We start from the raw sequence: 288,358 nt of genomic DNA on the forward strand, positions 1-288,358 counted from the left end.
TACCACCATCTGTCCCTCTGTGTTCCTATCCTGTATACCAAATCTGCTCATCGCTTCTTCATCCTCTCTATTGCCTGCACCAACATGTCCATTGAAGTCTGCACCAATTACCACTCTCTGATCTCTGGGGATATCCTGCATCACTTAATCTAACTCATTCCAGAACTTCTTCTTCTCCAACAACTCACATCCCACCTGTAGGGCATAGCCACTAACAAAATAGAGGATCACAGCTTCAATTTCCAGTTTCAGACTAATAAGTCTATCTAATCTTCTTTTCACCTCAAGAACATTCTTTACAAACTCCCCATTCAAGATAACTCCTACTTAATTTCTATTCCTGTCAGTACCATTATAGTAAAACTTAAAACACGCTCCTAAGCTTCTCGCCTGACTGCCTTTCCACCTGGTCTCCTAGACACACAGTATATCTACCTTCCTTCTCTGCATCATGTCAACCAACTCTACCATTTCTTGTCATCGTCCCAAAGTTCAAAGTCCCCTCTCTCAGTCCTAGACTCTTTCCTCTTCTCTCTCTGTTTCCGAACACGCCTTCCTCCTCTTCTTCTTCGACCCGTTGTACCCCTATGTCCACTGGTACCCTGTAGGTCACCAGTACCAATGGCGGTTGTTGTTGACCCGAGCCTCGACCAATCTGGTATGACATTGTTAGGTTTGATTCGTATATTTGGTTTTGGCAAAAGTTTTACGCCAAACGTCCTTTCTCATGCAGCCTCTGCATTTATCCGGGCTTGGGACTGGCTCAGGGAGAGACTGGCTTGTGCCGCCCTGAGGCTGCATTAAACACGTGTTTAGGGAAAAGTGGGTAATCTTGCATCTAACAATTTAAGCAAAACTGGAGATGGTTGCATTTTCATATACAAGAGATTAACAAGAGATTTTTCAGAAATTGATTTCTGGTTTAATATGTTTGAAGAAAAAAACAAGTTAAACATACATTTGACAAACAAACATTCTTATTGATTATTTGGCTTTATTGCCCCTGGAATACTAAATATTTTCATTATATTTGGGATGACTGAGATTTCCCATTTCAGAATTTCTAGTGTTTGTACCTTTCAATCCACTCTGCTGGATCAATTGTTCTCCCTCATATGTGAAAGACCTGAATTTGATTTACAACATTCAATAACCTAATTCCCCAGTTTAGGCCCAACTGACAGTGCCTATCTCGACAAGGGAAGTAAATCAGCTTAATCCAAATCCTTTAATGGCTTTGATAATAAAGAAGAGACATAAGAGCAAGTTTTAACACATCCATCCTGTTAGTTGATTAAAAAAACTCCCACAATGCATGTCTATAAGAAATCATGAATATAAGGAATGTATCAAGAATGAATACATTTATTTTTTTAATATCAAATGGTGGATAGCAATATTTGCAATATTTGATCATCATTGAAAATAATTTATCATTGGCAACAAAGCCCTAAACCCTGACTTGAAATTTGTGAGAAATTATTAAAAATATCTAAAACCAAAAACTTACAATATTGTTAATTAAAGAAGAAAAGTATCTACTTTTTTCTCAATCAAGTTAAATCTTGATGTCAAACTGGGATAAGAAGCTAAACATAAGATGCTCTCAAATAACAGGGGGGCAGTTGGCAAAGAGACAGCTGCTCCCTGGTTGCTCTTCAGGGGGCCAGGCAGGGTTACAGGGACAAGACCATCAGGGCAACAGGAGCCAAAACCTGTCCCAAGTTGCACTGAGTGACAGTGACTCTGTATAATCTGGTCAATCTCAATCCCTCAGACCTTGTCTCATCCTCCACAAGGGTAATTTCAGAGCAGACAGATAATTGGTCAGATCCTGAGGGAAATCTTCCATTAACACTTGGGCCTCACCGATCTGGAGGGAAAATGTTGTGTGAAATTGTTGGGAAGACAACAATGAACCTTGATTTACATTGGTGAAATATTATCAATAACAGCAAAAACTTGGGAGGGGACTAAATGATGAATTATTAACCAGAAGATATGGATGGATTTGGTAATATCACTCAATCCATCTGTCAGGAAAATGTAATTCTAATGAATTACTGAATTGGATTCAAATCGACTGTGCTTTCTGGTCATTGTCTTCAATCATGGACAGACTAATACTGAAACTTTTCTCTTCTTATTTAGTAAAATAACAGCAAATTAGATATTGTTTCCTAAAGAGATAATTAATTACATGCCATTTTCTTTTTCCTCAAAGAGGTTTTATAACTTATTACTGATTTCGGCATATATTTTTTGTGTCTAGCACTCTTTCTTGGTTCTTCTTTTCTTAAATTTAGCCTCCTGTGTGCATGAAGTCTAATTGCAATTGCAGCCAGTTTTGATCGTCTGATATCAATTCCATGTTGTGGATATTGAGGAACATGCAGAGCCATATTTGCACTTGTCTACATTCTTTTACTTGTCAGATTGGAGAACTTTAACTTATTGGCCTTGATTAAAATCCTGGAATCAGTGACCCTGCTGTAAGTTTATAGTGCTGTTTTAACGTGTATAACTGGACTCTTTGCAGCAGAAAAACCACAACATGTCTTTATGTGCACCATCAGAGGCTGAAAAACAGCTTGGCCACACAGACTAACACACATTTCAATGCTTTTTGTCAGATGGAAGAGAGTGAAGAGTGAATTAGCAGAAGAGATATTTGTTGGACAGAAGGATTCTTGGTGTGTAACAGCCTCCTCCGGCATTGATTTGATCTCAGATGTCGGTTCACCAGAACATAATGGAGATGCTTTGGATCTCTCAGCCGAATTTGATATTCCTCGACCCAGGTCAATCCGATCAAAACCTTTTAATGAAACTGATAACTTTGGATCAGTTCACAACAGGAAAGAAAGCATCACGAATTTCAGAAGGTAATTATTAATATCATTATATAGATACAGATATTGCATAATATAAGGACTAGAACTTCAATTTCACTTTTTAATTTTCTGAGTCTTGTGATATTTTTGGGTGAGTTTTGAATGTCATTTCTTTCAAATGTTCAAGCCATAATTTTTTATTTAGGTTGTTTCTTGATTTTATCCCCTGCTTTTAGGTAATCTCTTGATTATTAACTGATGCTCTGCTGGGTTTGTAGAGTCAATGTCATGATTGTATTTCAAGGTGATTCAGTGAAAAGTCAAATCAACAGTCTGTTTTTACAAAATCAGCAGAGGATGTAATTATTCTATTTATTTTGTGTTTTTTTTCAGCGCATATTTAATTTACTTTTTTTTGTTACTTTTTCTTAAGATGTAAGCCATAATCAGCAATATTAAAATAATAAAAGGCTTGCAATATTTAAGATAATTTGTAATGAATCCAGAATGTATGACATTTTTGTTTTTGTGATAACATTACAGAAGATAAAGAACTTTTTCACAATATTCTAATTTTCTGAGACAGTCCTCGAAGTTTGGAGACAATCATGCAAGGGGAAAAACTATTCAGCAAATTTCAAATGAAACTCAACAGATAAAATCACATGTTGTTTTTTGGACTACAATCTATGTCAACAAATAATGTATCAGAATATTTGAAAAGCTGCAATATATTGTGACAGTGTCACAACACATTTTGTATGAATCCAGCGATTCATTGACTGCATGTGGCTGCCTGAATGGAGCTGCAAGTCCATGTGATCTTTGCTACTTCTGCCAAAAACCAAGTCTAACTCATTACATTACGGTAATTAGTCTACAAAACTCTTGCCAACACTGTAACCAAGCCTTAAAACCGTCCAAAGTATCCCAGACGGAGGATATTAGCTTGCAACCTGTTTACTTTAATATCGTCTTTTCCTTCCTCCCTTCATAGGTGGCCACAGGGAAACATCTGCCCCCATCTAATCCTATTCCATGCATTCTCCTCTCTCACACCAATAACTTCATTACCCCTTTCATTTCTTCAATAAATCCTCTGGTTTTTTTTGTCCAACACCTAACAACTTTAAGATGTTTTACTAAAACTCAGGGATTTCAAACTGAGGGTAAAAATGAACTCTAATAACTCCCCAATCAACAATGTATTTTTTGTGTGTTTGTATTGTAGATCGTTTGGGCCTTACTGACTATAATTGTGCATGCACATTAATTTTAATTGTGAGTCTGAATAACCTCTTTACTCAATGATAGTGTGATTTTTGAGCAGGATTTTTACAATTCTTATTCCAATATTCAGCAGAAAACAAAGATTTGTGATATTGAGTAAAAATGCCTCCAGATTAAAAAATACTGAGAAATGAGAAAAATTAATCCAGTGGGGATCTTGTTTATGTCTTATGGGATAACACATTCTGGATGTTTGATAAAGGAGAATAAATATTCTTTACTTTAAAGATTGTAAAGTCATAATTACACTGAATATGTTTTTAAATCACAAAACACATGGATTTTGGTTTTTGTATTTATTGACTACTGTATCAAACTATTAAATTTGTAAAATGAATCATATTTGCATGTCATATTTTGGCGTTGTGAAAGACAGAGGGGAAAGACTAGGTAAAAATTCTAGGATTGAAGTGGGTTTTTATACTTTTCAAACTAAAGATAATAATATTATTATAGATTGTCATATAATTTACTCATCCCACTTTACAAAATCCATCTCTCTCTCTATTGTTTTAATGCACCTATCATCCTTCCTGTGATCTAAGGCCAAAAGCTGACCTCACTATCTATCCCCTACCCCTCTTAAAATTTGGTATAGTATCATACAAATTAGGTTTATTGGCTTTAAATCTAAAAATGTAACATTTGTGAGAAATCATTGGAACAGCTAAAAGGCTTGGTCACGGAATTTGGTAATAATTTATATATCTACTAGCTTTAAAAACAGTTAAATCTGGGGTGAGTTTTTCTCCGATCTCGTAGAGAAAAGATTGACACTAATCCAGAGTAACATATGACAACAGATCACATGTCCTCATCCGAATTGTTTTGGTATTCAAGAGGAGAGCGGTGTGGGAAGTTGATGTGACCGGGACATTGAACGCACCACGCCTGTCTGCTCTCCAGTTACAGTATGGCGGACGGGACTTGCGGAGGAGGACAACTTCTTCTAGATTGCTTACAGTAAACTGTTGGAAGGCGACTATAGGAAGTTTCAAGACCGCCGATGCAAACACGACCTGGACTGAGATAAACGACGACAGCGCAATTCGCGGCCTGTTCTGTGGATTTTTTTCTTGCTGGAAAATAACCGGGCTGATGTGATGCATGAGGACCCGCAGCCAAGAAACTCCCCTGGTTTTTCCGCGTCTGTTTCTTGCTCTGTCTGTCAGTTAGCCGGCTAGCTGCTAGGTAGCCCACCTAACGTTAACCGTTAGCTTGTCCCCTCCATGCTAACGTTCGCTTGCGGGGCTCCTGTCAAAAAGAGGAGCTAGCTTATTGCTTTTACTTGCTCGCAGGAGACAAGGATGGCATTTCGTCCCCTTTCGGTAAGCGAGCTGAGCGAGAAAGGTGGGGAGAAAACGTTTGAGGACCTGTGTGATAACTTTGTAAGCACTCACTAGCCTAGCCCTCCTTAGCTTGTTGGTCTAACGCCAGAAACGAGTAAGCGCTCCGTTTTGTGCACTATCGAGCTAGCCAATTAGCATTTTAGTTGCACCAGAAGACCTGCTAATCCCCGGTTCATCCCGGCTTAAGAGTTTTGGTCGCCCGTGGAAAAAGCAGCGTTAGTTTATTGAGACGTGGTGTGGAATTGGAAGCATTTACCCCGCCACCCTTAATGCAGCGTTCTTACAACTCAGGGTGCTTTTGGCGTTATACCTCGCTATATGACATTGGCGATTTATAGGTGTTCTCTGGAGGGAGTGGTAACGTTAGTTGGCTAAACCAGGTTCTCTTGCGTCGGGGTAACAAGGTCACGGTTATGGGACTCAAAATGACGAACAGGTTAGAGATGACACATTGCTAAACGCCAAACCGACCGCCGAGTTGCATTACATCAGGGTGTGTGCCCGCTGCTAGCTTTGCTGCAAGACTAGACTGATCGGTGCAGGATTGGGCGCAATGTATTCCTGAACTGCCCTCGGCAGCCGTCAGTTTACCGGTTCGCCAATTAATTTGAACGGCAGTCACGTTTGTTAGCAATAGTTGCTGCTATCCCGAGGGGGTGAAAGATCACGTCTGATTTTTGTCCCGCCTACCAGGTACTGGAATAGTTTGATGGACGTGAAGGGCTGTTTGCCAGGTTGCCCATGCTCTACTCAGTCATGTATGTCTTGACAAACTGCACCCTCGTCTGTACATAGTGCCTGCTGACAAATATAAGTGTCGTTATGTAGGTGGACATTGACAGAATCAAATGTCGTGTCCTTTTTATATCGGTTTGTTTTTTTATTTCCACCCTCTCAAACGCAGGAGTCATTTTGCAACAAATTGGGGGAAAGCGGTGGAGCTTGAGCTGTGTAGAGTAGACAATGTTTATGAGTGCCTAGCAAATTTGGAAGACTAACACCCCCTGCCTTCATACAGGCCACAGATATTATAAATTATTTCCTGGGAATTGAAACAGAAGCCTGCCACTCTGGATCAAGAAAACTTGTCCCTCGTGTCCGGTTGGAGTAACACTCTCAAGCCAAAATCAATGCCTTCAGCCCTAGCTGTGTTCGCCTGCCGACCCAACTCACATCCATTCCAGGAGAGGCATGTGTACCTGGATGAGCCCGTTAAGATCGGCAGGTCTGTGGCTCGGTGTCGTCCAGCCCAGAACAATGCGACCTTCGACTGTAAGGTGCTGTCCAGGAATCATGCCCTGGTTTGGTTCGACCACAAGACTGGCAAGGTAAGAGACGATAGTGACAAACTGATATAACTTGTTTTGTTCCTATTTGATTCCAGGTGGTTCAAGGCGGGATTCTTACACTCAGAATGTCGTGGTAGCCATTGTAATATTCAAAGAGCACAAGACGCTATAATGTTTCAGAAAATGTTGCTTTACAAGCAAAAAATCAAGCAGCAAATCCCGATTTCCCACCAGTGATAGGGTTTGCTCTTTGAAATCATTGTATGCCTAACAAGACATTCACTATCTCTTCTGCTCTTGGTAAATTTTTGTGTGAAGGGAATAGCATGCATCTTGTTTGAGACAAGTGTTCATAAAAATTGTGGTTTCTACTGTTTTTGTCCTATATAGAGGGCCAATTGGAAATGATTGTCGGGCCTAGAAATGGCCCCATGTCTAGCAGTTCTGAAACCCTTGATGTAAAGGCTCATACACTACGAAAATGATTTATTACCGATTAAAAGACTGAGAAACCCTGTGCTGGTGTGGATGATCCTCCATGCGGTGGAACTTGGCTTATGACCAAGATTCAAGACTCAAAGTGTGTATTGTCATGTGTATAGTGTGGAGACGTGTTTCCTTGTACAATGAAATTCTTACTTTGCTGTCTGCAGTGCATTTAGCAGACCAGAAAGACAGCTGCAGACCAGCTTAGGTTGTGAGGTCACATGTCAATTAGCACTGGTCTTGTAGATGACAAAATCCTGGAGCACACTGTACACTCTGATTTGCCAGATTCAGCTTGTTTGACTTTCAATATACATTAGTCACATTTTTGAGAGGTGTAACAATGCTGGGCCTTCAAAGATGATATGCATTTTAACATTAGGACATCTATCATGGATCTTTTTATCTTTTCGGTCCTCTGCATCCTATCCTCTCGCACCAGTAAACTTCATGTTCTCTTTCACTAAATCCATTCTTTTTTTTTTTTGGTTGTCTTGTACTAATTTTATTTCTGCATCCTTCAATTTGACAATGTATCAGACCTCAATGTGTTTTACAATATATTGATTTAAATTGTTATTTGTCATGAAGGGTGTCTTTACCCCCTTAATTAAGAGACTAATGTAAAGAACAAGTTGCAGAGATGAGTCTGATTGAGTGCGGGTACGGTCTTAGAAATGCCCTTGTGTTCTGTGTTGAACAAAACTTAATCCTTTGTTGTGCATACAAGCTGTTATTCCTTAGAATCGTTGCCTCTGAAATGAGTGGCAGACAGATATTATCTGTGTCTTGTACAGTCTATTGTCATATGTCTTCACTTTGAGTTTGGTTTCAGTGTAGAGCAGGTTGGACAGGCTGAGACAGCCATGGGATTACCCAGCTATGTGGCATCCAGGGACTCTAAAAGACCCGTGTGATTTTGTCTGTGTGCAGAGTATAAGCTATTTATAACAACACCCGCCGCGTCATCCTTTCCTCTCTTCAGGGATGTATGCAAACAGGCAAACTTGGACTGGTCAACATGGACACACCAACACAATCCGATTAATCAGCAACTAGAATTAATCGATTTGTCAGAGATTAAAACCGACATAGTGGTTGCTTAAGAGCTGGGAAGTATAACAATATAAATGTTAAACTTAAATTGTCTTGTAATTTCCTTTGTTTTTGAAACATAATATTTATTTGAATGTCAATACAGGATCATTGCCTGGACATGCATAATTTGTTTTTGACATTTCTTTACCGATTTACTATATTCAAATCCCTTCTTTCCTATGTGAATTAGTATGATTGCAATTTTGGGATTCGCTGTGAGTACACTTGAAATGACATAATTAATCCTAAAGACAATGAAGAGACAATCCAGAAATTTGTGTTTGGATAAAAATTACCCTGAGGCTATCCAAACATTAGGAACAAAATAGTCTTAGAGTGGTCCAATTTTTAATATTTTGTAATAAATGCTTGTAAAACATTCCTAAAGGCTGCATTAATAAGTCTTCAAAAGGGAGATATCCCCATATCAAGAATTGACTTCTAAATATTGTGATATTACGTTTTCCTCTTTTATGCAGCCTCATCACAAAGTTGTAAAGACTTATTTATGTCTTGCAGGGAAAGCTAATCAACAAGTAACATAGTCAGCCTTTGAAAAGAACAGACCCCGCTGGTAATTTACTTTTCAGGCTACATTAACAACTGTTTGTACTATTTTATTTGTCGTAAACAGCAGTGGTCCCCATCCTTTTTTGTAACCGGAACCAGTTTTATGTTTGAAAATGTTTCCGCAGACCGGTTAGAGGCACAGAGGTTCACATAATAAAACCTTTTGTCAGTCCACAGTATTTAATCTGAATACGATTACACTTTATATTAGGTTTACAATATTTGGTACGACAGCAAGGCGAAGGTGGAAACAGTCATTTTTCAAAACAAGATTCAGATGTTCAAATGAAAAAAAAACTATCATTTGTACCAAGAAATATTTTCTTTGTGGACTGGTATCAAAAGATCTACCGACCAGGAGTTGGGGACCACTGACATAAAGGACGAATATTATATGTAAAGTACAGTGTACAATGTGAAAAGTCGTGGGCTAAGTGCTTCAAAGTAATCAGACACAAATACGAAAGTATAGATGTGTTTTGACACTGTGAAGTGACTTTATTTTCATGGGAAACTTTCGAACTGAAATTTCAACTTGTGTAGGTCACTTGCTTAACAGTACCTCATAACTGTAGGTTCCTCTTGCATTAAGCACATTGCTTGTCACATGGGTTTGCAGTGTACCTTTGTTCAGTAAACCAGCTGACAGTTTCACTTTACTCTAATCTCATGTTAAGAGTGTATTTGAATGGGAAAACAAGGCCACAATGCAATCGTGGCAAGATTTCATTTTATTTGAGCCTTGTCTACTAAACAGTATGCTGAAGAGAGACAGGTTTGATTGGATGCATCTTGTGAATGATGAGATTGCTCAGTCAACCGGTAGATTGTGGTCAAGGTCCTCTGCCCCAAAATAGTCACAATCCTTCACTCTTGTCTGATGGATCCACGTCAGAAATCTGACGTTTAAATATGTTAGGTTCAGTCCTACAAATAATGTTTTTTGGCCACACAGATATATGGAGAATTGAGAACTCTGAGTATGCATCATGTGACCTGCTGATCTCTTGAATATCGTGAAGGAAGTATCAACAAAATGACAGGAGCACAGCTGGCGGGATGAATATCTGAAGGGCTCTTCAGATAATGAAGTGTGTTTTTATTTTAAGCAGCAGCCACCATGGAAATGTCAGAGCAGATCCAGCTGCTTTTTCCTTTAACCCTAGAGGTCCTGGGATGTCATTTTAGAAACCCCTGCAAAAAAAAGTGAATGCATTCATGCACATGCAGCCAGCAATGTAATTGCACAATCAGTTTTACAGTTAATTATGATAGATAAAAAAAGAGGTCATCATACGACATAAATAAGCATGTCCTTATATAGAGACAGATAACCATTAACTCTTCAATTTATATGTCTGGGCAAATTAGAATCCTTAGTTAACCTTGTGCATGTTTTTGGCTTGTGTGAGGAAAACAGTATTCCTCAGCCCTGCGTTTTGTATGTATGTTGCTTTTGTCTTTGGCAGGTACCAGTTGGGACCACCTAGGGAGCATTGGAATGTGAAATTGTGGATAGGAATGTCTCGCCAGTTACATACCTGCCAGTCTGTTTTAGATAAAGCCTGATCTTGCTGTACAGGTGGTCTGCACTGCACTGGTTGAATGTTTTTTCAATTTATAGATGGTTAACTATGGTAATTAAGAGAAAACACCAAAAAGATGTGCAGATGAATTCCGGTGTATTTCACAATAAAACAGACTGAACCCCTTTAAAGGAACCCCTGGCAAGATGCTGATCCAACCTTCTCTCCAACTGACAGGAAGTCTGAGCTCTGCCTTTTGACAATCATATGTATTGCTTTGCATTGGCCAAAATGCTAAATGCCATGAATACAATCAAAACAATACTGCAAGCAAATTCAGGACGCTACATTTTTCTATTTTGAGCATCATGCCAAAAAAACATTTTTAAGAATAAAAAAATGTGATACCTTTTCATTTCTTTTATTCAAGCTGAAAAGTCATTCAACTATAAATTAACTAATGTGTATTTTAAATAGGAATGATGCGAATAAATACAAGAATTGAATACATACCGCAATTGCTTTTATGCTAGGATAGGAGACACAAACACGTCATAAAGGTTAAACACAAAACAATAAAGAAGAACTGCAATTTTATTTGTGCGAACAGACAAGCCTGTGTCCCAGTTAGTCACACAAAGCAATTCTGGTGTCACCTTTTTGGACGAACATACTCCAGACAGATTTTAAACTAGATCCAAGATGATGATCTGTCAGTAAACCAATGATAAATGAGACTCAGGTTAATCCGTTTATTTAATATTGACAGACATTTTTTAGTCTATTCTTCCAATGCCATGCCACATTGTTTTGCCACATTATTTGTGGCACCTAAGTGCCAATGTTGAAAATCAGATGGCAGATATCTTTTTTTTGAGTAAAATTTACTGAATTAATCATTGCTATCTAATTTTTGGCACGTGGAGTCAAAAAATATAGAAGCAGTGGTTAAAATAACAATATGTTTGATAATCTTGATGCAATCAGATATTCAACTTTAGAATAGAAGTAGAGGGACAAAATCATAGTATTGTTGGCATGAGGGTAGTGTTCTGCTTAGTATTTTTCTTTGGTTAGTGTTGCTGTTTATTTTTTGCTAACAGCGTAACAATCATTCTGTCAGTAAGCACTCAGAAAACACATCCAGTCTGTCCTTGAAGCCTTGTCTGCTCAGACAGATACTTTGGCAGATTAAAGTAGATTTAGGATTTGGACTGATGATCACTGTAATACAGCTGGATCACTCAAGAGTCATCCAGCTTGTCATTCATCCAATGAGTGATTCTGTGCAGTTTTAAATGAAACACCTACCAGTTGACTGCACAGGCTTTGCCTTCCTGGAGGACATGTTTGTGAATTGTGCTTACAGACTGGACGTTGATCTTGAAAGAACGGTCGAGATTTGAGTGAATGTTACATAAAACAAAAATATACTTATCAAGATGTGTGTACAGACACTCTCCTAGTCAAGGTGAGAGTGAAAATGCTTAAATGCTGATACGTCCATTTTTGCACTCCAGCCTCTACTCGTTAGGACGCCTAAATCTTGACTGTTATGCTTTCTGACTTATTAATATTTAGCTAGTGAGTATACATTCAACTGTATCTCAGTGGTATTTACCTTTCACTTGTACAAGCACAAAATCCTTTACTTGGATTTAAATATCAAATGTGCATTATGCATAAAAGCCCATTCCCATGAGACCAGGATGATTGGGTGGAATTATTGTGTGGACCTGTTATATTTTCTTCAACATTCAGTGATCTAAATCCTGTGTGAACCAGTTTGAAAACTATAAAATTCTGCCAATTATTACTCTCCGATTTCATCTAACAAATCCGAACATTTTTGCCACATTTCAGGTCAATCTAACTCAGAATAAAACATTAATTGATTAAAAATAGAAGTGATAGCATTATAAACTTGCAAGATTTACTTTTAGCTCTTACTCATCGTTCATAATCATCTCTCACAACAAGGATAGTGAATGCTGAAAATGTACAAACCAGTGTTCTGTAATCCTTAAAATAATGTCACGATAGCAGTGGCAGGTATATCGGGCTCTTCAGATTTCAGTCTCCCAATCTGAGACTTAAGCTGCATAGTCCAATGGCTTTCCTCCAGGGAGCATCTCCTCAACCAGAGATGGATATGCTTCTCATGTAGCTTCTCTCTGTTTATTGGCAGAGTTGAAGGTCCTGCAAGGACTGGTAGTAGTTCACTGATGGAGCTTTGACCACGATGGTTAGGCTCGATTTTGTCAGTTGTTGGCGAGCTACTGGATCTAGGTGTATGTACAGTAAGGGTGGTATGCGGATGTTCTTAATTTTACTGTACAACTAATCCCAGTCTGAACCTTGATTGTTGAAAAAGAACGATGATAGAAAATCAAAACCCTTTAGTGAGGAAAGGCCATGCCGTGGATGACTGTGTCACAACCCTCTCGTAAAAAGAACTGTATTAGTTGAGATTAAATGATTGCTGGCTTCAAGCGGGGCCAGATACACCCTGAAATGGAGAACAGACTCTCCACTGCCTGTATTTTTAGTGTTACAGCTGGATTACTAATGTGTCCTAACACGGTCAGTGAGCATTAGTTTACAGAGTGTAAGTGAAAACAAAGCTAGCAATGGATGCTTTTAGACCAAGGCTAGATTGTGTATGGGAGTATCTGACATATAAAATGGAAATAGAATTTCATCACCAACTGTGACTATAAAATATGTACTAGCCTTTCCAACATGACTTCAGATATGCTAACTAGCCTTGAATGGGCACAATGTTGTGATACACCACCAATAAGAAGCTCTTTTGGGTTCTTTTTGCACAGAGGGGTAGCTGGATTTTCTTGCGTACTCACTGGGAAGCGTTGAGGTCTTACTTGGTATCAGTATTGCACTGAGGCCTATATCTGAATACCAACACAGCACAGGCATGGTGCTACACAGTGCAAACATCGTCCAACTACTCATGTCTGACTGTAAGTGTGAGTGAATAAGACCCTGTTGGAAGAGAAGCTGTGTGGTCGATTTAGCTTGGGCATAGTGCATCCATATATTAGGGCAGAATCTTCTATTGAAGCATTAAAACAGAAATTTCTGATCCAATTGAGCAAATGAGCAAAAAAACAAACAATCAACAGTCACTATTTTCTGCTGATTTGTGAACCACTTCGGAAAATTGAGACACATACTGCTGTTTACACACAGCATTGTTAGAGCTGTTTCTAGGGTTCTTTCAGTAAACACAATAACAAGACATAGCCGATGACATCAGGAGTAGGTCATGGGATTTTGTGTGTTCATTGTTTGGAAAAAAACAAAACAATAATGCCCACAAATTTAACACAACCTGGGGCCAAATGCTTTTGATGGTCAAGATATTATGAGCTTTCTTTTGCATCAGATCATGTTTGACATATTTCTCTTTCATGCCAGTCACCTGTAACAAAATCTATGTAACTAGCGTTACAGTAAAAAAAAACAATTGACAAGATTTTTTCATTCAACAGTATTAGCCTTGCTTAAATCAAGCAAAATCTCTTGAATGTAATTAATTCACCATTGTTTCTTAATTTAAATGAGAAAGTAACAAAATTGAGATCATACAGTATAATCTTCTGAATTCCATGAAATTAAATAAGCCTTGGTTTCCTCACATAGTCAAGAAACATGCAGTGGGTGAACTGAAGACTCTTAGTTGCCAAGACATATGAATGAGAGGTTGGATGGTTCTATATTTCTTGAAGTGGCTCAGATGGAACGGCGAACAGTCCAGGGTTTACCCTGATTCTCGTCCATTGACAGCCGGGATAGGCTTCAGCTCCCCCACAACTCTGACTGCAGGACAAGCGGTATAGGCTCACTTTACTTGCACTGGAAAAATTATTGAAAAATCTTGACATTATTTTTAGCATTGGGAATATAAAATGAACCTACTAGCTTATTATCAGATTTGTAGCTGGAACTCATGTTCTGGATATTATAGAATATATTCACAAATCACACCAGCGCTGATTTCAGTGGTCCAAACTATTGACGTCAAATAACCAGAAATTCAAATTGTGATTTTGACGCTATTAATATGTAGAAAGAAAAAATATCACTGATACCACTGGAAACACATCCACAACAATGAAAAATTGACAAAATTGGATAATTGCCAATAAACAAATCAGTGAATGTATTATTGAATTTTTAAAATGTCAGTACAGAGGATTTAGTAAAATACAACTCTGATTTAATGTAAATGGTAAAAGAGATCTTTCTTTGCATTTATCCTCCCACAGCTGAGTTTTAAACCCCTTTTCACCTTGTGTGTCCACCATGCATAGTTTTATACTAAATTGACTCTGGCAAACATAATTTATTAGTGCATATCTTAAAAGGTTGTAAATGGAGAGTGCAGAGAAAGCAGTGCAGTGCTATTGATTCTGGTAGGTATTGATGAGTGCAGAGTAGCAGCTGACTGAAGCTTGGACTCCTGCCACCACAGGCAAAGAAGCCAGTATGTTTTTCAGTTAATGTGCACATATTGTGTGCTTCCTCGAAAGTGTGCATGTGTATCTGTGTGTTTGTGTCTGCTACAGATTCCAGCAGGTTATTTTCCACATTCCCTTAATTGGTCTGAATTTAAGCTCTGGGAAAGAAAAAAATGTGTTGTATGTTCCTCTGTCATTACTTCTGGCTCATGTAGTTCTCACAACTTTAAAACAAATCATCGACTTTGAAGCTGAAAATTTGTGTAAAATGTTTAAGTTAGAGAGTTTTGATTTACTTTTGTTTTTTAGTCAAACAACAAAAAAACAAGTCTGACAATGAAAATAGTCTAATGCCATCAAAAGTTGCAGGCATATCGTCTCTGATGCAACACTGGCATAAATTGATGGAGGAATTTAACCAGTTAGTTATTTATTCCAGTTATAAGGGGTACCTGAATGATGATAGATGATGGAATTTGCGGGATTAATTTGCAATTTTATGATTTATTTATCTGTTTATTTTTTATACAGTGAGCGTGCCCACAGTGCATGACTCACAAACCCACAATTCCAATCAATGGTGTGGATTGGGACCCCAATGTTATCTGGTGCAATGGACAGCTTTAAACAATAGATTTGCCCTCTCAGTGGGAAGTATCAGTTCAAAAAATCAAGATGAGACAATCAAGTGACATAAATTGGTTTGGAAACCAACCACCCAAAGCAGTAGTAACACAAAGCATACATAGTTGGGGATTCCTGTGTAAGTACTTCGCTGACCATGACGTCTGGCTGCCCCAAACCCTTGCAGAATGTTGGGATGTCAGATATTGTAAACGAGTTGGTCTGTCTAAACAGCTGGCTAAAAGGCGGCCTCATTAATATTATTTTTATATACCGGTAGGTTAAAAAGCAAATGTTCATCCTCTGTGTATTGCCTTCTGTCATCATTTTTTTTTTCCCCCCACAAAATCAAACACAATTGATCATAACTGATTCCTAATAATGATCAGTCTACTTAATCTACAGCTGTACTCTCAGTAATCTGATTAAAGATTTAAATTGTTTGCCAGCGCTACTTTCAATATGAGAAGTACACTTTAATCAGTTGCCCTTTTTGCAGTTTTTTTGTGTACTTTTCCCCACAAATATCTGTAAGTTCCTCTTTCAAATAATGATTAAATTGCTCGCAATAAGATGAAAATTTTTGCAGATATAAACATCAAATATTAGGGGAATCTCCTTTCTGTGCCTTTCGCAGCTCCCTTGACTTAGTGCCGTGCTCCCTTTGAATCACGCTCTATTCAAAGTTTCTATCCGTTAAAAGGAGCTTATGTTTCCCTGTGTAATTTGTGTAAATGTATAAACAATGTGGTAGACCACATTGCATGTAATAAAATTCCTTTGCAAATTGATCCTTTACAAATCAAATTAAATCTAATTTCCGAGTTGTCATGAATAGTATTACATGTTTTCCTGAACAAGAAACATTCCTCATTGATGCCTGTTGCCCCCCAGTATTTTTGTTGCAGATACATTGATTGGTGTGATTAGCTGAAAAAAAAAAATTTAAATGCTTATTTCTTTTTAATGAGTTACCTTCAAAACAGAACACACAACTGAATATCTTTTTCATGTCTGGAGGAGTTACTTTGCTGTAATTCTTCTCTTTTGTCTGAGAAATGGTAAAAAGCTGACATTTCATGATGACGAGCATCATTGGGAAAAAAAAAAACCTTTTATCATATTCCAGTGTATTCTCTTCCATGTGAAGGGATAATTTTACCAGGTGGGAAGATATCCGCTGTCAATCTAAAGGGTTTTCTGCTGGGTATCACCAGCACAGGGGCCAAAAACTGCATCTGAAAACAAAGGGTGGATTATAAAGGCATGTGAAGTAGAAAGAAGGTTCCCCTTTCTTAACTGTACCTGACGCATGAAAAAGACCTTGACGTTTGGTAAGAAAAACCCAGGGCTTTGGTGTTGGAGTCTGATCTCCTTCAGCTGTTGTTTGGTTCTCTGACAGGCTTCTTCTCCTTCACAGCAGTGGCATATGAGCTTTATGGGTATTGTAGTATTCAGTGCCATCTGTTCAAACTGAGGGTGGGGGGATTTCTCAGAAGCTCAGCCAACACATAGCATTGTTTGTGCTCCAAGAGAGTCAAGTGTTTCAGTGATGAGGAGGATTTCAATTTTAAGAAAAATACTTCAAGATAAACTGCTTTTCCTTTTGAAAAAAATTATAAACCAAACAAAAAGACTGCTCGGTATGAAAAATCAATATGCACTGTATGCAAACATTGGGATAGACAATGCAATTTTTGCAGCACCACTGTGTTAAACTTTCAAACAATTGATTTTTGACCAATTGAGAACAGTTATCCAGGCTTAATCTCTCAATTGGTTCAGAAAATTGAAAGTCCTGATTGTTACATGCAAACATATAATTCTTTGACTACATTTTGTGAAATGATCTAACTGCTTTAGTGTCAAATACACTAAAGAAATCAAATGTAGAATTAATATACCTTCTCTTCTTTAAAGATGAAAAATGTGTTTGGATGACAGGCGGGTCTGTTCAGTATGGCAGTATCGTATGATATTTTTTTCAACATGCTACTTTGATATTTCTCATGCCCATATTTCCTTATGCTCAGACCTACCCTGTGAAAATGAGGTAATGAAGCACACACACAGCAGAAGAAGTTTAAGCAGGGATCCTAATCTTTTAAAGCCAAATTTTTCTAGGTCAATGGCTTTAAGAACAAAACAGGGAGTGGCTATTCTGGAACAAAATTAAACTAAAAACTAGAATGTTCAACTTCAAGACAGAAAACCTCAAATTAATAATGTACAGTATTTCGGTATGTAGTACCATTAGTACTTAATATTTCACTGTAAAAATACATTGTAACCTATACTTTGTTGCATTTATCAATGAATAGCATGCCAATACTTTTATTGATTGGAGGTTGAGTTAGACATACACAAGTCTTTGGCTCTTGTCAGAGCTGATCCATGTACCTCTATCGGATGTACTGAAATTTGCCCCACAAATATCACAGTCCTTTAGCTGGCCACTTCAAAAAATGTCCCACCAATATGATAAACTAAACACTGTCTTACTATGGGCTTCAGGTATAACTTCTTTCCATGGGTTGCTAGGTTTAGAAGTTACCAAACATCACACAAGTCGTAAAGTATGGTGAGTCTTTTGTGAATGCTGGTGACTGAGAGGCAATGTTTTTTTCTGTCTTTTGGACTCTCTCTCTCTCTCTCTCTACTAATGTTGTTTTGCTTCCCAATGACATTTACCATATACAACAGATTCATCACACAGGTTGTAGTTCACTTTCTTTGGTATGGCTGATTAAGCTATTAACCGGATATGGAGGAAATCAAATGCCTCTGTACCAGTTCTCAGATAGGACCGAGCCCTTTATAGCCAGTCTAATTATTGAGCTTCCTCACATTTTTTCAACTGGCTATAGCTAGCATTATGGATATCATGGTGTCTCTATTTTCTTTTTGACCTTACACTTGGCTTCTTCACCTCTTAGCTATTTTGAGCTGTATATGCTATATGATTAGTCATAACAGGCAACTACACTAATGGACTAGTAAAGCACCACTAAATTCCAACTTTTTATATATCCACATTATTAAGAACACTAACAGCTCAAATGTATAATAGAGCCTTATCAGCTCTGGATTTTGGGGGCCCAGATGATTTTTCATAGTCAACTGAACTATTACCCAAGTGTTACTGCATTGATTGTGGTGGTGAGTTATTATTGTCATTTTATTTTTGGTAATGTGGAACTGTACCAGCTCATCTATTTATACAGAATACATGGATTTTCATTTCAGAGATTAAAATGCACCTTAATGTGCCACCAGGGCTGATGGTATAATCGCCTGTGTTTGGTGGGGGTTAGGGTTAGTAGAATAGTAGATTTTCTCCCCACTGGCTCAGTCTGGGTGAAAATTGTAAAACTGTAAAAATTTGTGGCAATGCGTCTGCTGTGTATGAAAAAATGTATGCTTTTCCAAGTATAGCTTGAATTTTTATGTACCTACTATGGACAAGCAGAGCAGGTACATTTCATCATCCCCCTTGTCTTTTTTGGTCAACTATTTATCTTGCAGCTCTAGATAAGCCACAGCAAGACACTGTGTGCATGCATGCCTGTAAAAACCTGTGTCTCAATCCAAAGAATGACTTTCGTTGTCGTATCTGCTGTTACCAAACCAACATCAGTGGCTTCAGGTATTTGCGTTGTCATTGGTAGTGACATTTTATTTTGAGTGTTTTCACACTTACAACAGTTCCTCAAAGGTCATGGAAGTTTGTTTATTTATTGTGTAATCTTAATCACCCTAATGGAAGTAATCTTAATTAATCTTGTGTAAGTCACTTTGAAGTGTCAACATACATCCTGGTCATTAATGTCAGCTCATGCCAATGTTACCCGCAGGAGGTAAATGTTGAAACATTGGAGAAACCATCTTATTTCTTGTAAGGTGACTATATTTTTAGGTGCAGTAAAGCATGCACTGTGCTTTAAGTGACTTGCAGGGACTTAAATTCAGGCTCAGAGTTAATCTGTCAGCTGACTGCTACGACTGTACCTGTTTGTGTGTTGGGGTGGTGGTAAACTGGTATCTTGGGTTGACCTTCTGCTTTTGTTTTTAAGTGACTGTTGAGCTCTTGGGTTTTTAATGATGTCTGAAGGCAAATTATAAAACGTTTAAACACAATTATGCAGCATGGATTCAGCTGAAACAGATGTGGGAGAAGAAGGAGAGGTTGGGCAAGAAGATTGAGGATAAAGGCATGCAGTGTTTCTCTAAGAAATGCTCTGTGAGTGGGTGGAAGGGATGAAGGAATGTCAGACATCATTGAAACTGAAAGCATGGATTGGGATGACAAGTGTTGCTTTCATTATTTGGGAAAAAAAATATTCCTATTGAGAAATTCTCTACATAAAGTTCAGCAACAGTCCATTTTCATTTTTGGATTTTTTGTAATTAATGTTGAACTTAAATTGGGAATGACATTTAAATGTGACTGTATTTATCTATTTATTTAATATTGTCAAGGAATTCCCTGTTAAAATTCTGAAGTAATATGAATTGTAACATGGAAATGCAAAAAAAAAACAAACAAAAGTGACAGAGCTCTCATAAGTATTTCAAAACTCAGGTCTTTCACATCACCACACATTTCCACCTCTGCTGTTGTGAAATGTCTTTGTGTAAGCTAAACACACTTTATATTAATATGGCCGATTAATCGATGTAACCCTATTTTTACACTTGATTTCATTTAAAAAAAAAATAGGAATGTAATACTTTTACCCATGACTGCTATGAACCAGCATTTCCTTTATGTCTAGACATAATCTATGGTCACAGTTTAGAGACAGTCCTTTGGTCATAATTGAATGGAAAAGGAATAAAACCAGAGTTTTTAATCTGTGCTGTCATTTCCTAGCCTCAAAAGCTTGATTGTTTTCTGCATGTTTGCAATCTAAGAGTCTGCACACTTCCATGTATGAGTGTTTATAGACCTTCAACCAGTAGTTAGGCTGAGGGGACAGTTGATCAGGTGGAGTGTTATTATGATTTTAAAAGTACAATACCAGGATGTCTACCTGTTTTTTCACGAGTAAACATCCAGAGCAATTATGGTAATTTCTACAAAGAACGTGGTGTAGTTTTCACTGAATTTTATATATACTCTTGCTCTCTCTCTCATCTCTCTCTCTCTCTCTCTCTCTCTTCATTTCTATCCAGCCCTCTACCTCCATGCCATATTCTACCAAACTCACTGCTGCCATGCCCTGGGAGAATGATATAGTATTATTTTTCTCATAGGGTCACTTATTATTCTTATAGTGTCACTTGTATAAAATTGAAGTGCAGAGAGAATATTAACAAACAAAATATCAAGCACTCCCTAGGGCAATTTTGAATGGGTGCATATCAGAAAACATGACAAGAATATAGCTTGTCCCTACACTGGAATAACATCTAAGAGTCAGAAGGACTGTATATAGATGATTCAGCATATATTTGACCCTGTTTGAATGTTCAACACATGATGATGATCTATAATCTGTAAACGCTAGCTGTTCCGAGCAATAGTTTGTCAGAAAAATGTGATTGTAAAGGACTTAAAAGTTATCATCAATAGAATTTAGAAATTATCCGTATTGAAGGTCATTAAAAAATCATGCGTATTGTAGACTTGTGAAACTTTGGAAAATACTGCATTTTGACTAAGAAAACAATTTATAAGGAGGATTATGTTTTGGTTCTGTCACCCTCTACCACTTGTAAAGGCAATGTTTGAGTCGATCTAGTCCTTCAAATGATGATTTAAATTGTGGGTTTCAGTGGGTCATTGTACAAAGATGCTGGAGTCCTAGAGATAAAATGGTAAATGATATCACAGACAACCCCTCAGCTGAGAGTAAAGCAGCTCATAGGTGGATTACGTCATATTCTCTGTGTGTGTGTGTGTGTGTGTGTGTATGTGTGTACACATGCTTGTGTCGATGAGATGAATCCTGTATATGACGCATAGTGTGTGTGCATAAGTGTGTTGTTGCTGGGTGAAAAGCTCTAAAGTTAGGTTCCTCCCTCCCTGTCTCCAGGTTACCATGGGGACACGAGGTAACTGTCAGAGTGTGTTTGTATGCGTGTGCATGGATGTGCGCTGTGAATCGCGAGGTGTTAGTCGCTCACTGCAGTCAGATAAACAGTAAATCAGTAAGTCTCCTTGTCTCTCTCTTACTTGCTGTCGTTTTCTTTCCTTCTCAGCCTTTTAATCACCTTCTCCATCACATCATCTCAAGCCTATTTCTTTATATTTTTCTCGCGGCGATCAACAGTGTGTCTTCAGCTGATGAATGAAACTACAGGAACGGCAGACAGATCCCAGGCATTTAGATCAGATTTCGTGCTGTGTCTGTTTGGTGTAATTCTATACCTTGCTGGGACTGTCATTTCTTGCATCATGTTCATCTTTGAGTAGTTCGTGTTTAGTCTGTGCTGACTGTGCGCTTTCCCATCTTGACATGTGGTATGCATGCTCACCCTGAGTTTGCACATGTCTTCGCTAAATTAAGCATGAATGAAGTAGAGTTGTTTGAATGATTCTTGCTGTCTGTGATTGAGCTTGTGTGGTGTGTATTTATGCCCATTGTGTTCATGATACAGTACAGCATGTTTTTTTTTATGTAGTCAGAAGAGTGTTGTGCTGTTGATATCTTTATGTGTCTTGAATGAGTGAAGGAGTCACTCAAAAATTAATGTGATTGGTTAAAGAAGGCGATGCAAATGTGTTAATTTAATGGTAGAGGCAAAACTGAATAAGTATCCAAATAGACAGCTTTGAATGCATTGTCTATTCATGGATACATTCACTTAAGTGTCAGTCAGAAATCTGGCGTTCCACCACAGTACCAATGAAAAGCCAGAAGAAACTTAAAATCCTAGTATAATGTTTAGAGCTGGGTTAGATGGGAACTCTTGTTTCATGAAAAATGCAATATTCAGTAGACTTCTTCTAGATTGTCTTTAAATACTGGTATAATGACAACTGGTTAGACATGGAAGCTAATAACAAGACCACACATGAACAAAAAAGTTTTGAAAGTTTTACTTTTGTTCTGTCTTTAATAAATGTTGGCAAAAGATGGACCATCATTAGTCTGACTTTTAAATCTTAATGATAAAAAATGACCCTAAAATTTGGCATACTTTACCAGTAATTTTCAGCTGGTTATTTTGTTCAGTATTATGTAATATTTATGTGATTTTTCAGTTGCTGTAGATTTCCTGCTTATTCTGCAGGCAGTTTCTTATTAATTTTGCAAGGGGTTTTATTGATGGTTTGTGCTAATTTCTCTTTGGTTGTTGAGGAATTGCTTGCTGATTTTTAGATAATGTTGAATTGATTGTAACATTTCTCTGATATATATAAGGTATTTTTCCCATTTCGACAAATTAATGTTGATTCCTAGTCCACTGCTGTTTGTATCTGCAGGTGAAAGATATTGTCATTCCTGGTTTGAAGGAAATGCTGCTACTAAAAAAATATCATGAGTTTAATACTTGACAAATTACAATGAAATCTAGAGATTTCTGTCTCAGAGGAAAAGGACTACTGAATGATTATCCTGTGATTGTCTGGCCATTCTTATGTTGATATTTTTCCAGAATACTTGTTGGTGACCAAAAATTAAAATGCCAATCACATTAGCTTCCTCTTCACTTTTTGTAAAAGCGGCCATACTGAGAGTGCTGCTGCTAAACATTTGATGGTTGGTTTGTCAATATCATGAGAAGTGTTGTTGTTGGCAGATTGTGTTATCTCCCCTTCCTGCGTCCAGATGGTAACAGTCAGGGTTTTGCTGCTCTTTGCTGCCATCAGCAGTGTTATATACATTGGAAATGTCTATAGAATGTGAAAGTAGCATTCACATGCTACTCATTGATAATATTAGTTCACATTATATTAGCTAGTTGTATAGGATGTTTTGTCTTCCATACTTAATCTGTGTTTAGCGAACTTCGCCAAGTTTTAATTATTCACTTGATAATATTTGTTCTTTCTTTTCAGTAGCCATTTAAAACAAAGGTCATAAGAAATGTTATGGTCGAAATTATTTTTCAGTTGAAAAACATTAAAAGTCGACTTATTATCATAGTTGTTTACTTTAAATCCAAAATGACATGCTTCAGCATCTTTTGTCCGTTTTCACAGACTTACTTAAAATACGTTGGTGACTCAAAGTTTTCAGTGGCAATTTGTAAACAGACTTTCTTGCTTTATTTGCAGTCACAGCAGCAACAAAATTATTAACCCCCCCATCAAAACACAACATACAGTAATTAAGCACAAAAAAAACTTGTCCTCTGTCAAAGGGTGGTCTCTTATAAGTTTTGTATTCTGTCTCAGTTCTATTTGCAGGACACTAAAAGCAGCAACGGGACATTCATCAACAGCCAGAGGTTGAGTCGAGGCTCAGAGGAGAGTCCGCCCTGCGAGGTCCTCTCTGGAGACATCATTCAGTTCGGCGTAGATGTCACAGAGAACACACGTAAAGGTATGTGCATATAAGGAGTAAAATTACACACGCAGTTGTCAAAACTGAAGAGAATTAAAACCAGCATGTGAGACTTTATTCCAGTATCAAGGTTATTCTTGAAAAATCGAGATGCTGCTTATGAATTGTGACAAGGAATCTTGAAACAAAGTATGGTGATTAACAAAATTCCAGAATTATCGTGCTCTGTCTGGTATCTCAGAGAACTAGCTGATAAACAGGTAAAATTCAAGAGGCAGGCTTATCGGGCCGTGCAAATATGGGAATCTGAAAATACGAACATTACACAGTCTGTGTTTATTAGACGCCCATGGTGTAGTAGAGCAGGAACTGTTGCAAATGCTAATGAACACGCACACATTGCATTTGAATAGTTACTCTTGAATAAGGCTCAAGGCCCATCAAAAGGTCACAGACTGCAGACTGTATTAGACTGCGATTTAGGTCAACATTTCAGCCCCACGACTGCCTCTTTCATATGGAAGTCCCAAAGGGCATTCTTACTGCATTGACCTGATTATCTGGGGCTTCTGTCACAGGTTGAACTCAACAGCTTCGCAAAGATCCACAGTCCGTAACCTCAGTGTCAAACAAAATGGTTACTCATCACAGCTATAAACCACAGAATTTTATCCTAATGATCACCAGATTTATTAAGCTAATATTTGTTAGAGAATAGTGAAATATTTGAGACGATGCATAATGATAAAAATTAAATCATTGTACTTTTTTATGATGGATATTGTTTGGATTGGCCCATGATACGGCGTACAATACTAAAGAAAGCCCTTTTGAGTTCAAGCAAATTATCATTTCCTTGCTATCCCAGTGAATATAATAATTTTCATACTGTTTCCATCATTGTGACCATGCAGGTCATGTACAAGTGTGGAATAGTCCACATCGATTTTATGGGCTCCCTCCCTTTTGATTGTAATATCCTCATGAACTATTGAACAAGCCACTGATTGCTGAATAACTGTACACATTGGGTTGCAATTGTGCTTTCTTGGTCCTTAACAAACCTACGATAACTGTGTAATACTCTTGACAAATAAGCCCATTGAAAAATTCCATGCTATGCTGGAAAACTGTCAGCATTAGGAGAAGAAAAATAATGTGATGTGAATTTCAAGTTGTACTACCATCTTTTTTAAGAATATAACCAAAAAGGACGAAGATGTTAACTCAGCAGACCTCTATGCTTTCCAGCATTAAAATGAAGTGTAACCGGTCATTCTGTCTGATCGGAACATGATACAGTTGAACTTTTTTCCCTCCGAAAGACTGCTTAGTACCGTGTTCAGAATGTTTTTGGAGAACTAAATTATTAATCACAATCATCTCCCCTTGCATTTTGTGGCTTCAAAATTCAAGCCCCGCTAGCTGTGCTGAAGTAACATGCTAGTTTTCTGTTTTTGTCTCCAGTCACTCATGGCTGCATTGTGTCAACAATCAAACTCTTTCTCCCGGATGGGATGGAGGCACGCCGGCGAAGCGAGTAAGTATTGTCATTTCTAACAGATTTCCAAATTCCACAAGCAAATTTTCTTTTTAGTTTTAGTCATGTTAATGACTGTTACATTGCTATTGAAAATATTAACTTAATCTGTGTAACATAATGCTCAGATTATGATAATGGGTATTTGGGATGCCTGTAAGGTACATGGCTGACAAGCGCTTCAGTACTTATGGCACTTATTCAAAAACAAGACATTTGAAACCAATTCTGCAGGTACAGCAACAAAAAATGCTAGTTTGGGTTAAGAAAAAAATAAATGTTAGGCTATTAACATCTTTAAATATTTGTCACCATATGATGTGGTTTCATTGCCATAAAAAATCTACAAAATGCATTAAACAACTGAAAGAAATATGTAAAGTTAGCATTTATCCTGACAGATAACAAGCTGTGAGTAATTGATAGTACTCCAAAGCATGTCAATGGAAATGCTTGAGTACCGATGGAATTATTTTCAGTCTATTTCTTTACAGTTTGACCCCTGTGTTCTCTAGCTGTGTGTATGTGTTGGTGTTTGTAGGTGAATGCTGTTTATATCTCAATCGGGCAACTTTTACCATGCCAGGCAATTGCTTGCTGTTTAAGCTGCTGATTTTGGAATGATGTAGCAAGCTCCGATGATTTAGTCTAGTATCATCGATGATATTGTATGCATAAATGCTTGGAGCTTATGTTTGATCACAGCTTCCCTGGAGCTCTGCATTTGGTGTGCGTGCGTGCGTGCGTGCGTGCGTGCGTGCGTGCGTACGTGCGTGCGTGCTTGCGTGCGTGCGTGTGTGTGTGTGTGCGCGTGTGCGCCTGTGTGCGCGCTTTAAATGCCAGGGCATAGAATCATGGTGAGCAGTGCCATCTGCTGCACTGCTCTTTTTTTCCCTTTTTTCAACATTAATTGGGCTTGATTATTCAAGTAAACAACGATTGACCCGAACACGAGCTAGGGAAAAATCAGGAAATTATTGAGAAAAACTCAATTAATAAACAGTTGAAAATGACAAAGGAAAGAATTAATCTCATATTTTTTGTGTTAAGTATCTAACTGATATTCTGCACGTCACCTCTCCATCAATTTCAGTCTTGCCCAGTCTCTGGCTAACTGTTGATGTTGTCATGTGCAACCTTCCAGTTGTTGACATTCATTAGCTATAGATTAATTTGCTGCTGTTTTTGTTTCTGCATGACCATGAACGTTGCTGATGACAGACAAACTACTCATTTTCTCCTGTGATGGTTCATGAAAATGTATTAGAAGCACGTGGAACACAAGCAAGAAGATACAATTAGAAAAAATTAAATCAGCTCCTCATTTGAATTCTGTGCAGAAAGCATATCAAGAACTCATCTCAGTAACTGACTCTGAAGGGATGAAATCTGACCTCTAGGTGTCTCACCTCCAAAGAATTTTATGTCTAACAAATGTTGTTTACCTCAAGTCGCTGTCATGTTCAAGGCATTTCCCTTATCAGTGAACAATCACTTTCAAAATTTTCAACACACCCAAAGGGTTGTCTAACAAGAGTGTTTCACTTTCAGACATTTTCAGTGCTCTGTTTTCAATTTTGTTATGGAAAAAAAAAAGACAGAACAGTTATTGAGTTTACTGTCCGGCGGGCCATAAAAGTGCTTAAGAAGTACAGCAATATCAGAGAGTAGTGTTTATCCCCTCATTAAGTGCCAGAGCAGGTGGAGCTTGACTAGTACAAGTTCAAGGAAGAAAGTCAGCTGTTATGCTCAGAGTATGGGAGGAGCAAAGAAGAGAAAGAAAAGTTTGTGTTTGCATAAAACTTCACTCTCACTATGGAATGGCTGAGAGGAATCGGCAGCCTTAGATTGAATCTACAAGCGGCAGCAAAGTAGAAACTGAAGGATTTATTCTCTTAGAGGAGTAGCTGAGTTAGACTGAGATATAGACATTGGACATTGGACTGCCTGCCTTGACAAATCACCGGGTGACACATGAAAGAAACCGAGCTTACAGGTAACAAGAATTCAATTCAGAACATGAACTAGGTCTGTTTGGAGCAGCATACGATCCCCATCAGGTCTGGAAAATGTTGAGCGTTTAAAATATCACACTTAGACTTGAGATTTGCATTATTAAATGTGAAGCTTTTGCTGTGGTGAAGTGTTGGTTTTGTATGTAGTTAGCTGTGCTATGAGCGTTATTCTTTGCTTAGCTGTATTCTACTGGTTTGTTTAAATATACTCCGAGGTCATTGGGAAGAATTACCAGCTAAAACAAGAATGTCATGGAGCCTTACTCAATGCTATTTTTCTGAATGTCCCTAAAATATTAGAGCATACAATGTTATATGATGAAATATTACAGCACAACATGTATAACTGTTGATCAAGAGGTTGGAGCGCAGTTCTTCTAGCTCTAATTCTTAAAGCTTGTGGTAATGGAATTTAAACGAAATGTGAAGTCTTCTCACTTTTCCAAAATAACTTGGTACTGTAAATAAGGCAAACTATGCTAAAAGTCTCTCTGGACAAAACTAACTCACCAACCAGCGCTCCTGATGTCTTTTGACTGGCTACACACACCCACATTTGCGTCAGCAGATAACAGCATTGTGCACATTCACTCACCGTGATGTTGTCATTCAAACACGCTAATGCTGCCCCCCCCCTCCACCCCTGTGGGGGCTGTCATTCAGGAACTGCAGAAACTGTAGTTGCCTCTAGCCATCTTCATTCATTCACATGTTCTGTCTACATCAAAGCTGTTTAGTTAGCAAAAGGGAACTGTGACAACAAAATTCTCAAAAAGTCTCAGTTGGATATTAGGTAGTACACTCTCTGCATATTATTTGTGTCGAATAGTCTTATGGTACAATGTGCAAAACTGAACTACTTGGGTTTTACAATATGAATGAACTGGAGAACTTGTGCAAGTTGTCAGTAATAGTGTCATATTAATTTGGCCATGTGTCTTTGGCATGGAATATCCGAATCAAAAGTATATTGATGTTTTGTTTTTCACGGATTAGAAGGGAAAAGTCAGCTCGACCTAACATACATTTACCACAATGTGGTAAATGAGGCCTGTACTTATATTACCCCTACAAACTATGCCTGTCACAGGACAACACCACAAACCAAAACACACTCCAACAACGAGTACTTTGTGGACACTAACTGCTGTATGTATTAGAGAGGAACTCCTGTTAGATTCGAACCATGTCTGTCGTTTCATGGTAACACAACCATATCCTATTCTGGCAATTTTCACGTCTTCATTTTGGAGAGATGTTCAGAATGGTTTCTACCTCATGTGAGCCAGTCTCATGACCCAAAGGGCCTTCGAAGCATGTCACGGTCTAACAGAATTCAGATTGTATTTGAACAGAAACCTTAGTGAATGCAAGTAGCAGGTAAAGTCCATAAAAACAAAGATTAGTTCATCCTTGCAAATTATAATTCAATAGTCTTTTATAGTTATTTGTCTGCCAGTGCTGGAAACACATGTTCTTAAATCAAGAGTAAAAATATTTAAATGAAGCAAACACCTGAATATGCACTTCATGTGAGTTAGGCTAAAATATCATGTTTGCCATGATTACTTCTGGTTGGAGTGGAGTTTTTGCCCCCGGGGCTTATGATGATCAACAGGTGGTTGATCTCAATGTAATGTCGAACACTGTGCGGTTATGACTGACTGTCAAACCAAACAAGGGTGAAACGGCAGGACCGAAGTCCTGATCTCTGCAGTGAACCTGTATAATGGGAACTAAATCTACAAAAGTCCATTTTAGATTGTTGGCCGTGGCTTCCAAGTGCCTCCCTGTCAGTTTGCCTACTTTATACTTTGGCCTGAAATACAAAACAGCAAATACAAATGAAAGCTGGCTCCCTTCTGTGTCCCTTAATCTTTGGCCTTTGCGTCTTTTTTTTGGAATTCAATAAAAGCTGCCAAACTGAGCAGGGAAACACTTTGTTCTGTCTCCACTTGTCTTCTTCTGATTTTGCTTTGTACTTGTCCTCAAGTAGAGACATGATAAGTGTGAATTGGAATACCCAGCTGTGTCTTAGTCCAATACCGTTCGTGAGAAATAGCCAGATATTTATATATACATACCCCTTTTTCTATCTAGTAATGGGAAATGCATTATTTATAAATGAACTATGTTTTCAGCATAGTGAATATTGTTTTCACTGGTTTGACCTTTAAATAGACATTTTTTCAGGATTAGAAATTCACAAGAGACAACAGAAAAATGTTGTCTTGCATCTTTTCAGCTCCTTTCCTAGTCATTTTATGGCAGCTACTTGCTACACGATTGCTATTTTTTGTTTTGTTTTGTTTTAGAAAAGGGTACAGTTGATTCTTTTACGGGGACTTTTAAATTCATTTCCAGTTAATTTCAGATAATATCTCAATATTTTCAATATGATTATTTGTCAGTTAAGTCTCTATAGTCTAAAAGCAATCCAGTGAATCACCTGAGTCAAGAGGTGATGGGCTTAGAAACAAAATTATACCAATGTTTGAATATTGACAGTTTCAGTTTTTAAAATGATTTGCAATTTTAAATCATCTTTAAAATACAGCAACATATTGCCATCGCTGATCATGGGATTCCTCTTTTTTCAGTGTGAGCATGTTGTTTTACACCTCAGTAGCTGCTGTCTTCACCCCTGCTGCTGTTTGGTAGTTACACATTAATTACCAATGTGTGCTTATTCCTTTCATTCCTGAACTGTTTGAATCCTAAAATATCTTCACCTAAGCTAAAAGGAATCCACCAAATGGAACCAGAGTAGCTAAGGGCAAGTCTTCAGAGATGTTGAATTGACACATTGCAGTACATATTCAACCTTAAGGTGATTTTTTTTTTAATATTATATATAGTTTTTCAGCTAATATGATGGATTGACAAGTATTGGGTAAAGTACACATGTGACTAACACTGTAACCTTGGTTACTTAGGACTTGATTGCAAGTTTTTTTTCATTTTTAGCTTGTCACCGTCTTGTCCTTGTATGTCTTTGCTGCTGCTGCTAAACAATTTCCCAATTACGGGATCATAAAAGTACATCTCATCTCATTAAATTTGCCTGACTGGTGTGCTGGAATTGTTGATTTAACATTGACTCAGGGTTCTTCAAAAGTGTGCAGCTTTGGAGGGGGGGGGAGAAATAAAATACAAGCAAAGAAAAACTATGTGTTAATAAGTACTGCCCTAGAAATGCATGAGACCTCTGTGTATGTTGTGAAGGATATGAAAAAATATGTATTAATAATTGACTGCATATCTAGTGAATCACTGTCTTTGTAGATTGAACTGAAAGCAGTCTTTTATAGCTACGTATGCATAAAAGTCAATGCTGCCAACCATGCTAACTATTGTTATTGTACCTGTTTTCTTTCCACAACCAAAAGATTGTGATTGAACACACCTTATAGCTCTGATAAATGCTGGATTCTCCCTCTGAACTGAAACCCCTTCATGATCTGGTTTCCACCTTCACGTATTCCTTAACTAGGACACGCAGCACTCAGCACTCTCCTTATATTTTTCTATATTATCACATTAGTTACTGGGTGCAAATTGAATATGTATGAATTTATTATTTTTCGAAATATTCTGTATTAAGTAATATTAGGGGTGTGCATATTTCATTTAAGATTTTATGTTCCATTAAATATCAGCGATATTTTCTCAGATCATTGTGATCCCCTGAAAATATCATGCAAATGGCCATTATTTGAAAAGTTTGTAAAAAATGGAAGTTGTTATGTTGAGGAAGGAGCATATTTTGAAAATGTTGACATTGTTATTTCCAAGTTAGTGTATTTGCAGAAATTAACTTTCAATGAGCACTTAAAACATTATATTAGTATGTCATCAGGGCACTCCACATGCACATGACGAAAGATTATCATGTTAAATAAAGCCTGAATTTTCTATTCTAATTATTTTTTTTCCCAGCTGAATGCTTTTCAAACTGATACTGTTATCATGTTACTTTTTAATCATAACTGAGAAATGTAAAATTAATCTAGAGACTTTTATTGGTAAGTGGTTTAGAATATTCCATCCGTTCATCATCTGGTGCTTATCCTGCACTCAGGGTTGTGGGAGATGCTGGAGCCTATCCCAGCTGTCATTGGGTGAGAGGTGGGATGCTCCCTGAAAAAAACCCCTGGACTGGTCGCCAGTCAATTGCGGGGCCACATATACAGATTTTTCTGAATTTTTTTTCCAATCAACCTGTTGCATGTGTTTGGACTGTGGGAGGAAAGTGGAGAACCCGGAGAAAACCCACGCAGACGTGGGAAGAATGTGGCCGAAGCGCAAACCACTGTGCCACCATGCCGCCTGGTTTAGAATGTTGATTTTATATTTTTATTTTTTCTTCCTGTATTGCTGTGATTACTCCTTATGTCCTTTACCTTGTTGTTACCTTGGTGACTTTCATATTTTCCCCCCTCTCTTCTCTTGAAGTGTCATCCAGGCACCGTTACCTCTACCAGTAGACAAGGTAAGAACAAATTGTATTTGTTGTCTCCTATTTCATGTGAAAGTCTTCATTTAAGGCTGATGAGTATGAATGGACAACGCTTGAATTTGTCTGGTAGTGTGTTGGGCATTACACAAATTATTACACTCCTTATTTAATTATATTCTAATTGCCATTAAAAGAGAGGAAGATCCAAGACACAAGGACTAATTTCAACAATGTTCAGTTCAGAAGCAGAGTGGATGTTTTATGGTACAGCCTAAGTGTTTTGTCAGAGTTACAGAAGGTGCTGTCCTGGTAAAGAATCATCCTCAAATTCAATGTAAATGATGTGATGAAATTCCTAATAGCTGCTTTTACTGTACTCTTAACTATATCTCTGAGCCATATTTACACTTATAATGCAGGTTTTCTGATAATATTTGCCTGAAAATTCCAACTTATAGTAGAAATAACAATTAATACGATGGCCCTTTACATGCCCATCATTGGACTATCCTTGCAGATTTCCCTTTGCTGTCCTTTTGCTTCCATGTCAAATTCAAGGCATGTCCTTATAATGAGTTGCAGATTCAAGTACTTAGGGACAGCCCATTCAAAGGATGATAGTGTTGTGCTGAATTCACTCACTGTGGCAGTATCTACTGGTGTTATGTGGTTCTGTGTAAACAAACCAAGCCCCACAACAGTGGGGTTCGGTTTTTATTGCAGATTCATATGGCCAATGCAATAGCGATGACTCTTTTGATCTCACAAAAATAATAAAAGCTGGGCTGACTGTTGCCTTGAGTCATATTGCTTCCACTTCTTATATGTGTTCAAAGAGAAAAGATAATAACCTGTCAACACAGTCAAAGCTGAGAAATTCTGATCATAGTTCATACACTACCAACCCTGGCTATACAGGATGACTACACATTGTGTACGAGACAGTTTCATTCAATTTACTGTCATTGGCTCAAGAAGGTTTCAGGACAATATAAAATTTGTAATTGTTCAAAACTAGCCCATTTAGAAATCACTTGAGAACAAAGATCAGTGTTATAGAATTTTGTCTGTGAACACTTGACACTCCATGGTCGCTAAGACAGACAGTTCAGGCCCTGGAGTCCAAGATTGTCAGGAGATGGAAAAAAATTAGACCAAAAACCTACCCTCTAGTATGGCTCAAGCAGGAAACTGTCATTACATCTGCGTATAACCACACACACACACACACACACACACACACACACACAGTGGAATCACCTGATAGAGTGCTTGAACAGTAGCCAGTTTGTGTTACCACACTGCTGTCAAATTTTATGTGGGTTAAGAGCATCTTTAGAACTGTTTAAAGGCTTATTCATCAAAGAGAAACACTTTCTGTTGTGTTTTGTCCTATTCACTGTTTACAGTTGAAAGTAGTTGTCAGTAAAATAACCTGTAGACCCCTTGATATGTCTCTGTCTCGTATGATCGACACTTCTAAAGGAACATTTCCTTTTAAGAACAATCTCAGGGGCATATGTTATAATGGCTCATTTATTTTCAGTGCCATCATGTCAAGCTCAGCCATACAGATTTTCAGTTACTCTGCTTAATAAAACTGCTTTTGTGATAGTTTGCAGACTTGTTGATTGACATGACCTCTGCTGTCATGCTGGCCTTGAGGAAACTGTCAAATGGACTCGTGAAAGGTTTTGTCCAGTAGTGCCATGCAGGAGTTAAAGCTATTCAAGCTGTGAGGAAAGAGTGACGGAACAACGTTTGAATGGGTTCGGGTTAGTCAACCTCAACTCACCATTGACTCTCGTATCACAAGATGTCAAACCACATTAGCAAATCTACCAGTTTGAGAAAATAGAATACAATTTAAAATTAACCGTACTTTGGGGCTGATACTATATCCAAAAATATGATCCATGACTATCGATATCCAGATCCCTTTTTTTTCTTTTCAAATTTGCTTTCTTGCTTTCAGGAATAACTTAATGTATATTAATCAGTTACTTTTAAAGATAAACAAGAGATGAAACCTGAATGTAAGCTAGACAGTAACAGAACTTTCAGATTATTTTCTTAAATCGTGCCAAAATTGACATTGAATAGATTTCTTTGATGTCAGCATTATCAGAATAGAAAAAGTAAAACATCATAATTTTTCTAAATCCCATAGAAATTGCCCAGAAATTAAGCCAATGACACATTCTAAAAATGTATAAGAAATCCCAAACAAATAGAAAGATCTTAAATAGTCTTCAGAAATCAACAGTTAGCTAATCAGAACAGATTTTCAAGTATTTGGAATTTGGTATATATTTAGGTAATAATTTAATAAATACTTAGGTAATAACTTTTAATAATTTTGTCTCTCATTTTTATAAAAGAAAATGAATACATCCTTATAATGTTGGGGACAAACATTTTCATTCGTCTTGTGAATTTCAACCTAAGCATATTATAAATGTGAATGAGTGAGTGAGTGAGAGATGAATAGATATCATTTAGGGGCTTTTGAACGTTATGATCTCCGCTATTTGCGGCGAGTTTTGAAATACTTGATGATAATCCTGGACTGAGACCAGCAGCAATATCAGCAAGCTCAAACCTGATGTTTTGTACTCTCCACTGCTAATTATTGTGTCCCAGCTGTGAGAACAGGACCTCAGTGTAACCTGTGTGTGGAATGTAGACTGCGACTGATGGTGTGTGTGTGTGTGTGTAGCAGGGAGGAGCTGTGATTAGATTTGAGCCACTTCTCTAACGTAATTAAATGTCTTTAAGAGGGATTCCAAACACCTCACAGTAGTCACAGCAGATGTGTAACTGGCTGTTCCAGTGCCTTGCCGTGAGATATAGTGATTCCAGACTGAATGTGTAATCTTTGGACCAACAGACTGTCATTTTGGCTGCTATTTCATTTATTGTGGTGAGGATCAATTTGCAAGTTAAAAGAAAAAAAAAATCTGATGATTGTATGCCTCCTTTAATGCTGAGGTGTATAGGTGTGTGCATTTTTCAATACCCTTGATTTTTACAATTATTCTAAGTTTAATATTATAGGGAGGTAGTTTTCTTGACAAAAAAAAAACATCAACAAGTATATTTTAGCATACCACCATTTCACAGGGGTTTAAAGCTTAATACTTACTGCGAGGTTGGGACAGATGCAGTTGTAGCATGTTTTTTACATCCATGTTGTTAAAACCGCAAACCATCTCATGTCAAAGACTTGCCAACTATGTTATTGAAACACCAATGAAAAGAACAGGAAACCGAGGCGAAGGTAGCAGTGATTAAGATGTTGAGGTTCTCTTTTGCCGGGGCGAGGATGGTTAGGATCAGGAATTATTCCATCTGAGGGACTGCACATTAGATGTTTTGGAGATTAAGTTAGAGAAAGCAGACTGAGATGGTTTGGTCAAGTACAGAGGATGGATAGTGAATATATAGGTAGAAGGGTGCTGATTTTGGAACTGCCTAGAGGAAATCTGGAGGAAGACCAAAGAGATTTATGGGTGAAGTGAAAGATGACATGAAGTTAGTTGGTGTGAGAGAAGAAGATGCAGAGGAGAGTTTTAGATCGAGGCAGACTATTTACTGTAGCGACATCTGAAAGGAAAAGGAGAAGTTTATGAAACACCAAAATACTAAAACACACTGCTTGTAACAGGAACAGCTACACAAATACCTAAAAGATTGTAGAAAAGACATCACACTGGACAGTAATAGCTTTGAAAGTCACACCCGATTCACATCAGGCAGTGTGAACCTGCTTCTTCTGGGCTTCAGGGCACGTGCCTCGGGTGGTAAGAGAAGGTTGTCTTTGAACCAAAACTTCCTGACTTGTTTTCCGTGATCCTCCAAGCCTGTCAAAGCATTGGTTAGCAAGATATTGAACTGTAACTGCTCCCTGCGCGCCACTTGGCGGTTGCCCACCATGGCTCATCCATTACTGGTTAAATGGAGAGAATAATTTCGATGATATTGTGCTATATGTATAGCTGAATTTGACACAATGAAAGGATTCCTTTCTTCCCTTGTTTCATTCTTATTTACCCTGCATCTAAAACAGTGCTCAGCTACTTTCATAGCAGGGTGCACAAAAATATAATAAATGTTATATAAGTAAATACCTGCCATGATTACTAGTCCTTCACCCCATTTCAATGCGCTGTTTCCCAACCGCAAGACATTTTTTTTTCTGCGCCCTACAGGTATACACTTTTACACTTTGACCCTGATATTGTCGTATGTGTTTGTTCACACCAAACTCAATCTAAATCCATAAAATTACAAGGAGTAACCCTGCTGTGTGTGTTCTTCAGGTTGCAGCCAACACTCCCAGTATGTATTCTCAGGAACTGTTCCAGCTTTCCCAGTATCTACAGGTAAGACACTGACACCCCTTGGCATGTCTTTAAAACTACACCACAAACTAAGCAAGGGATTACATCTGAAGTCATATATGGCTATTTTTTTATCACTGTTTCATAAAACTAGTTGTATTGAATCCATCATTTTGTGGCACAGTAACTGACCCAGTTATAGCACAAATCATGTAGTATGAGTCTGTCATTACACATTACGTGGACAATATAACTGTAAAACTACACCTGTACTCCCACTCCAGGAGGCCTTACACAGAGAGCAGATGTTGGAGCAGAAGCTTGCCACTCTGCAGCGTCTGTTAGCCACCACTCAGGAGGCCTCCGAGAGCAGCTGGCAGGTAGGAACCACCAGTATCATCCTGTTTGGTAAACCTGTTTTGGCATATGATAATTTTGGTAAAACGTGGAGAAAAAGAAGAGTCACAGAAATCCACTTGATTATTTAAGCTTGGAAACATAAATATAGCACATTTGATGTTATGCTCCATGTGTCATGAAACGTGGGTAATTGAGTTTATTGATTAATCACTTTTCACGTGCCACGGTTATGCAGTGTTTAGTATTATACAGTTATTGAGATCATGGTTTATGTGGCAGTATACCATAAGAAATAGAGGTGACACAACATTGTAAGAAAGTATGAGCACTATGAGCTCAAGCATTCATCTGTACATTACACATATCAGTTTAACTTCCTGTGCTCTTCAGTCTGATTTTATGGCAGACTTCATAACTGTATTTTTTTTAACTGTTAAGAGGGTGACATTCAAACTGAGATTGCTATCTCAATAGATATTGTAGTTACATACACGTAATTTAATGAAACAGTTTGATTGAGCAAAGCTGCTTCTCCAATAATAATAATAAGCCACTTCTCTGATTCAACAGCTTGTCAAGGATTAGTAATCTTGCACAAAGCAGCATTGTTGTTAACAGTGATGTTTATTTATGCTCTGCCCTTACTGAATGATACCAGTTTGTCAAACTTTTTGTTTATGTATTTTTCACTAGGCTCTGATTGATGAAGACCGTTTGCTCTCCAGACTGGAGGTGATGGGCAGTCAGCTGCAGGCTTACTCCAAGGTCTGAGTATATCATGACAGAAAAGATCTGTCCTGTTGCAACAGAGACGGAGTTTTCAGCATATTACTTTCCCCCTCTTGTTCTCACCTTACAGTCACAGACAGAGGAGGGCATTCGTAAAGAGCTCTTGGCTCTTCAGGAGGACAAACACAACTATGAGACCACGGCAAAGGAGTCTCTGAGGAGGGTCCTGCAGGAGAAGATTGAGGTGGTCAGAAAGCTATCAGAGGTGGAGGTAAGAACCACATCGCACACTATTATTTTGTCCGGCACTTCTTGGGAAATTGTTCTCAAACAGAACATTTTCTGTATGTCATTCAGCGCTCGCTCAGTAACACCGAGGATGAATGCACCCATCTGAAGGAGATGTCTGAGAGGAGTCAGGAAGAGCTCGGGGAGCTTGCCAACAAGTACAATGCTGCCGTCAACGAAATCAAAGAGCTCACTGACAAAATTAAGGTGATTGGAAAGAAAATGAGTGGTGGAAAGTTATTTAGTTTAAATGAACTCCTTTACATTGTGAAACACAAGTTATTTATTATATTATCTAGATACTAGAAATAGATAACACAACATATATAATAAACATTAAATGATCTTAGATTTTCTATCAAAAAGGTTTTTATAGTCATTATTTATTCCACACATTGGTTTTTAGCCTATACAGAGAATATTTTAACATTGGAATTTTTGCACGACAGAAAGTAGAATTTCATGGGCATTGAGATATTTTCCAAAAGCTATTCATTGTTTTACACCAATTAATTACATTCTGGAGACTAATCAACAAATTGATTCATCAGGAAATGAATCAACATATCAAACGATCATGGAAAATGAACATTACTTTTTATTAGTGTGTCTGTGAACGTTCTCAATCATCTAGGTCATGGTTTATCATCAAATCTTATCATGGCAATTGGACTTATTGTCCAAGCTTCTAGTACCTTTCTATTACTTTTCATAACCAGTTTATCTTCTGTGAAGGTTTTCAGACCCTCTGAAATTATTTTCCTGTCCCTGTATCTCTCCTGTGTTTTGTTTTTGTTCCCTGCCCTTACCCTTTGTCCCCATCTAGGCAGCTGAGGGCCGACAGGAGGAACTAACTCAGCGAGGAGTGACAGAGAAGAGAGAGTTGGAACTGCGGATAGAAGAGATGGAGGAGAAGGAGCAGGTTCTCCAGGCTCGCATAGAAGCTCTTCAGGCAGACAATGACTTCACCAATGAGAGGCTTGCTGCCCTTCAGGGTAAAATCACGCCCACACTTGCGCCCACACACACGCATGCGCGCGCACACACACACACACACACACACACACACACACACACACACACACACACACACACACACACACACACACGTACACATTTTCCTGGTTAACACTTGTAACCGTTAGCTACCAGTCAAAGGGTCAGAACAGGAGCCAGCGAAAGACTCAGATAAAATTTCTGTAAGTCAATGCTTCTCTCCACTGTTGTTACTGTTTACAGCACGGTTAGAGCAGCTACAAGAGAAAAGCTTAAAAGAAAACAACAGTCTGGGTGAGTCTACATCTCTGATTTGCTCACTTCACCTTCAGATCCTGCGCAAATGATGCATGACAACTTCCTGCATGATAACTTCCTTTTACTCGTTTCCCATTTGGCTCTCTGCTCATTTTTGTGTGTCTGTTCATCAAGTCTTCTCTTCTTCTGGTTTGCGGTCGTTCTCAGTCTGGTTGTCAGGTGTTCTCTGGTGTCTGGAGGCAGCTTATGGTGTTATTTTCTGATTGCGGAGTCCGAACAGCTGAATGATTGATTTTAGAAGTGATATTTTGGTGACATTTGCAAAAAAGAATCATCCCTGATTACAGAATTTGATTCAGTTGATTGATAACAAGATAAATATACTATAATTATACATCCCCATACGTACATAAGATTGTCAGGATACAATGATGGAACGAAACCTATCAAAACAATGTCATTTCCACAGTTCTTTACTGTCCCACCTCTTTGTTTTTCCTCTCTTTGTGGGAGAAGGGCTTTGGCTCTCTTGATTGATTTCTGGTGGTCGAATCTGAGCATTGGACATGAATGATCAAGGGGATTTGCTCTGCTCACTCTGACTCCTGTGGGCCATCTTGTGAGCAGTGTTCTTGGCTATGCTGGCTGGTGAAGTTTTGACAAATTGGCACACATCTGATCTGGCCACATGACAGAAATCGAGACTATCTCCCACGGACCACAAGAGGAGCCTGTGGAGGACAAAGAGAAACAACAGTCTCCACTGAGCCAGGAGGAGGAAGAGGAAGAGGATGAGGAAGATACAGACACAGATGATGGTGCAGTTGGTGAAGATGAAGACATTGATGGTAGTTTGATTATGATAATAAGATATTTAACTGAACAAGGTTCAAAAGATACTACAAAATGGGAAAAAATGACAACCAAATTAGCCACCAGATCAGTCTATGGATGAATTTGGAGTTTCAGCTTCTCATCCCTCCTTTACTCCAGTATTCATGTTTTTTAGTTGCCTGACTTTATCTTTTTAGTCACATTCAGCATAAGCCCAAAGGGTAAAAGGCTCATTTAGGGCTGTCCTCAGAAACCTTGAAAACAGCTGACAGATGTTCTTGTCAGTGAAGATGCGTGGAAAACCAGAGAGAAAAGTATCAGTGTTCAGGATATTATTGATTTGTCCTGAAGACTTATTCAATTATTTTTGCTTTTCTCAGTGCTCCCCTTATGAGGACAGATTAAATTAATTTTGCATGTTATCGTAAAATGGAATATAACAGTTTTAGGAGATTTATACAAATGTGAATTATTCTAAACTGAGACAATTATTTGCTCCTATAGCTGTTTTTTTTTCCTTTGGTCAGTTTGTTGATGTTTTTGCATTTCTCCTGTTGTGCAGGTATCTTTCAGTAGACGCTTTGCTTTTTTCATTGCATCGGGAATTGGTATAATCCAATCATTTCCAAAAATTCTGTATGGCTGCATCCCTTATTAAGCCATACCTTCTGTCAGAACTTCAACGCAGAGGAAAATGTGACTGTCTTCGACAGTAGCTTGACTGTCTCTGGACATTTCCTGGATTAAATGAATCTATAAAAATGCAGGAGCACCTTTTTACTAGTTTAGGCATAGTTTTGAGTTGAAAGTTGTATATTCATGGTAAATTTGTTTTTAGAAAGCCATGCCCAATTTACTTAAAACATATTTAAAAGAGTGACAAAAATTGTGTTTATCTGAGTGCTCCCTTCAAAGGGTGTTGTGTTGGGTATAGTGTGGTTGATCTCTGTGTTGTACTTATATTTCTATATACTGTAGAAGGTCGCTCTGTAAAGCAGTGTCTGTTTAATTAAACTTTTTGAAATGATATTTCATCTGGATTTCAGGCCGTATTTCGATTCAACTCTGAATCGGAAAACCTGTTGTGTTTTTGGATTTTAGAATTGTTGGTTGAATTGAGATCTGTGGCAGGAAATATGCCTCGTTTCCTTTTTTTCCTGTGGATATAATTACATAATTCAGTGGGAACGGATTGTTCTGCTAATTATTTGGGTACCAGACAAAACATTAAACTTTGGGGAACATTCTAAATGTTAAATCCAGACCAGCTGTCTGTCTGCTTTGAACTTGTCCACATCTTTGTGTCATAGGGCCCAGTACCACATGAATTTATCTCTGTCTGAAAACTGTCATGTAGCCTTGATTCTGGCTCTGTCTGTTGATCAGTCATCTTTTTGTCCTTGTAATTATCAATATTTCTGTAACTTCTTTCAATGATTCATGCCAGCTCTTATCTGTTTGTCCTCTCTACATCATTACTGTCTGCCTCTGAGCTCTTCTTGTACCGTACCTTCTAATACAGAGTTGGGCATTGAGAGCCAATTTTGAAAGGAACCAGTTCCAAGAATTGATTCTGCTGATCAAACCTTAAAGTATCGCAACCTTAATGTAGTGATATAATGATGAAGGTTTCAGTGTCTCAAAATCAATGGAAGTTCCACTTACTCCTTAAGTTTCACTTACTCCTTAACTTACCCCCAAATGAGAATTAGCTATAAATCTTTAAGAATTGAATCAAACTGTCAGCAGGTACTGGCACTGAGAAGCAGAATCAATGAGGAGAAGTACTCAACTCTACGCTGATAGCGGTGTTGCCTTAGTAATGTTAGTCTCTGTGTTTTTATTAGACAACTGTCATGTAAACAACAGTGGAGGAGACTCGACTAGAATCCAACAGTTGATTGAGTGTCCGCGTGAGTACAAATAACCAATTCATGCTGTATCCCACCTCACACTGGAAACACACACTTTTTTTTTCTCTCTTTTCAGGGCTTTTCAACTGAAGCTAAAATCTATCTGGGTAAAATAAAGGATGATCATGAAAATATCAATGAAAAAGATTGTAAAAGTCTAAATAACCAAATTAACTCAAGAAGACTTTTAGGCATCTTTAGCTAGATGTCAAAATAATTGGAGTCAAGAAGAGTTTTAAATAGAGCATTATTCTATTGGTCCTCATAATCATCCTTAATATTTCATAAAATGAAGTGCGTCATTTGGAATGCAGCATATATTTTTTTCCAAATCCAAACAGTTTTAGATCCGTATATAAATATTATTTTATGTTCATTTTTTTTTTCCTATGGAAAATCTTTGTTCAACTGGTGGAGATTCATTGCCTTTGTACAAGAATTAAGAATTAAGGCTTGATTATAAAAAGGTTCTGAATCGTACATTTGGGAGGCCAGTCGCCGGAAATAGCGTTTCAAAGGTGATGTAGTACAGAGTTGTACCACCTGAGGTCAGTGTCTTTTCTTTACTGGCAAGCACCTGAGTTTTGAGTGATAGTGATGCCAGTTGGAGAACAGGGCTTCCAAGAAAGAAAACAAAAACCTTTTCTTTAGTGAATTGGTCAGTTTGAAGTTTTGTGGGCTATTGAGCTTGGCGGTACTTCTCTATTCTCAGACCACAGGTATGGAAGTGACAGAGAGCATACTGACAGTTTGAATTCAAAGCCGATATATTCTCACAGTACCTGCAATCTGCAAATCGGCTGAAAGCACACACCCTTCAGCACAGATACTCCAGCCTGTCAGCTGCTAATAATGTATGACCTTATGAAATTTGTTGACATAAATATGCAAATAATTGATACTGTCCTAGCCAATTGAAAAGCATGTTAGAATGGCACACAAAGTTACTGTATTGAAGGGTTCACAGAACTTGTCATCTTGCATACATTAGCTTGATGGATATGAACAGAAACATAAGGTTTTTTTTTTTTTTAAGTATTTTAAGTGTGAAAGACCATCCAGTCTGGTTCCAGTCGACCCTCTCTGGTGTGTTCTCTGTTAAAACTATCGAAAAGTGTTCTTGAGTCTCTCTGCAGTCATGGGCAAGGATGGATACAGTCTGTTTATCATTTTGTATTTAGGGAATGGAGTAGAGGACTGACTGCATGTTCCCTTGAAACTACAGAACTTGTTGTTACATAACTGGTTATAGTCACTGTTGTGTCATCCCAGGGTTCTTCTGGTGTTCAGGCACTGACACACATGTAAATGCCGAGGTGAAGAGTAGCTGCTTTGGTTTTGTTCTTGCTGACAAATTTCAAAGTCGCAACTTGTTTCATTACTGAAAGACATTTCACCAAAAAGACTTCTTCAGTTCGTGAAATGACTGAGAATCATTTTAAGATATTTGGGTTTGATTGCAATGCTGGGTCTTAACTGAATCTGACTCAGACTGCACTTCATTATTTATTAAAACAACTAATTGCAATAAGACCCTTTTGAGGACAGTGTTTTTGTAATTTAAGGCAATAACTCAACAAGAGATAGCTTGTTGTAATGCGTTTGTGTGTCTTGACCACATCAGCAGGTTATATTTAATTGTGTGAATGTTTATTGTCATCACACATTCTTGTTCAAATGGTACACTTTTCTTCATCTGTAGCAGATCATCACAGCCTCTTTTCTCTGCATGCTGCCTTCTTTGCTGTAAATGGATAAAATTAGCTATCCCTCCACCCTTTAGCGTCTGAAAAGAATTTTAGAGAGAATTTCTTTATCTAACTTCTTAAGCATTAATGACAGTTTAAGTATTGAGAATCATCCTTTGCTCACACACTTTTTACACAGAATACATATTAGCCATTGGTCAGTCTTTTCTTTTTTTTTTACCCCTTTCTATCATCTAATTCAAGCTTCACAGACATTCAAAGTATATTTTCAAAATTCACTTTGCTTTGTATGGTTGTTTTGTGTCCCTTACTACAGTAATACTCATGTTATAGCAGATTTCAGGTTTGCACTTTGTCACTTAATAGATCTTTGCCAAGGACTTAAAAATTTCATCCAGTGATTTGTATGGATCGAGTCTTTGGGTTGATGAGTTGAAAGTTGAGTTTGAATGATCATTCAAATATTTCAAGCAAAACAACACATGCAGACAAAAGAAGATTTTCTTTGAATAAATTGGAATTCTGTTATCGCCCAGAAAGCATCAGAGTTTTATGTATAACAGGAGGCTTGAATTGAATACATGAAATTGAGGTGACTGATTGATTTTTAGGTTGCCAAAATTAATGTTTCTTTTCACTTTTCATTTACACGCTGGGGAAAATGGGGCAGAAAAGACTTGCATCAACACCCAGAAATTTTATTCCTTTCCTTCGGCTTTTCCCTTCAGGGGTTGCCACAGCTGATCACCTTCTCCATCTTACTCTATTCTCTGTATCCTCCTCTCTCACACCAACTAATTTCATATCTTCTCTCACTATGTTCATAAATCTTCTTTTCGGTCTTCCTCTAGACCTCCTGCCTGGCAGCTCCAATTCCAGCATCCGTCTACCAATATATCCACTATTCCTCCTCTGTACATGACCAAACCGTCTCAGTCTGGCTTTGCTGACCTTCTCTCCAAACACATCTAACATGCTGTCTCTGATGGACATTTCTTATCCTATCCATCCTCATCACTACCAAAGAGAACCTCAACATGTTCATCTCTGCGACCTCCAGCTCTACCTCTTGTCTTTTCGTCATTGTCACCATAACCCCATACAACATTGATGGTCTCACCACTGTCTTATACACCTTTCCTTTCATTTTGGCTGATAGTCTTCTGTCGCATAGTACCCCTGACACTTTTCTCCACCCATTCCAACCTACTTGAACTTGTTTCTTTACCTCTTTTCCACACTCTCCGTTGCTCTGGACTGTTGACCCCAAGTACCTGAAATCCTCCAACTTCTTGATCTCCACTCCCTGTAGCCTCACCATTCCACCTGGGTTCCTCTCATTCACACACATATACTATGTCTTGCTGCAACTTACCTTCATTCCTCTCCTTTCCAGAGCATACCTCCACTTCTCAAGATTTTCCTCAACCTGTTGTCCGCTCTCACACAGTGTCATCTGCAAACATCATGGTCCATGTAGATTCCTGTCTAACCTCATCTGTCAGCCTGTCCATCACCACTGCAAACAAGAAGGGGATCAGAGCTGATCTCTGATGAAATCCTCCCTCCACCTTGAGCTTTTCTGTTGCACCTCACCATTGTCTCACAGCTAGCATACATGTCTTGCACAGTCTAACATACTTCTCTGCCACTCCAGTCTTCCTCATACAATATCAGAGTTCCTCTTTTGGCACCCTGTTGTATGCTTTTTCTAGGTCTACAAAAGTGCAATGCAGCTCCCTCTGACCTTCTCTGTGCTTCTCTATTAGCATTCTCAAAGCAAATACTGCATCTGTAGTCTTCTTTCTTGGCACAAAGCCATACTGCTGTTCACAAATGCTGACTTCTGCGCTCAGTCTAGTTTCCACTGCACATTCCCATAACTTCATTGTATGGCTCATCAACTTTATCTCCCTTATTCTTAAAAATGGGCACCATCACACTTCTCAATTCCCTAGGCATCCTCTCACTGTAAGGTCCTGTTGAATAATCTAGCCAGAAACTCTAACACTAACTCTTTTAGACACTTCCTTACCTCCACAGGTATATCATCAGGACCGACTGCCTTTCCACCCGACTGCCTTTCCACTCTTCACCCTCTCTTTCACGAATCTCTGCTACTTTGTGGTCTAGAATAGTCATCTCTTTTACCCTTCCCTCTCTTTCATTTTCCTCATTCATCAGCTCATCAAAGTACTCTTTCTATCTTCCTATAACTCTTCTAGCATTTATCAATACATTTCCCTCTCTATTCTTAATCACCCAGACCTGCTGTACATCCTTTCCATCTCTATCTCTCTATTTTGCTAACCTGTATAAATCATTCTCTCCCTCCTTACTGTCCAACAAAGCACACAAGTTATCATATGCCCTTTGTTTTGCCTTTGCCACCTCTATCATTACCTTCCACTGTATCTCCCTTGACTTCAATCTGTTCTTTTCAGTTCTCCTGCACTTCCTCATTCCACCAACAATTCCCCTTATCTACTTTCCTTTTAGATGATTCACCAAGTCCTCTCCTATCTGTCTCCCTCATCACATTAGCTATAGTTTTCCAGTCATCTGGGCGCTCCCTGACCACCCAGAGCTTTTTTCAACTCCTCCCTGAAAACCATACAACACTCCCTTTTCAGCTTCCACCATCTTGTCTTGTCATTCTTGTCTCCAGAGTCATCCTAAAAACCACCAAATTTATACATCATATGTTAAAATATTAATACATAAAAATAAGAATATATAACAAATATATACTGATGCAGTATAAGTATGTAATGAGTTAAGGCACAGTTTTACAAACTGAGTTTCAGTTATCACACATTTGTTTGAGATCTTGCACATACGTTTCAGTTATTGCACATTTGAGTTTTTACACATATAGTTCTAGAATTGCACTCTGTGTTTGAAGAGGAGCCATATCACAGATGCTCAGACAGCATTTGGACATGTTGCCGATATTTTGGTTTCTAAGGTGTAACACATTGCCCTCTATTGAGATATGTATGCAAATGTCTAAATGTCTATTCAGTTCTGTGGCGGCCTTCATCTGAGTTTCATTGCAGAGCATCAGAGATCATTCATCACTTGCAAATAGTCAATGCGAATGACTTTGATTTCTTCCTGTCATTTTGCAAATTTCAGGACCAAAAGTGGATTATACTTGAATGTACTAATCAGAAACTAAGTCAACTGATGTCTCTGAGCAGTAGTAAAAGTTTGCATAGAGCTTCATAACACAACGCCAAGTTTTCCAAGCGGACATATGAAAAGTATGTGGCTTTCAAAGCAATTTCAAGTGTTCCACTTACTGATTCTTCTCTTTTTTGTTGTTTTTTTCTGTCTCTTTATCTCTACAGCAGTGAAACATTTGAAGGAAACTGTAAGTTCTTCAATACACAAACTGGCCAACTTTGATGGTAAGAAGAACTCATTTAAGTGTTCACTAAATTGCAGTTACTTGGACTCATTTTAGTCTTGAAAGTTAAACTGGAACTCAGGAAGAAAGTGAATCTGATGAAACTAGTGCTAAATTAGTTTCTACTTAAACAATGTGTGGCCGACTAGAAGAGGTTTCAAGCTCAAAATAGCTTTAGCATGACAATGAATAACAGCTTCGAAACGAAGGGTCGTCATTAAATGTTTCTATTTTTTCGCAGATGCTCACCTGCAGAACAACCAGACGGCAGAGGATGATTTTCTTGCCAGCCCAAACCGACTCAAAGGTAAGGGACACAGACCACCACTTCCTACCCTCATCTTTCCAAAATATACTATTGATCATTTCATGTGTGTGTGTTTGTACTTGCTTAGGTAATCAGATGGATGCCAAAGAGTCAGACATGTCAGACACTCTGAGTCCTAGCAAAGACCGCAGCAGTGATGACACGTCCGGTCAGTGAATAACATTTTGTCAGGTTTTATGCTGATGTCTCGTTCATGTCATTCTGTCTCTCCTGGATATCTTTTATATCACAATCTGTCAATAAGCTCTGTGACTGTTGACTTTGATTTTCTTGCAAACTTGTTTTGCTTAGGGGGAAATCATTTGTTAAAGTTTATTATTTTGTATCTCTGATGTGTAGGCAACTTTCGTCAATAAATTAGTAACAGGCTACACTTAACATTTTGACACATTTTTTCTCTTGTTCTTTGTTGATCCACCTCAGAAAGGTGGATCATTTTAGTAGTAGGATATTTAAAACATTCATGCTTGGTCTAAAAATATTTTATTCATTTACTACAGTTCTGATTTTATTGACTTGAATTAAGATGTTAATCAGTGTGAGGGAGAAAAAGTTCAATTCTCAAATGATTTTTGATTTTTGTAAGGTAAATGACTTACTCAACCTTGTGTATTCATATAAAACAAAAAAATTAATAAGCTGTATTTGTGATGGGACTTTGAAAATGTGTGTTTTAGACGGTAACATGGATGACCAGGAGTTGAATGAGCCACAGAACAGAGTAGCTCTGCTCAAAGGTAACCATGACAACCCATATCTACTTAATTGTCCTGCTTTGTGTGGCACAAATGACCCTAAACTTTTCGAGGCATTGAGTCAAAAACTCTTAAGTAATACAATGAATCTGCCACAAGGAGGTGATTTTAAGATGCAAGATATACTAACTGTACTGTTTGTCCGTCTGTCCTTCTGTGCATGTGTGTGTGTGTGTGTCTGTCTCTCTTTTGTAGCGGAATTACATCGGGCTGGCCTGGAGCCCGGAGACACGGAGCAGGTCATTCACCATCTCCACAGAGAGCTTCTGGAGGCGCAGGAATTGGCCAACACTGGCAAACAAAAATGCTTGGAGCTACAAGGTATTCGGCACATTCGAAAACATTTCTGAAGTACAAACATTTTTGAAATTTTTACAGTGAAGGTTCTCTTCAGCCCTTGCTTTTACCACCATCTTTTGTGATGTTTCCACTTTTAGACAGTTCAACATAGTATGTCTACAACAGTTTGAGCTGTCACTGGACAGCATGTTTCCAATATCAATTTCAGCTAAACATACAAACAAAGTCTTCGACTTTTGAAGATTTCTCGTTCAACACGTTTGAGAAATTTGCCACTGTTGGTCCCATCTATATATTTCTTGTTTTACATCTGATCAAATCAGGAAGAGACAATGTTTTTCTAGAAGTCATTCATAGATGATCTACATTGAGAAATCCTCATCCCATAGTCTCATCACTGTGTTGGAAGGGAGTGTCTTGTATAGAATTATTAATGCCATTCTTGAGAGATGGAAACACCTTTTGTAAATAAGCTCTGATTAGTGAGCCTTCAAACCACAGTACAGAGTAAAAATGATTTCCAGGTATATGAAACTCAAGTGTCAATAGTCTGTCAATCTGGCACTGAGATCTATAGTTACAGTGTCAGTGCAAAAACACAAATACACTTGACAATGTTGACGGAATGAATTAAGAAAATCAAACATCAGAGAAAAGAGAAAAAACTGGGGACATCTAATGGCATGAATTTGTATTGTGTTTTGTCCCTTTTCTGAAAATATGGTTTAAATTAATGATACACATGCATAAAAACACTACATATGATTATAAAACTAATGAATGAAATTACATGTTTTTGTTTTCTGTAGCTCTTCTAGACGAGGAGAGGAGGAGTTACTCAAAGCAGACTGAAGAGTCAACCAAACAGATTCAGTACCTACAGAGTAAGCGCGCACACGCACATGCACACACTGTTTCTCACATATTTTCATTTACCGTACATTGTGTGCATTTAGGTCAGCTTGGGAAACTGCAGGCTGACATGGAGGCATTGAAGGAGCAAAGGGAGAGCACCATCAGCAACACCAGAGAGGAGCTGTACTCAGCGCAGGAGGAGGTACTATTCCCTTCAACTCCTACCTGCATCCTTTGTCACATAGTTTGTCTCAGTAAAACAGGGTTGCAGATTGACCAAAGTATTGTTTCAGATCCTTGTCCTGCGGCACGCCATGGAGTCAGCCACGGCAGAGCGGGAGCGGGAGATTGCCGCCCTGCAGGATGACCTGGGCAACGTGCGAACTGAGCTGGAGCACTGGAGAAACATGGCTGCCAAATACGAGGAGGAGATCAGCAGGCTGCAGGAGGCCTTCACCCAGCAGCAACAGCAGCACAGCAATGCTTGTCAGTTGCAAGGTGTGTGCCAACTTAGGAAAAAAAAAAATCAGTGGAAGTTAGGTTCAACTCTTAAAGAAGCAAGCAGAAAAAGTTTTGATCAATGTTGGCTACATGAACTTCTGTGCAAGAATGCTGAGATCTTGAATAAAATCACTATAATCCTTCGAGGGTTTCCTTTTAAAATGTTAGTACCCATCTCTGCATTGTAATGTTTACACAGAAATGCACAGAAATGTCCACGCAACACACTATTTGACATTAGGATACCTTTCAAGCATTTATGTCATTGAGGCCATAGTTGAAAGCAACATTTTAATGTTGTTGCATACTAATTACAACCATCCTTTTTTCTTTCCTTCCTCTCTCAGTGGAGTGTGATGCACTGCAGAAGCGTTGTGTTTGTTTGCAGCGGGACTGTGATGATCTGAGAACTGAAAGGAAAGATCTAATGGACAAACTGCACCACCTTGAGACCGACTTGAGCAGGTACACATACATGCACATATTCAAAGATTCAAGATTCAAAGTGTTTATTGTCATATGTATTGTCTGGAAATTGGTTTCCCTAGACAATGAAATTCTTATATTGTTGTCCAAATTGAAGCCAGATAGTAAGCACAAAAAAAATCAAACCACAAATAATTAGCATCCTATTGCAATGAGATGTAAAAAGTGCGAAGAATTATAATCATTGTTAACAGGATGTGCAAGATGACAAAAAATGTCTAAATTGAAATTGTATTTTTGCCATCTGTATAAAGGGTGTCCTCTGTCTGTCTGGACAAAAATAATTAGGAAACAGTGTATTTATACTTTTATTGGAACAAACAAGTTGGCAATTAATGATAACTAATTAAAAAATTAATTAGTTATCAAGATAACAATTTGCAGCTATACCTCCCTTGATTGGATTAGTTCCTGGATGTTTGCAGGATCATGAAGTGATTTGGTTATCATGAGGTGCAAACACACTCACCAGTTTAACAAAAATTTTGCAGTTCGAACAAAATTACTCTGAGCTGTATTCGTAACACAAATGTTTTGTTGCCAAATGTACATGGATTCCATTCTAAAAAAGCAATACTTAATATCTTGTCCAATATTGATTTACTTATTTTCAATGTGGTACGGATACTGAGAGAAAGCTAAAGCCTCTATCTTTTATGAACTCCAAAAAGATATAAAAATGCTTTTATCTATTTCAAACTATCGAAAGTTGTCAATGAAATTGAATTCAAAAGTCTATAAAAATAGCTCTGGGCAAACTGATTATCTGTGACTCAGGCCACCACTGTCAAGTCTGCGGTTTCTGAGACTGAATTCAATACTTTGGGAAGGACCGGGGGAAACATTGTGTTTGGCTGATAGAGGCAAAAAAATAGGATAAAGGCACGACAACTGATTGAACCGCCCTGAGGATTCAGCATGTCCAAAGATGAAGCTCAGAGTTCAGCAGTATTTTATTGGTGCTGCATTTGTTTTCAACAGCTTCCAGTTATTTGTGCCTCTTTTAAATGAAGCCTCTCTTGTCTGTACTTGACAGCTGCATTACAAATAAAACCTGAAAATGGCCAACCAGTTTTTATGATGTCGCATGAGTTAGCTTATTAAAAAATAGTAATATGTAGGAGTGGGGCAGATTTACCTTGTGGGGGTAATAGTGACTCTTCCTATGGGTCAACAAAATCTAAATGCATTAACATCTTTGATGTCATCAAATGAATTCTTTCATTCAACATACTTTTTCCATTCAGGATAAATAAGATGATGGGGATCAGGTGTAGCGAACAGATAGAGTTCAAGCAATGACACTGAACAAACACTGAACTTATCTGCTCATAGCTTTATGGATTGTGAGTGTTCCCTTTATGGGTTGTTCAGAGCCTGAAAGTCTGCAAAATCCTTTCTTTCCCCCCCACATTAAATATTAGCATGAATTTGGCTTTGACTTGAGCGTGCTTGACTTTTCTCGTTCACGCTTTTTCCTGGTAACAAATGACTCTTAATACTTTTAAATGAAACGAACTCCTTCTGGAGTCAAAAGCATCCAGAATCAAGTGATTCTAACTGTCTGAACAGCGGCCATGACAAACAAAGCGTCAAAACATTGATTGCTGTAGATATAAAATTTTGAAATTGGATTTGCATTCCTAGCGGCGTTCTAAATGCGATGATACCGACTATAATGATGAAAGTCTGTGTAGACCTTTTTTAAGCTACAAAATGATTAAAGTATGGTTTAAATTTAGTTAGAGGAAATTGAGTATGAACTTCTATTCAAAGTCTTTCCTCTGAAATGCTGATTCTTTCTACTTCAATCTTTTTTCCTAAATGACAAGGTTGTTTCTCGGTGTTGGAGATGTTACAGCTTGTGAAACTTGGTCATGCGTTGGACTAAAACAACTCCTGAGGTCAAGCTGTCCGAGATAAAAAGCTCAAGAGCCATTACGGCCCAGGATTTTTTAGTATTTGAATATAGATCCAATGAGTTAATTTACTTTAGAATGTTGTAATTAATTATCATATCTGTGAAAGGAAATTCAAATCCAAAGTTGCTGTTTATGCTCTTTTTAAAGTGTTTGAACTCCACCTTTGAGATGACAGTTTAAATCAGCCTTTAATTAGCATTCTCATTTGCAAAATATTTTCTTTGTATTTCCTGAAAACAACTTTTCAAAAATAAAACAAAAATCTTTCCAAAGGATGAGTTCCATTACTTCTAATTGATGAGCCCCCCCTCACCCAGTCTGCTCCAACAGATTTAAAGTCAAGCAGTTTGTTGTCAGTCGTCACACTATGTTGGCGTGTCATGTGTTTGTATGTTAACGGGCCACACTTGTTGGTTTGTTTTCCTGCAGCACCAGAGAGCAAAGTCTGGTCCTCAGCACCAGTCTGGAGTCACTAGAGAAGAGAGAAGGGGTTCTGCAGAACAAACTGGGTTCTCTGGAGAACCAACACCTGCAAGACGCAAGCAAGCTGAAGAGCCAGCTGGACCAGGCCCAAGCCCGCACATTCACATTGCAAAAAGAGGTACACGCACCCCTTTTTCTTCCTCAGTAAGGATAACATGTTGAAGTGCAGTCGTAAAGTAAGTTGTGTGTGTGTGTGTGTGTGTGTGCGTGATTTTTAAACATACAGTATGAAAACACACAGTCCCAGCTGTTGGATCTTCGTCAACGCTATGACAAAACAGAGCAAGAGAAGTTGAATATCCACCAGGAGCTGGAGCAGTGCAGGAGCAGCCTGAAGCTGTTACAGGACAAGTCCACCTCCGTGAGTATACACTCACAAACGGTTGTCACTGTTATTGTGATCGAACAAAAGTCATCTCGTCATGTTTTGAGCCCTTTTATTAGGATGAAAGTTATCCTGAATTGTCAAGCAGTTAAGATGAGCCCCTAACATTCAGTCAGTTTTTTTTTTCCTTGAATTTAACATTTGATTGAAGATTAGAGGCCATATTAGCAGATAAATTGGTCTTTCTGTGAGTTAAATGGGCTAAAGAAAAATGTCGATAGTGATGTCTGCACTCTGGCCAATAGCCTTCAGTATTTGTACTAAGTAGCTTGAGAAATCTGTTTGTCAGTTGCCCAATTTATTCCCCATTATACATCCTCTGCTGCTCAAAATAAAAGTGTCAGGTTACTCTATTTGGCAAAGGTTTTAGGATTAAACAATGAGATTAAAGCTTGAAAAAACAGAAACTCGAATTGGACATTCCTATGTACACAATCTATATTTGCTCATCTTTATATTTAAGAGTTGAGTGTTTCCCGTATGGTCAGGTTTTTGTCCAGATCACCCTAACACAGCAGATTATGGTAATGCAGCAGATTTGTCTCTGCGGATTCTGTTGTCCACATAGCCCTTACTGTTCCCCCCTGACCAAACAAAAGCTAACCAGTGCTGTTTGAATCTCCATTAATCTTGAATCCCACCTTCAGTCCAACTAACTGATTAACTAAACAAGAAGATTTTAACGTTGGAGGAAACCGAATAATTAACTCCAAATATGATTCCAGGCTTGTAAACAAATAGTTTTTGAATCAGCTAAACTAGCAATGGAGGCAAACATCTCTCTCAGCTGAGATGACATCTTGTCACGTCCTCAACTCTCCCATCTTTTGCATCGCAGTCCAGGAAACACAAATCTGGAATGAAGGCAACAGCAGTGAGGCAGAGCAGCCTCCTTCCCTCAGTTCTCAATCTTCTCCCTCTCACGCCTCACACCAGCCCATCCTCAGCTCTTCCTCATCCTCTATTCTTTTCGACGTATCTGGTCCTATTACTTTTGGTTTCATTTTCAGAAGAGTCCTGATCCGGGGACGCGCCACTGGATGAAACAATGTTTCCATCTCATCTGAAAAGAAATTTTTGTACAAGCTGATTTATCATTTGGTGGGATATCAAAGAGTAGTGGTCTTTCAGTCAGCAGGAACCAGCTTTCCCTTGAAAATTACATACTCAACTTGTATCAGTCTGCTATTTTTGACTAGCTGTCAATTGCATCTTATCTATCAAGTTGAGCCTTTCTGTAGCCGAAGACCGAGTTCAAAAACATCAATCAGCTGAACATAAATATCTATAACAAGTTTGTGGTATGCATTGACAGTTTTAATATTGCTTCTTATTTGAATTTTAAAATGTCAACCACTTAAAGGATTTCTTTTTAAAAAAAGGTGAAAATGTTTGAGGGCACTTTGTGGTGTTCATCAGCGGACTGATGAGTTTGATTGATAATAGGTGATCAAAATATGTATGAACTTTAAACCAAATTGAACCAAATTGAAACCAAAGTGCAAAACAAACTGGCCCCATCCTGCTGATTGTCGTCAGAGGTGCATTAATCCAGTGAGAACATGAAATGATGTTCTTAATCAAAAACAAGTCAAAAACAAGTTGACATTAGATGGATTCTTAACCTGCTATTGCCATGCTATTGTGTTCTCAGTACACACGGATTATTTTGGTGGGTTAAGGATAATTTAAACAAAGAAGACAAAAGAAAAAACAACCAAAAAAAAGACCAATCATGCAGCAACATACATTAACATTTTGAGATTCATTTTATTCCTATTTTTAAACGAGTGCAGCTTGCTTCTTAATTAATATGTCAGATGTAATAGTGTCCCCAGCGTCCTTTTAAAAGGTCAGTACCTGTTTCTCTGGCAAGTCTTTCATTGGTCAATGAAAAAGTAACAAAGGTCAATGCCAGAAGTTGGTGTTGAGAGAAGCCTGGTGCTGGTTGGCTGGAAGGTGAATGTGGCTGTTGAATGAGCAGATACGGCGGTGTTTCACTCTCTTTCTCTATCTGTTTCTTTCTGTCTCCCCCCCCGTCCTCCCCTGGCCCCCTTGCTGTAGCTGCTCCACCCTCCATGTTAGTTTTTTGGTTGATTTTGTCGGCTGATTTCTTCTTATCCCTCTCCTCTCCTCCCCCTCCCTCCCCTCTAGCCATCCATATTGCAGCCTGTCCAAGCCATATTCATGGGCCTTGTCCTGGCTCTGCTCTACTGGTGTTTCAGCCAGTTGTGGTAGAAAGGTACACGCCGACATGACATCAGTCTGTTTATTTTTTATCTGTGTTTTTGTGTCTCTGACTCTGCCTGTCTCCATCATCTTGGGAAGGAAAGACAACAGAGGTTGAAATATTGTCCTGGTCTGAGATGAATTAATGGTTATAGTCTTCTTCTGGAAACCTTTTGAGAAACTTGTGGAAAAGAGCGCTTTGGAACAAAAGCTCAATCATTTGAAGCTCCTCTAAATGGTATTTGGGAGGTGTTTTCAGGGAAATTTTCTTTACTGAACTGTTAACTTTAGTTCCTCTTGTGATCTAATGTCTTAAATTAATTGGAAAAAACACTCAACAGCCCTGTGTCAAATCACTTCTTCGATGAGCGTTGTAATACTTCAGCCACTGTGACAACCACATCCACTCTTCGTAAGAAGGCAGTCATGTACTAAATGGGACAACGAATCCAAAATTATAGTTGGTTTTCCTTTTGGTCAAGGGACTATCTGAGAAAATAATCTAAGACCAAATATTAGACATATCTTTACAATTTTGAAAACTGTCAGGGTTCCCACTCATCAATGATTGACCACTTTTCCACTCATGGAAAACACATGTACAATGAAAAGGAAGAGGGAAGCAGCCAGGAAAATCTTGCTCAATCCTATAAAAACATTAATTAGGCATTTTACTATTTTTCTATTTGCTCCAAAAATATAGCAGTGTTGTAATTGCTTAATGGATTCTATTAATAATCAAACAAAGATCAAAAATCTTAAGGATTTGATAGTTTTCTAAATTGGATCATTTCGCAACAGGAAATCAAGTGGTCATCATCAAAGAACCCTCTAACATTTATCAAATATGTGTTTTACATTTTCAATAAACCCAGGGATATTTTCATCAGATTCAAATCAATGACATAACCATTAGAAGAATCGATACAAAAATGAGTCATATTGCCTCCAGCCTTGATAAAGACTGACCTCAGCTCCTCCACAGAGGGGATTATAGGTTTGTTTGTGTTTGAATCCTGTCTGTTCTGGCTGAGTCTTTGTAGAAAAAGTCTTGGAATATTATCTTAAGCAAAGATTTAACTCTGTCTCACTCACTGCCCTGATAGCTGAGCCCAGCAAACTCCCACCTATCCGCCAGCCTGTCTCTGCTGTGGAGGTTTATGGATATTTAAAAAAAAAAAAGTTGAAGAGACACTATCAACCTCATAGTTGGGATCTTCCAAATTAACTAAACTTAAGAGGAGCTACAATCATTGACTCTTTCGAAGTCTCCATAGTGTTCTTTTACCCACACTTAGTTCCGTCCTTGTAAAACAGAATGCCGTGAAACCCTGATTTCAGTTGACCAGGACAATTGTATGTCACCTCTTACCGTAAAGACCAGGTTTTTCTTCTTCCATCATCTGTCTGCCTCCTGGTCCAAGCGTCTCTAACTGCATGGCTGTCATCTCGTCTGCCTCCGATCTCATGCAGCATGCATGCAAACTCAAAACTCTCCTGCCACTCAACCACCAAAGACATGACTTCAGTTTCTCCTCAGGACCTGCCGCTGTCTTTTAGTCCTTGTCTTCAGGAGGAAGACTGTCTCAACTTCTTAGACACACACCAAATCAACGCTCTGTGGTTTTATCATAGTCAGTGTGACAAACCGTACGGGAGCAAGAATATTGATGATCACTTGACGAGTACAGGAATGATGAGCTTGCTGGCTCCAGTTTCTTAAAAGCAAGCTTTAGAACATCAATGGTAAAAGTACAAACGCTGCTGTACTCAATTAAAAATACAGGTACTTGCAGAAAAATAACCTGGTAGAAGCAATAATTTGATTCCGCTGAGTATTGACATTTCTAGAGGCAGATTCTATGTAAGATTTAGCTCATGCCATTCAGTATTTGGAGACGACTAATGAAAATAATAAGAACCATCTGTGTTTACATCATGTTTAGATATAGAAAATCTTGGTCTCCAGCCAATTTTAACTAGTAATTAAAGAATCCCTTTTGGACATCCGGAAAGTCAAGTGATGAGCCTGTTGAAAATGTAAACAGCATAATCTCAAGTCAAAATTTTGGGAGTAAATGTCAGGAAAAATTCTCAGACACCTGATAATTTACTGCCATATAGCAAGGAAGGGTTTCTATTTGGTTCCCACGTCTGCCTCCGAGACATTAGACCTCAGGCTTGTGAGTTCAGCTGCAGAAAGTGAATATCATCCAGGTAGTTAGAGCATAAATTCCAGGCCTCGGAGATCAAATTAATTAAGGGTTTGTTTGGGCTGGAGCCTAACAAAGCTCTCTGCTTCCCATCCTACAGCCTCATCCTGCGACTCAGACTAGCTCTCCATCCATCCATCCATCCATCCATCCATCCATCCATCCATCCATCCATCCATCCATCCATCCATCCATCCATCCATCCATCCATCCATCCATCCATCCATCCATCCATCCATCCATCCATCCATCCATCCATCCATCCATCGTCTCTTGCCTCACTCAGAGCTCTGCCTCATCGTACTTCGACATTTGTGTTGTCACTCTGGGATTTGTATTTCTGTTTTACCTGCTCACAGGGTTGGTGTTTCGTTTTTCCTCTCAAGGCTCTGCCATTTTTTTTTCCCCTTTCTCCATCTTCCTACTATTGAGGCTCTGCTTGAGCCTTGTTTCCTGAGTGTTCATCACCTGTCCCACCATGTTGGTCCCATGTTGTGCATGTTGTTTACTGCTTTGCCCGTGCAGGAATGTCTGACCAGTGTCATTTGCTTTGAAGAGAAACTGGTCTTTAACCTTTTTCTCTACTCAGGTAACTTTTGCAGCATGGCTTCCTTTGCTGTATCCGCTTTATTTATTTACTTACTTACATACATAGTTTTCAGTTTTTATTTAGGTTCTTTACCTTTCTTGTACAGCAGCATTGAAGTTCCAAAAGATTGAACTTTGGTTCATTCATTTCAGAAAAACATACATATTTTAGACTATTATACCATAGCATGGAGTCGGTTATGGAAAATCACATGAGTGAAGGATACACAATTCCAATAACATTTTATATAAAAATGAATATATTAGCTCCACTGATTCTAGATGCAGATGTTTTTCCAAGAAAATCCAAATGAACTGACCTTTTAATTGTGTATTTTAAGTGTTTCATTTTGATAATTTTCAGGTCATTTCCTGCTGATTCCAAACCAATACACCTCATAGCATTTTCTTCATGATTTTGAACAAAATTAAGGAGATATTGGTTGTTCACTAACACATTATTCAATAGATAGATATAAGTTAGGCTTCGTTTGTTATTGTTACTCAGTGGGAAGTAGATCATTACTTCAAACTCACGTTTCACTCAGCAGCTCATATTTGATGCAGACGTTTGCCCCCAGATGGAAAGAAAGAGGACAAAACTTAACACGTAAAAGTCACTCCGCTCAGAGAAAGTCAAAGTGTCTTCAGTCGGCATCATCCACTTTGGCTGACAGCAAGATAAGCTGTGTTCCACATGTTGTTGACTCCTTCCGTGACCTCATTGCCGATCACTTGCATTAAATGAGATGGGTGTTTATGAAGCGCAAAAAAAAGCTGGCAGCACGTTTCAGATGTTTTAACAGACTAAACTCTGCCCAAAACTCAAGCCAATCACATATCCAGCGCCTCAGCCCTGGGCTTTGGACCGAAACTAAGAACTTAAATTCTGGTGTGTCTTCAACAGGTTCTCGTGAACCTCACATTGGCCAAACACTAAAAGCAGCAGCGTTAAACTTTCCGTTGGACATAATTTAAAGACTTTAGAAAGTGAGGGGTGGGACTTAAGTCAAATTAAACATCTTGTAACGCTTGAGCTCAAGTGTAGCATTATATTAAAGTGCTTAACTAAACAATGAAAAAATGTTTGAAACCCAAACACCACATTAATTTAAATTTATTTGCTCAATGCTCTTCTGTCAGTCGCATCATCCCCTGTGTGAAGTGAATATTGTGTTCTCAGAGAAGAATCCAAGCCAAATTACTATGAAAACACAGAATGGAATGAGCAAAAAGAACCTTAATCTAAAGAGAATCACTTCCAGGAAAACATGGTGTTTCCAGAGGTGACTATCTCATCCTGATGGAAATAGAAAAATAACTGGGCTCTTAACTTCTCCGAAAGCTGCATTTTACCCGTTCAAATGAAACATTGAAACCATAAGAGAAAAACATAGGACACAAATTTGATAGTTTAGGTCACTTCTCAGCAGCAATTTCCAATGCAAGGTTGTCAGTAGATTGAGAAGATCAACCCAGTATCATTTTAGCCTCATTGAAGTCGGCATGCAGGCAGTTGAAATCATCTCCATCTCCCTCTGACAAACTAGATTTTTTAAGATCTTTTTTGTCAAATGCTTTAGGTCCCTTTTTCATTGAGACCACAAGAGAATTAGTAAGTCATGAAAAGTTTTGATATTAAAGAACAAGTGTTTTAAAGGGTGTTTGTGTTCTGTCATATTGGGACACGACAATACCTTAAAATGTGCTTTGTTGAAGTCTGCATCGTGAAGCCGTCACTCCGACGTTATTTCGATCTGATTTGTCACGAAGGGATGAGGCGACAGCTTGGAAATTCCTTGCTCTCAAAGAACAACATTTAACATGAAGATTGCCAACTTAAACTGCCTCCAGATAATGTGATGTTGGAGACGAAGGCCTGTTCTGTCAGCATTAAGAGGCAGTACAGCTGCTGAAAGAAAAGGACGAAAAGGGAAGTGGAGTTAACAACGACCAGAAAGTCACGTGCGGCTCTTTGCACAGTGAGGAAAATTAACACTAGCAGCTAATTAAATTAATAAAATGTATGGTAAATGGTCGCGCTTACAACAGGGTTTCATCCCCTTATGGTTTTTAAACGTTTTTCACTGGACTTCACATTCATCCATTCATAAACACCGATGGTGGCAGAGGTGCCATGACAGACGCTAACCAGAACATCTGGAGACACTGGGCGCTCAGTGTCTTGCAGACAGGAGGTGTCTGGAATTGAACCAACAACCTTCTGATTGGATGGACACCAGCTCTTAAAACTAAGGTGCAGTGTTTCTAAGCACTATTACAGTTTATTGTACTCGAAGCATTTGCGATCCAAATGAAATAGGTCAACAATCAACCTCTTGTGTAGCAGATTATCGATCCCTCATGTGAGTATTAGTATCTGGTTTACGATGAGTTTACGTGATCAGGAAATTCTTTTTTATGAAAGATCAATACAAAAGTGTACGGGGTTAGTTTTCAGGAATAGGCAGGAATACTAAAATACATCAAGAGACATTCAAAAATTAGAAGGGATGTTAGATTTTGAGAACAAAAATCTCAAAAGAATAAGTGCAATCTTTTGGAACTTCATGCTCCTGATGCCTTTAATTTTTTTCTTTGCAATCCTCTGTATTTCTTTCTCTTCCCTCCTCTTCCCTTCCCCTCTCTTCTCTTCAGTCTTGTTCAGTTTAAAGAAAGCAAGACGGAGTGCGACACAGATGACGTGAACTAATCTCACTTTCTCGCTATTTCCCTGTGTGTGTTGTCTTTGTCGGATAGAGCGGCTGGAGTCCCTGGATGCCAGTTGTCGCCGTAGTGGTTGCAGTGACGGCAGCCATCCTCTACCCCAACCTCTCCAAGAGCAGCTCCACCTAGGACATATTCACACACACAGACACAGACACACACACACACACACACACACACACACACACACACAGCTGTTTGGGGAGCGTCACTGCTTTACTTGTATAAAGTCTAATTGTACATAATTGTAGAGGGATTATAAAGGTTGTGGTTTCTACAGAGATTTCAGATGCGTCTCAGTTTATTATGTTGTTTTATTTTTGCGCGGGGAGTTTTATTGTTTTTAATCTGGGCTCTCTTGGCCATGGTGGGGGCTTTTTGTTCTTTATTTCTCGTCTCTCTGCTGATTTTTTTGGGTAACGGTTGTTGTCAAGCTGATGGAATTTCTACATAAACCCGCCCCCATGTGATGTTCACTGCCGCTTGCCAACAGGGTGGAAGTGAATGTGACACTTTGCAGCAGCTTTAGTCCAGTCAGGAAACATGTTCCTCATTCATTCCTGACCGCTGAAAACCAGTGACTGCTGTTGTCACCAAAAGGAACCGGTTCTGTCGATCAGAATCTTCTGTCACTACCGTTTTTGGAAAAAAACACCAAAAACAAATCAAAACTTGGCCTCTGTACTGCTGATATTTAAGAATTTCACAAACTAGTTCAGTGTTTAGGCAGATTTAGGATTAGAGCCATATGAATACCTAGTAGAATTTTAATTTTACTGTCTCTATGATCTGGGCTTAAAGATGATGTTCTGAGGGTAAACATTAGGAGGTCAGATGTATTAGTATCTGTATAAAAACATAGAAAAACCTCAAGATTTCTGGCCTTTTTTTAAAGAATTAGAACTTGTTCCTCAGAATTGTAATATATATATATCTATCATATCACATGCGGCCCGAATCCTTCTTTGCGCCTCCTTCATAAGAAAACCCCATTACAATTTCACAATAGGGAAACAGCAGGATTGTTATCTAATCATTCTTTAGAGGTTATGGCCTTGAAGGGCAGTAAGAATACTTTATCAAAATGTGTTTAGTTCTAGTGCTGGTTCCTTTTTTGCATTGGAATTTTTTAACAGCCAATTGATGAGAGCATAATGAGAAACGTGTTGGGGCATTTATTTCAAAGTGATTAAATTAAATATGAATTTTTTGGTCATATGTGCAACAAAATGACAAAAAAAATCTCCTCAAGGCTCTTGTAACCTTATCTTGTGGTCCAGAATCTAATTTAAAAAGCTCAAATACATCTGCGGGTATTTTTCTTGCGGAAAGGAAAATTAAATAACTATCGGTCAGATACTTTTTTCTTGAACTGAACATCTAAATTCTCAAAATGAAAGTAAAAACTTATCAGAACAGACCTTGTTCAGATTTTTTTCATCACATCAGTCATTCACTAGTTCAGTTAGATGCCGCGCTTAAAGCCGTGTAGCTCGACGGTAGAGTGCATGCTTTGCATGTATGAGCTCCTGGGTTCAGTCCCTGAAATAACATGACAGGATGTAAACAAACGTGGCTCCCTGATCTTGACTTTTAGTCTGCTGGAAAGTGTCTGTGGTTCCAGGACGTCCGTCTCTGCTCAGTTCCAGTTTAAGGCAGCCATGTTGGCCGTCACCATGGCATTTTTTCCTTCTGTTTAGTTTTTGTTTATTTTGTTTTTGTTTGAACGGGGGAAGGGTTTTAAAAACTTGAAGCCAAATTATTAAAGATGAAAATCGAAATTTCTGTTATTTTATTTTTTTCATTTGAGGACACAGAAAACCAGGGGGTCAAAGTGCCTCTGACGTAAATGCACACAACAGCTTGTGTATGTGTTGGGGCGCATACGCACAACTCAAAAACACACGTCTTCTGAGGAACACACACACACACACACACACACACACACACACACACACACACACACACTTGATGTATTTGCCTGTTTAGCAGCCTGTCAGCACTCAGAGTGGAGGGAAGAAGACTAGCAGTTTTTGCTGCGGTGACTCTTCAGTGACTTGACGTGATTGTGAACTCTTGACTGAAGACGATTGTGAATTTAGCTCCACTAGCAACTTTGAGGATGATGACGACACTTTTTAATCAGAGAAAGACACTCGACATCTAGATGGACCGGTGGTTGCCAGAGGAGGAAACGGACCTCTTGTGCAGTGCCTTCAGCAGGACAAAAGTGACTTCCACAATTCTTTACTGGCAGGTTACCATAAGCATGATGTTTCCAAGATGGACGTCAGGGCCCTCAAAAAAGTGGACATCTATAATTGATAAACAGAAAAATCTAAACTCTGCATGAGGGAATTTTAAACAATAGCAAGCAAAGTATCTAATTCCACACTTCACACTTGGATACTAAAATCATTTGAACTGCATGAAAAAAGTCCTTTTGTGGAGGAAGCAAAGTCTGTGCTGATTTATACTCCTGTGTTGAGGCTATGCCATGAATGTAGGTGCAGGACCTGCAGTGGCAGGGAGTGTGAATACATGTTTCTGGACTCCACCCCCCCTCAAAATTAACCATCACTATTTTGTCTTTATTCAAATTAGCTGGTGGCTAACTTGGAAGTTAGCAAGCTAGATGAGATTAAGGTTTAAAGTGAAGATAAATGATCCCTGAAGGGGCTTCACTTCCAACAAAAAAATTGGCGCAGCAGGTTGAAGGCATCGTTCTCAATGTGACTCGATGTAATGAAGCACTGACATCCAAAAAAAAAAAAATATAAGGGAAATGTTCTTGCAGGTGGACCCACACAGAAGTATAAATTTAGCCCAAGTATCATGACTTGTTTCATATAAAGGGCTCTCAAGTTGATTAGGTTGGAAAACTGTGCTAAATAGTAGCGCAGCATGCGAACTCATTCACGAGCCAAGTCTGCCAATGTACATTTGTAATTTTCACTTTGTGTTGATCAGACTGAACACAAGTTTCACCGGTCGGACATGTGATGACCTTTTGTAAACTAGCCACGCCCACCTGTGACGTCACATCCGGGACAACAGCTGAGCATCACTGCAAAGCACCAATCAATTCTTCAAATGGCCCCAATTACAGCCATTCCACTCTTCATGGTCGGGCTGTCGGCATCCCCTGGGGCGTTTTTAAATGATTTCAAGATGTGTGTGTGTGTGTGTGTGTGTGTGTGTGTGTGTGTGTGTGTGTGTGTGTGTGTGTGTGTGTGTGTGTGTGTGTGTGTGTGTGTGAGAGAGAGAGAGATTCAATTCACACTCTGGACTCCTGAGCGACGTCCGTCATAGTTTGTGTACTCTGTCTTGTCTCTGTGTTTTAAAAAGAAATTTAAAAAGACAACAAATATTCCTGATGTTTAAAAAGAAACACTACAGTACAGAGAGAATTGTAAATTAAAATGTTATTGAATGATGTGCTACTAGACCTATTTTGTTAAAACAGTGTAGAGATATGAGATGGAGCTGTGTAGAAGGGAGATGGGGAGGAAATGTATTGAATATGCAGAGAAATGTTTGGATTAAAGTTGTAGCAAGCTGACCCACCAAACTGGCATCCACTGTCTTCATTCACCTGTTCTGCTCTCACAGTCTGCATACGTTGAACAATATGTTGAGACATTTATTCTACTCTTTATTTATTTATATATATATATATATATATATTTTTTTTTTTTATTTCCACATGGGGAAAATCCTCATGAATTGGGAGCAAGAGTTCGAGGATAAAGATCTGAAAGTTCAACACATAATGCTGACTATTGCTTTGTTTTAAATTTGATACATGAATTCGAACCTATTCCCTCCCATTTGCATGTTGAAATGGTTTACATCAAAAGGGAAAATAAAAAGGGAAAATTACAGTTATCCTGCTGTTCTTGATACTACACTTGACTGGTCCATCTTAAGCTGCTATTTCATGCTACATGTTAGTTTCCAAAATTCAAATTTCAAATTAAGATGTGCGATAAAACCCATCTTGGAGTCTGTGACGTTAAAGAATAAGAGCAAAGAGCCCTCCAAAACTGTTTATTTTAAACATTGGCCAATTTCGATGATCTTCTCTACTTTTTTGTCTTTTTTTTCCCTCCCTCCTTTATCCCAGTTAAATAATTAATTTCTAGTATTCAAGCTGTCGTGGTACTGACCTTAATAAAGGCGATTGCTGATGCTTGTCAAGGAAAAATGTTCAAAAAGGCAAAATCACTTGGGTTTTATCACATTTACTTGGAAATCTGTTCCACCAAAGAGCTGAAAACACACACCAGGATCCTGAAAGTAGTTGAGAGTCAGGTATTGAGCTGATCTTTTGAGAGCTTTGTGACTCACTTCAAACACTGTGACAAAGAGTGTTACATGCAGGCCTGGGCGTGTGTGACCGACATGTAATATTAACTGGAAGAACGCTTCAGTCAGACGTTGCAACATGCAAAAGGAATTATGGCTCACATGCAAGCACCTCCATGCACGCTCTCAGGCTCCGGGTGGGGCGTGATGGGGGGAATTGATTTTCTTTCACTTGGTACTGGAAAAATTCCAGACTCTAGAATTTTATAAATGATAGAAAACAAAGTACAGATTTTTGCATATCCCAATTTCGAGAAATACTACTTTTCCAGGAAAATAGATCCATTTAACATTACAAATGAGTGAACCGCATTGATAACTGATGCTGACTGATTTATTGGCCTGCTTGTTAGTGTATTTCATACATCAATCTGTGTCAACACAGGAAATCTTCAATATTTGTCCCTAAAGGATCCCACCAGTTTGCTGTATCTAGTATATTCCCAGCTGGACACAAATATTGAGATATTTGGTCGGCGGGAAAGTCTGGAAGCCTAATGGATATCATTTAGATCCAGATGACAGCTAATGTAAATACTGTTGTTTCAAGTTAACTAACCAAAATTCAACATCTAACGATGCCCAGTGACATTTGAACTTTCTTTGTTATTGATATTCGGAAGGACATCTTCATGCTCGTGATTTCTTTTCCCTTACTTATATTTACTAAACCCTAATAATGTACCTCTGTGCACATTGAAATGTGGAACTTTAATAAATGACAGCATAATGAGCTTTGAAGTGTGTGAACCGTGTGTGTGTGTGTGTGTGTGCATGGGGATTCCATGGATCAATCTCAAACTAGGATGCAGATCCACAAACCCGATTGTTGCAAAAACAAAAAAAATGCATGAGAGAAGATGCATCACTTGAAGACAGGTTTCACCTGACACCACAACTTGCAAATAGATGATGGAGAGATGAATTCAAGAAATAAAGTACCTCAACACACATCACAAGACATCCCTTTAATATATTTATAATATATTGTAATATATTACAACGATACAATACTACCTGGAATCGGGATTATAAAAACATCTGCAAGTTTACCTCGGTTGCTATGGTAACATATAGTTTGTAAACTCCAGCCCTGAAGGTAGATGTCGGTTCCTCCTGCAGTAGACGATCTTTGGGCGACCAGGTGGTGCCTTCACGGTCTCCAGACAAATGGCTATCCATTTGCTCAAAACATCCAAATATCTTAAATCTTGAAGCGAGTGCACAATATAAATATGCATTATAAGGAGCACCCCCTATACAAGTAAAGTAGAGATTATCTTTCGTGTGCATCGTATATTTGCAAGTGTATTTGCAGTCCCTATGTCCTCTATTGTAAGTCGCTTTGGATAAAAGCGTCTGCCAAATGTAATGTAATGATAAAGATTAAAATGTTAAATTTTATTATCAGAAATCAACTTCCATTTTGATTCTTCAAAAGGGAAACAAAATAACAAAAAGATCATTCCAGTTCATGTTAATTTAAGAAACTTTGATTCATCTTGTAGTCAAAAAAGGATTTCATATTGTGCAAACTTATGTGTCCCAAAGGTCATTGCCTCTGCAAAGGATTCTGTGGTTCCGCCAGCCAGTCTCCCCATCATATACTACAATATAATTAATATTCGCACAACATATTTCTAGTTTTTGAACCAATTCCTTCAAGGTTTCATGGCAATTCTAAATTTTTTGATCTTACTTTATCACTTTTTGATTTTATATCCAATGTGAAACAAGGAGGGAACTCACAACGAATTGCAGGTTGCTTCTAAAAAGATTTCCCAAAATAGTATTAAATCGTAATTGAAATTATTAGAAGGTAGTATTTATTCTTTCAAATGTTCTTGCTTTCTTTCTCTTCTAATAGTCCTCCGGGGGAAATGTTCTGTATATTCCGAGTTTTCGAAGAGGTACCTGAACGCCCCGGCGGCCACTCAGTGCAGCTGCGGAGACGATAAAAGTTCAAACTTCAGCGATCTTCTACAGAGGCAGCGACGTGGGAACGACGAGCCGTTCCGCTCTCACACCCCAGAACAGAGTTGTTTCATTTAAAAAAGGAAAAAAAAAAAATTTTTTAAAAATGCCGGCCACAGAGAAGGACCTGGCGGAGGACGCGCCTTGGAAGAAGATCCAGCAGAACACCTTCACCCGCTGGATCAACGAGCACCTGAAGTGCGTCAACAAGCGGATCGTGGACCTGCAGCTGGATTTGGGCGACGGCCTTCGGCTCATCGCCCTGCTGGAGGTCCTGAGCCACAAGAAGATGTACAGAAAGTACCACCCGAGGCCGACCTTCAGCCAGATGAAGCTGGAAAACGTGTCCGTGGCGCTGGAGTTCCTGGACAAGGAGAACATTAGGCTCGTCTCCATCGGTGAGTCGCGCTTGCTGATTTCCATTCGGAATCCTACGCTTTTACACGTTTTCACCGCTACACGGTTATTTAAACATCTTGCACAGTTAAAATCGATAGTATTCCTAATAAATCGAGGGCGTGCTTTAATTCGGCATATATGTATCATTGGTTATATGTGTACATATATGGATATAACTGGTTCAGCACATTGAAGCGTCACATTGATATTCCAATTTTCGGGAGGGGTGGTTCTGTAAAGAAGACTAACTTCTATTTTTTTTTTTTCAATTCTCGCATTTGTAGTTCACCGCCTTTTAAAACCAGTACATATATATAACATTTGGTGGGACTCACCTGCAGAGTCAGGTGTCGTCACTCTTCACTTGACGTGCGTTTCAGCCACGGAATTGCAGTCGTATCAACCTTTGCAACGGCTGTGCATTTTATTAATTTGAACTACTGCAGTTTTTCTAGTGTTAAAGTCACCAACGTGTACTTTTATCACCGGTTTCGCTTGTCTGGTGTGTATCGGTGACTTGCATTTCAATTGAACGTCCCTTCAAAAACGCACCAGTTAAGCCCGCCGTATCTTTCCAGCGCCTTTAAAAGTGCCAAACTCGTAATATTTAAGGTTTAAAGTAGCTAACAGGACGTCATGTTGAAATCGGCGTCAACGGTTCCTTCAGTTGACTTTCAATATCTCAATTTAAAGTCGTGAGCACACTTTCTGTCCGGTCAAAGCGTGAGGAGAAGCGATCGAATCCTAAGCGGTTCCGTTTTCTAAAAGTGGGCGATTTGTGAATGGAGTCTGGTGCTGCTAATAAACCATCATCTTCACCTTGCTGCTCCTGCCTCCTACAGTGAAGCCCTACGTCTTTTCTTTTTGCTTTAAAAAGACGTTTGTTTTGTCTGAAATACAATGAACCCTCCTCATGATTTTTAATCTGGTTGAGCAACTTTTTCCTCCCTGGTCTGCAGAGCCCTGAACCATAATCCTTTCAGTTATTTTACCAATTAGAAATGATCAGGCATGGCAGCCGCGGTTCGATTCCAACAGCGGGACTTTCTGTGATTTGTTTGTGCGTTCTCGTCTTGTCTACGTGGGTTTCTTCCAATTGCTTCCCTCAATCCAAAAACATGCCATAGGCTCCAGCGTGCAGTACAATCTGCAGTTCTGTCTTGATCCCAGAAGACAATATGTGACCCCAGACGCTCCGTGCAGAATGAAATAGAAATAATTCAAATGAGATGAACAGAAATAATGATAATCAAATATAAGTGGTGTCAGGGCTTGAGATAAAGTTACATCGGCGAACTATAACTAGATGGATTGTGAGATGAGATAGTGTGACATTATTCCTGGACCAAGTTGAGCGATTTTGATCGCCACAGGCAAGACTGACCCCTTGTGATGCTCTGTAGCGCATCTCGACGGAATCTGTCCACCGCTCTCGATCTCCTGCAATTGGTCTGAATGTCCTGCAGTGGGTGAGAAGTGTTGTTGAGAATTATCCTCATGTAACACCGCTTTCAGGGTCTAGCTCCAACCCCATAGCCTTGCTGGCCTTAAGGATTCGTATCAGCCGCCAGCGGACTGCGACACGCGTAAAAGAAGACTCTGGCCAAGACACTCAGAGCATCCTGAGCATTGTCCAGCAGATGTTGGACTGCAACTGCCTCAGGAAGTAAGGACGTAGAAATGGCTCTGGCTCTTCTTATAGACTGCATTAGAGTTGTTCAGTTCAGTTTCCTGTCAATGTCATGCCCTGGTATTTGTCGTTAAAAAAAAATGAATGAATGAATGAACGAACGATCAGGCAAATCTCAACGTTTTCCTCTGGTTATTTTTTATTTTTTGAAAGCAAAAGAAAAAATTCACAGCAGGGACAAAGTTCGATATACTTTCTTGAAATGATATGAAAGAAATCACACCATGCAACTTAACTGCTGTTTGATAACCATGCAAGGCAAAATTCAAATTCACCGCTCTTTCTCTTTTCTCCTTTCACCACAATGGGTGTTTTTAGTGCTGTAGAGCAGTTTTGCAGATTTTTTTAGTCTATAAACCTATGCACTAATGATTTTGGTAAAATATGTGCTGCTGTTTTCATTGGATTTGTATCCTTTTAGGAAACAGTAATGTACTGTGTAGGGAAGGGTGTGTCTGCAGGATGGAGCCAATTTTTCAAAATGATTTTCACAGTTACATTGTATTTGACAAATGTTACAAATCCTATTATTTTACCAATGCAGTTTTGGCACCAATGTGAGTAGTTCAGTGCTTTTGTGAAAGTGGGGAAACGAATGTCTCAAGATTTTAATTCTGTTCTCATGGAATCATCTGTTGGCACTTTGGGCTGCAGAAGGTTAGAACTGAATATCTGTATGCGACCAGGACCAGAGTTTTCGGTATGTGCTGACACAGCGGTGACACACCTTCATTCAGACACATGCACACTGAGATCTGTGAGGTCATCGACTGTCTGCCGTGAGACTCCAGGTGTGTCGCGATGAAGGCACGCGCTCGTCTGTTTTCAGGGCTCCGGTCCAACACTCGTCGGCATTTTTATTCACTTCGGTTTCTGCAAAACTGAAAACAAAAAAGTGGGTGTGTAGCAAATTTTCTAAACGTTCAGTTTCCTCAACTGCACAACTTTAAAGGTTGAGAGTGCATTTCATCAGTGGCTCAGGAAGAGCCGCAAATATCAGTATATAATGACTATTGCTTGGTGGTGATAATGCATCATTGATTATGTAAAATATGATTCTTGGCTGGAGTGGAGAGTTTGTTTTTCCTACAGGTTTCAACTTTCAGCTGATGATAAAATTTCTATCCGAATAAGAGCGACGTGTTTCCTAACTCACCGAGGCTGTAGGTGAAACCCAGTGGAAGTCGGGGCTTGTTCATACTGTAAATCTGACCAGGGAGGTTTGATTTTCCACTGTAGAGAGGAAATGACTGGGCGGGTGGGACACACACACACAGACTTGAGCGGTCTTCGTACAATGAGAAAACGTGTATTTGGTGTTTAGTCTGTAAGGGCCGTCGATATTATTCATCTCACTGCGAGAGTTCCTCTGGGAAAGCCTGAATGTCTCAGTGAAGTTCTCCAGAGACCACACTGCTGCTTTTGCACATTTACCATTAAACATGAACATCTCATGAACGGGGGTTTAAAGGGAGTATTCCAACACTCATAAGGAAAGGCTCTCCTTCAGTTTTCTTCTTCTTTTTTTTTTTTTTTTTTTGTCTTGCTATTGTCTGTCTTTTGCCTTTACATTTATATTCATTTTTATATTTTACTTTTTATATATATTTTTTGACGAAAGTGTTACACTGCTGTGATAGTTTCTTATGATATATACATACATACACACACACATCCATCCAATTTGTTTTTAAAGTGGTTTTGGCTCAGTCGGTAGAGCTCGTGTTCCTCAAGTTGGGAAGTTGCCGACGTCATGTCCGCCCCCTGTGCGTGCCCTTGAGCAAGGCATCGGACTCCAGGTTGCTCCCAATGGTTTGGTTAGTGCTCCGCATGGCAGCTCTGCCACCTACGGTGTGTCAATGATAAATATAATCCAGTGTAAAGCGCTTTAAAACCACAATGTGCTGAAAGCTCTATGTAAGGGGGGGACTATTTACCCTTAATAGATCCGTGCAATTCAGAGGCTCTTATCTATACCGCTTATTCTCTGTGTAAAAGTAGCCGCAAACAGCTCTGCAAACAACTTTCATATGGTGAAGGGACACCACAGTAACTGAGGTTCGTGGGGACGCGAAGCAGATGTTTACACAGGTAGCGTTAGTCTGTTAGATACCTCACCTGTCTGACACGGAGAGAAAGGAGGGAGTGTGGGAAGAAGACAGCAAATGGTGTGTGTGTGTGCACACACACTTGCTAATGGTTCACCATGGCATGGGCCCCTTGAGGGAGGCCCCTGGCTTTTGTCTGTTCCCTTGGGGTGACAAGGGGACAGAAAAGTACTTTTGACTGGATGGATTTTCATCGTGACGTCTTTCCTGTCAGAGCTTATAATCCGTCTTGTAAATACAATGGCATTAGTGAACAGGCCGTTTCAAACCTGGAGTTTGTTGGCCTCTACTTATTCCAGGAGAAGCTGGTAGTGTTTTTTTTTTTTTTTTTTTTTCAATCGAGGTAGGTAGAGCAAAGTTCGTTGTGGCCATGACATTTTATGCTTCGTGAGAAACTTGGCTAAGTCCTCATAGCTTCCGTCCACACGCCACTCCCCAGGAGGTGGAGTGTGGGGATTGGTTTCCTCCAGCCTTGGCCACCATTCTTCCTTATCTGTACATGCCGTTTGGTATTTGTGAATGTGTGGCAAAGGTATAGCTAATTTTTGCGGTAGATTCTCTTTCTTGTACTCCGTGTTCAGGTTGCCTCTTTCCAAGATTTGACCGCCATTTGCACGTCTTCATACGCCTGACTAGATTACATTATCGTACTTTCAACCTCAAGACTATCACCGTACAGCCTTGCATGACAACGCAGCTACTCCTCCATTCTCACTTTAAATTTTTGACCAATCACCCGATAGTTCTCGGACAACCTGCAAGAGAAGAAATTCTGACCAGATGATGAGTCGAGAACAAGCTGCAAGAACGGAGTGATGTCATTTTGTCCTTCAAGCTCTAGGAGAGCAAACAAATGTCTTGCTTCTCGCAGAGTATGTAGAGGCTTTCTCAGTAGGAACGCTATCTCTTTGTTGACATGATCTCTTTGCAAAGATGCCGTTGTTTGTACTATGTCTGTTGTTGCCTTGCTGTAGGCTTTTTTCATTCATTGTTGCATTGTTTTTTTTTTTCTTTTCCTCAATTATCTTCACGGTAATCATCATGGTCATTCAAACTGAAGACTGAGGATGAAGTGATTTCTATTAAATATTTCTCAGTTGAAGAATGTCATCCGACAATGATGTGCAAAAACTGTACTCTTAAAAACCGAGAGCTGAAGGAACACTGAAGCCCCGAAGTTGAAATTTGTTAAAACAAATTGTCTGACACACTTTAAACAATGTATTCAGTAGATTTGACTGTCTTTTTGTATAAATGGCAGGGATTTGTAAATGGTATTCATGTGACTTTGCATTGGCTGAGCAGGCACAAAGCTCAGGGCATAAAATAATTTACAGAAAAGGGGTCAGTGGGGAAAATTACTATTACTACTACTAATAATAAAAATAAATAAAAAATAAAAATCCCACATCAGCCAATTAGTCATATGGCTTGAGCAAGCATGTTAAGTGTTGGGCACATGCCCTTCTGGGAAATAACGCAATGTCTTTAGGTAGTGAACTGACTCAGCATATACCATTGACTCACCGGGGACGATGTCTTCATTCCTGCCAGTATTCTGTCTCCTCTAGTCTTAACTGTTGAGTAATTTTGCTTTCCTCACAGTAGTTGTGCGTCTGTAGTTCAGCTCCAAGCAACAACAACCACAGAGGCCTCGTCACTCTTAGACTGCAACACCTCCTACAAGCTTGTTGGACATTGTGTGTCTTGGCCTGTGTGTGGGGTGTGTTTTTTTTTTTTTGTATTTTGTGTATACATAGTATAAAAAGGGTGTTGGCCTTGTGCTTGTGTGGACAGATTTGTTTCAAGGTGGAAGTAGTTGACGGATTTTAAGTAGCTCCAGTGGACATGTACGAATGCGATCAGTCAGCTATTTTGAAGTCCTAGTTAAAACAAACCACTTTTTTACCAACGACAGTAGTTATTCAACCAGTCAATGTCTGACTTCCTCTCTGCTGTTTGGTTGCAAAAAATCATGGAAAAAAACTGATATTTTCAAATGCTAACAGTAATAGCTGGGACTGATACTTTATCATAGTAGGCATTGTAAGGCAAAGCTTAGGGCTTGTATGAATTACATTTCTCAGTGACTACCCTCTATATATTTTATAGCTTTTTCATTTATTCATAGAATTTCAAAAATTCAAACGAAGACATTTATTGTCTTCTTCCCATGACATCAGTCCGCTCTGGAGATGGCGAGAAAGAACAGGACCGACAGGATCGGCAGCTTTCGCGTTGACCTATGTTCAGTTGCCTGACCTCATTCTCCGTCATGCTTGAAGTTGACCCAGAGATGTGTAACAAACGTGATAACGAATGCAAAATATGATCCAACGGTAAAACCTGAGCGAGTATAGTATTGATCTAAAACATGGTATGTGGCCCTGAAGTGTCATGATCCTGTCTTTGCTGAATTGGGGGGAAAAAAAAAATCAAGAAAAGAAAGGACACCCAGTTATTGTTGTCATTGAGACCTCTCAGTGGGCTCGGCAGGTGGGGAGCCACTCCCTCTGGCTTGGTTGATGGCAGCGTTTAGGTCTCACGTTACCGCCGGTGTTGTGCTGATCCATATCACCCCCGGCAACTATCAGCAGCACCGAAAGTCCTCGAACAAGTACTCCTCTACCTGGCCTCGGCTCGCGTTTGGAACTGAACTGGATCTGATAAACATGTTCTAATTGTAAATGAATGCTGGCCGATGTATGATAAACAGTTAGGCCTTTTTAGTGTAAACTTCATTTTCCATAACAAAAATTCATCATAGAAAAGGATTCTGAATTTGCTGGGGGGGGTTCTTGAGTTCTCTTCAAAGTGATTTTCAAAATACTGGTCTCATAAATAGCTGTATACCAGTAACAATGCTGCTCTCAATGAATTAAACCATCCCTGTAATTTGTCAAGAGTAAAAATTACCACTCACTTAAAGCCTCTACTTGCCCTGATGCTCCAAATCCTCTGCCATCTGCAGGAATTGAGGTTAAATATGTTGCAAGATCATTCTTAACCTCTTTGTTACATATTAACTAACTGAGACTGGCAAGCCAGCCCCCCCCACACACACGCACACAAACCATCTCTGAGGTTTTTGCATTTTTCTTTCTTTGTCTTTTCTCGACCAGTTGTTGCCATGTGTCAACAGGAGTCTTTATCTGACTCCTCTTATCGATCTCTTGACAGCAGATAGATGCGTGGTTCGTATTGTGTGCACGTTTGCATGTGCATGTTTCAAGACCCAGTTGAGGCTTTTAAGAGGTTTTGCTATTCTCTTCACTGGGGTGTTGGTTTGGCCGTTGGCAAAAACTACCAGGATAGGTCTCATTTTACTAAAAGGAGGTGTTTTCTCTCCGCACTCAAAATTAACAGCGTTGTTTGAACAATGATACATTTTATTGATTTATTTTTGAAATCGGCCCTCGGCTGAGGTGCCTGCCCTTGAGACGACCTTTTTTGTCTCTGCCACCCGGACGTTTCTCTTTCACTCACAGGCAGGTTTGACATTTTCCAGCAAGTTTATATTCTAATTACTAAATACAACATCCAACTGCTAAAGTTTCACCTGAGTAGCATCGTTCCACTTTCCCACTCACATTTTAGAGGAGACCTCAACTGTGATGCAGGACAAGCTCCACCTTAACATTGCTTGACATCCTCCCCTGCAAGTGCACTGTGAAGGCAGGAAAAAGATTTGGCCATTTTTTATTTATTTAAATTTTATTTATTTTTATTTTTTTAACAAGCTGAATAGAAGCAGTCACATTCATTCATGTATCGATCATTCAACCTTAAATACCCCATTAAAACATAATGCACCAAGTGCCTTGCAAACACTAAACAAAAACAATGGTTTTGCATCAAGAGTAGTTTGTCATGACTGAACGGTCCTTAGAAAGAATGGCAGTTGACTTCTTTATTTTTTTATTCCAAATATTAGGATTTACTTAGAAAAAGTAAAATCAGAATGTGTTGTCATCTGAATTTAGTCTTTTATATATTTCAACCGATCAAATTGGGGTTATCTATTGAGCTGACTGATGGCCTATTGAACGAAACTGTCCCTCTGTGATTGGACTCACCTGGACCTCCTTCCTCAAAGGGGGCGGAGCCTGTTTAAGACGGATAGATGCTCCTTTGGACGTTTGTCCTCCGTATCCTGAGGTGGCAGGTGCGTCTGCATGAAGGAAGCAACGGAGCCCCACTTCCCCTCCACACACACACACACACACCTCAGGTTTAAGGAAAGGCTCAGCTGAGACTGCTTTTTAATGACAAAGGCAGAGGTGTGTGCCCTGTGCACACACACATGAATACACATTGACTGACAGCATGGGAAGTCAGAGTCCAAGTTCAACATGGGATAAAGCACATTCCAGCTGTTGTCCTGGCAACCTCAGTAAACAAAAGTGGCAATTGGCTGTCCCAGAGTCCCTCTCTGCCTGAGTGGACTAGCTTCCTCTTGATTCCCCAAGCAGGGGAATGGAACCAAAACAAATGACCGCCACACCTCATTTTTACTTAACTAAATGGCCAATAACGTGCCATCATGAAGTTATGTGGAGCCACATGACCCCACCCCCGCCCCGATCTCCTTCTTGCAAAGTGTGTGACCCGGAGCACCGCCGGGATGAGCACAAATCGAAGATCCTCAAAGTCACCAGGTGTTCATCCTGTGGAAGGCCCGAACACTCCAGCCCAGCATATTTTACTCATTTCAACACTTTCTTACAGTTGATGCGGTGAATTTTCTAAACGCAGCGTGAATTTGAAAGTACTCGCGGTTAGCACACAATTTTCCATGGACATGGAACACATGTCTGGCAAGCGGTTGTCTGCTTAATGTTTGCTCTTTGTTACTTCAACCTCTCTTTACCCTGTATCCTCAAAGGGAATATACTTCTGGCCACCGTCTGAAGGGGTATATAGTGTACGCAGAGAAGTTAGAGCCAATTTATTGAGTTAACTATCACATTGCTGAATCTAGAAATCCACACGGATGTAGAGAACGCTCCGTCCCATCCAGTCCCGAACTCAGTATCTGTGGCAACCACGTTTCGAGCCACAGTCACTGTTCCGATAACCTCGTCCCTGCACCTTTTGTTGATGTCACACCTTAAACCTGTTCTGATTGGCGGGACCAACCAATTTCTGCGCAGAAATTAAAAAAAAAAAAAAAAAAAATTGAGCTGATGATTTTCATTTCACAAATCTGAAATCTGACAAGGCTAATCAATCCTATGTAATAAAGAGAAATTGTTCTCAGAGGGGAAAAAAAACTTGACATGAAATGAACTGCAGACGTGCACAGGCTCGCTTTAAAGTGCGTAAATCTTTTAATTAGAATGGAGCCACCATGACCAAAATGGTCTCTCGCGCTCGTGCAAGAGCTGGTTTTGAAGTCATATCTGGCAGGAGAATATGTGTATTGTTTTGAGACCTCACCGTGAGCGTGCGTGCATGTGTGAAGCGGTGTTAATTATTCAGGCCTTCTCTCATAAGATCATCACACAACCGAAGCCTTTGCAAACACTTGATGCAGCTGCTCCAGATGTACGGATGACTGGTGCTGTTTACAGCCATGACCTGGAATTAGAACCATCCGGCACACATCGCTTCCATTATGGCCAACATCCCAGCATCTCCGATGCAACGCGTCTGGACAATTTCAGAGCTACTTTCCCGCAGAGCCGATGTGCTATAAAGGAATTATGGATGTGTGACGTGTGTTTGTTGGAACCGGAAACCCCTTACCTGGAGCGCGCCTCGGAACGCTGTCAGGGTTTTTTACCTCCCTCTGCAGCAACAGTCATGTTGGGTTGATGGTGCGGCGGGTCATCAACCTGTGATACTATCAATTAAAAATGAGAATAGGGAAGGTCATTTCTCTTCACTGAAGCAGCTACAGCAGCAAGTAATTTAGATTTTGACAACAATTTGTTTAAAAGCTGTCAAGGATGGTTTTCTGTTGAAACAGTCAGTAATTTCAGCCAGCGGTAACTAGAAAAAATGGCTAAAAAAGTATTTATATTAACTTAAGTTGTTAAAATGCTCTCCTGCAGCAGTTTCAGAAATCTTTGAAAAATCTCTGGAAGTTTGACTGACGCTACGCTCAGACTGCTCTTTCAGGTTTTTATGTTCTGCCGGTGGAACCAGGCGCCAACATTTCAGGGAGCATGTTGAACATCAGGGACTGACCTTTAAAATTGAGACATCTGACATTAATTACAATACATTTCTTCTTCCTCGGTGCCCCTTTCAGCGCTGCCGGTGCTCAAGGTGACCGACTGCCATGTTTCCTAGGTCTAGAAATGACTATATTATATATACACTGCTCAAAAAAATCAAGAGAACACTTAAAAAACACATCCTAGATCTAAATGAATGAAATATTCTTATGAAATACTTTGCTCTTTACACAGTTGAATGTGCTGACAACAAAATCACACAAAAATGATCAATGGAAATCAATTGTATCAACCCATGGAGGTCTGGATTAGGAATCACACTCAAAATTAAAGTGTAAAAACAAACTCCAGGCTGATCCAACTTTGATGTTATGTCCTTAAAACAAGTCAAAATGAATCTGTGTTGCTTCCTGAGTGGACACTATGATTTCACAGAAGTGTGATTGACTTGGAGTTACATTGTGTTGTTCAAGTGTTCCCTTTATTTTTTTGAGCAGTATATATATGATTATATTCTACATGGAGCAGATACAAGCGGGGGTCTCTGCCAGACACCTTGGCGGGGTTTGACTGAACCCCGAGTCCCGTCTCTGCGTTGAAAACCCCCGAGGAGCTCCAGATCCCTGCGGGCAGAGGGTCAGCCAGCAGTTTGCGGTTGACCATACAAATCAGGAGCTTCCTGTTTTAGGAGCTCAGTGTCTCACACCTGCTGATCTGGACTCCACTGGGATGGAAGGGCTGGTTTTCCTTTCGTCGCACAACATTTCTGAAGATTTATTCGATCGGCCACTGCGTTTCCCTCGGAACAGCTTTATCTCTAGGTGTGTGTAGGACAGCACACAGGGTTTTTGTGTCAGAGCATATAAAGGAAACCTGAGCGCAGCAGGGATATAGATTTACTTCTCTGCTGCAGTAAAAGCTCTTTTGTAAGCTGTGATTTCTTAATGCAGTACGGTTTCTCGCAGTTTTTTTTTTGTCGCCGCAACGCTGGAAAGAATAAATGCATGTGGAAAAAAAAAAACTTGACTGATTTTATTTAAGGCCAATTTGAACTTGAAACAACCTGCTGAAAACCTGAAGCCCATCAAGCCCTTCATATTCAGTGGAAGGCTGATTTATTATTTGACAAACATGGACGGACACAAGTTTCCAAAAAATATAGGCACATCCTCTATATCTGGGCTTTCATATTAGAATTTTGATTTATTCATTTTTTCCCCTAGATCCAAACCTCTTCGTAAATATATTGTCTGTTACATCTTTGGAAAGCCTAGCACTAGCCTTTACCAGAAATGGGACACACAAACGGAAGCAGATGGAAGAGAAAATCCGCTCGAGCACAAAGTGACACTGATGTGGGTTGGAAGGAATATATTTGATCGTAGTTTAAAAAAATCTGCATACATCTCTAACCAATTATGCGCGCATGTGGGTGGGATATCAGAATAAATTTAACTCCGATCCCAGTTTACAACATTTTCACACAGATCAGGGTTGGGTACATTTTCCATTCTTCAAATTTCAAAATTAGTATCCTGCAGAAACCGCTACCTATTCATGAACGTATTCCCCAAATAAGAGGGAATAATTACTGGAAAAATCAGCAGAAACTCTCAGGCTCTTACAAAAAATATCAGCAGCCTGTTAACAAATCATTAAAATCGTCTTATTAATTGAATTTTCATGGGTCCACCAACCATCAGATTTTTTTATTTTTTGTTTTTTATTTTTTTTGTCCTCCTGTCAGATTTTGTAAAATTGAGCCACAGGAGTCAAGCTCCATCCTGGTGTGTGTTTTGGCGTGATGCCGCTGCCTTGGCCCTCGGACACTTGCAGACTTGGTTGTGTTGACCTTTCATCCTCTCTGAATTTCCTAAGTTTCCCCCCGGCAGATATGTTGTTACTGAGGCTAAATTTGGAACCTGGCGAGTTTGGCGCCTGTCGTGAAACGAAACGACAGTTGTTTCCACCGAGCATCATGATGAGGTGATTGTTGAAGGATGGATGTGATGCTTTAATAACAGGTTTAATAACAGCCTCGTGTTCAGATTGGCTCCCTTCAATCTTCACTTTCTCTCAAACCCACAGCAATGAAACCTTGTATTACTGCGAACCTCTCTATGCCTGAGGCACCCAGGCTGAATTTTTCAATTTTATTGATTATTCTTAGTTGAGTCAATTACTTTAATTGAGTCACTTACTTTGTTTCTGACAGGGAGGTAAACCACTGATCGATCATGGAGCTGTTCTATCGGCAAGAATGAGTTTTGAGAGTCAAAAAATAAGTTTTTTCAGTCCCCCCTCCCATTGTTGCCGTTCAAGAACGCAAGTGTCAGCTCCGGAAAACAATCACGTTTTAAACTTTTATGTACAAATCCATTGATAAACCAGGGAAAATGGAAAACCTTTTCTCCTATTCCAATCCTCACCTGCCCCAATCGGCAGCTTTTTCCTTCGGATAAAAATAGTGTCCTTGGCTGCATCTTTCAGTGTTCCTGTTTGACATCATCAAGCCATGTAACCATTGTATTTTTATCCTCAGACGTCCAGAGTAGAATAACTTTTCTGGATGCATCTGCCGTCTCTCACGAAAATTGGGCACCATCAATGCTATTCTGAAGTAGCATTTTATTTTATTTTTGCTCTTTTGGATTTTGTCAAAGCTGAAACTGCTGAAACTGTCAACCTTCCAATTCCACAGCACCATGGTGACGGAGAGCGAAGTGAGCTGTGCAGACAAATACCCGTCTTTCCTCTCCGTTTGCATTCCGGTCTTAATTAAACTGAATTGTTGTCTTGTCAACAGTGTCAAGGCCCGAATGCTTTTCATGTTGAAAACACAACTTCTTACACACAATTGCTCGTCTGCTCTGCCCCGACATTTGGTTCCAGAGGCGGCAGATATGACGCGGCGTTCACTATGACCAAATATTTGCTTAATAATGATGATCCTATTGGGGAGGTGCATGGCGGAGACACAAACCAAATGTCTGAACACGTAGTGACATGAAAGCCCTAAACCCCAACACACACACACACACACACACACAAACTTTGATGTGGGCTCATAGGTATGTGTGGTTTTGTGTGGACTTTAGCGCGATTAAGATGGCGGTCAGCCTCCTGCAGTCTGGCTTTGCTACAAACTCCGAGTCATTCGGATCGTCTGTCCATCATGTTAGAAGACAAAGACAAGAACCTCCGTTTTCGAATCCACATCTGCCGTGATTTGACCCTCATTTGATATTTTCTCATCATTCAGGCAAAATCGTAATTTTGAGGATTTTGGCTCCTGTTTTGAAATGGACATGAAGTGACAGTTTTTTTTTTGTTGAATGGCGCATTGTAATGAGGTGATATTGGATGGATTGTGATTGTTGTATAATAACAGCCTTCAGTTACCAGCGGCCCCTTATAAGCTTCACTTTGAACTCAAAAGTTTTTATTATAGACTTTCTGCCAGAAGATATAAATATAGCACTGAACAGTGACATCAGTAAAAAGTTTTGAATGTCAAATGCAAACCATCGCCGTGTGTTTTATTTTTGCTTTGTTTTATTGCTTTACTGTTCTTTCTCTTGTTTAATTTTTCTTTTTTTATCTGACTTTTTGACTGGGATCTATTAACAACATTCGGCCTCTGTGAAATTCACCACATTTATCATTTCATATCAAACCCAGTCACCGCTGTTTCCCATCCTGAGTTAAATAGAAGGGATCTTGTGTCAGTGACCGTTTAATGCCTGTCCATAGAGGGAAATTCAGTGGCCGGCATGAAGAGTTTTGTTCTTATTGTCTCAAAATATGAAAATAATCTTGTTCATGTGAGTGTGTTCACACGAGGCTTTCATCAGGATGCTGAGACCCTGCTTACTCGTGCTCCTCTTCCTCCTCACCACATGCCCAGTCTTGTTCTGGTGACATCATAGCCTGGGAACCATCAGGATGAGGTCATACAAGGCTGAGCACTTGTGTGTGTGTGTGTGTGTGTCCTGTTTATGCATGCAGATGTAATACCAGATGTGTGTGTGTGTGTGTGTGTTAATGACAGGCAGCTCTGCTGCTTGCTTGGCTCAGGTGGTTTTCATGTTTCCTTGGCTGTTTGTTTGTATCACGTCTGCCAGTCCTTTCAGTGTAAACTATTACCTGTGTGAATTTCTATTTTATTTCTAAAATGTCTATTTTGCCACATGCTCCTCATAGATGTGCTTTGCAGCAATATTACTGAGTTAGTGAATTTACTGGTGGTTGTGAAATCATGTATTAGATTCTCAAAGTAAAAAAGAAAGAGAGTATAAGATATTATTTAAAACCGCCACAGCTTCTATCTACTTGAAGCGCTATCTTGTTTCTATTTAGCAAAATAAAAGAAAAACTCTCAAGTTATCCTTCAGTGAGAAATTGATCTAGAAGAGCAGCGGCAACACTAACTTAGGAATGAAAATATTTAGAATTTTTATTTTTGATTTCTGTTTTAAGTCATATCAACCAAATTTGACAGTTATTATTCTGCTTAGAATATAGATTAATCTCTGTTTTCTGTCCTTTCTCCTCTGCGTCTGTAAAATGGGGAATTCTGGGGTCCTGAATTCTGGGGTCAACCTGTCCTATACCATCACTGAACACTTAGCAGTTCCTATTTTTTTTTTTTTTTTTTTGAATAATAAAACCGGAACTTTTCTTTTTGAATGAATCCCAAAAAAGCAGATCTCCATCATGCAGCCTTTGATCCTCCACCCTGCAGCTGTTTGTGTGGGAGCGGTGACCAGATTACAGAGTGAGAAAGACACGGTGACACACACTCTGACTCCCGCTAGCCCCTTGTTAACCCGCTCAAAGAGCCCCTCGCCTTCTTCCCCTCTCTAATCCGGGGTTTTCATGCCCAATCGTCCCCCTTTTGAGCCGCAGGGGCATGTGACTCTTATTAAGCGGCGCCATCATTATGGCAATACATCATGTGGTGATGTCATAAGCGGGTGCCACCGCATCAGAGTGCCTGTGTGATATTTATCTATTTTATTTAGTGGGTGGAGGGGGTCCAAATCATTTAAACGGTGAGTCTTTAAGCCTTAAAAGATTAGGTCATCTGATTTTTAGGAACATCTACCTGCAAGGCAGGTGACTCAATCAAACTTGTGTTCTAGAACAAAATATATTTTGCTAGATGAATCACCCCCCCTTTTTTTTTTTTTTTTTTCCCCTCGCCCTACAGTTTCAGAAACAAACCAATAACTGACTCAAAAGTTGACTCATTGAAGTGTGGCATTATGGAGTTATCTCGATTTTTCAAATCCCTCAGTCAGTTCAAATCGCTCAGTTTGGGTACGATGCCCTTGAGGAAATAGTGCATAAAGAAAGAAAACACAACTTTCTCTAACTTCTTAATGCTTCCAAAGGCTGAAAATCAAGTGGTCTGATTGGTCTGTTAGATGGAGATGATGAAGAGGCAGAGATGAGGGAAGTCATGAATCTTCTAGTGTGTGGCTTTTTGCAAGGGGTGTTCCTCTATCCTGAGTGTGTTGAGTAAATGATGACCGGACTACAGTTTGAAGAGGCTCATTGGCATTATACAGTTTAGTGTGTGTGTGTGTGTGTGTGTGTGTGTGTGTGTGTGTGTGTGTGTGTGTCCGTGTGTGGCTTTTGTTCATTTGCCACATTCCCTTGGGTCCTCTCAGGGATCAGGGGAGTCTGTGTGGATGTACTGTTGGAGTGGGTGTGTTAATGATCTCACTCTTTAGGAATCTGTGTGTGCAGTGGGTCACATAGACCATGTGCGCACACACACACACACACGTTGGGATGGTACCTCTACATCCCATTTTCCAGTTACCTGCCAACTCCCCTCTAAACTTTTTTTTTTTTTTCAACTTAAAGTTGAAATACCCCACCGAATATTCTTTATTTTTATAACTTGTCAAAGTCATTGTTTCTAAATTGTTTCATAATAACTGGCTTACCATGTCAATAATGCATGACATTTTTTTCCCCAAGTGTTTGCAAAAGCCAGGCTGTAATTTGTCATTGTGAAATAACTGTTTATTACACAATAGTAATGACATCATATGCTCTTATTTTTGTGCCCTATAATCATCCTTGCTACTATGTAATGTCAGCCAACACGTCCAAAAACAACCAGGGAAATAGCGGTTTTGATTGAATGGTTGTCTAATATCTATGCTCTATCTTAAGTTCAACTTTTAACTGCAGTTACCTGTCTGTGCAGAGCAATAATAAAGCTGTTACTACACCATTTAAAATGTTCCTTCCATGATTACGTCACCTCTGTCGTGGCCCACATGTCTGTTCCCAGTTTAAATGTGCAATAACTGACTTTTTAACCGCTTGGATGCAAGTGCTCAGAACAACACTGGCTCTTTATCAGAGAACTTGCTCAGGCATGTTTATAGTTTACTTTTGACTCCAACTGTTGCTGTTCATGAAATTTATCAGGAACCGTATTTCCAAACAGAATTATAGATAAAAGTATTCTTTGAACCTACAGAGAATACGAGGTAAATTCACCCCCCCCCCCCCCCCCCGAGTGTCTTCTGTTTCAAAGATACTCATGTTGGTAACTTTTATGAAAATCACACTTAGGAGCAAAAAACCTCCCTGCAAAACCCCAAATCAACATTTTTATTTTATTGGCATTTTGAACATTGTGGCAAATGAGCCTGATTCTACTGCATCACGACTGGCCTTTCTTTCTTTCTTCAGATTATGTTTGTCAGCTGCATCCTAATAAAGGCGCCATGCTTTGCAATGAAAACACAAATTGTGTTGAAATGTCACTTTCTGAAAATTTAATTTCGCTCTGCAGATGCATGTGGATCTCTGACCACTCTGTGTGATTTTGTATCTTTCCAGTCAGACAATTTGTTTTAGATGGGTGGATTTAATATGGGGGCTGACTAGTGCATACTGAGGAGCAAAAATGACAGATACACACTTCAATCTTTGCCGAAAACCGTGTTTGCTGCTCTCGTATCGGTGTCCCAGGCATGTCTTCTTGTATTTTCAATTCTCAGCGCTGCATCGTACAGCCCTTACCATCCCGTCACCTGATTGGCTGCCAGGAAATGCGAGCCACTATCCGACGCCCGCCGTGTCGTGTAAATAAGTGTGATTTCAGAAGAGTCTGAGTTCCTTGGAACTTGTGCGGTCCCTCAAGGCTCTCTCTCTTTGGCCCCCGGCTCTTTATGATCCACGGGTTTTCATTTTCCGGCCCAGCTTGTTGTCGAGATGGTCGGCCATGATGTAATGGATCGACGAGCGAGCGGTTTTGATTTGCTTGTAGGTTATTACTTTCCCTGGCTGCATACGCAGGTTTTCGGGAATATGCGGCAGGTGTTTTCTCTGCCCACCGGATTGTTAGATAACTTCCCTCTCTTGCTAGGGGAAGGTGCGTCGCCCTGATAAGAAAGCAGTTTTGCTCCGACCCGATTTACCTTTGCACACATTCTTACTTTATCTCACCCTCACTTTCAGTTCCCTTGCACACCTTAACTCCTTCTTTTCTCTCCCCAAACGGAAATTTAATTCCCGCCCGACTCCCACTCCTTCATTAGCGTCCTTGTTGTTGTTGTTACCATAGCAACAGGTCAACAAATCGACCGGTATCGGCCGTGGCGGCGGCTGCTGAAAAGCTCACATGGTGTTTATCAAGACCAAAGTGAGTCTGCTTGCTCAAACAGAGGCTTTGTGAATGGATCTGTGGGCAGATAAATCTTTTAATGAAACAGGAAGCTGGGATCGTTGTGAGCGAGCAAGGGAAACCTTTCTCTTGAGCTTCTACCGGCCCTGACATGTAGCTGGGTCAAGAGCTCGGACTGGTGAAAGATCCTAAACTAAAACACTCAGATTTCTACTTGAAGAGGTTTTTAAATAAGCATCATCTCGTCTAGAAATGAAAACATGAAAGATGCTTTACCATGTTGAATTTCTTTTCGATAGTCTGCGTGCACGTGGAGGCTTTGGCCAAACGGCCTTTGTCTGTTCATGTCATTGCTTCACAGAGCAGATAAACCGAATGTTCGGATGGTTTGAACAAGAGGACACCTGAGGAAGGTGTCAAAAACGATAGTCAGTGACCAGTGGATTCAACAAGTGGATCGTCTCTCTTGGGGAAGACAAGTCAGAAATGTTTTGGAAGCACTGGTCTAGCCAACAACAAGCCGGAGTCTATTTTTTGTAAACTGAAGATTTAACAACTCTGTGTGTGTGTGTGTGTGTGTGTGTGTGTGTGTGTGAACTCTGATACAGATCAAGTACAGGTAGACAGCTAGAAAAATAGTAAAGGACGAGTATTGAAAGAATATTTTTATTTTAATAGCGTGTTTTTTTTGCTGCTCAAATACATAACAGTTTTATTGGTAGGTGTTCAAATGAAAAGAAAAAGTAAAGTTGTCATGTTAGTCCTTGAAATGGACCAGTAACATGCCATGTGTCATGGATTTCTCGCAACAGATATTTCACTTTTAAAAAGAAAAAAAAACAATTCCCCTCTGTCTCTCCGGAGATGGGACTCCCTAACTGTTGCTGGGAGTTATTTTTTTAAAGTTTATCTGCTCCGTAGTAAATAAATTCTAATGCTGTAGAACGAAAATGATTGAAAAAGGACATTTGGTCCAGCTTTGCCTATTTATAGTAATAAAAGCCAGTTGTTACGATGTCTTAGCGCTATCACCCAGACGGTTGCGAAGTCCAGTTACTGAAGTTCCAGTGGAGGTGATCCTGAAGGGGCAGCTGGTTGTGGCAAGGTTCCCCCTTGACTCCCTCAATGGCATATTTCACTTTAATGAGACCAAGCGAAACCCAGGAGGCACAAAGGAAAGGATTTATGGCTTTTGTGGCAGGTCTCAGCCAGGTGTGCGTATGTGCGTGATGGCATGTCTCTGACGTGGATTCACGTATCAGACACAAACTCAGATCATACCGTCTGTGTTGCTCATGAGAGGTCGTTATTCCACAAATCAGGGACAGCAAACAGTGATGTCACACTTCTCGAAATCACCACCTGCACCCTCTGTGCAAAGCTACATATCAGTCGTGGGTAAAACCGAACAGAATCGCATACCACGGTTTATTTTATTTTTTATTTTTTACGTAGCTATGTATCGCTCTTGCTCCTGTAAAAAGACAGTATATTAGATAAAGAAAGAAGTATCCATGGTTTGTTCAGTAAAAGCATTTCCAACTGCGACCTCGACACCAAGGTGGGAACTCTGCGTCATATCTCTAATATTCGGCATCAGCAGGTCACCCTTTTAAGATAAGGGGAAAAACCACCTCAGGACAAAGTTTGTATCAGAGTGGTGCAATCTTAGACCATCTGAACTCACATGGGGCAGAGAGGGGAGTATGGGTGTAAAAGAAAGAAAATGCATGTGATTAGAGCTGATGAAAACCTCCCTTACACACACACATTCTTTCTCTCCCTCTCACACCAACACACTGACAGCCAGAATCTTGTAGTTGTGTTTATGCTGTTTTCACCCAGACTATCTATAGTTTGACTCGTCCTTGTTCTCTCTCGATAAGGACAATAGGCTACCATGGCGATAGACTTGTTACCCACAAAACTGTCTGCAAGAACTGTAAATAAAGTGCAGGAGCAGCACACACACTGAAGGCTGCGCTCTGTCATGTTACGCTTCCCGCATCAGAAGTGACTCTTATAAAATTCAACAATTAAGGTATATTAGATTGAGTTTGGGGACGTGTAGCTTTTCGAACAATGGAAGGATCCTCATTGGACAAACTAGGATAAGGCTAAACTGCTCACTAAGTACTAGAATGTCAATTCAGTGATTAGAGTGTATTTCGGAGTAAACTGAGGTGGTGTAAAATAAAGAATTAAATGAGTAAACTGCGTTAAAGGACTTCATAGTTTGGTAGGCTTGCTCAAATCTTCTCTCCCTCATTTACTTGCGAAATCAGATACTGCATGCTGTTTTAACCCATATACAGATGCACAGATGCAAGTTGTGGCAACAGGTCACAGAATGAAGCTCTTAACATTGAATGCATCACCGGATCAGAAACCCTGGAAACCACAAACTGCCGCAGGTAATTGAGGAAAGATGTTGAAACTAAATTAGTCTGAGGGAAGATTAAGTTTATTAGAGCTATAGAAGAGAGCGTGTGGAAGGATTATAAAGCTGCAGTTTTGAAAAATTAAAAAGCAAAATTTCAATCCTTCGGTGTGACAATTAAGAAAAAATCTTATCCCATCTCTTGTTTTTTTTTTTTTTTTTTTTTTGGATTCTAGTTTGTCACCCAGTTTCAATAAAGAAAAGGTCAGGTTTTGTGTGTGCATGTGCGTAAACCCTCTAGCAAACATCCTGTCATTGAACAAGAGCCGTCAGCAACACAAACACACAATGACATTAACAGAGATTAATTTCTTAGATTGGCCTTACCTTAACCTTATACCTAAAAACAGCATGATAGTTTCCTACTCCTTGCCTTTCCCCCCCCCCCCCCCCAACTTCTTTGCTGTTTTCAATTTGTCAAGATAGATGCAATGTTTCTTTGTGTTTCCTTGATCTTTAGTTTGACTAGAGGAAAGTATCCTGTAAAGGAGAATAAGCCAAAAAAAACCAAACTGGTAATTGAACTGAATTTAGCACCCAACTGCAGAAGCATTGAAATATTTTTATTCATATATACATATATATATATTTGTATGTGTATATGTACACACACACACACACACACATATATATATATATATATATATATATACATATATATATATATATTGTGTTTTTTGTTGGCTAAACTAAGGCAAAATGTAATAGCTCTTATTGTATTCATATATAAACTAACTACTGGTGACTATGTCCAATTATTTCCACTGTTACCATTTAAAGGCCTAGTGTTAGAGTGATGTTTCCTCATTGCTTCTAGTTTCTTCCTGCAGCTTCAACATCACCTCACCCTGAACACACAAAGCGCTCCACATTTTGTTTTCCATCCGGAAGCCTTTCCTTTTTGTCCTTTTGTCTTCCATGTGTGACCAAGCAGACATGGATTTATATTCGCTCAGCTGAAGTTAGTACCTGCCGCATCGGGCCGCCGGACGGGTGTGTCAGGACCGGCTTGTTTAAAGAGAGATAGAAACAAACACCGCCAGGCGATGAAAGGTGTTCCGAATGATAGAAGACAAACAGGTGGACAGTGACAGCTTTACAGGGACAAAAGGAAACATTGCAAAATATCTGGGAAGAGAGATTAGGAAGGAGGACAAAAGTGTGTGTGAGAGTGATTAACAGGCGTGTTGCAGTGTTGGGACACCTTGGGGCGAGGCAGCAGCTTCCCAAAGCTCCATCTAATCCTGCAGCTCTGAGCCAAGGTTGGAGCTCACCTGCTCTGACTGAAAGGTGGAGCGTTGGCAGTGCGCTGCTCATTGTCCAACACAAGATGTTGAAAGTTTGCTGCCAGCATCCTTAGACATTTTAGGGAGACTAATGTCGCTGAGCAGGTGTGGAGGCTTCAGGCCACTTCATGTCCGTCTTGAATCCTCTATGTGTTCAATACATGATTTAAAATATGAGATACTGCAGGGTACGGGAAAATACTCGGTTCCTTAGTGTTTTCCAGCTGAGGATCCCCACTTTGTAGTGAGATGAAGAGTAAGAAGAGGCTGTCGTGAAATATTTGAGAAATGGCGCGCTAACCGTTGAGTTAAATGCATGCACATCCAGCAAAGGTGAGAAGGCGGACTGGGCTTACAGGTGTCGGTCAACTGCATTTTACCACTATCTACTCTCTGGTTAAACAACCTGTATTAGAATAAACTGGGATGTTTTTGGTTGTGGGTCTCAGCTGGAATGCGTATCCCTGCTTTGTATTGTTTCATTTTAACTATTTGAAGTTAGTTTCACGCTGCTGAACAGGAACCACCGGAATAATCTGATTTGTCAAACTGTGTACCCTGAAATGTTGTAGTCCTGTTTCTCTCTTCTTCTCAAGGGGTTTATTTTAACCCTCTAAAGGGTTTCTAAGATGAAAAGAAGCCAAAGCTAAGGACTAAATAGTGCTGAGAACTTGAAAAAGTAATGTTCCCTGGATGTGCATATCGAGATGTGACAGTCAGAAATTTAAGCAAATATGCCTGAATTGTTTGGCTGCAAAGGAATTGTCATATTTATCTTTTCTTACACAAAGTTTGCAAATCCCTGATCTGTAATTTGTAAATTCATAAAAAAATTAGTCAAATAGCTCTTTTTCACTAAATTGCAGTTTTGGGACTTACCTGCTCAAACTGTTAATAAACCTTGCTCTTGCCCAGTACCCTAAATATGTTGTTGTTCTGAAAAGAAATGGAGACAAAGAGATTAAACATGATTGGAATGGAATGTTTTGTTCACTCCTGTCTGAACTCTGTGGTGCAGCCAGAGATTGTGCGCGTGCGTGTGCGTGCAGTAAACTGGTTTGAGTGGAACGTTACTTTGCCGTATCATTGTTTGAAGTCTTTAACTGTATCCAGAGTAGAGTTCTCTAAATTCCCATTTTTTTTATTTTTTTTTTTGATTACCCATCAGTTGTAAAACAACAATCAGCTGGGATGTCAATTTTAATTTTGGTCAGGAGACCTTTTGTAGTTTTCGGGAAAGTTACCAATTTAAAGCAAAAATCAAGTTGTTGTTTTTTTTGTACTCTTTATATTCACTGCACATTTGGGATTATCGATTCATTCCAAGTAATCATTGTCCATTGCATTAACTGTAAATCTTTGACAGTAATTTCAATAATTGTTGCATTGATTTTGGTCCTAGTGGGTTTTACTTGGGAGTTTTTTTTCCCCCTCATCGGTCTATGAAAGTGTGCTGTTTATTTTCATTTCTATGTTCCTTTTTTCCATTCATCATTTTTTTCCCAGGCTTGCTTAAGATAAAGCTTTTCACGAGGGGATGCTTGCATGTTCGTTTAAATGGGAAAAGAGCTGAATATATGGATACACTCATTACTCTCTTCATGCCTGATTTCCCTTGTCATCTTTCATCAGACAGCGGTGATTAAAACAAAAAACACACAAAAATCGCTCTGAATGTGAAGGTTAACCCACATTCTCTCCTCAGATTCCAAAGCCATTGTGGATGGGAACCTGAAACTGATCCTGGGTCTGGTCTGGACTCTGATCCTGCACTACTCCATCTCCATGCCGGTCTGGGAAGGCGAGGATGAAGAGGTAATGTCCAGTTAACCTGCCAGTAACTTTTTTTTTTTTCTCTTCCCAACACCTAACTCTACAAACATACACATTTAGTGTATGTTTAATGATGAGCAAGTAGTGTTACTGATTTATTTGAAGTATCACTGTGAACAAAGTGTGTATTCTAACAAGATTATCTAATGATTGTTGCCACAGATACATAGCCTTTTTTTTCTCACGTTAATTTCATTTGTGCCCCAAGTAACCTTTTGATATTTGGGATTTTTTTCTGAAATCATCAGGAAAAATTGATTCTGCTAATTACTGGCTAAATCGCAACAGATGGGGGAAAAAAAGGAGAAAGAAATTACCTACAAATAATTTTACTGAGAAATTGTCTTAAAATCAGCATTGAAAATTATGGGAGAAATTTGCAAGAAAAACAAGTTTAACCTAAAAAGAAGATGCAAGGGCTTAGAGAGCAGCTGCAGCAACTTGAACATGAAAGACTTACTTCATTTAATAATACTGAGCATTACATTTCAAGGTCAGATCAGTGACATTGTATTAGATTTCCTTTGGTCCAATTCTGCCTCCTGATGCTGTTGTCGCACACCGACAAACACGCTTTATTTATTCGTAAAGATCACCTGAGATTTTTTTTTTTTCTAATTTTTTTTTTTTTTTTTACTCCCACACAAGGCATTCTTCCGATGTGTTTCCATGCTGAATGGTCCACATGCGCATACACTAACAGCCGCAACTCTTTGCTTTCAGTCAGAGTCGAAGACGCCGAAACAGCGTTTGCTGGGCTGGATCCAGCACAAAGTGCCTGATCTACCGATCACTAACTTCAGCCAGGACTGGAGGGATGGCAAGGCCCTGGGAGCACTGGTGGACAGTTGCGCACCAGGTATGTTCGCCACGTTTCATTTTATGTCGACAAAAATAGAATAAGTTCATGTACTATGTTCACTGTCAGCCAGAAAATATTTCATCTGAAGTCCAAAGAGGAAACTGCAGCCTTGACGCAAGTGTGATCACTGCGAAAGTTCAAGTGTTGAGTTTTGTTGTTTCAAGACTGCCCTGGTTCGACATTTTAAAGAAGTTTAATTTGTTTCGAGTTTCCCGTTGTGTAAGAGTTCCAAGGTATTCTTGTGTTGGCCTTAAATAACCAAGACAATGTCCTCCAAACATTGGCGGCAAAACACTGATAATGACAACACCTCACATTGCTGAGTATCAGGCTCATTTATGCTCAAGTAAATAGGTACTTCTGTTTCAAACATTGTTAAATGTCACTGGACATGATTCCCATGTGTACTTTATGTTGCCACGGTCATTGAGCAAAACATCCACTAGAGGGCAGTGCAGAGTTCACTGAAGTCACATGTTCTGGTACAAAAAACAGGAAGAGACCCTAAGAGGCAGTGCAGTAGAAAGCGGCGGCCTGTGTGGGTTTTAAGTATATGGCGGGTTATGGACAGAGTTCTTCTTCCTGGTTACCATATTGCCTTCTTATCTTCTGTTCTCTTCTTGTCACCAGTCGTAGTTGAGCATACCGTGCAGCACTGCCCCCACGACTTCCAGTGGTACTGCTCCGATTGCCGCGTTTGGCCACCCTGACAATGTGCAGACTTACTCACAAAATCAAAACAGAGGAGACTGAAGGCTCCGTCCATATGCGTTTTTAACTGGCAGCACAAATCAGCCCTTCGTATAGCTTATTTTCAAATGTTTTGCATGCTAAAAATCCAGTTCCCATCACATTGTGGCCCCATACAGGCTGGAGAACCTTGATGTTAACAATGAAACTCAAACTTTTATTCACATTCAAAAGTCAGAGAGGGAATATTTATAAATTACGACATTTTGTGTGTGTGCGCGTGTGTGTGTGTGTGCATACACAGGCCTGTGTCCGGACTGGGAGACCTGGGATCCAGTAAGACCAGTGGAGAATGCGACGGAGGCCATGCAGTTAGCTGACGACTGGCTTGGGATCCCCCAGGTGAGATTTCTTTCCTTCCAATGTCCATCTCTATGGTCACAAAACATTTTTTTCTTTTTCGTTTGCATAGCAAATTTACATTTTTTTTTTTTTTTTTTTTTTTTTTTAAGCCAAAAAAATTTTGAACTTTGTCTGTGGAGGTTCTTTGTCATCCAGATCATGGTTAATTCTTGTCAAAATCCTCATGTTATGGCAACTGGACTGGATTATCTTTACTCGAAGATGATTCACCCCTCATCCAACATGCTTCTTCAGTTCTAATGGCTTGTGGGGAGTTTCTAACTATAACTGCTAGGCTTGTTGGCTGGTCTAGGCGTGTTATGCAAATGGGAGAGTTGATTGGCAGGAATTAGGTCGAAGGGGGTTGTTGTATTAATGGCGGTTTCGTTAGGTCGGAACAAGATACAACTTTTGGGGATTTACCTGGATTCGAATCTGTAAAGGTGAAGTCAGACTTCTCAGAATGCCAAGCTAAGGAGTGAAACCTGTTCGACACATGGACTGCGGTGCAGGCGGAAGTTACCAGGGGCTGTTTCTGGTGGTGGATCCTTCCAGGTTGTTTGGAGAGGAAAGGAATAGCCCTTATCCTGTCCTGAAGTGGTGGCTCTCCTGTATCGGGCCATTGTGTCGAGGTTTTTCGGTCACCCCAATGTAGACCTCATCACAATCCTCAGTGCAGGCGCTACCGTACACCACATTTTCGATCTTATCAGAATTTCTTTCATCGGCAAGTAATTTTACAACTACACGGAATTTGCCTCGGTGCTTTGGTAACCGTGTTAAACAGACACATAACGGGCATTACATAAATGAAGATTGAAATCAGGGCAATTGTGAGTTGGTGGCGCAAAGTGGTAAGTTGTGCAAAGTAGTGCGATAGGGTGGTTGGAACAGTGTCAGTGGGGGACTGGGGCCTTATTGATGAGGCAGGATGCCAATGGGAAGAAACTGTTGGTGTAGAAGCGCACAATCATCCTATTTGGCAGGAAGATCATCCTCTGCTGCCTAGGTGTTTAGTCCTTGAGTTGCACCAGTCTTTGCTTCAGGGTGTTGTAGGGTTTGAAATGTACCGATATGTGGTATGTTCTTTTTTTTTTTCAGAAACCCTTCTGAGTTTTTCCAAAACACCAGCAACATGGAGTATGACAATGTTCTTCCAATTGTTGTTGTCTTCCTCCCGTTAGTCCTTGTGCTCTTGCATCGGGTGGTTTCCGATTTGGCAAAGGCCCAATTACGGTATCCGCAGGATCTTAGGGCTTCCCTAATGTGTTGCACCTCACCTAGTTGGTGAGTTGAAGAGTAAATACTGGCCGGTGTGTGATGTCCAGGCTTCTGTCCTGTTGGATGTGAATGCAACAGTCCAGGAAGGGGAGTTTGTCATCAGTGACGTCCTCCCTTGTGAATTTGATGTGGGTGTTGAGATGAGTGGTGAACGCTTCCACCTCATTATTCTTGATCTCAACCCATGTGTCCTCTACATACCTGAACCAATGGCTTTGCAGTGTGCACCTGACGGAGGCCAGGACTTTCCTCTTAACCTCCTCCTTGAATAGGTTCACCACTATGGGGGGTATGGGCGAGCCCATGCCGCATCCACATTTTTGACAATAGAAGCTGTTGTTGTTTTGGGAATAGGTGGTCCGGTAGGATGCAGATGTGGTCTGTGGTGAGTTTTGTTATATTTACCAAGGTGTTGACCTTTTATGAGGCATTCCCTCACTGCTGTGACTGCATCCGATGTGGGGATAGATGTGAACAGTGAGGTTACATCAAATCACACCATGGTTCCATCCGGGTCCAGCCTTACTTATTGACCTTGCTGGCAAAGTCCTGTGAGTTCTTGATATATAAGGTGATAATGTTTGGCAATGTTGTAGCTGCAGGGGAGGGGGCTTCCTTGTGAAGCCCCTTCAAGGAGGGGCTCCCCCCTTGTGAATCTTGGTGCGTGGCTCCTGGGTATACTCTGTAGTCACAGCTGGGCTACACTCTATTTATCTCTTTTTATATAACCACCCTAAGCAGGATAAGAGGAAAACAGGTCTCCATAAACCATTAAAGTACTATTTTGTTCCCCCCCATTTTCACAACACTTACATTTCCTCTGTTGGGATGCCAAGGTCAAAGGTAGCCTGCTGAGTCTTACAGAATTTTTGGGGCTTCCTGGTCTTTTGGAGCTGAGGAAATTGGCAAAATGAAAAGCCACATTTCTTTTGTTTTGAAGGTGGCTTTGGCAAGATATTTTAAAAGCATGTCTAAAAAAAAAAAAAAAAAAGAAACTGCAAATCCCAAATACGCAATAAAACATAGTAGTTGGAATATTTGTGTTGATCGTTTCTAATAAAGAGTAGTATAAAACACTCCTGCACATGAATGAGAAGAAAATTTCTCGACAGATTAATTTCTTTTGCGTGTCTTGAGATTTTTACAGTTTCAGGTTCACATGCTGAATACTAAACTTTTCAATTAAACACAGTGGTTTCCAAGCCTAATTTAAAAACGTGAGAATCTTCCAGTATGGAATAGTTGAAAATTCCGATAAGTTTTGACATCATAAAGTGTTTTTCAAGGGTTCAAAGAGGGATGGCTGTGGAGCAGAAGGATGTGTTTACGTTTGAAGGAAGGAAGAGACACACGGCTTTCACTGTCCTGGTCTGAACCCCTCACTCACTCTGCTCATTTCCTCCTCAAATCCATCACCCTCTTCCTCTCTGTGACATCACGCCTCAGCTTTGGTCACTCTGGCCAGTGTTCAGACACCGCTTTCAACATACTTGAGTATAATTTTCGTCTGGGTTTGTTTTCCCTGGTTTGTCCTCTAGTACTGCGGTGGCGAACAATGATATTGTCGATATCCCACTGCCAACTCTGTGGCGGCCATCTGAGAGAGGCTCATTGTGCTCGAGGCAAAGTTCATAAAGAAATCTTGCTGAAAGACTTTCCAGAAGTAACCCAATACTGCTTGAAGTCTTGAAATTCTATACAGTTGATTTTTTTTTCTTTTTTTTTTTTTTCTCAAAACACGCTTGTCATTACTAATATTTTCTGCACTTTGTGTAAGAATTAGAGGCCCAGTGATGCAGATTCCTCCGAGCTCATGTCGAATTTCAAGGGGCAAGATATTCACAGGATCAATATCCACTGTTTTTTCAGAAGGGATATGTAAGCTTTGTAAAAAATAGAGCTGTAAATTAAAACAAATTTTGAAGGAAAATCAAAATTTTAAGTGTCCAGACTGAAAGCCAGACTGCTGCAATAAAGCGACATATTTGTCTGCCTCCAATCACAAAGTTTCATGTTGTGTGTCATAAACTTACAGTTTCACTTATCATATTCGAGAGGTAGATACCTGTCTGTCTCACAATAGATCAAGTGGTAATCATGGCTGTGTGTGTCTGTGTGTGTGTGTTTGTAGGTGATCGCACCTGAGGAGATCATTGACCCCAGCGCGGATGAACAGTCTGTAATGACGTACCTGTCCCAGTTCCCCAAAGCCAAACTGAAAGCCGGAGCTCCGCTGAAGCCCAAACTCAACCCCAAGAAAGCCCGAGCCTACGGCCCAGGTGCCCCCCCGCACCCGCCTACCGAGTTTAGAATAGACATTCCAGTCGTCCATCTGGTTGTTGGGAGCGACCGTGTTTTTGACCTTTCATCCCGGTAGCTAATGGAAACACTGGAAAACACTGGCTCGCCCGACAATAAGCGGAAGTGAGCAGCTGTTAATGAGAACAATGGGGTTCACTCATGTCGGACACACACACACACACACACACAATCACACACACACACACCGGTGAGGTCGGCATTCGTCCTCCAACTTGGAATGTAATCCTGAGGAGGAAATACCTGGAAATGAGTTCAGACTGACAACAGAGACACAGTAGTCTCATTCATTTCAATAAGAGGGCAGCCTGATAGAAACTGGAAAAAAAAAAGTCAAATCAGTCTCTTGGCCAGTAGTAATGTCTAAAACTTACTTCACTGTACAAAACAATATCTCAATCATAAAATGCAAATAGAGGAATGACCAAAGGCAGACCCTTCTGTCACATGTTAGATTCTATCGTTCTCTTGGCTGCTGTTGGTGGCGCGATCCATAAATCTTTGAATTAAGCAGGAAGATCGTTCTATCTTCTATTCTTCTATTTTTGCAGCCATATATATATATATATACACACACTCTTTTTTTTAATAATCTGAACCTTGTAATTGAGGGCTTTCCATGAAGTGCTTGGGTTTTGTTTTTTTTTTCCATACGTGTTTGCTTCAATTGTCATTTTCATTTCTGAGCATGAGAAATTGCTATACAAGCGCTTACTTTACGAACTCTGAAACCTCTGAAACAGATTTTGCTCTGACATCAACTGTATCTGAGTTCTTCCATGTTGGATTTTTGCCACTAAGGAATTGAGCCGACGGGGAACAGGGTTCTGCGCCCCGCTGTGTTCACCGTGGACACGTTCAGTGCCGGTCAGGGTCATGTCACTGTCTACCTGGACCAGCCGGACGGCACGAGAGAAGAGGTAGGTGGCTCTCCTTCCAGGTTATAGCCATAGAGTCGCTGAAGGGACATTACTTGATTGAAACAACCCCGATCTGTATTTTTCAGCTGAAGGTGGAATCCAACGAGGGCAAGAAAACGTACAGCGTGTCCTATGTTCCTCAGGTGATGGGGCCACATAAGGTACGGTAGCTTGTCCGTAAACATTGTACAATAACGGATCTAAAGTGTTTTGGATAAAACTGTTTGAGAATGGCACCTGATGGGCCAAATAAACAGACCTGTTCTGTGAGTTTCCCAACTCTTAAAAAATAACATATGAATATTTTGCTCTGAAAATCCTAAGTGACGCTGTTCTCTCCCTTTCGCAGGTGACGGTGTTATTTGCAGGCCAGCAGATTCCCAAGAGTCCGTTTGAAGTGAACGTTGACAAGGCCTTGGGTGACGCCTCCAAGGTCACGGTGAAAGGACCAGGAATCGAACCCGTGGGCAACATCGCCAACAGAGCCACCTCCTTTGACATTTACACCGCAGGTGAGGGTCATCTTGACGATCAATGGTATTTTTTTTTTTTTTCCTTAGTTTATTCTTTTTGTACATGGGTGGGCACTTCAGTTGGTGGAGAGTTAATAAACCTCCAGGCTGCATTTTTCCCCACAGGAGCTGGTAAAGGAGATGTTACAGCCATGATCAGAGACCCCCAGGGCCATGACAACAGCGTGGAGGTGATGATAGAGGACCTAGAGGACAGCGTCTATCGCTGTACCTACCGGCCGACCCATACTGGTCCGCACGCCGTCTCGGTCACCTTCGGAGGTGTCGGGGTCCCCAAGAGCCCGTTCATTGTCGATGTTGGGCCAGGTGGTTTATTCAAACTTTGCTCAATGATTTTCATGTTTAATGGCATAGCTAGTTTTGACTGTTTGTGTGTGTGTGTGTGTGTGTGTGTGCGCGTACATCCCATCCCTCCAGCCTGTTTGCCAGGGGCATGCAGGGCTACAGGTCGTGGTCTCCAACCTACCGGTTTGAGGATGAGGCAGATTGGTGACATCAAGGTGGACACCAGGAATGCAGGCAGCGGAGACCTGAAACTGCAGGTCAAAGGACCCAGTGAGTAAAACTCATCTGGAGACTCTGATACCCTGTTTTTATTTGAATTCAAAACAGGTTTATACTGTTTTCTATTGTTTGCATATGTGTGCACAGACACATACACACCATCATCAGCTAGGGAAGGGGTTTCAAAATATAAAAAAAACAAAACAATAAATTCCAGTTCTTAAGACAATATCCATATTTTTCTATCAGTGGATCATGACACAGGCCACTGATAATCTGTCATATCACACAATCCACTTGAAATTCAGAATTAACAGAAAATGACTGCAACACTTTCTCAAGATAAATAAACCGCCTGAAATATGGCAAAAAATTAGATTGTAGTTTTAAGAAAATGACCTGGAAAGTATTAGGAAATACTGTTTGTAGCTAAGTTGATTAGTAAGAACACCAAGATAGTACTAGTAACTAGTACTCTGTTCGTAACAGATCGAATATAGAGAATTTCATAACGCAATTATTTTTCTGCTCACCTGCTATTTTCCTTTACCTACTCAATGATCAGGCTGCTTTTCGTATCTTTCTGTATTATACTATACGACTTTTCTTTCTCTTGAGTAAATCCAAATCTGTCACAGGACCCTAGTATGATTTATAGTTAATCTTTAAAAGTCCATTGAATGAAAATATTTCTGATGGTGTGTTCATTTTCAGAGGGTGCTGAGGAGCCAGTGAAGCAAATATCCAGTCAAGATGGTGTGTTCTCCTATGAATATTATCCCAACAGTACCGGCAAATACACAGTCGCCATTACCTGGGGGGGTCAGCACATCCCAAAAAGGTAAGGTGAATGGGCGCGTGTGTGTGCGCATGTCGTGCGCATGTGTGTGTGAGGATTACCTCACCCCATTACCTCATCGGACGTACAAGATGAAATATTAGGTGTAGGGGGGGAAACCTATTAAGATGTAATCTTGTAAAACTAAACGAACACCACAACACAACGTGGTTCAGTCACATTCCGGACCAGAGTCCTGTGCACGTGCTGTCAAAGGTCAGTCAGGGTTGAGCAGATCGCTGCTTTATTTCTATTTTTTTTTTTTTAATTTGTTTTTGCAGCAGGCAGGCCAAGGATCTATAAGGATTTATCAATTTAATGCTTTGCATTGTCAGGACAAGGAGTAACTTTAGCAGGCTGACGTACCAGGTAGGGGTGACTGTGTTGACCCCATGGTAGCTCAAAAGCTCTGGCACAAAGCAAAGAGCACATACGTTTTTTTTTGATGAATGAGTTGTAGGTCAAAATGTTCATACAGACACAGGAAGCTCTGGTGAGTTTTCTCTAAATTAATGAGGCGTGAAGACATTCACATTCGGTGACTCAGGGGATTGGATTACAGCTTGAGGTTTTTTTTGATTTTTGTGTGTGTGTGCGTGTGTTTCATTCACGACGACGCCGCAGATAATGCTATCTTCTATCCCGCTTTCTTTTTAAAAATCACCACCCAGTAACATCTGTTTTCTGACAGAGAAAACGCGTCGTATCGGCGGTCTCTCCCCAGCCCGGTCACTCTGCACAGTTCAAACACTCATTGATTGGAACGCAAGGCTATATTGTGCAAATTAATAAGAATAAGAACAACTTTATTTATCCCGAAGGAAATTGTTGTGCCAGAGTTTCAAGTAAAACGTAGCAATGATAAATGATAGTAGGAAATTGTATAAACAATATTAAAAAAAGGGGGGAGGATAAGAAATACAAATAAAACTATAAAGTGTCAAAGTAACAAGTCAAGGCTATAAAGTGTCTTAAGGTCTTAGGTATAAAGATTTGGAGATTCCCTGCGGCTGAAGGGAGAGGAATTAAAAAGTCTGATAGCCTCAGGTAGGAAAGACCTCCCGTGGCGTCCAGTGGAGCTCCTTGGTGGTATCAGTCTACGACTGAAAGAGCTCTGACAGGATGTTAGTGTGGCATTTTCAATTTGCATGTTTTTTAAATTTCTATGTGCACTGCTTTGGAGCTGTACCAGCTGCTGCAATGTGATTAAATTTAGTTGGTTATTAATTATCGGAGTACCTCCCCTTGCCACTATTTGACAGACTAAAATGAATGGCATTTACTGTTGTGATGACGTTTCATCCTGAATTGTGCTGATTGATATTCATGTTTGCTGCTCCCTTAATCAAGAAACCGATAAGTTGAAAAATGAATCCAAAAGTAACACCTCCTTTAGAAATAAAACTCTTTAAAATACATTCAAAAACCAGAGAAGATTCATACGATTCAGTGTGGTCACTGAAGAGTGCTAATCGGATGTTGAGGCAGCAGGAAAAAATCCTGTCGTGGGAAGGGTCCAAACAGTCGCCCGATCAATGATGACAAAGCAGCAATAAAATAAATGTTTTATTTGATTGATTCAAATGAATAAACTTCTGACCCCCTTCCCTCCCCCCCATTCAGTCCCTTTGAGGTGTCAGTGGGTCCGGAGGCTGGACCTCAGCAGATCCGAGCCTGGGGTCATGGTCTGAAAGGAGGTGTTGTCGGTAAACCCGCCAGATTTGTCGTGGAGTCTGTCGGGTCAGATGTCGGGGTACTTGGTAAGTCCAACTTTATTTACTTCTTTTGGTTTTAGACTCCGTTTGGTCAGACTGAACATTTTAGATTTAGAGCTGAAATTCCTGTGAGGCAGCAAAACCCTACATCCTATCTCACCTGCCGTCTCCAGGCTTTGCCATCGAGGGTCCGTCCCAGGCTAGAATTGAGTGCGAGGATCAGAATGATGGGTCATGTGACGTCAGTTACTGGCCCACCGAGCCCGGCGAATATGCCATCCATGTGACCTGTGACGATGAGGACATCGAGCACAGCCCCTTCATGGCTTATATCGTCCCCGACAACCACAGCAACAACCCAGAAAAGGTTAGCAGGACCTGGTTTGTTGAAATTTTTTTTCAAATCGTGTTCTGTCCGGGACTGTCATTGATTTCCACTTTTTAAACTGATGAAATGAAGCTACAAAAAAAAGCCAAAGATATCCTGAATTGTATGTTCAAAGACAAGGTGGTGTCGTCTGGTTCAGTCCACCAGACAGATTGATGAAATGACTGCAATCCAATGACAGCTATTTAAAACTTTGCATATAACTCGTTCCTGAGAATCTGTCACATTTGCCGATCCGCGGAGAGGTTTGATGCGAATGCTGTTCAAATCCATGTTCTTCCATATTGGAAGTTACAAATTTCAAATTTTTGTAAATGTAAGATTTGAGGTGGATTCTTGTCCCCGTGGTGATTTATGTTTTCCAATATCTTCTATGAAACTCAATTGCTGTTTGAGCAACATGTCCTCATGTAAAATCGTCAGACAGGAATGTCCCGTTTTATCGTAATTTTATTGAAATTCTGTTCACTTAAATGCTGAAAGAAATCACTTTGTTATCGCTAAAAGGCTATTTTACATTACAGTCATTTGGCAGATGCTTTTGGATAACTTGGATGACCAACAAAGTCGCTTTTGTCTAACTAGGTGTTTAACCAATTATTGCGGTGTTCAGGTGTAAGACCTTTAGAAAAAGTAGTGGCTCATGTTTAATTTGAGTTTTTTTTTTTTTTTTTTTTTAGGTCCAGGCATTTGGACCGGGGCTTGAGAAAACTGGCTGTCTGCTCAACCAGTCGGCAGAGTTCACTGTCAATGCCAAGGATGCTGGGAAAGGACCTTTAAATGTAATTGCTCAGGTAAGAGTAACAAAGTCAAATGCCGTGAATCACTAGGTATCGGATGGCTCGGGTATGGAAACATCTGTGACGAAAAGTTGACAATTTTGTTCGATTCCGCTTCATATCTTGATTTTTAGGATGCAGAGGGTTGTCCCGTGGAGGTCAAAGTGAGGAGTAAAGGCGACGGGCTCTATGCCTGCTCCTACATGCCCAATTCACCGCTCAAACACACCGTAGCCATCACCTGGGGTGGAGTTGCCGTTCCCAACAGCCCCTTCAGGGTAAGCAGTCAGTCCCGGCAACCTGAGGTCGCTCCGACATCCGGGGATAAAGTCAAGGCAGAAAAATACAGCCCTGATTATTCAAAACCTTTGATGGAGGTGGAAAGAGCAGAGGTCGTCCAGTCAGGGCAAACTGTTCCAGAGCACATCAAATCACAACACAAAGGATCCAAAAGCAAGAGGCCGCTAATTATCATCACCACGTACACCGAGGAGAGATATAGCTGTTAGTGAGGCTGCACGAGTGAGAACAAAAAGTCCCAGTGATTTACAAATATGGTCATATTTTAAGCAATCTGAAAAAAGAAACGTAATGAATTGTTTAACGGAGGAATGAAACGGAACAAATTAAAATCACGTCTGAAGGAAACCTTTCATGTAGGGCGTTAAAAGAGCAGCATACTTGAAATATTAGTGGAAGCTCTGTAATTATTCAACTGTCTTACATTTTTTGAGGATGAAATCATTCAGGATTACCAAACTTAATTGAGTTAAGCAAGCGGACATGAAAAAGTGTTTTGTTCAGCATAGAGAATGTTTTTACTGTGTGTGTGTGTGTGTGTGTGTGTGTGTGTGTGTGTGTGTGTGTGTGTGTGTGTGTGTGCGCGCGTGAGCATGTGCGCACACACAGCGAAATGAAATTTCCCACTAATTTGCCCATTAAACCATTAATTGTTTGGGTTTTTTTTTTTCTAATATCTTAAGTCTGTGCTTGTGTAACCTTTTCTCTGCTGGAACCTTTGTCCTTTCTAACTAATGGAGCGCACTAATCCTTATTGAAGTGTCCTTTTGTGCTTTTGTGTCTGTTTTTTTTTTTTTAATGAACACATGTACTAATGAACAATTTCATGCACTGTAATGACTGAACATGCACTGTAACTTGACCAGAACCTAACTACTCTGAACCTCTGATATGAAATCTTTTTACAGTATTTTTTAAATGTAATTTTATCTTACCAAATTGACCAGATATTTTTGAGAGACTGCTTCCATCCACTTCAGTGCCAAGAAACTTAACACATTTTACTCTCAGGTAGCGCAGAGTGCTGCATTTTGTAACACACATTCATAAGTTTGCTTTAGATTTAGTGTAAATGAATTATTCTGGTCAGTCAACAATCCATGGGGTTCAGAGAAGTGACGTTTTGCTGTCTGCTTTTATTTCTCTATTTATTTTAGTAGATTTTGGGGGATTTTCTTTTAAATTAATCCAGTTTTACACAGAATTTTTATTCGTTTATTTTTCTAATGAATGTCTGAATGTTATTAATGGCCAGACCTGCTGTAAACCTTGAAACCAAATATCATCCTTTAATATCAACCAAGTCAGGAAATTTTAGCCTTTTTTTTTGTATACAAATTGTCTAAACTCTGTAATCAACTTCGTAAACGTTTGTCTGGTCAATAAGTGTTTGACCTCCCTGTGATTTTTCAAATTGTTCTACTTATAAATCATGAGGTTTCTAAAATTTCATCCTTGGTGAATTTCTACTATGAGACAGAATCTTCCAAAAAAAAAAAAAAATGGAAATCACATTGTATAATTTTTATTTGACTGTAATTTACAAAAAAAAAAAAATCTTCCAATGTGATTTCCGATTTTTTTTTTTTTTTTTTTTTTTTTTTTTTTAATTCTGTCTCTCACAGTGGAAATGGACCAATGATGAAATTTCAGACACCTCCATGAATTATAGATAGGACAACTTGCAAAATCACAGGGTGATCAAACACTTATTGACCTGACTGTGTATATTTGCATTTATAGTGTCCTTACATTTTGAGTTACTGTGCTTTTGTAAGCAGTATTGGCTTGATGGCGCTGGTTCAAGTTGTTTCGAGATTCTTTTTCTTTATTTTTGTCTGCAATGCCCAAATGGGCCCAGTGGTTCACAAAGACTTGACGCCCTGTGTCCTGAAGACACCAAACAGTATGATTGTTACAAGTTGCTTCACTTCGTTGAAACTTGATCGAAACCGACAGAGCTAAAACGACCCATTTGAGTGTTTTTTAAGTATTTTTGCTGGTTCAGACATTTCCGCTGGTTGAGGGAAGCTGGCAGTCTCTGTAAACTCCCCTCCCAGATCCAGAGCTGACATCATGGTGATGAATCAGCAGGCATTTTGCGAGCTGCTGCCTGCAATGGCCTGGCAGTGATTACACCCCTCTGCCCCGCTCATGTGGATAAAACACACGGCTTTAAAACAGTCACACCCATCTGTCAGCAGGGAGGGACCATGCAGCAACAACACCTTTTTTAGTTAGATTTTTTTTTTTTGTATTTATTCAGGGAGCGCTTCACACAAGGCCCTGACCCCGCTGGCACATGAACCCTTGGAGGGGATGAGGGGCAAGTTCTGCTTCTGTTCTATTCCACCCACAAGCTCGCTCCACCCCGCTGTAACATTTAGGCTCTGGGTGCAAATGTAAAAGCAGATAAAATAACCCTGTCCAAGTCGTGACTAAGTCACCTCTGCGACACAAAATAAAACTGTGCTCTGTGATGGCAGCTTCTTCCAAAGCTGAATTGGAAAGTTAAGTGTTTTGGAGGAACTTTTACGCATTTTGTCCCATTCACCTGCTTTAGTTCTTCTCTCTGAAACAAATGGATAATTTAGTGTCCACTTCCTGAAGACCTTGTGTGACTACATGCTCACTAGATATTGGTGATATTTCAAAAATTGATGTGCGGTGAAACAACTTCAGATGAAGTTGCAATGCCCTTTTTGTTTGCCATTGTCTGTTTGTTTGAGGTACTAAGAAAAACATTTCAACTGCTTTGTTGTGAACAACTTTAAATTCAGTCAAATAGGCAGAGGAGGTAGAAAAAAAAATAGTAATAAAAAAAAAAAAAAGAAAAAATCTGAAACCGCCCCCCCCCCCTTTTTTTTTTTCTTCTGGCTCTTCGTTTCTGCTCCTGATGGCCTGGTTAGCATCCGTATGGCAGTCATCAGTTGGTAAACGCAATAGAGTGCAAACAATCTGCAATGGCAGGGTGTGAAAGCACTATATAGTACAGTAGGTGGAGACCATTTATCATTTAGTTCTGTGAAGTGGCTGGCAAAGTACTCGTGCCCAGGATAGGTTTGTGTTTCGTCTGCAAAAGCGACTGCCAATCCTCAGACCTGGTTGAACAACAGGTTCATTTCAGTCCGGAGCAACTCTCGACTCCAGGTATACACTGAAGATATCGAACCATCACTGCATTGGGGAACCGTTATCATCGAAGTGCTCCCAACAAATACAATTACTGTAATTTCCTGAATGACATGATCTCTCACTCCCCCACTGCTCTGCTCAGATGGCCCTAAGGGTTTTTTTTTTTTTTTTTTTAATTTCTAAACTTTCTAAGGAAATGTGGAATAAGGTTTATAGAGAAGGCCATGGCAAAGCACTTTGGTTTATAGACGTACACTGCTGGTTTATTACTAATAATGCAGAGGCCTGGTGTGTTTTCAAACAGAATTTTTTTAAAAGGATAAATATAAGGGGTAATTTTGAAGCAAATACTAAAATGAAGTTTTTAATTCCTGAATAAATCTGTACAGTCAAATTTAGTGAAGAAATCAATTTCCAATGTTTATAATAATTAACGAATGATTTCACATCCGTAACAATGATGTCGACTGGAACTCTAGCTTCAGCTGTATTATATTTTACCTCTTTTAAATTCAGCCAAAGTGGAAAATGAACTGGTTTCAAAATAAATTCTCACTTGTCATTTAAATTTATTACTGTGTTGTTTGGATCGTTTGTTCATGGGCTGGTTGATTTGTATTTTTTCTGTATGCGGTATTTACTATTTTTATACAAGTAACTGGATTTCAAGTGTTGATTTTGTATTACCATTGTACTTAGAAGTAAGCATTTTGTGAGTCTGGATAATTTTCTGAAAAGAACAGGGATACTGTCAAAACAACTTCAGAGAAATTGATAATCAAAATGATTAAATTGAAAAATGGAATATGGCTCTTAGGTTACTCCTTTCAAATGCCAGGACAAGACAGTTGAATGAAACCAAATGTCCATCATAAAAGAGAAATGTTCTGCAGCTGTGTATCTGTAAGTATTATTTTTGCACCTTGGCCACAAACCAGAACAAAACATTACAATTTAGATTTAAAAGTGAAGCCTCTGCTGGTAATCAGGCTGCCAATGTGGATGTTTTTTTTTGTTTTTTTTAAATTTTGTATTGGTATTTGTGCCTGTTTGTCATGTGATGCGTCTGTTTTGAGTTTCACAAACGGAGTCATTCTTTCTTTATTACTATAATTTCTGTAATATCTTACAAGATTTGTGTCGAAAACTCTGCTTGTGATAATGCACTTTCGATAAGCACATCCAACTCTGGCACACACTATCAGCTCTTACAGTTTCACTACAAAATATTCAGACTATAATAACAAAAACTGCTGAACCGCTGTCATCTCAGGCCACGGTTGTTAACCACTTCTTTGCCACTGTGGACTTTATCCTCCCGTGTTCATGCCATCCATCTGTTCCAGCAGCCTATGAGAAGACTTTTGTTCTTCCTGTATCACATTTACTGTTTTATCACCATATTCACTTTAAGTAATGCTGCTCCCTCCCACTTTTGCACACCTGTAGTGCCCAACTACACTCTGCCAAAGGTGTGAGCGAACATGATGTCTTTTTAATTTTTCTAGCCTTTTGTTTTTATACTTTTGACCCCCCTCCCTCCCCCAGTTACCTGGTTATTGATCCTATATCCTGTTTCTTTTAACATTTTATTTTTCCCATTCCTTGTGGTGGCTTGTAGGTGAATGTGGGTAAAGGAAGCCACCCAGACATGGTGAGGGTGTTCGGACCCGGTGTGGAGAGAACGGGGTTGAAAGCCAACGAGCCGACACATTTCACTGTGGACTGCTCTGGAGCAGGAGACGGTATGGCACGCCCACACACACACACACACACACACACACATCCGGTAGGACAGAGTTGTAATTAAAACCGTAACTGATGGTTTTCATTTGTCGGGACTGACGTCTGTACACGACGACACAAACACCCAGTTTTGTCACAAAAAAAAAAAAAAAAAAAAAAGCTGCTTGGTTTGTCTTAGTGATGATCTCAAGGTGGAAATTTACTACTTACTTTCCTAAGTGCATAGATGTACCAGCACAAACAAAGTACAGCAATACCATCTCAACACAATTTTGAAGGAATGAAACCATGATTTAATGTATTATGGCCAACATTTACTGTCAGAAAAGGGGGATTTATTCTATTTTTTTTGTTTGAATTCAGTGTTTTCCCATGACTGAAGCTGTGATTCCAGAATACTCTGCTCTGTTATGGTCAAGGGTGGACAAATTTGTGAGAAACATAGACTCGACAACCCCGCTGACATTCTGGCTAGTCGCTCTCTTATCTAAACTCCAGCCACATGAGTAGAAATCTTTTACTGCGGCTCAGCTTGGTGAATGAATAACCAAACAAAAGCTGTTAAGCCTGCTTGTTGTCTGAATAAAAATGGACAAAAGCCTTTCTCCTACTCTGTTAATGTTGTCAAGGGATGTATTTCAAACCAAACCGCAATGGTTTCCAATGCTGCACCGGCAGACTAATTCCTTACAACTAACCGTGCTGCGACAGAAAAATGAGTTGTGACATTAGAAGAATAGGGGTTGAAATTTTTTAGCAGAACGTCACAAGGAAAATTCAAGTCCCAGTCCATTCATCCTGTGGGTTGTGGCTAATAATGCACTCTGGTGCTGTTTATTCTCTTTTTTTATATTTTAATTTTTATCCTTCTCATTGTGTCTGCCGGGAGAGCCCTGCAGAGTTAACTAATTTCTCATAGTGACACGCCAGAGTTCTTGTTTGAAACTGGCTCGGCATTAAGCGGGAGCTGGAACTAATTTGGAAAGAGGTTTCTAGAGGTCGTAAATTGAAGTGAGAAAAATGGTAATCTCCTCATAAGTGGTGTTACAGTCCAGCGTCTATCAAGAGCACTTTCTGCTCTTTACCTCCTGCCGAGGGAACTTCCAGTGTCCAAATTCCTCGGTTTAAAAGAAAAAAACCAAAGCGCTGCAATGTAATAGAAGCGGACAAATCATCCTGGTACCGTGGTAACAGTGCAACATGATATATATCCTGGTTAGTAGAAATTGAGCTTCTGTGAAATTAATTTGTCCACTGTGTTCAAACATTTAAATATTTTAAAACTTACATTTATGATATCATTTATTGAAGCTGTGACTTGTGCATGAAGTCCAAATGGCTACATCATTGGCATAGTTTATTTATAATTTTTTTTTTCAGTTTTAAAATCACAGCCATTTATGCGTGGCTCAGTTAGTTTGTTCTAAGTGATTCCACCAAAAAGGCATTTTTACTCTTTATGATTTATTTTTATTTATTTTATTTTTATTACTTTATGAGTAATTTTTTAGCTTTCAGGTTGTAACAGATGAACTGAGACATGAATCTGGCTCTACTCACAGGTAGCGCTTTTTTTTTTTTTTTTTTTTTTCTTGCATACTGTAAGACCGAGAACAATCTGACCTCTTACAACTGTCTGGCATAGTTTCATCTCTCATTCCTGCAATAATCTGAATTCCTCTGCCGTGATTGACACCGACGGATCTGCTGGGGGGGAGAAAGAGAGAATGTTGTACAGATCGCTTGGCTCACTGTTTACATTAGACAGTGTGATGTGTCTGCGGGGCAGGGTGTTTCTAGTACGTTCATTTATGAAAAGCACCAATCTCTTAATAATCTAGCCACCCCAAACCAGCTAATATCATTGCTTTACACACTCAAACCAGCAGGTAAAACAAAGCAAAACTGAACATCTTTTAATCGAGTGCCCTTACATTTTTAGTGGCTGTGATGCACGGCATTTAATCATCGGTATGTGTGTGTTGTCAGGTGATGTCAGCGTGGGCATCAAGTGTGAGCCCAACATGGTGGATGACAAAGAAGCGGACGTGGACTTTGACATCATCCCTAACGCCAATGACACGTTCACTGTCAAATACGTCCCCCCTGCCGCTGGTGGGCTCACAGTTAAAGTCTTATTCACTGACAAGGTAAAAAAAAAAGCGCATCCGTCAGAGGGCAGTTTTCTAGGTTGGGAGCTGTAAATCCAGAGGACAAGATTCTTTTCCCTCTTAGTCTCAGAATAATTGCCAGAGATCCGATTCTTAGGCTGCACAGCAGCACCACCTTTCGTGTACTTCTCTTTTTTTACCCAACTTGTTTTTCTTTTTCAAATTATTTGATCCTATGGGAAAGCAGATTCTGCTAACTGTAAGCCTGTTTTAATCCAGGAAGTTCCACAAAGTCCTTTCAACATCCAAGTGGATCCTTCCCATGACGCATCGAAGGTCAAGGCAGAGGGTCCTGGACTGGCTCGCACTGGTCAGACATACAGACAGACTCCTAAATGCGCTTTCATAATCCCTTCTCAGGTTTCTGTCAACAGATCGTGATGACTTTTATTCTTTCTTCCAGGTATAGAGAGCGGCAAACCCACTCATTTCACCGTGTTGATGAAAGGAGCCGGTAAAGCACCGCTGGATGTTTCCTTCTCTGCTCCGGTCAAAGACTTCGACATCATTGACAACTACGATTACTCTCAGACTGTCAAATACACACCTGTACAACAGGTACACACTGCCAGTAGGAGACAAGCTGTGTGTCTATAGTGTTAGTTGATGTTCATGTTAAAAATAATTATGCGCGTGAGATGTCAAACCTAAATTTGCTCGCTACGTCAGACAGAACTGCATACCAGAGAACCACCGGCCCTATTAATTGTGCAACTTTGCACTATTAGTAAAATAAAGTTTACTTGCCCTTCTGTGTCCTTACCAAGGACACAGTAGTTGCATTGAATTGATGGCCTTAATAAAACATGTTTTTTTTTATCAGTGATTTAACCATGGCTTTATGTTCAGTGACGATTTCATCTATAATTTATCGAAATGCTGATGTTTGCTCTGCTCTGAGTTATTTTGCTGTCCGGAAGTGCAAAGACGCTCTTGAAATCCATCTGCAGGGGGACATGGAGGTGACGGTGAAATTCGGAGGAGATCCCATCGCAAAGAGCCCTTTTTCGGTCGGAGTGGCCGCCCCTCTGGACCTCAGCAAAGTCACTGTGGAGAATTTGAATGGAAGTACGAAATCAATTTTCTCTTTTTCACAGTCATTGAACCAGTAAGTTTCTTGTTGCTCTTTGAAACCGGTATAACCCCCCCCCCCCCCCCCCCCCCCAGGAGTGGAGGTTGGTCAGGAGCAGCAATTTATGGTGGACACAAAAGGGGCAGGAGGTCAAGGTCGCTTGGAGGTCACGATGGTTAGTGTCAGACATAATGTCTGATTTTTTTTTTCTTTAAATAAAAACGTGGCAGGGATGGCTCATGGGGTTGTATGCTTGTTTGCGGTACTAGCGGAGTCCCACCCAGCGGGCTGTACCATGTAAAGTGGAGCCTCAGCCTAAAAAATCAGATGCCAGTCTGGTTCGCTGCACTCCTGTGGAGGAGGGGCTTCATACTATTAACGTTTCCTATGATGGACACCCCGTCCCCGGGAGCCCCTTCCTGATGGATAGCCAGCTGCCTGCAGATCCCAGCAAGGTAACGTCTAGTCCCAAAGGCCCTGGTGGTGTTAAATGCGTATTTCTTTTAGTCATTTTAATTACTTTTCTTTAACGTTCCAATTATTTCTTTTTAAAAGAAATGTACTTTAACTTTCCCGTCTGTTGTAAACTGGTGATACGCTGAAAAGGTTCTTCTCCGTCATGTAGAAGGGCGCTGAAAGTTCCCATTTGAAACTGAAAGTGTAGCATAACAGCAGCTGCATGCAAATGTAACTTCTCCATTTGTTGTTGTTCCAGGTAAAGGCCTACGGTCCCGGTTTAAAAGGCGGTTTGGTCGGCAACCCAGCGGATTTCACCGTCGACACCAAAGTCGCCGGGACCGGGGCTCTGAGCCTGACGGTGATGGGGAAGACCGAGGCCAAGATCGATTGCTTGGACAAAGGGGACCGGACCTGCTCGGTCTCATACTTGCCTACTGAACCCGGAGAGTATCTGATCAACATCCTCTTCGAGGAGGTCCACATTCCGGGCTCACCTTTCAGGGCCGACATCCAAATGCCCTTCGACCCCTCCAAGGTGGTTGCGTCAGGGCCCGGCCTAAATCGAGCCAAGGTTAGTAACTTGACTTTGGCTATTTGAATCAAACGAAACGGTCACAAAATGCAGTGAGAATGAAACTTAATTGTTTCTTCTTTGTCCAGCGAAAGGCTTCAAGGTCAGGGCTGAGCAAACTATTTGGGTCAGGGGCCGCACTGACTTAAAATTTGACAGATGGGCCGGGTCATCACAAGATACCATACATATTAAAAAAAAAAAACGTATTTGGTAACAGTATATATCAGACTCATCTGATATTTGCTTTAAAGATAAAACCAGCTTGGTTTTGAAGGCTCAAATGGTTGCTTGGATTTCATGCACGAACCGTTTTTTTTTCCCTTGTAGCTTCATGTCCATCGGTATGTGTGTCAAGTAAAGGCTAAATCACAGAGTCAATCTGTGTCATTCAGCTCAGGAAAAGTGTTCTCAAGTAGCTCCAAAAATGAAATAATCTCCTGTTTGAGCTCCAACATTCACTTATCCAATCATTCGCATCAAGTATGAATTTTGTACCAATCTTTGGCAGGCCGCATTAAAAAGGTAAATGGGCCGGATGTGGCCCGCGGGCCGTAGTTTTCCCACCCTGTTCAAGGTGATAGTTGTGCAAGATCCATTGGTTCCAACGAGTCATTTAACCTGGAAACAGTCACTTTTCCCTGAAATCTAAATAAAATGTTGATTCATCTTGTGTCTGAAGGTCGGGGAGCCCTGTAAGCTGAATGTCGATTGTTCTCGTGCTGGATTTGGACACCTCAGCCTGGAGGCTGCGCCGAGCTCCCCCACGAGTCCTACGGGTTCATATTCCGGTACTTCCAACACAGACTGATAAGATTTCCTTCATTTAATTTAAAATATATTTGTTGCAGTTCATTGACTCCTTTTATCTATGAACTCTGAAATAATCTTCAAAGTGGTTTTTCTTTATGTATTTCCAACTCATTTGCACCTACTTAAACTCAGAGATAGTGCTGTGGAGTTCTAAAATACAATTAAGACTCAACCCCATTTTGTACTTTAACATTAATGACTTAATTTCTCTCAGACTTGATTCCCAGTGAACTCCCTGAACCCAAAATGTTATTCTGTTATGCCCCTGTTAATGTGGACTATTTTGTGAAGTGCTGTAATTGTTCTTTTTTTTTTTTTGATTCAGTACACCGCTTGAGAATTTGGCTCGATTCAGATGAGATTCATTTCAGACATGGAAGCCAATCTTGGGCTTGAAATTGTCCTGTCCTGACCGAACCTTAGTGTTAAGACTTATTTCAGCGCAGTTATTGAAGTTGAGAAGTGAAGGAGGAGTTTTCGAGTGTCTAAATTATAAAGATAGATCAGTTTTGTTTTTCTGTTCCATGAACTCAAGGCAAAGGCCGAACCTGTGTTTTAGGTGTAAAAGCTGAGACAAAGGTGGTGAACAACAACGACGGGACCTACACAGTGACCTACATCCCCCTGACCGCTGGGATGTACACTCTGCTCCTCAAATACGGAGGCAAAGTCGTCCCCGGTTTCCCAGCTCAGGTGACGGTGGACCCTGCCGTCGACACCTCCAAGATCAAGGTGTTCGGACCGGGCGTGGCCGGACAAGGTACTGAGACTTTTTGTTTGTTTTTGAGAAATCTTCCTACCATTTTGACTTGAGCGTCTTCCATTAACACGTCATCCTCCCTGCTCTTGACCCAAGGTGTTTTCAGAGAAGCAACAACAACGTTCACAGTGGACGCCCGCCCTTTGACGCGGCGAGGAGGAGACCATGTGACTGCGGAGATCAGGAATCCCTCTGGGGCACAAACGGAGTGCCTCGTGACTGACAAGGGCGACGGGACGTATAGCGTCGAGTACACACCTTTTGAAAAAGGTAAAAGAACCTCTCACGGCTAAGACGCAATTTTTGGGGGGGTTCAGATTGTTTAATTGAAATCAAATCTTGATGCGTAGTATACAAGGACATACAAGGTCACTACATCTGGGCTGTAAACGTTACCCTGTATTTAGATTTCCTCCATCCCCCTGTAACAAATAGATTCTTACTGCGTTGGTTCTCGGTTTGTTCGTATTTTCAGGCGCCCACACCATCGAGGTTCTTTACGATGATGTTGTGATCCCAAAGAGCCCATTCAGGGTTTCTGTGACGGAGGGATGTGATCCCAGCAGGGTCGTGGCTACTGGTCCAGGGCTGCTGCAAGGCCTGACGGAGAAGACCAACCACTTTGACATTATTACGAGGTAGCCAGTTTCATCACAACATTCCACTGATTATTTTCCACATAAACAATTTCGGCGGAGGATTTATGTATTTATCCAAAAAAAAAAAAAAAAAAAAACCTCACCAACCCAAGCTTACTATTCTGTATATTTCCTGTGCATCGTGTATTTGCAAGTGTATTTGCAGTCCCTATGTCCTCTATTGTAAGTCGCTTTGGATAAAAGCGTCTGCCAAATGCAATGTAATGGAATGCAATCACATATTTGCATTGACAGCAGTTTTGATGATGTCATTGGTACACCATTTCAGATTCAGTTGCCCTCAAATCCTCAACAGCTTGGTTTTGATAGATTACTTTTTACGTTCGGTTGATGAGAGCCCTTCACAAACTTAATGGAATTGCCACTGAATTTGGCCGCATTGGCTCGTTCACAGAGGGGCAGGTGTCGGTGGTCTCGGCATCACTGTCGAGGGTCCGTCGGAGTCTAAGATGACCTGCAAGGACAACAAAGATGGCAGCTGCGTCATTGAGTACGTCCCCTTCACCCCCGGCCTTTATGACATCAACATCACCTACGGAGGAGATCACATCCCTGGTGAGAAGGATTGTCAAAGTTGTGATGGCTTATTAAAAGTTTTCCCCCAGTGATTCAGCTTAATCTTATTATCTTATTGGCCACTGTTGAAAAGCTGCAGCCTGGTGTCTGACACCTGCCATAAACCGCTCGTGATTTGTGACCCCACCGCACGATGTCCAGACCCAATGATGCCCGAAAAAGGCTTCGGGATGCGGAAAAGGGTTCATCCAAAAAATATTTTACCAAGATTGACTTTTAAAACATTGAAAGGATTTCTGCACAGTACATTTTCCTCTCTTATGACTCCATTCAAACGCTCCTAAATACGGCTCATGAGTCTGACACTTGTTGATTTTTAGATTTTACAACCATGTATTTTAGAGAATACAACTTTGTGTTTAATCAGAGCAAGTGAAGGAAAACTTGATCAGCCACTGCAGTAAAACCCATCTGAAACTATCAGACTTTTTAAATATTGCTATGGGTTGGCAAGAAATCCACTGAAAACCTTATATCCTTCAGATCCTTAACTTCTCAGAGGCTCCAGCGAAGTCATTTAAGGCTTAAAACCCAACTTCTTCTCGCTGTGTGTAGGAAGTCCATTCAAAGTCCCGATGAAGGAGGTGGTGGACCCCGGTAGGGTCAAGGTGTCTGGGCCTGGTCTGGGGTCAAAGGTCAGGGCCAAGATTGCGCAGTCGTTCACAGTGGACTGCAGGAAGGCTGGAGAGGCCCCCCTGGCTGTGTCCGTTCTCACACCCGAAGGTGTAGCAGAGGCCATAAACGTGAAAGACAACGGGGACGGGACCCACACTGTGTCTTACACTCCGTCCGAGGTGGGCCTGTACACCGCAGCCGTCAAGTTCGGGGACGAGGAAGTCCCTAACAGGTAATGCCGCAGAAGAGACACTCTGACGTAAAACCTCAAAACATTAAGACTTTGAATTTAGTTTCTTTGTTTATTGTTGTAAAAGCAGAAGGTGGGTTCGGTCTTGGTGATGTAATATCCAACCACAGCCAGGATTCTGTCAAAAGGTCTGGTGAATGTTGACTGCATAGTGTCTTGAAACTTCTAAGCTCTTTCTCTCCCCCGCTGCTTCTGGATAAACATTTTGTCGTATTCCATCAGTTGCGTGGTCGCAGATGTAGAAACTGCATCCTGCAGCCTGCTGCTTTTGGAAACACCGGGGAGTCTGACATGTTGTTTGGATATTTGGGTATATCAGGACGGGGGGGGAGAATGAATCACCTGAACCGTGTGACGGACAGGTAACCCAAGTCCTTCCTCGTGTCTGTGCTTCTTCAGTCCCTTCAGCTTTCAGGTTCTGCCCACTCACGATGCCAGTAAAGTGCGAGCCAGCGGCCCCGGGCTGATGAGCAACGTCACTGCCAGCTTCCCTGTGGAGTTTAACATTGATGCCAAGGATGCTGGCAAGGGCCAACTGAGCGTGGTCATCACAGTAAGTAACAGTCCTGTGTGTGTGTTTGTGTCTTCGATCACACCCCCACTTTTTACCCTTTATCTTTCACTCTAGGACCAGGATGGGAAACCTAAGCCGTCCAGTGTCCAGGATAACAATAACGGTACATACACGGTGTCTTATATCCCAGACCGTGTGGGCCGTTACACAATTGTCATAAAATACGGAGGAGATCCCATCCCTACCTCGCCCTACTACGTCCGTGCTACTCCGACAGGGGACGCTAGCAAGTGCATTGTCACAGGTCTGTCGCCGTTCAAAATGTCACATTTATTCGAGGATAAGACAAGAATAATAGATAATTGTTTTTGCAGGTTCTGGAGTGGGCCCCACAGTGGCCATTGGTGAAAAGATGGGCCTGCTGGTGAACACCAAAGGTGCTGGGAAGGGGAAGGTTAGCTGCACGGTGGTTCAGCCAGACGGCAGCGAGGTGGAGACGGATGTAAGAGAGAACAGGGATGGCACTTTTGACATTTTCTACACGGCTCAGGCTCCCGGCAACTACACGATATACGTCCGCTTCGGGGGCCAAAACATCCCACACAGTCCATTCAAAGTCAGGGTGAGTGACCGATGCGGAGCGGCTTCTCTCCTGCTGTGTTAAACAGTTTATATGGTTATCACCCCAAATGTTTTTCATACATTTCCACATACATTTCGCTTTATTCCCTCCGTCAGTTTTAAAACCCACGGGCAGAGCTTTCCCCCCCCGCACGTTTCCTTTTATGTGCAAAGTGTTTTTGGTTGTCGGTGGAACCAAGAAACCCGAGAACACATGGATACACTCATCACTGTGCTTCCTTAGAATGACCTCCATCCAACCCCACACCAGCGACCCTCTCTGGTTCTCGGATGCTTTGAGGACAAGGGGAACTGTGGTGGCGATGGGGGAAGGCACGGGTAAAAAAAGAGTTTAGCACAAGATGAACCATCGGTGTCGCAGACATGACCGATAACAGATGTGGCCATTGTTAGTTTCAAAGCCTCATGCTGACTTAGATTTATTCTTTTAGCAATTTGATTTTTGCAGCGAGCCAAACCAAGAAAGCGATTCAGGAAACTTAGGCGTGATGTCAGATCTGATGTGTGTTTACGTTACTATGGTAACACCTACCGAATTGCAGGGTATGACCCAGGAAATTGAACGTTTATCAGCCACTGCCATCGGTCTACACGGCTGCTAGAACTAAACAATGGAGCTATTAAAGAGAAATAAAGTTTTAGCTTTAAATGGTTCCCATTGGAGATAATAGCCGGAGTTTATGTAACAAGTCTGCAGTGACTCACTGCAGGTTCGGTGTGCGCGTGTGTGTGCCTGTGCGTGTGTGTGATGCAGGTATTTTTGGGAGAACAAATTAGAATCCTACATCATCGCAGGGACATTTGGACAAAACGGTGACTTTTTTGGGGTTTAACAGACTCTGAAAGTCTGAAAATTGAGAGATATGCAAACGAAAGCCTTTCCTAATAAATCAATAAATAATGAAATAAAAATAATCTTTGTGAACCGAAGTTCAAGCTTCTCTGGTGGTTTTAAGAGAAGGATGAAAATATAAGTTAAGGGCAGAGTGAAGGCATTAGGCTGTTGAAGGTTCTCACAAAGATAGCTGGACATGTGTGTGTGCACGCTTATTTAGATGTTAACTCCTGTTGTGTCTTCAGGCCACTGATGAGGTACCCATGATGCAAGCGCAGATGTCACCCCAACAACAGGCCGCTCCACCTGGAGCTGGCTTCAAGCCCTGGGTACCAAACTCAACCGTGCACTCCCACACACCGCCACTCAAATACACACAAACCAAGCTCTGAGTGATCTGAGGTGCATGGTGCTCGTGCCTTTGGGGGCGTCTCAAATCAATTTTTAAAATCATTGATAACAACCCGGGTAGAAGGAGGTTGTGATTACAATGTTCATTAGCCCTATACAATCAATATCTTTCATGGGCCTATTTAAATGCTGATTGTTTTCCCCTCTCTGTTTTGTCAAGTTAATAAGTTTTAGTTTTGGTGTAGGTTATTTGCATGGAAAGGCTGGCAATCAGAATCAGGAAAACTTTAGAATTAGAGGAATGATGGGAATCATCGGCTGAAATTCTTCATTTCTCTAAATCATTAACTGATGCAGTTTGATGACGGTTTATGAATGAATGAATAATCACCCGCGACTGCTACCGACTATAGTTTTGGACGGAGACAGCCCAGAAGTTAAAGGGCGGCGCGGAATACCTACAGCAGCAGCAGCATCCTGTGAAGCAGGCACAACAATTATCATTAGCTCTGATATAATTGTCCTATTTTTGTGTACTTTTTTATACAAGTTAGCTGTGCATGCAAGTTCATCTTCATGTCTGAATAATGTACCTGTTATAGAACCATAAAACCCCTGACTGTACGATTAACAATTATATCAAAAAAAAAAAAAATCAAACTTTGTTCTGTTTGATTGCAATCATCGCATTGTAAAAGATTGAAATAGGAAACTGTTAATTGATTTATTTACTTTTTGGGCTGCCAGTTACAAGAATTAAAATAAGCTTTTTTCCACCCTTAGCTATGATTTTAATTTTTTGCATATTGTGAGACGAGTTCATTTTTTGATATGAATAAAAGTTGAAAAGAAAAATCTGTTGTCTAAAAACAGGTAAAAACATGGCATTGCTCCCCATTCAAGTTTGTGTTTTCTTCAAATAAACAATCATTCTCTTTGAAGATGTGGCCTCATGGCATCCTGTGGAATCAGAATAGCAAGGAGTTAAAAAATTCAAATACAGTCTGAAACGCTACTCGTATTTCAAATTTTCAGTGTTTTTAGTGGATTGGTTTATTCTAAAGGCTTGAGTGTGTTGGCCGTGTGCAATCATGAGCCACGTGTTTCTTTCACATTAACACCCTCTCCAATGCCAATGAGAAGTGAGATGACTTCAAGAATTTAGTCATTAAGAAGTTACTAGACAGACTTTCTAATCAAGCAAGACTATAAATTCTTTTTCCGGCATAGTTAATAAAGAAAAAAAAAAGTGTAAGACTGGTTTGATTTGAGCAAAGACACCTGCACTGCACCTTGATCACTTGAACGCACCACACGCGTCTTTTTGTTCAGGAGTCCTTCAACTAAAAACACAGTCCCGATGCACAGCAGAAAAACTGCTCACACAGAATTACATGCACGCCACTCAAAAACAAACAAAATAGATATCGACATACACACCCATTATCTCTTGCAGGTGAATGGCTGCTGGTTAGCCTCTTTGTTTTTAATTTTTTTTTTTCCCCTCTGTTTATTATTGCTCAGCCGCTTTGCTCCCCGATTCCATTCATTGCTTCTCTTTTTGTGTCAGGTGGTGGGACGGCAGCAAATGTGTCTTGAGTAAATATACCGTACATTGCAGGAGGCATTGCAATGGTTACGCGTGCTGAATTAATATTTTGAGTTCTTCCTAAAGATTTGTTGCATCCCCCACCCACTACTTGCCCACTCTTCATTGTTGCAACTTCCTTACAGAAGCACCTTTTCATCAGCATCGCTCTCCCGATTCGCTAAAGTTTCCCAGGATGCTGCTGTGTGGGCAGGGCTGGAACGCAGCAGCAGCATGTTTCTGATGGAAACCGATGCTTGTTAAAGGAAGTGGGCAAGTTGCTGAAGGATGCGTCTTTTTTTTTTTTGTTTGTTTTTCCCGCTCCCAGGTGACGTCAGACGGCTACGAGCCAATGGGCAGCAGCGTTAATGGAAGCGGTTTCAGACCGTTTGACATGGTGATTCCCTTCTCCTTCAAGAAAGGAGAAATCACGGGTGAGAGCAGGCGGGTGAACTGAGAAACTTAAACCCATAAGTGCTGGAAGTTCATTCCATAGCATTTAACTATCAGTTTTCGCCCATATAAATTCAGTGACTTTCGCAAAACAAAATAACCAAAGATGTGGAACATTGATGTGTATTAATGCCCCCTAAATAGGAAAGAAATGAACTGGACATTGACCCCGAAACTCCCAGGTTTTTACGAGACGGTCCTAAAATGAAGAAAAATATGCAAGAAAATGATTTCCTTCAGAAATCGTACCGAAATATGTCTTTTTTTTTTTTTTTTTTTCATGATATTATATATTTATCTTTTATTTGCAAGCGGTGGTTTTCCACATTGCCCTCCGAGCGTTGAAAGGTTTTGCTTGGCGTGTTTTGTTTATGCTGATGTACAGCTGTTGGTGTCGCGGACCGATTGCGGGTGTGTTTACAACAAGTTTGTCGGGGAGCATCACGTTCTCCGCACCGCTCTGCTGGTCTGCACATGTAGCCTTTTCATTATCTACCATGACATCATACTTTAGCATAAACAGACAACAATAACAGCTTCCAGCAGCTCTTGTCTAAACCTGCAGTTTATAAAAGTTGCCTCAGAGAGCATCTTGCTTTAATTTGGTGTTACATGGTTAAACTCTAATTGGAAAATATCTATCGCATCAAGAGAAACATGCAGCAAATGACAGGTACTCAAGTGATGCGTTTGTTTTTTTTTTAACTGATGCCACATATTTTGAGATGAGAGATGAGATGAGAACAACTTTATTAATCCCGAAGGAAATTGTTGTGCCAGAGTTTCAAGTAAAAAACATAACAGTAATAGATAATAGTAGAAAGGAGGAAGAATAAGAAATATAATGAAATATGAATTGTCTAACTTTTGATGTTCGAATCATCCCAGAGGTGCCGGGAAAATGGGCTGAAAATATAATGAATGAATTATTATTATTTTTTTCAATCTATTTATTTTATTTATTTATTTATTAGAAGCATGATCACATGACTTGGAAATTTAAATATCACTGTTTTACAAACTTAAACAAGCACAAGTCACTAACTGGTAGATGGCAGTGTATTTTCTAAATACTGCAATTGTTTTGTGCCGGATCTCATTCGCAGGTTTTCTGGTCTACCATTTGTTTGACTCAAACAGATAGTACTCCGCTAGAGATTAGTGAGAATTGTGCCTACATTCTTCTGAGCTCCCAAACTCTGTTCTCATACTGTAAAAGTCCCTTTTTTTTTTTCTTATTTCAATAGTTCTGAGGTCCAAGGAAAAGCCTGCATGAGTGGTCAGTCAGCTTAAAATACAATCAGTGAGAAATGACCAAAAATATGCCAGACCTACCATTAAAATGTACCAAAAAAATAACCAAATCGGGACAATATAAAGCTAAAATCCAGCAGAAATGGCCCGATGAGTTAGTCTGCACTATCTATCTGAAGTCAGGAAAAGTAAATAACTATAACAGCAAGACTTGAGAAATATTGAGAACCTAAAAACATCTTAAATATAATAGAGGAGGTGTGGAGGTGAGGGGGTGCCTTTACAAAGAAAAAAAAAGGGTAGGATCAGGTTGTTTCCGTGTTTTTTTTTGTTTTTTGTTTTTTTTTGAATAGTTGTTGCTCTGTTAAGCCCAAAACAGACCTTGCAGACGCCGAGGCTGCTGCTAAGTGAAATGACAAAGCTGCTTTAAGCTGCTGTCTGCCGAGCTCACTGCTGCCAAGCTGGAAAATCATGCTCTGAAGGACCTGTTTATTTTCTCAAACAGCATTTTATGGTTTTACAAGAAAGAAGTCTTTAAGGAACAGTGGCCACATGGTTGTCTTGGCAATTTAGTAACCCAGTTAGCGAACGTTTCACCCTGTAAGCCTCCAGACACAGAGGCTTCCCTGAACTTTTCTCTTGGCCGCGGTGGATGACCGAGTCTAGATTGGGGCCAGGCGGTGCCGAGCCAAATGTGGAAATACATTTACGATCCTCTCAATGTCAACCGTTTTAACAAGAAGAGCCCACATGAATAGACCACTGTTGAACTGTTCAAACATGACCTCAGAAGTATTTTATGATGACCAGTGGAAACCTTTTTTCAGCAGTTCAGGAACAGCCTTGAAGTTTCCCCCCTTTATTTTTTCACCTAATCACAATTTTTTTTGCTAACACGAGAACCGAAAAGGTCTTTTGTGAAAATCCAGTGTTCAGAAATGAATCCGAAGGAATGTTGTTCAAAAGTTCCTGTTTTTGCTGTCTGTCCTTTTGCTCCCCAACGTGCTTAACATTTTCTCTGATTCCAGGCGAGGTGCTGATGCCTTCGGGTAAATCTGCTCAGCCACTGATCACCGACAACCTGGATGGGACGGTGACAGTGCAGTACTCTCCCACTGAGGCTGGCCTGCATGAGATGCACATAAAATATAACGGAACACACATTCCAGGTAATCACATACCCACACTTGTGTTATATTCTAATCCTCAGTTAAGAGCTGAGCTGAGGACATCTTAAGCTCGGAGAGAGAAATGTACCTGCTGTCAGGATGTTTGGACAAAAGCGTGCGTGTCAGAATAATTAAACTGCAATGACATAACACCTTGAGTATTTTTTTTTTTTTTTTTGAAAGTCTTTTTGTCAGCTTCTGTTTATACTGCGTTGCACGGACGAGAACATTTCTGCCACATGTGGCAGTTGGTCATGTGATTTCCAGCGTAGTGGCTGTTCAGCAGCTGACTTCAGATCCAGCAGGTTTTGGCGTCCAGCTGCCTTCATGCCATGCAGCCACGGGATGGCATGAAATACCTGGCATGAGTTTGACTGAGGTCACTATTTGGGCAGAAAAGCCTGCCTGCCAGCTCATCGCTGTGCATTGGACTGAGCAGATGAGGGTTGATTCTTCCAGACTTGGAAAATAACTGCGTGTTTTGCAGGATTTTCCCTTATTTATTTTTTTTAATTTTTTTCAGACACAAAGTTTACCTCCAATTTTACCAGCATGGCATTTGAAACACACTCACTGATACAAACGGTTTCCCGTCCTGCAGAGTCTCCCTTGCAGTTCTACGTGAATCATGCAAGCAGCCCCAACGTAACTGCCTACGGTCCCGGTCTGAGCTACGGCGTAGCAAACAAGACCGCCACATTCACCATCTACACAGAAGATGCCGCTGAAGGTACAGTTCTCTTAAATCAACAGTTAATTACTGTGATGCATAATGGCCACTTCAAGAATTCACTGATTGAAACACAAACAATATTTAAGGACAATATTTATATAAGGAACCTGAAATAATAATTTAAACATCAAAACAGTCCATTTAAACAAATATGTGAAAGGATAACATTGCAAAGCACATACACAGAAACGAATACGGGTTCTAGATACATGGAAAAGTTTTGGTGTGGGGTAGGTCACCAACGGAAGCTGGGACTAAAACTTTCCAGCTTTGATTTACTCTCTCTTGTGGTGATCCTTGTCTGTAAAAACATTAAAAATGTGCATGACTTTTTTTTATTTTTTTTATTTCTCATTTCTTATACCCTTTTAAATCAGGCAGTTTAGTGTGCTAGAATAGTTATTTACTAGAGCAATGGTCGGCACAGAGGAAAATAGGCACCTGTTTGTTTCCAGTTGTCTCCAGTAGTTTCTATTGACAGTGTTCACAAAAGATCGTGTCCTCCTCCATCTGTGTGCAGGAGGTCTGGACCTGGCCATCGAGGGTCCATCCAAGGCGGAGATCAGCTGTGTGGACAACAAGGATGGGACATGCAGCGTCAGCTACCTGCCTACGCTGCCCGGAGACTACAACATCCTGGCTAAATACAATAATGAGCACATTGCTGGCAGCCCCTTCCTGGCTAAAATCATTGGTTAGAAGTGCACATACAATTTTTTTGCATTGTTTTGTTTTCCCCAACTTATCGGCATTCAATCCTACCCATAAAGTCAATTATCAGTCACAACCATCTGTCAACCCTATTAAAAATGAATATGCAGGGTGTTAAAGTCTTCTTAGAATATATGATGCGTGAAGTTGGATACTAAAATTTTACCACATGCCAAGCAGCATTATAAACCGGTAGCCGTCTTTGCTGCTGCAGACTTTCGAACTCTTTTCAAAACCTGCTGAAAATGATTTTTTGTTTTGTTTTTTCCCCCCAATGCTTTTTCTTCAGAGGACAAACAGCGCCGCTCTCAGGTCAAACTGGGTTCTGCGGCTGATTTCTCTCTGGACATCAACGAAACGGACCTCAGCCTGCTGACCGCCAGCATTATGGCGCCGTCAGGCCGGGACGAGCCCTGTCTGCTGAAGAGGATGCCCAATAACCACATCGGTACCAACACACATCCACTCCAATTCTGTTGACTGTCTCTTAACGTTACCATATTTATCCATATATTAATTTGTTCCCCTCATCCCCATTACTTTCCTATCATTCCATTCTTCATCAATTTTCTCCCTCCACGATTAAAATTACTCCCCCCCCCCCCCACGCCTCCAGGCATCTCCTTCATCCCAAGAGAGGTGGGAGAACATCTGGTCAGCATCCTGAAGAATGGCAACCACGTTGTCAACAGTCCCATCACCATCATGGTGGTCCAGTCCGAGATCGGCGACGCCGGCAGGGTCATTGCTCGGGGTGACGGCCTTGTCCAGGGAACCACCTTCACCGACGCCAGTTTTGTTGTCGACACGCGGGAGGCTGGTCAGTCTTATTTTAAAAGATATTTACCGTAATTTCCGGACGACAAGCCGCGACTTTTTCACGTAAACAACGATGCGGCAAATATATGGACTTTTTGGGTGGGGTGGGCTAACGAGCTTCACGCCGCTAAAACATTTATCCTCGTCACATCGGACCGATGAAATGACCGGGAATTCTGAGTCCGTTCAACTCAGACGCCGCAGAAGATGACTTTGAGGATTTTAGTGCGCAGCAGGAAGCCCGAGATAGTGATCAGCTAGCCAGTGCAGCTTATATTGAGGTGTGCTCAATAGTCCGTAAATTATGTTTTTGTTTTTTTTTTTTTATTTGTTTTTTTTTTTATAAGGATTTTGCTATGAAGAGACATGTCATGGATATATGAATACATTTCTATGGTAAAGGAACATGTTTCCGTATTGGCGGTTTGTGTGCAGGTTATGGCGGGCTGGCGCTGTCCATTGAAGGTCCCAGTAAGGTTGACATCCAGACGGAGGACAGGGATGATGGGACATGTGGTGTCACCTACTGTCCCACCGAACCAGGAAACTACATTGTCTCAATACGCTTCTCTGAGGAGCACATCCCAGGTCAGGAAGAACGCCTGGAATTCTGGGAATTTTGCCTGTTTGCTCTATCATAAAACAGGAAACCTACGTCCTCCCGTGTGCGATCTGAGGCCCAGAAACTCCCACAGTGGCGCTTGTTAGCTTAGCATAATGAGTGGTGGCCTATGGAATCCGTAGCCTCTGCCAGAAGCTGTCCCACATATTGAAGAGTAACATAGAAATGAGGTTAAATACATGTTCAAATATGCTACCAGGTTATAAAATGAAAACGGAAAGGACTTCATTGTTCAATGTTACAGGGGAAAGTTAGAAGAGATAGTTTGAGGCGTTGTTGCCGTTCGCCAAATAATAATGTTATGGTTGTGTGTCTCTGTGTCACCAGGGAGTCCCTTCACAGTACAGGTCACAGGGGAAGGCCGAATCAGAGAGAGCATCACCCGACGTCAGAAGGCAGCTTCTGTCGCCAGCGTGGGCAGTGTTTGTGACCTCAGCCTAAAGATCCCAGGTACACAAACACACAATGTCATCTCTGAGCTACAGAATTTTACTGCATGACCATTAATAGGGAACCATCGACATATCTAACAAGATTTGTGCCGGCATCCTTGTCAGGATCTCGAAACACTACTGCTTGCAAAGCCTTATAATGATGCTCTTTGTTATCGGTTAATGTCAAATGAACAATGAGGTTTGGATTTTCAAAAATGCTCCAAGTGAAAATCCTGGAACAGGGATTGAGAGAAATGCTCGGTCACAATCATCGTCCCTTTTAATGACATTGCACCCACCTGAGGCTACAGCCAGTTTCCAACTGTCTCACCACTGACTCGCACCTTTGCGGAATTGCCTTTTCCTCCTTTCTTATTCCTTTTTTTTTCCTGTCATTTATCATCTTTCTCTCCCTCCCTTTCCATCATTCCCTTTGTCTTACCCCTCGTGCAAATCCTTGCTTTCCTATTTTCCGTTTCCATACACCTCGCCTCATTTTCTCTATCAGTTTCTCTTCATTTTTTCTTCTTGCGTTGCACACCTGTTCTGCTGTCCCCCCTCTTTCCCTCTGCCCTTCTTGTCACCCTGCTTTCCCCTCAGTGAGCTGGTTCCTCCTGGTCTTGTCGCGACAGTCCTCCTCTCAGGCTTACCGCTCCTGCTACTCTCTTTGGTGGTCTGGACGGCCCCATGACCACCGGGCGCAGGATCAGAGCGTCTCCCCTCGACGTCGCTGTCTCGTCTCTGGCGTTTCCGGCCTAGTGCTGGCCGGGGGTGCCGGGCCGGCGAGGACAGTGGGGGTCACTGACCGCTGCTTTGCGGGTGGTACCAAGGTGGAGGGTGCGTTGTACAAGAAAAGACGACTGATGGTGACATCAAAAAAAAATTTTAGCACTCCGATTCAAGAACAAATTGATTCTGTTTATTTTTTGCCACAAGTCCATGTGGCATTACATGATGTACCCTGTGTTTACTGTGCAAGCATGGAAAAATTGAATTCTCTTGGAAGAATGAAAGCTTTACGGTAACAGCAGACACCGTTACCGGAAAATACTAAAATGAAAACAAAAGAATGAAAACTCTCCTTCCCACCATTCGGTACAACGAATTGTGCACTTCCAGCAATACGCACTTGTATTCTGACATAGGTACAAAATTGCATTTTTTTTTTTTTTTTTTTTTTTGGTCTTTTTCCAGACTTTTTGACCCTATTTTAGTTTTGTTAGTCAACATTTTACAGCCCTTTTGATTCACAAAGATGGTCAAGGTTTTTTAAAGCATATTACATTGCATTTGGCAGACGCTTTTATCCAAAGCGACTTACAATAGAGGACATAGGGACTGCAAATACACTTGCAAATACACGATGCACAGGAAATATACAGAACAGTAAGCTTGGGTAAGCATGTATCTCCTTAAATTATACTTACTTTTAAAACCTCTATGAAGGCCATGAGTGGGTCATTTTGTCAACCCGGAGTCTTTTTTTTTTTTTGGACATCTGCTGAAAATGTTTTTTCCATTTACGTTGAAGGTTATTATTATTAAATGGGTAAATGTGAATCTTTCGTCCCGATGATCACACTCCCTCCCTCCCCAATGTTACATACTGCCTTCTTTTTCTCCATGCCCCTCTGAATTTCACATTGTTCACCTTTTATTAAAAATGTCAATATAAGCAAATGCATCCATAGAAAGGAATTTGGAGTGACACTCAACCCGTTCTCCCACTGCAGCGATTGACATGCAGGACGTCACCGCCGAGGTCACGTCAGCGTCTGGGTCCGTTCAGCCTGCCGAGCTGGTTGCCGTCGGCAACGACACCTATAGCGTGCGCTTTGTACCCAAGGAGATGGGTGTGCACAGCGTAAGTGTGAGGTACAGGAACGTCCACCTGCCAGGAAGCCCCTTCCAGTTCACCGTGGGGCCATTCGGAGAGGGGGGAGCCTCAAAGGTCAGAGCAGGAGGTCCCGGACTGGAAGGTGCTCAGGCGGGAGAGCCGGGTAAATACACACCCATGCATATGTTAACTTTCGCTTCCCAAACTGTTATTCTTTTCCTAATGGCGTCATTTGAAAGTCTGCTGCATGTTTTACATGTATTCATTAAAAGTGGTGTTAATCCCCTCCTTATTTTGGAGACACTGTTATGTTGGGAAATTGTTTATGTACACAAGGTAATATATGGGCGGCACAGAACCGTGGATTCTGACCGCTGTAAGCATGCTAGGTGTCAGCTAAGTAATGCTCCATCCACCTCTAGCTGAGTTCAGTATTTGGACAAGAGAGGCGGGTGCCGGCGGCCTCTCCATCGCCGTCGAGGGGCCGAGCCGGGCAGAGATTTCCTTCGATGACCGCAAGGACGGATCCTGCGGCGTCTCCTACATCGCCCAGGAGCCCGGTAGAGGAAACCCCACTCGCACACAGAGCAGGAGTTGTTTACAAGTCAAGCCCCTCTCTGACGCACGGTCTCCTCCTCCAGGCGATTACGAGGTCGCCGTAAAGTTTAACGACCAGCACATCCCTGACAGCCCCTACCTAGTTCCTGTTGTGGCCCCGGTGAACGACGCCCGCCGCCTCACTGTTACCGGCCTTCAGGTGAGGCATGAGGAGACACCTCCACACCCAGGCGGCACGGCCTCCCTGTGGGCCTCAGAGGCTAAGTTGCATAAAAATGTGACTCAGTGAAGAAGATAGGTGTATTTCAGTATTGACAGATTCATCATTCTGGGTCTTAGAATAGTCATTTCTATTATTTAAGTTTGACTTCATCCAGAAAGTAAAGATTAGACAAGCGGTTCTATCAATGTATAGTTCAGTTAAGAGAGCTGCCCCTGTTAGGTTTGTGGTTCACAGTGTTTCTTACAACTGAGAGTTGTTTATTTTATTTTTTTTCTGGGGGGGCATTTACATTTCACCGAAATTAGGGGTGGGGGTGGGGGCTGTTAACAGTGTTAGATCAACATTAACCGATAAATCAGGTTACCTTGTTTGAGTAGTCTTTATGCAACTGGCCTCTTGATGTGACCCCTGTCAGGCAAACACAGCAGGAGATTTCCCCTCGAGTGTTAGGCCTGCAAAATAAATAGTCAATCTGACACTTGTGAAGTGACGTCGGTATTGTTTCATCCTTAAACTGAGGATTGAAATGTGGACGGCGCACTTTGCAGAAGTGATATGAATTTGAACTAACGTTCGTGGGAGTGAAACCGTTTTGCCTGGCAAGGGTCGTCCTCTTCTTTGTCTGGTGTGGAACTGCTGGTGTTTCTCTTGTGTTTCATTTAAAGGCTCTTAACAGCATCATCATCCGCAGCAGCAGCATCGCTGCTTCCTGGTTGCCTAGCGACAGCAGATAGATAGGCCACAGCAGACCTCATTATATCTTTAGGCTGTAGTTTTTTTAAGTCTTAATATTTCCGGACGGTTACTTAGATCAAAGTCTTATAGTACAGCCATTGTGTCATACTTCAGTATGTTACAAATGATAGACATCAGTTGGTTTTGGACAGAATGTATTGATATGAATTCAACAATCTGTGGTAAATATGACGCTCAGAAAGTTCTAATATCTTTCAGAAATGTTGTCAATTCCTAGCAATGCAATTTGGCTCATCTCCTCCGACAGACCCACTTTAGCGCGATTCTTTATTGACATGAAATTGCATTATGTGCTAGTTACTCGAAGTGAGCGCTTGGTCAAATTCTTAGTCTTATTTTGTGCAGTATTAGTTTCCTGCTGTGGCCTCTGTCTTCTGTCTGCTGCACCAGGTGGAGCAGGTAAGAACCAGCTGACAGGAAGTAGAAGTGGAAGCCAACGGAATCGCTTCTTCCCTGAAGAGGGTCTGTGTTTTTGCGTCTGGTTAAACTTTTCTCCTTATGTGCTGATTGTGTGTGCCCGCACATGCGTGTGTGAACGCGACAGGAGTCCGGTCTGAAGGTGAATCACCCGGCATCCTTTGCGGTGCGACTGAACGGAGCGCAGGGCAAGATGAATGCCAAAGTCTACAGTCCCTCTGGGTCCCTGGAGGAGTGTGTGGTCACAGAGCTGGAAAGAGGTGTGCGTTTGTGTGTTTCCAAGGCGCTACTTCCTGATCAGCCGCCTCCGAAAAAAAAAAAAGCCACACAAACTGATTCCCCGCTGACCTCATTTGTCCCGTCCCCTAGACAAGTACGCGATCCGGTTCATCCCCCGAGAAAACGGCATCCACACCATTGACGTTAAGTTCAATGGTTCTCACATCCCAGGAAGCCCTTTCAAAGTCCGTGTCGGGGAGCCTGGACAGACTGGAGAGCCCGGCCTGGTCTCTGCGTACGGCGCTGGCCTAGAGAGAGGCACAACAGGTGGATTACTAGACTGACACCTTCAGCACGAGAGATTTTTTTTTGATATTATTGGAAAAATGTATCATTGCAGTAATATAGACCAGTCAGCCACTTATGCAGATTTACCCTCAATATTCTTCGTTTTAATATTGTCCATATCCTTTTTGTTTTGTTTTTTTCTGCTGTTCTTGTGAGCACTGTTAAAATTAATTCATGTATATTTATACATTTCATTTACTTGTCGAGGTCGTCATTTTAGCTTTATTTCTATTCTCTACATTACATTGCATTTGGCAGACACTTTTATCCAAAGCGACTTACAATAGAGGACATAAGGACTGCAAATACACTTACAAATACACGATGCACAGGAAATATACAGAACAGTAAGCTTGGGTTAGTGAGGGTTTTTTTTTTTTTTGTTTGGACAGAGACACACAAACGTACACACAAACACTGCATAGCCTAGCTTTCTGCCAACCTGATCTGGGGCATCAGCGCAGTAAAAAGTCCTGAAAAGTCCTCTACTACCTGTATTTCTCAAAAAGGGACAAAAGACAGACAAATGTAAAAAAAAAAAAAAAAAAAAATGCTGTCGAATGGTGTGTGTTTGTATATGGCCGTGTCCGGTGATGAGCTTGACATCCATTCAGTGTTGTTTCCGGTATCACTTGTTCTTCTGGTTAAAGAACAACAAATCACCCTGTTTTTTTTTTTTTTTCCCCCCCCCCATTGTTATCTGACCTGTAGGCACTCTGTCAGAATTCATCATCAACAACACCAAGGCGGGCCAGGGCTCCTTGGCTGTGACCATCGAGGGGCCGTCCAAAGTGAAGATGGACTGTCAGGAGGTCACCGAGGGCTACAAAGTGCAGTACACCCCCATGGCACCTGGCAACTACCTGATCAGCGTCAAGTATGGAGGCCCGAACCACATCACCGGCAGCCCCTTCAAGGCCAAAGTCACAGGTGACACAGTCCCCCCACCAACAGGATTGGAAAAATAAATATCCCTTTCTTCCAAAAACCGCATAGATGACAGTGAATTAGAATATTGTTTTTCTTTGTCGCGACTTAGAACAAGGCACCATGGTTTCCTCTTCGGCTTTAACGGACCTCCAGGAATTTGATGTTGATCGTGTTAATCTCTCGCTGACGTTACTTTTAAAGTCTGATGATATTAACTATCCTGAAACTTTCAAATCCAAGTTTAGATGTTTGGACTTGAGAGTTGATTTCAGAGCCTTGTTTTGTTTCTTTGTTTCTTTCAATGCAGCGACTTTTTCTAAAATTGTTTACTTCAGAGGTTTTGTTTTTCCCCTCATCCGCCGTGAAGAAAGTCAAGTCGACTTTGTTTCTTTGCACAATGAGCAGAAATCTACGAACGGAGGATGAAACCACTTGGCAATACACATAAAGTTACGAGGCTCTAAAATAAAATTAAAAGATAAAAATGGATGGGGATGGTCCTTCAGATATAGGTGACTTCCACACAGTCTGAGTCCCTCACTGACTAAATCTGATGTAAACCCCCTTTTCTTGCCGGGCCAGTCCTTCTAACCACTTTTGACACGTCTTTTTATCGGATGCCATCGTGTCTTTTAGGTTCCCGGCTCATGAACGTGACCAACGCCAGTGAGGTTTCCACTTTGACCGTTGATCCCACGCTGCAGGCGTCGAGTGTCTTCCCCCAAAACGCTGCACCCGCCCCCGTTGACTCGGACGCCAGCAAGGTGCAGAGCCGAGGGGCCGGTCTGAGCAAGGCCTTCGTGGGCCAGAGGAGCAGTTTCTCCGTGGACTGCAGCAAAGCTGGTGAGAGAGGCTCTTCCATCGGAACCGGACGAGAGATCGTCTTTTCAAAGTTAGGCGAAAGAGCCGTAGGGTTATGAAAAAAAAAACGCTGTGTGAAATGAAGATCAAGTCTTTAGATCAGGGGTCCCCAAACTTTGTCCTGCGATGGACAAATAACTTTTCCCTTCTCTGATGGGGGGGCCAGGCCAGTTTGTAACAAAAAGTGTGATGATCGCAGAGGTGTCTAAAGATAAACATTATTTTATTGTTATTTTTTTGTTTTATTGACTGTCTTTTATTGTTATTGTTAATGTTATTTATTGTTTTCCAGAAAGTCACACATTACCAAAAATTAACCCTTTCTGGGACAAAAATAGAAAATAAATAATAACATTATTAATGAATAATGTCTTTGTCTCATCTCTTGACAGATGAGACAAACAGCCTTTTCTTTGAATTGAACAAAAAAAATAATCATTTGCCCACTGCAGGTTAAATACCCTGCATTCTGAATCTATTTTTCTCTCACTTAATCTTTTCGCCATTATTCCGTGTTAATTGACATGGGTGTGTCCAGGATTTTTTTTTTTTTTTTGACGGAGGGGTTTCAGATCAGGCACAGACTGCAGAAAGGGGGGATAGAATGTTACGTTCTAGGCACGTGAGAGTCACGATTACGTCGCCAGAATAAAAAAAAAGAAATCCTAATGCATCTCTGGTATTGTTCAGGGGCCGAGCAAAATGTGGAGGCGTGCCGTATCCGGACCCCGGGTCGTAGTGTTAGGACCACTGCTTTAGATTAATAGGATTCATGGCCTTGATGGATTTCAAGCCAATACCCTAATCGAAATAATCCACTTGTGTCAACACAGGAGGATGGAACTATTAATTTGATAAAACCTAAAGTGCAGCTGAATTGCATCAAACTACACCTGTTTGACGACGACAGTAATGTCTATTTGAGAGGATAACGTACGGCAAGAAACCAAGAGGAAAAACTAAAATACTTTATGGTTAAAAAGTCATTGTCAATAAAAACATAAATGGACATAACTTTGTGAGGATTTTGCTACAACAAATAGCCTTAGCAGGTATTTTGTGTAATGTATCAATCATGAATCCAGCATTTTGAAAGTTAAATTTGTGTCCAGCTTATATGGGAGAAAAAACAAAAAACTCCCACTCGGTAAATCCATCTTGTCTCATGAAATTATACGATTATATGAAATTATATGATATCTAATTATCTCCCCTGGTAACACCTTGTCCTCCCCAGGTAAGGACATGCTCCTGGTGGGGGTCCAAGGCCCTCAGGTTCCCTGCGAGGAGGTTCTTGTCAAACACCTGGGCAATCTGCAGTACAACGTCAGCTACGTGTTGAAGGAGCGGGGAAACTACCTCCTGGTTGTCAAGTGGGGCGACAGTCACATCCCCGGCTCCCCGTTCCGCGTCACTGTCCCATGACGCACTCACGACACCTGCCTCTTCGCCTCTCGCCCCGTCCTGCATCTTCCTGTCCCACTAAAGCCGAACTTCGTCCTCAGACAATTCCCGGACTGCCTCCCAAGCAGGGGGAAAGTGTCAGATCTTCACGACTCTCCAAAAAATTGAAAGGGATTTGAAAACATTTAAGAGATTGGTGTCCTGATAGTCAGAGGCCAAGACTTTGAAATGGCCCGATACAAAACTGACTCAGACGTGACCTGTTGATTGTTTGCCACGACAAAATGATTATTTGACAGATATTGCACTCGAAGTTAGTTTTGAAACTTGATTGGCAGATGTTTACTCTCGTGCCTAATATTCCCCACTTTAAACTCCTAGGGGGCAGCACATGCCTCCTTTTAGGCCTTGTCTCAACTTTTCATTAAGGTGTTTGACTCTGCTGTGGTCCAAAGAGGACGTCACACACACACACACACATGCACACGCGCGCAGTGAGGAAATAGGGCATATAAAATAGTCCGAGTCACACAATTGATGGAACGCTGTGATTTACACTAATTCACAATTGTCACCAGCTGCACTGGATGACTAGATTTTACATACACGTAACCCCCCCCGCCCTATTTTGGATGATCTCAACAGTGCTTACTTTGATTCTGACATTGCCATTGGAGAAATCCGGTGTCAGTTCAGTTTGGAATCGGCGCTATCAGACGGCACCGGGTTGTCAGCGTCTCTGGTAAAGTTGACCCTTTCGAAGTGCAGATGGCCCCGGGGTCGCCCTGCGACTGGAAACCGTGTGACTACTGATGATGCTGTTTTGTTTCTTGCTTCTTTCTCGCGGCCCCCGGACGAATTTTGCCGTACGAGAACGGCCCGCACACTACTGCATCCTGCACTGCACAGCAGAAAATCGAATAACTGTATGTTTGTAGAAATCCGCTCCCGTCGCTGCTCTGTCCTACCTGCAGCTGCAATGTCATGCCAGCAGATTTGACTTTTTTTTTTTTCTTCTATTGTCTTTAATTTTGTAGCTCCTTTCTGATCTGGTCAAGAATGAGAAATATCCAGCCACAGAAGGAGGAACATTAATTAATTTTTATCTTCTATCCACAGTATTTATGTACCTGTGAAAAGTCAAAGCAGTTCAAATTAAATCAGGTCTGCGCTTACATACATTTTTTTTTTCTTTTTTTTTTTGTTATTCCAGATTGAAACCGTCTTTGGGTTTTTTCTGGTCGCTGTTGCCTAATAATTACTGTTCATTTTGATACTGAAGGGATTTTGGAGGATTTTGTACTTGGAAAAAACTATGTGAAATTAAACCCTGAAATTATGTACATTTTTACAATAAAATTAACTAGAGTTAAGATGAAAGCAACTTCAATGTGTTGCCTTTTTTTTTTCCCACCCTTGGGAAGTTGATCAGTTGTGGTAGTTCCTCACAGCAGATAGATTTATTAAAAATAAATAGTAGCACATTTGAAATAAAGTAAGAGAACGCAAATACAATGGCATAGTGGTCACATTTTCTTTAAAAGATTGAATCAATGGAAAGGGCAAACAAAAAAAGTTGGAAATCTTCCCTGACACGCAATAAGAAGGTTTTAAGCTTTGGTTTTTTGCCTGGACTTTGCACGTTCTTCTATGTTCTTCTGCAGGTGTGCAGGAAGTAGGGGACAATGCCGCTGGACTGGCAGACCGGGGTGGTGATCCCCCTTTTTTTAAAAAGATGGATCAGAGTGTGTGCTCCAACTACTGGGGGACAAAAATGTGACAGTGGCTAAATTCAGCCCGTGTCTGTCCATGCCTTGGTTTCTTTCACTGGTTCCTCATAGACACCCTGGGAAAGGCCTTCTCTGTCCGAGCAAAAGTGGAAACCTGCCAGAAGACGGAAGAGAGAATGAGGAAGAAAGTTGGTCCAGAAGATGAGCAGTGACTCACAGGCCTTAAACCCCGCCATTGCTTCTCGTGTGGGAAGTGAACAACTTCGATTCCATTTTGAGAAATGAAGATGGTGAGGAAGAGGGACTTGTTTTTTTTGTGATCGATTGCAATGCTTTGGGTTTGAGGCTCAGCGAAACCAAAGGATAAAGACAAAGTGCACTATCAAAGTTGTCTCATTCAGCTTTTTAGTGAAAAATGCAGAAGGGGAACAGCTGAAATGTTTCTTTATTTTGGTTTCTGTTCTATTATGCTGACTTAAAAATCCGTTAATCTGAATTTGCTACTAAAAGACATCCTTTTGTGTGAAGCAAGAGGGAGAGGCCTCACACCCCTTATCTGTGTTTACTCATGAATTAGAAAAAACACTTAAACTAGGGGTGTCGAACATACGGCTCGCCGGCCGGAATCGGACCTCCTCTGAGGGACGATGGGTGATTTATACCGCTATCTTGATGGTCAAGGTTACTTCCCAATAAGGTGTTGTTTTTCCACACTCTTTGGAAGTGGGCAGCCAGGTGGGCTAGGCCGCGTCTTGGACCGGGCCTCGGGATACGTCATCGATAGTTCGAAGGGGTGTTTGTGGTTCTGTTGGTTTCATCAGTGCATGATCTCCAGCTCTCGCTGGAGCGCTTCGCAGTAGAATCTGAAGCTTCCGGGATGAGGATCGGCAGCTCCAAATCCGAGACCATGGTGCTCAACCGGAAACAGATGGAGTCCCCGCTCCTGTTTGGTAAAGAAGTCCTGCCCGAAGTGGAGGACTTCAAGTATCTCGGGGTCTTGTTCACCTGAGTGGGAGATCGACAGGCGGTTCGGTGCAACATCTGCAGTGATCTGTCCTGGTGAAGAAGGAGCTGAGCCAGAAGGCGAAGCTCTGAATTTACCAGTCAGTCTCCGTTCCTACCCTCACCTATGGTCACGAACTGCGGGTACTGACTGAAAGAATGAGATTGCGGATACAAGCGAACGAAATGAGTTTTCCCCGCAAAGTGTCCGGACTCTCCGTTAAGGATAGGGTGAGAGGTTCGGCCATCCAGGAGGAGCTCAGAGTAGAGTCGCCGCTCCTTCGCATAGAGAGGAGTCAGATAAGGTGGTTCCCCCGGGACTCCTGGACGGCTCCCGGGGGAGGTATTCCAGGTATGTCCATCTTGGAGGAGGCCACGAGGAAGACCCAGGACACACTAAAGTGACTATGTCTCAAGGCTGACCTAGGAGCGCCTTGGGATCCCCCAGAAGAGCTGGACCATGTGGCGGGGGAGAGAGAAGTCTGAGCCTCTGTTGCAGCTGCTGCCCCCGCGACCTGATGAAACCTTTACTAAAAGGTACCTTCAGCTGACAAACGTAGGGACAGCTTGGGAGCTGAGCTGCCTCCAGGGTTGAGGATGGACACAATGCCCCCCCTGATGAGGACGGTGCCCCCCTAGACGAGGAAGACTCTATTACGATTCATCTCAACATGTAAGAGCTGTCCAAGTGTTTCAAAATAAGACTTCCTGTGATTGTAAGGATGTTCTTACAGGTCCAAACACACTTGCAGATCCTTCTTTTTCTGCAAGTTTTCCATCAATTTTGTTCAGGAATAAAAAGGTTTTCAAACGTAGGTCTGTAAACCTCGGACTGACTTTGAAATAAACCCAACCGTCTTTGTCATCCGATTGATTTTCATCATATTGATGTCAGTGCTTGATTAAAAAAAAAAAAAAAATTCTCATCTGCACGCAGGGGAAAGTCCGTAGCCTGTATCTGCAGATGAGGAGCCAGAGGAGAAGTTTGATATTTCCCCTGTTGTCGTCCTGGAAGTAGGGCTGGAGGCTGGGTGGGTAAAATACTAACAGAGTGAATCTTTCAACTTTGAAATTGCTAAAAGTGAATGTCTCAAATTTCTTTGAATTCCTGTAGAACAACTAACGCAATAAGCTTGTCAAGTGACCTTCAGAGAATATTCAATGTGGAGCTTTTCACTCTCAGACATTAAACTAGTGGCAGTAACTGGAATACTAATATTAGAATACTTTCGAAATCCCCACACCAATGCAAATGCAATGTGAAGTTGGACAAATACCTGTTCCTTAACTCCCAACCCAAACCATATTTTTCACCAGGCGATTACACAGTGGATTATAGAACGCCGCGCCATGCAAAGTCGTCTGCGGTGATGGACACTTTTTCCGCCAGGAATGGTGAGTTCGGCAGTGAGTCGACTGAACAGTTGTTATTTCAGAACCCACAACAATTGTGATGGGGCTTTGAGTCTATGCGACAAAAAAAAAAAACATCAACCATGTTAATCTTGATTGACATGATGGAGCAAATCTCTCAGGTATGTTGTGTTAAAATGAAGTGTAATTATTGTTAACCTTATATAAACTACACATTAACTGATAGGCTTGGCATTGTTAGTCATGCCTACTACGAAGTCCAAATACACAGAAGACGGGCAGGAAAGAAGCGGGATGATTTATTTCTCAGTGAACACATTAGAGGGTTAAATCCATTCAGCTCACTGATGGCGAAACCACATTTGAATTCTGATTTAATTGTCCAAGCGATGGAGGCAATAAAGAATTACCACCATTGTTTCGTAGCAGGTGGTCATGTAATGTCAGATGAGAGTCCCTGGTGTTTGGGACACAAACAACAGGACTCTGCCTTTTCCCTCGATTATTGTTTACTCAGAGAGAAGAAACGTCTGACTATCAATTATCCATGACCTGGAAATCCTGGATGTGACTCATATCACCTTACAAACCCGATACCCCTCTGATATTAAACACCAGGTCAATAAGTTCACTAAAATTAATGCATCTCTGGACATTTCTCTGATTTCTCAGGACAGTGCCTTGTCATTATATATCGTTGAATGGAACAGACAAATGTAAATACATCAATGATTAATAGACTTCTATTCTGTCTTTGAAACATTCACTCGCAAATTAAAATCCTGACACATAAGAAACTCTGCTTTCAAAGAAACTAACTTGAAAGTGTTTATTAAAGGATTGTTTGATGGTTACAAACGCTTCATAATATGACAAAAATGTATTGGTAAAAACGTAATAAGCATGTGTGGACTTCACAGCCATAGATTTTTTTTTCCTAAAATTACTTCAAAACAACAGAAGCTGGAAAACCTGGATAAGAAACAATTGCTGTGTTTTGGATAAGTGATTAAACACAAGGCTCGTCGACATTTTATGAGCGTTTTATTGCTGCAGGCTGTTTTACACCAGTATGATGCAGAATTGTGGTACAGCAAATGCAGAAAATCCCCCAACAAAGTGATCAGGTTATTGGGTTTGAGGCAAATTGAGGGAAACAGCAGATCTGATAGTAAAACCAACAACTAAGGTGAGGTTTGAGTTGTCTTTTCTTTTCATTTTTTTTTTAATTTTATCTAATCGGTTGGGAAGATAAGGAAGCCACTGAAGGAATGACCCGCGCTGAAACTTGTCGCGATGTTGTTGTAGGTGGTGGCCTGTAACGACACCTCGTCTCCGACCTCAAGATCCAGGACTGCGGAGCCAGAAGTGACCAGGAAACCCTCCCCCATGTCGCACATCATCAGCTGACTGTCACTGCCCTTCAACAGTTTCAGGCACACCTGCCACACACACACAGGTCGGATGGCATCATACTTCAGTAGACAAAATAGGCGATGTCGATGAAAAAAATATTCACTCATTTTGTTTTGTCCAGTTTTCTAGCATCCTTGCTCTGTGCAACATTATATAACAGTGTCAAGGAGTCTATTATAAATAATAAAGGAAAGCTTGATGGAGCCAGAAAAAAATGTTTGTTGGCACAAGAGGAGCCATGTTACTCAATTTGGGTGTTTAAAATTTTGAATAATATGTCCAATATTCTGCCCTTGGGTTCTTTATAGCTTTAGAGATCATTTGGTTATAATCCAAAGGGATTTATCTATTTATTTACATGTTATGTAATGCTATACAATGTTTTTTTTTTTATATGCCATGTTTATGTTATGCAATGTCCTTTGGCATTTCTTGAATTGTTCCTGCTTGATTTTGCACTGCAAATTCACAATATCTATATTTTTAATAAAAAGTTGCAGGTATGGGTAGCAGGAAAAAATATGAGTGCAAATCAATAAGGACAGAATATCTAAGTCAACAAGAACTTGCAACAATTTTGTGGGAAACACCAGAAACTGACTGCAAAAATGTTTTTACAAGTTATTAAAAATTAAAAACATGCAAGCCAGTGATACCCCATGAATAGGTAAACAGTGTATCTAAAATGTTTTTATTTGCAAATCAAGGTTTGAAGGGTGATGCTCTGTCAGGTGTAGTTCAAGAGTTACGAAAGGCTTCTGTTTGTCATTAGAAATTTACCACGCCTAAGTCAGCTGTAACATACTTGATTTTACAGAGAATGCAAGATGTTCAAGCGAAGTAAGATTTTATGAAACAATCCACTCACCCTGCTCTTTGCTGATAAGTGGTAACTGAAGAAATAAACTCCTTTAATGGCACATACAAATATGCCATTTCCTGAAAGCGAGTCACCTTTCAACCGGGACTCCAGGTCAGGTTGAAACTCACTGTTGGAGAAACACACACGGAGTTTGACGGTGGTGTAAATACAATATCATGCATTGATGCACGTCGGTAGCATAAGAGGGCACTGGAGGATTCTCTTCACCCATCTGGTTCAAAAGGCAAATACTAAAACACTTTGGTAAGAAACATAAACATCCAAAAATTAGCCGCCGGTTACTTTAAGGGCAGCAAAAACACATAGACCACCAATGAGTGTAAAGGAACCTAGAATGAGAATAATCAAATAATCAAAATGAGAAACAAGTATTTTGACCCTGAAATATGACAAAAATATAAAAGAATAAAGAAAGGAAACCCATGACTAGTTAGGATCTTGAAACTTGTATCAGCTGTGAAATTGTGGTGCAATGACATACACACACACACACACTTGCATGTGAGCAAACACTTGCACGACTAACATACGCTCACACCTGTTGAAGATGATGTTGGTGTCCAGCTCTGGTGGCTGTGACAGTGTACGTTTGTAGGAAAAGAATGACGTCTGCTGATTGGACGGGTTGAAGGCTCTTCCCTTCGGCCCCCGAAGACCTGGTTTTCCAGGGGGTCCCGGCAACCCGTCGTCTCCTTTCATCCCGGGTCGCCCCGGGGGTCCGTGCGGCCCTTGCGTCCCCTTCTGACCCCGGAGACAAGAACCAGCCTCACCTGATGGCACAGGAACACAGTTCCTGAGAAGTTACTAGGTGGACCCCCCCGAAACTGGCTTCATGCGAATCACACATCCAGTTGTTTTTGTGTTGCATCATGTGACAACGAGGCCCCGTGGATGGTGACACGGGGAGAATGTTAGTGATCGGTAAAAGTCGGAGTGAGCTGACCCGTGTCTCCCTTCTCTCCCTTCGGACCATCTCTGCCGTTGGGTCCATGAGTTCCCGGTATGCCAGGAATCCCCGGTGGTCCGCCGCATGACTGTGTGGCCACTAGACTGACCTGAACCAACAGGAGGGACACTGCAGTACCACAGGTCAGCCACTAGGGGGCCGATACACATACACACACACACACACGAATGTCAGCATCACCGAGGATCGCTTACAGAGTGAAATGAAAATCTGTTGAAATTCTAAATGTTTGAATTGCAGGGATTTAAAAATCAAATATGGGCAGCTGAAAAGGAAATAAAGGTGCAACTTCTAATTCCTATTCGATAATAATATATTATTTTGAAATTTGAATTGGCTGGTCTCAAACCAAATTAATCTGCTTCGAATAAATGTGATTTCTTTAAATAATTTGACAACCCTAATTGCTTTGAGGTAAAGATTTGATGTCAAATGTTCTCAGATTACACACTCACACATACACAAGCTGATGCCATTTGAAAGCATATCACACATTTAACATACAATGTCATATAATTTCATTTATATTAGTGACATTTCAAACCTGGATGATGTCTTTCACCTGAGAAATAGTCTTTAAAATTGGACAGAGGTCCTAATATCAACACCGTATCAGTCTGAGATTGTAATGATTAAGAGTCTTACCATTTCACAGACAGGTCAGTGTCCAGTCCTGCGAGGGAACGATGATGGAGGAGCACAAGCTCGTCCCGCTCCGCTGTGAAAAAGATGGAAGTGAAACCGATTTAAGCTCTCACGGCAGCTGAGGGAGAAATAAAAGAAGCATTTTAGTTTCTCACCATTGAAAAGTCAGGGAAAAAGTAAACTGCTGCAGCATGGAGAAACCCTCAGTGATCTAAAACCAATGTTTTGAATATTTTGCAGGTCCTTCCATCCAGCTGCTAAACAAGTATTTTACACCCAGCTTTGCTCCCAATAGACATAATTCATTCCTTTATTCATAAATCCATCCACGTATAGTGTTGCTTTTGGAAGCAGCTGATATCCGCTGACAGCTTCCAGTTCTTGCACAAGAGTGGTTATATGTCTTATATTTTCTGATATTTTTGTGACCTTCTGTTTTAAGTTATCATATTAATTACTCAACTGCACTGTCCATTTTCTGTGTGCTTTAACATTTCCCTGGTGTGGGAAGATTTAAGGCACATGCTATTCTATCCTCAATAATCTACAGTTGATTCAGACGATTGATCCCCTCCTGCTTCTAAAAGATATGTCCTTTCCTGATCATTTTCGATCAATATATCAAGTTAATATTCCTTGTCTTGGGATCCCGCTGGAAACCGCTCACAACATTTTCAGAAAATGATGGACACAATATGATGAGCAATCAAGTCTGATTTCTTTCAGTATAGAAAACAAAAGCATTAATCTCTTTTGGCTTCCATGGATTAATTTCTATTCTTTCACACAAGTCTTATATGAATTTTGTATTTCTTCCGAATGAAGAAATATCAGTGTCAAATGGAAAAATGTTGTGAAGGTCAACCACCGTAGTGGCCTTGGTATGATTATATAGACATAGTGTAATGCCATGCAGTGTGTGTGTACGTTTGTGTGTCTTTGTCAAAAAAATAAAAAATAAATAAAATAAATGGTTGACATACAAGAGGCTGCATGAGTTGATGAAGCATTTGCTGCATTTTACTTTAAAACTTTGACCACCAAACACATCACAAACATTAGGAAGTGAAACTGTTTAATGAGAAGTCTGGAATATTTCCACCTGATGAAGTTTCGATGATGAGGCGTCTCTGAATGTCTTATATTAGAAAAATAACACATTTCCTTCCGGATTAACATTGTGTTCTGTTATTTCTTTTACTTCCTCTTTGTTTTCTGAAAAACACTGACATCTCAGTCCAAAGTTCTCAACCCAACTCTCATCTAAGTATCTGTTCCACATTATCCTGAATCTCTGAGAAGTTATCCAACAACAAATACTGTTGATATCCTGTTTGACAGTTTGACTTTTTCTCAGATCCGCTTTCCGTTTATTCTTTCTGACACTTTATTTTCTGCAGGGTGAGAAATTATCTCTTCTGAACGACTCCTCGAAAGTCACCAACACCTGCAAGTGAGAGCCAATGAACATTCTACTCTTCAGTTGACCTCCTTGGTTTGGGGTCACGATGTGGATGATGATGATGTCATTGTTTCACAATGTGTCAAAACCTTAATATAAACAAGTCAAGGCCACAAGGTGAGCCCCCAAACCCACTGAAAGTTGATTTGTTGACATAATGTGCTGTATTCCCTTTATCCATTTTGGCAGATTTAACACAAAGAGACCCAGGACTACCTTTGCAGAACCTTTCCTTGATAATCTTCAGAGCTGCTGTGTTACAGGAGTGACTACATATATTTTTTGGATACCTGAATACACAATAAGGTAATGGTTATTATTTTCCAAATTATTATTTAAAGCAACCATTGATGAAGCAACTGGATGAAATGATCTATGTCAGGAGCATCACACTTTACCAACTCTCGAGCAGGAGGTCAGGAGAGGATCCGGAACAGGTTAGAGGAAGAGATGAAAATAAAAACAAATTTGCAGTGTTGTGCCTTTTTTTTTTTTTTTTAGTGTAGTTTTTTTTTCCTTTTGTTATCGATACAACCTGTGTCCTGCAAATCTAACTGTCTTCAAGACTCAAATAGGAAGAACAAATGCATTGTGTCCACAAAACACAGATAAATCCTTTTTTTTTTCTTTCATTAATTCTTTAATTAATCACAGAAGTTTGATCAGGATTAATTCTTCCCTACATGAGCTCTTCTCCCCGTGCTTTTTGTTCTCGTGGTAAAAATGTGAGAACATTCAATTGGGCTTCAGCAGGAAGCCGGAGAAGATGCTGTAGCCACTGGGCTTCCCTCTCATCCCTCGATAGTCCAGAGTCTCCAGCCAAACTTCCTGATCCCTCGACAGGTAAATCACCTGGCTGCTGGAAGTCACCTGGGGAGACAACAGTGGAAACAAGATCACAGATGCAACCTTTTTAAAAGACAGAACTGATTACATTTGCGCACCTTTATCATTCAGTTCATTTTTATATTTACGCTATTGCTGCGTGTGTATTTGTCAGAATGGAATACTGAGTAACAAGAAAAAAATTATGACTTTTGCCAAAAGTTGCTTTCAAACATGAAAGTAAAAAACAAAACACAAATCTGTGTGGTGCTTTGGGCTCATCTAATGAAACACACACACACACACACACACACACACACACGCACAGACACACACATTCACATTTATAAATACACAGTATAAAAGATAAAAACAGACCCTGCGGCTGCAAGGGTCAAATGGCAAGAAAATTATGACAATGATGATTTATTTAAGAAAGAACATTTTACTCCATTAAAAAGATCCATTTCAAAGTAATTGATTATACGTCCCATTAATTTTTTTGGCATTACTTTGCCGCTGTCATCATGTATGACAGAGGATATTCACATTTTCCTTTTTTTTTTTTTTTAATTTCAAGATAACTAGTAATGATTTCGGTCTCCTAATTTGATCTAATGATTCTGCCGCACAGCAAATGTTTTGACAACCTGTCTCCTTTGACGCCGGTGATCGCAGAAAGTTATCAGAGGGTTGGCATCCAGTTTCAAGACCACGCAGAGCCTGTCCTCCAACGAGGCGTGGTACACAAAGTAGTATGCTCCTGGGATGCGGCATCTACAACACAACTTTTTCACTCAAAGTTTTGGAAATGAGCATTTAACCTGCATACATTCATCGATGAAGCGTCGTGGTTGAACTGAATTGTAAAAAACACCTCAAAAACAACAAACGACCATCCTTTTCGGAGCAGAAGAAGGTTTCCTCACTTAAAGTGACCACTTGTGACATTGTAGTCGTTGTTGATGTTGGTGATGACCGTGAGGAAGCGGATCACGCTGGACCTTGATGGATATTCATTGGTTGCTCTGGCAACACTGAACGCTGCCTGCTGATGGTCCCCGGCAACCCTGAAGCAGCAGACGCAATCCCCAGTGTCCATTGAGAAAAATAATTTCAAAGAGAATTATCCCTGTTAAGTATATATACATAGATGAATGATTGTTTCTTTAAGGAATAACTGGGAAGAAAAATATCTTTGGTGTCTAAAATGGACAGCTGAGATTTAATACCCAACATCTCCTGCTTCACCAGGAGGTCCATCAGTCCCTTGTCTCCCTGGCGTTCCACGCTCCCCGCTCGGGCCCCTCTTACCAGGGGCCCCTATAGGCCCGGGATCCCCCCTCTCTCCCTTCTGGGGGCCATAGCTGCTGCACAGCACGGCTCCTGCAGAGGCAGAAACATGCTAGTTACTACAACATGGATACTATACTATTACAAAAGGATGTTTTGTATTTTTATGTTGGGAAAAATGTTTGCCTCCTTTCTAGGAGCAAGTCCCTCTGACTTCATACACAGATGACACTCTAATTTACATTTAATGTAATTTACAAATTTGACCCATGTGAGTCTTTTTTATAACATTTAACTTAGCGCAAGTGGTTTGATGCAACTGCCAATCAGATCGTTCAAAATGCCCTGGGTCATTATTTCTTACTTGAGTTGAAAATTATTAAACACATTGTTTTTGAACAGTAATTTTCACAAAAATGAATTACCTAGCCATAAAATTCCATTCAGTTTTTCAAACTACAATGAAGTGCAAGCTGGATATTTTTTTTCTCCATAGCATTTTTAATTAGCCTTTGAGCATGTCTGAAATTATTATCACAGATAAACCAAAGCATGTAACATCCACTACAACTTATAATAAGTAAACATTGTGACTTGTGGAAAATGACATCGACCCAATGAGTCTCATTGCAAATTGACTGTTCCCTCGCTTACCAAACCCAAATTCAAAATTCACACACATGCGAAGTAATCCTTCAACCAGCCCATGTGCCTTCATTTCCCACCATGTTATTGTTTATTTTTACAAAACTAATTTAGACCAACTGCCTCCTATCAGTTTATGTGTCCGTGTGAGTGTGTGTGTGTGCGTGTGTGTGTGTGTGTGTGTGTGTGTGTGTGTGTGTGTGTTCACCTGGCTCTCCTTTCTCTCCTTTCTGTCCATCTCGACCATCTTTGCCATGCTGCCCAGGAAGACCTGTGGAAAAATGAAAGGTAATAACACACACACATGCACACACACACGTGCATCCGTGCAAATTTACACACACGTGCTGTATATTTTTATACTTGCATACTGTACCTGGTATCCCCGGGAACCCCGTTGTAGGGCAGGAGTCTGTGTTTTGGTTGTCCACAATGGGTATACCCACATCGCCCAGGTTTCCATTGAATAAAAGAAGAAAGAAGAAGCAGCGGAGCATGATGGAGGACCTGACCGGAAAAAGACGTATGACACTGAAAAAGTATCCTGACAAAGAAACAAGTTTAAGACCCTTAAAACACCAAGATCTCTAATGCACTGTGTTTTTGCTATAAATCAAGGTGAGACAAGTTCTTCATTCCCTGACCACAATCTACCACAGCGCTTACAATAACGTCGAACAAGAAAATCCCATTGTATTGCTCAAATTCTAAATTCTTATTTACATGAACAACAATAATTTGAAAATATTCCAACTGTGTAAGTAAAAGAAGATTTTAAAAAAGAATTGCTGACAGCTTCCATTGGTATATTCAAGAGTGGAGTGTAAAACTCACGTGAAAGAACAGACCGGCGAATGAAGTAAACCCATGGCCATTTTAAGGAAAATAAAATTGAAGCTCCGCAACCTGCAGCCACCAGAGGAGGAACACGACAGAAACTAACGTTTCAGCTGGTCTCACCACTTTCCAGCTCATAATCTGCGTAGTTCTGCATTTTCACACGGTTGGAAGCAAAGAGACAGACAGTATGACTGTGAGCCAGAAAAAGAATTAACAAAAGTCTGTCCATCTTTGATATTTCAAATTAAAAACTCTTCATGATGATAACCAGTAAAAAAAAAAGCCAAGAAATTGAACTTCCCTTCAAAAATATGCTGTGTGTAAGGACCTTAGGCTGGGAGACTGTCTTCTTGTTGCCAAATAAAGCCATATTAAATGCCACACACTACTTTCCTATATTTTTACCATTTTCCCCCAAAGCAGTTGCAATTGTCCCCAGGAGACAAATAAAGTTTTTGAATTTTAACATTAACATCATAATGAGCTCAGTGTCCTCTCTGATGTTGCATTGACATCGTTCAGAATTTGAAAGATGAATTTTCACCTCCCGCAGAAAAAAAAAAATTGTGAAGCGGCTATTAAAACCCCCAGTTCTGTCCCGTGCACCAAAACAACCTCAAACTTCCTGGGATATTTGTTCTCTGTGTGTTTGTATTCCTGTACACATTCAAAAAAATTAGAAAAGAAACAGCAGGAAGGGTTTTTGACACAACAGGATTTCCAGATTTAAAGATATATGCTATAAAAGTAAACAGAATGGAATATTGACATCTGAATCAATGGTGTTTTGAGAAAAGTTGGAAAGTCAAAGCCTGGGTTGCTGCGTTTTTGACCTTGTTTCTCTTGTTCCCCCTTCCCTATGTCTCCTCCCATACAGGTTGGGCATCATTTACACAGGCTTGTGTCTGCACACCTCTTTCTGATCTTCTGTTCCCAGCCCTGGTGTACTTGAACCACTATCTTCCCAATGTTCAGCATCAGACCGTGGTCAGCACATACCCTTTGTTTGTCTCCGGTGTCATTCTGTGTCCTGACTTTATACAGGAAAAACATTTCTGTCTTTGCCTGTCTGACCACCTATGACATGGCTCTGGTGCTTATCCGGTTCCTAAATCCCTGTGCTACATTGCTGGTGTCCCTTCTGGTTCTGATCCCCCGTGTCACGCCATTTCGCCATTAACCTCAGCTAATTTGGCCTGACACCACTGTCACAAATGGACCACCGCCATTTTGGTTTTGGTCTTTACAGATGATCCAGTTTCACACGACTATGTCTGTGACTGGAAGAAATTAGCTTTCACTTACAAAAAAAAAAAAAACACATTCTGAAATTAATAGTTCAAACATTTTCATTTCCAATGATCATGAATCAAATCCACAGTTGGTGAAATTCCAGTTATGTGCAAGTATTTGCAGATCTTCCTTTTCGGAATCAGATTTAAGGTGTTTCTATTAGAAACTCCAAAGTAATTGATACATTTACTTTCTCATTGTAAAACTGTGCAATGCAATATTACTATGGTAGAAACAACAATAGCTTCAACTCCGTAGATGGTCATCTATGATAAAGTCATAAAACACTCATTCTGTCAATAATGAACCTTTATTTATTTTGTTTGTTCATAAAGTACAGTCAACAAGGTCCCACTAGTCAGTGTGGAAATCACTTTGAGATGTCATGACAAAGTAAACTATTGGATTAACAAATATGACCCAACATCAGAGGTACAAAGACAGTAATCTCTCACTCTGTATGACACCATTTAAGAAATGAGGAACCCGTTAAAAATGATCTGTTTGTCCTGACTGTCTCGCAAGTCTGCATCAGTCTGCATATCCCTGAAGGACTCGAGCCAGACCTTCTGCCTCGCTTCCAGCTGTAAAACCACACCGCCAGACAGCACCTGCAACACACATGTATGTTCACAGAGAAAATCTGACAAGTTAAGACCATGTTGTTGTTACCCTACCTAGAAGTGATCGATTAACGAAAAGCAAGGTGTGTTATAGTCTGAGAGGTCGCAAAAGAAGACCCTCGGTAGCTTCTAAGCAACTGAAGGCCTGTCTCACATTGGCAAATGTTTATGTTCATGAGTCCTACATCAGAATAAAACAGAAGAATGATGGTGTGTATATACATGTAGCAGGGAGAAAGACATTGTGCAGGATTGATCAACAGTTTAGTTGTAGTTATATTTACATATTTAGTTGTAGTTATTACTGGGGGGAGGAGGTGCCATTGTGCACTGACAGCATGGTTCACCACCTTTGCCAGATAATAATTATAGTAATAATAATAATAATAATAGTAATGATAATAATAATAATAATAAAAATAGTTTTGCCTTATTTATTTAACCTGGTACCTTGTATTGACTTTGAGGACTTGTTTGAAAACGACCCAAAAGCATACTACAGGATCTAATGTGAGGTTGATTTGAAAGTGAATAAAAACATATTTCAGAGAGAATGATGATGGTTAATGCTGATCAGCCCGCAAAGCTTTTTCCAAGATCCTAAATGTCTGTTTCACCCAAAACAAACTTTTGGGACATTCGGTAAATTGAACAGGTCAGTAGGAAACTGCGAATTCACCTAAAGCTTCACTAAACTGATCAAAGAAACTGACCTGATCAAACCTTTTGTTGTAATCACAAAATCCCAGCTCGGTCCTGAGGGCATCGCTAGCAATTCTCAGGCACATACTAACCTGGAAACAAAAAACAGGAAGGGTGATTATAATGTGGGAGAGACAGCCACTTCAGAAATCACTATAAAATCTGTGGGTATACAATAGTCAGCACAAGAAATTTGGATACCAAAATTATGTCAAATTAAAAAAAGAAAGCAAAATAACAAAACAAATAAAAAACATAAGTCTTATCTTGTGGGCAGGGGATGGCCTTACCTTGGCTGCAGAGTGGAAGACAAAATAATAAATACCAGGGATTCTGCAGGTGAAGTAGCCTGTGGGAGGGTCAAAGTCTCCATATGTATTCACCCTGGCAGTGTTATAGGTCATGATCTGGCGCACACACACACACACACACACACACACACACACACACACACACACACACACACACACACACAAATTTGAATCATTGCTCAGTTGATTGAGGCTGTCAATATGGGAGATTAGTATCACTAATATTATCATGATCTGATACAGACACTAAACATTGCTGACATGAATAGTAATACCCAGTAATAGCATAGAAATATTAAAGTCTGATAATGCCAAGAAGAACTGACACAACATTTTGATGAGCAATGAACTGAACCTCATTGATACGAGGATAAGCGTTGTCCGTCCTGATGACTGAGAAAGCTGACCGTGCGTGCTGAGAATGGTCACCACCTGGGAGCATGAGCCGTGCACACACACACACACACACACACACACACACACACACACGCTTGTGTCACCTTTAATGGCAAATCTGGTTCCTTCTCATCCTTTCTTGGTCATTTTGACATGATCAGTTACAGAATAAATTGAAGTAATTTTTTTCTTTATAAGATTCGCAAAGTATCAAACACAAAGAAAAGGGTGTTTCCCAATTAATTCTGTTCTGTAATTCTGTTTTCATTTATAACCTTGCTTTGATTTCTGATAGTTATTTCCCATTTATATCTCAGTGGCTATCTGTTCTTCAATAGTAATTAAACCTCATCTGAGGTAATTAAACATAGAGGCAATCATGATAGAAAGTAAACAAATAGATTTAAATAGATACAGGACAGAAAAAGCAATCTTCGTTAATGTTACATTATAAAAACAATGAAATATTTTATCAACTTCAGAATTGGTGACAAAATTGCCTGAATGGAAAAAAAAGGTTGCAAAAAAAAAAAAAGCAACAATAATTTTCAAATATTTACAAGAAATATTTACTTATTCTTTATTATGTGTCATCCTCTTTGTGAACACTCAACCTTAAAGTGCAAAAGTTTAAAGACCAGAAAGTTGCAGGATCAGAAGTCGGGTCAGGGGTCACCATACTGTGGCTGTTGCTCCTGCCAGTCGAGCCAGGTAGCCCAGGGCGCCCCGGTGTTCCTGCTTCCCCCAGATCTCCATGATAGCCTTTAGGACCTGGGGACCCCGACAGTCCTCGGTTCCCCATATCACCCTTCATCTTCACCATGACACTTGGGTTCACGGGGTCATTGTTTGCTACAGCTGAAAGCAAAAGAAAATGTTTACAATCTTAGGACCCTCTGACATGTTAAATTCCACTAAGGCGAAAAATGTAATGAACCTAGTTTGGGGTTTTTCTTCAATTCCTTATCCCAGATTTGTAATTCATGGTCGAATTCATGTTACCATGTTTATTGCTATTGGCTTCATGTTATTTGTGATATTGCTAAGTTTGTTCTTCAGTCAATTACCAGGCTCTCCTTTCACTCCCTTCATTCCCAGTTGTCCATCTCTGCCTGGAAGTCCTGGCTGCCCTGGATGTCCATCCTGTCCTCGACAAGGGACGTTACACCGGCTCGTCGAGAACAGCAGGGCCACGACCGCCACAACTGCCAGCCCAGTGTGCTCCATCATGTTCTGAAACCTCCGGTACAAACCATCTTTTCATTTTTTTATTTTTTTATTCATTTTTTTTTTCATCAGAAAATATGCAAAACCTGGAGAACAATCGTAAGAAAAAAATCATTTGCTCAAAATAATTGACAAAAAATTAACAATAAATTACCAGAAAACTTGATTCAAAGAGACATGAAATCTTCCTTTCTCTTACACTGTATATTTCTATTTTTAATTATATTAATATTGGTGCCTGAATCAAAAGATGAGTATTTATGATTTACCAAAAACCACTGGAGATAAAGTCCAATATTCAGTGACTGTTTTATCAACAACTGATTGCTGTGTAAAACATTTGACTTGTGTTGTTGTTACTGATTGATGAACAATGAGTTTTGAAGTAACTGGAATAAATGTGATATGCAGCTGGTTTTAGACTTCAGATCATTGTGACCAAATCTTCTTAAGGAATAATATATTTATTGTATTAAATTCAACTTACCAGTTGAGGTATTGCTGCACCAGCTGAGATTCAGAGACTAAAATGCAGGGACCGAGTTCCTCTTTGAGTGAGGAGATTGAGGTTTTTCAAACTGTGACACACATATTCTCTCTCTCACACACACACACACACACACGTACATGGAAATAAAAATAGCTGATCATTGAGAAATTTTGAAAGTTGCTTACCGTGGAGACAGAGAATCAAACAGTTTTATTGTATGTATATGTGTGAGTGCTTGCATGTTTGTGTTTGTTTTTTGTTTTTTTTTGGCAGCCAGAAAACCACCAATAAATTAAAATTAGTATGAAATTTATGAAATAATCATATTAGTATGAAAATCCGCTTGTCATCTAATATAAATACTTTTAGAAATGGAATTGAATAGGATAGAACCGACTGCACCTTTAATTTTCCCGCAGTGGGGAAATTTGTAAATGACATCATTGATAGAAAGAACTTGCTTTAAAATGAGCGATAAATCACCAAGGAATTGTCCAAAACTATTGAGGGATCAGGTTAAATAGGTATGAAAGTACCTCAAATTTGTGAAAAAAAGTCAAGAAATTCAGAAAGAGGTTATAGTTCATAAATGAAAGACCATGATAGAAAAAATAACCAAAAATCAAAAAGTAGGTGGGGCGAGTTCAAAAACATGTAGGAGGTAAATTGGAAAAATTGCCCAGATCTGTTGTCTGTCTCTAGATGTGGTCCTGCAATCAACTGTCGAGGGTGAAACCCGCCTCTCACCCAATAACAGCTGGGAAAAGTGCAGGAAAAGCGGTAGATCATGGGTTGAAATACATGGGACTGTTGCAGGAGGTGCTAGTGAAGCGGATGGTGTGAGTGGTGCGCCTACACCCAGACAGTAAAAAGGTGAATAAAAATAGGCGTTGGTAAGTGGTGATTGGGTTTATCAGGCATTGTTTTTTTTTTGAAGGAAATTTCATTTATGCTCAATCAAGGATTTGCTGCCCTCTTGCGCTGCCCCCATGCAATCACAGCAACGTTATCATTTTCTTTTCTTTTACGCTATTTATTTTAAGTCTTTTCTCAGATAGGCATGGACAAAAAACACAAGTAATAAGTGAAATTACAGTAGCATGATTTCATACCAGGCAGAATATGTAGATCATAGCAACAACTCCTGGATATCAGCTCCTTGGAAATGTTTATTCATTTTAAATTCCTCTGCCCTAATTTTTCTTCTAAGGCCATGTGTATTCAGTGCTGTATAAGTGAGGGTGGGGATGAGGATTAGTGGCAAAGGTTTTCTCAACGTAGTTTCGCCTAGATGAATCACAATGCCAACATATTCATTTTTCTTGGTAAGAGGAGAAGAATCAAAATTTCAACATTGGGTTGTTCTTCTCCTCTTACCAAGAAAAATAAATAAAACAGGCTGGTTCATGTCACCTGTCTGTCTGTCTCCTGGTATCAGTCTGTCATTCTATCTCTCTGTTATTCAAAAACAGACTCTTAATATGGGGTTGGTTGTTTTTCACATTAAACTACAATCTTATTAAAGCCCCCATTCTTCTTCTTCTTCTTCTTCTTCTTTCAGCTTTTCCCTTCAGGGGTCACCACAGTGAATCACCCTTCTCCATCTAACCCTACTCTCTGTATCCTCCTCTCACACTGATTAACTTCATATGTTCACTCACTACATCCATAAATCTTCTCCTTGATCTTCCTCAAGAACTCCTGCCTGGCAGCTCCAATTCCAGCATCTGTCTACCAATATATTCACTATTCCTCCTCTGCACATGACCAAACCATCTTGGTCTTTGTCTGCCTCCTGTCTTTTTGTCATTAGAGCTGTTTCTAGGCCATACAGCATCGCTGGTCTCACCACTGTCTTGTACACGTTTCCTTTCATTCATGCTGATGGTTTTCTATCGCATTGTCCCCCCAACACTTTCCTACACTCATTCCGACCTGCTTGAACCTGTCTCTTCACCTAATTTCCACACTCCGTTGCTCTGGACTGTTGACACCAAGTACCTGAAATCATCCGACTTCTTGATCTCCACTCCCTGTAGCCTCACCATTCCACCCGAGTTCCTCTCATTCACACCCATATATTCTGTCTTGCTGCAACTTACTTTCATTCCTCTCCTTTCCGGCGTAAACCTCCACCTCTAGATTTTCCACAACCTGTTCTCTGCGATGTCATCTGCAAACATCATGGTCCATGGAGATTCCTCTCTAACCATATCTGTTGGCCTGTCCATCACCACTGCAAACAAGAAGGGGCTCAGAGCTGGTCCCTGATGGAGTCCCACCTCCACCTTGAACTTCTCCGTTACCACTACAGCACACCACACCACTGTCTCACAGCTAGCATACATGTCCTGCACCAGTCTAACATACTTCTCTGCCATTCCAGATTTCCTCAAACAATACCAGAGCTCCTCACTTGGCACCCTGTCATAGGCTTTTTCTGGGTCTACAAAAACACAACGCAGCTCCCTCTGGCCTTCTCTGTACTTCTCTATTAGCATTCTCAAAGCAAATACTGCATCTGTAGTACTCTTTCTAGCCATGAAGCCATGCTACTGTTCACAAATGCTGACTTCTGCTGTCAGTCTAGTTTCTACTACTCTTTCGCATAACTTCATTGTATGGTTCACCAACTTTATCCCTCTATAGTTGCCACAATTCTCTTCACCTCCAGAGCATTCCCAACAAACTCCTCCTTCAAGATAAGTCCTACTCCATTTCTCTTCATGGCAGTATCATGATAGTACAACTTTAAGCCTGCTCCTAAGCTTCTAACCTTACTACCTTTCCACCTGGTCTCCTGCAAACACAGTATATCCATCTCTCTTCTCTGCAACATGTCGACCACCTCTCTACCTTTTCTTGTCATAGTCCCAATATATAAAGTCCCTACTCTCAGTCCCAGACTCCTGCCTTTCCTCTTCTCTCTCTGCTTCCAAACACAATTTCCTCCTCTCCTTCTTAGACCTATAGAAGCCCAGTTTCCATTGGTTCCCTGTAGGTCATCAGTACCAATGGTGGTTGTTGTTAACCCAGGCCTCGACCAATCCTGTTTGATCTGGTTATTATGATTGATTTGCACGTTCGGTTTTGGCAAAGGTTTTAAGCCGGATGCCCTTCCTGACGCAACCTTCTGCATTTATCCCGGCTTGGTGTCTCAGGGGAGACATCTGTCCATGCCGCCCTGAGGCTGCAACAATCTTAACACCCCCCAAAAAACCCTTAAAGCACTGACAGTTCCATGAAACATTTCTTGAGAAATATTTTCATTGCCTTTTTCTTATACTAATTATCAGTCTTGTGTTTATCCTCTTTCCTCACACCAACTAACTTCATGTCCTCTTTCTCACAATCCATAAATACCTGCTTCAATCTTCCTCAAAGCCCTCTGACTGGCTCTAACCTCAGAATCCTTCTGCCAAAGTATTCACTATCCATCCTCTGTACATGTCCAAACTATCTAAGTCTTGCCTCTCTGATTTTTTCTCCAAAACATCTAAAATGTACTGTCCCTCTGATGGACACATTCTTGATCCCATTCATCCTCGTCACTCCCGCAAAAGATCTTCATCTCTGCTACTTCCAGCTGTTCTTCCTGTGTCATCCTTAATGTAACTGTCTTAAAAACCATAAAGCGTCAATAGACTTATCACTTTGTTGTACACATTTCCTTACATTCTGGCTAATAGTCTTATCACACATCTCCCCTGACACTTTTCTCCACCCGTTCCAACCTGCTTGAATGCATTTCTTCACATCTTTACCACACTGTATTGCTCTGGACTGTTGACCCCATGAACTTAAAATCCTCCGTGGTTTTTAGCTCTTGTCCCTGTATGTTTTACTTGGGTCCCTCTCATTCACGCACGCACATGTATTCTGTCTAGCAGGGGCGCATACCTGCGCTCCTAGATTTCCCTCCACCTGCTGTCTTTTCTCACCACAGAACACCTGGAAACAACATAATACATGGTGATTCCTGTCTAACCTTATTTGTCAGCCTGTCCATCACCACTCCAAACAAGTGGAATCCCGCAATCCCGCCTCTACCTTGAACTCAGCAGTCAAACCTACTCATAACACATCCTGCACCAGTCTAGTATACTTGTATGCCAATCCAGACCTCCTATTAAAGAACGGTAAATTCTCTCTCAGCACCTTCTTATTGCTCTTCCTAGATCTTTCTAGATCTATGAAGGCACAGACCTTCTCTGTACTTCATTATCAACATTCTCAAAGCAAATTCAGCATGTGTAGTTCTCTCTTGGCATTAAGCCATACTTCTGCTCGCAAGCGTTCACTTCCCCCCTAACTTCCAATACTCTTTCTCTTCGTTTCAGGGAAATTATTGAAAAGATAGCAGGAAAATCCCCCCCAAACATTTCTAAGAAAATTAAATTAAAAAATCCAATTCAAAAACAAAATGAAAACAAAATAAAACCAAACATCGTTTTACTGACAAAATAATCACCAATCAAAACATGACAAAGAAACTGGAAACAATACAGAATTGCTCATGTGTATTTGTTTGTTTTCCCCAAAAAAGTACCTCAATTGCCTTGGTAACAACAATTAAGTCAAGTCAGCCTGATAAGAATGTTTGCTAACAATCACTTGACCATTATATTAAAAAAAGGTTATTTTTGTGTAAACAGTTACCGGCCTGGATTTCAGTCAAACACATTTACACACACTGAGGCTGCAGTTTCTTCACCGGGTTCCTGATGTCAAAGTTTATGGTTGGACAGAAAATAGATGCAGATTACAAGGCCGCCGAGCGCAATAATCCAACAGCACCGGCAAATCAGCTTCCTGAAGCTTTTGTGTTTCAAAGAGGAATGGGAAAAATGATAAAACCCTGCCTTTGAACATAAATAAAAACGGTGGGAGTGACCTTCAGGAGTCTTCAGTCAACTCTGAGCCAATCTGATGGCTGTTCTGTGTTTGGTAACATATTTCCTGTGTTCTTGTGGTTTCGTTAGAGTGTATGTGTGTGTGTGTGTGTGTGTGTGTTGTAGACTTCAGGTGTCATTTTACTGGATAGCAAGAATTGTTTTTAAGAGGGCGGTACTACGCACAATTCTCTCTCCACTGATTGGTTGGCATTTGACCAATGAAACACTGCTGTCACCCCTTTATAGAATGTCTGGCTCCCAGCCGCCACAGCAAGGCTCTTTCCTGTCTGATCCAACAGAAACCCCTACTCGTCTCTGGTTTTAACCCAAACAGTCGGTTGCGACCTGCAAACTTAACCAGCGGCACCAGCTTTGTATCTTCCTCCAGGTGAGACACATCATCCTAGACACATACCTGGGAGGCTCAACATTCTTGTTTGGGTTTGTGGAACAACCTTTGTCAGAGTGAGGGAGGCCTTAAGTTACAGGGGTGGGTTGCAAACTGTGAGCTTTCAATGCAGATCCCTCAACTAGATATTCTACTACTTAACATTGTAAAACCACTTACTGGGACTGCCTGATTTAAAACAATGACCAAACAAAATGGACTTCTTTAAATCTTGAAAAAAAAAATCCCCTAAAAATGAAAATATGAATATGATTTAATATCACCAACAAAACTAATATTTTTGTTAAATAGTAATATTTCTTTTTCTTCTTACAAAAATATTACCAAAATATGCAAAAGAATAATGAGATTAACATATTTTTATATAAAATGTTCAAATTTATATTTATTTATTGTGTTCTGATTTCCATTTGTAACTGTCCAAACCTGTTTTAAAATCGATTGATTCAGTGCTTTTGTTGTAGCAGTCTTTTTTTGTAAAGCCAAAGAACAAAAGAGGAACGTTTATCAGACACCATCATCACGTCAGCTCGGAGAAAGAAAACAAAAAAACAGGACAGTCTTGTCTGTGGCTGCTCTTGTTGTAGTCTCTTTTCACGTGTGTCTTATTTCAGACAGGAAGTGGCCTCACCAGTGGTTCAAACATCCCTGACATGGCTGGTTCATAGGAAGGGAACTAAAAGTCAAACTAGTTTTAGGTCAAACGGATGCGATGCAAAAAACAAAACAAAAAAAAAATCAAAGAGGGTCACGAATCATCAGCTATGAGAGGTTTTACCAGAATTCAAATCAAGAAACTGACACAATATCACTAATCCCAACCGTACCTTGTATTCATTACATAATCTCATCAAAGTAATGTAAAATCCTAATTGTTTTCTTGTTACTTTAATACTCTGCCATGTTTTGATGTGGTTTCCTCAAAATTCGGCACTTCTTGTAAATTCTTCATTTGTCCTTGATTCTTAAGCTCTCTTGCTGATGTTTAGATAATCTTCCATTTATTTCTTTTTAGGGTTTTGGGGGATAGTGAATGATTCCTTTTAATGCATTTTCCTCCTTTATTTTCCTCCAATCCTTTATTTAAAGGAAGTTTCTTAGATATGAATATTGTCAGTTTTGTTTTTTGCTGCTTGTAAGGTCACACTGGTTAGGAGTTTGTTTTTCCACTGATATTGAATGGTGACCAACAAAATTTCCGTGACAATCAACTGCTGGAGCCACAGTAAAAGAAAGCCTGGGGCCTCCCTTTAGAAAACGTAACAATACCTTAAAGCGAACTTTTTTGACTCATCAACTGTATGAGTCAAAATATTCGCTGTAATGTGTGTATGACATACACACATTACAACAGACAAGGGATTGCATTGTTTGTGCATGATTGACAGCTGGCAACTAAATCTTTGCGCAATCTTCTTTATTCAACAGCGCTGCTCAATATCTAAATGGTCCTTATTGTAATTATAAATTTGCTAGATGTATCCATAGTTGAGTATTTTATTCAAAATGAAAGAAAAAAAGTTGAGAAATGTGCAGTTTTCTTGGAGCTGGACAAAAAAAAATAAATATCTAAGACTATTAACTCTTTCATATTTAGAATATTCAGAATGGATTTTACAACATATAGGTCAAAATATTTGCTTTCTAAGAGAGTTTGACATGAATTCAAAATATTTTCACGAATATTTCACAACTACTTTCACAACAAAAAACATAAATTCACCATTGTACTGCTTTGAATAATTCACCTTGTAAATTATTTAAGTATTAAGACCAGACCTAAAATACAAAATCATTTAATCTCTGTCTCGCAAGTGTGCCATGAAGACTGACTTGTTTGATTTAGTACTCAGCATATTTGCAAGACTTTAGAATAAAAAAAAACTAAACACAATGATTGACAAGTAAGTAGTATAAAGACATCTTTCACACATGTAACAGATGACAAGGTGTGTCACTAAATTCATTATAATTTTTTCTTTATGTCTGACAAAGTTTCCACTCCCATCACATCAAAGAGCAATAACATGTCTGCAGGCGTCTGGAGACAGGGTATTTTTTCTTGTAATGCACTGATGTTTATGGCTCCTTTATAAAACTCTATTGACTCTGCAGTCTTATCATTCATCCATTTATCCTTTTTTTTTTAAAAAAAAAAAAAAAAAGTACATAATTTTCATTGTGAGACTGGGTGTTCCCAAATATTATTAAAAGAATTCTGTTTTTTATGCATTCTATTTTTTCTTGTCACATAGGAACTGAAGACTTGTGTGCGTGTGTGTGTGTGCGTGTGTGTGTGTGCGTGTGTGCGTGTGTGTGTGTGTGTGTGTGTGTGTGTGTGTGTGTGTGTGTGTGTGTGTGTGTGTGTGTGTGTGTGTCGCCATTGGTATGAAAAGTAAGAGTCAACCTGCCAAAACATGTACCTAACATTTTTGCATTGTAGCTGTTTGACTGTAAATGAAAAACAGAACCGCAACTACAACTTTAAAACTCCTGTTTTTCTATGCATTTATTCATATTTAAACACTTTAGTACTGGCAGTAATGATTAAACTATGAAACACGTTTTTTTACAGGTTATTTCATTTCACCCATTTTTCTTTTTATTATTTCCAATTTGGTTATATTCCGAGCAAATATTTGAGGGGAGGATTTTTAAAATTAATCACATACAAGCTTTTGGGTTGAGATGTAATGAATATTAAACATTATAAATAAATCTTAAAAAAAATTATGATTTTTTTTGGGCATGAAGGGCATGAAGTCAGAGTCAGTCAAACGTCATTCCTTTTTATTCTTTCTATTTCTAGTCCCAATTGGTGAATACAGGTTTGACGACAGACATGTCAGGACGAGTGTGACACCCCCCCCCCCCCATACACACACACACACACAGACACACACACACTGACCTGTCTCCTTCCTGTTTTCTTTTGTCTCTTCAAGCGCCATGAAAATTGCATCTTTTAACATTCAGAAGTTTGGAAAAAACAAGGTGTCTGATCCAGACGTCGTCAATGTCCTTGTCAAGGTGATAAACACTCATACACACTGTACAGAATTTTATCATTGTGATAAGACAGACACACAAACACACACACACTACAGAATATTTACCATGTGCTAAATTCAAACCACCAAAATACTTAACACTTCTTCAGAGGATTCATTTTCAAATTTCCAGCATTTTCCATTCAAAATGAAACTAGGATACTAAAATTACATTAAATTCTCCCATTAATGATTTTACCGTGCATCAACTTCAAAAGGTATGCATGTCAGGCCCTCACTGGAAAAAACCCAATGTCAATACTGTAACTTTTATTTCTTATGGATTATCAGATAAAACAGCAAGTAAAACTCAAAACGAGAAAGACAACCCTTAGAATCCTTCTGCTCCTGGTCTGAAAAAACAGTCCTCTACCTGTCCTTCCCTGTTTAACAGATACTCCGCCCTCCCATGGACTCCATGGTCTTCAGAAAATACAATTCTAGTAAGAATTAACCAGGATTGACTTTACACACAAGGAGACACTACGTTGCGACACTATGATGGCAAGGATGAAAATAGCACCAGTCATTTCCTTCTTCACAAAAAATAGCTGCAATACATACAGCATATACTGATTCATAAAAAAAAAATCAAGTTATGTGAAGTATTTAAATTAATAAAGTATTTAATCGCACATGTTTGTTATTATGATTGTCCTATCTGACCGTCTATTTAAAACATTTTGCACTTCACTTGTGTCTCTATGTTTCTATCTCTCTCTGTCCCTCAGATCGTGTCTCGCTATGACATCATCCTCATCCTGGAGGTGGTTGACATCACTGGAGAATCAGTTGAAACCTTTGTGGAAGCTTTAAACAAGTGAGTCTGGGTGTTTTAAGTCAAGGCAAATCAAGTCAAATTTTATTTCATATGGCATAAAAATCATAACTGAGTTGTCTCGTGACACTTTCAATGTCGAGAAGCTCTGGACCACACACTAAACACATTCTTAAATGATTTTCATAAACCAGACACTACTCCATGAACAAGCATTTGGTGAGAGTGGTGATGAAAAAACTTTCTGCCCCTTGACCGGGCAGAAACCTTGGACAGATCTGAGCTCAATGCGGCCAGACTTCTGTCTTGACCAAGAGAGGAGGGCAAGAAAGAACCACAGAACTAGAAAGCAAGGGTGTGTGTGTGAGACCAGGCTGGTATGAGGGTTGGGAGGCACTAATTTTACTCATAACAACAGAAGCTCTAACAGCGGAACGGTTCAAGTGAGACAAAATGATAATAGTTTTAATATTCTTGTAGGAAATAATGATTGCTGCCTGGCAGCGCTGCTACAGTACATCAAGCAACAGCCTCTGGCAACCTTTGAAATGAGAGATTCCAAGGACTCGGGAGACAACAAGGGGTTACTATTCTGCACTATTGAAGGGATGTGAGTGCAGACAGGATAGGAAGAAAGGAAGGAATGACAGAAGTGCATCATGGCCTATCTTTCAACAGAGTAAGCCTATTGAAGCATAACTAGGGGCTGGCCTGTCCCTATCTATAAGCTTTCTAAAAAGAAAAGTCTTCAGCCTGTTTCTAGATAAAGAGAGGGTATCTTACTATATGTATCATAATCGTCATTGTGAAAACTACTAATTCAGGATTAGATTGAGAAATAATACCCAGTTTCTATGGCCATTTCGACAAAAATGCCTTTTTACTATCTGGCAAAATATCAGCTTGATCTCTGGGCATGTAAGGATACAAACTTTTGTAATTAGCTCTTCAGTGTCAATAACTTTGCAGGTTCACCGGCACTAATAATAGGACAGACTATTGTCATCATTCCATTTCAGTGAGTCACCTTCGGGGCTTATGTTCAAGCTGTGACAAGCATTTCTACATGTTTTGCACGGGTGAAACTGAAGATATGGGCTTGTAACTAATCCAGCATGGTATTTTGTCAATAGTGAATTATACAGAGCCTTGAAATGGCAGATGGAATCCAGCACTTTAACGTCATAACCCTAAAGGTTTTGCGAAGTGCATGTTTTCAAGCAGCAAAATAAGGGTCTCCTGAAGTATTAGTCATACACTTTTATACAGTATAAAAAAAACCAGTTTAAGCATTTGTATCTTCAGGTTATGTTGCTCTCATTTTGTGGGCATCATTCTTTTTAGACTCTATCATTTTTTCTTGGTGGAGCCGAGACAGAGGCCATAGACAGATATCACACACTGCAGGTATGCAGTGTCTGATCGAAATTTGGTGCTTTTGCTTTGTTGTTTGCTGCAGATACAACAAGGAGCATCACTACACCTTGAAGATCAGCACTCGCCTGGGCAGAAACCGCTACAAGGAGCAGTTCATGTTCCTTTACAGGTGAGTTCCACCTGCAGCTCTGATGCTCTGTCAAATCTTGTGCAATACAACACTAATTTACTTTCTATCATCATTTCGCAACACTTCAAGACACCGTTGAATGATTGATAGTAATGTCAGCCACGTCAAAGATCTCATCAACTAAGTTGATGAGATCTTTGTTTCTGACAAGAAAATGGGAATAAATAACACTAAAGTACAATTGATTTCAGTCTTGTTTTGATTGGTGCTTGTTTAGACTTTAACATGATATGACCAGTAACAAATCTGGGAGTAACGTAAATGTTCTAAATCTATGGCTGAAAGTCAGAGAGAGCATAGGTTAAAATTTGATCCGCTGTGTTTCCGAAATGGCTGAGAGCTGTTCCACAGAAATAATCATGGATAATCTTTGGATCAATCCAGCTGATTGGTTTGAGGTAAGAGAGATGTCTGTAACTGTTCAGGGACGACATGGTTGACCTGGTGGGCTCCTATCAGTTTGACGATCAGAAGACCGGGGGAGGGGACGTCTTTGCCAGAGACCCCTACATTCTGAGATTCCGTTGCATCAACACAGGTGGGAGACGTCTGGCTTGTTCTGTTACCAAAGGAGAGCAGAAATTCTTAATAATGGATGGAGCATAGAGTATAGAGCTGAAGTGGGGTTAAAATTATGTTGTGAAGTGTTTCAAGAAAGATATATGTGTGGATATTGTGTCTGTCTTCAGTGCTGAAGGACCTAGTTATGATCCCTGTTCACACCAAACCTGAGGACTCGGAGACTGAGCTGGATGAGCTCTATGATGTTTTCATGCACGTGAAGGAGAAATGGAGGACCGATGTGAGATTTTATTTTTAGTTCACTGATACACAAATCATGTTTTCACAAGGAACTGAGCGGTATTCTTTGAGTGAAAAAATCCAACATGATATTATTTGAAGTGACTCGTTACAAAAAATACACGTCTTATTTGACTTATCTTTACACTATAAATGGCACATCTCGCAGAACAGGTGCAGATGTGAGTCCATTTCCTTGCACATTGACAATAGGGAGAAATTATAAAATGAGAGTAATGTATAAACAGTTTTGTTTTATTCATAACATACACAGCACAAAAAAGCAAAAAGGAGAGCGTTATATTCCCCAAGTGAGTGTGCTTGAATACATAAACTGTCGGGTTTAACTTATTCAAAAATAACGGGAGCGAAACTGAATTATAGAGTTGCCAGGCCGGAAGTAGTTTGACACACAAAAGAGGAAGACTGATGATACGGCCACAGCACGAATACACACTATCGCCCCCTAGTAGCACCCAGGAGAAATGACCAGAGCAGACTAACACAACCCAATAACCCACAGAGAGAACAGACTTAAACTCTAAATGTTTTAACACCTCTGTGCTGTAGAATGTGATGATCCTGGGCGACTTCAATGCAGATGGTGCGTATGTCTCCAAGAGGGACATGAACAACATCCGCATTCGCAGTAACAAGAACTTCCATTGGCTGATTGGTGATGACGTCGACACAACAGCAAGCACCGGGAACAATCACACTTATGACAGGTGATGACTTGCAAGACAGACGGCCTGACAGAAAATATAATAATGCACCAGACCATACAACCACAGTTACCCCCGCTTTAATAGAAAATGCAGCAACTCCTTTATCAGGAAATATTTTACAGAAAACTTATTCCCTGGACGTCAAAACAAAAACAATATTTTAAATAAATTTGAAAGAGACGAACTTCAAAATTATGAATGACATCTACCCATATAAGGAATTATTGAGGGAGCGCTTTAATATTGAAGATAATATTTGTACCTTTTGTGAAGACAACGTTCAAACCACTTACCATATATTTTTCTCATGCAAAAAAGTACAGGACTTTTGGGCTAAAACTCAAAAATTGGTTAAAGACAATTTTCCATCGTCACCAGTTTCCTTCTCAAGAGATGACATAACATTTGGTTTACTTTTAAGCAACAAAAGAAATGAACTATGTGTCAATGTTATTTTAGGCCTGGCCAAGTTCTTCATTCACAAAAACAGGATGCAAAAGTGTTCCCCCAATTTTACGTTCTTTATAAATGATTTTGAATTATATAAAAAATCCTTAAAACTTATGGAAAAATCCAAAAACCAAAAAACATACAGTTTGATGTCTGAGATTCCTTGTGAACCACCAAGTTAATACATGTTATATTCCTCTTGCATTTTTTTTTTAAATTTCATTCATTTATCTATTTATTTAATATTTTTCTTTTGTTTTTGTCTAGCATTAAACATTTCTCACAAACCTTTAACAATGTTAACTTCTGATCACATACAGAACGAATGTCCTTATGTCCTTTGCTTCCTCATTCCCAGTTGTTTCATTGACATTCAATTCTACCTTGCCATGCTTATTTGTACATATGCATATTTGTTTATGCTATTTGTGTTCAATAAAAAAAACAAACCAAAAAAAAAACAAACTTGCAGACAGACGCAAAGACTAATGAGTCTAGCTGGAGAGCGATGATTTTTGAGCAAGCTTCATCTCATCTGTCCAGGATTGTGGTCTACGGGGAGGACATGCTCCAGGCTGTGGTGCCGAACTCTGCAAAACCCTTCAACTTTCAGAAAGCTTACGGGCTCAGTGAGGAGCAGGTGTGGTGTTCCAACACTTTCAACATGTCATGACATGTCATTAAGTTAATTATTGCAGTTTCTCTTAAAAGTATGTCAGTCTTAACATTTGATCCCTCTGGATTACCGAAGTGGTGTCACCATCACACAAGGTTAAACATTTAATTGAACCTTGAATGTTCCCTGCCAAAGATGCTTGCTGTGGCGCGGGAGGTAGAGTGATCGTGTATGGAACTGAATATTTCTGGTTCAATTCCTGGCTCCTCCTTGTTTGTCGAAGTGTTGTTGAGCCTAACTGCTTTCCTGGTGCTGATAGACGTCAGCCTACTGCTCATGGTTCATTCACGATGGGTTAATTGCATAAAACGAATTTCACCACAGGGATTAATAAAGGATAAATTATTATTACTACTTTCCTCTACCTAATTCCATTGCACAAGTTTTCTTCTCTGGTTACATTGTAATAATATGTCTATATTCAACTTTCTTTGATTTATTTATTTTCCCCCAGGCGCTGAATGTGAGTGACCATTACCCTGTGGAGGTGGAGCTCAGGTCTTTCACACCAAAACCAGAACCTAATGGTAATGGACACATTTGTACACCTATCCATTTATATATCTTAAAGTTTTTTAACTGGTTGTAAATCTTGTGTAGACTTTTCTTTTATCCATCATGAGAGTAGGTATCGAAAGCACTTTTTTGGGGGTCGTATATCTAAGTCAAGAGCATTATACTCGAGCTAAATTCCCAACATCCATGTTTACCTGGTTGTGAAGTTCCCGAAAGCCTTGTCTATAAATCTTTTCAGGTGTTTCCTTGATGTTCGGTTCCCTCTTTTTTTATTTATTTTTTATTTAGCTTGACAGACATGTGAAACAGGCACCCAATACTTGGTGTGTATACTTTTAAATGAATTTAAAAAGATACATTTGGATGAAAATATTACCTTTACTGGCTTAACATAAAACAAAAGATAATGTATTTTTGCTAAGAAAACCAACTGCTGAGTTTTAGACTCATACCTAACTGTTTGGAGTCTTGCATTCATAGTTGGTATTGTCCTATTAGTTACCTTTCCAGAAAAGATAAGGAAATTCTGAAATGGTTTGATACTGTACTCAGGTATGAGGGTCCTGTCCCAAATTGTGCACTAAGTGTTCTCAAACTGCACGCTTTTGTAGTGGGGAACAAAAATCTGAAACAAAAACAAAACAAAAAAAAAACCAACAAAAAACATGACTGAAGGACCAAAGTGACAAGAGAATTGAGACTCTGTTGTCAAAATAACTGTAAATAATGACATGGACATGTCAGTTTTATATTTGTAATATTTATTGCATTTTAACATCTATATTTGTGCAGAAAATAATTTTACAATAAAATCCTGAAGGTAAGATTATATAAATGTAGATATATAACTTATATACCTTTAGAGCATGATTGAATATTTGTGTCAATACTAAAATGTATTCTATTGACATGTCATGTATGTTTTTTATTAACTTTTTTCATGGTAGAAGTAATGTGTGTTAAGTGAAGAACCAGACAATGTAAAGAAGGGTAATGTTGATTTAAAGAGAATAGCCTACATTTGGACATTATTTTCACTCTTATATTTGTAGTTAGGGATGCATTTATTAGATTACAGCAGACTGATTGATTCATCTGTGGGGCTCAAGCAAACATTATCAACATTTGATATCTTGGTAATAATTGCAAATGAAGCATTTTAGCAATGTGATGGCTATTTTTACCTTAAAAATAAGTTATAATTAGAACTGAAAATATTTTTTTCAAAATATTCAGGGTTCAAATGTCCCTCCAATCCCTTCAGTGATGTGACAATAAAAAAAAAAAAAAATTCTGGATACCATTCCTTAGACTAGTCTTTTCTGGTGAAAGATGTGTGCTTGACATCTGGACTATGTACACTAACTTGTATTAAAGAGGCAAAAGACTGCAAGTGTAAGTTTTGGGACAGGACCTGTGTGTTCTTTATTTGCAGTTCCTGAGGTGAAGTTGGATGGAGATCTGCTTGAGCTGAAGAGAGAAAACCTGATTATGGAGAGAGAGAAGCTCAATCTGGAAATCCAGATTCTTCGAATGAAGTTGGCAAGGATGAACAAAGGAAATGAGAAGTGAACCACTAATCTCCAAATTCCCCCTGTAACACACTACAAGAACCACATTACCTCTGCAAATCTTACGATGGCGATTTGTTCAGCACAGCTGCTGTGACTCCATCTTGGTTTGCTACAATCCTATTTTAACTTTTGACTGAATCAGACTGATAAGCTATAATCTTCTTAAGTAATTTTAAATTGTGTAAGGACTGCATTTATCCTAAGCAGGGAAATTAAACAGACCAAAATCAATGGAAGGTTTACTATACATTCAGCTGCATCCATAAAGGCAAGATTCATTTAAGCTCCATTTCATATAGTGGCTTCCTTTTTTATTCATTTATTCAGAGTCATGACAGTTCATTTCAAAAAATACAAAAGCACGAGTAGTAATTATAAAACATTTTATTGATATCTCCGTCTTGACAACAAAATCAAAAATCATGTAAAACTCAGGTTTTTTTTGGTTTATTAACATGTTATTTATGCTCCTGATATTCTGAAGGTTGAAAATTGATAATGATATACAGTGAGGACCAGGGTAATTGAACACCTTACATGCCTACACTGATTTTAAGCTGTAGGTTACTCTGTACAACTTCCTATCTTTAAAATCCTCACGTATTGAATCAATGTAATTCACACTGGTGCAGGACATCGTTACTGGGACTTGCTTTTCAGGTTGGATGGGTTTATGGATAACAGAGCAAAACAAACCGGAGTCTCTCAGTGAGCAGAACAAACAGCTGGGAGCTGGGAGCAACAAACATCAGCTTCACATTTTACTTCTTGCCTGATTTCTTGATGCCACCACCACCTTGAGGATACAAAAAAAATGATTTCTAGCACCAGAAGACATTACTGTAGCCTTGAATGTGTATTTGTTATGAAATACAGAAAGTTATTGATTACAAATATAATCCCTTAAGAGGTTTACTTGTAAGCTTTCAGCCCTGTTAGATTTTTTTGTAATGTACAAACAACATGCAACATGTTTATCACAGGAGTTGTGCAGTTCAGTTAACAATATACTGACTGCCGCATACATGTTTTTAACCGTTTTTCCTGAATTAATCAGGATTGATTCATATCATTACTAGGCAAGATTTTTTCAAAGGAAATAGTTCTGTTCAATAGAGACGACTGTTAAATATTTTACTGCTTTTTGCATATATCACCACCCAGATATTAACATCAATATCAGGGCCACCGGGGAAAGGCTTACATTCAATTCTTCAATGGTGGAAATTATCCTCTCATGAATTAACCATGATCAGAGGGCAGCCTCTTAAGCACTGACAGGAGTATTGAAGAGGGGGCTCTTGGTCGGCAAAATTTCGACAAGCTCTGGAATTGAACCAGAAATGTTTGCTTCCAAGATGACCAATGCCATGCGGGTCCTTTGGTGATTTACAACATAAAATGTGCCTGACAACTGAATTACAAATATCATGTTCCGTTTCACAAAAGCTTTGAGTGGACATTAAAATTGACTCGGCAGAATGTTCTGAATTAAAGACAATCTGATTCCTCACTACAGCGTACTACTTTATCATCAGTGACATAGTGCATAACCACAACGATGGCCAACTTTCAAGTGCAATAAACAGGCACAATGAAATGGTTACTGTGGGGTAGGAAAAGGTCATATCTGACAAGTCTCCTGAATTATTTTTTTTTGAACTGTGTATCAGATGTGTACATGAACTTAACCACTACTTCTGTGTTTGCTTATATCAATTAAAAATACAGAAATGCATAACTCATCTTGACTGATTAATTGTTCATACCTAAAGGTCCTTTTCCAGATGCTTTGGCTTTCAATGCATCCATTGCCTTCTGCTCCTCCTTCTGCTTCTGCTTGAAAGCCATGTCGTCCTACAGACAATATTGATTACATTTTGACACTTTGCTTCTATTAGTCTCTGATCTAGACTCGATATAAAATTTGGTTGGTGACAAAATTAGAGACCTTACTGGCAAATGTATACTTACGTCATCCAATTCCTTTGACTGTTTCTTGGGATTCTTCAGAGGTTTCTTTTTGCCTCCTGTAAACACAGAACTCGATAACTACCTATATATTTAACTGGTATTTGAGATCGTTAACTCGTCTTAAAATCTAATTTCCGAAGATAACATTTATTTGTCTGTACCGCAAACCGAATACGGTCCAAATAAACCAGTATACCTCAAAAAGATAAAAACGCATTTCCAGAAAAGGGCGTTAATTAAAAAGCCTAGCAAAATTCTGAGACGGTTCCGCGCTCTATGTAGCTACCGTTAGCCTGCTATTAAACACAGGCACATGACGCTGAGTTTTATTTCATTGTCAGCACACGTGTAGTTGGTTTGAGGACATTTCTCGCAAACAAATATGTAAATAAAGTCCCACCTTCTCTGCCAGACATGGTTCAAGGTAATCACAGCTGTCCGAGATAGAGAATAGCGCGTATTTGGATGAAGTAGCAGCCGGTAGCCTCTATAATCCGCGTTCCTAGGACCCAAAACACCTATGAACCGGAAGTAGTATCACCAACTATTTGCCTGAAAGAAATCCCCACCCCGGCAGTTTCTTTTGACATGAAACTTCTGGAATATTTGTCGCCATTATGACATCTACTCTTCGACATCATCACGGACAATAGGTATTTTAATTAATTAAGTTGTTGGGTACCTCGTTATATGATTGAATATGTTATAAAAGAATGTCATCCTAAGGTTAAAACGCATCTGGCATGATGCTAGTAGATGTTTTGTCAGTGTAGAAAGAAGGCTGCTAACCTTGGTGGACAAGGTTGTTACGCTTTAATAACATTTCTGTTTGTAAATTCAAATTTCCTTCACTGTGAGTGGGTACTGTTTAAAAATGTCTGTCTCACTGGGGATTTTTGTGTGTTGTATTTCAGAGCTAGTTGACCATGTGGAGTGAAATTCGTTTGTCACGTTGGATGATCAAAGTGCATGTTGGCGAAGTTGTTCCTTGTGATTTACATTTGTCAAGAATACGGTGTCAGAAATAAAGTTGCTTAAATACAGACGTCAGGTTGTCAGTCTTGAAAAAACTCCAAAAATTTGCAATGAACATTTATAAACCAGATGAACGACACTAGCTTACCTCATCTCACTCATTTCAGTATCCACCTGTTTCTGTTTTAAACTAATTTTAAACCTTGACAACACTTATATTTTGTTATCTCACTTTGTTATCTTCATTTATTTATTCCTGCTAATGACTTTATTTTATTTATTTCTGTATGGAACATCTGAGACCATTTAGTTTTCCTTTGGGATCAATGAAATATTACAGATTCTCATTCTGATTTTGAATTAAATCTGCCGCAAATAGAGATCCATTTTGTCCCTTTTGGTCATTCAGTCATATAACATTACAACATTTACCGAATAGCTAAGTATACAGGACAGTTTGTCTTAAATCCATGCAACTTTTGCTGGTTAGAATTAAGTTGAATTGTTATTCCTTGTCCACTGTTCTCACAGGTCCAACTCCTGGGCAGTTATTTGCAACTTCCACTGTTTTTAACCTGCACATCTGACTGGCATCCTTTCCAATGAGGTACTTCAGCAATGTGAGACTGCAGGGAAACTGGTCGTATTGCCCAACCACAACATTGATTCATCTAGTCCATGGTTCCTCAGGTACAGAGGAGCTTGCCTCCGTCCCTGGACTCATGGCCCCTGCTGTTTGTCCCACCACTCCCTGCAAGGATCTCTGGCAGGCAGAACTTCGTTGGTACGTACTTATAGTGCCCACAACCAGCCTGGCCCCTCCCCGCCCACTGATCCCACCCCGCCCGAGAGGGGGACTGGAGCCGAGATGATGAAAGCGCGCACACAGGTGGCCTTACAGGTAGAGAAAACTCCTGCTTAGATAGAGATATTGCATCCTTTTCAAAAGAGATATGCATGAAAGATGTAATTGTAAATGTTGTCTTTGTCCTTCAGAATGCAGGTGAGCTGGTGTGGGACTGGGGTCAGAGGTCAGCTCAGATGGCCCTTACTACAGTAAACAGGTGGTGGGAGAGGTATGAGGAGTTTGTGGGTCTCAACGAAGTCCGCGATGCCCAGGACAAGGTCACACAGGTCAGCGCACAGTAAGAATCACCTCAACATTTAGTCTCCCATTACCTATATTAACAGACCTGACCAGATTTAAAAGTCCCCGCACAGTAAGCACAATAGTATAAAGTCTAAAGACTTAATAATAAAGGATATATTCTTACGTTATTCAGCCAGTTTAATCCCAGCATTTACTATGGGATTTGTCAAATTAGAAGGAAAGAGGGCAGCATGGTGATACAGGGGTTATTATTTCCTCCTCACAGCACAAAGGACCCTGGTTTGATTCCCACAGGGGACCTTTCTGTGTGGAGTTTGCATGTCTCTCTGGGTCTGTGCGGATTTCTCCGGTTTCCTCCCACAGTTTAAAAACATACAGGAGCTTAATTGGAAAACATTGGGTAAGATTTGTGAACAGGAGAGTGAATGGCTTACTGTGGAGTGCCCAATGATTGTTGGGATAGGCTCCAGCATCCCAAAGACCTCACTGCAGAATAAGCAGAAGATAATGGATGAAAAAAAAAAATAGGATACAAGCAATATCAAACAACCAAATGGGCAGGAGCAGAGTGATACTAAATAGAAATTTGAGATCAGTACATAAAGGACTGGTGATATAGGATGTCAAGGCTAATTCAACTAAAAATTGATCAATTCACAAATGCAGATACATGCAATTAAAAAAATAAAACAAGATAAAAACACAAAAATATTTTTAAAAGCATTATAAAGTGTTTGAAATGTAGATATACAGTATATATTGTTTATAAATACCTATACATAATTTAGCATCACCTCAACAAGATAAATATTGGACAGTTGAAGTGCAAAAAACAAAGAATTAATACAAAGACATGTGTTTTTAATGATGACATTTTTAGTTAATTTTAGTGATCAATGACAAAGCATTTATGAAGTTGCATTCTCATTCATTTTTACCAGGGTCTTATTGTCGGTGAACTGATTCATCTGATTTTACTCATCATCATTAATGCAGTTTGCCATCACGAGCTTGTAAAGTTGAACAAAATTAAAAACCACTTGCTCCAATCGATAAAAATGCATGCAAAAATACTATCTGATACAAGGTTTGAAATTCTATGTAGCCTCCAAAACTAGGCTGCTTTTTTCAGCTCATGGACCTCTGTTAGAGCATTGTGTATTTTAGTAGTTACATTTATGGTTTTGTATGCAAACAATGACCTCATACTCTTCTCTCACCATGCTGTGTGTTTGTTTTCCAGGCAGAGGCAACATTCATGGTGGCCAGAGGAATGGTGCGTGAGGCACACATTAGCTTAGAGGCACTGCAGACCCGGCTAAAGGAGGTCAGGGACCGGCTGGACCGAGTGTCCCGGGAGGAGGCTCACTACCTGGAGCTGGCAACACTGGAACACAAGCTACTGCAGGTCAACTATCTTGGGAAAATATGACATATATAGTAAAAGAAATCCTTTAAAATCGCAAATGGTGAGGACTAGTTATTCAGGGCAAGTCAGATTTTATTACCAAGTCACAACACATAAGTCTCATGGCACTCACATGTAGAGCAGGTCTGGACCATGCACTTATTGTTTAAATCTAATTGAATGATGTACAAAGACCCAGCATTTCCTCCATGAGCAAGTACTTGATGACAGTGGCAAGGAAAAACTTCCTGTTACCAGGCCCTGTGGGTGGCCTTCTGCCTTGTGGGAAAAAAAAGAGCGAGAAAAGAACCCCCCGAATCTTTAGTATTGTAGTAAAAATGTTCGGAAGTACTGTTTATCTGTGCCAACTTCAAGACCATTATCAAATATAGGAGGGATTTGTAACATGATGCTACTTGTCCTCGTATCTGCCTTATAGTTTTGTTATTTTTCTCACTCATTTCTATTGTCAGACTTTAATTTTTGTTTTCTAGTGCTTCACATATATACACCTTTGCTGTGAAGTTGTACAGTAGTTTTTAATGGACATATACTGTATTTAAACATTTTCTCTGATTAATTCAGTGATAATCCGTCTCTTTGTTTATTTTCCAGAATATCTTTTAATGTCTAGAGTGAGATTTACTGACCACTGAGTAATTGTGTTTCAATGGTCAACATTTAGTTTTGAGAGGGGAATTATCATGGTTCTTCCTCCTGCCTGCAGGAGGAGCGTCGCCTCCGGACAGCCTATGAGAATGCAGAGGGATCAGAGAGGGAAAAGTTTGCCTTGTTCTCGGCCAATGTGAGGGAGAGCCACGAGAAGGAGAGAACAAGGGCTGAGCGAACCAAGAACTGGTCCATCATTGGCTCTGTGATTGGAGCCCTGATTGGTGTAATGGGGTCGACATATATCAACCGGGTCCGTCTGCAGGTAAGAACCGGCTGAGGTTTCTGAAGGGATTAGAAGATGCCTTTTTAATTGCTTCTGTCTTTGTTGTCAGTTGGCCTAGATTGGGGTCAGGGTCAAATTTCCAAAACAGGAACATTAGGTAAAAGAAGGAGAGGAGGAAGGCGTGTTTGGACGCAGAGAGAGAAGAGGAAAGGCAAGAGTCTGGTACTGAGAGTAGGGACTGAATATCGGGACTATGACAGGAAAAGGTAGAGAGTTGGTCGACATGATGCAGAGAGGGAAGGTGGATATACTGTATGTCCAGGAGACCAGGTGGAAAGGTAGTAAGGCTAGAAGCATAGGAGCAGGCTTTAAGTTGTACTATCATAAATCATAATATCATAATAAAGTTGTTCTCATCTCATCTCATCTCTCATCTCATGGTACTGCCATGAAGAGAAATGGAGTAGGAGTAGCTTCATTCGACTAATGACTGTAGAGACGCTTCTACTTGGTGCCCTGTGTTCAACCCACTGTTCGAGTTTGTCCTCTAACTGTGGCAGTCTCGCTTTGTTTCCTCGGAAACTCTATTTAGTCTTCTTTACTTGGTGCAGGACTTCTTGTTGCCTCCTCCACTTCCGTACCATTGATTCATTAATGTTGAATTCTCTCGCCACTGCTCTATTCCCGTTTTCTAGTGCATGACTGATCGCCTTGAGTTTGTGTCTCTTGAAAGGTGCCATTTTGGGGTCTTAAAACACACCCAAGTGGTGTGGGACTGGAATTCCCCTTTACCGTTTTTACTGCTGCTACTACGGCAACGCCCTCTGACTACGGTAGCCATAATTAACCAATGTTGATCCATATAACGGGCGCATCGGATTATAAGGCGCACTGACGGTTTTTGAGAAAATTAAAGGCTTTTAGGTGCGCCTAATAGTACGGAAAATACGGTACATCTTGTATAGATGTGGTAACCTGAAAGAGATCAGTGTCTACAAAGTAGTTTTAGGTGAGAGTGTAGTCAGACAGCATAGGCTGGTGGTTTGTTGGATGTCTCTGGTGACAAGGAAGATCAAGAGGAAAAAGGCAAAACAAGAAACTAAGTGGTGGACACTGAAATGGGAGGAGTGTTGTATGGTTTTCAGGGAGGAGTTGAGAAAGGCTCTGGGTGGTCAGGGACAGTTTCCAGGTGCAGGGGAGAGCGTGGAAAAGAGGTAAAGAGATGGGTTCAAGCAGACTGGGTGGGCAAAAGTGTCAGGGGTACTCTGCAATAGAAGACTATCAGCCAGAATGAAAGGAAAGGTGTACAAGACAATGGTGAGACCAGTGATGCTGTATGGCCTAGAAACAGTTACAATGACGACAACACAGGAGGCAGAGCTAGAGGTTTTAGAGATGAAGATGCTAAGGTTCTCTTTGGGAGTGACCAGGGTGGATAGAATCGGGAATGAGTTTATCAGAGGAACAGCACATGTTAGATGTTTTGGAAAGAAGGTCAGAGAAGCCAGACTGAGGTGGTTTGGTCATGTATAGAGGAGGGATAGTGAATATATTATCCTCCAGGCAGGAGGTCTAGAGGAAGACCAAAGAGGAGATTTATAGACATACTGAGAGAGTATATGAAGGTAGTTGGTAGATAATAGGGTTAGATGTAGAAGGTTGATTCGCTGTGGCGACCCCTGAGGGGAAAAGCTGAAAGGAGAAGAAGAACATTCTGAGCAAACTCAGTCAATTACAAGATGGACAGGGTTTATATTGAATATGCTATTTATTTATTGGTAAGCAGGGAAAATGCACATGAGTCTATCTAATCTAAGAAGCCAATTAGTCTAAGTGGGCCAGTTATCCAAGAAGCTATTTTTTCATCTGTGGCCCCTGGACAGATGTAACACCCTAGAAATGTGGTGTGTCACCTTAGAATATGAAGGGCCATGCCTCATCAAAGACGCATTACCGATTAACAGTTTGTAAGAACAGAGAACTTAAAACACCTACCATTTCAAAAAAATATAACACAACAAAGATTAAACTGTGTCATGATTCAAGTCAGGGACAGAGTCTTTGAAGTAACTTGTTGTGCTTAATTGTGATTTAAACCTTTGCCAAATTGATGCACTTTTTATTTAATTTCTTTTTGATGTCACCATACTTTTCTGATGTTTACTGAATATTGTGCTGATTTTTTGGGAAACTTGTTTTAAGAATTTGTCATGGAAATGTATTCCCTGACAGAAATCCACTACTGGCAAAATGTATCCAATGACGATTTTCTTTTTGGAGTTGTTCATATATAAGTCAAAAAATACATTTTGGATGGATATACTTAAAAATAAAGTGTTTCCAAAAAATCAGTAACGTCTGATGCAGATTAGATGAAGACAAAGGGAAAGATGCAGTTTTGCCCAGATCCCACTGCCTTTATGGGTATTTTATCCCTCAAGACATGAGGAACCTGCACTGAGATCACCTCAGTGAAACCCTTTGAAACCCAACCGCTGTCTTTAGGAGCTGAAAACGTTGCTGCTGGAAGCACAGAAGGGCCCGGAGAGCCTCCAGGAGGCGCTCAAAGTCCAGGCTGGAAACCATCGCTCGCAGCAGGAGGAGCTGCAGCTCCTGATAAACAGCTTGAGGCTCACGCTGAAGGACTCCTCCACGCCGAGGGATGACTCCTTTCAGGACAAGGAGCAACCTGCTTCCAGCTCTACTCTACTCTCTGTTTCAAGCTTTCAAGACCTCCATGTTGTTAGCCAAAGGACTGAATCTCTCCTAAATTCCCTTTTGCCACAAGTGAATCAAATGGACCAAGTACTGGGACGTCTAGAGGACGAGCTGTCGGTGGTGAGGACCCTCCTGGAGGATAGGTCCCAAGGCGAGACAAAGGCCACTCAGGTGCAGCAAGAGATGCTGGTCAGGACCGAGAGGGGGGAGCACTCTGAGGCGCTGGTTCAGAGTCTGGAGAAGACACAGAGAATGATGGGAGATGGAATCAGACAGAGCACTTTTTATAATGCTGTGTTCAGCTACACAGCTGCTGCCATCACCGTCTCTGCCGTCTACCTGCTGCTCAGGGGGGTGGGATAGAGGAGGCGCAACAACGAAAGTGGCCCACTGATGGAAAATTCAGCTGGCTGGATGGGTGTGAATCATGGTTTTTCCCCTGCTTTGTCTGTGGGTTCTCCACCAGGAATGTTTTCTACTGTCTCCAAACTCAAGGGATAAGATAATGTACCTTATCAATTAAACCACAAAAACATCAGTGAGGTCCTGGCTTGCGCCTGTGGCTACGTGCTATTGACACAAGTAACAATTGCCAAGAAACTAAAGACTCTTTAACAATGGATCAATTGTTTGAACTACAAGTATGATGATATAAGAGGGATTGAAAGATTCAAATCAAAATCACTAACCTGATTTTGTCTTGGTTACAGGGTACCTGTAAGTAACTACTGGGTCAGTGATATTACTGTTACATTAAGTTGTATGTTAGCAGGATATCAGATCAATAATGGGCTTGTTCCACATTTTACCATCAAAAATAAAAGCTATTGCATCCTCTAAAATTAAGAAATTGCAAGAGGTTTTGATTTCAATTTTGATTATTTGTGCAGCTCTATAGTAAAATAATCTACATATACCCAATATTTGAATGGGAAAAGGAACCCTAATGTTGATATCATCTTTAGTCCTAGTCTGTGTGCCCATGCACGTGTGTGTGAGAGAGAGATGCGGGCACATCCTCCTCTATCAATCCATAAATTTAAACATGATTTCATGTCATTTAGAGATAAGATAATACTTTATTGATAACCATAAGGGAAATTTGCTTGTCACAGCAGCACAACAACAACAATAAATATGAATATAAATATAAACAGTAGAGACAATTGAAAGGAAAAAGACAACAGTAAGGATAAAAATAGATAACAGAATGAGGACATGATGTGTGAGGTAGTGAGGTAGTAATAGCATCAATATACCACGGGCCGGTTAGAATCGTGTGCTGTCCAGACTGATGGTCGTGGGCATAAGGGAACATCTGAAATGTTTAGTTCTGCATGGAGTGGGATGAGTCATTGGCTGAATGAGACTGGTAGAAGGTCTTGAGGAGCCCACCTCAGATGCTAAACAGCCTTAGTCTACCCAGGAAGAACAGTCTGATCTGACCCTTCCTGTAAAGTGCATATGTGTTGTGTGACCCCAAGATACTTGTAGGAGTCCACTATCTCACCCTGGGTGGTGATTGGCACATGTCTCCTCCGATTCTTTCTAAAGTTCTGCTTGGTTTTCTGGGTTCCTCCCACAGTCAAAAAACATGTGAAAGGAGTATTGGAGTATTGCCTAATAGTGTGAATGAGAGATTGGATAGTTTGTCTCTAAATGTGGCCCTGTGATCAACTGGCCATGCAACAAAACATTTTGACTCTGAAAAAAGATATTGGGTTGAAGGTTACTTGTAAGCAAAATGCCCAATGTCTTTTTGAGTCCTTGTATTTATTATTTTGGATCGTATAAACATACGATCCACCATCGTTGATCTCACTCTATCTTGCATTACCCAGACTGCACTGCTCCGCTTGCTGACGAGAGAGAAAAAGTCTGTATGGCTGATAAATGTTTAGTCGTTGTGCAAGAAGACTTTTGTCCTTCATGACAAGTTATCCCCAGGAACTGAATGGAAACCATTTAGCAAGCAGCCTCTGCACTCAACAGTCACAAGCTTTAAATTATAGCTTTTTACTATTACTGAGCCCTCTGTCGTGATTGCTGTGATTTTTCTCTCTCCCAAGTTTTACCACAGTTTCGGCTTTGAATTTACAGACTTTTTTTTTTGCGCTCTTTCTGCATATTGGGAGCATTCTGATTGTCAGAGATTGTAGCATTCACATCTTTTGCGAGGACAAGCCTGGTGAACGACTTCTTAAAAATTTTTGAGACTTTTAATTTTACTTAGTGCACAATAAACATTAAACTATACAGTATAAAGTGCACCCTGATACAATCTACTGGAACTGAGTTGAAATAATGACAAAAATTTAACGATATAAAAACTCAAATGTATAAATATATGTAATTTGAATGTAGTCTGATAGTAGCAGCATACTTTTCTGTACAGTTCAGTGCAAAAACCAGTCAGTAATACCATACAATAACGGCATGACGATAGCAGGTGAAAAAATGAAGTGGATTTAAACGCATAAAGAAAAAAAACTGCAATACTGGAAATAGCCCAAAATTTGATAGTGTTAGGTGTTTCACATGCTAATAGTGAGTTTTGCAGAAAATTAGAAGGATAGAAAAATGCCCTGAATGAAGAAAATAGCAAGCGAATATCTAAAACTGCATGAAAAAATGTTTTTTACAGAAATCAGGATCATTTAAACTATTATGAGACTAATACATAGTGAAACAGATCCTCATTCTTACTGCATTTGTCCCTGTCGTTGTTTCCATGGAGATCTTCAGGCATGTATTGCCTCCTCGTGATTTTTTGCTCTGAAAGGGTTCTGATTGACGTCAGACGCGATGTCTCGTCTGATATTGTTGATGTTTGAGTCCTGGATATTATCTGTTTGGATTCCGAGCAAAATGTTTGTGATACTTTAATGCTCCTGCAGGCTCTGTTTTCGCAATGTCGACGTTTACAAGAATTTGTTGTCACTGTCACCGGGATGAGAAAGACTGGGCCTGAAAACACATAAACACACACATTAATGAGAATCAGAACCGGAACGGCCATATCAAGAAATGTTACATTCAATGGTAAAAGGTCAGATTTTGGCGATGCAGTGTCAAAGTTTTTATATTCAAATGAAGAATGATCTACTACCTTTGTGATCAATGCTTAATATACTACTCTTCATTTGGGTGCAGGCCCTGGTTAAAATGAGTAGAATACTTAACACATCAGGAGACGCACACAGCACCACCTCAAGCTTCTACTCAGTGCCTCATCTAAAAGTTACACTTTTTCAAGACATTACAAAAAGTCACCATTTGATGTGCATCATGATACTGTTAACAGGTTCAGTGGCTCGGGAACAGTGCGCGGATTCTTGTTTCAGCACTTTGGGGGAGGTTTAAGAGAAGAAGGAGTGTCTTTGTCATTGTCTTATCTCAAAAATACAAACAAGATGTTGATTCGTTCCTGTAATTCCTGCCGCAGAATCAGGAAATTGCCCCTGATATGTTCCTTCCTGTTCGGTTGGGATCGTTGAGAGAGACAACTTGTCAGGGAAGCATGACTTAAATTAAAAATAAAGTCTCACTGAGGTTTTGATGTTATTGAGCATGCAGCAGAAAAAAAAACAGCCTAAAATAGCCACGGGGGAAAGGTATATTACTATTAGTTACCTGTTAAATTTTACAGCCCATAGAAAGCCATTAAAGGGCTCACTGTTACATATGGTAATATATGCCATTCAGAGGACATGACTAGCGTTATTTAAATGGGCACTGGTCCAAGGAGGCCATGCAAACAATTTCCACACCACCGAAGTCATCTAAGGGCGATAACGTGCTCACTCGCCATTGATCAATCCATCTATCCATCCATTATCTACCGTTTATCCTACTTAGGGTCGCAGAAGCGCTAACCACTGTGCAACGGTCCCGCCCAATTGTTTAATAATAATAAATACACATGATAATATGTCGTTATGTTAGAGAAAAAAACTTTGTTTCAATCGTTTCAATTTCTTTTTTTTAAAAAGGAAACACAGGTGGATCTTGAGACAGCCTGCAATATGAATTGTAACTTGCAGCAGCGACTTGACTAGAAGGGCTTGATTTTGACCAGTGTCTGGGGCCGAAATGTTAGGATGTGCGAATCAAACATGCACAAACACACACAGCAAGAGAATCAACCAAATACAGGGATTCGTCAGTCTGTCAGACTGATTGGTGACACACCATGAAACCATATGGACCAGGAAACCATATGGCTCAGCAGTGTGTCAAAAGCGACAGTTGCTTATATTTCCTCACACATCCGATTTTCACGTACAAGGGAGAGCGTGATTTGCCGTATTTTTTTTTTCAATATCACTAATGTCTGTATTTTCTCCAATAAAACTCAGACAACACAACACTCCTGGTGTTCAAAGTCTTAGAAAAAAAAGTTTTAGCTCAATAGAATAGAATCGTTCAACCTTTGAAGCCAGATTACAGAATCCATTCACATTTATTTAAAGACTTTGGGCCTAAGCAAAAAAAAAAATGTTGGTTTTCCATTTAAATCCCCCCCATAATATGACCTTACTGTCTTTTCATTTTTAATTTGCGGACACATTTCTTATATATTTTTTCTTAAAATCAAGTAAAGTTTAGCTTTTACTCAATTGAATTTTGTTTTTTTTTAATTGTCAAGAAAAAAAACTGAAAGATTTTTTTTTTTTTCAGATGTACAAGATATATGAAACCATGGTATCTTTGAGTGTCTTACAGTGTTATGATGAAATATTTGTCTTTGTTCAGCATTTGTTGGTTAGCAGCAGTTTCATTAAACCCTCCTGAATCAGATCATAATATCCCTTAGCTTTTTAATCCGCTTAAAATCTGGTGATTTTAACAGCCATAATATTTTTCAGTCAGAATTTTCATCCTCATCAACTTCAGAAAACATGTGTCCGTTCGGTATCCGTCTATATGTCTTTTTTTTTCCGCTTCCGCTTTCTCTCATTCTTTGTAAATCCTCTGCAGCAGGTGTCAGGCCTTTACATAGCACAGTGACTCATCTTCCAGCTTTGAAACACACCGCACACACACAGACAACCAATGTTTCCCAACATTCTTCACTGACTGATCTTTAATCTGGAAAGCAAACCTTGTTCTTTTATAAAGCTCTTTATAATGAAAAAAACTGTCTGGACTTTGAGGGATTAGGAAACACACACACATACACAAACAGAATATGCACTTGGATTAAATGTCTGCTTTTTTTTCCACTAATCTAATACAGATGACCATAGCAGCTCATGTAGAATAGTCAAGATAAATGTTGCTATGAAGGTCAGCTGTTTTCGAACTATTCAGTCCCCTGCCTATAGAAAGGAAGTCCTTGTTGTGAAATGCCGTTGACACAAACTTGACTTATTCAGTTGTTTTTTTTGAAGACGTTTCATGACTCATCCCCGGAGGCTCCTCTGGTTCCTATAGGACGCTATGGAAAGTATGACAGAACACGGCTTCAACCCTGCTCAACCAGCTGCTGTAATTTGAAGCATTTTCAACCTGCATTCTTGCTCATTTCCAGCAGGTGAAACTACATTTATGCACAGAAATTGTGAATGCTGTCTCATCAGATGTTCTCACGGCTGATCTGGTCCAATGCCACAGAGATTTCTGTAAGTCTCTTCTTTCATAATTTTAATTTTGAACGTCACATCAAGTCAAGAATCAAGCAGGAGAGCGATTAAAAACCTGTCAGCAAGTTGACTATGAATAACAGGTGCTGTATAATTTTGTTTTTGCCGTATGACATAGTTTTAGCACTGCAGTTCAAGGTCCACATTCCCAGGATGCACTTTATCAGAATTAACATTTTATCCTCAGGCTAACAAGAAAATAAGATTTTCAGGGAGTTGAAAATGAAGATAACACTGTTGCTACACAGAGTGTTAATTCAGCCCTTTCCCTGCCAATGAAAAAAATTAAAACCTCTCAGTCTGTTTTGACACCAGTTCAAATTATTTGGTCACCAAAATATAAGTATCAGCAACACCAATATGGTAGAAATTAGTTTCAGATGGAACCAGTTCCAAAAGAGGTTGCACAAAATTCCACATTGCAGATAGAAAACTGTTCAAATACCATCATTTTTCTGTTTTGAATTATATTATTGTTAATTTAACTGATTAATCTCAACATGTAATGTTAAAAAAAAAGGCAGAAAAAAACAATTTTCTGTTCTGTTACCTTCAGAATATTTTTGGTGTTAAAAAAAAAAACTTTATTTAATGATAAAGGTATGTATATCAACACTGGTGAAAGAAAAAGAGGTCACATGACTCCAGAGTGCACTTTGGGAAATTGGTCTCAGGTGTGTTTACTTGTTCAGCACCAATCAGTCATCTTATAATGTGTTGAGATCTGGCACTACTGACTACAAACCGCCTGGAGAAATAATAACTACAAACCAACAGAGACGCTCTGGTCTCGGGAGGGACAATAAAAGAAAAAGCTCATTATTTGCTGGTTTGAATTACATCTTTTGTGTTCGCTGCCAATGTAGATCTGCGCTTTTGTTTTGGGATAATATCAGCTGGATGCATCTATTTACACAAGAACCACCTTTGCGCTCGTCTTTGTCCATGTCATGTCTTCCAGTCTTTCATGTGGATGGAAAAGATTTATGACTGCAGTTTTAAAGGTGTGTAAACAAGTAGTCAACGTCCTATTGCTTGAATTGCCGTGGAAAAAAAACTATTATCATGTTTTTTTCTGCAAACAAACAGCACGTGCTGGTTCAAGGTATGTAGTGGAAGTTTTTTTCGGCCTGAGAAATCTGAATGTCAAGGTCTGGGTCATAAAAGTTACGAGCTTAACTAAGTAACATATAACTTATGAGGAAACCAATGCATTTCTTTTTTTCATCCCAACTAATGAGCCCAAAGAGGGATATTTAGTGTAAATAATAGTAGTCGGAGTTACTCCAGCGGATATATTACTACAGTGATTCTAGAGGAACTGGAGTAGGTTTACTAAACATCGTTTATTGAAAATGGACAGAATGTATTAAGCCAGCTGTCCAAAATACTTTACAACTAAAACATGGCATGAAAATACAGGGTCATATAGATGAGCCGGACAAAATAAATATCTGATTAATTATGATTGAAAATGTGCCATACGTGTGAGGCTTCTGCCTCGCACCAAGAAGGTCTCCGGTTCAATTCCGACAGGGGGTTCCATATTTCCCCTGTTTTGTTTTCCTCCCACGGCCCAAAAAGAAGCAGGAGACCTTTGAGACCCTAAATTGTTTTTAAATGAGAGAGTGAATGGTTGTATGTCTCAATATGTGTGAATTCGAGTTTCCTGTGATTGACTGGTGACCCGGTCCAGTGTGAGATAAGGATAAGTGGTAAAGAGGATGAATGAATTAATTATTAAAAGAAAATTCCTCACAGAAAAGAATGGCTTCATGACAGACTTGAAAGAGGAAAGAGAGAAGATAATTTAAGGTATATTTACCATTTCTGACCAGTAAACTGTCTAGGCTCATATCAGATTATCTATATAAAATGATCATTTCTTAATATTTTGGAAGCCTCTTGTAGATTTTGAATAATATGGTCAATCATGCGAGTGTAAGTATTTCAAATAAAAACGTGTTTTTATTTTCTCTTTTACGCTCAGAAACACAAGAACAGCAATATTTATTTAACCTGAGTTTTTCAAAAATTGCCTCTAAAAATAAACTTTTTGTCTTACGAACATATAATAACACAGACCAGAGCTTGGCATTGACCTTCATATCAAAGATGTTGAGCAACAGGGTTTCATAATGTTTACTATCAAGAAGCAGTTGGTCACCGGCTCTTGTTTATCCTTTACACTTTGGCCTTCATTCATAGGTGAATTATTTACAATAGTGTGAGTTACATGGAAGTGTCACTGTGTCCCTGAGCTCATTGTGATGAGGGTCAGGTGAAGCAAAAGAAGGGAAACACTGACCGATTGACTGTCAAAGTCAGGATGACATGGCTTTGTCGCTGATTGAATCCTGTTTATGTTTGAAGACAGGCTGCATTTGCAGTTGTACCTAAAAATAAAATAAAAAACAAAACGACCAGAATTTTGCACAGAACAACAAGCATCAGACAGGTCAAACTAGTTTTTTTTTCTTTTCGTTTCAGAAGCCTTTCGAAAAGCCTTGGTGATTTTAACCGGGTTAAAGCTGTAAAATGTCAAAAAATAATAGAAAAAAATTAATTGATAGATAACAAAATTAATAGTATTTGCCAATTTTTGCTGGTCTGATGGGGCCTTTCAGTTGTAAAATGTCAATTTGAGAATTAAGGCACACTCATTTATTAAAAAGGTTAAGGGAAAGAATGCATGTCCTCACATGGTTAGTGACATAACTGTGCGCGCGCATACTCCCGTGTTTGATCCGTGGAGGTCTGCCGATTGAAGGGGGGCCGAGGGTATCACAGGGTCAACAATGTGACAGAGTTTGTCTAGACATGTCCATTTGTGCTGAAACGCTGTGTTTGTGTGTAAGTTTTCCTCCATCTCTGTGAGGACCAGGTTTGAAGTTGATGGTAAAAGACAGACTTTTCTTCCCACTGTTTATGGGAATCATGGCTTTAGGTCAATACAGTTTAAAGAAGGGGGTATCATCTGGGAAATGATCCATCTTAATCATCTTTCTTTGAAATACAGTGAGACATAATCAATCTCGTGTGTTTTGTGTAGCTATGTATATAATCACACATCCCTTCCGGACTGCCTCTTCTTTTAACCTGAGCGCTATATTTCGGCTGTGTCATAATAACCTCAACAGAAAAAAATCATTTGTGGCAGACAAAAAGACTTGCAAATTCTCATTTTCAAATGTTTAAAATATTGGTGCAGATACAATCTTATGATTATGATCACAAGTTTTACATTTTTGCTCTGAACCGCAGATACAGCAGAGATGCGGCAGCAATGCGGCTAAGGACAGGCTCGAAAGATGTGTTTTGTGCTGTAGAAAAGTTCAACCCCATTAATCATATTTATACTAATACACAGAGCATTTCCAAACACCCACATGTATTACTCATGGTGGAAAAATGCTTACTGAGCAAACAAGATTGTAAAGTTACTGAAAAAAGGGGGCCTTCGTAAAGGAGCCTTTTAATTCAAATGCACAATTAAGTCAATATGATTTATCACAATTCCAAGAAAATATTAGATTTTTTTTACAGTTTAAGTCAGAAATATTTTGGTTCACTGGAATTTCACTGTATTACTTTAACGAACAGTTGATTTTTATTTAGTCATTTCAATGTTCTTGTCCAAGTTATGACTTAAGAGCTCATCCCTTGAATTGGCTGCAAATCATTCTCAGTCTGATAATATATTTGCATGCCCTTTGTATTATTTTAATAATTTATCATATATAATATGAGTGAAGAATTCAACCTCAATATTTTCTCTCTGAATTTTTGCATACACACTATGTTAGTAAGAATAGCTCATAATACCTGGGAAATGAACATTTTTGAATAATCTAACAATTTAAACAACCTCATCTTCATGTGAGTTAAAAAAAAAAAATCACCATTCCCATCTTTGTTCCCAAAAATATCTTAACAGATCCCCCTTGTCTCTATCTAATTTCAACATTTTATAAAATTGTGTGCACTTTCAAGAGGGATATAATGAAATTTTTTAAACCTAATTGTTGGAAAGTACAGGTGAATGAACGCATTAGGTGACTGTTTTGAGTGATAGGACCGAGCATATTGGTCTATTTTCACTTAAAAATACGAGATTAGCTGAGGGCTGTAGCGCAATAATTATAAGGCTTTCAGTTAGCAAGAAAGTGAAAGATAATTACCTTCTGTGAAAAACATTTATCTTGGCTGGCAAGTGCATATTTTTGTCTGACTTCTATACTGTTTCCTCAGCTCAAAAACTGTCTCTGACTGACTGAGGATGAGGAGATGAAGGGGAATAATGGGAGCTGTGGTTACCAGGTGGAGTAAGAAACTGTTACTATGTGCTGTTTTCTCACAAAGAGCACTTCTCAATGGGATTTGGTGATTTGGAAGCTCTTCTGTTGACGTAATGTGAATATTCTTCTGTTATTATGGAATCTGATTCCGGACACACTTCCCTGAAGACGGTTGTTAGCGAACATGTTATAAGGAAGTGTTTTGCCATTAAACCTATGACTTTCTGTTGAATAATATGTACCTGATCTTGAATTATACAGCGATTTCCTACCTTGGGAATCGTTGGGTTTATATCGGGTTCTCAAAGATCAGGTGTGTGTGGTTGACTCCTCCCATTTATGCGATCAGCCTTAGGGGTCATCGGAGTATGGAGGCAGTTGGTGTTGATCTGTCTGATTACATGAACCCTATTGTCTGTTGCCAAGCAGCAAAAATCCTGCTCGCCATTAAACAATTACACTTTTCAAGCTGATTTAAAGACGATTTGCCCACAGAAATAATGCGGAACAAAAGCTGTTATTCAAGCCAGAGTAGAAGTTGCCAAAAATGGAAGTCGGGGGTGGGGGTTTGCCCTAATTCCAGGATAAAATTGTCACTGCTTCTGTTTCTACAAAACAAAAGTATGCTTTCATTCTGTGTTTCCATTCAGTCCCACATGTTTTCCGCTGCTTAAACAAAGCTTAAGAAACTGCCAAATAATCCCACCACTTCAGCCCCAACGGAAAACTCATACATCAGCCCCAATCAGCTCCACAATGGCGTTATGTAATCTGATTTATGTAATATACTAATACAATTGAAAGCAATCTCATAGCAGGCCTAAAGCAGATTGAGACTAGGCTGAGTGTCTTTTTGAGTGTGTGTTATTTGATTTTGGCTTTAGATCAAATAAAGAAATAAGCCAATTTCAACAATAATTATTTCAGAAGATAAGAAAATGAAAAAAATACCTAAAAGGTTTAACCCGCACCACCATTTCCCATTCTGAGCAAGACAAACTAAAGCAGACATTTTTTAAATTTCAGGTGGGGCTGAAAAAAAAACAGGCGGGCAGGAAAATAAAATGAGTCTAGGCTGTTTCGTGTAGAAAAACCATTCTATGTTGTTCTTTAAATCATTAAACTTTTATGAGGGAACGTCACAAACCAAAAATCTGTATCCACCAACTTTGGTGCCCATCAAATGTTTTACTTATAGTCACAATTTGTTTTTAAAGTTCAAGTATACCTCACAGTTATTATTTTCATTTTTTCATATCAGCCAAGGCACACACCTCATACTAGTTGTCTACTTTTTTGAATTTAGGCCCATTTTAGTGTGGAAACTGGGGTCCCATTTGTTCTTCAGAGTAAATCTGGAATATTGTACTGCACGGTTGCAACGTTGCGGGAAAAAGCCTCCCCTTACTCATTCATTCATTCATTCATTGAACCAATCAATCGTAGCCTTTACTGTTTGCTTTTGGATGTGTGAATGTTAAAACCTTTTCTTCAGCTGTCTTTACTTAATGACCCAATGTCTCTGTCATGCCTACATGTTCTTTAGGTTCCTGGAAAAAGAACGTGGGCACATTTTTGTGTACATTTAACCCTTCACGAGTTCTTTTGTCCAGCTCTGATCTGCTCATGCCCGTCCCGCGCTCTGGTTTGTTGAAGGCGATCCCAATGACGTCAGTACTCATTTAAAAACAAAAGTAAGCTTCCTGGATGGGATTAAGCGGTCACTCGCCCGCCAGTGTTGGGTTTCCCAAAGGCATCTTTGGACTCATGCCTATCAGTAGACACAATTGTACACCAGAATCCTGAAATGCTTTTCATTCAGCTGTTAAACTGAATGGTTGAACTTTCTTTCTTTCTTTTTTTCTTTCTGTTTCTCTGCAAAAACACATTCCTTTTTCTGAGTATTTAACAAAGGTGGACTAATATCCTCTCCTTTCAAAACGTGTCTCCTTCCCGGCACAGAACTGGACTTTTCTGACTTTCAGAGTGTTTGAGATGCAGATGTACAATTAAGTTCTGACCTGAGGCATTTCTTCTACCATTATGTTGATTGTTTTCCCTGAGGTGCCGATTTATCATTCTTCATTTTAATGGACTTACAGCTTGGTTGTCTCTTCTTGGATTGCACAAGCTTCCGCTCCAGGGCGTTCCTGCGTTCAGTGGGCTGGAATGACGTTTTTTAGAGGATCATAATTTCTTTTGACAGAAACATCTCAAAGATATGGTATGAAATTTCATCTGTTTTTCTCCCTGCCCATGCTGATTTTTTTTTTTTGGGGGGGGGGATTTGGCGGCTCTGATAAAGACCAGGGTCTTTGTTACCATTGGTTTTCAGTGTTCTCTTTATATGGAGGGCTTTAATGATCCCTGACCTCTTCTGATGGCTGGGGCAAGCCAGAGTTCCAGTATGGATAAGTGTGTGTGTGTGTGACTATTCTAACCGCACAGTTAAAAAACAGTTTGTTCCCTCTCACACTCTCTTGTGCTTGCCTGTTGTAGACGTCCACCCACGTGATGTGACAGCCTCTTTCATCCACATTCTAATCTTGACCAAAGAGGCATCCATGCCGCTGAGTACACATTTGGCTCTGCCAGATTGCAGCAATGGTTGCACTATACAGCACCAGTAGTTTATAACTGCATTACGCCCCGGTGTACTACAATGGCAACTTCTCTGGGATGATATATGTATGAACTATGCAATTGTACTGCACTACTTCCCTAAGAAGATTTTTTTTCTAAGACCTCTTACAGACCCTAAATGTGTCATACTAAGCTTACAACTTAAGATTTTGAAAACATTCATGTAATACAATCATCTCACACCAGCTCACATCTAAAGACTAGTTTTTCGAGGATTAAGTCTCAGCCTACTCTGAGACTAAAAATGGGAATCTTGCATCTGAAAAAATGTGCAAAGATTTTGAAAAGACTTGTGGAAAACAACAACTGGATTATTTTGCCATTGTACAATGTTGTTCCGTCATGCTGGTACCAGGTTTCCTGTTTCCAGTTTTGTTGGAGTCCCAAGACTAGACAAAGACAGATCTATGACTAAGCTCAGACTGCTTAATCTTGTCTGAGATGACGGAAGCGCACTCTAACTCCAGTAAAACTCCCCCATGACTCCCCTACGACTCTTGAGATATCCTTCCAACTTCCATTTTTTAGTTTGCAACTCAAAAATGGTAAGGTGTAAACCCTGCATTAGTTGCAACACTGACAAATACAATACTTCAAGCCAGAAGTGTGAAAGAAAACCATAGATGAGGAAACTTTGTCATGTCATCATGTTTAGCGGAAGCTCTTAAGAGTTTTGGAGGTGCAACCAAAGCTCTTACTGGATACAACTAGTCTTCAAATTCTATGAAGTTATCAGTATTCACATTTTCTTGCTGTCTGAAAAGAGTTCAAATTCTCAATATCTTAGGTTGAGGCTACATGGCTGAAATAAAATTAATCATTTGCGCAACACTGCATTTGTGGTACTGATAATAGTACTGTAGCAACATAATGCCATAATGAAGACAAGATTTAACTAGTTCCAGTTTTCCAGCAAGTGATCTATAAACTTCTTTTTGTAAGCCTGTATCAATCATAGCAATCAACAATAAAACTTAAACCCACATCAACCAATAACTGGTGTGCCATTATAATTAACACTCCTGTTACTATGGGCAAGAAAGGACAAATATGGGGTGGTGCACATTCTTGACAGTCAGAAATGAACTGGTGTTTAACACCAGTAATCATGAATACAGGTTTTGAAGGTAGCTTTTTCACTGGAGTGCACTGATGGGGAGGCATTCACGTCCAACAGTGTCTCTTAACTGTAATCAATCTATCTCAGTACAGTTTGAGCTGAGGCTTGGTGGACTTCAACACAGATGTATAGGTAGGTATGAGATACATGATAGAATAGTCGGAGTTTGCAAATGGGGGGAGAATTTTGACCTGTAGGCTCTTCCTTAATTCATCAAACATTTGTCCAGTACTTTTCAGCTCCTTGAGGCATACTTTACCTATTTCTGAAATCTGGGTAAAGCTGGCTCCAATTTTATTCATGTCACTGACAACAAAATCTGGGGCACCAGCGTGATGCAGATGTTGTGATTGGAGACAGTCAAAAATCAACACCGTATGCTGTTAATAAACTCTCTAGGAAGGTAGAAAGGGTGCATGGAAACACAGAAGTTTGACATTGAGACCACATAGACTCTGTCTGACACTTGATTGTTTGCATAAGTAACCCCTCCACCTCTTGATTTCCTCAAGGAGTCATTTCTGTTCCTATGGATACAGGTGAAGCCCTCCAGTTCCACCAACGAGTCAGGAGTGTCCTGTCGGAGCCATGTCTCTGTCAGTGCAATGATTTTTGATTCTCTATCTTCATGACAGAGCCTCGAGTTTACTCAGAGCTCGTACATTTTACAGCTCTGTGATAAGATATTACTCAATACAGCTCTTTCAGTCGTAGACTGATACCACCAAGGAGCTCCACTGAACGCCACAGGAGGTCTTTCCTACCTGAGGCTATCAGACTTTTTAATTCCTCTTCCCTCAGCCGCAGGGAATCTTCAAATCTTTGTAGTTAACAGTTAACAGTTAAGACAATTTATATTTCATTGCATTTCTTATTCTTCCTCCTTTCTACTATTATCTATTACTGTTATGTTTTTAATTGAAACTCTGGCACAACAATTTCCTTCGGGATAAATAAAGTTGTTCTCATCTCATCATCTCAATATAACTGAGGGCAGCAGTGGTCTTTTAACCCACCTGTGGAGTTGCTGTCTGATGCCCCTCTTCCTATTCAGGGATTTTCCTGCAGGCTTTGCTCTCATGTACTCAGATAGATGGTCCGGGGGTGTGTTTTTTTTGTCCTGCAGTAGACAAGGGACATGCCACATACAACATGCTACATGTATGCTGCCCCGGAGACAACAATGCTAGCTGGTGTTTGAGGAAGGGGGGGGGGGTCTGTTATGGTTGTTTTTTTTTTTCCGTTGGTCCCGACTCATCAGCTGATTCGGTCCACCTGGACGCACTGCTACTGCCCCTGGCAGGCAAATAGTGCTGATTTGAAAAGCTTCAGCTCCACAGAGGTCCCACCATTTGCCCTTGCCTTTGCCAGACTTCAAGAATCCTCTTGCTCTTTCAACGGATCACAACACGCCGCACTTTGGCTGTTGAAGGCAGAAACATTTCCCGACACCTGAATCTGACATCTCATTCTTCAGGTAACATCTGTAGCCTAAAGCAAAAGCTGAAACATACTTGTGTTTAACCTAGATGATTAAAAGGAGTGAAATACTGCATATTTGACTTCTTTTATAATGCGGTTTAAAAGTTGAAAGATAAGATTTGTAGGACAAGAAATGCCTGCGTGAGAAATTTGACAGACACTGCAGTTGTCCAACGGTTTATATGTTTATGTAATTGGATGTCCACTGATACAATAGCTTGCAAACAGTAACAGCATGGGGACAAAGCCACACACAAAATATTCCTCAGATGACCCTGAACATACATATATTATACATATACTATATATATGTCAGTTTTTATAATAATAATTTATCAATCCCTCTTTGGGGAATTCATTCTCTGCAATTATCCCATCATGGATGAACCATGAGCAGGATGCTGCTGTCCACCAGCAGCCAGGAGTTCAGCGTCTTCCTCAACAACACTTTGACACACTAAGCGGGGAATCGAAACTGGAATGATTGGTTCCAAAGATAATTTGCTCTACCTCCTGCGGCACATCCCCACCCTCAAGTTAATTATAAGACCAAACCAACTAAAACCTTTTTTTTCACCCCAGTTCCCTTCTCTACTACCAGATGTGGTCGCACAAGACTTTTAGTTCATTTCAAGCTTGGAAAACAGGTGTTTTCTGTCAATTGGTGGAATGAATTCTGATCTATGAACGACAAAATAATGATTTATTATTTAAGCTATGGTTGCAGGGCCGTGGATATGTTCAAATTCTTAGAAGATTTATGTAATTGATGTAACATCAGCCAATATTTGTCCTGAGACATTTACTACCTTCCAAAGTAGCAAAAAGTATTATTAAATTAAAATTAATTGTGGTGGTAAATCACATTTGTTATCAACATTGTCAGAGCCAGACCAAGGGGGATCCGGCGCCTAACGCGTTTGAGTGACTGGTGTTGCCATGGAAATATAAGGATCTTCGGTTAGTCTGTGGCTGTCGTCTCAAGCTATGATCAGGATAAGTGGTTCTTCTATTCTTTCTTATTGTTTTATTTTTACACATGTGTTCTCCCTCAACCAGAGCATCGCCCCTCCTGCTTCAAGAACACAAACATTGCCGTCTGAAGAAGAGCCCACCCACCTGATTACAGGCCAGTCGCACTCACTCCAATCATTATGAAGTGTTTTGACAGAGCCGTGCCTGCCCACATTCGCAGCAACATTTTGGACAACCTGAGCGCCTTGCAATTTGCATACCGGCCAAACAGGTCAACCTCAGATGCTGTTGCCGTCACCCTCCATTACTACCTCTCCCACGTAGAAAACAAAGAGTCCTATATCAGGAAGCTCTTTGGACAGCTCCACCTACAACACAAGTCACCCCCTATTAACTCACTCACAAAATGTCCACCCTTGGCCTGCACCCCACCCTCTGTGACTGGCTCCTTGACGTCCCAACTGTCAGACACCAGTCTGTCAGGTTAGGTAATATGACTTCACCCAGCATCATCACAAACAATGGGCATTCCTCAGGGATGTGTCCTCAGCCCCATCCTCTTCACCCATGACTGTGCCGCCTCCCATGAGGACATCATCATCCTGAAGTTTGCCGACAAAACCACAGTGATAGGAGGCATCAACGAGCTACAGGACGAAGGTGGCCAATAGGATGTCACGGTGTGAGGACAACAAACTCACCCTCAAAATGGGCAAGACAAAGGAGATGATAGTGGACATGAGGAAGGAAAGGAGACCTCAACAGGCACTGTTTCTCCGAGGTCTCGAGGTTGAGAACGTGAGCAGTTTCAAAGGCCTAGGGTGCCCACAATAGTAAGGACCTCACCTGGTCCCTCATCACCATGGAGATGGTTAAGAAGGCTCAACAGACTGTACTTCCTGAGGAGGCTTGGCATGTAGCCTAAGATTCCCAGCAATGTCTACAGCTGCATTTTTGAGGGCATCTTAAATAGCTACATCATTGTGTTGCGTGGCAGCACCACTGCTCTGGACGGCAGACGCCTTCAGTGAATGGTAAAGACTAAAGAGAAGATCACCAGACACCCGCTGCCTTCTCTGCAGACCGTCTACCACTGTCGTCCACAAGAGAACTGCCTCCATCGCCAAGGACCACGCCCACCCTCAACATAGACTGTTCATACTCCTACCCTGCGGTCGGAGGTAGAGTGTGAAATATAGAATGGCAGGACTAAAGAATTCATTTTATCCGACTGCCATCAGACTCCAGAACGGGTGAATTGCACTTTTTGCAAGTCGCTTTGGATAAAAGTGTCTGCCAAATGACAGTAATGTAATATAAGCTGACAAGAGTCAACAACCATGTAGCACCTCAGGACAAATGTGCATTTCTGCACTTTACTGTTCATGTCAATAAACTGTCTTTTTAACCATCTGCATACAACCTGCACCTGCACTTTGTGAGTTTCACTCTCAAAACTGCACTCAATTTTAACTTGCACATCTACCAATACTGTTTACATGTTCTAATGCTATTTACACTTCTGTTTATGTTTAAAGTTCTCTGCACTGTTTGCATTTCCCTGCACTGATAAGTCATCAACTACAGTATGTTTATTATTATGCATTTATGTATCCAGGTTAGCTGGATGTAACATGTTGAGACTTTTTATCATTTTATCATTTGTTTTCAGTTAAATTCTGATGTAATTTGCTCCCAGTTTTTGTTAACTTTTTCTTATCTGTGTCCTGCTGCTGTATTGAGTTTTTGAATGACATGCGGCACAAAGATAAATAGTAACATTTTAACGAATGGAGAATTTACATCTTCTTTTTCTTTCAGCTTTTCCCTTCAGGGGTCTCCACAGCAAATAAACCTTCTCCATCTAACCCTATTCTCTGTATCCTTCTCTCTCACATCAACTAACTTCATGCCGTCTTTCAGTATGTCCATAAATCTTCTCTTTGGTCTTCCTCGAGACCTCCTGTCTGGCATCTCCAATTCCTGCATCCGTCTACCAATACATTCACAATCCCTCCTCTGTACATGACCCAACCATCTCAGTCTGGCTTCTCTGACCTTCTCTCAAAAACACCTAACATGTGCTGTTCCTCTGATAGGCTAATTTCTGATCCTATCTATCCTTGTCACTCCCTAAGAGAACCATAGCATCTTCATCTCTGCGACCTCTAGCTCTGCCTCCTGTATTTCCGGCATTTTTACTGTTTCTAGGCCATACAGCGTTGCTGATCTCACCACTGTCTTGTACACATTTCCTTTCATTCTGGCTGATAGTCTTCTATCGCATAGTACCCCTGACACTTTTCTCCACACATTCCAAGCTGCTTGAATCCATCTCTTCACCTCTTTTTCCCACTCTCCGTTGCTCTGGACTGTTGACCCTAAGTACTTGAAATCCTGCATACTTGATCTCCACTCCCTGTAGCCTCACCGATCCACCTGGGTTCCTCTCATTCACACACATATATTCTGTCTTGCTGCGACTAACCTTCGTTCCTCTCCTTTCCAGAGCATACCGCCGCCTCTAGCATTCCCTGCACCTGTTCCCTGCTGTCACTACAGAGCAAAATGTCATCTGCAACATCACGGTCCATGGAGATTCCTGTTTAACCTCATCTGTCAGCCTGTCCATCACCACTGCAAACAAGAAGGGGCTCAGAGCTGATCCCAGGTGTCCCACCTCCGCCTTGAACTTCTGTGTTACACCAACAGTACACCACACCACTGTCTCACAGCTTGCATACATGTCCTGCACAAGTCTGACATACTGCTTTGCCACTCCGGACTTCCTCATACAATACCAGACTTCCTCTCTCAGCACCCTGTCATTTTTCTAGGTCTACGAAAACACAATGCAGCTCCCTCTGGCCTTCTCTGTACTTCTCTATTAGCATTCTCAAAGCAAATGCTGCATCTGTAGTACTCTTTCTAGGCATGAAGCCATACTACTGTTCACAAATGCTGACTTCTGCCCTCAGTCTAGTTTCCACTACTCTTTCCCATAACTTCATTGCATTGTTCATCAATTACATCCCTCTATAGTTATCGCTACTGCTACTGCACACTCACCTACAACTACTCTGTAGTCACTGATCTTCCTCAGATTACCTCGTCTATACAAGATGTAGTCTATTTTCCTGTCTTTTCTGGAAAAAAGTGTTAACTACAGTCATTTCCATCCTTTTTGCAAAATCTACCACCATTTGTCCCTTTGCATTCTTATCTTGTATACCTGATTGGCCCATCACTTCTTCACCCCCTCTATTGCCTGCACTAACATGCCCATTGAAGTCTGCACCAATTATCACTCTCTTATCCCTGGGTATATTCCGCATCACTTCATCTAGCTCATTCCAAAACTTCTCCTTCTCCTCTAACTCTCATCCTACCTGCAGGCATAGGCACTAACAACATTGAGCATCACACCTTCTATTACCAATTTCAGACTCGGAAGTCTATCTGACAGTCGTTTCGCCTACTTTTCCCTTCCTTTCAGTGCCGTGATAGTCCAACTATCCTTTGCTTCTGGCTTTATTACCTTTCAACCTGATCTCCTGGACACGCAATATACCCATGTTTCTTCTCTGCATCATGTCAACCAACTCTCTTCCTTTTCCTGTCATGGAAACATTCAAAGTCCCTACTCTCAGTCCCCGACTCTTGCCTTTCCTCTTATCTCTCTGCTTCTGTACACACATTTCACCTTCCTCAACCCTCAGTAGCCCCAGTTCGTAAAATAATTTTAAGAGGTGGAAGAAAATAAAATACAAATCAATCATTGGCCGAATGAAGGAGAGATTGCGATATTGCACCAGCCGCAGTGGACAAACGAGAAAAGACAAGGCAAAAAAGATTAAAAAAAAAATCAAATTAACGAGAAAGACACAAAGAGGTAAGTGTAGAACAGAGGTTTCAATGAAATATACAATGTCAGACGAAAGAGGTAGACTGATTGAAAATGTACGAATGTGCAGTCGTGATTGCGACTTTTACGAACGTAGGAAAAACCTTGAGGTACAGCTCGTATTGAGGTGGTATGATCGTGCCGCTTGTTCGTCGCTTTGTAAAAACAACAGTTAAGTAACGAACAGTAGATCTCTGTTCAGGTCGGATTCCTCCTCTTGCAGATACGATCTTTGCCCATGACGTAAACTTGGATGTGGGAAGGATCAAGGGAGATTGAAGGGGCGGAGCCGCCCGCTGATTGGCTGACGCAACCTTGGCGTTTAGCGGTATATAATGTGACAGTGCGGAGACGGGCGCTATCCGCAGTTCCTAGCGAACATGTGGTCAATTGCAACAACACAAAGGACGACAGAAACTAGTGAATGACTGGCCGGAGGGCGGTTGAAGAAGATTTACAGCAAATCATTCACCTTGGGATATTTTCCTCCGACTGGACGAGGGATAGCGGGTGAGTTTAACCTGCGCCTACATTGCGGGCATTCTGTATGAATGATGGGGCGCATGCGTACAGGCGCCTCGGTAGGTCGTAATTGACGACGTTAGTTTTTTCACCCGGTTGCGGGATCCGTGTATTTTTCGCGGCCGACGGTGCTCGGTCGCCGGTGCCGGTAGAAGCCCATCATCCGCCCTCAGTGACGCGAAGTGAGTCGCACAGCACACCGATCCGCAGGCTGGGCGTCCAATTCTGCGACGCACCGGTTACGTCTCCAGTCAAGCTTCGACCTCTCCCAGGGGTCTCTGCTCCTCTTTAACCTCCAGACTTTCCCTCCCATGAACTGATTAAGGCAAGAGGTTTGTTCATGGTTTATCTCCGTGGTGAAAACCCATTCGTAACAAATGAGTTGTGCTATAAAAAATACCACCAATTACTAATTCAGGCTTTCCCACAGTGGTTTGCCCCCAAAAAGGTCACTTTTTCCTCTTCGAAATGGGTTTAACCAGCGAATGACGTTTCAACGGCAACCTCTGATGTAGCCGACTAGCTTATATAACATACATATATTGACGCCTCAAGACTATTTCCATATATATTTTAGAAAAAAAAATCACATCAAGTGATTCTACTTAAAACAAAACGCATTTCACGATCAAAAAGTCCCATATGTATATATATATATATACATATGTATGCCAGCATATATAAGTGTGTGTGCGTGTGTGAGTATGCTAATATGTTTTCTCCACTGTTAAGGCTTAAGTGACATCATGCCCATCCAGCCAGTATTTGTGATATCATAAAGTTAGGGGAAAAGTGACACTTTGATCATTGAATATGTATTTATGTGTTGTTGTTTTTTTAATGGTGGTAGGTAGGTTTCTCCAGAGGAGTTCAATGTAGAGGTTGGATTGCATCACATATACAGGACTGTCTCAGAAAATTAGAATATTGTGATGAAGTTCTTTATCTTCTGTAATGTAATTACAAAAACAAAAATGTCATACATTCTGGATTCATTAAAAATCAACTGAAATATTGCAAGCCTTTTATTATTTTAATATTGCTGAATGTGGCCTACATCTTAAGAAAACTCAAAAATCATATCTCAAACTATTAGAATATTATGAAAAAGTATTTTTTGTTTTTTTAATTGCATTGCAGAAGATAAAGAATTTTATCACAATATTCTAATTTTCTGAGACAGTCCTGTAAACTCAGAGTCCCTTTCTTCACTATGGTAATGGACAGGCTGACAGATGATGTTGTGGTCTGTAGTGGGAGCAGGTGTAGGAAAATCCAAATAAATGGAGATATGCCCTGGAGAGGATTAAAGGCAAGCTGCAGTAAGACCGTACATGTGTGAATGAGAGATACACAAGTGAAACATTGAGGTTACAAGGAATAGATATAAAGACTGCAGAGGCTTTTAAGTGCTTATGGTCAACAGTTGAGAGCAATGGAGAGTGTGAGAGATGGGGTAAAGAGACATGTGCAAGAAGGTATGACCAAGTGGAGAAAAATGTCAGGTGTGTTGTGTGAGAAAAGCAGAATGAAACGAAACTTGTACAAGACAGTGGTAAAAGCAACATTGTTGTCTGATTACAGACAGTGGAATTGAGTTAGAGAAAGGTGGCGGTAGCAGAGATAAAAATGTTAAGGGTATTTTTTTTTTAAGCGAGGAGGATGTAAAGGATCCGGAATGAGTCCATCAGAAGGACAGCATATGTTAGATGCTTTGGAGGTAAAGTAAGGGAGGTAAAGTAAAATGGTTTGTACATGTACAGAGCAGGGATAGTGAATGTAATGGAAGAGGGAAGTTCAGCAGAAATCCTGGCCTGTTGCCTTAGTTTTGGTGAAGGCAGTGAACAAACATAGTCAGTATGAAAATCTTTGGAGTCATAGAAGGGGTACAGGAAAGGGCAAATTGTTTTCTTCATAAATGTTTCGTCTACAGACTCTCATTCGTTGTGATAATTGCACATAGTTGGCACCCAGCTCCTGTTGCAGGGAGCGCTTAGTAAATGATGCTGAAAAGAGTAAGAACACTGATATCTGGGAACACAGTGGTAGATCTTTTATCGATGATGCCCCAAGTGGTTGTCTTAGATGCCAGTTAATACAGCGGAGATGCACTAAGACCTAAATTACCTCTCTATTCATATTTTCATGCTCTTATCAGAGCGTGCTCATTGTTTTTTTGTATCTTTTCTGTATCTGTGTTGAAAAATTGTTACGCAATCCACCTCTTTCTTCACGGATTATCACCTCAATGTCGAGCAGTTTAACTTGATTTTCTTCCCCAGATTTATGAAATGAGAACGGGATGGTCAGATGGTATAGATGTTTTACAGCAGATGTCTCCAGAGGCGGTCTTCCACGGCATTGTGCACTGTATAATTACAGGAAAATGGCTCCTGAACTGATAGTGAGTCTTTTAAATGACTACTGTCAGATAAGCAATACTGTACCCTCTAAACCTGTTGTTAGTTCAGTTGGCTGCTCCCTCACCTGGGTATTGGCAGGAAGTAAATGCAAATGAGGAGAAAGGTGGTGGTGGTGGGGGGGTGTTGACCTGAACAAATGCAAACTCAGAAGAGGTTGATAAACTTAACATCATTTGAAAAGACGCATTTTAGGAGGGTCTTGCAAAAGCAGCTGTGGAGGAATTTTGATCAAAATGTAGTTGTTTCAGCTTTACTATCCTCTGGTTATTATAATTGAAATGGAAATGAAATTAAAAATAGAAAAAAAAAACACTCCTTTTCCCAAGTAAATGTACTTTCAAGTAAAAAACACCTATCAATTCCTCAGAATAATTCAAGAAATGCTGTATGCATCAAGAAACTGTGTGGAAATAACTTTTTATTCTGTTAAATGAGATTTAAAGATGGAAGGCTGCATTCCAATAAAACCACAAGTTGTTCCTCTTTGCACAGATGAATCTATTGGAATTTTTATCTGGCATGGTATATTCTTCCAAGAAATATACGGTTATAATAAAACCGATTTGCTAACGTTTTGCACACCGAATAACCAACTGTTACATTAGGTGTGTAATTTGTTAGCACAAGTTGTCCTGTAGGCAACTCCAGATTCCAGCAGCTCTTTGGCTGGCTGTCCAATGGGGCAGGTTATTAAAGTCTAGCTTAGCCACCAGGCTAACAGATGGCAGGCGCCCAATCAGCTGCAGGATGATCCCAGAGCAGCGTCAGCACTGCCGCCATATGGCACATGTCTGAAGTGTCTGCTAGTGACAGAACCGCCAAGGTGTTGGAAGATGTGCTTTTTTCAGTCTTTTTTGGAACCTATTTTGAGTTTTTATTGTGATTTTAGTGAACTTTTTTTGGAAGGGGGGTAAGTGCTTCTTGTCTTCATACACTCAATATGACTCGTCCCCCTCCCTCTCCCCCCTCAGGACAGTGAAGCTACAGAATGATGAGCAAGGGCTTCATAGTAACGTTATGTAACCGGCCTTTGGTTTTATTTTTGTACTTATTCCCACCTGTTTATTTTTTAAATATTCCATCAGAACACCTGCATTCCATCCAACTTAAATAAGGAAGTCAAACCAAGACTGGGAGTGAACCGCGTTCAGGGTTTAGTCTCTTCGTCCTAGGAAAGACTGTTCTGTGCCAAAAAAGTTAAATAAAAACCAGTCGTCATGCCCTGGAGTCAACTTGAGCTCTCTCTCTCTCTCTCTCTCTGTGTGTGTGTGTCTGTGTGTGTGTCTGTGTGTGTGTCTGTGTGTGTGTCTGTGTGTGTGTCTGTGTGTGTCTGTGTGTGTCTGTGTGTGTCTGTGTGTGTGTGTCCACAATGCCCAGAGCTTGATGCCAACCCTTTTCTCTGGCGTTATGCAGCCCTTGTATTTTACCCTCTACTACTTATTCCACCATTTGCTACCTCGCTCATTTCAGGTTGTCCATTACTCTTTCAGCTTTTCTTTCCCCTTCTTCTTAACTTCAGTCTCCTACTTTCTCTCTTCTGTGTAAGCATGACTTTGCACTTTGTTGAAAGCATTCCGCTATGACTGCTGAGCGCCGCCAGCTCACCCCTCCCCTTCCGAAACAAGTGTTTCTGTGTGTGTGCGATCGTTTTTCTGGAATACATGAATATGCACTGTAAATTCTTTTGACGTGATCCAAAATGTCTCCCGGCTACCTCCTGCTTTCAACTTGAGCAGGGACTTTACACAAGTTTCATAGATGAAAAATAATCTTCCCCACCAAGTCCGCTTTATGGGATTTTATTCATGTTGTCAAATACAGTTTAGATTTTAAATTCAACTTGACATCTGTAGTGCAAGTACTGCAATCACTGATTTTAATGATATAATTTCCTCTTAAAAAAATATATTCATGGGGTCACTATTCTGGCTAAATTTCAGTGGAAACCATGAAAAATAATATACAGCCATTTTATGGCTGTTTTGTGGTGGCAAATAATTACAGTTGGGGATTTCAAAATAAAAGCATTTTTATGATTTGACAGTCTGATTAACCATTATTAACAAAAGTATTAATTCTAACATATATGAAAATACATTTGAACCGTTTAGAAAAATTGTATTTTCAAAATGAAAGTAGAGACACTAATATACATTGATTTATAGTGTGACTTTGGCAAAGTTAATGATAATTGATGTCTTACAGTCCCAATTGCTATTTATTTATATTACCACATTATTTTTTTTCTGAATGATTTTTTAATTGATTGGAAAGCAATCTTAAAAAAAGATACATGTGCATTTTACTGTGTTTTATTATGTGCTGATGTGCAAAACGGGGTCATTGAGGTCAGGAGTTGTGTTCATTGATGGCAGTTGAAATGTACTGGTGACATAATCCAGTAATTGTTAACAAGTTAACTCTTTTTCACTAATCTAAATTATATTGGTAGTTGTAAAATGTTAACCAATTTTTTTCCCTCTCCCCAGTCAAAAATGGATCTTCACGACAAAGAAATAGTTCCAGGAGAGATACTTCCTGTGGTGATTATTGGTAAGACACACAATACTCGATGCCCCCCACCTTCCTGAACCACCACAATCAACAGCTGAACCTCAACACAAAGCCCAACTCTGTGAAAGGACATCCAGCACCATTTATGTCTGAAATACTCCTCTTTTGACAAAAGCATGGTCATTTAAAGATTCACAGATATAGAACCAGATGTTAAAATCTATCATCACGTGCTGTGTCTGCAACGTTAATGTGATTTTTTTTTTTTTTTTTTTTTTTTTTTTTTTTTTTTAATCTTTCTTTGTTTTTGTTTTTTTTTCCCCCAGCCACTTGAAGTAGCAGCAGACAACTATCAGTTGCAGCTATCTGAAATTGCAAGTGTCAAAAACAGAAAGCATACAACATTAAAATAGGACTTTGAATGATTAAACTAAAATAATTTCAGCTCTGATTGATGTAATTTACTTTTGCTGTTTGTGGAGATTTGACAGCAGCCTCAAGCTGCTGTTTCAACCTTGAGGAGTTACATCTGCGGATGGACGGTCACTGAGCAGGATGTTTTTTATTTTACTGCTGCATTTGAGCTTCTGGATTTTTTTGGCTACCTTAAACCCAGGAGACTGGCTTGTCAATGTTTGTTGTTAGGTTATCGCTGTGGCGACATGCATCTGGAGGTCCAGGCTAGAATTTTCTTTTTTTTTTCTTACTGATTTCTTGTAGTTTTCCACGTTTTCTGAAAGCTATTTAAGTTTCCGTCTTGCTGGAACTTAGGGTGTGTTTGAGCCTGTTTCCGGGTATTTATCCTTGAAACACAAATTTGGGTGTTTTTAGTACTATTTTTTTTATTTTTGTTTATTTATACACAGTCTAGATGAAAAGTCCAGGCACTTAAGGCCACAAAGGCTGATTTGAAGGTCTGACTCTCACTTGATGCAGTGTAACTACCTATCTCTTAGGCTACTTTTAAGATTCAAGATTCAAAGTGTTTATTGTCATGTGTACAGCGTGGAAACGTGTTTCCCTGTACAATATATGTGGAGGTTCTCAGTTATCCAGGTCCTGGTGAATTCTTGTCAATGTCTTCTTGTCTTTGCAACTGGACTTGAATTTCTTCACTTGAAGATGTTTTACCCCTCTTCCAAGAGGGTTCTTCGGCTCTAATTACCTATGGGGAGTTTCCGAATATAACTGCCAGGTTTTGGGTGGGTCTAGATTATGGTGGCTTGTTGTGCAAGTGGAAGAGTTGATCTGCAGAAACTAGGTGTAAGTTGCTCTTCTGTTCCAACGAATGACACCTCCATTAGCATAACACCTCTCCCACTTACACAAGTGATCATGCGGTGAAAAATTAAAGTTCATGTTTGTGTTGGTTATTTTGTCTTTTACTGTAGAAATGATCCAGCCTTGTTTTTGCCTTTTGGCTTCTTTTCTTTTCTTCTAATTATGTAGTTACAGTAGGGAGAACAAGTATTTGATACACTGCTGATTTTTCAGCTTTTCCCACTTGCAAAGCCTGCAGGGGTCTGTAAGTTTTATCATCGGTACTCTTCAATTGTGAGTGACAGAATCTAAAACAAAAATCCAGAAAAAACACATTGTATGATTTTTAAGTAATTAATTTGCTTTTTATTGCATGACATAAGTATTTGATTACCTACCAACCTGTAAGAATTGCGGCTCTCAGACCTAATAGCTCCTCTTTAAGAAGACCTCCTGTTCTCCATTCATTACCTGTATTAATTGCACCAGTTTGAACTCCTTACCTGTATAAAAGACACCTGTACACACACTCGAACTTCAACCTCTCCACAATGGCCAAGACCAGAGAGTTGTGTAAGGGCATCGGGGAGAAAATTGTAGACCCGCACAAGGCTGGGATGGGCTACAGGAGAATTGGCAAGCAGCTTGGTGGGAAGGTAACAACTGTTGGCACAACTTCAAAATGGAAGAAGTTGAAGATGACGGTCAATCTCCCTCGGTCAGGGGCTCCATCAATGATCATAAGGAAGGTTAGGGATCAGCCTAGAACTACACGGCTGGACCTGGTCAATGACTTGAGGAGAGCTGGGACCACAGTCTCAAAGAAACCCATTAGTAACACACTACGCTGCCATGGATTAAAATCCTGCAGTTCACACAAGGTCCCCCCAGCTCAAGCCAGCACATGTTCAGGCCTGTCTGAAGTTCACCAATGACCAGAGGGGATCCAGGGGAGGAATGGAGGTCATGTGGTCTGATGAAACAAAAATGTAGCTTTTTGGTCTAAACTCCACTCGCCGTGTTTGGATGAAGAAGAAGGATGAGTACAACCCCAAGAACACCATTCCAACTGGGAAGCATGGAGGTGGAAATCATTCTTTGGAGATACTTTTCTGCAAAGGGGACAGGACGACTGCTCCGTATTGAGGGGAGGATGGGGCAATGTATCGCAAGATCTTTGTCAACAACCTCCTTCCCTCAGTAAGAGCCTTGAAGATGGATCCTGACTGGGTCTTCCAGCATGAAAACAGTGTAAAACACACAGCCAGGGAAACTAAGGAGAGGCTCCGTAAGAAGCATCCCAATGGTCCTGGAGTGGCCTTGCCAGGCTCCAGACCTGAACCCAACAAAAATAATCTTTGGAGGGAGCTGAAAGTCCATATTGCCCAGTGACTGCCCCAAAACCTCAAGGATCTGGAGCAGGTCTGTATGGAGGAGTGGGCCAGAATCCCTGCTGCAGTGTGTGCAACTCTGGTCAAGAACTACCGGAAACATCTGATCTCTGTAATTGCCAACAAAGGTTTCTGTACCAAATATTATGATCTATTTTCTGATGTATCAAAAACTTATGTCATGCAATAAAAAAAGCAGTGTGTGTGTGTGTGCTGAAGCCAGTCAGTACTAAAGGAGCCTCAGGTGAAAAATTTTCAAGGAAAGTCCAGTTGTCACAGTTGTATTTGAAAACACAAATATGCTGCACCCCCTCTCCCACACACATGCAGCTTACTGTCTAACATTGGAGTATCAAATCTTTTTCCTAGTGGAAAAATGATCGATTTCCCATCACCATCCACCACCCCAAATGCTGAATTGTGCTCATCGGTTTAATTAACACTTGCAAAGCAGCAGTGGAATTTGAGGCAGGCTCGTATGATTTTCTATCCAAATATAATTGAATAGAAATGACTAAAAATTAAATGAATTATCAAAACTTAGAGCCTCAGTAAGCTTTGAAATACCAACAAGTTGCAAAAATAAAAATATTGAATTGCTTGGAAACCAGGAAAGTCATCATAGATATTATACACCAATACATTGAGAAACACGTCAACATGATAAAACATGGTGGAAAAAAATATTTTCATAGAAAGCAAACCATTCACTGCATTATTGGACAGGGGGGTAATTCTAATTGAAATGTACATTTTCTACAGGTAGATTAGTAAGTGCGGTTGGAACCTTATCACGCGCCTTGGTGGGTTTGTTTCTCTGTGCTGAAACTCGATCTCTGTTTCCCAGGCAACGGCCCCTCAGGGATCTGTCTCTCCTACCTCTTGTCAGGCTACACACCCTACCTGTCACATGAGGTACCTCATCCCAACCCCCTACTGCACAACAAATTGGTGGAGCAGCCTCAACTGTCGCTGCTAGAGCAGGTTTGTGAGTCAATGTGTCTTTGTGGTTTTTTTGTGTTGTTTTTTTTTTTTTTTTGTTGAAAATGAAAGTGCAATGAGGGACTATTTGTTTGAGTCAGCACTCTCTTCTTCCAGGACCTGGAATACCTGTGTGAGGGGCTGGAGGGCCGGTCATCTAATCCTGTGGCCGTGCTCTTCGATGCGTTGCTTCTGCCCGATGGCGACTTTGGACTGGACCACACTTCACCACTGGAGTGGCGATACGAGCCGGAGAGGGCCACGCCTCACTTGGTGCTCGGGAAAGGACCCCCTGGAGGAGCCTGGCATGTATGTAACTGCAACTAGAGGGCATCATGGCACATGGCTTTGTCAAAATGTTCTTTAGAGTTTGCATCTCTGAAATTCTGTCTGATTCAAAATTGAATATCAAAGCTGGAGTCTCTAGAGCTTAAACCATTTGTCACAGGCGTTCTGTATTTATTATTATATTGTCCTATCTTCACAAAGACCTGTTGTGAACGGACAGACAACAAACTTGTCTTGAACAAGCATTAAAACCTGATAGTTTATAGTCAGACACATCTGTAATGCATGCAGTACTCTATTTTAGCAATATTGAGCTGTCAGGCTAAACCCTGTGTGTCAGCTGGCAGACATGATGCTGGTCTTTGTGTTTTTTTATCCACCCACCAGTAAATTCCTTGTGAATATGGATTTGATGTTTTCAGGCAATGGAGGGCTCCATGTTAACTCTGAGCTTGGCCAACTGGATGGAGCTTCCTGGACTTAAACTGAAGGACTGGATGAGAGATAAACGCAGGTTTGTCCATGGAAGGAAGGACGGACTTGGTCATCTTATCTGAATTACAGCTATCATGGGCTTTAAGGCAATGCTTTTTTCTCTTTTCTAGAGAGGCTTATTTACAGTAGAAATCTGATAAAATTGGTTTACATTGTGATTCTGCCTCCACCCCATAGTGTCATCATGGAGAAACAAAACAGATTAATTGCAGAGGAAATGATCTGCAAATATAGTTTTACCAACCACAAAGAGTGAGAGGGATCCAGTTTTTGACGCAACTCCTGAAATGTTCTTAAGTATAATTCTGAATTAGAGTTGTTAGTGCCCAAATAAAAAAAAGAAAACATTTTGATTGTAATATTACATCTTGAATTTCCAAGAGCTTGATCAAACTTTCCCTTTTTAGGCTGGCAACTAGCATATAGCAATGCGAGCATTTAACTTGATCATTGATTTCATACTAAGACCTTGCAAAAATGTTGCCAGCAGACAATGGGAATGTAGTCATTATTATTCAAGTCTCAATTATGTTCTTAGCTACTTGGCAACCTGAACTGAAACCTCCCTCGATGACAGGCAAATCAAAAAAATACTCTGTTCGACCTGTTTATAATCCATGTTGTTTACTGAACTGTTCAGTACAAAACCTTAGCTGTCTTGTTGCATCATCCCCCCCATTTACTTTCAGAAATGTCCGCAATGAACGAGCCACACCAGCTGAAATCGCTTCCTATTACGAACACTACGTTTCCCAGATGTCCTTGGAGCAGAGCTTTGCCTGCGGCATCACTGTTACCTCGGTAACCAGGCAGCATGGCAGCTTTGATGGGTTGCCACCCTGCTGGAGAGTTGAGGGACTGCAGCGCAGGGGGGGCGACAAAGTAGGAGGTGGGTGGATAAAGATAACCGTTGCATTTTTTCATGTTGAAAAATGGGTGCGTCACTACGTCATGTTCGTTCTCCTCCTAGATGGTTCCTCTATGCCAGAGGAGGTTCCATTCTCTCTACTGGCCCAGAATGTGGTTCTGGCAACCGGGACCCACGACATTCCAGCCAGGCTGGGTGTGGAAGGCGAGTCCCTCCCTTTCATCTTCCACTCTTTCTGGGAGCTGGAAGCCGCCATTTGCCGCGGTGAACTTGACCAGTCATCGGACCCGGTGTTGGTAGTGGGTGCAGGACTAACGGCGGCCGATGCTGTACTGGCCGCCCACCATCTCAACACGCCAGTCTATCATGCTTTCCGTCGCTCTGTCACAGACCCCGGCCTTATTTTCAACCAGCTGCCCAAAGTGCTCTATCCGGAGTATCATAAGGTGAGTAGGAGTCTGGTGCAGGAGGAGCTGATCTCCGATGACTGAGAACCTCCACACACATTAGAAGGTTATGTTCTACATCAAATAGTCCTAATCAAAAGGTTAATCTCAGCATCGAGGATGTTGTCATTAGGAACATCTGTAAAGACTTTACTGGTGCCTCATAATAAGATCCCCGCAAGCAGAAGGTGGTGCTTTTCTGCAAAAAATAGTTCTGTGCATGAATGAGCAATGGCTCAGTGTTGCTTTCATGGCAAATAGTTTTAAGGTCTTCGTGAATCCGATTGCTTATCATCTTTGCCCTGCAGGTTCACCAGATGATGACGCAGCAGCAGCACCAGCCCGTCTCTCCTCCACAGGAGCCCTCCCAGAATCTGCACACCTCCTCTGGCCCGAACTCTCCCAGCTCCTCTTCCTCATCCTACCCAGGTTACCTCAGCTTCCCTCGTCACAGGGTTGTCGCGTTCAGACCTGACCGCAAGTGTGTCCTCCAGTCAGACTCAGGCCAGTACACAGTGGTCCAGGTTTCCAAGGCGTTGGTTCTGATCGGCGCCCACCCCAACCTCTCCTTCCTGGAAGAAAATGGGCGCCCGCTGGGTGTCAACCCCAACGAGCCAATCACGTGCCGTAGGAACCCAATCGAAGTCGACCCATTCACAAACAAAGTGGTCGGAGCAGACGGGCCAGGGATGTATGCCATGGGGCCACTTGTTGGTGAGAACTTTGTCAGGTTCCTAAAGGGGGGGGCACTGGCAATTGCCAGTGACTTGGCCAAACGACAGAGAGAGGGAGGGGGGCAGGAAAAGGGGGAGTTGACATCAGACCGTTTGTTTGACAAGTGGTTGAACAGACAGGCGGCAACAATACATACAGAAGACGTAGATAAATTTGTACGTAATTCTTAACTGGACTCTCAGACAGGAAGTTAACAGATCTGAGTTTCTATATCAAAAAAGGAAGTGGGCCCAACTCTTTGTAACTGAAACCGCTGCAAACCCGAGCCACACGTTGTCTTCCCCCAAGAAACGGCAGGGACACCAAACCTTCCTCCCAGGCTGAAAAGTGCTGCTCGACCAGGCTGGACATGCCTCCAGGCCTGAGACATGGGGAAGGCCCTGAAGAGGCCTGAAGAATGCTGACACCCTCTGGTAAGATCCTGTAATCGCTGAAGTCTCATGTGAGAATGAGAGGGATGGAGAGAAGACCATGAAGAAAGCTCATGTGTGATCAGCGTCTTCCTCTGAATGCTCAGATCGTCTCCATTCTGAAGGCAGGAAATGAACCTGAAGAGGGTTGATGTCACTTATCACGAGCAGTGATACTCCATAGTACATGTCCCACTGGAAACCCCCCCCCCCCCCCCCCCCCCCCCATGTCACAAATCTTTGAAATCTGTGAAAATTGATCTTCTTAGATTAAACTAATTTATCTGAAAGCAATTAGTTATTTTGTTGCTGCTTAAACAATACAGTTGTTTTTTTTTTTTTTGAAAAATTTAGTATTTTATACTAAAGGCAGCCAAAATTTCATAATGTTAGATGATGTTATATGAAGCCTAAATAACTTCTAACCATCTTCAAGCTTTGCTCGAACGTAGTTAACGTCAATTATTTTTTTCTCCAGGAGTTTTTTCCCTCAGCCATAAATGATCGATCTGAAAACTTTTCCAGATCAGTATTTTCATATATATATATATATGTATATATAGCATCCACTTGTGAAATAAACTATATTTGAGCTGGATTCGACGGTTCTATTTTCAGACTAAAAGCCCTGTCGACAAACTTAAATTCAACATCTTCTAAATAGGTATATTGGTTATAGGAGAACTTTTTACTTTTTATTGATATTCAGTTGTTTCATGTTATTGATTATAGCAGGTTTGGTACGGATTATAATTTTGAGTTCATGAGCTGTTTAAATTGTCTCCAAACATCTAAATGCTATAAAAATCATATCATAATATAATATATATTAGGTGAGCCATTAAGTGAGCCATTTGACAGTTCTGTTGCTACTGATACTGTTCACTTTCTGATCGGACTAGAGTGCCCTTTTTTTTTTTTTTTTTTTTTTTGGCAGACCAATTTTTTTTCACATCACACAGGAGGTCAACCAATGTATAATGTTAAAAAAAAAATAAAAACAAATACAAAATACATTTGGGGAAGATGAAGGGAGATGGGGCGGGTATACAAAATCAGAGAAATTCAGGTAATTAGCTTTCGATTCGGTTAGATTCTGATTGCTCAATTGGAAAAGTCTTCGTTGGTCTGTATCCAAGATAACCAGCTTCTCATTGGTCCTGAATTGCCACACCCAGTTAATCCCATACCTTTTTGGGTTACTTTTTGACCTTTTTGTTCCTGCGACATGATCCTCAGACCCATTTGACCAAACTGTTGTCATAATTAACTCTAAACTCTGTGATGTGAAACCAAGGCGACTACGCTAGAGATCCAAGCAGCTCGTATTTCAATGAAACACAGCAGCTTCAATTCATTTCCATTTCTTTATACGTGTCTTTTTCTATGTTTATGTGTTTTAGGCTTGTGGTTTTGTACCTTTTTTTTTTTTTGTAATTCATGGAATGTACCTGCTCAAAATCTTTGTAAATGTTTGATTATTGTAAAAGAAATATATATATATATTTTAAACCAAAGAAGCATTTTGATCATGTTAGATAGGACGCACTCAGAAGAATTGATGTAATTTCTGATAATTCACAGTTTTAAACAATCACAATCACTACTGGACGAGTTCACCTCAGTTTCATTGAACAGGGGTTCCCAAAGACATTCATTGGGGTCCCAATACACAGTTGGGTTTGTTTTAAAAATTAATTGTACAGGGACTTTTTTTGCTTCAGCCACATCTGGCTTTAACGCTTTAATTGGTGATGGAAAAAAAAAAACAATTATTGTCAGCTTATATTTTGGCAGGTCAGTGCTGCAAAAAATAGCTGAGCCTTGAAACACTCAGAGAAATGATTGTGTTCTGATAAGAAAAATTTTGAACTGTTTTAACTGGTATCTGTCTAATTCTGTTTTTTTGCTACTGAAAGTCTAGAACTATTTACATGTGTGACCTGAATACCTCTAACTTGACAAATGGATCTCTGTGGAAGTAGTTTGTTTCAATTTGCTAAACACAAAGGAAGAAATCACTGAACATGTTTATGAAATATGTTGTATAAAAACCTGAAATTATAATATATATTTTATATTCTATGGCTTTCTTCCCATCAATCAGTACATTATTTAGCTATAAAAAATCTAGTTCGAGAACACGAAAGTGCTTTTTCAGTTTCAAAATAAGATATCTTAAGGTAATGCCAATTTAACCCCAATGCAATGGTGAGTCTGATGATAGGTATTTAAATATTGTATTATTATTAGTATATTAATATGCACTTATATGAAGAACCTAATTTAGTAATTGTAGAGTTTATAAGTAGTTTGTAATTTTAACTTGTTTTAACAGTTTTTGGAATAAGTAACAAATGTACATTCTTTCTCTCTTGAATTCTTTTTTTTTAATCCAATTAGACAGTGAATTTGAAGAAGCAATAATGAAGATGTCATTGTTTCAAGCAATCTGATTGAACCTATAATTTATCATTAAGAAATTTTCTGGGTCATTTTTACACTTTTTAATCCACTTGGAAACAATTCCTTACTTGTTTATTTTGTAGGATAATTAAGAAATCTTGAAAAGATGGGGCAGGGATGTCAAACTCAAATAAACAGTGGGCCAAAATTTAAAAATCTGTACAAGTTGAAGGCAGGAGGGGTTTGGTATTTTTTTTAAAAAGTTATTGAAATTAACTTGTTGCACATATTGACCCTGAAACTGACAGATTTAAATGATTGCCCATTAAAACAACATCAAATACATTAAAAGTCAGTTGCAACAATTTTTTGTGGCTCTAGATGCAGCATTTCCAGGGTAATTTTGAATGAGAACATTTTTCCACAGACAAAAAAAAAAGAATTTCCTTCAAAGAAAAATCCAACATACCTTGTGGTAACAAGAAAAACTTACAAAAAGGAAACATATTACAGCTCAGTTTTCTGCTCTCTGATGCTCTCGAGTCTAAGCCAGGAACTTGAACTTGTGGTGTTTTGACGAGGAAACAATGGCATAGACATGGAGGAGTTAAGTGTTTTTATATTAAAACACCAACAAACAACCATAAACAAAAGGATCACCCATATATTCCCGGTTTAACCACGGACCCCCTAACCCTTAGTCCCGTGGGGGTGAAAGGCCAAACCCTTAACCGTCTGCCACAAACTGACAAAGCTCTTGCAAGACATTAAATACAAGAAAAATAGGTTGCATTTATCTGTTATGCCTATAAAAGCAACACATTCTCATCCCAATGTGTCAACTGCCTGACAAATGGTGACTCATTAGGTGCCCCCTTTTCGTCATTTTTCGACGATCCATGAGGAGCGTCCAATTTTTTTTCCTAATTTTTGACAACACATTGTATCACATTCCAGCAGTTTAGGCACCCCTTTCTCATCAGGTGTCGTGTCAGTGCAGAACACAAGTTCTCCTTTAGAACACAAACATGTACAAAATACTACCCCCTCTTTTATTTTCATTAGGTTTAGAGAGATATACAAGTGTTGATGTAGACCTGATGCTCTAAGTCCGTTAAAAAATGACGAGAAATAGGTTCATAATGTGTCGGTGTGTGACGCGAAAGGGAGCCTTCAAGATTCGTCAGGTGGTTGACGGATTGGGATGAGAACGGGCAGCTATAAGCTGCTTTTCTGAGAAATTTTCAGAGTAATTCCTTGTGCATTTTCTCCCACATTCTGCCCACCAGTCCACTCTTTTGATCGTACTTCTGGGGCGCGCCATCTGTTTTAAGTGCCACAAGTTTGTCCCAAGGCAGGCCAATTTAATTTATGCGTCAGCATACCGCTTCAAAAATCTCCTTTCCCGTAGTCGTGTCATGCATCAATCTAAACCCCCAAAGTTCCTTTGCTAGGCACAAATCTGAGTCCACAGATATAAAAATCAACAGAAGTGTTGCCGCGCTCTCCGCCAACATATTTTCTGCCTCCCACCTGTCTTGAAACCCCCTGTTTTCAAAAGTCCACCTTTCATTTACATTTTAGGGGGAAAGGGGTAACTGACAGCTGACAACAGGTGACTAAGCACCTGATAAGCGGAGAGGGTTCACGTTTGACAGCACTTGATTGATGCATTGGTAGTGCATTGTGGGACTTGTAGTATTAATGGTGCTTGCTACATATTGGCAGGCCAGCTCTGACAGTTATCAAAAATTATCCCGCGGACCAAAAATAATCCCACCGCAGGCTGGATTTGGCCCGCGGGCCTTTAGTTTGACACAACTGAGGTGGGAGATCCCTTTTTCTTCAGTTGATGCATCTGACCAGCAGGCGTCGCTGTTGCATCAGTGATTCAACCTCTTATTACTCAGCCTTGTGTGAAGGTGGTGGAGGGGAGTGGAGGAAGGAAATAGTTCATGAAAATTGTCACAACGAGGTCTGTTGATGATCAGAAAGCATGAGAGGCAGCAGAAAAATACACATCTGTACTGTGAAAGAAGAATGTGGCACTTCAAACATTTTTCCCTCATTAAACACTGATTCTATTCTAATTTGATTTCCTTAGCCACATAAATAATTTTTAAATGATAACTTCAATCTGTATTTCATGGGCTGAAGGGTAAGAGACAGTAAATTAAATACAGAATCATGTTTAAAAAATGAAAACCTCAATTATGACATAATCAAAGATGTGAAGCGTTTAATTTTTTTAAGATATTTTGGCTCTTCAACTTTTAAGCACTTCCTGACATTTGTTTATTTCTTTTTTATAAAACATTAGTCTTATGAGAATTAACGACAAAAACATCAGTGATAAAATCGCCGTCCTCCAAATCAAGCCCTTATCATGCTGTGGAGACTGATTCTTCAGTCTCCGTGGCAACCAGAAGGGGTGTTTGGCAGGCAGGTGGCGGTCGCGTGATTCAGCGAAACACGCTGGCATGCTGGTTGCCATGGTAACCAAGCCAGCGAAATGCCTCCCAGTGCTATTATTCAGCTTGTTGCTGGGTGAGTCAGCACAAAACACACACACACACACACACAGACACACACACAGAAAGCACACACCTGTGTGTTTATTCCTGCCCGGTTGCTATGTGAATAAAACCGCAACCTGGTGTTTGATGAAGTGGAAAACATCTGACAGAATCCTTACATCATCGCTGTCTGGAGTCCTGTGAGGCCTGTTTGAGGTCAAACCACGCCACGTGTTGATGCTCTTCCTCCATGACCAGGGCGTGATGGATGGCCACACTCCAGACGAACGTCCACGACACACACTCCTCCACTCAGAAGAATGAATGAAACGACTGTGCTGGGATGAAACATATCCTCCCTGCTTTCTCCACCCAATATCCAAATATATTAATCGAGGAATCCGCCTCTTGTGGGTTGAAAATAACTTCAAATGAGCACACACGTCCACTGTTTTATAACAGCCTGCTGTCTGTGGGCTCAAAGGTCACGCTGAGTCACAAGGATGTGTGAGGTATGAAATAATTGCTTGGAAAATATCTTCAAACTGTACTCGAGAGTTCCCGGTTAAAGGGGGAAAATTGAAAAAAAAAAGAAAAACCTGTTGACTCTGAAAGGCCTTGTGATTGAAAATGTGCAGTACACTTTACAAGTGAGGTGTGATCAGAATGGTTTATGAACATGTAACTTACATCGATCGTGCAAAAACAGTAACAAGTACAAGACAATGGCTTCAACACTAGCCGCCTTTTTTTTTTCCAAGTTATTTCTTCCTTGTTTTTCATTTCTCCGTTGTTTCCTTTGTGGTGTAAAACCTCTTAAAAACTTTATTCCCTGTGGGAAATTCTATCCCGCTACACTAAAAATTCATGTTCACGACACAGAGCTCTGTCTTTATGCCTGCATAGCGCAAAAAGGGGAAGCGCTGATGTCACACGGGGGAAGCTGTAAAAAGTGGATAAGCTCTTTGTGTATTTCGGAAGTGCTGCGCTACCAAACAGCGTATCTTTACAGCGACAATACAGCGGGTGTAGCTTTCATTTGAAAAAATGTAAACGGGCAACTGTGTGATGTCACACAGGGGGACAATGGGATGATGATGACGAAGGAATTTTGATGTCATAAGGGACACAAACTCATAAAGATTCTTTGATAAATAACAAGTCCTGAAAATAGATGCTAACTGAATTTTACTGACGTGAGCCTTATTGTTGAGTAATGGTCGTATGTAGTGGTGATACCAGTCCGGGTTTAACACAGCATCTCACCCAGTGCCTGCTAGGATATCCTGTACACCAAACAAAACCCCATGAGCAGGATGGGCCCATTAAAAGATGAATGAATGAATGTTGTGATGCTGTTTGTTTGTTTGTTTGTTTGTTTAGAAGTTTATTAAGACAGTGTACAGTTACATTAAGCACAGAGGCAGAGATGTTTGTACCAGAGTGTAGCTCACAGCTATTTTCCATCTGTAGTCCTGGACAATACAAATATAAAACTGTACAAAATAGACAATATATATAAAACATACAGATAGGCAATAAAATAACTATACAATATATAAACAGGCAATAAAATATGTATTTTGCAAGTTGAAAGTGCTATTGTTGTGATGTTGTTATGACTGTTGAGAGCATGCTTTTATTCATACAGGGGATGAAAGCTGATCTAGAAAGACTTTTTTTTTTCTGTCAGTAACACACTATGATTTAGGATTTAGAAATGAAGCTAGATCTTTACAAAAAAAAAGGATTGTCCTTTTTGTGATACATCCTTCCAGCCTTTAGGTTTCAATTTTTTTTTTCCACGTGTCATTCAATTTTTGGTAGGAAGTTTTTCCAGATCACGTGTTTTCTTTCTTTCCTTGGTCTCTTATTAAAAAAAAAAAAAAAAGACAGACAGGGCCTGCCACTCTCTGACTTCCTGGTAAACTCTGTAATTTCATTTGTCTGTCTGTCAAATCTCAGCGGGGTCACAGGACGATCTTTTGTTTACATAAAGTGTTGCACTTCACTCCGCCCCCCCCGCCGGCCCGCCGCTTTCCGCCACACAACAAACCTCTCCGATGCGCACCGACAACGCAGCACCATCAAGTATCTTTTGCTCAACCGCTGACGGAAATGTTGAAACCTTCAGAATAAAAGTCGCTGAGACTGTAACAATTCCGAAATTTGCATTGATGGGCGCACATCATAAAAAAAACAAACACATTGGTTACCACTCAAAAAAACAACAACAAAGAAATTGTTGAAAAAACAAAGAATCACAATGTTGAATTTTGAACTTTTCCCATTGATACTTCATATATTTCTTTTTATATTGACACTGCGTCTGTGATCCTAAAATGTATATTAATTATCAGGAAAACAGAGCCTAAGAAAGGGGTGAAAGCGTGAAATCAAGATGCCTATTGTCACTATTGTTATGAAAATCATCTGAGGATATGAAGGTAGTTGGTGTGAGAGAGGAGGATACAGAGAATAGGGTTAGATGGAGAAAGTTGACTCGCTGTGGCGGGAAAAGCCGAAAGAAGAAGAAGTTATGAAAATCATCTGGGTCTCCAGCACAATAAAAAAATGACTTGATTAGATTTAAATGTTGAAAATGTTTTGTTCCCAGTCTTCCATGTCAGTTTCTCTCGATTGGTTTCTCGTAAGATTTAGATATCTTTGCTTCTTTAGAAAAAATCCTTATGAACCTTTGCCTCAGTTAATAAGTGTCTTTTTATTTAAAAAAACAAACAAAAAGAAAACTTAAATGATTTTTCTAATGAAATAACAGCCTAATATTTGATTGGCCAAGAACTGTCTTGGTATTGACACTGAAATTATGTATGAAAATCTCCTATATTAAAAAAGTCTGTAATTTAATATCACAACTCGACAGTGTTTTAGGTGTTAATTTCCTAGCCTTTAAAGTACAAGATCTTATAATGTAATTTTGTGTGGATTAAAAATGATTTCTCAGTTCAAGATTGAGACACTAGAGTGGGATTGTAATTTTTTTCCAGCCCACAGGAAAAATGACACCGCGACGCCTATTTTTTTTTTCCCAGTCAAATATTTCCCAATCTTCCTTTTATATTTTGCATTTTCTACCATATTTAACTTTCTAGCAGCGTAAACAAGTGTTCATTCATTTTGACTGAGCTTTGTGTTCATTAGAATTATTGTTTGTACTACTTTTCGCATATTTTAACATGTCGAATCAATGATAATACCTGCAAAAATTTAACGTTTTATCTCGTGTTTACATTAGTTACTCTACACACGATATACGGGGGAAAGCGAATGACATTTATTTTGAAAATCCTCCCCGGATGTGTGTGTTATCACCCCACGTTACTTCACACCCTCCTCCAATACACTCTCACTCTAGGTGAGGACTCCCATTGGAGTCGCGGAGTGGAGAACGTCCGTTCCTGTCGCCCTAAACTCGCAAGAAAAACAACGAGAATTCCCTCGGATTTCCACGGAGAATTAAAACCGAAGCGGACTCTTGAAAGAACCCGTGCAGATTTATTTTTGGGTGAGCTGATAGAACCCGTGGACCCCCCGAGCGTGTGTACGTGTGTTTTCTTGCGGGAAGCTAAATACACACACAGACACACACACACATAGTCACACAGGTTGCTAGCGGAGTTTACGCTAGCCGACAAAGCTAGTAGCCGTCGTTAGCTGCGCCCCCTTCACACGGGAGGGAAACCAGCCGGCTCTAAATCTTATTAAATATAGAGAAACGAAAAAAAGCCTGGCATTTTCCAGAAAGTCAGCGACGTGATACAGTCACGATGTGGTGTTTTTCCGGATGTTTATCAAGTTGGCCGGCGGGTAGCATCGGCTGACTGGAGCTTAACGTCGCTCTTTTTTTTAATTTTTTTTAATTTTTTTTTTTCCCCCAGTTTTTTGCCTGCAGATTTTTTTTTCATATTTTCCCCCGCATTTTTGCCACTCTATTCAAATTAAAAAAAAAAAAGAAAACTTCGTCGGTTTCCTCCACCGGAGTAAAACTTGGCTTGGACTTCTTGTTTTTCCCTTGGAGGTAAAGAAAAAAAGTTTGGGAAGTAAGAGGAGGAATTTTTCCGAGCCTGTGGAAAAATGGATGCGGGTATTGAGAAGGAATGTAGCGCCTTGGGAGGGCTCTTCCAGCTCATCATGAACGACATGAAGGTACTGTAAAAATACTCATTAATACTGCATATAGTACTCTTAACACAGTTTTACATTTTTAGAGTGCATGTCTGTCGATTGACTAACCCCCACCCCCATGTCTTTGCACCTTCACCCGTGTATCTTCCTCATCTTTACATCTCACCCGAGGTCAGGGGTTCATTCATTCATTAATTGATTCATGCATTCATTCTGATGGTCATTTGAGGTGTGTGTTCACATTCTCGCGGCAGAATAGGCTTGAATTGGGTGGAAATGTATAAATAGAAATATAATAATACCATAGAGTTTTATTCTGGTGACTTAACCGGGGCGATGTTGTAGTGAAGCTCCGGGATTCCAACTGGAAGGGGGCCATGTGAGAAGGACTGGGGGGGGGCTATCCAGCTGTGTGCTCTTTGATGTGTGTGTGTGTGTGTGTGTGTGTGTGTGTGTGTGTGTGTGTGTGGCAACTCTTCTCCAGTTGGCCTTCACTGAACAGCCTATAAAAGCTGCGTGTAGAAGCTCGACTGAGTAGAAACAGCCCTGTTGATCAGTATGATTGAGCCTAATCATCAGATAGTTATTATTAGTATTAATATTATTTTCTCCTACTTGTATCCTGATGCCACATGGAAATAGTAGTAAGAGTATTTGAATTGCTCCTCCTCCCCAGTTCGACAGTATGGTTTCCCCCTCTTCAACCGATGGGTCATGTGTAAATACACCCAGATTTGCTATTAGAAGAGATGTTTAGGTTTTAAGTGTGCAAAGTGCTGTAGATGCCCCTGTTGACTTGAAATAAAAACAGAGGTAGTGTTACTATAAAAGTTAAATGCCACTGAGAACATTTGACTAATTTCTGCTCTTTGCCATTGTGCTTCCTTGATATATCAGAGAGCAGATATATTTTTCATGATTGTCTGTACTTGTATGAATATTTCCTGATGCAATCAGTCAAACAGCATAATAGATCAGGGTGGGAGTTCAAATTCGGTTATCAACAGGCAGTACTCTTCTTTTTACATTCCTTTAGATTTGATTAAAGGTTTAGATGTATGGTCGGGAGTATCTGATACAAACCGTAAAACAATGCTGAATTCTTTTAAAATTGCCAACTAACAAGAATGTCCGATCGTTCCGAATGTAAACATCCTCACAATTACAGTGGACAAAATCCTTGTTGGATTTTATCATCAGTTTCTATCCAATCAATTTTAGGAGCCTGCAAGTAATAGACGTTCCAATTACATTCATACCCATTCAATAAATTCATCCGATAGATCATTTTTTTAACATTCATCACTGAAAATTTTTAACTAAAAAAGTAAGGTTATTAGCTATATGGAATGGCACCCAGGGTTTCAAAATAACAGCTGACACAGCATTCTTCACATTTGTGTGTGCATTGCTTCAGATTAGTGTATCACTGTAGCCCCTGTGATGAGGCCAATCTTTTTGTAACTTTCAAATTCAGCCTAAATTATCTGATTTTTCAGGTTGATATTTACCCAAGAGTGCGAGCATCTAAATGATGCTAAAGTTCTATTAAAATTGATACATATGTTAATAAAACTCAAATGTGGGTTGTTTTTTATGATGAGCACTTTTACTTTTGATCCTTTGCACACATTCTTGAGAGTGAAACGTAAACTAAATACATGAAGACATCAACATCAGGTTTCAGCTGAGATTGAAATTTTCATTAGTCAGAATCCTGACTCGGTAACACCACATCCCATCATGCTGACCAGAGACAAGCTCAAACAGACCATGTCATGTGGAAATGATTGCAACACCTGAAACCACAGATCATGAGTAAATTTTCATGAAGTGGGAGAGGTTTTGTAAGAAGGAATTTGGATGACTCAGTCATGACTGCCTACATTGAAGTTTAGGGGCAGAAACTCAGGTTTTATCTCCATCCCTATGGAAGTCGGACTAAGCCTGTGACACTGAGGCCGCCTAACCCTCATGAACTTCACGCTCCTCAGGAAGCGTGGACATTCCTCTTTGACTCCACGGTGAAACGGTTTTGAAAGTAACTTGAGAGAACTTGCAGTGTCCTTTGGTGAGAGCAGTGTGACTCACCTCTTTCGACACAACAAGGAACAGGGATGAGGTTTATAGTCCAACTCAAACCTGGTGGTATCACATCCTGGTATTTCATCACCATGGCATTGACCAATGGGGACACTCCTTCCTTCCATCTGTCTTTTGCACACGCACAAACCATCATCATCATCATGTCTAATCAAGCAGTGTTTGTCTCCACAGGACGTTGTGACCTGCTGGTAAAGAGCTTGCTTTGTGTATCAGTTCAAATTAACTGTATCATGGTGTGTGCTACAGATAGTTTCGATATTATAGCATTTTCGATAACGACTTAAACCCCCAGTCACAGACACAGAGAGAATCTTAGCTTTCATGTGACATTGTTTCCCTCCAGATATTATTTCTGAGTAGATGAGATGTTGACAATCCTCGGAATTTGTCTTTTCTTCATTTGAATTCTTCCCCTTTATACAGAGGTAATCTAAGTCTTCGCTGTTAAAAAGATCCTTTTTTCACTGTTGAGGTAAACATCCATCCTGATCTGTTGGGTTTTTGCAGTATTAAGAGTCAACTGATTGTATGGGGAGTTTTGCATATTTTGGTGCATTTGCTTATATAGATATTTGTTCTTTTGGCAGAAGGCTCAGCTAATTTCTTAATTATTTTGTGTCTGGTTTCTTTCTGAGACTTAAAGGTGACAGCTTGTTTTCAAGTTATTTCAGTGAAACTAATTTCAGTTTCAAATAAATCTACAGACAAAGTTAGGCCACAAAGTTGTTCTTTATTTGCAATGTAATGTCAAAAACAAACAAAAAGAAGTAAACAAGAATCTTACTTTGCTCTTAAGATTTTAAAAATGTTCGATATAATTTAGTGTTGCGATATCCTTTTTTTTTCAAATTCCATAATATGATTTTTGTGGATATATGTATAAAATGTTAACATGCAGTGCAATTTATTATTGTTTATGTGAACGGCAATACTTAACGTATGACCTCAAGAAAATATTTTCCAGTGTGTTTGTTAAATTTGAAATCACACTGCAATAAATAACCATTTCTAAAGTTCAATTGGACAAGTGGCAGGCATTTTTCTTTCCTGCATCATCTTCTGCTCATTCCTTTCGGCTGTTCCCTCGGGGGTCCCAATAGTGAATCATCTGCCTCCAACCTTTTTCTCTGCATCCTCTTCCTGCATCTCAAATACCGCCTTATCTCAGTAAATGCAGCAACATGCGACACGCAACCCAGCCTGTTGTTTGGCCGCAGCAGTGACATGACATCCTGTGAATGTAAACAAACTGGAGACCAGCTGCATCTCACTGTCCAATATCACAATACTTCTGTTACTTCCCGGCGATGCTGCGGATCCTACATGAAAACACTCGGCAAGGTTTATATTGCGGTCATTGTTTCACTCACTTCTGTTCGGTACATTTGAGCGCAGTGAAGCAAAGGCCAGCGTGGTGTCAGAAAATGTGTGCACATGTGAAGGAAATAGAAAAAGACTGACTCTTTGTTTTACTTTACAGCTATTTCATTTTTTAAAAGTGACTGGCCGCTGGAGTGGTTAGCCTTTCCCTGGTCTAGTTTAGTAACAGGTCAAATGTTATGTATGCAATCTCAAACCAGCATTGTTTGATTCAGCTGGCTAATTTTAAGCCAGTTTATTCAGGTAAATCATTAGTGTGTATGCTAATTTGTCATTAACCTGGCAGGTATTTTTAGCATTCACAGTGGGCAGGAGCAGGTAAGCAAGTACAAATGGCCAGTAAAAAATATTTGACCTTTTTCCTAACCCAGTGAGGGAATGGTCCCCCCCAGTCTCACACAGCTTTGTTACAGAAAGATTAAACAAACATGAAGAACAAACTGATAATTTGATCTTTCAATGTTTTGAGGTTAGAGTGTTTTACAAAATGTCTTATGGATTATATATCTTATTTCATCCATTCACGTTGGAAATATATAAATTCATCAAGCTATGTTTTTGGAGGTAATTAAAGTTTGCAGCAAAATATCAAGAGCTGCATTTTATTGACCATGCAGTGCCAATGGAAGAGACAAATGTGGGGAGGGCTGTCTATCAAGAATAACTTTGTACAAAATATACACACTTTTCAAAAGTGATTAAGCTTTGATATTTTTTTTAATAAACTTGAATTTATGACTGTGGAAGCCTTTTTAAAAAATTGAATTGATTTTCACTATCACTATAATTACTGAGTGAGTTCGGTAGTGTCCAAAGGCAGCTTACCAACAAGGTCCCACATTTTCAGTTGCGACATTCAGGGCCAAATCAGGACCCCGACTCAACACATTTTATATTTTTAGAGGTTTCTCTTGTGAAACAAATCAAAAGAAAGTAAAATGCAGGGAGTAAAGTTGTCATATTTTGTTGTGTTATGAGGGTCTGTGTTTTAATAAGGAAAGTCATCAGCGTAGAAATGTACTGAGAAGTGTATTGAGTTTTACAGGAAAGAGACAGTTTATTGATTTCTGACATCAGGAGCCAGTAACCTTTTACACTCCTCTGTCATCCTCCCCTCTACCCCCCATCATCTTCTCCTCCTCCTCACTCACTCTGCTTTTCATCTCTTTCCATCCTCCTGTCATGTTTCTCCTCATGCTCCTCTCTCCTGCCCAACCCTCTACTCCCCCTACCATAACCAGTGTGCATCAGTGCATCACATGGATGTGATTAGTGATATTTTGCTTGTTAACTTTACTTGAAAGCAGTATGGCACTAGGAACACGTCAACCTGCCCTCTTTCCTTGTGTGTGTGTGTGTGTGTGTGTGTGTGTGTGTGTGTGTGTGTGTGTGTGTGTGTGTGTGTGTGTGTGTGTGTGTGTGTGTGTGTGTGTGTGTGTGTGTGTGTGTGTGTGTGTGTGTGTGTGTGTGTGTGTGTGTGTGTGTGTGTGTGTGTGTGTGTGTGTGTGTGATCACACTGTTGTACATCACACTGCACTGAAGGTGAACTGAAAAAGGATGTAGCTGTTGGTCAGTGATTACTAAATTGCAAATGTTTTTCAATCGCGTCAGCCATTGCCAGCTTTGAAATATAAGTGCATGCACATGCATGTATACCCCCACCCCATATACACAAGTTCATACAGACTTTGTTTTTTACTCTTGCTGATTTTTACATTTCTTAATTTTAAAATGATAACTGCAGATAGCAGTCTGTGTGTATGAGGTTATTTTTTGCTCTTTTTTTTTTTCTTCCCTAAGAGGAAGATTGACAGCCTTAGGTTGAACATTGTGAGTGTATATTTTTGTATTTACACACACCCAAACCCAAACAAGTAATGAGTGTTCGTAGGGAAACTGTTTTATCTCAGAGTAGTTGAAAGATTACCATGGTTTGAATGTTGGGCTTTAGCTTGGAAATCAACCAAAAGTGCATCAATACCGACATATAGAATCTACCACTGAATGGATCTTTTTTTGTGTCAGGGTTGATGTAATAGTTTTCCAAGTAATAATAAAATGTGTAGTAAGTTTTCTATTTCTATAATGGACACTTTTTGATTAGACTGAAGATATAGACTTGAGGTGAGCACTTGGCTTGGGCCAATGTAAACATATTCAAAAGGATCCAATCTCAAGACCAGACTGTTATACCACTTTATGTCAATCATGTTTTTGACTTGATGACTTTCCACATTATTTCCACATCTTTTACGTCTCTCGTGTTCGGAGAAGGAAGAACAGAACATTCTGTTCATCCAGTGTAATTTGTCTCATTTATTGAATGACATTTACAGACACACAGGTACAAACATGACTGACATCTGCCAACTTGTTCATGTTGGCTATTTTTACATTAGAATTTCCACTAAATACTAGTTCTGTCAGGAAGATACAATCAGACAAATCTGAAGTATACTAAACATGACTCGATCTTTCTTTCTGCTTCCTCATTCTGAATATATGATACTTTTTCATATTACTTTCACTAACTACTAGCATAATAAGAATGTGAGAAACACATATGTGAGAAACAGTTTCATCCTTGCACATGTTATATTGGCTTTTTAAACAGTTTTAAAAAATACAAGCAACAAGAAACTCATAAGACACCAGGCTGCTAACAGAAATCAGCGATGATTTGATGCACAGTTTTGAAGCTGTTTTATCGATAATCAAATTATTGAGGACTAAACTTGATCAGGGCCAAATCAGACTTCAAATAAACTTGGAAGTTCACCAATTTTTTTTTTTTTTCAAGGGGTCATCAGGGCTCTCTGAGCAACTTTTGTGAAGCTGAAGCCTTGTGATCTTGAGTCGTGTTACAAGACTTTTTTTTTTGCTGGCGTTGACTTTCTCATCTCTAAAATGATTTATAAGTGCCTAAATTTAAGTCCCTTGTCTGAAACCTATTCCTTTGTGAAATTTGAAAAAGTTTTCACAAATTTTTGCCATGGACATCACATGCACAGGGTTGCACTGTTGTTGAATTAGCATCAGCAGGTGAACCCTTTACTGCACACACTAATTTATAATGAAACAAATCAAATATGGCTGCTATCAATGATCTTATCAGTGAAGAAAGATAAGGCCGGTCTCAGGGTATATAACTGCAGTGAGGTGACAGGGGTTGCCCCAACTGATGAAAAGCTGTCAGCGGACCCCAGCCCCGAAGGCTGACATACTCTGGTGTTATTATGTAGAGCGCCGCTCCCCTCCCAGCCGAGATTAATTATTAATATTTAGCCATTCAGGCTTGTGGTATTTAAGTCCCTGTCAGCTATTGCCATAATCAGGATGGTGATTGAGGAGATGAAACACTATGGATGACTGCGTCTCAATAAAGGGTGTGAATGTATGTATCATGCACTGGCAGACACATGCATCAACCAAATCATGCACAAACTGTTGCGGCTGCTCTGTTTCTTTTCATACAAATTCTCTCCTTAGGATCCTCCTCAGGTTTCTTCCTTGTTTTTTGTGTTAAACTATGTTTTTATGTCAGTTTTTCCCCACCTTAGAGTTCAGGGTATTCGAGGCAGACTCAGACATAGGTAATGAATTATATGTGAAGTAGTTCTACCATGAATTGATTGTAAAGAGGAAAAAAGGCAAAAACTGTTGTAAATATTTCATCCCCATGTTTATCCCCATGTCTTCAACGCAAATAGATTTTACTTTCTAACACAGTGAAACAGAAACCAGAAAATCGCCCCAACTGATTTACTGGTATTAGGGAATCATCCCTCTTTCATTCCCTGTTTCCGACTCTGACTCAAGTGATTGATAAAAATATGTTGGTAATTACATTGAATTGTTTTTGAAGTAACTGTTGCAGTTGTTAATGAAGTTAATCACATCAAACAAAACCTCATATATCCGTTTTGGATGTTAACCAGGAAGTAAGACACCTAGTTTTCTGGAACACTTTCAGATTTTTTTCTGGAACAGTCAGAACAGTTTTCACACAATCCGGCTCTGATGTCAGTCAGAGCTGAAAACCAAACAGAGCTAATCACTGTCTGATGGAACTTCCTCTCACCTCGCTGCTTCTGTTGTGTCACATGTCAACAAGAGCGCAACCAGGCAACACACAGTTTAAATGAAGGGCTGCTCTGCCTTGTGAAATTTACATTAACAGGCTCCGGTTCAGTCTATGAGTGTGTGAGTGTATTTGGTCCCTTCAGCCTTTTTGCACAATTAGTCAGTCCCTGCCTTTTACTTATCAGTTATTTGTAAAGTTAACCTATATGGCAATCTTCCTTTTGATTAGATAAAAAAAACAAAAAATATGAAATCTCTTTATATTGGGTCATTTTCCAGTTGTGACATAAGCTAAGGATTTGGATTTTTGCATTGTAAATCTCATTTTTATTGGAAACCATATAGGCATCATATAAGCTAAGGATTTGGATTTTGCATGGCAAATCTCATTTCTATTGGAAACCATATAGGCATCATTAGGTTTTGAAATGAAAAAACATACATGCTTTTTAAGGCTATGCACACTGAAAGATTTCATCAAAAAGTTTATTTTAACTGATGTCAACTCTGCTATTTAGTAGTTGCACATAGGCAGATTGGGATCCGGATTAAAACATTTTCAAATGTGTTGTCTTGCTACTGTACCTTTTTCCAACTGTAATGACTCATTCCCGATTAGCAAACTTCTTAAAAAAGGAATTAATGTTTTTGCGCGGCATGTGGGCCGTTTGCATTCTCAGCAAAACATTACGCATTCCATTTCTGTGCTTGGTTGTTCTGTCATGCATTCCATCTTTGATCGCATGTAACTCTGGATGAGGGTGAACTTAATTCAGTCCATGTCAGTATTGGGACTGTTAGATAGAGCCAACTGGAAATCAGAAATAACATGGTGAACATCAGAACACTCCTCTTGGAGATTTGGATAAGGTCTCAATCTATATCTCCACACCATTACTTTGGCCTTTAGAAATATGATTTCTGTCGAGTTAATAAAAGCAAATTGACTCTGATAATTCTCCAGCACTAAAACAACATCTTCTTACCAGACTTTAGGTCATCGTCATTCACCGGAGCGGAGTGAGACTCTCTCTTAGCTCCTGGATTTGGGACTCTCTTTGGAATTTGCCAGCTATGCTTCATGTCTGTCAGCTCTTTGCTAACCTCTCTGTGTGCTGCTAAACAGGCAGGCTTCAGTCAGTCGCTGCGTTGCCTGATATCCATTATGGAGTGGATTGTGCGGGGTGAAGGGAGATGGAGGTTCAGGCCAGCACCATTAAAAAACACTTGTAGCAAAGATGAAGGGATTATTTATGAACCAGTTGGATGGGCCTTCTCTGGGTATTGAGGGCTAATCCACAATTTAAAGAAGCCTGTCAAGTTCAAACCGCACTTGTGATAAATAATCCTACATCTTCTCTTCAAGCTGGAGCCCTCATCTTATTCATACCCCTTCTCTTCCGCCTTATGTTCTCTAATGCTGGTACCAGTATTACGCACTTTCATCACTTCATATTGTTCTACCTTCCTGGCTTCACGCGTCCCTGAACAAATGTATTCAAATTTTCAACACCTGAGTGGCCAGGTATTGTAAACAGAAATGGATTAACCCAAAACTAGCTGAGTTGACTCACAACCCTCCATTTATATCCATTCAAGTTACTGAAGATAAACTATCAGGTACATTTTTAAAATGTGAACAACACTTTCCTTTCAAGCTCACATACTGCTTTTTATTGAACTGTTATCCTTTTTAAAGCCGCAAAAGTATTTTGAGGATTGCTCCACATATAATATATTAAAGTAGTCAGTAAGTTATTTCTTTTTATAAATAGTTCTACATTGACATCTTAAATTTGGCAAAACTATGTTTTTCTACTTCACAGGACAAATTAGAAACATAAACAATAAAGGTATGAGATATAAATCATTGGCTGATGAATATGCTCCAATTTTTCATTCCACAAAAGTATTTGTCTAGTAAGACACCAAAGATCCATAAGTAAAATGTTTAATACTTTTATAATCAGATCAGATACTGTGAAGTAGTGCTGTGTGAAAATCATCCTGAATCTCATAATTCAGTACTTTCTACTTTGTTGCCCTTTGCAACTGTCTGCAACTGTGACTACTAAGATGAAATTTTTGGACTGTTGGCTAGATTTATTTGGGTTGATGTTCCCCCTCTATTTTCTCCTCTCCTCTATCTACCTGTTATTTTTTCATTATGTATTAATCTTTTTTTATGCTGTACAAGTCTAATCATCCTGATCATTATGAGAAGGTCCTGAACCTTTGCCAAGTTCCTGTGCTTGGCAGCAGAAGCCACAGACAATTGCTGCAGGCCCTTTTAGTTAGTTTTTTTCAGTTTTCAGGTGATTGTTTCATTTTTACATCAGCCTGATTTTAATTTCCAACTAAAATGCATATTTAGTTTGACGTCTTTCTGATGCTCAGCTGGCATTCAGCTGGTACCCTGTTGCTTGTTGCAGCCAAATTATAGTCAACAATATAATTTCTTGACATTCGACCTTGCATCAAAACCTTTGAGTATTGTTTCAAATGTAGACAGATATATCATGTCTTATGACATCCGCACACCCTTCGATTCAGGCTCCAATTATGATTCGATTAAATGTAAAAAAAAAAAAAAATTAAACAACCGAACCGAAAGGTATGTGGAGAAATGTTAAAATTAGTTTTAATGTCCTTCGTGCCAGTGATTGAGCTGCTCACTAGTTTGTGGGAGTGAAGTGTGTGCTGTCACTGCTGATGCTAGATAAGAGTTAGTTATGAAAGGGGTGAATGTAAGAAAGGGTGAGTCATTTCTCTGACTATTTTGTTTAATGAAAAACTTGTTTATTCCAAAGTAAGGACTTCAAGTCAAACACATAGTTTAACTGAACAAACCATTAGCCCGCTGTTATATCCCACCTGTGGACTTTCCCTCTTGTCATTTTGTCTTCCACTTGCTCAAACTGGTCTGTCAAACAAGACGGGAGACAAGCTATCGACCTGCTGTTTGAACAGGCGTGACCTTGCTCTGCCTTCCTTGTACTTTGTTGCTTCACTCACATCAGTACAGCAACTGTTTGTCTGAATCTTTCCTGGGGTCACAAACCTTTATGTCATAGACCCTTTGTACCACCTAATGTTTTAATATTTTTGCACTGATTTCAGTGACTTATTTAACTGGTTTTCATCAAAAAAAGAACATCTGTCTTATCTCCATCTGTCACGTGACTTGAAAAAAAAAATTCAAGAAAATGATGTCCCAACAATGCGCAAACAGATCTTGAAGTGGAAGAAATAAAATACACACACAGAGAGCCTAAAGCTCAGCCATCATCAGGCCCTTCTCTTAAACTGTTTGCTGAGGATTCATTTTGGTGAACAATGCCTTTGCTCCGACTCTGTGATTTATGGAAGCAGGGCCATCAGTTTTCCTTGACGTTGCAGACCGGTTTTTCCACAGAAACAAGAGCTGCCTGCAAACCATTAGTAAGAAGTGCAAATCAGGAGGTTAGAAATGGTTCGTGTAGTCTAGTTTGAAGTGTCAGGATTTTGGTCTTGACAAACAGCCTGGACCCTGTCAGTCAAATGATCAGTTTTGGGTTCTGATTCACCAAAACAAACCTCAATAGAAAGAAGTGGTCTTTGTATTTTGAACATATATGTATACAGTATTTAGGAAGGTACAGGAAGAGCTGGCCATTAATGCATTTACGTGTGATGGAATTGCAAGTGCGAATTCTGTCAATTGGAGAGAAAAAAAAGTTGAACCTAGGCTTACACAATCGTTAATTATTGTTGAGAGTCTTAGCCCATGTAATCAACCACTTAAAAAAGAAAGTGTTGCGAAAATCATTTCATCACCATTCAAGTTGTGAGGTCAATGGTGTTCTTGCTTTATGGATCCCCGACTACTGTCCACAGATATGTGTTGCATCATAACAGAAAATGGAAGCCCCAATTCTGATCCTTTGTCAAGCTCTGTATCACATGAATCATGAAACTGTAGCACACTGAAGGTATAAATCCAGTGCAGTTATTTAGTGTTTGGCCCGACTCACTTAGCTTTAGGAAAAGATTACGATTCGATAAGTTTGCCCAAATCCACACGATGGTTCCACTTTGTGACAAAGCAGCTGTTATTACCACATCACACCTTTAGTCAGAAACACCAGCGAATGTCAGAGGTTATGGTGTTCCTTCACCAGGGTGTGTCTTGATACGTAGAATCTTCAGGTTCCGTTTTTTTATACAGTAACACAACACACACACACACACACACACACACACACTTGAGATCACAGGTTGAGAGAAATATAAAAATCAAACAACTGGTGAAATACCTCTGAAAACTCCAGACTTGTCTGAGTGACACAATGAGATTGAGATTTAGCATTGTCGTCTCCTTGGGGTCACCAGGTTTTCTTCCAATTAGAAGCTGAGCACAAAACGGGATGCCGCAGCAGTGTTTTTATTACAGCATCAGATTGTCTCACTTAAAAATCACATCAGCATGAATCTGCTCCATTTTGAGTTGTTCCTCAGTTGTTTCCACATCAGTCTATCAGAATTTTAAGTAGAATGTCTTGTTATTGTTGAAACTGTTGAAACTGGAAAATAGTGTGCGATGGGGGATGATGTATGTGTTCAGTCCTTCACTGAGTAAATTCCACATAAAGACTAGTGTGATGAAACCTCAGAACTTACTGGAACAAAACCTAAATATTTGGTGGTTGCCAAGAACTGAGCGCTGGAGGATTTGTCACTGAAATCATAGTTTTATTTTATTAAGATTGAGGTTTTTTCAACCTCCCTTTCTGAGCTCCTGTTGTTCAGAATGCAGAATTCAGAATTTGCTGGCCTCTCAGCTTTTGCACTATAAGCCATATAAATGTTTTCACTAAAACATTGGTATATACAGAGTTGTACAAATATCATATAGACCTGGGCAGTAAATAACGAGTAAATGCATTTCCTTTAGATTGTACTTGATGTAAAAATATGTTTTTCATGTCCACAATTACAGATAGATAATTGTTGTTTTTTTAATTCTTTGTGATTATTCCTGGTATCCCCATTTTTTGTTGGTAGATTTAAAATTTTCAACAGCCACATTTTGGAGGAATGACAGAATATCACATACAGTATGAGGGATTGTCACCTTAAAAAGAATACATTAATTCCAATATAAAGAACGGTTATTCATTGGAACCCATACTGGTTTTCACCTATTTCTTGGATGCCTCAGGCCTTAGTTCCTAGCAAAATCTTAAATCAATCATATTTACTGAGTATATTTACAGTGAAACAGGGCAACTATAGATGTGTCTGATTCTTTATTGATTCCTCTTCAATAATCTGCATTTTATCAGTGTCAGTGCAAATGATTCCATTCACTAAATGGACGTTGGTCTGATAAATATACCACAATCCTCGTTTTCTTAAAAGGTTATGGAGCTGATGGGTGGGTGGACGTGCAGCAGCCAGAGAACTAACCGTTGTCCATCTGTCGTCAGCAGATTCAATATATGAACATTTATACATCATTTGTTTTCATTCCATTTTCAGTACCAAAAAAAAATATGCTAAATCTGCTTAATTTGACTACAATCTTAGATCTTTACTTTAGCAGATAAGTGTCAAATATTCAGCTACATTAAGATTTTACGTCTATGTTGTATTAAATGAAAAATCTCTGCACTCTGGTTTTCATTTTCAGATCCACTCCTCATTCATTCCTGTGGGACTTCTTAATTGATTTTTGGGTGATTGTGTTTACTGCGGTGATGGTTCATATCACCAAACACCTTTTTCAGATGGAGAGACTTACTTTGAAATGTATAATTTTGTGGTTCGTCCTAAGTGCTCAGGGGAGGAATCTTCTAATATGACTGTTAAAAAAACAACAACACTTTTATACTGAATTTTATTTAACAGGCAAATATGGACAGGTTTAAGCTCTTTTGGCGCATATTTAGGTAAAATGTCACTATGTTTTTAAAGGGGCATTCTTATATACTTATTTTTATTTTGGGTATTGATAAGATAATTATAAGCGGGAGGTCAAGAGGAAGACCAAAGAGAAGTAGTTAGAGAGGATATGAAGGTAGTTGGTGTGAGAGAGGAGGATACAGAGAATAGGGTCAGATGGAGAAGGTTGATTCACTGTGGCGACCCCTGAAGTGAAAAGCCAAAAGGAGAAGAAGAATATAGATAGTTAATGAATATAATTTAATAGTGACTGACATTTTTTGATGTTAACAATAAAATTATAGATAAGATAATTGTCAGTGTTGCGGTCAGAGGATATTTGATATCTATGTTTCCTTGCTTGAAATATGCCCTGCAGACACTATGTCAAGAAGATGATTATAGGCACTATAGTACATATGGCATGTTAAATATTCTAGTGAGATAGAAAAAAAGGCCAGACTTACTCTTTAAAAACTGTTAGAATTTTAAGCTGCATATTTGAAGGCGCTGCAGTGGGAGATGGTGGGGCAGAGGAAATGAAAAATAGCCCGCAAGTTGTTCTACTGATGAGTGTTTGGAGAAATTAAATAAAAAGGTCAGCGGGGTCACATCCATCAGTCTGTCCTGCACCACTGTCCATGCTCTTCTGTTGGTCAGTAGAGCAAGTCAGGATTATCTTCGCAGGATTGTAGGCTGGTGGCAAGTGACGTGCGCGCGCGCACGCACGCACACACACACACACACACACACACACACACACACACACACACACACACACACACACACACACACACACACACACACACTCTTTCTCTGTCAAGGTAATTGTACACCCAGTATTACTGGCGGATTGGGTAGCAGCTTCTATACATGGAGGGCGGAGAGCATGTGAATGGAATTCAGTGTGTAGTTTCCACTTATTTGAATGCAGCTTGAAGATGCTATGAAAGCTGAGTTTCTGAAGGAATTTCTATTTTAGGTGCACTGAAACACTGCATTGTAAAAATACTCGAATTTTTGCATTGTAAAAATACTCTAATTTTTAGTTAGTTATGGACACAGTGTAAAAGTAAAAGGACACAGACATTAAATCATTTCGTATTTGTGTTACTTATCACTCATTCACTTTAACATGGTACTATGGAGAAATGAAATTATTTGGTTGTGTATGAAGTCTTTTTTTTAATATAATATGCAATTTATAGCTGATTTTGTAAAAAAAGACTTAGTCAATGGAGGGCCTTACTTTCCATCTCTGATGATTTCAAAAGCCTAGTATTGATTTAAAAAAAGTCGTTTAAGTGAACATTTTTTCAATCTTTGTTTTCTAATATTGGGAGTATAGTGTATTTAGACACAAATCAATGACTTCAGTGGTTTTTAAATGATCAAATTTAACACATATAAGCTGAGACACTGTTCAGACTTGGTGTTAGGATTCATTCTGATTGACCAGAGCATTTGCGCCTGTCTGAACTTACTTAGGGAGCATTTGAAGACACAGTGATATCTGATCAGCGGGACCAGAGAGGTCCCGACACATGTGGCCACTGTCTTCAACACAAATGAAACCACATTAAGTCTCATGGATGAACTTTTCATGCCATGATTACCGCTGTTTGAACAGCGGATGTTTAGCATCAAAGGCTTTTTTTGACAGTATTTATAATCCAAACTGGAAATGCAACTCTCTCTCTCTCTCTCTCTCTCTCTCTCTCTCATTTTATTATATGCTGGCAGTAGCATGTTTCAACTTAACATAGGGGAGTAATATGTCTCTATTTTAGGACTGATACTCACTCACTCACTCACTCACTCACTCACTCACTCACTCACTCACTCACTCACTCACTCACTCACTCACTCACTCACTCACTCACTTATTATCCAACAATATGCATTTATCCAAAAGACAGTGACCAGACCAGTGTCTTATTCCTTCCTCGTCCGTCCTGATCTAATGCTGACTTTGATATGCAGTATACATGGTTTTGTCTTTATGACAAGTTAAAAGATTTTATTTCACAAGTGGAACCTCATCGATAAGGGATTAAATTGAATTACACAAACAGCCATAGTTCACTTCATCTGCTTACAAGTTCTTGTGAAACAGCTTTAGTCTTGACAGGAGATGTCCAGCTGCACCCACCGTGTTAAATCCCCCTTGCTGTTAAACCTTTTAGCCCCCACCCCTGTGAACACAGCCAGCTTGTGGCGAAGTGAGAACTGGCTAACAGCTTTAGTGGTCTGGAGCTAAGAGGCTAATGGCTAGGTGTTATGGGTTAAAGCGGTATTATCCTCTCTGCGGTGGACTGGCAGCACAGCCAGAGGACGGACAGGGTGACATGTTTCAGTGAAACAGAGAGAGAGAGAAAGTAGGATTTGGGTGTTCATCCCAACGAGTCTCCTGCCCTTCAATTTAATAACCAGCAGCTGGCAGTCACAGATGTACCCAAGGTCAAAGCCTGCTGTGTAATGCAGCCTCACATTACATAATCAATCAGCTGCTCCTGCATAAAGTAATGAGAAACCGTTTTACCCCATAAACCCTCCCAAATTTGAGAATATTAACATCTGATTTTGTATTGATGATATCGGTTTACGTAGATCTTTTTCCATTCACACAGTGTAGGTTACTTTTAAATCAAAATGCTCAACTTTAGCTGTGAAAGCAGGAAGCTGCAAAGTGAGGAAACATGGAGTTTCCGCAATAAATTGCTGTATTAGCTATAGTGCAGTGTGTTTTGGATCATCTGAAAATCAACCAGAAATTATCTTAAAATCAGCAATAAATCACTGAAAAACTAGTTCAGTCCACTCTGTGCAAGTTAGTCAGAATGACCTCCTTTTTTCTCTCTCCCTTCAGCTTCTCCACAGATTTGTTCAACATTATATCAGCGCCATGTCCACATATCTGGCTTTGTTTGTTGAATTTTCCTGTAGGCTTCTACATCAGCAATAGCTCATGCTGCCTGATTAAGAGCTTAATCTTTTCAGGAGAGCGTGAAATAAATGTACATTGTGAAAACTGAGGTTAATATCTTATAATGAATGTGGAGGGATTGCTTGATACTGTTCCAGGATTAATTTTGTGGGTTTATTGTGTTTCTACAGGCCAGTTATCCTACATGGGAGGACTTTGTAACCAAAGGAGTCAAGCTACAGTCACAGCTCAGGTAAGACCTATGCAAACACACACATTTTTATGTTCTGTCAAAATCATGAGAATACACCTGAGTTCTAATGCAAGAGGTGCACTTCATTTGATTAAAAACAAGTAAAAACATCAGAAAGCTCCACACTCAAAAACAAGGCATGAAAATAAATTCGCATATCCATGGTCCATCCTCCTCAGTCTAATGATGCACTCAAATCAGTGTTTTCTATGTCAACTGTGACTTGACTATTAAGTAAGCCTGTTTGGCAGCAGCCTTAGAATAAATCGCATCAATAGAGGTGTCAAACTTAATTTAAGCCATGTTATGTCAGCATGATGGCTCCCAAAAGGGCTTCAAGGCATTTTTCTCCTTTTTATCATTTTACATTACTGCCTTTGGATATAATCTATTGTTTTTTTTTTTAATCGCTTGAGTTGAACAGCTCAAATTATAATTTTTCAGGCTTGTGTGGCCCTTGAGTTTGGCACAAGTATTCTTACAATGACTTTCAAGTTCAGTCCCTTCTTAGTAATTCTACTTTCACACCAAAAAGGTAAGGATGTGATGATTTGGGGCTGTGTGTCGATAGAAGCAGGAAAAACTAAACTGTGATTTTCAGATTTCATCAAAATGCCAATATTCGATCAATTCTGATTTGACATTCTACCCTGTCCCGATATGACCTGAGTGAAGGACTTCCCACTTAGTTATCTTTTCCCACTCAACACAAATATGGAGTCATCCAACATTGGACAAAGGAAAGACTGCATCTGCCTTGGATTTCAGCTTTCTTCATAAAACAAGAAGTAGAACTGTGATAATTATTCTGTTCATCTATTACTTGCTATATTTTTCATAAATTGGTAGCAAAACTTTGTCTTTGTTGGGTATCCTGGGGCAGTGGACATATGAGGATGCCATACGGACCTTTCAGAAATAGTGATTGAAATGTTTCACTTTTCCCAGTTGGTTTATTGGTATTTTCAGATCATCAGATGCCAGTAAAATGTCTTATCAATTCAGTTCTTATTGCAGATAATTTCACACAGCCTGTTGAATGTAAAACTGCAATATGCACACATACATGCATGAAACAGTAGTGTCATATGATATGATTACTTGTTTGTGCATGGGTGTCTATGTGTGTGTTTCTGTGTGCACTAGCATTCACCCTATAAGAGCACAGTGTTGTCTACTCATGGGGTAATGGAATACGCACAGACAGACACACGCACTCATACACAGACAATAGGTCCATTGAAGATGATAATGTGTGTGTCAGAAAGTCTCTAGTTACACTCCTACACTGGCCTCTGAGGCCGAGCTGCGTCTCATGTGGGTTGGCAGGACATGGTTTCAAAACAAAAGTTATTTTTCCAGCCAAGTGGAGGGGGTGTGTGTTGTGTGTGTGTGTGTGTGTGTGTGTGTGTGTGTGCGTGTGTGTGTGTGCGTGTGTGTGTGTGCGTGTGTGTGTGTGTGTGTGTGTGTGTGTGTGTGTGTGTGTGTGCGTGTGCGTGTGCGTGCGTGTGTGTGTCCGATCTGCCTGCTGAAAGCTCAAAGTAAAGCATAATTCGTGCTTAAATTGCTGCATTATTTCTAATCGATTACTGTCATTTATAGTGCACCTCAGTCACTCTGAAGAACATGCCCCCTGTGAGTCAGACCTATGCTCCTTTTTTCATGCAATACACACCAAGTTATAGTGCTGATGTTCTTGGGTCAATTCACTTTTAATTACTTCTGAGGGGTGATGATTATTTCCAATGAGAAAAAATAAGTCATAGCAAAGCTCACGACAATCAGGAAATGTTCAAAATGCAACAATAAAGTCTAGTTTATTTTTAGATTACAATGCGGCTGTGAGAAAAGTGATATCGAGTGTGTTTTCAGTGAAGACAATTATGAGGAAGTAATGTCTTTCATATCTGATTCATATGGGTTGGGTCAATGTGGAGAAAACAGCTTTTATGTTTTTAATGTTTTAATGAACAAATTACCGGTAAATGTTTTTAATGAATATGATGTAATTCGATATCCTGTTTTGTGTGTATGTGTATGTGTATTTGTGATTCTAAGAAAATTGTTTATTTTATATATATATAGGTTTTTTTTAATGTTTATACACGTTTCTAAAGCGATAAACCGGTGATAAAGTGATAAACTGTTACTGGTGTAACAGTTGCACTGCAGATGTTACCATCTTTGGAGACTTCTGCACTACTGAGAGATATGTCACATTGTACAGAAAGAAACTATTTTGATATTATCGTTAAGGAACTTTTTCCCTCTACTCTCTCTACCATCCCAGCCACCATCAGGCAAAGGAAAGAGGTGACTTATGTTACCATTCTGTTGGAGCTGCAGGTTTATTTTTCCCCTGACGGTCCAGGTTTGCTTTCATCTGAACCAAGTTAGCATTAATGTTAGTTGCAGCGGTTCCTCACACCAGCTCACTAGATAGAATCACCTTGCTTCTAAGACAGAGCTGAAGTTTGTTCATTTCAAGAAAGAAATAGCATTGCTTAACACAGTTCCGACTTGTCATGGATGGTGAAGGCATCCATTATTTAAAAAGTGGCATTAACTGTGTCAGTTAATCTGCGGACTGTCACATCATGAGATTTTCCAATGTTAGTGCAAGGGTAGAACAGCAAATATTTTGTTTTCATTTGAGAAAGATCTATAAAACTTGTCCCCAAGGCGGATTGTAAAATGTATCAAGCCGGAAAAACTAAAAACTAAGCATTTCTCACACCAACAAGGTTGTGTTCTTCTCTGAAAAAGGCACTCACAGTTAAGTATAGGCTCTGTAAACTCTCAAGGTTGATACAGTGACGGGGTTGTTTGAGTGAGCATACAGCCTGACTTATGTGGTATAAGAACCCTCTACTCAGAGTAACACAGAAAGCCCTGTTTTTCATATTTAATTGGAATTAAGTCATGTACACTGTACTTTCTGTGAATGTAATAATATAACCATTTCTTTCTGTATTTGTGGTTGAGTAGTTGTGTTCTGTTCACTTCATTATTCTGTATATTGTGTGTTTTTGCTGAGCTGGCCAATGCCAGCATTATTTGATCAGCTGTAACAGTCAGATATGGTTACAGTTCAGGAAGATAAATGTGTTCTCTTTCATTGATTCAGGACCACCATCCTGGTAACCGGAGCCTTCCTAGATGCTTTTCAGAAGGTGGCTGACATGGCAACTGGAACCAGAGGTAAAACACTCACGAGACACGTGTCACATTTAGGGATAGTCACTTGACTAGAGCAAAATTGTAGGAAATTATCTGCTATGTGCTTGTGTGTTTTGTGTGATGTCAGGGCAGGTAAGCAGGAGACACGTGTTCCCTCCTGACGTGGTGTTCTGTCCCCATTGTCAGTATGATCTTCACTTGAGATCAGCAGTTCAGAAGGGAACTAATTAGCTGTAGTAACTGAACCTGTGTGTGAGTGTGTGTGTGTTAATATTATTTTAACTGCCAATTTTATGATCACTTTCCCCCTCAAAATTCTGCTTTTTTGGCCACATGGAAAAATTCCAATACAATGGGATTTATTACAATGAAATCACTTTTTAGCTCCCATATTGCAACCAAAAAAAATATCAGTTTCACATTGTATTATGTATGTAAAGAAATGTAGTTTATTCCTCTTCAGATACCTACATATGGGGGGGTTGGCGTGGCGCAGTAATTCCTTAACATTAATTTCTCGTATGAAACACATTTTAGGATCCCAGTTGGGTTGGGTGGGTTACTAGGTTTGCAGTAAACTGACGTCTGAATATATTGAATTGGACGGTTTTATTCCGAGCTGCAGTGCCTGTGTGTCGCTGCTTTGGTTAGACAGTCAGCTGCTAGTATGATCATGGACGAAAGAAGGAAAGGAAAGGAAATCTAGTAATGTAGGTGTGTGTTGAGTTCGTGTGAGTAGGTGAATCACAGCCGCTCCCTTATGACAAACAGAAGCCTGCCTTCTCTGCTGTGCTCTTTTAACGTTCTCTTTCAAAATAAAAAGAGGAGGGAACGGTTACTCAGAAAATTGTTTTATAACTGGAAGTTTTCCTGCTATGTAAAATGGACCTGTCCCAAAATTTAATGAATGGTTCCCTAGCCCAGGATATACTGCTTCACCAAGTTGAAGCAGTGTATCCGTTGAAATTCAGCTTTGACAAACAACTCAGCTGTCATAAGCGAAAACATATCCTCCTCAGTGGGTTTAATTAGCCGCGGACCTGTCTCTGTTGTGGCTCTGCAAAGCTGACAACCCATGTATCATAAATCATAACCTTTTACTAGCCAGAAAACTGACTTGTGAAAACAGTGCCTTTTTTTTTTAAAAGGGGGAAATATGCAGCTTTGGGCAGTTTTCAGATCACATTGTGCAGCACATGACATCACTTGAAGCAGAAGCCTCTCCTCAAACATTTGGCCTCCACTGTATCATAAGGTATCATCAAGAATCTCACATCACGAGACCTAATTTTCAGCCACAAGAAAAAGCCTGAGTGGCCACAGGGGCCTTGCTTCACCAGAGAAAATGTAAAGAAAAGCTTTTTAAAATTTATGCTCAGCAGAAGTCAAAATTGGTCTTCCTCAGTTCAACCCTCCCAACTGTTCTTGTAGAAGTCAGCTGAGTTCTCTTTGTCACTTCACAGAAACTGCTGAAGTGACAAAAGATTATAATTCAGTAACAAAACATGTTGGAAAAGAAACTGGTGAAAAGCCAATGACAGAACATCATGCTGCTCAAATCTTAAGCATAGATTTTGAAAAACCCTCCCGATATTTGAAGGTAAAAAGTAAAGTAAAGAAAAAAGTAAAAGTAAAGAAATTAGATTTCTCATACAGCCTACAGTGTTGTACTGATCACAGGTTGCAAACTTTAATTGCAACACGTCTGCTATTTGGTTAGTCAGCATCTTAAAAACAACACAGCGTCAACATAAGCTGTCATCTAAATTAAACTGTTGGCTTTAGACATCCTGGCGCTGATGCAACAACCTACATACAGCTTAATATCAGCATCTGAACAGTGGCTTTATTTAGAAGGAAATTAAACTGATGTGAGTTTCTCAATTTAAAATATTTAACTGAAGTCTTTGCATTAGCAAAATGATACTGATATATCGGTTGAAGTCTGCCATCAGCAGCTGAAATATGCACTATGTCTGACTTGAAAATTTCATTGGTCCCACTGTTCAGTCCTCTGTTAGGCTTGCTGGTTTGTGTTTTCACATGCTAGAACAACTTCACAGTACGAGACAACACAAAAATGTAAGAGAAGCCGCAAGCCGGACCTCCAATACAGAATTTAATGTGACTCATTAGCAAGCAGATTTTCATGCGTCTTCCCATGTTTCACATTGGCTCTAAAAATGTAGCATCTGTTTTTGCAGACATACCGTGCCTCAAACCCTACCAGACCAAAGTGCTGACAACGGCAGGAAACTTTTTTTTTTAAGATGGTCACTGTATCTTCAGAACACTCTAAAAGAATCTTGTTGCTAAAGGCGGTACCGTTATCTTATGAGTAACCTTTGTCTAATTTTGGTCACGATGACCGTGATGTCTCTTCCTGTGTTGAGACATTAAACAGGAGTTTTAAGAGGGAGAAAACAGTTAGGTTCTTTTGGTTTAGCCCTGCTTGGTTGTGGTCTGGTTTGGCTCAGTTTGGCTCTCATGTGGTCCAACTATGTTTGACCCTCATCTGGTCAAACTATGCAGGGCCATTCGGTGGAAAAAGGACCAGTGCCATCCATTTGCGGTTGATTTGGTCATTTAAGTTAACAGGGCTTTCCCTTTACCCTGTAGCATGTTGAACCATCGAATCCCATCGTTTTGTCTGTCTGTCTGTCTGTCTGTCTGTCTGTCTGTCTGTCTGTCTGTCTGTCTGTCTCTGTCTGTGTCTGTCTGTCTGTCTGTCTCCGTCCGTAGGTGTGCATGCGTCCTTACATTCGTGCATGTGTACATACCCATGTACCTATATTGTATGTTGTGACAGCTGTCTGCTTCTTGTCTTGTATTCTGTCTTGAGTTGCCTAAGCTTGTCAGCAGCTTTGTGTGTTGGTATCAGTTGAAGAAAGATGTAAAGGCTGAATTTAGCTTAGGGCAGCCACTAGATACACAAACATACACACACTGCATTGTCAAGTCTTGTTGACATGTAGAGCATTTAATTGTTTTTCCTTTGTCACAACACCTGAAGTTTGTGTCTGTGTGTGCCCGGGTTAGTGAGCGTGCAAGTTTGTGTATGTGTGTGTCGGAATTTGTCGAATGGGTCTCTTTGTGGGTTTTGGGCTTGGTTGGCATGGTGATGTCCGTGTTCTTTTTTTTTTTTTTGTCTTAAAACATTTTGTGCCAGCTGATTGTTTAACAGATTAGCTGAGAACAGCAGAGTGTCTCTGCACTGGCACTACACTTGTTATACATACATCACACGTATTATGCACCAAAGCTACACGCACCTGATTTGACAGTTTTATTAGCTCGCGGAAAGAGAAGAAAGTTAGCACGTCAATCTCTCTTCCAGAACATATTATTTTGTACAGAATAATTTCCACCTTGAAATTAAGGTGAATTTTAGAATAGAAAAATTCAAACCTGTCATGATACTGTATTTACAGTATTCGATTGAACAATGACAGATATTTTGTATTATAAATTATGATACACAATATGACTGCATACACATAGTAGGACATTTGTATTCAATTTTAATAATGTTTTGATGCTTGTCAAAGAAGATTCACTGAATTTTTTAATAAACCATTGAAATAGAGAAAATGGTGAGGAAATGTCAAGTCACCTTTTAAAAGAAAATCCCCCAACTAAAAACTCGAATGGCAAAGTGCTCAAACACCTGGATGGAATAAATAAATAAGGCATTGCACTGTATTAAAATCAGCTAGAAATTACCACAAAATCAACCTTAAACTACCAAAATATCACAAAAACATTGAAATGAGAAATCCCTCACTGTCAATATACTTTCATAAAGGGGGCTTCTGCACATCACCTCGAATTGCACAATCAATCTCCTGGGGTGAGCCTCAGCGTAATCTGTCCGATCTTCAGAATGTGTTTACGATGAAAACACAGGCAGCTTGAATCAGTGATGAATTTAAGACAGAGCAGAAACAAAACCTCGAACTGAAGGGCAAATAAACTGATATATTGGTGGTTAAAAAAGTGGTTAAACTTAATACATGAGAATGTAAGTAAGTAATATAATAATAGTAATATAAATTTACCACATTTTTTGGCTGTGGCTACCCCAGAGCTATGCTGTCATGATCAAACTTGGAAAATTGCTTAATAGTATATGCAGATGGCGATGGTTTATAGTAACAATATGAACAACGCTCAGAACAAACACTAACAGAAATAGAAGGTGGTGGCTTGTCACAATCAGCTGATTGTCAAAGCCTGTTCCACGTTTCTTCTCTGGTGATCCCTCATGACTTGTTTCTGTGGCAACCATGGAGTTGTTGACGTCGTTGTCATCATGGGGCTTTGTAGCACGCACACACAAACACACACACAAACACACACGTCAAACAGAGTTGAACTTAGAAAACCTCCGTTATAATAAGTTGGACATCTTGTGAGTGTGTGTCTGTGTGTGTTTACTGAAGAATTACTGAAGTGAAGAGACAGTTTGCTTCATCCTGTTTAACTGGTCTGTCAGTAATTAACCAGATCAATATAAAGACTCAAATTGAGTGAGTTGGGGGATTGTTGGTGTCGTCATGGTTACCCAGAAGGGCTGTAATGGTTCTCATGTTTGCACTGAAAATTATCTGTATGGGTCTTGTTAATCACAGGAATGCTGTCCTGTTTTAATCCCTGCGCGTTTTGTCTGCAGAACCTTGTTTTTTTTTTTTACAACAGCTGTTTCTTAGATTAACATTACCGGTAAGTGGCATTTCAAATTTAATATTAAAATTTGATATTTTCATATGTAAAAGTGATGACACCAGTTTTAGGTGAAAAGCAATTTCTTGAGATGTTTGTCATAAATGAAGGATTTAAAATAGACAGACTGACTGCACTTGACAGTTGTCTTATGAAATAGGTTTGCTTAAATGGAATTTTTCGTTAGGTGTTGCATCAGTAACTTTTCAGTCTGGGTTTCCCCTTCACTATTAGACCCCACATTACCTGTAAAGAGAGAAACATGTTAAAAGTCATGTCTCCAAAATGCTTTTCCCCAAAGTTTTATAAAGGTGGAAATATTTGACAGAGGTTTGTCTGCTGATATTGTTTGTTCAAATTTACAGCGGAAAGAAAAACGTTTTTACGGCACAACCTGGGAGCTGTGGGCAAGAATTGCACATTCATGCACACATGCACGCACGCACACACATACAAACAAACACACTTGTCTGAATGGTCCGCATTATGAGCAGCTGAGAGGGAACGAGGCTGGAAAATCTGGGTTTAGGATGAGGCCGAACAGTTCTCTCTCTGTCTCTCAGAGGAGACGTGTCTTTGGAAAATGGAAGGAAATTATAAACGACTGGGGCAGCGTTTTAAAAAATTTTCCTCTTCCTCTTTTCCAAATGGAGTTTATGAGCGGTTGAATGCAGTTGCTCACCTTTTTTATACCATGCTCAGATTATTCATATAGTTACAAAAACCATCACAGTTCATACCGTCACAAACCAACATCAGCATGTATTCAAAATTAGCTTAAACATTTTTCCCATGAGATATGATCAAGGCAGTTTGTAATTGTTTCCCGTGACCTGATTCCCTTCTTTAATGGCAACTGAAAAAAAAAAAAGATGGAGAATCACATTTCTTCAGTTAAAGGGAAGTCTGTACATCATATGCTGGTATTTTAGACAATCGTAGGCTTCCAACTTTATGTCAGCAGTTTGAGACTGGTCTGTTTCTGATAACGATACCGCTATACGCAAACCCAAATCCAGTTCAGTCGGGAAAGCTCTGACCTTAACCCCTGACCGCACCTTTGAGGTTAGCTGGAACGCTCACTCAAAGCTAGGGCTTATCAGTCGAGCCGAGCCTGGTACTAGGAGAGTTTAAGCTGTTGTAGCAGCATCGGCAAATCCCTGTGGGTAGTCTAACTTCTTGAAGCGGCATGGTGCAATGTTGTCTTTGTGGCCTTAAACCTGGCACAAGGCAATTTTCAAATCTGTCAGGGAAGGGGTTGTCAGGTGTTTATTCTGGATGACTAACTTGTCTTAGATACAGTAACAGAAATCTGTTGGATGATCTTCAGGTGCACACGAGGACTCACATGATGTTTTCATGATAAACACATTAAGACAATGTCTGGACATTCAGAGCTGTTATCCGTCCACATGAACATGATACGCCAAATATCTTTGAATGTCCACATGCATGCATGAATGCTTGTGTGCGTGTGTGCGTGCGCGTGCGCGCACACACACTTTTATCAGCATGTGCCTCTTCTTGTCAGGCAGCATTTTTATTCTTCAGCCATCTCCACTCATTTCTAATCTCCATGAGACATGTCTGAACACAAACACCTGCAGTCATCTATATTTTCTGGATATGACGCAGGGTTTCACACAGATGTTCATGTTTCAGGTCAGGTGCTGGTAAAGGACTGTGTGATAGGCCCAAGTGTGTGCTGTCGTTCTACTGGTCTAGAATGTCTTGAATATTCAATATTTAGGGAGATTGTCACGAGATACTCATGAAATAGCCTGGGTCTGTAGTGGGATTTTTCTGCCACAGGTCTGGCCACTATATCAATGTCAAAGATGCTGTAGATCCCATGGTATCATGCATAATTTCAAGTATCAGAAATACTTCATCTTATTGTCTTAAATTCAGTGCTGTTTCTTCCCTGTGTAATATAATTTCTGTTTTCAAATGAACCATTCTTCTCTGCTGGGCACAAATTTCAATTACTGGTAATTGTATTACCATTTGGTGTGATCTATAGGTAAGGGAAAGTGGGTTGCAATGTTAATCTATTTCCTTGTAGCCTAGCCCTGCTATCACTACCAGTGAACTTAATTTTAAGGAAAATTCTCTTTCCAGCATTTTCATACAGTAGAAACCAAAGCCTGTTTAGACGTAATTGGATATTTCCAGTGTGACTTGAATGACCTTGTTTAACTGTAATGGATAATCTTTTGTTTTGTTCATAATATTTGACTTTGTATTTCATGACCTGACCAACCTTCCCTTGTCCCTGAGTTTCATAGCTGATCAACACCACCCATTTTCACTTCTCCTTTGGTAAAGCAACACATTTATCTACTATCCAGCTGGCGTTTAGTGATGCAGCAAAGCAGAAAACAAGGTTTTTTTTAATACATGCATCAACTATTTGAAGCGATTTTCTTTTTGGTTGAATAAATTTTTGTTGATTATTTTTTTTCTCACCATTTAGCTGATTTCTGGCTGATTTGGATGTTGTCAGCCAATAGCCAGTCAAGTAAATCAGATAAAATATTAGAAAAACCTCATCAAAATAAAGAGAACTTTTAAAAACGTTTTATTACAATGTGTACAAATATCATGACCCATGATTTCTGATGACATAGCACTACTGAACACAGTGTGGATTTAAGGAAAAGAAGATGATGAATTAAAAGGAACTTTCATAATATGTTCTTAGCAAGTAGTAGCTTTGTGCTGTGTAACATTTGACTGCGGTGGCAATTCCCCCCCAAGAAACCCCCCAAACAAAAACAATGTTCAATAAGCATGAAAGTAGCAAACATAGAAGTAGAATGTAAAATCAGACCTGTAATACCTGCTAAGTGATTGTCTATGAAACAGAACTTGGGACTGACTGAGCTAAGAGATTGAATAGGGAGAAAGAACTCACAATCGTGATGTTTATTTCATGACGAATATGTGGTTTCTGAAAGCTTCATTCAAATGTATTAATGTGATAAGGGGTGTATTTTATGATAGTTGCCTATTTAAACTTTTCAGTAACTTTTGGATTCATTTGTTGCCACAGTCCCATCTCTTTCATCCACAGGCATAAATATGTATATTCTCATCACTAATTTCTGCCTTTATTGATTAGATTACATTAACTTGGTACTGTATGTTGTGTGCATTCTCTTGCATCTGGTCTCTTATAGGAGGAGGACTGAAATTATGAGACCTCTGGAAATGATGTTCTGTGAGCTGGAAACAACAGGAAGGGAAGGGGAAATAAAGCAAGCACAATTTGACACACCTTAATGTTTAAGCTATTCGTGATGTCCCAGTCTGTGCAAGTGAGAGTGAGTTTTGTTCCACATTTGCTGATAATTGCTCTGCTTCAGCTGTCATGGATTGATCGAGAGCAAGAGGAAGTGTGATGAGGAAAGTATGGACAGAGAGTAAAAATGGGATTGGATAGAAGAGTAGACAGGTTGTAAAGGAAGAGAAAGGTGGGTGTTGAATACCTCTGTTTGAGTAGGTTGGATGCTTCCATCACCCCCTGCTGTTTCTGGAGCTGTCGGTGGAACCTGATATCATGCCAGATTTTTTAGTGTTTTTTCTCTTTTCTTACATAACTGTGCTGTGACTCAGTTCTGCAGCTTGTTTGTATGTCAGCTTGTCAGCGTCCTCTTTACACAGCCCTCAGATTTAGATATTCAAATGAAACAACATGAGACAGCAGGAACTGTAAATCTGTCATGTTCTTTGTTCTGTCACAAAACAGCTGAGTGATGAGGCTGCTATCAAATGTTCCCAACAGCATCTCCAACACTCATCACTGTTCTGGTTTACTACCAGCATTATTATTGTAATGCGGCCAGTTTAGTAATATGGCTGTTTTAAGATCAGTGCATTTGGAAATACAATATGATTGAAAAAATTAGCTTGACTTCATGATGAACAGGGTTAATATTAGCAATGATTAGCTTCTACTGGGTATTTATCCAAAAATCTGTTGAATCACTATGTTTAAGCTTCAACTGACATGTTGTTTTGTCCCCTCATGTCATTTGTGGAACTTATTTTTTTGTTGTGATATCAGATCAGGTAGTGGTGAAACTAGGTCGAACTCTGAATGAGTTAAACAATGTCAACCCAAGTGTGAAAAAATATTCAAACAGACTATCAGATTGATTTCAGCCCAGCTTGGTCCCTGTCTACGATTTAAACAAGATTGTATTTTTCCCTTTCTTAAACCATGTGGCTATAAAGCAGTACTGCAGCTTCTTTGCAAGAGGTGCAGTAGAAGCTAACTTTGCCTCTGACCAGCGGTTCATATCATCACATTAAGTGGCCACAGACTGTTGTCACCAGGGCAGCTGTCACTGAAAGCATTTTATTTGATTTGACTTCCCATCCATCTCAATGTGACGTTGGGGAAAATGAAATGATGATGCTATCGATTTCCCCCGCAAGAAACGCCCTCATCATCAGGAACAGTTTTAATTTTATGAATTAGGATGCAATTTGTGTGGTATAGTGCGTGCGGTGTACATGTATGAAGTCCGAATTACCTGCTAAAAGTTCAAATAAAGCATAATTCATGTTTAAATTGCTGCCAGTATAAATTGCCGCATTCTTTCAAATTGATACCTGTAATTTATTGTGCACCCACCTCACTCTGAGGTGTAAGCCTGTAAGCCAGACCCATGCCCTTTTTTTCATGCAATACACATGAAGTTCTAGTGCTGATGTTCTTGGGTCATTTCACTTTTATTTACTTCTGAAGGGTGATGCTTATTCCCAATGAGAAAAACTAAATCCTAGCAAAGCTCATGACAACCAGGAAAAGTTAAAGCAAAATGCAATTCTAATTCTAGTTTACTGGTACCTATTGTGTTTTCAGAGGAAATAATGTTGCCTTCATTTGTAATTCATATGAGTTGGGTCAATGTGAAGAAAAAAACTACTTTTCATGTCTTTCATGTTTTTTTATTGAATTTTTAATCAATTTTCTAATGAATATGACATAATTTGATATCCTGTGTGTGTGTGTGTGTGTGTGTGTGTGTGTGTGTGTGTGTGTTAGAAGATTGTTGATATTTTTAATTTTACATTTGCAAACAGACTAGATGGCACAAAGAAACTAATAATTTTGTGTGTGTGAGCATCTGTCTTACTGTCCTTATGTCTTTCATTTATAGGTTTGTCAAAATGTTACATAAAGCTGAAGTAATTCTGCTTAAGTCTTTAGGTTTTTTTTCATGGTCATTTTATTTGCAAACCTTTTCTAAGAAGAAGAAGCAAAATAACTAAATATATATAATGTTGATACACATTTCTAAAGTGGTAAATAGTTGCACTACTGAGAGATATGTCAGATTGCACAGAAAGAAACAATCTATTCTTTCGATATTATGTTTAAGGAACTTTCCCCTCTACCCTCTCTACAATCCCAGCCACCAACAGAGGAAAGAATTAGGTGACTTATGTTGTGAATTCTGTTGGAGCTACAGGTTTATTTTTCCACTGACGGTCGAGCTTTGCTTTCGTCTGAACCAAGTGAACATTAATGTTGATGTTAAGTTTTTAAGATTTTTTTTTCATGGTCATTCATTTGCATACCTTTTCTAATGTAATCTTCTGAAGGTAGTTTCACATCAGAGCTGCTGCAGGTTCCTGTTTTGAGCTTGACTGGGTGGAGAAGATGCTGACACCATGGAATGTTAATTAACTGTCACTCATAATTCATTGTCATGAATTGTCAGTGATAAACACTGAAGCTTTTTAAACACTCTCGCTAAAACATTTGACAATGTAAAATGCTTGTTTAATGGAATGGGGAATTGCCTGAACGCCTGAATTTTATGTTACATAGTTAAGCATGCTACAACAATGCAATTTACTGCCATTTTACATGATTACAACCCAGTGATATTTCAATTTCAGAATTAAAAAAAAAATTGTCAAGCATAAAACAAAGTCATGAATAAAATCATAAAATATAGCGAAGACTTGGCTCTTTCCCGAGCAGGAAGGGCTTGTCAAGGGAGGGAAATACTCACAATACCAAGATATATACATATCTTCTCAAATATGGAAGCCATGTGCCAGATCCATGCCTTATACAATGACTGTTCTGCTATTAAAAGACTTGCTCATTTTTCACAGTTTTTATTAGCACCCTCTTGATGTTTCTAGGCAGTTCGCTCAAATGCTTTGTAAATACTTTTAAAAGTTGATCCCTCGACCGCTTTAGGAACGTTCACCTATAAACACCCCAAGTGGGGTTTAAAGGTGACAGACAGAAAGGTCACATCATTTTTCCACAATTATAACTTGCTGAAAGTAAATGAGGGAGACAAAAAATAACAGACAGCAGTTGCAAATATTGCAAAGTAAAAAAAAAACAAAATTGTGTATGGCAGTAATACATATTTTAACATAGGCAGAGATTATAGAAAGGAAAGCAAACAAAATAAAACACTACCACATTTTTAGTTTATAATTTATGGCTCACATGATATTGACAGTTTTAGTCAATCTGTGTGTGTGTGTGTGTGTGTGTGTGTGTGTGTGTGTGTGTGTGTGTGTGTGTGTGTGTGTGTGTGTGTGTGTGTGTGTGTGTGTGTGTGTGTGTGTGTGTGTGTGTGTGTGTGTGTGTGTGTGTGTGTGTGTGTGTGTGTGTGTGTGTGTGTGTGTGTGTGTGGGGAAAGATCGCTCTGATTGCACAGACTGTCTCACTCTTTCTTAATTACTCACATAATAAAATAAAAAGTGCAGACACATTCACCTTCATCTTACAGTCCTCTCATGCAAGCTAATTGCAGTACACATTACATCATCCCTCAGATGAATTGTTTCAAACAATGTAGCAGTAGTTGAAATACTTGCACATGCAGTTCCTTCCCTCATGGTATTTTTCAGCTATGATACACTGCGTAAAACAGGGCATCCATTCAGCTCCAGCTTCTGGTGAAATTAGAAACATTGATTCTTATTTGCTCAATTTGTAAGTGAATGACTATACAATTATTACATTGGGATGAAATTACAGACTATGTTTTTGAATACTAGCCTGATTTTTGGAAAATGTAGAGGTAAATTTGGATGGTTTTCAATTCGTGGGTGTAAAATTGAAATCAAAATTTGTTTCCACTGTTACATTTTCTCTTAAAGAGAAATATCCGTTTTATGTTGCTTCTTTGTCCAGGTGCCACTAAGGAGATTGGCTCAGCTCTAACCAGAATGTGTATGAGACACCGCAGCATCGAGTCCAAACTCAAGCTGTTCACGACGTAAGACACACACACTCACACAAACGCATGTAGATTGAACACACAAGGACGGGGACAGCGACACTTTCACTTGCGTGCGTCAAAATGATAAATAACTAGCGCAATGAAAGTGTGTGTGTGTGTGTGCGCGCACACACAGAAGTTGCATGCGTGCCACCCTTATTTCACCTTAATTACTATGAATTTTTTTTTTTTCATCTGTCACTTACTAAGTATTCATATGACATATACAAACACATCAACATTTCTGTTTTCAGCTATTAAGATATTTTTGATTTTGTGCTCCAACCTTGAAACTCACATTTTAATTTCAATGTTTGTTACATTAGTAAGCCACATGATACAACAGATTGTAATCAATCAATTCCTAACGTTAAAACTTCATAGTGCAATCTACTTGTACGATCTTATAAAACTGTAAAATTTGCCTGCTCTGGTAATCCTTATAAAAAGAAAGCCTGGTGTAGGAAGAGACAAATTTTGGTCACTATAATTTTAGCCACTAAATTGCAAGAGGGAGGTAGACCGTTGTACAGTGGAGGATTTATTTCATTTTTTAGATTCACAACCCGTGCAATGTCAAATGACCAATTAAACTATCCTGATTTGATTTATTTTGTCCAGAAGGTTTTGCAGAACTGGATTTTTGTGATGAAGTGTCTAGGTTCTGGCTCTTTTGACCTACAATGTAGACAATAAAACCTGAAATGTCCAATTATATGTGACTGAGCACCTTTTCATTAATGTAGATCCCCTCTTTGTTAGTGATTAGCCTGTTATACATCTAGATTGTGCTGAAACGTTATACCAGAATAATACCTACTGTTAGCTTTATTGTTGGAAAAAGTAAAGATACAGTCCAAAGTTGGGGCTTTCGTGATGGTTAAAAACACACATTGTATTCAAGATGTAAAAAAAGTTTGAATGGCGGGAGCCACATGAGTGTCAAGTTGAGATAGCATGTGACAACCCTTTCCCAATATTTAATAATCATTATCTCTGTTGAAGACTAGAAGTTGTTTGAGAAAACTTATTTAAAATGAACTCAAACTTGGTAGACATGTTCCTTTCTCAACCATTTCTTTTTTCCCCTCAGTGCCCTCTCAGAAAGTCTCATCTCTCCACTGGAGATGAAGATGGAGGAGTGGAAAAAAGTGGCCAGTCAGCTTGACAAAGACCATGCAAAAGGTGCGTCAACACCCCAGAACACACGTACATAAACAGAATTGCATACACCAAACAACAAGCCTTTTTTCTGTCATTCAGAGTATAAGAAGGCCCGAGCGGACATCAAGAAAAAATCATCAGACACCATCAAACTTCAAAAAAAGGTCAAGAAAGGTAAGGAGACATCCAGAAATGATCTCGTGTGACGTAGCAGGCCAGTGTGTGCACTTCACAAGAAGACACCTGCTGCTGCCTCATTGTTCAATATAAAAATCGTCTTCCACAGTTAGATAATCCTCTCTATAAACCTGCAGAGTCCTTTGACCCTTCCTTCATTCTGCTGAGATAAACACTTTAGCAGAACTTAGCTCAGCTTCCATAATGGGGCTGTTTGACACCACCAGACCAGGAGCAAAGGTTAATGAAGTAGACCACTTCCTGGCAATTTGCTTTAAATTGTTGATGATCATTGGTGTTGCTTTATGGATGAAGGCAGGACTTAAATCATATTTGCCACTTCTTTATACCTCTTCCTTTGTTGTAGTGGTGGATAATCTATCAGCTAAATGTCCACTTGATAAACTCACAACTCATCAGGGTGCCAAGGGCCCACTCTGCTCCAGACCTATGACATGTGGTTGGAAAGATAAGACAGTTGAGGTTAGAGTGATTAATTCAAGATACATATTGATACTGATAAATCAATAAAGGCTGATATCAGCACAAATGAAGGGCTCACTGAGTTGGTTGAAGTCCAATAAAGATAAATTTGAATACGAAACTAAATGTTGTTAGTGATGCGTGAATACCAAGAATTTGAGGACATCATGTTCCAACAAGTATAAAAGTAAATACCCTCTGAAGGAGGAGTTTTAACATAACAATTTCCAAACGCTTTCTCTCTTAAATGTCAGTGACTCATCCTCACTTTAAAAGGCCTGTAAGTCCTCAGGCTTGTCTCTTGGATTGTTCTGAGTATCAGCCCCGTCTGCAAAACACTCACCTGAGACACACCCTTCCTCGCTATCACTGTGACACACCCTGTGGTTGTCATGGTTGCATCAGCCTCGCCATTCCAAAACCAGAGATATAAAGCTTGCTAGGAGAGATTGCAGATGGGCGTTTGTCTAGGGAAATAGAGGGGAGGCAACCAGACACATGCACAAACACACATTCATGCATGCATTAACGCATGCTGCACAATCCAGCCAAAGGTTTAGGGGCTGTTTAATATAAAACCTTTCCTCAGAATATCCAAAATGCACAACACACATGCACACACACACGCAAGCAAGTGCACGCTCTCCGTTGAGACCCGCCCATAGTAAACACTGATGTGGGTAGAACATCTCCGGACACGTTTCCTCAACGTCTTTGTCTCCCCTTTTTTTCTCTCTTAGTCTTACCACTCAATACCCTTTGCTTGAATTTGTATTGCATCCCACATAAATCATCAGTCTTAAGTTGCACTGTCAGTTATCAGCAAAAGATATTGATTCATTAGAACATGGATTTACAGTTTGAAGAACGTTCTGCCAGTTACTGTCCAATGTAGGATGATTGATTATCATCGTCATTATATTTGAAATGTGAGCAATTTGTGAGTTGCTTAATCAAATGAAAACATTGCTGTTAAACTATGGCTAGAACTAAGAAATTAAAATGTTAACTGTAGTAAACTTCATCCATACACATATTTTAAAGAAAATGCTAAGCAAAAAAAAGGAGTTGTGCAGCCCCAGAAATACACACAACAATACTTAAGACATAGTTTCTTGTTGTAGTGTTGTAGCATTGTTTAGGCACAGTCACAAGTCTCATGTCACGTGTGTGTGTGTCTGTGTGTCTGTGTGTCTGTGTGTCTGTCTGCCTGTCTGTGTGTGTGTGTGTCTGTGTGTCTGTTTGCCTGTGTGTGTGTGCGTGTGTGTGTGTGTGTGTGTGTGTGTGTGTGTGTGTGTACAGAAAGAGAGGAGAACTATTAACAAAAGTTGTGATTATTCTATGCCAATTTATGGTCACAATCGAGAAGAAATTAAATGATTTATAGAAGTCTCAATATCTATTTCTTTATCCAATATAGATAGTGTCAGTTTTTTAATTGAAATGTCACCATTGATATCTCAGATATGTAGGTAACATTCATTATGCACAAACACCCTTTTCAAGTGTATGCCAACCTGCTGCAAATATACATCAGATTTTAAAATTTGCAGAACATTGACTATTCTATCAATTAAATCCAAGAAAAAAATGTAAATAGTTTCAACAGTTTGAAGTTGCTTTCAAGTCCGCCTCAAATGAGGCATTTGTTTTTCTTTTCTATTTACAGTCCATGCATCTTCATTCTCTGTTCCCTTTGTTCACTTAAGTTCATTCACCCCTTTATGGAATGTTTTATAGTATAAACATGAGTAGGTTGTGTGAACGCGTATGAGTGCTTGGTTATTATGTGGTGTGCAACCACTGCAGACTGTCTCCGGTTACTCATTTTGAGAGGCAGAATGTGGGAGGAGTTCATAAAAACGACAGACTTAGTTACCAATCACTGTCCTATTCCACGTGAATGGAAAACCACTCACTGCATGTTCTTAAAAGTTTAAATTCAAGTAAGTTGTTGTTAAGTAAGTTTGCCCAGCTCTTCGTGCTTATTTAACAGTAATCGTGACAAATCTCATAATCATTTTTAAGCATCTTATGCATGACTTGTTTTTTCTAACCAAAATATATAACTAATATATACACATTTTAGTAACTAACTTTTCAGGCTCAGAACGGTTTTACTAAATTAGGACCAGAGTCCGTTTTGGTGTAAGTGGGAGGACCAATTTCCTCTTAAATTAAGTTATTAGGCAACATGACATCCTGTCATTCAGTGAGGCTGCTTAAGACCAAGACAAAAATCTGCTCCATAATGAAGTTAAATCGTTAAGATGATTGTATGGATTCAGAGTAAGAAGTGGAAGCAAGCCTGCCTCATGCTTACAATCAAGATTTCAAAAGCCAAAGAAGTTTTTAAATCCATTCCTGCCAACCAAAGGTCCTCCCCTATTCACGTCCTCGCCAATCAATTTGTGTCTTTTTGGTAGGATTAATGGAATGATATTTTTATGTGCTAGCTAATTTTTTCTCTCCATATTTATACAGACTGCACTCATTTTTCTATGTTTACATCACAAGGTTTGCATCATGGTTTGCATCCCAAATCAGTACAATCATAGATTGACCTTCTATTGCAAAACACTAGCCAAAAACGAAAAAATACCTTTAGACTAAAGAAAAAGTAGCTTTGGACTAGTCCTGTTGTTGCTTTTCATTAACCCAAGCAATGTATGTATCAAGAAATGTAAATGGCTATGACAAGTGCAGACTTAATTTTGGGGGAGGTTTGGGGGAACTGCAGCAAAAAAAATTGCCCAAGTAGATTCAAAACAATCCCATAGGAATGAGTGGAAACTCACCATACAAAAATTTAACCTTCATATCTAAAACAAAGGCAGACAGAAAAAAAAAGCAAACAAACAATAAACTACAAAAAAAAAAAAACCAAAACTGATTTTAAACAATGATTGTAAAAAACATGGTACTTTCAAAATATATGCTATACTTTTTTGTTTAAATTCATACATTTTGTCTCATTGTGTGACTGTTTCTATATGTATAAAATAAATTTTACATTTTGTAGTTGCTATTTTGTGTTGATATTTAAAAGTGTTTGCTAGATGTACCCGAGACACAATGTACATTTTCTGTTGTTTATATTGTTCTGGGTGTTTCTGCGAGGTCTATGAAAATGAAACCTAAACATCACTTAATCATAAGAGCAGTACGACCTTTTGTCCATTCTCATTATATCATTATCAAATATTCATTGAATCCTAACCTTACAAACTTTTTTTTTTGGACATAAATCAAGTATGGATGATCGATTGTGACAATATTTATACAGATCCACCCGAGCTTAAATACTGGGTGCCAACGTCCTTGACACAGAATGTCTGTGAAAATACTTCCCCTAAAAACTTTTCTGGCTTTTGCTCCAGTTCATACAAAGGGCTGAACCACATAGATAAATGAAGCCTCTGATCTGTTTGGATTTATGAGGAAACTTCTCAGGCGTTGTTGTGCTTGTGTTGGATGTGTCGCTCTCACTTTGTTTGCCATGCAACAGTTCTGGCATTTAGTGGCACTGTGTCAAAGGCCGGGGCTCCCATTGCAGTCAATTAAGAGGGTACAGTGACCTCAGGACAAGGCCCCCAGTAAGATGAAATGAGGACTTCCCGAGCCAAGGCCACACCCTGAAGTGGTCTCATAATTGCACCCAGGTTTGGATCTTGTGTGATATCCTAATTTGACTAAGTGGCAATGAAGAAGATGACAGACAGAGGGCGGAATGGCTGCTGATTTTCTCCTTCAAGATTAGGGGGAGGGATTGAGGGAGGGGTTATAATCATCCTCTCCATGACTCCACAGTGGTTACTGTGGTTTAAAGAAAGGAGAAGCAGGACAGAGTGGAGCGAAAGAGGAAGGATGGATCACGGTCTATATAGAGAAGAGAGTAAAGGAAACGTACACAGTGACTGACATGTACTATCATCATTTCCAAAGAAAGACGATAGAGTTGCTGATAAAAGGGGACACATGTGCATCATGTCATTATCTTTGTTTTGTGTGGTTGGATTTAAGAACGGGGGAGGAGGAAAGATGATGTAATGAAATTTACAAAGGGAAACTTAAAAGGGAAATGTGGATAGTTCAATGCAAATAAACAGCAATGGAATTACCTCTGACTTCTGGTCTACACCTAGAACTCCCTTTTTTGCTGTTTTAAACTCTCGAGTCCTATAATGTATTGCAGTTCGCGTTTTTTGCATTCCTGCCGCAAAGGGTGGTTGAATTAACTCCTCCCCTCGCCTAAATCAGAACAGCTGTCTGCCATATTGTCACCGAATCCAGAGGGATGTCTGGAGTGCAGTAATGTTCTGAAGAACTGAAGAAGACACTCAGATGAGGGGTGAAACATCTTTGATTGAAGAAATTCAAGACCAGTTGCCACGACAGAAAGATTTCGACAAGAATTCACCATGACCTGAATGACTGAGGACCTCTTCAGACACTAATGACAGTGTTTAGTCACTGATGACAGCCTGGAAATGGCCTTGGGAGGACAGTGAGACCAGTGCATTGTGGTAGCTGTAGGCTGAATCATTTTAAAGCACTTTCCATAGAAATCTCTGTTTTATTCAGTCATCTAGTCATTTCAGGTCCATTCTAAGGCCTAGATTTCTCTGGACTTGGCAGCATGGTGTCACATTGGTTAGCGCTTCTGCCTCACAGCAAGAAGGTTCTCCCATGTCTGCGTGGTTCCCTCAGGGTTCTCTGGTTTCTTCCCACTGTACAAAACGAACATACAGTTTATTGGAGACGTGTGAATGCGAGAGTGAATGTTTGTATGTCTATATATGGCCCTGTGATCGACTGGTGACAGATTAGGGTGTATCCCGCTTCTAACCCAATGACAACCGGGATAAGCTCAGAACCTACTGCAGCCCTTAGTGCAGGATAAGCATTATAGATAATGAATGATTGAACGAATTAAGTTCTCTGGATTGAACAGACAGACAGAGATAAGGAGAGTAAAAAGGAGTGGTGAAGATGAAGTAGAGACTGTAAGAAATGCTTGTGGTGGTTGAACAAGAGCAGTGGAGATACTCAAGGGATATCAGACCATTGGTGATCTGATGCAACAGGGAGACCCCCCCATTTTGATTATCCAAATGTCCAATTAAGAAGAATGTTAGCAATAATTGGCAGTCGATATTCCTCTTTAGTAGGACACCTGCGATTGCATAACTTTAGACTGTACACAAACTACCATGGCTGAGTGGATGGCAGTGATATAAACTATCGATGCACTCTTTGGAGAGAAATACCCATCAGCCCACACATGCGCAGTGTCTTGGAAAGAATCTGCTCTGGAGCAGCTTCTTATCACCTCCGGCCTTTCCACATTTAACCCTGCCTGAAGCCAGCAGTCCCGGAACAAGCTGGGGAATGCAAACTAGCTGGTATTTAACTTTTGATACAACTACAGAGGCTCTGAATTATATAGGAATTTTAGCATTTGGTTTCACTCTTATTGCTTCAAGTCCATTTGCAATAAGTTTTCATTTAGATAAACATGTGATCGATATGACTTCAGCGAACGAATGTCTTGTCTTTATTAAGTGACAAAATTCATCAAAATATCATAATCAACTTGAAATACGCCCCAACCCACCAAAAAAAGAAACAAAACAGCTGAAACAAAACTGCACAGTAACTTTGGTAAACAGGTGGTCACAGCACCATTTCAACCAATATTGCAAGGTTATGCACATGTTTATTTGATTGATCTTTCAGGCTCTGGCAGTTGGAGGGATTTAGTCTGAGCCTCATTTGCAATGGCCATAATGAAAGGGACTTAAGAATCAGAAATACTTTATTGATCCCAGAGGAAATTGAGTATTTTAAGCATTCTAATGGTGTGTAAATTACACAGACAGTATCAGTACTTAAATAGACATATTACAAGAGACGTATAACTCACTCAGGTTGAAACAAGCTAATGTCATTTAATTATAACAGTAAGAGAGAGAGAGATAGTACGCGTGTGCGTGCATGGCGTGGTCTTGTGGTGTGGTATGGCAAGGGCGGAGGGCTTTTTGACAGAGTTTAGTTGAAGTTTGGCACTACAACCGTATCCAATTGCCAGGCTAAGCAGGACCAATCACTAGTGGATCTTGTTTCCCACAGTTCATTTCAGGTAGCCAGAGGGTATTGACGAAAGCCACGAGTGATGCAGCACCGACAAGTCAGAAAACAGAATGTCTCGTGTTTTGACTGAAACAAATGTACCTTTCTTCTCAAAGAAAATTGGGCCTAGGTGGGTTTAGTTATTGCCTTTTTCCAAGTGCTAATTTACTCAGTGATAAAGACAACTTTTTGCAAACAAGACGAGACTTTAATAGTGTACACTAAAGAACGTCCTGTGGCAAGATGACAAAGACACATGATTCCGAACTGGGAACAAACATTAGAAAGCAGAGAGTTCTGTTTGAAGAAGCTTGTTAACTGATCTTCGGTAGATGTAGCCCAACCAGATGGAAGTAGAAAATCATTACTCTCAAAGGCAAATGTTAAAGGAATTGACCTCATTTCCAACAGTCTTCCACTTTTAGCTAGGTGAGTGAGTCTGGCCCGTGAGACCACACTCCTGACTTAACATCTTACTGTTTTTGTGGGTGGTGGGCTGGAGCCTTTTTGGAAACTGTCAGACAACACACAGCCTGTGTGTGTAGTTCCACGGCACCAGACGTCAGCCAGACAAACTGCCAGCCCGACACTGAGCTTTTGTAAGAACCTTGGAAACGATCGGGCTGACCTACCCATGCTCTCACACACACCTGAGTGAACAGGCTGTGTTTAGCTTTCTTAGACTTAAGTCTGAGGTGTGTGATCTGGCTTTTGCCTGTTTTAATGGGATTAACTGTCTCTGTCTGTGTTTTTCCCTTGTTCTCTGAAGTGTTTTTTTAATAGTGTTTGGAAGAAAAGTATCTTTTAAATTTGGTACAAAGCCATCAGTTAAAGGCCATTACAACACAATTAGACAGAGAATCAGTGCGTCGTGAGCATTAATACATTCTCTGCATAGGTCTTCCAAAGTAAATAAGGTTTCAGCGAGACTTATCACTTTACCGGTCGACCAACCTTCACCTATGGTCACAAGGAAGCAACCAAAAGAACAGGATCATAGAGCCAGGCTGGTGATAATGGGTTTCCTCTGTAGGGTATCTGACCTATCTTAGAGATGAGGTGAGAAGCTAAATCATCTGGGAAGGACTTAGAGTAGGAATACTGCATTGAGGGGAGCCAGGTGAGGTGGCTCGGGCATCTGAAAAGGATGCCCTCTTGACGCCTCACTGGGGAAGTGCTCTGGGCACATTCCACTGGGAGGAGGCTCCGGGGAAGACCAAAAGGACTCTGTCTCTCAACTGGCCTGGGAGTACCTCGGGATTCCCCTGGAAAAGCTGAACATAGTGGCTGCTTAGTCTACTTAGGCTGCTGCCCTTGTGACCGGACTCTAAGTAGGAGGTTGAAGATGAATAGATGGGTGGATGGAACGATAGACTAAGGAGTGGAGGTACAAAAAATAGGTGCTTGTTTTATCACTTTTTGCCCTCTGGAAGGGCTTCTATTTTATGGGACTAAGTATGGGATGAGGGTCAAAAGACATCCACAGTGGTGCCTAATGACCTTCTGCTGGTCCGCGTCCATTGTTAGAAAGAGATATTAGCCAAAACAACACTTTCCTGATGCCTCTGAGGAATTATCCTTTTAATTGCAAGATATTATCTTAACTTTGCAAATAACTATCTTGGAAAGCACAAAAAAACACAGTTTAAAGAAAATAGAAAATCTAAAATTAATTATAAGATTAAATGACATGAATATTATAGAGTTACTACAGAGAATACTATAGTGTTTATAAAAACAATACATGCATGGTCTAATGTCAGTTTCTTTAATTTACCTTAAAAATCACATAGAACTGTTGAGGTCACAAACAACTGATTCAATTTTTATGTCATGACTTGACATTTTATCATGTTTTGTCCACTGAATGAGCCTCTTAGAAGACAGTCAAATTGTACCTATCCTCCTTGGTGCCCTGTAATAATTCAGAACATTTGGGCATACCCTAACTCCTCCCTGCATAAAACCAGCAACGTTGACCATGTCAGCAACTCTGCAGGTGGGTCTTACCATCTCCCACCTCTGCTCTGGCGCAAGCAGTGGGCGCTTCCACAGCTGGGTGGTCTGCAGGTGGAACCAATGCCAGGCTCAGACCGTATCAACACGGTGCAGAAATAATCTCGCCTTTTAGAATGATATTTCACCCTATCAGCTTTGAGTGTACTAGAGATGATTGTTTTACACCACTCCTCAAAGTCTCTGTTTAGAGTTTACCTGCATGACGAGTTGTGTTTTCAAAAGGAGAGAGGATCAAACTATGTAAAAATGGAGATTCTGTGTTCTATTAGTCTCAAACAAAGGCATTAAGCCATGGCCGAGGAGAGATTTCACACTAAGAAAAGCAACAAACCTTACCTCCTGCTTCTTTGTTCTTCATCTTTGTCTACTAAGTCCTCTTCTGTGTTTCCACCTTAACAGCTTAGTCAGATAATTCTAAAAAATGTTCTCAAAAACCAGAAGAGGAAAACACTGAGCCTTCAACATTTCTATCTTGAGGAACGATGCATGCCCACATGTCGGTGGGCTTGAATGTAAATAACTTATTTCAGCTCCAGTTCAGGAAACAAAGCTTTTATTTTTATTCAAGTGTGTTAATGATAATGACTCATTTTTCTCAATGTGTCCATTTTCGAAGCTCCTGTGAGCTACACAAGTGCTGCCTCTCAACATCCTGGTCACCTCCGATTGGTCGGGTCACACTTGGCTGAGCTAGTTCTGTTTGCAGCTCTGCCCCTGGGCACTGCACCTTAAATGGCACCGCAGTGATCGGATCTAAACCAAAAATTTCAACAGCACACAAGACAGAGCTGGAATCTGATCTATTATATAACTCTGGTTCGCTCTGGAAAAATTTAAGTGGCCACATTAACCATGAAACATGCTAATACCAGGTAACAATCAGTAAAAGAACAAAAACTGTTCCCTGATGTTAAAATGCCAAATTTGATCCGGCCATCTTGTTAACCGTTATACACTATAGTTTCAACGCAAAGCAGTCAGAATGGCAAAAGATGCATCACATTTAAATACAAATCAAAGTGAATCTATTGGATGTTTACATCTTCGGATGGGGAAGTTAGATGGGGATGTTTTGAGTATTTGATGTTGTCTACTTCCGGAAGCATTATGTTTTGAGCGCACATTTCACAACAATATGTAAAAAGAAAACTGACCTGCAAAGTGAAAGTTCTTTGCATATTCGGCTGCTCTTTAAACCATTGTGTCTGACCAAGATTAGGCTTGGGGAACAGACAAACACAAACCACAAATTTCTTCCGGTCCAGTTTAGCCAGCAGTGATCCCTTCCACGCTTCCCCTTTTGTGCTTTTGTTGTCCGTCAGTCATTTGTACCATTAGATGTGTAATAGGACTTTGAGTTTATGGATAAAATACATGGGTTGGCATTGGCGCAAGCAGCATGTTTATACTGGATAAACAATTCAAATACCATGTAACGACTAGTTGAAAAGGTGACTCATAATCATAGGGTTTCAGGCAATGGGTTTTCCCTCTTTCATCCCATTTACCTGCAAGTAACAGTGACCTGCTTAAATGTGACGGCTAAATACCACACAAAACCGGGACAAAAATGGCATCAGGTTCCTCATACCAAAATCTTGTTCCCAGATTGACATGCAGAATGACGTTAGGAAAGGATTACGCGGCAACATCACAATTCAAAATAGGTATTTGAGTCCATCTTGTAGCAGTAGTTTAGGAGAGAGAAACTCTTGCTCGGGCACAAGTTGTAATGTTGCAGATGTTTTAAATTAAAAAAGGCACATATGCAAAAAAGTGGATAAGAACAAAGGAAAAAAACAACCCAAAAACAGTCTTCTTATATAAGTAAAGGCTTTTTGATGTTTGCCGTTCTAGAGACAAGACTGGTAAACTTGGTTTCTTCATTTCCCATGTTCCAGCGCCAGGATAAACCCATGTGATGAGGCTAGTCCAGCTCAAGGGCTGTGGTGTAGAGTCCAGCAAATGGAATAGTAAATCACATTAGAGAGGGAGCCCCTCTGTCTCTCTCTCTTTCTCAATCCATCCAACATTCCTGTCACTGACGCGCCTTTGATCAAGATGCTGACCCTGCAGTCGTTCCAGCAGAGCAGCTCAGTTGATAACTGATCAGCACGAGTTGCGACTGCCACCTCACGTCTATGTTTTGTTGAGTGTGTGAGCACGGTGTCAAGGAGCTGTTGATCTTTGTGCAGAGACCACAAGAAATGTGTGCTTCAGAAAGAAATACTGACAGGCGGATGAACAGACACTGTGCTGGCAAGTCATGAAAAATGAATAAAGATATGTTATTCAATAAATAAGTGATAAGTTATTAATCAATTCAAACGGGGAACTCTGCTGCCAGTCATTGTGTTCATTGTTTTTTAAGAAATTAAGGACAGTATATGAGAGACAGCTCAGCTTAGCCTTGGCTACACGTGAACGTGCATTTTTTGCATTTGTGCTGATGCGTCAGAGGTGTCGTCAAGGTGTGTATAGTGTTGTGCTGACCTCAGCTGGTAGGTCCTGGAAATTACACTGAATGTTACAATCGAACCCCCCCCCCCCCCCCCCCCCCCCATTGTTTACTATAGCCAACTTCTGATTGAAAGTCTCAGGAATATCAAAGATTTGACTGTTTACCTCTGTAAAATTGTCTATCTTCTGCTTGTCTCTGCAGGGAAGGATGAAGCGAGAGGCCAGCTTGACAGTGCATTGCAGGATGTCAACGTGCGCTATGCTGTCCTGGAGGAGACGGAGAAGAGAGCCGTGTGCAGAGCGCTGATAGAGGAAAGGGCACGATACTGCAGCTTTGTCAGCATGTTGAAGCCCGTTTTGGTCAGTGCAACATTTGTGTTTGGTCACATTCAGCAATTCGGTGATTTTTGATGGCAATTAAAGTTTAAATGTGCTTGATATGAGATGCTGATATTTGAGTAGGGGTTTAGCCACAGTAGTTTTATGGTAAAGGGACACTGAAATGGCGCAGACTCTTAACATTCCAATATCTGAGGAAGGTTGTACTATTGTTATTTGAAAAAATTCCGGGCTTCCCAAAACCATCCTTGGGAAAGGTTTGGTTTGCTCTCTTGCCAATTTATAGATATTTATACAAGCAACAGTTCCAAAAATATCCACATGAATACAGGTGTTCAGTACCTGGCTCTCCCTCTTCTGTTGTGTAGGACCATGAAATTAACATGCTTGGTGAGGTTACCCATCTGCAGACCATCCTGGATGATCTCACCGCCCTGACTGTAGAGCCCAACAAACTCCCACCAGCCAGCGAACAGGTACGCTTGTGTTGATACTCTGTGTACCCTTTGTCCTTTTCTTGAAGACAAGACCTATCTTTTACATATTTGTGTCCAATACTGGTTTGAAAACTCAACTACCAAAATCAATAAACTGATCCATCAGTCAAGAATATCTGTCCAAATCTTTACACTGCATGCTTCATGGCTTAGAACTACTTCATGTTGTTGTAACATAAGCTTCGAACTAAATGTTACCATAAAAATGTTAAAAACATGGTGAAAATATATTATGGAAGTTTAAGAAAAACTGATGCTTTGCTTCCTTGTGATTTTGGGATATAAAACAAATATAGGAGAACAGCTGTCTTAAGCACTAAGTACACTATTTTAATTTCACAGGTGATTTTGGACTTGAAAGGGTCAGATTTTAACTACACCTACCAGACACCTCCAGCTTCTCCCAGTAACACACTGTCCAGGAAGAGCAGCATCAGCAGGTAACACATAACAACAAAGCACTCTTCAGCTTAAAAATATCAAAATCCACTCTGGCATTGTCTCTTTCGTTCCTATTTGCTTAAATTGTCATGTTTGCATGTGTGTGACAGTAATTACCAAACTGGATCAGTGAGACATGTTCCCTCCCTGGACTCCATCAGCTGTGCGGTGGATGGCATGCACATCCCGGTAAACAATACCAACGCATCTCAAACACACTGAAAGCTTTCTGGCTTTGCATAAACTGAATCTTTTTGTTCTTTAACTTATTAGCAGGTGTGTAATGGGGCACAAAATGTCACAAATTGATATTATTTAAGTAAAAAAAGAAATATTTTCCTGTTACTTGTTATCTAACTCTTACTTATTTTTATTTGTTATTTATTACTTATTTTTATTTAACTTTTACTTAACACCTTAACAACTTTTTCACCCTTTTGTAAAAATTGAGGATGTGGATTTTGAAATATAATAACAGACCTAGTCTACACAAATGCAGAGGTTTTGAATCATTCTTAAAGCGCACTGAATCTGTTAAACACACCTGATGTTGACCTGATTTGACCCAGGATTTTTAATCCCAGATTCAGCCTCAGTTTCACAGATGCTACATTGGTAGTGTATATAAACGTACTATTATTTTAAGAAAGAAAATCTGTAATTTTTCAAAAAAATTGTCCTTGAAAAACACCCGAAATTTTTTAGAGGAGTCTCATCTGTCCTCACAGTGCATATAAAAATGTGCCCTGTTCACTCTAAACCTGTATGAAATACAGATGTACAATCATGGACAAAAGCACACGACTGCTCCTGTAAGAGCATTCTTGCTTTAGACTTCAGACATTGCCCATCTTTCCAGAAAGTGTGGTCAACGTTAATTCTGTTGCAAACGTATATACTTTGTCTCAACGTGACTGTCCTCTTCCAGTTTCCTGGTCTTCCCAGTTTGGTTATAAAGAATTATGTCTCAGATCTCTGACCTCTGCTGTTTCCGGCAGCTGTGGGAAGGATGGAGAGCCAGGCTGTTTGACCCAACATCAGCATGAATGAGTGCAAATAGCTGTAGTGCAGTTCCAAAGTTTTGCGGTAACACTGCAACCAGAAAAACGGAGGCTTTTATAGCTGAAGATTAATGGCCCAGGGTTTTGGAATTACATGTCCAGCTACCACATCTGGGTGGAGCGGTCGAGTGTCTGCATACTTTTGTCCATGTACTGCACATCGTATGATAATGACCCCTGGGTTTCACTCAAGTCATATGCCTTGAACTTAAATTGCACAAGTCTCACATGATATGTCTTCAAGTTATGTTTCACTCGAATAACATTTTTGAGTTAACCCTCAGAAAACCAGGAGCTTTGTGGGACTCGCGAAATAGCTTTTGACATGTAAAGGACACGCCGTTTTTACCTTTTCCCCGTGTGTAGCGCTGCTCCTCTCCCTATCTGCTGATTGGCTGCGACGAAAGTGGGCGGTCTCTCAGTGAAGGGAGCACCCCCTGTCGCCTCGGTCGCCATGGCAGCCGTGGTCGCTACAGTTACGTCGCCGGCCATGTGTACCATCCCACGCTCGGCCGCCGTGTTAGCCGCAGAGATATGACAAGCGTGAGAAAACAAAAATGTTCACTCCCTCCCAAACCCCACCTGTGTTTGATCACCTTGTAACCATTTTGTCCTCCATTGGCTTGAACCATTTAAGTCCATCTGCTGTGCCGTCACTGTGCCTGCCATTTCCAACCATTTGAACGTTGCTTTTAAACTCTCCAGTATTTCCGATTTCAGCCGTTTCTAAACCTCATTTATCGCTTACCCTCGTTTCATCCTACAAGATTGGATCAGGCATTTTATCCTGATCACTGTTTGTAAAGCTGGATGTTTGGGTTAGTTTTACTGTACATTGAAAGCATTTGAACTTGAACATGTCTCATCTCATTCAAATATTTTCTTTCTAATTTCCCCTTTTATATATTTTTTCTTGGTATTAATAATTTGTTTCTATTAAGCCCGTAACCCCTAAATGTTCAGCTTACTGTATAGTTTTGGTAATAAATATATGCTTCACACCAATACTTTTTTATTTCCATTGAGAGGCCGCATTTCTAAGAAGTGAGTAGTAATTCCCTCTACACTTCCCCTAAAAGATATTTTCAATGACAGGCACTGTTCTGTTATTGGCTTTCAATAAAATGTTAACAAACATGTTTTTCTTTTCTTTGGAAAAAAGTAAAAGAAAAAGTTGTATCACTCAAGTATTACCAGTACTGTATTTATGGTGCTTGTTGTGCTATTTTACATAAGAGAGATATTTGACATTCGACATATCTTCTGGTATTCTATTATTCCATTCATGCAGGTACACATGCCTGCGTGCACGCATGCATGCACACACACACACACACACACACACACACACACACACACACACACACACACACAAACACTCATCTGCCAAAGGTACTCCTTTTTTGTACTACATTGGACCCCCTTTTGCCTTCAGAACCACACCATACATGATGGTGTCACACCATCATGTATATTTGCAAATGTCTTGTTCCACCACTGCCCTAATGTGCAATATTGAATCAAGATGTGGAGGCTGCATATCTGTGGGGAAAAATAAGTCTGGGGTTATTTCAACTTTGAGACCTGCTGTGACCTTTAAAGAATACTTAGCTGGCCCTGAGGGACCCAAATAAGTCTGCTCCATCGATATGTGGCAACATGGATCCACGCTTTCTTGTTCTTCGCATAGATTCCGACTCCACCATCTGAATCCTACATTAGAAATCAAGCATCATTAGACCAACTTTCCTGTGCTTCAGTTGCCCAGTTTTCTTGAGTCTAAACTATAGCCTCAGTTTCCTGTTGTAATCTGACAGGAGTGGCAACGGGTGTGGTCTTGTGCTCCTTTAGCTTACCTGTGTTAAAGACGATGTGTGAACCAGGTGTTATTTGTGTTTCCCTTTGATCATCTTGGACCAAATAGTTCTTTCTCCAAAGAAATTTGATGCTCGGTGGATCATTTTTTGGGGACTTTCTTGGAGATGGTTGTGCCTGGAAATCCCAGTAGACCTGCAGTTTCTAAAACTCTTAGACCAGCCAATCCAGCGCCAACAATATATATTTAAAGCAACTTGAGCCATTTTAATTCCATTCTGAAGCCTAGTTTGAAGTTAAGCATATTAATGTCTTCATGTCTGCTTGCATTTAGCTGCTGCCCAACAAGCATTGATGAGCAATTGATCTTGTGTACCTTAAAAACAGGCCACTTGAGTGAATATATTCATATTACCATGATTATATTCCTATTATTGTTATTCATATTGCATGCACCCATAATGCATTTAACATACTGGAGAAGGGTATGCAAAACACCAGCCTTAACTGGATGTCAGTGTTTCATGAGGAAGTTGTGGATAGATGTTATTTTTTTATTACATTAACACATACATTTATGGCAACAGATGTGTGTATGTGAAAGGTTCTATTGACCAATAAAATAGGGTGCTCAGTATGTTGGTCAGTTTCTGCATGTTGCTCCTCCCTGCTGTGTACCCACACTACCAAAAAGCATTACGTCCAGCACTAAAATAACGCACCCTTCCGATTCCTTCTGAATTGTCACCTATCACCAAACACCCTCACCCCACCCCTGGAATGGATATATGTGTTGTAATGTCTCTTTACAGTGGTGTAAATATTGTTGTCATTCTTGTATTGTCAGTTTATTTGCTTGGTAAACATACATTTTTAATGAAACATATTTTGGGGTTTCAAGCTGAAAAATGTAGTCCAAAGTTGTACAAGGAATTTGCACTTCTCATGAACATGTTTATAGTCATCATTTGAATTCCAAAATTTAGATTGAGACAATGACCATCTGTGTTCTAGAAACCTATACTGTGTTCACACTGAAGATGCTGTTGTAGTAAATTTATTAGAACCTAATATGCGTTAAGCTATTTCTTTGAGCAGTTTAAATATTTTCAGAGAGAACTGGTTGACCCTGAGAGGGTGGGGATGTTGGACGTTCTTAAGAGACTGACTAATATTGCAGTATAATATCAACCTTCTACTTTAAATCACTTGTAAAAATGGGAATTAACTTTGGATCCAAACACTTTCGTTTCTAGTTGCTTATTTGTCTTCATCCTTAGATACGTCTCTCTCAGCATTCTCCTGTCAGACTTTCGGAAGACATTTTCCTCAGATTAGCACATGAAATGACCCAAAGTAAAATCACTAAACTATCGCAACATTATACCGACACCAGAGAGTAAGATTATGAGTGGACGATCCGGCACACAGCTATCGTAGAGGTCAGGCTTGGACTGATCCTTTTTTAGACAGAAGGGAAATAAGTATCACAAATTTATTTTAAAATAAAATAGATCAGAAATATTAGTTTCAAAGAGATTTTGCCTGCTGAAAATTGTTGTGTTTGGAGTAAATTTTGGGGGATTCCTTATCCTACCAACTCTGACCAGCTCTGCTGAAAAAGCTCCCATGTTTCTCCTTTCTAGAACAGAGAGAAGGTTCACATAATCACTCAACACCATGAGGCCCAATAATTTTGACTTTGATGATGGCTCTGTGGGATTACACAGGGTGCAGTGCTTGCCCATAACAGAAAAAAAAACATTAATATTACAATATTTGGATAACACCTTTTTGATTTAATATTGAATATTGGTTATAATATCCAAGACACACAGCTCAAAAAAATAAGTTCAGCAAAGTTGTTTATTCAGTTTGAATGAAAGAAATGAGGGAACAAACAGGCAAACATTTTTTTATGAGCAGGCATTTGCTAAAAAACAAAAGTTCTGCTATTATTTATTTTATGTATAACATATTCAAACACTCTTTTTCTGAAATTTCTCTTAATTTTTAGGTATTTACATGTTGGTGTTCGCACAGTTCTTTGTAATCGCTTGCAGTATTCTTGCACATTTTCAAAGGAATAACTTTCAGTTTATTCATGACTGTCAGGTTTTTTTAAACCACTTATCCATTTCAGGATTTTAAACCAGATATCACTGGATTTGATAAACAAAAAAACAATGAAATCAATTTACATCATGTTATTTCATAAAAATCCTGCCCAACCTAAACTTTGTCGTTTTTTATGATTAGTTTATCGTGTTTTTTTCAGGCCGAAATTACAAGTTGATTTAAATGTCGATTGATATGCATCCATGACAGGATTCGCTTGGCTCCACCCATCAGCTGGCCTCAGGAGGCTCAGAGAACGGACTCATGCCACCTCCACACAGTGCCTACACTCACCAGGGGGAGAGAGTCCGTGCCATGTCCGCATCTGGGAAGGTAGCTCACACTGACATACTCTTGGACTCTGTTATTATTTCTGAGGAACTACACATTAAGAGATTTGAGTACTGGCATGCCGCCTCCTGCCAATGGGAGTTTACTGCCTTAATCTCTTTGTTACATCCGCGTGTGAAAAACACAAGGAAATAAGGTTTGGACTTAATGAGGTCAAAGTACAACAACCACATCCTGTCACCGAACTAGTGAGAAAACCACAGCAGCCACTAGCCACAGCAAAAAACACCTTATAGGTTGTTTTTTTTGTTGAAACTGCAACAGTTTTTGATGTTTGGTAACCATGGTGATTTGGGTTATGAGCTTGTTATAGATGACCAGAGTTCCTTATTATTACATAAGCTTCTGCACATCCCAAAATCCAAAATAAACTCTTCTGTCTTAGGAAAACCTTTTGCTGTCCATCTACCATTTAGTTTTAACCATTTCATTACACTTCCATTGCTTTTAAACAACAAATGAAACACCATACCATGATGATGCCCTGATTTGGAGCCCAAGATGTGAAAATCAACTAACATAAAATACCGAAGCACCTACAGCTTCAAGTATTAACAGTGTGAAGAAAATATTCATCAGGTATTCCTCTGCAAGTGTGTTGGCTACCGCAACGCTCAGCTTGCCTCAGATAATGTAAATAATTTCTCTGTCTCAGTAGCTGGCTAAAAGAGGGCCACATTAATATAGATATGTGTTTGATTAGAAAAGAGAAAAGAAGAAATGTGGTTGGTTAATATTGTGTATCTAGTATGTTTTTTTTGTTTATTGTCATTTTTATTTTGCAATCTGGACACCTCATAGATTCTTTAGCTAAAAAAAAAAAGCAAGGAAACATAAATTGTGTGTACACATGTATGTTTGTGTGTGTGTGTGTGTGTGTGTGTGTGTGTGTGTGTGTGTGTGTATATTGCCTTCTGTCGTGTCTTTTTGCACATTCAAAATGAAACGCAATAATAAATTCTTATTAATTGTGCATCCCTTGGTAGGCCTAATATATATCTTTATGTATTTATCTCTCCGTCTTTCAGTCTTGCTCAGCCAGGGATCAGCTGGCATTGACTTTGGGTGTGTTGAATTCAGACGCCCCTCGGAGCAGCAGGGACTCACTGCACTGCTCCAGTGGGTACAGCACCCAGACCACCACCCCATCCTGCTCCGAAGACACCATACACACACACAGTGAGTACACAAGTAAACACGCCGGGTAAATAGATGCTTACAAAGAGAACAAATTGTACTCTCGATAAACAAATATTATTGCATTATGGGCTGGAAATGGCAGTTACACAACACATGAGTGTGTCAGCAGATGGGAAGTTTGATTTTACTTTAATTTAAATGTTAGGTGACGGTGCATTCATGCTTACACACTAATTTCAATTCTAATTCTGAAACCGCATTATAGGTCTGACCTGTAGATAGTGAATAATTGAAAATAAAAAAGATTCTAGGAACATCCACATCGAAGTATTTCTTCAGATTTTACATGGTGTTTTGATTATTTTTGAAGGTGGACAACTGGAGGATGAAAAAGTAATTTTACATGTTGGTAGCTACTAAATCGATTACATATGTGAGCTAAGAGCAATTCAAGAAAGGTGTGAAAATGATCTTTATATTTTGAGCAAAGACTGAAAAGTTATCCATCCATATCACATTTTAAGATAAATCCATACCTCTTTATCCCCCCACATCTTTTGACTTTTGCATAGAAAATGTATTGTGTTCTCAAATCATTCCGTTAAAATAAAAAGTGCTTTTGGTAAAAGCAGAGAGTAAAAGAGACAGGACACTTCTAATCCCAATCGCTCGGGGTCTTCTGGGTCATGATCTCTCTTCTGATCGACTCTCAGCTTGTCTTCAGATGAACCGGATCCATTTGGTTCCTCTGTGTTTCTCTGTGTTTGCCGGTGTTGAAGCGGCTCTCTGGTCCAGTTTCATGTTTTCTCTGCTCATCCCTCCTTCCTTCTCTTCCAGCTGTAAAGAGAGACCCCCCCCTCTATGGTAGGTCTCTTGACTAGCTGTCCCTCTGTCTGCCTGCCGCCTGTCCCCCGCTCCATCCTGCTGTCACACCAGAACCTAAACCAGTTACATTTCAACCACAGCTTCCCTTCAGCTGTAATGTTCTACTAAATGACTCATCCTCAGAGGCGTTTATTTAAATTACTGAATCAGAGGAGAGGAATTTCATTGTTGTTTTATCTGAATGTTTGGTTCATTGATCTTTGCTACAGACAGAAGGATATATTTAATCACGGTTCACATGCATCCTAAAAGACACAAGGTGGGAGCGTTCAATTTTCAAGTAACAGAAAACATGTCAAATAAAAAACAAAATATAAAGATAAACTTCAATCTCCTAGAAAATCTTATTTTCAAGTTTATCACACACTTTTTATTTGAATAAACCAAAGAATTTGCCTAAACATTTGTGTAAAATGATCATTAAATTAAAAAAAAAGCCTTAACCTTAAGGTCGTTGGAATAAGTTGGTTGGATTAGACTAGGTGATCAGACCTAGCAGTCATGTCCTTTTTTGAAGTGGCATTGGTCAATGTCATCACGTTCTCATCACGATGTAATCGTTTTGATATTACGCACTTCTCTCAATTTTCATTTGAGAAGCGGGTGTATGCGTGTGTGAGTCACAGATGAGTTGTTGTGTCTCTCTTGTTGTTATGACATGATAAAGATCTTCCAGTTATACACCCCATATTTTTGGCACATTTGGAGACTCCCTCATATGATTTGTGTTCCTGCTACTCCTGTTGTTCCCTTGTGCCCGACGAGATACAATTTACTTACTCACAGTTACATCATCCTACGAAAATAGAAACAACAGCTCATCTCTCTCTCCCCCCTCCCTCATCTCCTTCCCTTCCTCCCCAGTCGACTACGAGTCCATCTCTCTCCATGGAGATGCAGACTCCTTCTCCCTGCACCACCTCTCACATGGCAGCAGCCAGTCTGACTTCGACAAGTCCTCCACCATTCCGAGGAACTCCGATCTCAGCTTCCAATACAGGAAGTTTGCTCAGTCCAAGCGCCCCGCCTCCACCGTTAGCCTGTTGGCTGAGCCCGAGTTGATGGGCGGGTCCGTCCGCCAGCTGCCCTCCCACACGGCAACAATCAGACGCAAGCCGTCATCGAAACCGGTTTATCGCAGGGGCACAATCAGCGGCGGGGTTCCAATCCCAATCAGTACCCCGCAGGTTCCCCTCAAAGCGATCACAGGGAACGGAGGGAGCGAAGAGAATGTCTTCACGGTGCCATCTGCTGGGGGGGTTGGAGTTTTGGGGCACAGTAAACTCTGCACGTCCACGCAGAGCCTCAGTGCCTTACCGCCGTCCTCGGCCTCCTCCCCATACTACCAGCTGGTCCCAGGTCAGATGCCCATCCCAGTGGCGGTGCCCACCGTACCCTCCTTGCCAATGGAGGGCAGCATCAAGCAGCAGCAGTACCAGCAGCAATTCAACCAGCAACACCTTCAGCAGCTGAATCACCAGCCGCAGTTTCAGCAGCACCAGCTGCTGCCGCAGCAGGATCTGTATCAGGAGCAGCTCAACCAGCAGCAAAGGCACAGGCTGTTCCAGCAGCAGCACCAGGTCCCGGGCGCTCAGGCAGAGAACCCCCCCCTGGGCCACTACCAGCCCCAAGCCCCCCAGCCCTTCGTGCAGGGCTTGGAGGAAGAGCCGCCCCCGGATCGAGGGGACAAAGACATGCTGACTATGATCCGAGGAGTGAAACTCAAAAGGACCCTCACCGATGATCGCTCTGCGCCCATGCTGCCCCCTCCACCCAATCACAAGTGAGCTGTACTCCAATCCATTGGCTTCTGATCATCAGAGAGCAGATTCATAGTGGACCTCCGCCAACTCAGATTGGCTTTTCACACACTGCTCTTGGCCGGAACTTTTATTTTCTCAAGTTCTGAGGTTTCTGTTTTTCAGGACTTCTGTCATTTCCTGTTGCCCCAGTGACCATCTGTTGCCTTTCCCCCTCCCCGCTGCTCGGCGCGGCTTGGTCCATGTTAGTGTTTGGATTGCGCCAATCACATACGACCCAGTCTCTCCAGCATCAATCACATCCCGCTGGTTTTTGATTCCGTGTGTCGGACTCAGGGAGGAGTCAGGTTTTCCTCTGGCTGTTTGGTCCTGCGCCATCACAGGTGGAGCGCTCAGCTGAGCCCGCCTGACGTTTCTGCTGAGTCCCGTCATCTAAAGTAGGCAAGCATGACAGCAGAACGTTATGTTGAAATCTTATAGATCATAGAAACCACTGTTTAAGCAGTTGGGAAGGTACCGCCCGCCACCCTCTGCGTGGTTTCTCGGTTGGCCCTGCAAGTTTGAGTCCCGCCTGTAGGTCGTAGCAGTTTCCTCCTCTCCGAGGCCACATAATGCAGCCGATCGGACCTTGACCAACCGTTACAGATTTAGGAGCCAAATCTGTCAAATAGTCTGTCACTTCCTGCTCGCCAGCTAAACATCAGAAAGGTACTTCTTTTTTGTGAGAGAATGTCAAGTCACTCATTGAACAAAATTAGTGCCAGCAACAACTGGTTACCTGAGCGTTTTGGAGGACACTGGATTTGGATTCTTTAACAAAGTCTCTTCAAAACACCATAATATCAGTATCTGGTTTTGTCAGTCTTTTATTTAAATGGTTGAAACTGGAAGTCCTGATGCTGACATTCATCCAACCAACTTTGAACATCTAGACAGCGTTGCTGTCCAGCAGGGATGACAGTGCGCTAATCAGACTTCAGTCAAGAGAAAAGAGAAACACCAGGTTGTGTGTTTTGCTGTAAATAATTTGCTGGTTAATATTTGGTAAGGCTGCAATGAAATGTTGGCGATTTTTTTTTCCCGACAACAGAGGAAGAGGAGGAGCTGCGGAGCTGCTGTGTCTGAGGCGTAGCAGGCTACGACCAGCAAAAGCACTAAAGCTTGTCGCTGCTCCTCCGAGGGTCTTCAGCCCCCTACCAATTTTTATTTCAACATGTTAGAAGCAGGAAATGAAAAATAGATATCTGTATTTTAATTTTTAACATAAAACTCTTAAAAACAGTGATTTAAAGATGTAACCAGATGTTTCTGTCCAGAGAACATCTGTAAGACCCTTAAATTAAAATTGAATTCTTATTACTCTTTGTTTTAGCACCATTAGTGTAAAAAAAAGTGTTGACATGAAAAGCTTTTTGTTTTTGTTTTTCTCTCACAAGTCTCAGTCATTTTCCATCCACTGTCTGTTGATTCTGGATAGAATCAAAGCTGTGAACAGATCATTTTTCATGAGGTGTTCCCTCAAATGTTATTATTAAAGACACTGTTTGAATTAGGTTTTATTTTAATGTTGAATTGTTTTTTCACCATCAGTTTCTGGGGAACATTTCCAACCAAGAGTTTATATTTGAATTTTTGGACGGAAACCTATATTAAGCGGTTCGGTGTCCAAATAAAATGAAACAAAAAGCTCCTGATCCAAAGACAAACAGAACAGCATGGAAGCCTCACAGGGTCTCAATGTTTCGGCTGGAATTTGCGGCGTCTCAAAGTTACAGCGTCTGGAGAAGCTGCAGACCACATGACGCTCGTCTGCGCTTCTTGTTCAGGAAAAGTAAATCGTCTCACAACATCAGACGTTGCAAGTTTTTTTTTTTTTTTCAATTTTTCAGACCGACTGGTGTCCAGAATGTAAGAGAAAAGCGTGACTAGCTGATTGTTAAAGCCTAAAGAAATTCTCCCGAGAATGTTTCAAAATTGCTAAACTGGTGGCTTATTTTTGCTTTGTCTTACTTCTTTTCTCCATTTTTGTGCCCTAGACACGAAGAAGCAGTTTCTAAGTATTTATCCGACTGTCTTTGAGGACAGACAGTAGTCTGCAATATTCTTTTTTTTTTCCTTCACCAAAATCAGCCGATGCAGGTCGTCCAACAAGTTGGAGAGCCATGATTCATCATTGTGTCCTTTCATTATTGCCCCAAAGGATGAGCTCAAAAATCAACATGCTGTTCAGAATGTCATTATTTATATACATTATTAATTTTAAATTTCACATTTCAAAAAAAGCAATTTTAATTACAAACCCAATTTGGCCAAAACTGTGGAAACTAAAATCATTTAAATTGACAAATGTAACAATGGAATACATTTTTCATTAAAGAAATTATAATAGAGGTACATAAGGTCTCTTTTAGGGGTGATAATGGATTTAAGTCTGGGGAGCTGCCCCCGACATTTTTGGCGCCTGGTCACAGCCTTACTGGGAAGCCGCCTGAAGAGACCAAGTGCATGCTGGGAAATGCAGTCTGGTCAGCTGTTCTTCAGACACGAAAGTGTTTTTTTTTGTTTGTGAGTGTCACCGCAGCTGAAGTGGTGACACTGACATGCTGCCCTTTCATGGAGCGGGGAGCATGGATTCATTAGACTGATTGATTGATTGATTGGAGCCAATAAGCAGCAGTCTTGTCTGTATATATTTGTGCTTCTGTTTCCAAGGAGATGGAAATTTACGGAATGATGCTTGTAAACATATCCTCATTGTATTTTTGTTGATTTTTGCTGATCAGGCGATTGGGTCGGTAAGCTGCCACCTCCGATCGTCTTATTTTTGTAGAAAAGCTTTAAAGGAGGAAACCTGAGGAACTTCCTTATGTTTTAGGATCCGGAAGCTATTTGGACGACATGGCTGTTGGTACTCGTGCGAAGAATTGATGTGAAGTATGAATGACAGAATGTACAAATGTTTTCCTCTTCGTCTCGTGATGTTCGTTGTGGGACCAACAACAACAGTAATAAAAATAATAATAATTGTTAAATCCTGCACCTTCGGTGTCATTGATTTTTGTTTGGAAGCTACTGCTGATAGTCATGAAACAAGCGAACAAAAATTGCCGTAATTGACCATGCAACTGAACGTCAGTGTTAAATTTATTTGAATTTTAATTTGTTTTCTCTTAAATCAGTCATAAATAAGGCATGTATAAATACACAGCGGTATGTACATACATACTGTATACCACATGTACCTATATATATATAGGTACAATATTGTACATATCCATATGTAAATAAATTAATTTCAATACACAATTTATATTGTAAAACTAGTTAAGACAAATCTATTTATTTTGGAATGTTTACATGACTTTGAAATCTGTCTTGCAAGAAAAAAAGAAAGTACCATTGGAAAAATATATTGAAATGACAAGGGTGGTTTAGCAATCTTTATGACATTTCCAAATTACTTAAGGTATTTTTCATGACAAAAGTATACACTCAATGTTTTCACACATATGTATACACACACACGCAAACATTTGCTGTTGGTTATGGCTCATATTTCAGTTTATTGACATCACATTCAATGTGTGTGAATTTGTTACCGTTAATGCAGTAATACTGTTACTGCAAACTCCTTTAATTACACACATAACAGAAACGTATACATGATGTAATTGTCCTTCAAGGTTGACTTTGGTTTTTAGAAATCCCTCACTGACGTTTGCATGAGTCAGAGAAACCTGTCCCTGCATACGCCGCCTCAGCTTCTATATTAATGGCTCCATCTAGTGGTCTGACGACAACATTACAATATTGGTTCTTGAATCTTGTCTGAAGTGGTGATGGACAGACTGACAGATGAGGCTAGACAGGAATCTCCATGGACCGTGATGTTTGCAGATGATATTGTGATCTGTAGTGAGAGCAGGGAACAGATTGAGGAAAATTTAGAGAGGTGGAGGTATGGAAAGGAGAGGAAGGAAGGTTAGTTGCAGCAAGACAGAATATATGTGTGTGAATAAGAGGAACCCAAGTGGAACAGTGAGGCCACAGGGAGTAGATCAAGAAGTTGGAGGATTTCAGGTACTTGGGGTCAACAGTCCAGAGCAATGGAGAGTGTGGAAAAGAGGTGAAGAAACAGGTTCAAGTAGGTTGGAATGGGTGGAGAAAAGTGTCAGGGGTACTATGTGATAGAAGACTATTAGCCAGAATGAGAGGAAAGGTGTACAAGACAGTGGTGAGACCAGCGATGCTGTACGGCCTAGAAACAGTGACAATGACCAAAAGACAGGAGGTAAAGCTGAAGGTTGCAGAGATGAAGATGTTGAGGTTCTCTTTCGGAGTGACCAGGATGGATAGGACCAGGAATGAGTCTATCAGAGGAACAACACATTTGGGTGATTTGGAGAGAAGGTCAGAGAAGCCAGACTGAGATGGATTGGTCATGTACAGAGGAGGAGTAGTGAATATATTGGTAGACGGATGCTGGAATTGGAGCTGCCAAGAAGGAGGTCTACAGGAAGACCAAAGAGAAGATTTATGGACGTGGTGAGAGAGGAGAGTACAGAGAAGGTTGATTCGCCGTGGCGACCCCTGAAAAGAAAAGCCGAAAGGAGAAGACGATCCTGGTTTAAAAGAAAAATGTTTGAATCTTGATATAATTCTTTATTGTGTTAATATATTTGATAAAATGGTCCTTATTTGTTATCAGGTGGATATGACAACTATTATTATAATATATATCGCTTTTGAACAGCCGTTGTATCTTTTGCCAAGTCTAGTTGACAGGAAGATTTCGACAAGAATTCACCATGACCTGGATGACTGAACCGCCACAGACATGACTTTTGTGTCTGTTTGTAAAACACAGGTTACAACAAGTTGTTATTTTTAGATAGTAAAGTGTGAGAAATCCCTGCAATAAATGATTATATAATAGAAGCCAATTGAATGAGCGACATCCAAGCTCACTGAGGATCAGTGTCAATTTAATCCATACACTCCACACACACACACACACACACACTCCTGAAGCTGCAGTTTGAAGTCATGTTCTCCTAGCCTCATGCAATTTGCAGGTATTGTGATGGGTGATGGGTGATGGGCTGCAGGACCCTGGAACTTCTAGTTTCCATCGGTTTTTCATGCTGGATCCTATGATGCTATCGAGGTCTAGTTTACCACCTGGTAATTGGAGTAAGAGTCACAATAAATCTACAGAGCACATCTGAGGAGGGCATTTATACAATTATACACTTACCCCACCAAATACTCACAAACACTTTAATAATGCCATGTTTTTCAATTATTTCATTAAGTTAAAACAGTGGCACTTGTTGCATGGTAGAGAAATCACATTATTTCAACAACAGAAGTGCTTTAAATCTCAACCGTAATCCTGCTTGGTATTAATGTTTAAATGTGAGAAATGTATTCATTTGTACTCACATGTTCTACTTATTTGACCACCCATTTTCGGGGGATTTGGAGCTAAATACTCTTGCAAAAATATTTTTGCAGTAGGAAAAAAAAATTCCATTGCCTAAGAGATTTTGAAAATAATTTTAATTATTTCTTCTGAATATTTTTCCTCCAGCAATTTAGAAAAAGAAAAACTGTCATCCCTGGCAAAATTGACCAACTCCGGAATCTCATTTAGCATATTCCTTTAACCTTATTTGTTGCAAATCTGTTGCAAACTAAGGACTTCCCTGCTGATCCATAACTGACAAGAAAATACCTGGGAGAATTTCTAGGATCAGTCCTGAATTTCAATGACACCGAAACCATCATTCAAGCATTACTTCCGAAAAACTCAAGTCTTCCCTCCCTTCTGCACATAAAATCAAACAATTTTATTTCTACCCACGTCAGCCTGATGCCTATGTCTGAACACGGCCTTCCCATAAATTTAAGACTTCATTCATCACTGTTATAACCCAGGAATATTTTATCTGATTTGCTGTCTCCATAGCGACCAGCTCCATCCCGCATTTGTCGAGCAGGGAGACGGTGTTCGTAGTTCCGGCTATGATATGAGGTTTACATGATAAGGGTTTAATTTCCAAGAGTTACCGTAACCTGACATTTAATCCCCAGTGAGGTTTCAAGATCTGATCTTGAAAGCAATCTCTGATCTGAAGCCCTGACGTTGGCAACAATTACACTGTTTCATGCACACAAAACAGCACTTGATAAATAACACAAAACATTCCACAGAGTTATCATTGATATCATCATCATCATCATAAACGTCATTACTAATGTCATTAAGGCCAGATGTGCTGTCACAAATGCTTGCTTTAAATTCAGAACGTGAAAGAAACCATTGAAAGTCATGTTGTCCTGGCAACAGAAGACCCCCTCTGTCACTCAAATATTTGTTAATCAGGCCGTTGATATAAGAGGATCATCCTAGTGGAGATTTATTTACAATTTTCTTTATTTCACAATATGTATAGATAAAATAAATAGCTGGACTTGTTGATAAAACTTGACAAAGCTCTTTTTGAAGAAGATAACGAGATAAGATAACAAGATAATATTCAGAATAATAATCAAAAGTTCATTAATACATTTTCTTTTCGCTTTGGTCAACATTCTTAAAACGATCCACAAGTATATAGATATATTTATTTATATTATCAAGAAATCATCCAAAAATGGCAGAAAATTACCTAAGAATGAGCAGCGAATTGGATTAAACAGATTCTAAATCTAATCTGATATCTGCCAGGAATGATTGGACATCTTTCAGGTACATTTACAAGAATCTTTAAAACATCTCAAATTTGCAATTCATTTAATTTGTTAATATTTTTTCTTTCGTTTGGTCCGTTTACTTTTGAATACCAGCTCATTTTTCAGAATCGTGGCATAAAAAAAAAAAAAAAGAAAATGCCTGAGAAGTAAAAAGAAACAACCAAACAAATGAAAAACTCACAAAATCATCAGCGTAGATGTTGCAACAAAACGTTAACAAAAGAATGTGAAATCTGGAAGAAAATAACCTGAAAAATTAAGAACATAACATATATGAGCAAAATGAGAAGATTGTTCAGAAATGACACATGTTCCTAAAATATGTTATTGAACCATAAAGGGGCAGCTAATATAGTTTAGAACTGTGTGAAGGTTGGAAAGCAACTATAGGAAAGCCAGTCCAGAGTTACAGGGATGAAACAGTTTATATATGATTAGCAGAGCCATGTTACTTTAAGCCAATATAATGAAAAATAACTAACTATATCAACTCCGATCACCACTGAGTGACCTTTATCCTGGGACAGACAGACAGAATGTGTTTGACAGACAATAAACACATCGCAGGAATGGGTGTCATTATTTAGATACATCTTCGTTTATGAGCCAAGCCCACCGTGACACCCTGACTCATGTTGTCCCTGAAGGAGTCACAGTGGTGAGTCACCAGCTGAATGTGTCAGCAGATAAACTCTGCCTGTGTGACTCAGATTCCCCCTTCACCCCTGTGACTCGGCGCAAATCCCACTTGCATGTGTTGCAGCCATTAAATGTAAACCACTAGGGGGAGGAGCTGACTAATGCCGAAGCCTGTGCAGAGCCAGAGATGCTCAAAGGTCAGGATGTTTACATTATCTTTAGAAATAATATGTAGATTCTCCTGTCACCTTGTCTCCATCCACAATCCTTTTCACAATATCCTCATTTTAGGGTGCACATTTTTGTGTGATGACATTATTATTTTAACCAGTGCCGTTTTGCAACATGTTCATAATTTTGCCATTTTATGAAGGGGAATGTTCTCCTCCAGTGACAAACACAGACACACACTGAAACATTACCATAAAAGGAGGAGCTGCAGTCCTCTAGGAACCGATTTGTAAGATTTATTCAATCTCTAAGTCATAAATGCTTAAAATATACAATTAATCTACAGGCATAAAATCCCCCATAAGGGAATGAACACCTTATCCTCTCCATAATTCGTTCAAATCTGTAATTTTTTACTTTCACATTTGATGTGGCTTTTGTATCCTTTGAAATTTGTCCAGGTTTCAGATGTTGAAAAAGTTGTGTATTGTTGTTGATCCTATATTTAAGAATAAGATAATTTTCTTAAAGTTTAGGAATAATTGCATGTATTTTCTCAAATCAAAAAGGAGTATCATCGAATCATTCAGGAAATAATTAAACTGGGCATGAAGAATGACCAGAAAATCAGAAAGACAACAAAACATTAGTTATTGCTTAATTTCTAGGATTCTTGAGTTTCTTTTTATTATTTGACCTATGAAACTTCCATAGGTTTATTGAAATATCCATCAATCCATCTTCTTCCACTTATCCAGCAGTCAGGATGGGGATGCTGGAGCCCACCCCAGCTGCCATCGGGCGAGAGACAGGGTACACCCTGGACTTATCACCATGTTACTTTCAAATATATTCAATAAAGAAATATGACAAATCTAGAGTGGCAGTGCAGAGTTCATGAAAAGACATACAATCTCCTTGAAAGGAAGGGGATGTAGCTCAGTGGTAGAGCGCATGCTTTGCATGTATGAGGCCCCGGGTTCAATCCCCGGCATCTCCAGGAACGATGTTGTTTTCATTATTGTCCCTGTGATGTCCTAACTTCTATTCTAATGTTGTTGTTTGTCAAACCAATTGTAATTCTTTCCTATGTTACCAGAGAAGTATGGTCGGAAGGGATGTTATTTGTAGTTGGTATGACATGATCAATATGGACTGTCCAGAAAGAGGTGCGGACGGTGGAGCTGTTTGCAGAACAGCCAAGTTTGCACAATGTCAACTCTCCGATGTATCAATACTGACCTGAGAAGGAAAAGCATTGGACAGAAAATAGCAGAGGCGCTGCAAAAATTCAAGTTGTAGTCTTGTTAATAGTGATCTTGTAAGATTCACAGTCTCTGTAAAATCTCAGTCAGAGATTAGGCTGCGACTAAACACTTATCTTTAAATGCAAGCAGGTTCAGAGATGATGGTTTTCCATGAGTCTTTTCAAAGTCTTCTGATGTACGGGTAGTTTTAATGGTCACCATAACAGAGACCTCTGGTAGGATTCCAGTGCAACACATCCACTATCAGTCAACTTTAGGGTTAGCATAGAAGACATTGCTTGCTTGTGTACTATATAAACTTAACAATATTAAAGAAAGACACCCTTTTTGAACACTTATTCCACACATGAATCAATTGCGTGATAATTTAAACAACAGAACTGTATACAGACTGCCATTTCACATTGCAGTTTACATGCCTTGAGAGTGGTAAAGTACTAGATGTTTCAGCCTTCAGCTAGCCAGTTCAACTTATTTACTCTCCTGAATCCAATCCCTGCTTGAACTCGACGCTCGTAACTGGATTGATATGACAGTGACGCCTAGTGGGAGAAAATGTTTTTGCAACACTGTTTTCAACCGCTTTATAATGGCAGCTTTGATTTGAATTTTCAAAAGTTGAAAAAAAAAAACATTCATAGAAAATGTTTATATCATTACTAGAAGTTTAAAAATTTGTACAAAAATTTTAAAATCTAGATTGATTTAAAATTTTATATTGAACAAAAAAAATGTTTAATTGGTTGTTAATTGGTTGTATGCAAAACCTGCAAACAATTAGCAGAAATGAGATGATAAAATAGTGTAGCTTAGCAACACTTGCTGCAAAATGCTTAGATGCTACATTATGAGTGCCATAGTTGGAAAGGTCTGTTTTGTGTGTCTTTTTGCAGTTTTAGACGAGGGTCTTATGCTGAAATGTCTTAGAGAATATGACACACTCTCCGACTCGCACAAGACACACACTGTAGCACCACGTGCAGCTCTTCAAGAAAAAAAACCCATCTGGACATATTTTTAAACATCTCAGCTGAAGGGGATGCTAAACATTCCCCAACTAATCTTGAACATCCCCTATACATTTCTGAACATTGACGTCTGCAACTTGTAATGGACACACGTGTTTCCAAATACTGAGTGATAGAATTCATTGCAAGAACAGTGAAAATATAATACATTGTAATGAATGTGTTTTTTTTTTTACCATTATTTCTATTAACATTTGTAGCTGCTTTATTTCAAATGCATTTATATGATTTTCACCTTTTTGACTGAGTTTTATTTATATCAACTGAATCAAATGGAGTTGTGCTTAATATTGTCTTCTATGACTTTACGTTTCGAAAATTTATTAGGTTCAAACGTCGCTCCTTATATATTGTTGAGCTTTTGTTTTAAACATACCAACATCTATATTCTTCAACTCTTCAAAAAACTCTCTGGGTACCGGTAATAATGTTTTATTATTTAGTGTGACACATAAATAAAACAAGAAAAACAGAAGCTTTTAACCTTATCATGTGAATGCCCGTCCTCTTATCTTACATCTAGTTTCACACTGGCTTTGACCACCGTGATGTCATTAGGAGGTCGGGGATCCGATTTTACAGAAATACACACACAAATACACACACGCGCGCACACACACAGACACAGACACACACACACACACCCACACACACACACACACACACACACACACACACACACACACACAGACACACACACACACACACACACACAGATAAATGCAAATTGAGCACGCACAAGGAAGAGGACGATGACACTTTCACTGGCTTACGTCAGAATGACAGATCACTTTCAGGGACAGGGGCAGGGATAGGTATGGAGAAAGAGTGTGTGTGTGTGTGTGTGTGTGTCTGTGTGTGTGTGTGGGTGTTCAGACTGCCCCTAGCTGATCAGAGAAGAGTGAGTTCTAAGCTTGCACACTGCACTGTGTACTTGGTTTCTTAGCTCTGACTTTAAATCTAAGAAAAGTATGTTAGACTGGTGCAAGTATGTTAGACTGGTGCAAGACATGTATGCTAACTGTGAGACAGTGGTGAGGAGTGCTGTTGGGGTTACAGAGAAGTTCAAGGTGGAGTTGGGACGCCATCAGGGATCAGCTCTGAGCCCCTTCTTGTTTGCAGTGGTGATAGGCTGACAGATGAGGTTAGACAGGAATCTCCATGGACCATGATGTTTGCAGACGACATTGTGATCTGTAGTGAAAGCACAGAGGTAAATCTAGAGAGGTGGAGGAATGCGTTGGAAAGGAGAAGAATGAAAGTTAGAGACAGAGTCAGAGAGAATCAATCACCATGGCGGCAGAAGTTAGATGGGATTCACTGTCCATGGCCATTATAGTCCACAAGGAGTTGCTCTCCATGGCTCTTGTAGTCTTCTAGAAACCTCAAACTCCATGGATTAACTTACACAGGCTATAATGCTTCCATTGCACTTAGCATCGCAAGGGGGAGCAGGCTGCAGTGCTGGTACCTATCCTAGCTGTCTCTGAGGAAGAGGTGGGATCCATTCAGACCAGTCAGTGGTTGATCACATGGCCACATATAGAGAAACCAAGCCATTTACTCTCTCATTCACATATCTGGGGAATTTAAGGTCTCCAATGAACCTACTGTATGATTTTGGACTGGGGAGGAAACCAGAGAACCTGGAAGAACATGGAGACTCCACACTGGAAGACCACCTATTGGAGTCAAACCTGGGACCTTCTTGCCTTGAGGTGGAAGCACTAACCACTTTGGCCTCGCAACCCTCCACCTGTGACTGCAGAATTAGTAGAGTTGATAATTAATGATTTGGTTTATTCATTAATAAATGTATGATACTCAATATTTTGATGTTATTGATTACTTATGTTATATAACTTTACTAATGTACTGAAATGATAACTTGTACTTACGTACTCTCCTACCTACTAACTAACAATCGCACCCATTTCTTATTTATCAGCCACTGATAGCATGACAGTCATAGCTTAACAATTATCATCTTAATAAAATAAAAATTAAGCTGTAGGGTTTGAGCGGAACTTGATTACGAAACCCAACTGTCTTGTTCTTGATCTGAGGAGGCGTTTCTCGACCCCCTCCCCTCCTCTCAGACCCACAGTTGTTCAGTGGTCTCGGCTTCCTGGACCAATTCCTAGAACTGCATTTCTTTTCCTGTAAAAGACATGAGAGCTGAAACGCATTTACGGTATGTTAAATTTTAACTCTTGAACACACAAATTGACATTTCCGCCACTTCAGAGCACAGCAAACAAACCGACACCTCCGACAACAAAGAAACAGAGCGGCGGCATTACCTGATGAGGAGAGGCACATTGAAGGTTAACTGATAAAGCGAGGATCAAACAGGAGCCTGTTATCTCACAGTAAACAGCGGCAGGACAAAGGAAATGGAAGTCCAGTGACTTAGCCACTTCCAGAGATAACAACAGTACAAGAGGAGGAACGTTTTTCACAGTAACAGCATTAAACTTCCTCGGTACTTGATTTCATATCAACATTTTACCATATTTTCCCTTTGCTTAAAAAACAGCAGTGAAAAGCATCTGACAGATCTATCACTCAAAATGATTGAAGTACAGGAGTGTTGCTGTGACTTTTGGAAAACCTCATGATATGTTAAAACACAGGATGATACCGTGCAAGAAGATATAATACTACATTTCGTGAAGCAATACAACAGTTATAGGAAAAGCAATAGAATGCCATACAGTACAAATCATTGTGGAACAAAATTGATTATATGATAATACAGTTAGGAGAACAAGTATTTGATGCACTGCTGATTTTTCAGCTTTTCCCACTTGCAAAACCTGCATAGGTCTGTCATTTTTATCATAGGTACTCTTCAACTGTTTACTCTTTGGGGATGCTTTTCTGCAAAGGGGGACTGGACTACTGCACTGTACTGAGGGGAGGATGGATGGGGCCATGTATTGCAAGATCATGGTAAATAACCTACTTCTTCCAGTAAGAGCCTTGAAGATGGATCCTAACTGGGTCTTCCAGCATGAAAACGACCCTAAACACACAGCCAGGGAAACTAAGGAGAGGCTCTGGAAGAATCATCTAAAGGTCCTGGAGTGGCCTAGCCAGTCTCCAGACCAGAACCCAATGGAAAATCTTTGGAGGGAACTGAAAGTCCTTATTGCCCAGCGACTGCCCCGAAATCTGACGGATCCGGAAAAGATCTGTATGGAGGAGCGGGCCAGAATCCCTGCTGTGGGCAAACCTGGTCAAGAAATACCGGAAACATCTGATCTCTGTAATTGCCAACAAAGGTTTCTATACCAAATATTAAGTTCTGATTTTTAATGTATCAAATACTTATGTCATGCAATAAAATTCAAATTAATCACTTAAAAATCATACAATGTTATTTTCTGGATTTTGTCTTAGATTCCGTCACTCACAGTTTAAGAGTACATATGATAAAAATTGCAGACCTCTACATGCTTTGCAAGTGGGAAAAGCTGAAAAATCAGCAGTCAAATTCTTGTTCTTCCCACTTTATAAACTGTGATAGGATGAGATCATATAACACAATATTATATGCACTGATATGGTGCCGTTCAGTACCCTTTGACAAAACAGTACCGTATAATAACTTGATACAATCACATCAACCAATTTGATACAGCAAACTATGATGTAAAGTAAGTGCCATACAATTTCAACATATAACAAAAATATATATGCCTGCCATATTATGTGATTGCAATGTGTAATATGTAGACTACTTGTTTCTCATCCACAGAGATAGAATTAAGAGACAAACTATGGCTTTTATGTTTTTTTCTAGCTTAGTATGCGTCTTACAAATGTTTTATAACATTTTATGATTTTAGTATCATTTGTACACTTTCTTTTTCAATCATCATAATAATGAACCGTCTTTATTGCTTCACATCACAATGTTCACTCTCTTTATCTTCAGTCGACCATAAAGTGGCAGAATGAAAGTACTTTCATTTTTATTTTTTTATTTTTTTATTTTTTTAATGCCAAGTGTAATTTGACAGTAAAAACCTTCCTCTGGAAATTAGGAGTAGGAAGCTGAAACGATTGAATTTTGGATGGCAACCTTGTTCCACTTTTTTTTTCCCGTGGACACGTTACTCGTTGAGTAATTTCATCTTGATTCTATTGTCATCATAACATTTTATCAGACACTTGAGTTGTACCGGAAATTAAACCAAATATAACTTGTTTCCGGTTTCCGGTTTGGGGGTCTTTTTTTCTCCCCCCCTGCTAAAACCAGCTTCTAAAAAAACTGTTAAAACTGAAAACTAGCTGGCTGAGAAACTGCACGGAGAAAAACCAGCATGAAGAAAGAGGAACATATGCAGATCAATAGAAACCCGATGACAATTTGAGGGGGGAATATTTTGTGGGTCGTTTGATTCATAACTCATGTTTCAAATGCAAACCCAAAGGTGTCTGATATGACGTCTTTTGACACTTCAATGGAAAAAAAGAAAAATACACTATTACTCATTTTTCGGTGAAATCATGATTTTTTTTTGTGTCAAGGTATGATATAAATCACTGTGAAATATGCCTCCGAAAATAAATATGGAAATATGGTAATACATATTTCACATCCACTATCTAAGTAAACACAACAAATGAATTGTACAGCAGCACTGGCCAAAGATAGTTGGCTCAAGTCACTTTTTCTCACTAACAAAGCCATATATGATCTCTCATATGTCATAAATATTCTTTGAAATGACCAAATCCGTGATGTATTTTCCTTTTAACCCCCATATTATGTTAAGGGTCAATTTGACCCATTGGGTCAATGGGTGAAATGGGTCAAATTGACTCTTAACATGATATGAGGGTTAAATTTGCCATTTTCTGCACCAGTCTGTGTACAATCTAGGTCAGTGGCTTTAACACCGAAAGCGGAAATATTGTTGTCTAAATAACCCGCAGACATGGTTTATTTTGCAGCAATAGCCATGTTGGGGTGGCCACGTTGTCTCCCCTCCTCCTTCTTGCCCAAACTGAACTTTCCCGTCTGTGGGACGGTGCCCGATCCCGTCGCCAGCTGTTTATTGAGGCGGTTGTATCAGAGGATGCATCACCGTGGCAACCACCCGGCTGAACTTTTGCTCCTGTGTTTCCTCGCCGGCTGTAGCAGCAGCGGTAACGACGACAGACCAGGAGTCACGAGGAGGAGCAAAGCCCGCCAAACTTCATCGGCCAATCGGAGGACACCTCGGGGTGGGGCCAAGCGCGAGGGAAGGAAACGCAGCAGCTGGTAGAGCGCGTGTGAGTTTGTGAGGTCACACGACTGTAAAAAGTGTCACTCTGCTTGTGAAGCGGGAGTGTTTTCTCTTTGTCACATGGGCTTGTCTGAAGAAAAGTGTATAAATTATGAGCAGCTGATTTTTGGCTTCACAGTATGTTTTTTCTCTTTGGTAGCATCTGATTCTCATTTCTGTTGTCTTAATGAACTATGAACATTTTGTTTGTGTGGCTCTTTATTTGCACTCCTTTGTTCATTTAAACTTCATTCTTCATTGTCTATTTTCCTAAAGGGCGCAGCAAACTCTTGTTTCTGATTGCTTTTAACTTTTTGCTTTCTTACCCTGTAGCTCCCTTTGCGGCAGAACTGTTTCCAGATGTTCACCTTGTTTTCTACTATTAAATACCAAGTGAGGCCGTTTTAACCGAGGCAACAAAAACAGTCTTTGTTTTCCCAAAAATCCTATCATTGCCAGTCAGAAAATTTGTAAATAGCATATCAATCTTTGTACTTTACTAAGAGACATCCTGGTCACAATATTTCAATATTTATAATTACTCATGGTAAAATTGCTTGGTGATGTAGTTGGTGATTCTATTTCATTTTTATTTGTTTTCCATCAAACGATTTTGAGATATGTAGCAATTTGCTGTTGATTTTTAGGTCATTTGAAGCTAATTTCTTCAATATCATTTCTCCCTAAATGCTTAGGTGATTTCTTGAAATTCCGTTCAATTAGGGGATTTTGTTTGTGCTTTTTAAAGGACTATTCACGTTTATTAATTTGATGTTTTTATTGACATTTTTAAATTCTCACGTAAATTTGTCCTTGATTCTCATGTACTGCAACACTAATCCATGTATTCCTTTTAATGGCCTTATTATATTTGATTCAAATTTTCTTCAATAATTTTTAAATAACTAACACAGATGTTACTTGGTAATATTTTAAAAATAAGTACATTTATCAAGGGCTGAAAATAAAATTAAGTAATAGATAAATAAAACACATTTAGTCAAAATTTCTCAAAAATATTTTAAACAACGTTGTCATATGGTTTTGTATCCCTTCCCGTCTTGGTCCGACCCTGCCGCCTTCTGTCAAACACTCGCTCCAGATCAGAGCGAAACTTAACCGTAACTTTTTCCAGCGTTGATGTGTGTGTGTTGTGTGTGTGTGGGAGAGAGTTTTCCCGCCACTGAGAAGCATCTGGAATCCAGCCAAGAAAACATTCCAGTGAAAGAGAGGGAGGAGGATTCAAAGACGGGCTGAAGGAAGGAAGAACAGAGAAAGGCTTTCATTCACAAATAGAAACATGTCTGTGGTATTCACTGTGTGAATGTATGTCTTTTGGTGTGTATGTGTGTGTGTGTGTGTGTGTGTTTGGGTACCAGGTATCACTTGCATTGTGGACCCGCCATCCCTTGGCATAAACCATTATAATTTGCGGGCAAAATTGGTTTAAGGTGAAGTCATTCTAAGCACGCTGTTGTTAAAAAGTGAAAATCAATGCCCATCGGTCAGTGCTATGTCATGCTTCGTGGTAGAAACATGATGTGTAAGCGTTTGTGCGTGTGCACATGTACACTTATTAATTTAGTTTTTTTAGTGAACTCCTATTGGAGTTCACAAATCAAACCCAGAGAGGGAGGAGACGCTTTACATATGTGAGAGCTTGCGTATTTTGTTGCGAAGACATAAATCTGTTTGGAAAGTCACATGGTGGGACTGCTTTTCAGGGAAACGTCATTTGGTTGTAAATCTTAACATTTTGAATATTTTTTGTATTTTTTTTACTTAAGTTAAAGGCAAAGGTTAGATGTGTATCT

The 288,358-nt window shown here is 39.9% G+C and overlaps 10 protein-coding genes, 1 long non-coding RNA gene and 1 other non-coding gene across 31 annotated transcripts; 8 read left to right on the forward strand and 4 right to left on the reverse strand.

Moving 5' to 3' along the window:
• The first annotated feature begins 5,018 nt into the window (after positions 1-5,018).
• On the forward strand, positions 5,019-63,903 carry slmapa (sarcolemma associated protein a). Of its 10 annotated transcripts, none has more exons than XM_086150116.1 (26): positions 5,019-5,452; positions 6,492-6,801; positions 23,895-24,042; positions 25,471-25,543; positions 32,014-32,050; positions 36,340-36,402; positions 36,645-36,740; positions 37,414-37,485; positions 37,580-37,720; positions 37,807-37,944; positions 38,564-38,732; positions 38,977-39,027; positions 39,687-39,839; positions 41,673-41,738; positions 46,801-46,860; positions 47,101-47,166; positions 47,255-47,335; positions 47,865-47,924; positions 48,138-48,263; positions 49,052-49,126; positions 49,199-49,299; positions 49,391-49,595; positions 49,946-50,063; positions 52,436-52,607; positions 52,716-52,850; positions 60,665-63,903. In XM_086150116.1, exons 2-26 carry the CDS (start codon positions 6,604-6,606, stop codon positions 60,758-60,760), a joined length of 2,700 nt encoding a protein of 899 aa, XP_086006242.1. In that variant the 5' UTR covers positions 5,019-5,452; positions 6,492-6,603; the 3' UTR covers positions 60,761-63,903. The 10 variants fall into 10 exon arrangements, with proteins under 10 accessions (XP_086006242.1, XP_086006241.1, XP_086006243.1 ...); XM_086150117.1 differs by adding an exon at positions 55,029-55,116 and having other exon boundaries at positions 5,020-6,801; XM_086150115.1 differs by having other exon boundaries at positions 5,019-6,801.
• Positions 63,904-66,935: 3,032 nt separating this feature from the next.
• flnba (filamin B a) lies at positions 66,936-133,985 on the forward strand. 4 transcript variants are annotated; one of them, XM_086150113.1, is made up of 49 exons: positions 66,937-67,371; positions 90,438-90,547; positions 91,289-91,424; positions 92,422-92,519; positions 95,932-96,079; positions 96,921-97,039; positions 97,126-97,200; positions 97,389-97,551; positions 97,678-97,878; positions 97,990-98,127; positions 98,791-98,917; positions 100,538-100,674; positions 100,803-100,996; positions 101,698-101,811; positions 101,931-102,074; positions 106,853-106,976; positions 108,967-109,127; positions 109,368-109,458; positions 109,552-109,706; positions 110,099-110,216; positions 110,316-110,395; positions 110,490-110,675; positions 110,936-111,250; positions 111,933-112,041; positions 112,623-112,823; positions 112,920-113,093; positions 113,299-113,461; positions 113,877-114,037; positions 114,614-114,905; positions 115,323-115,476; positions 115,552-115,741; positions 115,812-116,059; positions 117,160-117,243; positions 119,182-119,287; positions 121,589-121,729; positions 122,331-122,459; positions 122,983-123,156; positions 123,463-123,621; positions 123,790-123,993; positions 124,428-124,580; positions 124,942-125,064; positions 126,782-127,048; positions 127,308-127,445; positions 127,527-127,642; positions 128,967-129,099; positions 129,209-129,385; positions 130,118-130,336; positions 130,973-131,179; positions 132,435-133,985. In XM_086150113.1, exons 1-49 carry the CDS (start codon positions 67,080-67,082, stop codon positions 132,620-132,622), a joined length of 7,836 nt encoding a protein of 2,611 aa, XP_086006239.1. In that variant the 5' UTR covers positions 66,937-67,079; the 3' UTR covers positions 132,623-133,985. The 4 variants fall into 4 exon arrangements, with proteins under 4 accessions (XP_086006236.1, XP_086006237.1, XP_086006239.1 ...); XM_086150110.1 differs by having other exon boundaries at positions 66,936-67,371; positions 97,678-98,127; XM_086150114.1 differs by lacking the exon at positions 117,160-117,243.
• Positions 133,986-137,732: 3,747 nt separating this feature from the next.
• c1qb (complement component 1, q subcomponent, B chain) lies at positions 137,733-140,755 on the reverse strand. The gene is made up of 5 exons (XM_086150109.1): positions 140,619-140,755; positions 139,950-140,103; positions 139,545-139,776; positions 138,992-139,112; positions 137,733-138,149 (listed from the first exon to the last, which is right to left on the reverse strand). The coding sequence occupies exons 1-5, from the start codon at positions 140,619-140,621 to the stop codon at positions 137,943-137,945; spliced, it is 717 nt and encodes a 238-aa protein (XP_086006235.1). The 5' UTR covers positions 140,622-140,755; the 3' UTR covers positions 137,733-137,942.
• Positions 140,756-142,696: 1,941 nt separating this feature from the next.
• Positions 142,697-145,833, reverse strand: LOC147232939 (uncharacterized). The gene is made up of 7 exons (XM_086150125.1): positions 145,678-145,833; positions 145,220-145,350; positions 145,052-145,114; positions 144,138-144,291; positions 143,835-143,975; positions 143,556-143,682; positions 142,697-142,950 (listed from the first exon to the last, which is right to left on the reverse strand). Exons 1-7 carry the CDS (start codon positions 145,716-145,718, stop codon positions 142,816-142,818), a joined length of 792 nt encoding a protein of 263 aa, XP_086006251.1. The 5' UTR covers positions 145,719-145,833; the 3' UTR covers positions 142,697-142,815.
• Positions 145,834-147,272: 1,439 nt separating this feature from the next.
• Positions 147,273-150,828, reverse strand: LOC147232940 (collagen alpha-1(X) chain-like). Of its 3 annotated transcripts, none has more exons than XM_086148876.1 (7): positions 150,723-150,828; positions 150,076-150,241; positions 149,690-149,866; positions 148,968-149,044; positions 148,592-148,708; positions 148,313-148,393; positions 147,273-147,587 (listed from the first exon to the last, which is right to left on the reverse strand). In XM_086148876.1, exons 2-7 carry the CDS (start codon positions 150,236-150,238, stop codon positions 147,447-147,449), a joined length of 756 nt encoding a protein of 251 aa, XP_086005002.1. In that variant the 5' UTR covers positions 150,239-150,241; positions 150,723-150,828; the 3' UTR covers positions 147,273-147,446. The 3 variants fall into 3 exon arrangements, with proteins under 3 accessions (XP_086005002.1, XP_086005000.1, XP_086005001.1); XM_086148874.1 differs by having other exon boundaries at positions 150,076-150,248; positions 150,723-150,822; XM_086148875.1 differs by having other exon boundaries at positions 150,076-150,264; positions 150,723-150,764.
• Positions 150,829-155,895: 5,067 nt separating this feature from the next.
• On the forward strand, positions 155,896-167,910 carry dnase1l4.1 (deoxyribonuclease 1 like 4, tandem duplicate 1). 2 transcript variants are annotated; one of them, XM_086150126.1, is made up of 10 exons: positions 155,896-156,008; positions 158,975-159,059; positions 159,811-159,899; positions 161,317-161,403; positions 161,850-161,962; positions 162,114-162,226; positions 162,796-162,953; positions 163,947-164,043; positions 164,534-164,606; positions 165,181-166,022. In XM_086150126.1, the coding sequence occupies exons 2-10, from the start codon at positions 158,979-158,981 to the stop codon at positions 165,204-165,206; spliced, it is 837 nt and encodes a 278-aa protein (XP_086006252.1). In that variant the 5' UTR covers positions 155,896-156,008; positions 158,975-158,978; the 3' UTR covers positions 165,207-166,022. The 2 variants fall into 2 exon arrangements, with proteins under 2 accessions (XP_086006252.1, XP_086006254.1); XM_086150128.1 differs by lacking the exon at positions 165,181-166,022 and adding an exon at positions 166,031-167,910 and having other exon boundaries at positions 155,954-156,008.
• tma7 (translation machinery associated 7 homolog) lies at positions 166,604-168,678 on the reverse strand. Its single transcript, XM_086150129.1, has 4 exons — positions 168,544-168,678; positions 168,144-168,199; positions 167,939-168,026; positions 166,604-166,965 (listed from the first exon to the last, which is right to left on the reverse strand). Exons 1-4 carry the CDS (start codon positions 168,557-168,559, stop codon positions 166,931-166,933), a joined length of 195 nt encoding a protein of 64 aa, XP_086006255.1. The 5' UTR covers positions 168,560-168,678; the 3' UTR covers positions 166,604-166,930.
• A 21-nt stretch (positions 168,679-168,699) lies between these two features.
• Positions 168,700-176,100, forward strand: ccdc51 (coiled-coil domain containing 51). The gene is made up of 7 exons (XM_086150130.1): positions 168,700-168,796; positions 169,650-169,725; positions 169,809-170,019; positions 170,115-170,252; positions 171,473-171,637; positions 172,365-172,571; positions 175,038-176,100. Exons 2-7 carry the CDS (start codon positions 169,721-169,723, stop codon positions 175,611-175,613), a joined length of 1,302 nt encoding a protein of 433 aa, XP_086006256.1. The 5' UTR covers positions 168,700-168,796; positions 169,650-169,720; the 3' UTR covers positions 175,614-176,100.
• A 14,188-nt stretch (positions 176,101-190,288) lies between these two features.
• Positions 190,289-191,548, forward strand: LOC147232944 (uncharacterized). Its single transcript, XR_015106328.1, has 3 exons — positions 190,289-190,433; positions 191,325-191,398; positions 191,498-191,548. It is a non-coding gene; the product is annotated as an uncharacterized LOC147232944 (long non-coding RNA).
• A 4,075-nt stretch (positions 191,549-195,623) lies between these two features.
• osgn1 (oxidative stress induced growth inhibitor 1) lies at positions 195,624-209,167 on the forward strand. The gene is made up of 8 exons (XM_086150131.1): positions 195,624-195,827; positions 200,752-200,815; positions 204,275-204,411; positions 204,526-204,717; positions 205,119-205,210; positions 205,881-206,080; positions 206,162-206,505; positions 206,814-209,167. The coding sequence occupies exons 2-8, from the start codon at positions 200,758-200,760 to the stop codon at positions 207,408-207,410; spliced, it is 1,620 nt and encodes a 539-aa protein (XP_086006257.1). The 5' UTR covers positions 195,624-195,827; positions 200,752-200,757; the 3' UTR covers positions 207,411-209,167.
• A 7,258-nt stretch (positions 209,168-216,425) lies between these two features.
• mtss1 (MTSS I-BAR domain containing 1) lies at positions 216,426-274,432 on the forward strand. 5 transcript variants are annotated; one of them, XM_086150132.1, is made up of 15 exons: positions 216,429-216,739; positions 233,327-233,388; positions 236,516-236,589; positions 248,471-248,555; positions 249,652-249,743; positions 249,822-249,896; positions 261,196-261,353; positions 261,701-261,808; positions 262,172-262,269; positions 262,381-262,459; positions 263,698-263,874; positions 267,475-267,597; positions 268,644-268,794; positions 269,593-269,619; positions 270,505-274,432. In XM_086150132.1, the coding sequence occupies exons 1-15, from the start codon at positions 216,668-216,670 to the stop codon at positions 271,425-271,427; spliced, it is 2,304 nt and encodes a 767-aa protein (XP_086006258.1). In that variant the 5' UTR covers positions 216,429-216,667; the 3' UTR covers positions 271,428-274,432. The 5 variants fall into 5 exon arrangements, with proteins under 5 accessions (XP_086006261.1, XP_086006258.1, XP_086006259.1 ...); XM_086150133.1 differs by lacking the exon at positions 269,593-269,619 and having other exon boundaries at positions 216,430-216,739; XM_086150134.1 differs by lacking the exon at positions 263,698-263,874 and having other exon boundaries at positions 216,430-216,739.
• A 5,465-nt stretch (positions 274,433-279,897) lies between these two features.
• trnaa-ugc (transfer RNA alanine (anticodon UGC)) lies at positions 279,898-279,969 on the forward strand. The gene has a single exon. It is a non-coding gene; the product is annotated as a tRNA-Ala (tRNA).
• Positions 279,970-288,358: the final 8,389 nt, after the last annotated feature.

The sequence above is a fragment of the Fistularia commersonii genome, chromosome 7 (assembly GCF_037954325.1).
Source record: "Fistularia commersonii isolate RoL2024-O1a breed Wild chromosome 7, RoL_Fcom_v1.0, whole genome shotgun sequence".
In the NCBI taxonomy this organism is placed as follows: domain Eukaryota; kingdom Metazoa; phylum Chordata; class Actinopteri; order Syngnathiformes; family Fistulariidae; genus Fistularia; species Fistularia commersonii.

What these genes read in the sequence shown, in the direction of transcription:
- flnba (XM_086150110.1), top strand. Translation starts at nt 67,080, where the DNA reads ATGCCGGCCACAGAGAAGGACCTGGCGGAGGACGCGCCTTGGAAGAAG. An exon ending in GTCGCTTGGAGGTCACGATG is followed by an intron (nt 110,396 to 110,489) that starts GTTAGTGTCAGA and finishes TTGCGGTACTAG; the next exon opens with CGGAGTCCCACCCAGCGGGC. An exon ending in GACGAGGAAGTCCCTAACAG is followed by an intron (nt 114,906 to 115,322) that starts GTAATGCCGCAG and finishes GTGCTTCTTCAG; the next exon opens with TCCCTTCAGCTTTCAGGTTC.
- tma7 (XM_086150129.1), bottom strand. An exon ending in AGTCAAAGGAATTGGATGAC is followed by an intron (nt 168,027 to 168,143) that starts GTAAGTATACAT and finishes TATTGTCTGTAG; the next exon opens with GACGACATGGCTTTCAAGCA. An exon ending in ATCTGGAAAAGGACCTTTAG is followed by an intron (nt 166,966 to 167,938) that starts GTATGAACAATT and finishes TGTATCCTCAAG; the next exon opens with GTGGTGGTGGCATCAAGAAA.
- LOC147232939 (XM_086150125.1), bottom strand. Translation starts at nt 145,718, where the DNA reads ATGGCCATGGGTTTACTTCATTCGCCGGTCTGTTCTTTCAC. An exon ending in GGGGTTCCCGGGGATACCAG is followed by an intron (nt 145,115 to 145,219) that starts GTACAGTATGCA and finishes ATTTTTCCACAG; the next exon opens with GTCTTCCTGGGCAGCATGGC. An exon ending in ACCGGCGTCAAAGGAGACAG is followed by an intron (nt 142,951 to 143,555) that starts GTTGTCAAAACA and finishes TTGTCTCCCCAG; the next exon opens with GTGACTTCCAGCAGCCAGGT.
- slmapa (XM_086150115.1), top strand. Translation starts at nt 6,604, where the DNA reads ATGCCTTCAGCCCTAGCTGTGTTCGCCTGCCGACCCAACTCACATCCA. An exon ending in GAGGCTTGCTGCCCTTCAGG is followed by an intron (nt 38,733 to 38,976) that starts GTAAAATCACGC and finishes TACTGTTTACAG; the next exon opens with CACGGTTAGAGCAGCTACAA. An exon ending in CAGCCCAAACCGACTCAAAG is followed by an intron (nt 47,167 to 47,254) that starts GTAAGGGACACA and finishes GTACTTGCTTAG; the next exon opens with GTAATCAGATGGATGCCAAA.
- LOC147232940 (XM_086148876.1), bottom strand. Translation starts at nt 150,238, where the DNA reads ATGATGGAGCACACTGGGCTGGCAGTTGTGGCGGTCGTGGCCCTGCTG. An exon ending in TGGCAGGAGCAACAGCCACA is followed by an intron (nt 149,045 to 149,689) that starts GTATGGTGACCC and finishes TCATGCTCCCAG; the next exon opens with GTGGTGACCATTCTCAGCAC. An exon ending in CTTATCCTCGTATCAATGAG is followed by an intron (nt 148,709 to 148,967) that starts GTTCAGTTCATT and finishes TGTGTGCGCCAG; the next exon opens with ATCATGACCTATAACACTGC.
- ccdc51 (XM_086150130.1), top strand. An exon ending in CCCAGGACAAGGTCACACAG is followed by an intron (nt 170,253 to 171,472) that starts GTCAGCGCACAG and finishes TTTGTTTTCCAG; the next exon opens with GCAGAGGCAACATTCATGGT. An exon ending in TCAACCGGGTCCGTCTGCAG is followed by an intron (nt 172,572 to 175,037) that starts GTAAGAACCGGC and finishes CGCTGTCTTTAG; the next exon opens with GAGCTGAAAACGTTGCTGCT.
- dnase1l4.1 (XM_086150128.1), top strand. Translation starts at nt 158,979, where the DNA reads ATGAAAATTGCATCTTTTAACATTCAGAAGTTTGGAAAAAACAAGGTG. An exon ending in ATTCCGTTGCATCAACACAG is followed by an intron (nt 161,963 to 162,113) that starts GTGGGAGACGTC and finishes GTCTGTCTTCAG; the next exon opens with TGCTGAAGGACCTAGTTATG. An exon ending in AGGAGAAATGGAGGACCGAT is followed by an intron (nt 162,227 to 162,795) that starts GTGAGATTTTAT and finishes TCTGTGCTGTAG; the next exon opens with AATGTGATGATCCTGGGCGA.
- osgn1 (XM_086150131.1), top strand. Translation starts at nt 200,758, where the DNA reads ATGGATCTTCACGACAAAGAAATAGTTCCAGGAGAGATACTTCCTGTG. An exon ending in CCCCTGGAGGAGCCTGGCAT is followed by an intron (nt 204,718 to 205,118) that starts GTATGTAACTGC and finishes TGATGTTTTCAG; the next exon opens with GCAATGGAGGGCTCCATGTT. An exon ending in GGGGGGCGACAAAGTAGGAG is followed by an intron (nt 206,081 to 206,161) that starts GTGGGTGGATAA and finishes TTCTCCTCCTAG; the next exon opens with ATGGTTCCTCTATGCCAGAG.
- c1qb (XM_086150109.1), bottom strand. An exon ending in ACCAACATCATCTTCAACAG is followed by an intron (nt 139,113 to 139,544) that starts GTGTGAGCGTAT and finishes TTTCTCCAACAG; the next exon opens with TGAGTTTCAACCTGACCTGG. An exon ending in ACTTATCAGCAAAGAGCAGG is followed by an intron (nt 138,150 to 138,991) that starts GTGAGTGGATTG and finishes TGTGTGTGGCAG; the next exon opens with GTGTGCCTGAAACTGTTGAA.
- mtss1 (XM_086150132.1), top strand. Translation starts at nt 216,668, where the DNA reads ATGGATGCGGGTATTGAGAAGGAATGTAGCGCCTTGGGAGGGCTCTTC. An exon ending in AAGCTACAGTCACAGCTCAG is followed by an intron (nt 233,389 to 236,515) that starts GTAAGACCTATG and finishes TCATTGATTCAG; the next exon opens with GACCACCATCCTGGTAACCG. An exon ending in GCATGTTGAAGCCCGTTTTG is followed by an intron (nt 261,354 to 261,700) that starts GTCAGTGCAACA and finishes TCTGTTGTGTAG; the next exon opens with GACCATGAAATTAACATGCT.